This window comes from Heterocephalus glaber, unplaced genomic scaffold, assembly GCF_053883595.1.
Source record: "Heterocephalus glaber isolate CG9 unplaced genomic scaffold, H.glaber_assembly_v1.0 deba00001523, whole genome shotgun sequence".
Classification (NCBI taxonomy): Eukaryota; Metazoa; Chordata; class Mammalia; order Rodentia; family Bathyergidae; genus Heterocephalus; species Heterocephalus glaber.
Genome location: NW_028258327.1, coordinates 27,481,417 through 27,736,631, shown reverse-complemented (window position 1 = coordinate 27,736,631; position 255,215 = coordinate 27,481,417). Strand labels below are relative to the sequence as shown.

General features: G+C 36.6%; 4 protein-coding genes, 1 long non-coding RNA gene and 2 pseudogenes across 11 annotated transcripts; 5 read left to right on the top strand and 2 right to left on the bottom strand.

Moving 5' to 3' along the window:
* Positions 1-26,590: 26,590 nt before the first annotated feature.
* On the top strand, positions 26,591-103,610 carry LOC101720340 (cysteine-rich secretory protein 3-like). 5 transcript variants are annotated; one of them, XR_015441574.1, is made up of 5 exons: positions 26,596-26,969; positions 47,926-47,999; positions 50,703-50,819; positions 68,145-68,233; positions 102,511-103,610. XR_015441574.1 is itself a non-coding variant. In XM_087188137.1 (4 exons), the coding sequence occupies exons 1-4, from the start codon at positions 26,906-26,908 to the stop codon at positions 74,723-74,725; spliced, it is 297 nt and encodes a 98-aa protein (XP_087044263.1). In that variant the 5' UTR covers positions 26,591-26,905; the 3' UTR covers positions 74,726-78,621. The 5 variants fall into 5 exon arrangements, 3 of the variants coding, with proteins under 3 accessions (XP_087044263.1, XP_021108244.2, XP_087044262.1); XM_087188137.1 differs by lacking the exons at positions 68,145-68,233; positions 102,511-103,610 and adding an exon at positions 74,684-78,621 and having other exon boundaries at positions 26,591-26,969; XM_021252585.2 differs by lacking the exons at positions 68,145-68,233; positions 102,511-103,610 and adding an exon at positions 59,601-59,745 and having other exon boundaries at positions 26,594-26,969.
* Positions 68,214-162,130, top strand: LOC101719771 (cysteine-rich secretory protein 3-like). Of its 3 annotated transcripts, none has more exons than XM_087188135.1 (8): positions 68,214-68,238; positions 145,619-145,692; positions 148,335-148,451; positions 149,385-149,472; positions 150,981-151,126; positions 151,511-151,608; positions 152,310-152,398; positions 155,431-155,693. In XM_087188135.1, exons 2-8 carry the CDS (start codon positions 145,621-145,623, stop codon positions 155,556-155,558), a joined length of 738 nt encoding a protein of 245 aa, XP_087044261.1. In that variant the 5' UTR covers positions 68,214-68,238; positions 145,619-145,620; the 3' UTR covers positions 155,559-155,693. The 3 variants fall into 3 exon arrangements, with proteins under 3 accessions (XP_087044261.1, XP_021108243.2, XP_004875510.2); XM_021252584.2 differs by lacking the exons at positions 68,214-68,238; positions 155,431-155,693 and adding exons at positions 136,515-136,554; positions 161,905-162,130; XM_004875453.3 differs by lacking the exon at positions 68,214-68,238 and adding an exon at positions 136,515-136,554.
* LOC147825015 (phosphoglycerate kinase 2-like) lies at positions 87,451-89,638 on the top strand (annotated as a pseudogene).
* On the bottom strand, positions 92,099-92,967 carry LOC147825014 (large ribosomal subunit protein eL21 pseudogene; annotated as a pseudogene).
* Positions 131,418-139,867, bottom strand: LOC147825013 (uncharacterized). The gene is made up of 3 exons (XR_015441575.1): positions 139,647-139,867; positions 137,400-137,593; positions 131,418-136,533 (listed from the first exon to the last, which is right to left on the bottom strand). It is a non-coding gene; the product is annotated as an uncharacterized LOC147825013 (long non-coding RNA).
* A 21,037-nt stretch (positions 162,131-183,167) lies between the features above and the next one.
* LOC101698168 (phosphoglycerate kinase 2) lies at positions 183,168-184,794 on the top strand. The gene has a single exon (XM_004921151.3). The coding sequence runs from the start codon at positions 183,799-183,801 to the stop codon at positions 184,525-184,527; it is 729 nt and encodes a 242-aa protein (XP_004921208.3). The 5' UTR covers positions 183,168-183,798; the 3' UTR covers positions 184,528-184,794.
* Positions 184,795-240,456: 55,662 nt separating this feature from the next.
* Positions 240,457-254,038, top strand: LOC147825012 (cysteine-rich secretory protein 2-like). The gene is given in 9 exon segments (XM_087188134.1): positions 240,457-240,559; positions 241,764-241,856; positions 244,685-244,762; positions 246,972-247,088; positions 247,806-247,897; positions 250,115-250,259; positions 250,669-250,763; positions 252,441-252,532; positions 253,417-254,038. Coding segments are annotated over 7 exon segments (738 nt in total). The 5' UTR covers positions 240,457-240,559; positions 241,764-241,856; positions 244,685-244,693; the 3' UTR covers positions 253,545-254,038.
* The last annotated feature ends 1,177 nt before the right edge of the window (positions 254,039-255,215 follow it).

The window sequence follows — 255,215 nt, the reverse complement described above, 5'->3', positions numbered from 1 at the left end:
TAATTTTGGCATATTTGCACATTTTTGTGTATTTTACATGATAGATTATAAAAAATGAAGATAGTCAATTTATTCAAAATTTATGCAGCAGAACTATGTTAGAGTGCTATGTGAACAAACAGTGAAAAACAGAATGAAATACTAAATGAAAGGTATACTTTAAAATGTACTCATGAGCTAAACTGTATATATTGTTTTAGTATGAATCATTTCTCTTCCTCAAAAAAATTCTGTCCTGTGTAAAATGTTACATAGGACTGCATTACCCCAAATTTGTCTTTTAGTATCATCTTAAATGCTCAGGGATATTTTTTCTTCAAATCCAAAAAGAGTAGATGGTTCCTTGTATCAATCAGGAGATTTGTCAATTTAAAAGCAATTAAAAACTCTCTATAGAGAAAAATGGTTTATTTTTCATTCATGTTAATGACTACAATCTGTAGCTTCTTCCTCTGGGTAAAGTGCATACAGTATCAGAGGCAGGGACCTACTGTCTCAGCTGGTCTCACAGGAGTAGGGATACTAGCAATTCTGACAAGTTCAGTATCAAGCAGAATATGCAGGGTACACACTCTGGCCTTTCTCCTACAGTGCAAATAGTGGGCTCTGTCAGGCAATGGGGGTTTCTTTAGATTCAATTGATATTGGGTCTAGTACTTGAAAGGGTTTCTATTACTAGGTGCTCCAGTCATGGAGAGTGATAAAGTGTGGGAAGCACTTGTCCTCTCATTAGGTACTCAGGCTGATCCAGAGCTTCACAGGAAAAGACAGGAACCAGGATCATGGCACCCCACCAGTTGGCCTCCATATCCAGTCCTGTCAACAATGTACAATCTGACAACATGGAGGTGCAATGATACAGAGGAACCATGTAGGTGCTAGCAAAAGTTTATTATTCATCTCTGTTGCTAACATGGACAGGTCTGCCCAGTACTGGGACATCAGAAACCTGAAACCTATGCCTACCTCTGTATGGGTTGATGGTCAGGATTGTTTCTGTCTTTTATTCCTTAAGCTAGAGTATCCAACAAGATTCAACTGTGGCTGAATTGTGGCTGGAACTTGGGTCAAATTCCTCTTGGCTGGGCTGGGCTATAGCCTTGATTAGAATCACCAGCAACACAGGAAAACAAACTGATTGCGACAACAGGGCAGAATAAAAGAAAAACCCAAAAAGCAAAATTCAACAAAACTAGAAAAACAAAACAAAACAAGGATAACAGGATAATAGCAACAGAAAAGATAAAACATCCAGTCAGCTTCTGTTCTTGAAAAAGTGAACAAGACTCTATGAAGAGGAAAGTTTCTTTCCAGATCTTCTTAGACTGAGCACCTCAGTGACAGAGAGTTGGCCAGAAGTCCTCAGACTTCAAGTCTTTCAACTGAGCAGCAGTGAGTCACAGCTGAATCTGATTGAAATTCCTATCAGCTAAGGCGCTTGAAGGGAACCAGCAAGAGCAGAATGTGGGCAGCAGTAGGCATGCTTTCTCTATGGAGCTCTCCATTGATTTTTATATATCTCCTAAACTTAATGAGTTGCAATGAAATCTTCCCACTATAGAGTTCAGTCACTCACCACTATGGAGAATGAGAAATCAGACTACTACGCAAGAAAGAAGATAGAGAAGCAATTAGAGCCGATCAGAAAAGTAAAATCTAGAAAATCTGAGCAAAAACTGCAGCAGTATCTGGAGATGTACAAGGTGTAGACACTGATAAAAGGTGGATTTAGTTGAGAAGACTTTTCAGGCTGACTTATATGTGAAGTGACACACACCACTAAGATTTTTAATTTTAGAAGACAAGACACTCAGAGCTTAATCCTGATACATGGAAAGAGCATTATATTTCCATTTGTGACCTTTCATATGTCTATTTATAACTCATGACCAAAAATATATTGACTACTCTATCACTATAATGATTGGCCTTCCTTGGTTATTTTGTGGATGGATACCACTCTTTTTTTATGTGTTTTGTTTTGTTTTTTTGGTACTGGAGATCGAACTCAGGTCCTTCTGCTTGCGAGGCAGGTGGCAGAACCACTGAGCTAAATCCCCAGCCCAGATACCACTCTTTGTGGCAGGAATTATCTCTGTTATACAGGTAACTCATTGTTTTCATGTAATAACATTTCCATGTAATTTTGCAAGTAAAAATTATTTTTACTGGCCAGTGCAGCCTGCATAGTTAGAGACAATTTTCAAACGTTAAGTCCTATACTTGTGAAGTGGTTCTGACAAAACAAAAGTCAATCTTAGAAAGCATTAACTAGAGATTGGAGAAAAGGTGCATTATACAAGATTGAAGGGGTGAAAATGGCATGGAGGCCTCCTTCTGTGGGTATCCTGCACACACTGTATATGTAAGCTTTTCTGCCATTAAAAAAACTATTTAAATAACATTTTTGGTAAGAGTGTAAACTTCTTGCTGTCACTGTTAATGTGTATCACAAAGCATGGAAATTTTGAGTGTTTCAAGGTGTAACCTACTGAAGCATAGTCACCTTGGATTGAATACCAAGACTGGCTGTATTTCCTCTAACAAACATCCCATGATATTCAAGATGTACTATTTTGTAACCCACCATAAAGAAAACAAAATCTATTAAATCCTGTCATTGTCATAGCCATATTGATATAAATGATGAAAAAAAAGTCTAAGTATAACTAATAGTAAACACTATTCATGTTCTGGTACACAATGTCTTCTGTTCATAGGTACTACCTATTCATATTTAGCAACTTTTGACTTTCCTTATAAACAAACTAAACTAACAATGGACTTATTCTTTATCCTGGACTGCTTCCTTCACTTTTGATCACTGCAGAAATGTAGCTGATGGTATAATATTTAGCAAACCTGACAATAAAATGAAAATTTCATTTTCTTCACAGTCTGACCAATCACGATGTTAATAATACTTTTCCTCATGTTTATGTAATTTTATCACATTGTGGTTTTAATTTTCATTCTCTTTACATCACCAAGCTTGTGCACTTCTTCACATACTATCTTAAATCTTTGTGAAATGTCTAGTCAAATGTTTTTCCTTTTAAACATTGGATTAGATCATTTGATGTTTATTAACTCAAGGTTCTTCTTAATTTGTATCTCCAATCCTGGAAGTCATACATAGCCATGATGCTGTAGAAATACATATATACTATGTCATTCTTCCTTTTTTATTCCCAATTTTAGATATGGAAATAAGATACATTTCAGCAGTAGAATCCAAGAGGAAATAACTAATGGAAGCACTCTGTTCTTTCCTAAATCAACCACATTGTATAATACTTGCACAATGATTTTGCAGAACCACAATATTATCCAAATCTGAAAACATGATTATACTAAATAAGGAAATTTCATTTACATATCCTTTCTGTTTTTGTTATAATTTGTGGTGCATACATAAGGCAAGAAGGAACTGTATATCATAATGTTAACTCCATAGTATGAAATAATATTTCTTTTTTGCAAAAATGTAGCTTAATTTCAATTACAGATATTTGTGTCCTTATTTCCATCTCAGTCAAAACCAAATAATATACAAAAATATTACAGACAGATTGGAGGCATCAAATATGACCAATGCAAAACAACTCTAAACAACCCCCAGATTCACTAACACATGAGAACAGGCCAAAGAGGTATAAATTAAATACTGTTCAAATACAAAAAATTCTTTTGTGTAGTAAAAAATTCATTATTGAGATCCAAAGGAATGTGAAGCTTTCAGGCTGAAGGGCATCCCCAATACGTAGGACAGGAATGAACCTAGAGCCCTCTTCATCCTAAAGACAAAAACAAATTAAACACACAAATCAGTCTTTTAGACTAACATGTACAATTCAATTTGCATGCTCTTCTCCCCTCAGAATTTTCTGTAAATTTGGTACTATAATTTTTCAATAACTAGAATAATATCTTGTCGATAATCATATCCTCATTACATAGCATCTTGATTTCCCATTTTTACTGACTTTAATTGGTACTTAAGATATTTTTATTTGCTTAAAAACAAAGTATGCAAGCAGAATCATGTTTTTCTAGTTATAAAAATAATGTTTGTTCTTTTTCAGTAATGCAAAATGCATTATACTTGCAGAGCATGATACTAATCAAACAGTTCCCAGTTAAGCTCAGGGTTTGAGAGCAAAATAAGAAATGTGGCAGACTAACTCTGAATTGGAACTTCACTCTACTGAATCACTGATTCTACCATCCACACAAAGACAGACTGTGTAAGAAATTGGGAGATGTTTGCAATGTTGCACCAGCTACATTTTTGCAATACTACCTCCACTTTTAAATCTTCAGTACCCTACAACCTCCCTACCAAACACTACAGGGAGATTTTCTAGAAATTTAATTTTCCTGTACTCCTCAATAGTGCATTATGCTATTCCTCTGTAGCCAGTTGAAATGTGCTTTATTTTTAAAATCTCTAGTATATTACCTGTCACTTCTTGTAAATTATGACCTCCAAGTTTATCATAAGTACTAGAGACTAAAAGTGTGCTTGACATGTGCTGGATTTGAAGATAATAAATTTAATTGCTGTCATCCTTCACCATATAGAGTGAAGGTTTCACTCTATATGTTGAAGATTGTGTGCAACTTAAAGGGACAAATGGATTCCAGGACTCATGAACAGCAAGCACCTCCCTGGGCCCGGGAAAGCTTGAATGGCACTGTGCACCCCAGTGAATCTCAACCACAAGGAAGGAAACAAATTTTCAGAGGAATAACTCAAAAGCACAGTGGCTCCCTGACACCCATATGATAGCATAAGAAATTGTGTTTATAGAGAACATCAAGCCTATTTGTGAGAAGTTCTAATTCCTTTTTTGTTCAATTTGTCAGTATTTTATTCATCCTGTCACATTAGCCCTAATTAGTTTGAAGCTTTTTCCATCTTTCTTTCATCATATACAAACATGTCTGGTTTTTAACTAACTGTCCTAAGCCTATTTTTCTAAAGTATATTTATGCCTCTGTGGTTGGTTTTCTTATAATTGTACAGAATGCCTTATGGTATTCTCATTCTCATAAACACAAATCTATCCATGGAACAAAGTCAAAAATCAACTGACAATTTTTTTAAGTCTTCTGCTGTAATTGTATGAAATAGACATATGTATTATAAATTAATTTCATTTTATTTCTGTTACATTACATTTGGGCATTATGAATATTAATTTTAAAAAATATTTTTCATATCATCCTAAAACATAGTCAAGCAGGATGCTTCTCTTGTTCCTGATATGGATGGAGGTCTTGTTCCTTGGAGTAACCTCCTTGAAAATATCTAAAGTCTCCCTCTGTGGTTGTTATAGTCTAGGGCTACTAACACTGTTCCAGAAGTGTGTTCTAAACTGAGATCAGGACTTATGTATGTCCTGGCCTCTTTCTCCCCATTAGACTTCACTTCAACTCCCTAATCTTCACATTGGCCTGTAAACCCCGAAAGAATCATGATTGAGCCTAAAAAGTGCTTCAGGCTCTGTTGGAAGGTGTGAGTTACAAGACAATATATTATTTCCATTGGTCAGTATGTAATTTCTTTTTATACAAACAAATGACATTTGGTCACTTGAAGGTACTTAGCTGCTGCTGTTAGGTGAGTAAAGCAGTTTTAAAAGAAGGAAAAATAGAAACTACTTTCTCAGGAATTTGTGCCTTCCAGAGGAACCAAAGACCAGATTGTCCTTGTTTTTCTTTCCAGAGTACTAAAAAAGGAAAGTCTAAAATATCCCTGAAAAGGAGAAAGCATTGAATCTGCTAGTGTGGTAGTGCTGATATCCATTATATTAGACTAAGAATAGGGAAGGCACTACTTTTTAGTTGAGGAATATGACCAAAGATTTCAGGTAAGGTCAGAGACTGGGAAAAATTTCCAAGTGTAAAGTCTTTAAGGAGATTGTAATCACTGTTCTTTTCTTCCTATCAGGAGCTCTATCAATTCCTTTCAAAATGAAGTCAATTTTTGGAAATTGCAATGTCGTCGTATGCCATTAAACTTCCATCTCCTGTTTAGGGACTGCTATATCAAAATATAATTACCATATAAGGATATCCACTTTGAAGCAATGTAGAGAGGGGAAAACAAACAAATTCCTGTCAAAACAAGTTATAAAGCATATCGAATCTTTCCAAGTGCAAGAAATTTCTAAATTCTGAAGCTATAAAAAAATGAGTTTGTGTGTATTCATGAAAGGTTTAAATTAGAAACTAGACTATTTAATATCCTATTAATCACTGAAATATTATTTTTCTCAAGTTCTGATGCCTTTTACACAAAAACTATTTTGTAATATACAGCTATAGGTCAACTCATGTTTCAATCAAAATACAGCCAGTCTTAGCCTTCTCGTTTAAGGCTAATAGGAAGCCTAGAAAAGTGTCAAGGATCAAGCCAAAGTCATTCAAAGTTATGCAAATAAAAGAAAGAACCTTTGTTCCATGCAATTAACTATGGAATTCCCCAAAATTTACAGTTAATTTATCTATGTTATACTTTTAGTATTCCCTTGAGAGAGGTTTTTAATATGCATGTGAAATGGCACTAATAAAAATAATCAATAGAGTTTGCATGTATTGAGCAACACTTTTTAATGGGCAATGATCTAAATATTTACATATATAATCTAATTTTATTCTGAAAGCTACTTTATGAAATATATTCTAAAATTTTTCTCATTTATAGAAGACTAAATCAGAGAGAAGTTGCTGATACAACTAGGCAGAGCCTAATTTGGAGAGAGCATGTAGGGTTGCACCATAAGATGCTGAAGTATTTTTCCTGGAGCAGGGAAGTTATTGGAATATCCATAGAGGTTTTTAACTTGTTATTTTTATAACTCACCTCTTGAGACTGACATTTTAGCTAGAACATCCATTGTCACTAATCTCATATTAAGTCAGAGAACTTCAGTTTAAGGATACAAACCAATCTCTCCCATTTTTAATGATATGACCTTCAAGTATTAAGTTCTCTAAGCCTGTAGAATGGTTATTGTACCATTTTTCTTAAACAAACATAAAAAGTCAAATATATATCATATGTGAAGTTACCTTGCAAATGTAACATGCTAATGTATCTATTTCTGACCTTTTCATCATACACACACACACACACACACATACACATATATATATATACACATATATATTCCAGTACGTATATATATTTCCAGTACTATATATATAATATACATACATTATATACACTTAATATATATAATATACATACATTATATACGTTTATCATCTTTTCATTTGCTCAAAAATTAATGTTTAATATCAGATTCATCTAGTTATATAGTCCACAAATTTGTGTGAAGAGCCTATTGTTCAATATAATCTAGGTAAGTTAGGGAATTTTTTCTTCAAAAAGCAAAGATATTTGCTAAAGATCTGATCTAAGATCTAAAAGACTTCAGAGGATTTTAAGGAGGTATGATGAAGCCAGCCACAAACCTATGAGGTTAGAAATGGCTGAACAAAGCAATCCAGGCGGAGAGTCCTGAACAGAATGTATAACATCACTTGAGGTGAGATGAAATTTCACTTAAAATGATGAGAAGTAATGTGTTGGGACATCATCCTCAGGTAGGAGGATTGTGATGAGCTTAGAGAACACCAGGTAGTATTACTAGAAAAGAACATTTTTAGAGGGGAGATCAAAGTCTGAAAAATATGTTAAGCAACCAAATGTAGAGGAGAAATGAGTGAGTTAAAACTGGCTCATAATTAATCTTGAGAATCATCCACATAGCAGTAGTGTTCTGCTTTCAAGAGATTCCTTGCACTGTAAAATAGCCTTCAAGTGGTAGAAGCAATAGTTGGGTTTGTGTTTGTGAAGTCTCTCTTTGTTGTTGGCCTCTGCAGCTTGGGGGTTTCTTTTCAGTGGCTGAGATTTCCTACGTCCCTGGAGGGATGGAGTTTTAGCTATCTTGTCTGTCCAGAAAGACATATGATGGGTACATGGCCTAGTCCAGTGTCTTGGGCCTGGGTTCTTCTGCAGCCAGTTTGAGAATCTTTGATCCTGGAACACAGTGAAGGGGTCAGGTTTTTGGGTTGTCTCAGAGAGGGCAATTTCCGAGGAAATGCACAATGGATCCAGGACACATTTTCCTGGGGGTGGTCCTCCAGGCTGCTTCCATGATCTTTCTCTTGGAACCAAAGAACATGGGCTCAGTCCTGTGATGTAATGGATTTCCTTTTCTGGTGGCTGGGAGCATGCCCTCAACTATGTGGATTTGGATAGCAAATTGAGCAGTGGCTGCTCCTGTTCATGGGACCCAGTGGACTCTGTGGACTCACACCAAGTAGGAGCCCCCCTCTGAGGCTTGTTTTCCTTCACTATCTCCCCTGCAGGAGCCTCAGTCTCCTTCTTATCACTTATCTCCCACTCAGGCTTTCATCTGTAAGATTGCTGAAATCCTTTGCCTTTTTTTCTAATGTTGGTTAGAAGAGAGAGGTAGGGAATTGGTGTGTGTTGGGGGGTGGATAGACCTTACAGCCTTTGTGTTTTAAAATGTACAGGTTCTAGGCAAGATGGCTACTTCAGCCCTCCCTGCCAATCAGACGTAACCTTCTTGGATTGTAGGGCTACTTGTTAAGCTATCTGCAGATATCTCTTCCTGGGGTTACTTCTCTAGTATTAATTCTCTTCCTCTTTTCATCCTACTTAGTTCTGGTATCATGATAATTTGGGCCTCAACTTTATTTCCCTATCTAAACTGATGTGCAGCCTATGGATGCCAATTGACTTTCCATTGTGAAGCTTCTGCTTGCTAGAAACCTCATATCCTTTTGTGGTACAAAGTAGTGAAAATGCAGGGGAGATGTGAACAGAGGAATAAGCTAGGGAATAGTAAGGGTGCTATACAAGGGCTCATGTTTTAAAACTAGGTCCTGCCTGAGTTGTTAGTGGTAGAGAGTCCAAAATTCCACCTCTCTTAGGGTAATAGCATCTTAGATGGCCTTTCAGTCTGAATCTTTTTCCCTAGTGACATGTTTACCCCCAGTTCTTAGATTGCCATGTATTTGATTCCTAACCCATCAGACTTCCCTCAGCTCTTTGCTAGTTAGCAAGCTCTTACCTGCTTTATTTGCAATAGTTGAGGAAAACCTTACTGGGACTCAGAGGCTCTCACCTCCCAGATAGTGGACCGCCCTGAAGATCAATTGTCAAATTTCACACCTCTGTCAGCCAGGGCCCCAAAATGCACTTATGTAGGCAAATTTGTCAGGGTTTTATTGAGGTCAGTGGGGGAGGCCTCTTTAAACAGGCGTATTGTGGTGTTAAGTGATTTTATGTTTGGCTAGAGGTGTCCAGCCAGTAGGGCATCCTAGCTCCAGACTTTTGGTGCAAGAGATGAGTTGTGTCCAAAGAAGAATATCCAAAGGTCCAAAGGAAGAGGATATGGTGCACACAGAAGACATCTGGAAGACAGATGTCTAGAGACATCTGGTATTTAAATTCCAAACAATTCAGCTTTATGACAGGACCCTGTTATGGGGAGAAATAGATCATGAGACTGGTCCAGAGGATACCCTGGAGGTTGCCATGTGAGGACCTAATCCCAAACAGTTTGACTTTACCAGGATATCATAGTGGGCTGAAATGCCCAGGAACTGATCCACAGGATGTTCTGTAAAGTTCCTATAATCTTGTTTTTACTCCTCCTGCTTGCAGATCTATTATGGGAAATGCCTCATCTATTCCCTCCTTTGATGCTTCCTCAGACACTAGGAAAAATTTGACCCTATCAGAAAACACATTTATATTCCTGTGTAAGAAGGCATGGTCTATTCTAAGAGCCAGGGGAAATGTTTGGAGGCATCTTATGTTCAAACCTTCATGGTTTTCTACCAAAATCCCAATCTTAGACCTAGAACTAATCCTTCCTCACTAAATGATGCTGCTGAGGATGCCCTTTTGTCAGTTACTTCTCCCACTGGCTACCTCCGTACCAATCAGCACAGTCAGTATCTCCAGGAAATGAAGACAACCCTCTGAACCACCCCATATTAGGTCTGAGTCTGTCTACTATAAGGTCTCAAACTGAGGGAACTCATCATCTAAGCCTGCCAGATTCTACCTCTTTTAGAAAAAGAAGGTATAGATGGTGTCATCTGGGTTCAAGTCCTTTTTTCAATCAGGGATATTCAACAATACAAAGAGAAACTGGATAAATTTTCTGAGGATCTTGAAAAGTTTGCTGACAAATCCTATACCCTAAAAATGGCTTTGATTTGACCTGGCAAAATGTCCACTTTGTCATGGTTTTCTGCTGCACAGCAATACAAAGAGAAAGGATTATAAGGGCTGTCAGACAGGCTAATGATAAAGTATGCATGGCAACACCCACTGATAATTAGCCACATGATACATTATTTGGGCTGCAAGAATGGCCTACATAGAGTTATAAGATAAGAGATAAAGAAGTCAAATGGAGGTTAGACCTCTGGGCCATTTTACTGAGGCATGCCCAAGCCTGTAAATTTTGATAAGCTCAGAACTATTAGTCAGGGCTCTGGTAAAAATCCAGTTGCTTTCCAACACCAATTTGAAGAAGTAATCTGTAAATATATGAATTCAAACCTAGAGTCTAATGAGAGCCAAATTATCCTGAGATAGTATTTTTATTAACTAGTTAGTTCTAGATATTAGAAGAAACTCCAGAAACTCCAACATGGCCCACAATCTGGGACAAGTCAGTTGATCAATGTGGCTTACATAGTCTTAAAAGCTGTGACATAGTAGAGGGAAAACAGGAGTTAAGTGAAGAAAACAGGCAGGCTAAATCCATGCTAGCTTTAATGAGTAAGGATCATGATACATCCTGAGGCACTGAGAGGATTTGAGGTAATGTAAGGATTGATGGATGCAAGTTAAAGTGATTTATGTGCAAGGAACCATGGAAGCGGGCAAGGGAGAGACTTTTACAGCCACCTAATTCTTTCTGGCCCTGTATGACATAGAGGAGGATCCTTGGCATTGAAAGAGGAACCATCATCAATATAGCAACATTACTTATTAGCAGAAAACACATTCCTAGTCCTTGCACAGATCTCAGGAGATGAGATGCTAATTGGTTCTCTGTCCTTTATCTCAAAGATGCCTTCTTTTCCATCCCTATGGACCCTAACTCCCAATACTTGTTTGCCTTTGAATGAGGAGATCTCCAAACTGTCTTCACCACCAATATACTTAGATTGTCTTGCCTTAGGGTTTTAGGGATGGCCCCCACCTGTTTGGTCGGCACATAGCTCAACACCATAGTGACTTAAAATTTAAAAGGGGAGATCTTTTACAGCACATAGATGATCTCTTTATTGGTAGTCTCACCAAGGAATTATCTGATCAAAACACTATTAAGTCTCAACAGTTTAGCAGGAAGGAGTTACAAGATATCTCAAGACAAGGCCCAAATTTCTAAAATAAGTGACTTTTCTGAGTTATATTTTAAAACTAGTACTGAATCAACTGTCCTCAGGGAGAACACATACATTTTCTGACTTGGTCCTCCAGGTTCTAAACAGGAGCTGAGCATTTTCTTGTGAATGGCTAGTTTCAGCTGCATATGGGTTGGCCCATTTTGGAGTAATAGCCAAACCTTTATATGAGGCAATTCAAGGACCAGAACTTGAAATGAATATCAGCTACTTCAGAGTACCTCTAAGTTTTGTAGTGGTCCCCTGATGCAAGACTTGCCATTAGGAATCTGAGACCTCACTAAGCCTGTTTGTCTCTTTGTGGCTGAAAAACAGGGAGGAGCCAATAAAATACTAACCCACTGCCTGGGCCAGGAAAACCAACCAGTTACTTACTTTCCCTAACAACTACATAGGGAGACATAGGGTTCACTTAAATGCCTATGATCAAGAGCTGCAATGGCACTGTTAGTCCAGGAAGCTTCTAAGATAATATGGGAACAGAAATTCTCATTTCTAATCCCATATCAGGGTAAGGCCTTGTTAGAACTGAAAGAACAATTGTGGATGACTAGAGAAAGTCTCACTACATATTAGGCCATCCTTATTGAAAACACAGATGTCTCTCTTCAGTCTGGCACAGCTGTAAACCCAGATTCTCTCCTCCAAACTAATCAACAGGTAGAAAACAAATGTGATCAAACCATTGCCCAGAATTGTGCAAGCCACCCAGCTCTGAAGGAACAGCCATTTTGAGTGATGGCTAGCACTTGGTTCACTGATGGCATCATTTTCTTAAAGGATGGTATTAGTAGGGCAGGTTATGCCATAATCAGCCCAACTGAGGTCACTAAAGCAGGAGGATTCCCTCCTGCAACCTCACCCCAAGAGGCAGAACTTACTGCCTTTATTAATGCTCTCCACCTTGCCCAGGGCAAGAGGACCAATATGTATACTGACTCCAAGTGTTTCTTTTTGGTCATACATGTGCATGCAGCCATCTGAAAAGGGAGGAGAGTTTTGATTAGCTCCCAGTAACCAATACCACCTGGACCAGAAATTCTCAACTTCTTCAAGACAGTAAAATTTCCAAGCAAGATAGCAGTTGTCCATTACAGGGAACATCAAGCTTCCTTGACCCTGTCTCCCAGCATAATTCTAAGGCAGATTTGACCACCAAAAGGGAGGCTCTCCAAACAAAATATGGCTGATCAGTAGCTCTTCGAATGGTCTCACATTTCAAAACCCAGGGTATTCTGCAGAAAAGCTTCAAATGATCTGTGATGAGGGAGGAGTCCAAAAGAGCAAATAGTGTGTCTTACTTTCTTGTTCCTGGAACAAAATACCTGACACCACAAGTTAAAGTAGGATAGGTTTGTTTTAGCTCACAATTTGTAGAGGTTTCAGTCCATGATCAGCTGTCTCCAAGGCATAGCAGAGGGGCATGACATAGGAGGAACAGTCCATGGTATGGCAGGCACAAAGCAGGAAACAGTGAGTTTCCCTTTCCCTTTTTATTCCATCCAGGCTACAAATCTATTGGTTGATGCCCCCCATATCCAGGGTGGGCCTTCCCATTATCCATACCCAGAATTATGCTAACTCATTCAGTGGACTAATCCAGTTATGGAACACCCATAATTCAGTATCAAACATGCATGATCCAGTTACTCCCAAAAGCCCCACCTATCAGTGCATCTGGCTCTGAGAAGACATCTATATAAGCTATAACAGGAGGTCTATGGGACTCTAGCTATTCTTTCCTCAACAAGCAAAGTAGAAAACAAGTCTCTACAGGATTGTCTTCTACATAGGGCAGAAAACTACTGATACTGTCTGTTGTATCTGACAGATAGATTCCAGGTTCTTGTGTATAGCAAGCAAAGAATTGCAAGTGCACACCCGAAGGTAAAGAAGAAAGTAGCTACATTTATCAAAAGGTATGTTCAAGGTAGGCCTATGCCAACACAAACAAAAAACTGGCATGAATAAAAAAGTGCTGTCCAGTCGGGAAGAAGTAGAAGATAGATCAGGCTTTTGAATTTTAAAAACTGTGCACCCCACCACTGGTGCCTCTCATTGGATCTCAGGATAAGATTCACAGAAATAAGTGACAGAGTATTTAGTCATCTAAGGGTATCTTAGCATATATGTCTCTTTCAGAGTTCACTGTGATTTAATCACATACAGTCTCTATGTGTAAATATTTGACAAGGATTGAATGGGGAAAAGGTTAATAAACATCAGGCCATGAGACCTAACACACACGTGCTCTAGCCTGGAGTTTTAAAAAATTTCCTTGATATTTTTAATTTTTATTTCTCTTTTGTTAGGAAAATGGAAAAAATCTTGGCCCTGGGATATTGCCCAAATTCAGGTAGACAAAGGGATAGTCGAATTTCAGCACCAATTGTGCTATCTGTGCTATTACCACTGCTATGACACACGGGCTTTTTATAGGGCCTAGAGTTTATAATATTTTAACCTAGGTCTGTAGGATGTACCTTATCTGTGCCCTCCACAATCAAGAGACCCATCCAACCACACTGTCTGAACCAATGCGGTGGTGAAGATCCTTCCCTGGGAAGGTTGTCAAATAGGCTTCACCCACATGTCTCAGTAAAAGGGTTCCACACATCTCTTGGTGTGCATGGATACTTTTACAGGGTGGATGAGGGCCTTCCCTACCAGGTCAAAATGGGCCTTAGAGGAGGAAAAAGCCCTCCTTAAAGAAGTGATCCCTAGATTTGATCTGCCTAGGTATATCCAGAGTGATAATGGGCTGTCCTACACATCCCAAATCATACATAGAGTCCCCAAAGCCCTGGAACTTAATACCACCTCCATGCATTCTGGTGGCCCCACTCCTCAGGTCAAATAAGCAAATCAAACCCTCAAGTGGACCTTAGCCAAGCAGTGTCAAGAAACTCACCATAAGTGGCTAGATATTATTCCAGTTGCCTTAATGTGAACAATGGGGCTGCTCTCAAATCCAACCTTAATCTCTGTTCATTTGAGATGCTTTATAGGAGGCCTATTTTGATATCTCACCTAGTTAGTGACACTGAAACTCTCAGTTCCTCTAACATTTTACCCATCTGGGAATTTTCTAACAGCCTCCTAGGTATATGGAAATACGATTCTTCCATTCCCAGGGGCTGATATTAATTTCCAGCTCAGTCTCCTCTGCTTACCAGGACCCAATTAGGACCTGAAAGCAATGTGAGCCTTAGGACCAACTCACCCCCAAATAGAAAGGCTCTTACATAACCTTCCTAACATACCTCCTTCTACCACTAGGGTACAGGGAGTAGATAGATGGAGTTACCTCTACAGAATGAAACTGAAGCTATGTGAGACACCACAAAGTGAAGAAGAGAGACCACAAACTTCATTAACCTGTGAACCAGTGCCCTCACATTTCTTGTCAGAAAAGAAAACATAAACCTACCTGCTGAGAAAGATATGTAAACCATTTTTTCCTTCTAAATAAAAGGAAAAATTAGCTACATCTAAGAACAGGGTGCCTTCTTATGTGTATTGCATACCTAGTTTTACTACTCTATTGAATGTGATTACTCACTCTTGAAGTACTTGACCCAAGTCATAAAATGACGTCTTTGGCCTTGTTCTTGTTTCTCTTAGAATCTTCTTGCAAAGTTCAAAAATTACCTCTAGAAAAGATAATAGTGATTACTTACACAAAACTTTAAATCTAAACACATTCTTTTCCTATTATCAACAGTTACCTAAGAATCTGAAAGTTTAGATCAGTGGTAGCAAACCTATGGCACATGTGTCCCAGCTGGCTGTTTGTTATCCTTGAAATCTCTAAAAGGTTCACCATCACTGGTCTAGATGGAATTGCCCAGGGTATTGCCATCCTCCAAAATCAAAAGAGATTCACTAACAATGGTGGTCACAACAACCATAAGGGAAGGAAAGATTGCATTTGTTTTTAAAAGAAGAATGAAGTTCCTGATAGATTTCCCTCCAATTTAGGGTGGCTGCTGTATATAATAGCTACCTTTTTTCCAACATGCCCCTACTCCCACCAAAAAAATAACTTGATGCTTTCTCTCCTCCTGACAACTAGTGACACCACAGGCTCCTCCAGTCCCTAGTCACTACCTCACTCAACCCCACCTCAGCTCCTACAAGCCCCTATAAAAGATACTTGCTGTCTTGGCCATATTACTTTTGTCTCTCCTTTGTTCAGAGATAGCCCAGCAGATCTGTTCCCCTAATAAAGGCTTGTTGTGGCCTGGTCTGGTCTTGGTTTTCGGCCCTTCTACCTGACATTTCTGGTTCCATGACTCGGATGGTAGATGGCCCATTAACTGATGATCTCCCATGGGATGGGGTTGATTGGCCTTTTGGCCATCTCCATTGGACCATATCTGCCAATCCAGGACCCTCTGGGGCTTTCAACCTTTGCCATTGCTGATGCTACACATCCACACCTGTCACCAATGTCTGGGTGAGTAGGGAGTTCAGCCTCCCTCTCATAGGATTCTCTGTCTCATCCTCTCTCCCTCTGGGGACCTCTCCAAAATCCAAGCACTTGGTCAGAGAAACCCCCTTGGCCACTGGGCCCAGGACTGTGCCCATGGGAGATGCCCCATCAGCCTGGCTCCTCTCATTCTCTCCCTCTGGGAGACTCACTTGGAGATTGTCAAAGGAGACAAAGACTCTTCTCCCCTTTGTCCCTCTCCCAGGGAGCTGTGTACTCCTCACCCACTCTAACAATACAAACTCTGCCCCTCAATGCCTCTGGGCTGCCTCCTGACATAATTCAAACCCCTGGGATTGTTGGGACCAGACTTTAACCCAAAAAGACTTGTTTTCTATTGTAATCAGGTTTGGCCTCAGTATAAATTAGATAATGGGTTTCCATGGCCCAAAATGACACTTTCGATTTTAACATACTGTGTGATTTACACAACTTCTGTCAACGCAATGGCAAACAGTCAGAAATACCCTACATGCAAGCCTTTTTCTACCTACACTATTGACCCTCCCTCTGTCAAACCTGTTCTCCTTCTCAAGTACTCCTAGCCTGAGCCCGATCACTCACCCCTCATACCTCCCCCACTTTATAACCCTGTTGATAAAAAATACCATAAAATAAAAATATTTTGAAAAATCACCTGCTTGTCACCCACAGTCAAGATAAGTTCTATACCAAACAGCTACAAGATTTATTCCTTTTAAAATAATGTACATCCTTGTTCTCTGTTTATGATGCCTCTTCCCTCATTGTGCTCATATTCCCTAGATACCTACTCATGTCTAAAAAGATCAAGCCTTTTATGTTATACTTGATCTCCTTAAGTTGGCCAGTGTCCTTGTTGAGGTTATCAATTCTCTTTACTTTTAAATGTATCTAGGAGGCCTCCAAGAACAGAGAGATACAAAAATAAAACTGTCCTTTACACAACTATTCCATGACTCTGCTAAAACTATCAACCTAAAATGTGTGTTTTCATGGCCTTAAATTTAAAAGACAAGTCAGGTTCATAATAACACTACACTCATCAGTATGCTGGCCTCCAAAAGACATTTGCTCAGTTACATACATCTTTTATATTCCAAAAAAAAAGATTATAAAGATTATATAAATTGTGTTTATCACTTTTCCTCTCATTCTCTAAAAACAAGAACATGACACATGGGCCCTTAGATCATGAGCTATGATTTCCTACTTCTATAACAGTCTCTTACTTCTATAACAAATGAGCCCCTAAACATCCAGCTGTCTTGGTAAAACCTATATAAATAATTTGAAAAAACACTTCAAATAAAAAAGACTTAAGACTTAATAGGCCAGATAAATATGCCCCCCAAGTTACTAATCAATGATGGGGTACGTTTGGTTCCTGGAACTCATGGCTCCCCTGGCTATTACTACTCTTGGGACCCTCAATATTATCTGTCTGATCCTCTGCTTTGGACCATGCTTGTTTTGGTGTTTTCAAAATTTCTTACAGAAACACATTTACCAACCAGACAGTAACGAAGCTCTTCATGGCAGGGTACCAGCCACTACAACAGAAAAAAAGCCCCCACCTACTGCTATCCCAATAAGATCCAGGTTTAGCCCTAACCTTCACCCCTTTTCCAGCTTAAAACAGCTCCAAAAAAAGAGACCTTCACCCAACAACCATAAAACAAGAGCCTGGAATGATAGATTTCCCTCCAATTTAGGGTGGCTGCTGTATATAATAGTTACCTTCTTTCCAACACGCCCCCCTACTCCCACCAAAAGAGTAACCTGATGCTTGCTCTCCTCCTAACAACTAGTGACATCACAGGCTCCTCCAGTCCCTAGCCACTACCTCACTCAACTCCACCTCAGATCCTTACAAGCCCCTATAAAAGATACTTGTTGTCTTGGCCATATTACTTCTGTCTCTCCTTTGTTCAGAGACAGCCCAGCAGATCTGTTCCCCTAATAAAGGCTTGTTGTGGCCTGGTCTGGACTTGATTTTTGGTCCTTTTACCTGACAGTTCCTATTTCAATTAGTCTGAAAGAGCGAAAGACACAGTGCACACATTAGCTGACTGCATATCTAAAATCTAACAGGAACTACATCATGGGCATCCTGACCAAAAATCTGGAACTGGGTATCTCGCTTACTTCCCTGGACTGAATCTGTATTAATACTTCTTGTAATCCTACAATTTAGACGTTGGGTATTCCAAAGCCACCACAGAACAAGCTCTGTCCCCCTTCTGCCTGTCCTCCTCCTTAAAGGTGAACAGGAACTTTCTACATAACTAAGGCTTGACTGCTCCTAGTTAATGTCCTCCTACCTAGTTAGGGACTTTTCTGTCCCACTGATTTCATGACCAAATGTTCCCTTAAGATAGTGACCTCCTGGTCCGTCCTGCAGTGCCTGGCCCAGAGGAAGGGGCTTCCAGGCCACTGACTGTCCCGCCACTCCTGACCCAGAGGTAAGGGCTTCTGAGGGACTGTCCCACTGCTCCTGGCCCAGAGGAAGGGGCTTCCTGACCACCATCCATCCCACCACTTCCAGCACAGAGGAAAGGGCTTTGGGGCCACTGTCCCACCTCTCCCAGCTCAGAGGAGTTGAGCCGCCCACGGGCACCAACAGCACCACCCCCACACCCTCCAGGTCGAAATTAGAAGACATGCAAATAAGCCTCAAAACCAGACTTCCAGATCACCTACAGCAATCTCAAAGGGAAATTAGATGGAACACTCTGATACTCAAACACCTGGACCCACTGAACTGGCAACAAAAGAGTATCTGGAAAAAAGGAAATCAGAAATAATTTCTCAGATAACAGCAGAGATTGTGCTCCTAGTGCAAGACATGATTCATAAATCTAGAGAGGAGCTGAGGAAAATGATGGAATCTCAACATAGTGTAAGACCAAGGGCCTTACCAAACGCTCCGAGGAGCTGACTATAGTGAAGCACACCCAGGGATCCCAGCGGTGCCTCCAGAATGTAAGGCCAAGGGCCTTACCAAATGCTCCAAGGAGCTGAAGTGGAGCACACCCGGGGATCCCAGCGGTGCCTCCAGAATGTAAGACCAAGGCCTTACCAAATGCTCCAAGGAGCTGACTACAGCAAGGACCACCCGGGAAGGAACACACCGGCCATGTTGGGAAAACAGACCTTTATTAGTCTGGCCAGACGGCACTCCCGAAGCAAAATAGCTCAGAGACACAACTGACTCAGAGTCCGAGGCTGTTTTATAGGGGGTTGGGGGGGGGGTTAACATGTAGATTTACAGAAAGAAAAGAACAAATGTTAGTGGCTCACTGTCACATGCTGATGGTCAGCAGACATCCTGACTAATAGCCAGGACCACCCTGTGTGGATAGTCAGCACATTTATAGATTGTCCTATAGATACTGGGCCCCAGGACATTTGGTTTTAGGGCAAACAGATGGCTGAGTAATCTCGCCCTATTACTGATTGTCCATTGTCCCGAGGCAAACACACTCCAACCATCAAATTTACAACAGAACCTAGGGAGTAATTAACTTTTGAATCACACAGTCCCACAATAGGAAACAAATGGAATCCATAAAAAAGATGCAAATAGATTTCCAGGACATGAAAATGTCCACTGAAAGTCTACACAGAAGAATGAGCCAATTTGAGGACAGAATTTCAGATATAGAAGATATGATTGCAATTAGTGACCAGGAAAAGAAAAATTGCTTCAAAATTGTAAGGAAACATGAGAAATCAATCCAGCAGCTGCTAGACAATGCGAAGAAGAATAGCATAAGACTGATTGGAGTCAAAGAGGAAACAGGAGAGAGTGCAGATGAGATAGGAACCTCCTAGAGCTTGCCACTCTGTCCCACACCCCACCAAATGTCCCCCACAAGACAGAGACTTCCTGTAGCTTGTCACTTCATCCCACCAGATACTCCCATGAGATAGGTACTTCCTGAAGCCTGTTTTCTCCATCCCCCAACCAGAATTTGTTGCTATATGCCCTAACCACAATCACCCACCCCCCATCAAAGGACATCAAAGGACTACATGCTTTCCCACATGCAAAAACCCCATATAAGCCTCTAGCTCAGCTCATGCGATGGCTGGTCTCCATTCTGTGAGTCAGTCCTGGCAGGCTGCAGACTGCTGCCCCAATAAAGCTGGCTTGAACATATGTGTGGTCCTTCTTTTTGGCAACCCTTTCATTAGACACTTTGCACTTCATTTCTTAGTCCAATTTCTTTCTCCTTGTTTGACAGCTGTTAATCTCCCACTGAATTCCTGAGTCAAGGATCAAAACCCACCTCCATATCAATGACTCCTCAAGAAACCCTCAGAGGAGTAGTAAGTCTCCCATAGCCCCCTAGATTAGGCAGGGTGAGAGTTCCTTTGTCTCCACAAGGTAAGGCCCGTGCTCCTGTTCAGCAGAGTACCCAAGGAAAAAGGATATTCTTCCTTCTGCACTCCTTAAAGATTTTCAATGACCAGGTCATAGGAAGTAGTATAGATAGTACAACTGGGTTCCTCCATTCACCTCAATTAGGGAAACACCCCAGAGCTAATCCTCCTTCCATTATCCTAAGAGAAGCAGAAATAAACATAACAAAGACCCAGGAAATTCCTAAAGGACCAGGCCAGAGAGATGCATGTTACATACTGTCCTAGTTACTTTTCTACTTGCTGAGAAAAAATATCCATTACCCAAAGTTAAATAAGGAAAGGTTTGTTTTGCATTAAAGTTTGTAGAGATTTTAATTCATAGTTGGCTGGCTCTAAGGCAGGTTGCCATGAGAGACGGGCAACATAGAGGAGAAACGATTCATGGTGGGCAGGGAGGTAGCAATTTGGCAAAGAAGCAGCAAGTGACAAGACACCACAGCATCCCTCTTTCTGTCTCTTACATTGTATCCAGGCTACCTTCCCACTCACACCCAGGAAGGACCTTCCCATTATCTACTCCCAGAACTATGCCAAACCAATCAGTGGACTAATTTAATAATCACACACCCTTGACCCCAGCATCATACAGTCTTGAACGAGCCATCTCAGAAGAGCCCACATATGATTGCAGGTGGCTTTGGGGGGACATCTAAACACAAGTCATAACAGATACAGTGGAAAGACCTAAAGTGACCTTTCTTTACTAGAAATTCATTGACCTTCATATATATCAATTATATGACATGGATATAATTATTACAGAGCATAGTATAGGAAAAGTCATAGGCAATAGATACCATAGAGATGACTCAGCACCTAGTCAATCATTTTCTTAATCATATCCAGTGAGATCCACTGAGAGGTACCCAAGTCAGCATCCACATTTTTTCAAGTCCAAAACCCAAATTTATCTTCACAACCCTTCCAGGCATCACTTCTCTCCCCACTCCTGCCTTGTTTTGTTTCCACTGAAACAAAAATGCCCTTTGGAGCACACCTTCCCCCATTAGTTTAAAATAATGTAATTGCTTTGTCTTTTACCACCATGTGTATATCTTGCAGTTCTTTCCTCGTCCTGCACAAGAATCTAAAATATATCACTCAGGAACCCATCAAACACTGTCTTACCTTTCTCACAGAAATCAATGGATCAGGGCATTTGCAATGAGCTATATGTCCAGCCCTTATTTATCAATACATCAGGTCAGTTGCAATAAGCCTCATGTTAAACCCTTATTTATTTTTTTTATTTTAAGGCAAGATCTCCCTATTTTGTTCAGGGGAGGGTCAAAATTATGAGCTTTCTGCCTCAACATCTCAGAACGCTGGAACTGTAGACATGCTTCACCATGCCCAGCTCTCTTAGCTTTATTATTATATAAGTAGTGCTAAAAGCCTGGAGGTTGTGATTAGAGTAATTTGAACCAAGAATTTTCAAAGTATGTATTGGCAAAAATATGGATCAATGAAAACAATATTAGAGCTCAAAATAACAAATATATAGTAGGAAAAATTTTACAGCAATTTATTTTTAATAGCTATGTGGATAATCAATCACTAAATGATGGCAAAATTCCACTTATATGACAAGCAATGAAATTTGAGATCATTAGTATGACATATCCTTTTCAGATGTTGTTAGCCAAGATTAACTTGCACAACCAGACTTTGCTAAACAGAAAATAGGCCTCATATATATAAGGCTCTGACCTTCTCTCCTGTCTACCTTTGTTCTTCCAGGAGATGAAACAAATACTTCATCCTTCTCTGAGAACAAACAATGATAAGTGACAATTCCTTTACTTCAGGATGAACATTTCATTATGTTAATACATTTACAACTGTACAGGGACAACACAATACATTTAATAAATATTTAATTACTTAATAATTATTTAATATTTAATAATTGTTAATTTAATATTTAATAAATATATCTATGATTTTCAAAATCTATTTATTACATCTCCTGAGAATAATTATCTTAGTAAACTTTCAGCTAAGAGGGTAACATATAATTAACTATATTTTTCCAAAACACTTTTATCCAATTTGATATTTAAGTGAAATTTTTTCATTCTAAAAAAAGCAATATAACTAATTTTCATGTCTAGGAGATTGTACTAAAATTCTATATTAAATTATATTAGAAGAATTATATTTTGACAATTACATTGGATTTAATGTTAGTAGAAAAAGCAATCACTGGTTCTATTGAGCACTAATTTTTACTAATCATAACACATTTGACTATGCCTCAATAAATATTAGTTTGAGCATGAGAAATTATCCTTACTACTAGATTCAAATTGGTTTCAAAAATTATGAGTGATTTTGAGATAAAAATATTTTATTAATGATCATCAACATAAAACATAATTGATCCCATGAAATACAAACCAGAAAAAAAGAGTTTTAGAAGTTTTCCAATCAAAATCTAACCTGCTCTGGCTTCTATATTTTATGTAGGTAATTTAACTGTAATATTTATTGTGCATTTTTATATAAGAAAACATTTCCATAAGCATCTCTATGTTTATGGCAACTAAGAAGTGATTCTACAGAGTAAGTGTATACCACGTAACTGCCTTAAGGCAACAGGAAAGGAGTTATATATCACTTCAGGGAAGAATGTACTTCCAAAATGTATTTATTCTTGCTTTTCAGCCCTATGGCTACATGCCATCCAGGAGATCTAGGACTACTCACCTCTTGTCAGTGAAGAGCAGTGTTGCTAGATCTTCTGCTAGTTAAAACACAAACCTAAAATGCCTGTCTGTATGACTAAACTTCTGAAGGCGGATCAAAAGATTTCAAATTGATGCCTGAAAGGATGAGAATGAGCTGAAAACACAAACACCCGAGTCTGAGTCTAGGCCTTTATTAGGGGACAGGGTGCTGGGCTGTCTCAAACAATGGCAAGAGCAGCAGCCAGGGGCTGGCTAGGTGACCTCTTATATGGGCAAGGGGCATAAGGGTCGGGGGGACATAGTGGAGGTAGATCTTTGGCTGCAGCCAAAGGTGAGGTTTAAATCCATTGGCAAGTTTGAATTTCTTGGTGGGAAGGACTATAAGTGGGAGAGCTTCATGGTGGGAAAGTTAGGTTATTGTTCCCCTGAGTGATTTATTATCTGCTGGGAAGAGTGATAGGTCTCCCACCACCTCAGCAGCTATTATGTATAGTAGCTGCCCTCTTCCTATTGTGCCTTACCCCCTCCCCTGTGTGACGTCATGCCAAGATGGTTGCTCCCACCAAAGAACAAACCCTTCTTCCCAGCATGCCCCTGTTCCCACCTAGACAGTAACCTAATACTCGCTCACCTCCTACCACCTAGTGACATCACCGGCTCCTCCATTCCCTAGTCACTACCTCACTCAACCCTGCCTCAGCCCCTACAAGCCCCACCCCAGTCTCTATAAAAGACTCTCCCTGCCCCAGCCATATTGCTTTTGTCTCTCCTTTGTTCAGAGACAGCCCGGCAGATCTATTCCCCTAATAAAGGCTTGTTGTGGCCTGGTCTGGTCTTGGTCTTTGGCCCTTTTACCTGACAAAGAGCCATTTAGGATGTGGGGCTGCCAGAGCCATTTTATCTAGCAGAGAACTCTATCAATGACAAGTTTCAAACCCATGAGCTACTGTGTAATAATGCTTTGTGAGGTGAATTGGAACTTTTGGATTGAGCTCACATTTGTTGAGACAGAGATAGATCGGAAAAAGTGCCAGAATTTTCAAGCAGTATAAATTGTATACAGCTATGCAGTCTAGTACTGCAAAACTATTTAGATAGTTGAAGAAAAGGGGAAGGATTTCATTCTTGGAAAGGAAAAAGATGTTTTTGAGGAACTGGCAAGGCAGCCATTTTTATTTAGATAACTTTCCAGATTTCTTGCATATGAAGTCTAGCAGGTTTGCAAAATGTATATTTGCATGACTGCTTTCTGTTTTATAGATTCCTGGTGAGATGAAAGAAAGTGATTAGAATGAAGATTAAATACTACATTTAAAGTTAGAAAATATTGGATCCAATACCTTTTTGTGCCAAGACTTGCTTTAAATGTGTCCATAGGCATAATGCACACATTCCACACACATGTGCTGGTGTTTTTAATGACATATTTTCTGACCTGCATAAGCCTTTTAAAAATATCTGGGCTATTCACTTTAGGACTGAGGGCTTTGAATCCAAAAATGACTGGGCTTATCAGTCAGTTCTACTAATTGAAGGTTTATGGTTTCTCAACTCTCTCACCCTACTGTAACTGGCACTGAAAAATGGAATGTAAAACATTTCATTTCTTTTTTCCTTTAAAGTCAAGTGGCCTCCAAACTTCCTCAGGCCTAGCCCCTAAGGGGCTTCCTCACTTCTCTTCATCCTAGGCCTGGGAGTCAAGCCCAAATTTATTCCCTTAGGCAAGGGAGGGATACTCTGGGTTCAGAAAGGAGTGGAACTATCGTGAAAATGTCTATTGTTTCAAAAGCCCCTGTCTCAGTTACATTTCTCTTTGCTGAGTTAAAATATCTGACACCCAAAGTTAAAAGAAGAAAGGTTTAGTTAGCTCACAGTTTTGTAAGACCGGGGGCCTTACCAAACACTCCGAGGAGCTGACTGCAGCAAAGAACACCCAGGAAGGAACACACCGGACAAGTTGGAAAGTAAAACAGACCTTTATTAGTCTGGCCAGATGGCACTCCCCAAACAAAATAGCTTAGAGAGGCAGCTGGCTCAGAGTCCGAGGCTGTTTTATAGGGGGAAGTTAACATATAGAATTAAAGAAAAGGGGACAAAGGTTAGTGGTCAACTGTCACGTATTGACAGTCAGCAGACATTTGCAGCTTGTTCTAAAAATTGTGGTGTCTGGAACATCAGTTCTGGGCAAACAGGGAGTTGAGTAGTTTACTTTGGGACTTTAGGTCTGTTACAGATTTTTATCTAGTGTCCCAAAACTAACAAGCATCTTTATCCATTAACTCACATTTAATCACAATGGGGCTGGAGAAAAGGAATAAAGGTTATGCAGTCCCACAGTTTGTAGAAGTTTCAGTTGATAATCAGCTGGCTCTAAGGCAGGGAAGCCCGGCAGACAAGCTTCAAAGCAGAGAAACATTTCATGGTGGGCAGAATGTAGCAAAACAAGCAAGGGATAACCACAACTCTTTCTATCCCTTATATCTCATTCAGGCTACCTAGGGCAGGTAGCACTCAGACCCTTAATCCTAGTGACATTGATTCTACCATTGTACCATGAATCAATTCCAGTGACATACACTAAATCCATCCACTTCATTTTTTTTCCCTTAAATTCTTTTATTGGTACATTTTAGGTATACAATACATTTACATTTCTCATTGGGAACTTGAACCTTTACATGAATTATCTTTGTTCTTATTTTTTCCCCATTCCCAGCCCACCCCTCATCCCCTCACCCTTCCCTATTTACAAAGACTTTGTTTCCAGTTATTTCCTTTTCTCATATTTTTTCCTTTCCCTTCTTTCCTTTCCCCTACCCCTCCCACTTCCCTTACTACTTTGGACCTTTTCTTCCTATTTTGAATTATCAATTATTCATTTTAATCATTGATACATTTTGGGTACACAATATAATGACATTCATCATTGGAAATTTGCACCTTTACATAATCTCTCTTGGTTCTTATTTTTCTGCCTTCCCCTGCCCTCCCTTCAACCCCTCCATCCATCCCTATTTACAAAGATTTTGTTTCCATTTCTCCATTTTCTCATATTAATTCCATTCCCTTCTTTCCTTTCCCCTGCCCCTCACACTTCCCCTTTCACTTCACCTCTTTTCTTCCTATTTCACATCCACTTCTGAAAAAGCCCCACCTATGACCACATGAGGCTTTGAGGGGACATCTATACGCAAACCATAACTAAATATGAAATGTGTTTCTCTGCAGTTAAAGCCAAACTTATTAGTGGAAAAGATTTCCCCATTCCCTCAATGCCTCTGGGCTCCAGACACTTCCTCTCAAGCATCTCAGGAATTTTCTTTGTTATTTTCTTTGTTTTTATTATTTCTATTCCCCTGCCAAATGTAAATGGGATGTGGCTCTGTGCACTGAGCTTGCTGTCTGTCCAGTTAAATTGCTGGGCCCAGATGATTTGTGCCCCATGTAACCAATCCAAAATGCTCAACTCCTGCAAGCCTGCCCCTCTCCTGAGAATATAACCTGCCCTGCTCAACCCCAAAGAGGGGTAAGTCTCTTTGTGGAGAAGTCTCAGACTGACATGCTGGTGTTAAAAATAAAACTGTACACTTTGCCTCCAAAACTTCTGGATGAGTCTTCCACTCTCCTGGACTACCTACCTGTCTGTGTGTTCTGGCTGCCACTTTGCCTCTACATTTTGGGGTTGGTCCAGGATGAATAGAGTGAGCTGATCACTTGATCCTGGGTTGAAGTCCTGTGGGCAGAGTGAAGGTCATTCTAGATCCTTAAAGAGACAGCACACTCAGAGCCAGCATTCTCTGAGCCTCTCTGGAGGACCTAGGGTGACAGCTGCTCCCTGCTTATGACTCCCCCAAACTCAAGGGAGCAAGGACACATTGTCTGTTTTGGCCTGGCTGCCAGAGGAGGTAAGACCCTGGGGCACTATCATTAGTTCGTTTGGACCTGCCTGGGAGGGTGGAAGGAGGGCTTGGCTGCCCCTCAGGGGAATTGATGACCCCTTTAGCTTTGCTTTGATTTGTTTTGGTTTGGTTTTATCAGCTCAGTGAGAACTGACGTCCCTGTCCCCGGCTAGCTTAGGGGGTCATACTGAAATTCCATGGACACATCTAGAAAAGGCTAAATGGGTGCTCTTTTGATGAGAAATTCACCCTAGAGGCTGGACAATCCTTAAAATGGCTGAGAAACCCTCCGCCAATTGACCAACTGTGAGGCTCCTCCAGTAGGAGGGAAGGCTATTTCCCTTGTTTGTCTTGACTCTGCTCAAGGGGCAGTTTGTGAGAACCTCTGGATGTCTGTGTATGAATAAGAGTGTGACTGTAGCAGATGACATAAAAAGGTCGTTCTGCCTGTGAGGCCCCTCTTGGTAAAATGATATTTTATTTTTCCTTTGTATATGTTACATTTAGGCTTAATTGCTTAAAATTATTGTAAAATGAGTGTGTGAGTTCCCTCTAGCTTTGGTATTCAAGTTTCCTTATTTGTACAAAGGATTAATTTACCTTTCAATAGGTTGTTGTCTTCCTTCCATTTCTGCAAGCCAACTGGGAGATAATTTGTTTCTAAAACAGTACAAGTTTTCTTTTTGGTTTCACTTACAAAGTAAATGAGTCTCTATCTCAATGTTGCACATTTTTTTACATTTAGTTTAAGGCAGAGATTAAAAAAAACTCCAGGGCTACAGGGCATAATAGGCTATTCTTGCATCTCAGATGTCACTGGACGCAATGAGTAATCTCTGTTCTTGACCTACACCCACCTCAAGGCAGGAACTTTGTTATCATTCCCTCCTCTGGTTAATTGACAAATGTACCTTTCATCTCCAATTTAAAGTAATGTTTAATTAGTAGGCTTAAAACATTTCTTGCACATTGCAAATTCTTGCATTCTAATTACAGGGTTAACTTGGTCTTTCTATACTTTGTTGATAAAAACTTCAAGGTTAAAGAAAAAAAAAGGTAACTAAAATTTTAACAACTGAAGCCAAGCTTGCTATGAAAGGTTTATAGTAAGTGAATATATATATAAAATATATATATTTTAAAAGGTGACAAATAAAGAGGATATACTTTTGATATAAAAGTATTTGTATGTTTGTCTTGTTAGAAGAATAAAGAGAGATATATAAGACCAGAAGCCCTAGGTATGTCAAGAAGATATGCGGAAGTGTTTTATCAAAGAAATATGTATGTTTGCTTGTTGGTTTCAAGTTTGTTATAAAAGATTTACATTTACATGTATAAAGAGCTTTCATTCCTTCTGGTTCTAATTCTACAAGAGATCTCTGCTAATTGACTTACAAAAAGTTTTGATTACTCTTATTTATAATTTAAACCTAAAAATTATAAAGAGACATTATAATTCAATTGGGCTAAATATATTTGAGTGCACTCTAGTTTAATAAATTGTCCTGAGTCCCACTCCCAGTACAGAGGAGGTGAGACTCCCAGGTGCCAGCAGAACACTCCACCCCCATTGAAATGAGAAGAAACATGAACAAGCCTCAAACCCAGACTCCCAGATCACCTATAGCAACCCCAAAGGGAAACCAGATGGAACAATCTGATACTCAACAACCTGGACTCCCTGAACTGGCAACAAAAGAGGATCTGGAAAAAATGAAATCAGAAATTATTTCTCACATAACAGCAGAGATTGTGCCCATAGTACAAGACATGATTAATAAATCTAGACAGGACACACATTAAAAAAAAAAAAAAAAAAGAGGAGCTGAGGAACATGATGGAATCCCAACATAGGAAACAAATGGAATCCATAAAACAGATACAAACAGATTTCCAAGAGATTAAAAACTCCATCGAAAGCTTATGCAGAAGAAAGAGCCAATGTGAGGACAGAATTTCAGATATAGAAGATAAGATTGCAATTAGTGACCAGGAAAAGAAATTTGGTTCAAAATTGTAAGGGAACATGAGAAATCAATCCAGCAGCTGCTAGATGATGGAAAGAAGAATAACATGAGACTGATCAGAGTCAATGAAGAAACAGGAGAGTGCAGATGACAAAAAAAAACTCTTCACAGAAGTGACTGCAGAAAACTTCCCAAGTAGGGGGAAAGAACTTGACATACAGATAAGTGAGGCATGTAGGACTCCAACTAGCCTTGATCAAAAAAAAAGAAGCTACACATAGGCATTTAATAGGATTCCAGAAACCCAACAGAAGAATAAAATTCTACAAACAGTTAGAGAAAAGAAACAAATCACATACAAAGGAAAGCCCACTGGAATCACAGACTTCTCAGTGGAAACCCTCAAGACAAGAAGAGCTTGTAGTGATGTATTTCAAGCCCAAAAACAGCCTCCAACCCAGATTGATGTACCCTGAAAAACTATCTTTCAAAATTGATGGAGAAATAAGATACTTTCATGACAAAGAGCACCTTAGAAACTTCATGAATGCCAAACCAGCACTTTAAAAATTTTTAGACAATATCCTATGAAAGCACAATGAGGATCACAACCCCAGGAACCACAGCAGAATGCGTCCATTGGGCACAACAAGAAATTAAATGCAAAGGGGGAGAATCCAAAAAAAGGAAAAGTCATGACAATAATAAGTCAATACATATCAGTTATAACCATCAATGTTAATGGTCTCAACTCACAAATCAAAAGAAATAGGCTGGCAGAATGGGTCAAGAGGTAAGATCCAACAATATGCTGCATACAAGAAACACAGTTTATTCAAAAAGAAACTCAAACACTGAAAGTTAAAGGGTGGAAAACAATACTCCATGTGACAGGGACCCCCAAAAAAGCAGGAGTAGCTCTCCTCTTTGCAGAACAAGTGGATTTCAACCCAAAATCTGAAACACTACTGGTCCTGAGAATTTCAGATAAGGGATACTCAACTTGTATCTACAAATCTATTGTGAACATGTGTTTTCATTCCTAAGTAAAAACTTAAGAACAGAACTGTTGGTTCTTAACAGTAATACAAGTAATTTCTATATTGTTTTCCAAAATCGTTTTATCATTTTACATTCACATCAGCAGTTTTTGAAAGTTCTAACTGGTTCATACCTAAGCTGACATCTGTTCTTTTAAAACTTTTAACTTCATCTCCTTAATGAGTGTATAATACAATCTTGTTATTATACTGATTAGCATTTTTCTGATTCTGGCATTGCACACTTTTCCTGCTGTAATGGCTATTTATCATCTTCTTGTGTCTACTTTTTAATTGGGTTGTCTATTAATGAGCTATAAGAGTTCTTTATATATTCTGGCCATAGGTTATATTTATTATAAATATGGTCTATTTAAGGACTACTTTGCATTTTCTTAACGATGTCATTTAAAGTTCTAAATTTTGATGGAATCTCATTTATCAAGTTTTTTCTTTTATATATCATGTTTTTTGTATCCTAGGAAATTCTTGCCTATCCTACATTCATAAACATTTTCCCTTATGATTTCTTCTTAAAGTTTTATACTTTTAGGCTTTCATATTTAGGTTCATAGATCCTTTGAAGTTATCTTTATGTATGGAAATAAAGGGTTGAGGTTAATTTTTTACATATGGATACCAGGTGTTCTAGTTCCATTTGCTGAAAACACTATCTTTTCCTCTGCTCTTGAGTTGAATTTATGTTCTATAAAATGTTAATGTTAAATAATCTTTCAAAATTCAGTGAACCATATATGTGTGGTTCTATTTCTAGATTCTCTGTTTTATTCCATTGATCTATATGTTTTTCCTTATGCCAACACTGCCTTGATTACTGTAGCTTCAGAGGAAGTCTTAAAATTAGGTAATAAATGTCTTCCAACACTGTTTTTTTTTCTTTTTACTTTTCTAGGTCCTTTGTATTCCTACATAACTTTTAAATTTCAATATCCAATTCTTCATTTATAACAAGTATACATAGATCTGAATTTTTATATATACTTTGTGTTTTCTAATCCTGATAAATTCAGATACAAGTTCCAGGGGCTCCTAGAGATTTATTAGTATTTTCTCTGTAGATGATCATTTCAGGCACACACAGACATTTTACTTCTACCTTGCCAATCCTATGCTAATTGTTTCTTTTTATTCCCAGACTAGTTTGGTTTGGGTCTATGTTTCAAAGTTTAATGGACAGATGAAGAATAGGCATATCTGACTTTGTTCCCCACCTTAGGGAGAAAGCATTATATCTTTTCCATTCATATAAGGCTTTTTTGCTGGAAGTATGGAGTACATGTCTTACCTCTTGAGAAGGTTCTCTTCTCTTTCTAGTCTCCTGATAGATTTTACCATGAACAGCTGTAGAATTTAGTCCAATACTTTTTCTCCAACTACTGACAGGATCATATGGCTTTTTCCTTTCCTCTGTTAAAATGAAGACTTAAGGGGTTGGATCTTCCAATCCTAAACCAACACTGCCATCCCTGTAATAAAACCACTTTCTACATACTGCCAGATCTGACTTCTGATAGTTTGTTTTTTAAAACAAATTTTTATCTATGTGCACATTTTTTTTCTTCTATTATCTTTATTCAGTTTTAGTATTAGCACAATGTTGATTTCCTAAAATGAAGGGAGACATGTTCCTTCTTTTTTTTACTTTAAATGTTTGATATAATTCATCAGTTAAAATATATATGAGCCTGTTGTTGTCATATGGGTAGGTTTTCAAGCTAGAAGTATACTTTCTTTAATAGGTGCTATTCACATTTTATATTTCCTCCAGAGTCAGTTTCATTAATTTGTCTTCCAAGGTACTTTTTAGAAGTTGTCAAATTTATTTCAAAAAGGATTTTTGTAATATGCTTTCTATATCCTTTTAAATTCTGTAAAATCTGTGGTAATGTCCTCTAAATTTTGATATTGTAACTTTAAAAATGTATAATTGATATTGTATAATAGGAAGAAAAGGTCTAAACGAGTAGGGGTAGTGGGAGGGGCGGGGGAGAGGAAAGAAGTGAAAAGAAAAAATATGAGAAAAAGAAAAAAAATTGAAACAAATTCTTTGCAAATAGAGATGGGTAGAGGGAGTGAAGGGAGGGCAGGGGAAAGGGAAAAAAATAAGAACCAAGATACATCATGTAAAGGTACAAGATCCCAATGATGAATGTAACTGCATTTTATATCTAAAATGTATCAATAAACTTAATAGCAAAAATAAACAAAGAAAACCCAAAAAGCCTGGAAAAAAATTGTCTTATATGTTTCTTTGTTTGTTTGTCCACTTGTACTGCTGTTTTGTTTATAGATAAAAGTTATTAAGTTCAAGGTAAGCCCCCCCCCAGGTTGCTAACAGATTAAAAGATGTAAAACATATTGGTGTCTGAACATAATCCCAAACTTTAATTGGTTACAAATAATGTAACAATTCGGTTTTTATAGGTTATTAAATAAACTTTGTCAAAGTAATTTAGTAGATTTAAAGAGGCTGCTAATGGGACTCCCCTCGGTGAACAAAGGAACAGTCGCATGGAAATATTTTCCAGTCTTTGCTCTCTAGGGGGACCTTAACAGTTTTCAGTCTTATCACAGACTGACCTGATAGTTTTCATAGGCATCAATAAATATTACATAAATATGTTATTGTGCTATGTTTACATCTGTTGTCATCAAAGGGATAAATTCTAAATATATTATTACAGTATGTATACACTGGTCATTTTCAAAAGATTAAATTTCCTGTAAACAACAATAATAAGGTTTTAGTAAAACGATGTTTTTGTACCAAACTGAATTAGAGGGCATAAGATCTCATACATATAATTATGTTAATTATTATTGTTAATTTTCTGGTGCACTAAATGTATTTATACTTCCTGACTGTACAAGTTTTCTAATATGTTGTTTACAATAATAACCTCTTTTTGATTCAGGTATTTGCCTTTTTCATACACTCCAGCTATTTAAGACAACAGGTGAATTTATGGGCTGAGATATTTTCTTTAGATGATATCCTATCAAAAGATAACAATTTAGATGAAAATTTTTGGTGTTTTTTTTTTTTTTAATGACCGTGTTTAACAATGGCTATTTTATACCAAGATAGACATTTAAATGTGTTACAAAGATAAGGTCATCATGATTGTCATGTTAAAATGCTATTTGTGGCTCTTGATTTAAGTTTTTTTCTGTTGATATTCTATAGGAATTCAACTACTAGAACAATCATGATTGATAACAATAACAGTTCTCTAACTATATTTTAAATTCCAAAATGCTTGCTATTCAGGTAAAATTGTAATAGTTAAGTTCATTACTCCTGTTGCAATGCTAATGTTATTGACCTTCTCTTCTGGGTGTTCAACAATTAAAGTTTGGAGACCAAAGCTAAAAAAGGTAACTGGGCTATGAGGACAGCCAATATTGTGGCCCTGGCCCCTCAAGGTCAACAAAGATCCAGGACATGAGGGAACCTTCTTTACAGGATCCTACATCTTTGGTAAATCACTCAAACCTTCTGAGCAAGGAGATTGCTGGGCATTGGAGGACAATGTACCATGTGTCAAAGGAGGGTCACCATGAGAAAAAATTTCCCATGCTTTCACTGAAAGCAGCTTGGTCAAGCAAAGCCATGATCAATCCTGATGGCTGACACTGACAGAGGAGCAGAGAGGCTCTATGCAAATTTCCAAAGTAATGGCCTAAGGAGACTTAACTGACCTTGATAGATAGCAAGAGATTTATATTGATTGACACAGGTCTCACTTTAACTTGGTCTTAAACACCCAGTAGAAAAAATAGCCAAAAAAGGTATAAAATAATAATAAAGCTAGACTTCAGAGAAATTAAGACATAGCCCATCCATAAAAATCTTTTGGTTCACTCATGACACAGCCATTTGTTTTTTAAATTTTGGGGACTGAAAAGAAGGGGAAAATCATTAATTAACTGCAAGTGCATCCTGATTCTTTTAAAATAAATTAAAATAAGCTCTTTGCAGGTGTCCAATCCTAGAAACCATTGCTCTCCAGATCTCTCCTTTTACATAAGTGTTTTTCTGATTCTGTGATATCTAATTAACTATCATGTAGGTGATCAAAAAACATAAAGTAAGAGTATGATTAAGTATCCTTCATATTAAACTCTCTGCAAGAAGTGACTGGGGAGAAGTACCTACTGCTAGCCCTTCTGTTTCCAAGTGAAAGCTCCATCACCTGCTTGTCAGCCACAGTCAGGATAAGTTCTGCACAGAGCACAGAGATTTATTCCTTTAAAAATAATGTACATCCTTGTTTTCTGTTTATGATGTCTCTTCTCTCATTGTGCTCATATTTCCTGGATACCTACCAATGTCTGAAAGGATCGAACCTTTTATGTTAGCCTTGGTCTCCTTAAGTTGCCCAGTGTACTTGTTGAGGTTATCAGTTCTCTTTATTTTTAAATAATAAAGGGGGAGAAAACCACATTTAATTTTAGAACTTCTCTTTTATATCAGTTTCTTGTCTCAAGAAAAAAAAATATATCTAGGAGGCTCCAAAAACTGAGATACAGGAATAAAAATGTCCTTTAGACAACTATTCCATGGCTTTGCTGGAACTATCAACCTGGAATGTGTTTTCATGGTCTTGAGTTTAAGGAGAAGTCAGGTTCACAGTAGCACTACACTCATGGGTATGTTGACCTCCAAAAGCCATTTACTCAGTTACATGCACTTTTTATATTCTAAGACTGGATGGCTAAGGATTATATAAATTGTGTTTATCATTTTTTCACTATTCTCTCAGAGGAAGGAAATGACACATGGGCTCTTAGATCATGAGCTATGGCACACAGTGTGTTACTTTTGTAACAGATGAGCCCCTAAATATCCAGCTGTCTCTGTAAGACCTGTGTAAATAATGAAAGAATTATTTTTCCAGAGAAATGTTGCTGGAAATCCTTTAGCTTTGTCTACATTAAATACCAGCTTTAGAGCATTTGGAGAAATGACAACCACCACACCCAGGCCAGCTCTCCTTACTAAACTCATTACACTGTGAATGTCTATCCTGACTCTGGCAGGAGAAACCTAGATAGTATAAATGCTTTAAATTTGTTTTAAAGAGATGAGCAATGCAGCTTTGGTTTACTGTTTAATTTTTAAGAGATACTCTACCTCTTAACAGTTAATAATTTTTAAAGGAAGAACTACAATGTATCTTCAAGGATCATGCTGTTAATTATATACCTGCCTTCAGTCAGCCGGGTTCATCAAAAAAATTTTAATGGGGCTTAGTGGTAGAGCACTTGCTTAGCATTTGTAGAGGCCTGGGGTCTGTCCCCAGCACTGCAAAAAAGAAAAAGAAAAAAATTGTTTTTAATGATTTAAGATAGATGCCCTACCAAGGTCCTGAGTTGCACAGAAGGTGCCAAATCACCCCACTGAAGACAGACAGGTCTGCTCACACCCTACCAAGGTCTCCAGTCAGGTGGAACAACCTGAATCACCCCCCTGCAGACAGGCAGCCACCTGGATCCACGCTACAAAGGCACAGAGGACACCAGACCACCAGACCATGGTACTGAGTCCTGCTGCTCCCGGCTCAGAGGTAGGAGATTTGAGCCACCGTCCCATTGTTCCTGGTCCAGAGGAAGGGGCTTCCTGGTCACCATCCCTCCCACTGCTCCCAGCCCACAGGAAAGGGCTTTTGGGCCACCCTCTGTCCCACTGCTCCTGGCCCAGAGGAAGGGGCTCCCAGGCCAACATCACTCTCACCACTCCCAGCCCAGAGGGAGAGGCTTCTGAGCCACCATCTCACTGCTCCTGGTCCAGAGGAAGGGGCTCCCCAGACACCATCACTCCTGCTGCTCCCAGCCCACAAGAAAGGGCTTTTGCACCACGATCCCTACTGCTGCTCCCAGCCCCTGTCCCACCTCTCCCAACTCAGATGAGATAATCTGTGCAGGTGCTAACAGCCCCCTGCACCAGTTGAAATGAGAAAACACATAAATAAGTCCCAAAACCAGACTTCCAGATCACCTACAGCAACCCCAAAGGGAAATGAGATGGAACACTCTGATACTCAACGACCTGGACCCACTGAACTGGCAACAAAGGGGATCTTGAAACAATGAAATCAAAAATAATTTCTCAGATAACAGGAGAAATTGTGCCCCTAGTGCAAGACATGATTAATAAATCTAGAGAGGAGCTGAGGAACATGATGGAATCCCAACATAAGAAACAAATGGAATCCATAAAACAGATGCAAATAGGTTTTCAGGACATGAAAAACTCCATTGAAAACCTACACAGCAGAATGAGCCAATGTGAGAACAGAATTTCAGATATAGAAGATAAGATTGCAATTAGTGACCAGGAAAAGAAAAATTGCTTCAAAATTATAAGGGAACATGAGAAATCAATCCAGCAGCTGCTAGATGATGCAGAGAAGAATAACATAAGACTGATTGGGCTCAATAAAGAAAAAGGAGAGAGTGCAAGATGACATAAAAAATCTCTTCTCAGAAATAATGGCAGAAAACTTCCCAAGCAGGGGAAAAGAACTTGACATACAGATAAGTGAGGCATAGAGGACTCCAAATAGCCTTGATCAAAAAAAAATCTACACATAGGCATATAACTGTTAAGATTCCAGAAACTTGACAGAATTACAAAGTTCTACAAGCAGTTAGAGAAAAGAAACAAATCATATACAAAGGAAAGCCCATCAGAATGACAGCAGACTTCTCAACACAAACCATCAAGGCAAGAAGAGCTTGGATGGCATGTTCCATGCACTAAAAAGAAAACAGCCTCCAACCCAGATTGATGTAACCTGCAAAACTATCTTTCAAAATGGATGGAGAAATAAGATAATTTCATGATGAAGAGCACCTTAAGAACTTCGTGAATAGCAAACCAGCACTCCAAAGAATTTTACACAATATCCTAGGAGCAGACACTGAGGATCACAACCCCAGGAAGCAAAGCAGAATGAACCCATCTGGCATGACAAGAAATTCAATGTAAAGGGGGAGACCACAACAAAAACAAAAAAGTCATGGAAATGATAAGTCAATATGTTTCAGTTATAACCATCAATGTTAATGGTCTCAATTCAGCAGTCAAAAGAAATAGACTGGCAGAATGGGTCAAGAAGCAAAATCCAACCATATGCTGCATACAAGAAACACACTTAATTCAAAAGGAAACTCATAGACTGAAAATTAAAGGATAGAAAACAATACTGCATGAAACAGGAATGCAAAAAAAAGCAGGAGTACCTATCCTCTTGGCAGATCAAGTAGATTTCAAACCAACACTGATTAAGAGAGATGAAGAAGGACACTACATCCTTGTAAAGGGAACAATCCAAGAGGAAAAGACGACAATCATAAATATCTATGCACCAAACACTAGTGCATCTAACTATATAAAAGAAATACTGACATGAAAAGTCATATGTGCACTAATACAATTGTAGTGGGGGAACTCGACATCCCACTGTCACAAATAGATAGATCAACCACACTAAAAATATGTAATGAAATACTAGAATTCAATCGAACTCTTGAACAAATGAACATAACAGATGTTTACAGAGTCTTCCACCCCACAAAATCAGAATACACATTCTTCTTAGCTGTACATGGGTCATTCTCCAAAATACACCACATACTCACACAAAGAACATTTTCAAGTAAGTGCAAAGGAATTGAAGTTATCCCCTGTATATTATCAGACCATACTGTGATGAAATTGGAGAGCCATAGCAAAAAGAACTCAAAAAATTTCATAAACACGTGGAAATTGAACAACACACTACTGAATAACCAATGGGTCACAGAGGAAATTAAAGAAGAAATGAGACAGTTCCTTCAATTAAATGACAATGACAATACAACATATCAGAATCTATGGGACACAATGAAAGCAGTCTTATGAGGGAAATTCATAGCAGTGAATACACATTTTAGGAAAACAGAATGAGCCCAATTAAACAACCTGATGCTGAACCTCAGGCTTCTAGAAAAAGAAGAGCAACACAACCCCAAAGCTCATACAAGGGAGGAAATTATAAAGATCAGAGGAGAAATCAATGCAATGGAAACTAAGAGAATGATACAAAAGATCAATGAAGCCAAGAGTTGGTTCTTTGAAAGAATCAACAAAATTGACAAACCTTTAGCCAACCTTGTCAGAAAAACGAAAGAAAGGCTGAAATCCATGCAATTAGGAATGAAAAGGGTGAAATTACAACAGACCCAGCAGAAATCCAGAGGATCATCAATACCTACTTCCAGAACCTATACGCCAATAAGATGGACAACACAGAAGAAATGGACAGATTCCTAGATACATATGAATTACCAAAGTTGAATGAAGAAGACCTAAAAATTCTGAACAACCCAATATCAACCAATGAAATTGAAAATGTAATTAAAAATTTATCAACTAAGAAAAGCTCGGGCCCTGATGGCTTCACTGCTGAATTCTACAAGACATGTAGAGAGGAACTGCTGCCATTACTTTTTAAACTCTTCATTGAAATTGAAAGGGAAGCAATACTCCCAAATTCATTCCTGGAAGCAAGCATCACCTTGATCCCCAAAACAGAGGAAGCCCAACTGAAAAAGAGAATTATATGGCAATCTCACTAATGAACATAGATGCCAAAATCCTTGATAAGATACTGGCAAACAGAATTCAGAAGATCATCAAGAAGATCATACACCCTGATCAAGTGGAATTCATCCCAGGGATGCAGGGATAGTTCAATATACGAAAATCAATCAATGTAATACACTGTATCAATAGAACCAAGGACAAAAACCATATGATTATCTCCATAGATGCAGAAAAAGCATTTGACAAAATCCAACATGCATTCATGATAAAAACCCTAGAAAAAATTGGAATAGATGGTCTCTACCTCAAACTGATAAAAGCCATCTATGAAAAACCAACAGCCAATATCATACTAAATGGTCAAAAACTGAAATCCTTCACACTAAAATCAGGAACAAGACAAGGATGTCCACAATCACCACTTTTGTTCAATATACTTCTGGAAACATTAGCCAGGGCAATTAGACAAGAGAAAGAAATAAAAGGAATAAAGATAGGTAATGAAGAAGTCAAATTGTCATTATTTGCAGATGACATGATACTCTATATAGAAGACCCCAAGAACTCCACCAAAAGTCTTCTAGACTTAATAACCAAATTCAGTCAAGTAGCTGGTTACAAGGTCAACACACAAAAATCAATAGCTTTCCTCTACACGAATGACAGACTCACTGAGAGAGAAATAGGGCAAATAATTCCTTTCACAATAGCGTCCACAAAACTGAAATACCTAGGAATCAACCTAATGAAAAAAATCAAAGACCTCTTCTCTGAAAACTATGGCACTCTGAAAAGTGAGATTGACGATGATATCAGAAAATGGACAGACATGGGGATGGATGACATGTAGGATGTCCTACACGTGCTCCTGGGTAGGAAGGATTAATATAGTGAAAATGGTCATACTTCCAAAACTGCTATATAGATTTAATGCAATTCCAATTGAGATCCCAGCAGCATACTTCATGGACCTTGAGAAAACAATCCAAAAATTCATTTGGAATAAGAAGCGACCCAGAATAGCTAAAGCAATTCTAGGTAACAGAGACATGGCAGGTGGTATCACAATCCCCAACCTGAACTATACTACAAAGCTACTGTGATAAAAACTGTATGGTACTGGCAAAGAAACAGACCTGAGGACCAGTGGAACAAATTAGAAGATGCAGAAACAATGTCAGACACACTCAGCCATCTCATTTTCGATAAAGGAGCCAAACACCCTCACTGGAGGAAAGAGAGCTTCTTTAATAAATGGGACTGGAAAAATTCGGCTTCAACTTGCCAAAGTATAAAACTAGCCCTATATCTCTCACCATGCACTAAGCTAAAATCAAAATGGATTAAAGATCTAAATATTAAAATAGAAACTCTGAACCAGTTGGAACAGAGGTTAGGTAGAACTCTTGAAGACATTGGTGTAGGAAAAGATTTTATGAACAAAACCTCAGTTGCCCATGAACTAGCACAAACAATCAACAAGTGGGATCTCTTCTTATTAGAAGGCTTCTGCACAGCAAGAGAAACCACCAGCAGTGTGAAGAGACAACCCACAATGTGGGAAAAAATCTTCACCTCCTCTTCCTCAGACAAAGGTCTACTATCTCGAATCTATAAAGAACTTAAAATGATCAGACCTCCCAAATTTAAAGACCCAATCGAAAAATGGGCAGCTGAAATGAACAGACATTTCTCAGACAAAGAAGTAGAAATGGCAAATAAATACATGAAAAAATGTTCAACATCACTGGTCATTCAAGAGATGCAAATGAAAACAATGCTGAGATTCCACTTCACTCCAGAAAGAATGGCTGCTATCATGAAATCAACCAATAACAAATGCTGGCAGGGCTGTGGGGAAAGAGGAACCCTGCTCCACTGCTGGTGGGAGTGTAGACTGGTGCAAGCACTGTGGAAAATAGTATGGAGATACCTCAAAGAACTAGGACTGGAAGTCCCATTTGACCCCACTATTCCACTGCTGGGGATCTTCCCCCCAAAATTAAAAGAATCATACCACAGTGATATATATGCACCCATGTTCATAGCAGCACAGTTTGTAATAGCTAAAACTTGGAAACAACCCAAATGCCCATCAAGTGGAGACTGGATAAAGAAAATGTGTTTTTTTAATATATAAAATGTAGTACTATTCAGCCATAAAAAATGAGAAATTAGAGACTTTTATAGCTAAGTGGATTCACATTGAGGCAATACTCTGAAGTGAAATAAATAGGACACACATCTATAAATACCGAATGGTTTCTCTGGTGTGAGAAACTGAAAGTGTAAATAAGGACTAAATATATAATTGGTAATGTAAAATAGGAAAAAAAGTGGCAAAGGGGAAGGAAGTGGGTGGGCTAGGGGAAAGGATAGAAGGGAATGGGATTAATATGAGAAAATGGAAAAATAGGAACAAAGTCTTTGTAAATAGGGAGGAATGGAGGAGTTGAAGGGAGGGCTGGGGAAGGGTGAAAAATAAGAACCAAGAGAGTCTATATAAAGGTGCAAATTTCCAATGATGAATGTCATTATATTGTATACCTAAAAGGTACCAATTATTAGAATGAGTAATTGATAATGTAAAATAGGAAGAAAAGGTCCAAAGGGTAGGGGTAGTGAGAGGGGCAGGGGAAAGAAAAGAAGGGAAAGGAAAAATGCTGAGAAATGGAAAAAATGGAAATAAAGTCTTTGTAACTAGGGAAGGGTGGAGGGGGTGAAGGGAGGGCTAGGAATGGGGAAAAAATAAGAACCGAGATGCATTATGTAAAGGTACAATTCCCAATGAGAAATGTAACTGTGTTGTATACCTACAATGTACCAATAAAAGAATTTAATTAAAAAATAAAGAAATAAATAAAAATGATTTAAGGTAATGTTAGGACATCCTCTGATACTATGATTAAAAATATTTCAAGAAAAAACTTATATAGGAGATAAACAGTACACTGTATAGTTTTAAAAAAGAGAAATGAGAATGGAATTTAGCCCAGGACTTCAAAAGCAATCTCTCCAATTTCCTTTTGACCACAGAGTTTCTTGTCTTGACTTCCAATAATAGAAATTCGGGCAATCTGATTTTCTGATTTGCAAGAAATGTTAATGAAATTTGGGACATTTTTCCTGTTTTTTGTTCAAATGAAAGTCTAAAAAATATTACAAAGGCAAATGTGCTAGACTTCTTTTACCAGGATCCACCAAATTGACTCTAAAAAAAGTTCATTACTGCTAAACTACAATACAAATTCTGTGTTGGATTCTAAAGTCCCCTGGACAAAACCCACTCCTTATCCTCTTTATAAAATGGCTATTAGTAGTCCTTCCTGGTTAAAAAACAACAACAACAAAAAACTTGTTGGCTACATTCCTAACAACCCTGGTGACCTCATTATTTAGCTCATATATATATATATTTTTGTACTAGGGATCGAACTTGGGTCCTCAGCTTGCGAGGCAGGTGCCAGAACCACTGAGCTAAATCCCTGGCCCAAGCTCATGTGTTCTTAACTGTTTTTGGTCTTCTCTTCTCCAGACTTAAAGCTACCTGAGAGACAATGCCTGATGCCTATTGAAGGCCTTTAGATAGACCCTCTGTAGCATTTCCCTGACTGCCAATCACAACTATGACCCTCCTCAGCTGGAAGTAGTCAGAACAGTCTTCAGCCCTTGCCCCTAATGGCAGTTAGGCAGTTAGAGGTACTTCTTCAGAAAAAGTTATAGATAGATAGGTTAATTAGATGACTTTTAGACAGTTAGACAGGGCCCCTCTCAAGTCGCCAGCTCTCCAGGTACCAATATAATGAGGAGCCAACATAAAAATAAGTAAAACACATTCACTGGTTCCACTGAGATTACTGGATGGAGCTATTAAAATTCCAGAGATCCAGCCATGGATTCATCACTCTTGAATCAAAGCCCCATCTGGACAAATTCTAAGGGCCCACACTGATGAGACAACTCCCGTAAAAATCACCCCTAGGACACAACACACTCAAAGCCCTGCTCCTGTCACTTTGGACACTGACAGGCCAACACACAGCTAAAGCCTGAGGACCTCAACCCATAACCCACTGGCATGCTTTCCAGACTTGGTCTTTCCTTGGCATCCTTATTCTTGCCTACCACATACTGACTGCCTTTATTCTTAACATGGGCTTTTAATAATTGTTACTCCATGTGGGACTGCATAACCTTTGCCCCTTTTTCTCCAGCCCCATTGTGATTAAAATGTGAGTTAACAGATGGAGATGCTTGTTAGTCTAGGGATGCTAGATAGGGATCTGTAACAGACCTAGAGTCCCAGAGTAAACTACTCAACTCTTTGTTTATCCGGAACTGATATTCCAGGCACCACAATTGTTAGAACAAGCTACAGATGTCTGCTAACCATCAATATGTGACAGTCGACCACTAACCTTTGTCCCCTTTTCTTTAATATGTTAACTTCCCCCTCAACCCCCTATAAAAACAGCCTCGGATTCTGAGCCAGCTGCCTCTCTAAGCTATTTTGCTTCAGGAGTGCCATCTGGCCAGACTAATAAAGGTCTGTTTCCCAACTTGTCTAGTGTGTTCCTTCCCAGGTGTTCTTTGCTGTAGTCAGCTCCTTGGAGCATTTGGTAAGGCTCTTGGTCTTACATTCTGAAGGCACCATTGGGATTCCTGGGTGTGCTTCACTAGTCAGCTCCTCAGAGCATTTGGTAAGGCTCTCAGTCTTACATTCTGAAGGCACCACTGGGCCCTCAGTCTTACACTCCAGAGGACTGAACTACTTTCCAAAGGTGTTTCCTCTTAGCTATATGTTGGGGTTCTATGCTGTTTGCTGTCCTATCTTGTTTGATTGACTCAGAAAATCCTAACAATTGGTAAACATCCTAGGTGACTGGAAAATGAAGATAGGTAGGTGCCTTAGTAAGACTTCTTTTTGGTATCCTCATTGTGTTCACCATTGGCCCATGTTTCATAAACTGGTTCATACATTTTGTCTCCCAACATGTTAATTCCATGAAAATTCAAAAATCCTAACAGCTCATGATGATCTCAAAATCAGATGCTTACACATACACCAGGCAGCATTATGCATATCAGAGGTAAATACCTCTGATAGTTAAGGAATTAACTAGCATCAAAAAGAGGAGGGAATGAATGGGGAACATGTTTCTTTGCAGTTAAAGCCAAACTTACTAGTGGAAAAGTTTTCCCCATTCCCTTGTCTCTGGGCTCCAGACACTTCCTCTCAAGCATCTCAGGAATTTTCTTTGTTATCAGTTTTATTACTTCTATCTCCCTTCCATGTGTAAATGGGATGTGGCTCTGTGCACTGAGCTTGCTGTCTACAATATCTGATAACCAGTGAAGTTGCTGGGCCCAGATGACTTGTGCTGTATGTAACCAATCCAAAATGCTCAACTCCTTCAAGCCTGCCTCTCTCCTGAGAATATAACCTGCCCTACTCAACACCAAAGGGGGGGTAAGTCTCTTTGTGGAGAAGTCTCTGACCTGCTGGCCCTAAAAATAAAACTGTACATTTTGCCTCCAAAATTTCTGGATGAGTCTTCCATTCTCCTGGACTACCTGTTTGTTTGTTCTGGCTGGCATGTTGCCAGTACGTACCAACCCCTAACACACCAGTACATGGTGAGATGGCCATTGAAGGGAAATACACCCCTCCACCTCTACCTCCTTAGAGCTAGCTTTGACTAAATTCTTTTGGCTTATAATCCAAATACATATATGGTTTCCTGTCATTCGATCAGCAGGAAACAGATGAAACTTTTTTGAACTGAAGTGTCCTGTAACACTAGAATTGCCACTGGTAAACAGTGGTACTGAGTAACAGCATCTACCATATGGCTTTCTGTGAGGTTTAAATAAGCCCATAAAGAGTGACACAGTGCCTGGCACAAAACAAAATCACTATATATATCATTATGATGTGTAGGTAAACTAGGGCAGAGGGATACTGCCCTACAAATTTGCATATAATGTTTTTATTTACAAATTTAATACATATATGATTACTTTTAAAGAAAAGGCATAAAAAGATAAGATTTTTTTTTTCTGTATAGTGAACCTGTTTTCCGAACACCATAGGCTAGATAATCTTTTCTTCATTCAGTGCTTTTTAATGTTACCTTGTTTGGTCTGTCACTTACATTTTCTAATCATCTCCATTAGTCCATTTTTTTATGTTACAACATCAGCAAAAGGCAACAATGATACTTAATTGTCTCTGACTTGAAAACAAAAGGAAGATTTGTTTTTCTCTTTTGCTCTCAAATTGTGTAGGAGGCCCACTGTAAGTCAATGCCAGGAGATTGTCCTGTCCAAGGGAACAAGGATAAGACAAGAGTGGGTCTTCTAGAGAGATACAAAACAATCTCTGCAGGTTGACCATTAGACAAGTACAGAATGAACAATCCTTAGGCATGAGGCATTTAGGAGTTGTGAAGATGGAAGTATATATAGCCTTTCCCAAGTTCAGAGGAAAATTATGAAAAAAGCCAAATGTACATGAATGAATTGAGAGAAATAGGTACCGTATGTCAGTATAAAAAAATTTAATAGCATGAAAAGTTGACTGTGTAAGTATTAAATGTTTCTCTCTGGGGAGAAGATCACTATTTTTGGAGTTAGCCCATAAGTTTTCTTTTAGAGAGGAAATTAGAAATGTTGAAGGATGTAACTATTATCCAGTCTAAGGAATGACATAACCAAAAACATAATTAAATAGTTACCAAGTTGTAAGCAGTGAGGCTAAAGAAAAATTGGAGTCTATTCCCAATAGTCCACTATCTAGTAATGAAGTTAACAGAACGATGAATAATACCTTTGTCTTAAAAGAGAAGGTTAAAAATACTATCTTTGACATAGACACCACAAAGCCTAAACTATGTTTTTCATTAGATTGCAAAAATAGAAAATAGTGAAATAATTGGTTTAGTAAAGTCAGGAGCAATTCCAAGTGTTAACCTATTTTATAACATTTTCTTCCTTATGATTCACTGTGACTCCAATGTTGACATTGAAATTACTGAAAAGAATGTCTTTCTACATGAAGATAAACTATTTCTCTTGGATTTCTTCTTAGTCTCTTTCATGCTTTGCCTGGCTTTTTGTTTGATCATTAGTTTCATGAGAGGATGGGATGAGGTCCTCTTTCTAGGACTCTTCTCTAGGAGAATCAAAATGTCTCCATTCCCAGCCAACTTACACTCCAGAGAAATCACTGTCACTTTGCAGTGAAACACTGTCTGAGGCTCTCTTAAACACAGCAAGGTTCCTCTCTCTCTCTTTCTCTCCCTCTCTCTCTCTCTCTCTCTGGTGTTGTCACATAGCAAAGGGGAAAAGCACAGCTGCCCTGAGCCTGGGCACTGGACAATCCAAACAGCACCAGCTCTCATGGTGCCTGACTCTGACCCACCTGCCTGAACGCAGACCTGCTGCTCCAGGATTCAACCTGACAAGGCTCCCAGACCTTGGAATGCACTCAGAAATAACCTGGGCTTCAAGTACTAAAGAGAAGAATGTGTATTAGTTTTGCCAGTCAACATAACAACATATGATTGACTGCATGGCTCCAACAAGAAAAATTTATTTTCTCACAGTTTCAAAAGCTAGATGGTCAAGATCAAGATGCCCTGGATATTTACTGGTGAAGGCTTTCTTCCTGGCTTGCAGATTTCCACCTCCACACTGTGTTCTCACATGGTCTCTGCCTTGTGTTTGTGTGTGTGGTGTGTGTGTGTGTGTGTGTTTAGGGGGGAGCACATAATGGTGTCTTTATAAGGACACAAATTTTACTAAATCAGCATCCTTTCCTTATGATTCGACTGAACCTCAAGTTCTTTCTCACAGGCTTCATCTCCAAATACATACAAAATGGTTACCTGTATTTTTTTTGTTTGTTTTGTTTGGGTATTGGAGGTATGGTATTACAGTAAGGACTAGACAGAGAATGGGTCAGAATGCACACTACACTGGGCAAAGTTTAGCAGACTGGTTCAAAAGTATGAAAGAGAAGATTCTTTTTTAGAAAAAGATTTTAGGGTGCTGTATTGAAGCACAGCCCTTACATAAAATAAACGTCATTTTAAAAACTTATTTTTATTGATACATCTTTGTACTATACTAACTTAAATATCACATGGTTTCTCTTATATAAGAAACTATGTACATGTATTTATGTTTAAATATGTATATATATTATATAAATATATATATATACACACACACACACACAGGGTACAAAATAAGAGATAAATAGGAAGTAGAAATCTTTTTCAAATGGATGGGGGAATAAGAGATGAAAGGAGGGAAGGAATGGAAAGGGGATTAAGAAAAGAATTGAAAGAAAAAATGATGATGAAAATAAAGCTCTTGAAAATGGAAACAGGACTAAATGTTAGAAGGAGCTGGAAAGGTAGGGAGGGATAAGGCTGAAAATAAATAATAGCAAATTTCATTTTCTAACTTCTGATTTGAATAAATGGTGATTTAAAATGATGTACACAAGGTTTAAGTAGCAGTAAGGGCTAATCACACCAGTGCTTGGAAGGCAGTGTTTGAGAGCTTGTCTTAGTCACCTTCTCTTTGCTGAGACAAACAGCCTGACACCCACACTTAAGGGAGAAGAGGTTTATTAGGGCAAATATTGCAGTTCACAGTGCCCTGGCTTCAAAACATGGTGGTATGGCACAGGGGCATGACAGGAAGCAGAGAACAAAGAGAAGACCCAAGGAGGGACATAAACCTTCTGGGCCACACCCTCAGAGATCTCTCTCTCTCACCAGACCCCTCTTCTAAATGGGAGTCAGCTATGATACTTCCATAATCTAATCATCATTCAAAGCTCTGCATACAAGTGCGTGAGGCTGTGCGAGGCATCTAGATGTAAACCGTAACAGAGTTCTTATTGCTGAATGGGCAAGGAGAAAAGCCAGTCCCACCAGGGATTTAGCTCAGTGGTTCTGCCACCTGCCTCGCAAGTGTAAGGATCGGAGTTCAATCCCTGGTACCAAAAAAAGAAAATAAAAGAATTAAAAGAGAAAAGCCAGTCCTAGTACCCAAAGTGCACAATCAGAGTGTGGCACTGGGAGGAAAAGGCATCAGGTCCTGTCAGCAGTAGGTGTGCTTCAAAGCTTCTCCTAAGTACCTCCATTTGTTTTTATTGCCCCTAAGGAGGGTCCTTCTGAAGCCCAGCCCACCATCATTATGCTGTTCCCTTGGCCATTCTTCTCATTACTAATAAACTTGGATAATGGCTCTCCTTATGCCTCCACCTCTATGTACTAAATATTTTAATGCAAGTCTTTGTTCCCTCTGTTTTATTTTCCCAGCAATGGCATTATTCTCAGTGATCCTGTTCCCGGTTGCTATGCTGCTTTCATCTTTCCCTGTAAAAGGGGATGAGGTGAGGTTAAGGTTGAAAATCTTTTCAAACAACTCAGGAAACCATGAGAGAGAGAGCAAGATACTAGATCAGTCTTCAAAAGTGAAAAGGGTTGGAGTGTCTGGTGCATTACAAAGTACTCACTGGTAGCTCTGACACAAGTCCACAGCTGTGTCGACCAGCAGGGTAGGCCTTCATCATGTGAGAATATTGACCACTGGATGTATGGTTGTCTGAATAAAGGTGGGCATATATTTAAAATACACAAAAACTTTCAAAGATAGTCTAAAAAAAGGAAGTAAAATATCTCACAATAATTTGAATATTGATGATAATGAAATAGTATTTTGGATGTATTTGTTAACTAATATATATTATTAATCTCATCTTTTTTTCAATTTTAAAGTGGCAAAATAAAATTTAATTCAATAGCTAGAATAAGTGTATGGATTTAAAGCTAATAACACTCCTCCTGCCCCAAGAGCTGTTTTGATTAGTTTTATTTAATCTTTAAACATGATCCCCACAGAAAATTACCAATATCAATGTCAAATTAGTATGACTTCTTTACATACATCTAAATCTTATTTTTACAGATATTGTGTGAGAACAGTTACATGTTTTTATGCTTAAAATTTACTAAAATTACTAAGTAGATATCCCTTTGTACTCCATTTATTTCTAATATGTAGTTTTCCTCCAACAGGGAAACAGAAATAGAGTAAATCATCCTCTTTAATGGTAGGGTGCAGTGCCCAAGGAAGGTGATCATCATCTGTCCAGAGGGCTACTGAATGTCAGAAACTTAGGGCATTACTCCTGGTTATCATGCCCTGCTTCAGCTTCGCACATACACTAGCTAGGCTACCTTACACTGGAGAACTCCAACACTTGGTTGAAATTTCCCTTGCCATGGGTTGGGGATTTAGCTCAGTGGTTCTGCCACCTGCCTCACAAGCACAAGGTCCCAAGTTCAATCCCCTGTACAAAAAAAAAGAGAATTTCATCTGTCACAGAAAAATAGTGACTGTGTTACCACAATCATATTATCAACCTGGAGACAATTTATTCTTCACTTAGGATTTCATTTGGATAATTTGCTTTCTTCTCAATTGCTTTTTTATGGATTGCATATTATGGTACTCTATTTTCATCTCTTACTTTTCTGGTCGGTCTCCTTGTTTTATTGATAAATTTATTCAAAGCTGAATACCAGGGAGATCCATAATCATATTTGGCCTTTGTTGACTTTGAACATTTTAAATTGATCCCTCATTTTATATTATGTAGTATCCCTTCAGTTTTGGGATGTAGTATCGTGATTATTTGTCACGTTATCTATCCAGTATAAATTCTTTAAAATACTATATTTTTTAAATTTTATTCTCAATATTTTTAATATTTCATAACCTGTAATAAAACCTTTATTGATATTCATTTTAAAATGAACCAAATATACTTCTTCAGGAAGTTTTATCTACAAACCAAGATGTAAGATGCAGAGAATAATTACTTCTCTCTCAAAAGCCAATTTGTCTGTGCTTTGAAAAAAAAATCTATTTTAAGTGGGTTTGTGAGGTAAACAGGGAATATCTATATATTTTTTTATGGCTTGGGTAAAATGCAGAGGTTAGTCACTACTGACACTGAATATATAATATCCTTTCTAACTTAGCAGTCAGTTGCTTTGCTGGGTCTCTTGGTACCAGATATTCACCAATGGTCCTTGTCCCTAGGAACATAAAAGCAGGAAGAAGAGATGGACATATACTAGATAAGCAACACAATGTGGTCAGATGTATGAGTACAGTGTTTGAAATCTTGGGGAGATTCAGTATGGTGGAAGGTGTGGATAAATTATCCAAGATCTAAAATGAATTCTGTAAGGGTCTTGCCAGTGTATACTTTAAAACTGTCCTCTTCCCTATAAAACAGGACATTTTTAATGTAAATTTAGTTCATCAAATTGTTCTTATCTCTTGTGCCAACAACTCACATAACTCCACTCCAATCTCCAGACCTACACATGTACAAAACTACAAGCTCAAGTATTACCATCTTAATTAAAACCTCATTAGTCAGTTTTGTCTTAATATAAAGATAAAACCAGCAATAGTCCATTAATTGAATGAATTTTCTCCTTCAAATTGCATTTAGAATTTTTTTCTAAATGGCATAACCATTCTTTGAATAATTCCATAACATTATGTACATAATATATAACACTTTTTTTACCATAGACATTCACTTGGGCTGAGCATTCTTTCTGTAGATATGAGACAACTTGTCAAAAGAATGATATCACTCAAGTCTGCAGTAAATTATGTACCCACACCCTAATACTCCCTTGTTGCAGCCTGAGTGTGACTGTCTTAATGATTCTTCTCATATACCTTTGTCATCATAAGATGTTATTTCTCATATATCTAGAAAAATCACAGGAAGACTTCTCTTAAAACCAAAATCAGCATGTGTGCTCTCAGAGGAGTTTCAATGTGTCCTGTCATGGATTACATTCCCATTCTTGAAGCATTAGTCTACTACTTTTCCATTTAAAAGTTGTGTCTTTGCCTTAGAATCATTGGCAGTGCTGAACAGCTAATATTGGCTTGAACTGAACACTTAAAAATATGATCTTTGTTTTCCTGTATGGTCAAGACATATTAAGCCTTCTATGTAATTTGCAAATAGGCTAAAAATAAATCTGATTTTATTTCTCTTTAGAATGAAGCCTTTGCTGCTTTGTCAACTAGTCTACCAGAAGTCCAAGAGGAGATTGTAAACAAACACAATGAACTAAGGAGAGCAGTGTCTCCAACTGCCAGTGATATGCTAAAGATGGTAAGAGGTCAGAATGTAGGAAAGACAGCTTAAGTTATCTTGAGGTGTGTAAGAGCAGGCAGCTGGCCACTGACATCTCTCAACTTTTGCCTAAGAAGCTCTGCATTGATTTTGGCATTTCATTTGTTTTATGGTCAGGGCCAAATTTCTTGATTACACTAAAATAACTTGTCAAGTTTATGAGACTGTTTAAATTATGCTGATAGAACTAGGATGTCCTAAGGCATCCAGTAAAAGGCCATTGTGTTTTTATGCTCACCATGCTGGATCTCCTAATCTAAGACCAGAAAGGCTGTCCCTGTAGGTCAGTGCTGTTTTGTGTAAACAGCAGTGCATTTTTCTAGTTCCAGCTCCAATCCCCACAGGCCTCCCAAATTTACTGGATGAGGGTGTGAGCTGATAATAGTAATGTTTAGAGTAGGACAATTACTACAAATTCTTAGATGTACCTTCTGTGCTAGTATAATGATTGGGCCATATTGATCTTCAGTTTTTCAGTTACTTAGGGTAGACATAGTATCTGTACTTATTTGGCATACAAAGGGGCATATTAAGAATATATGTCTATGCTTTTGATTTTAAAAATTAGAAAGTACTTTTACAGAAAGTTTATTAGATTTGCTTATTAATACATGTTTGTGATACATAATGAACACAATCACAGTGGAGATTTGGTATTGAATCTTAGTCCTTTTTACTTATTCCCATCCCCTCCCTCCAGTCTTACCCTTCTCATCTCCACAGTTTCCTATCTTCTAAGTTTCCTATTACCTATCTTTTATGGCTGTTTAAATTATATAATTTGGGGCTCTTGTATAAGAGAAACCATGGAATATGTAAATTTCCTTTGCAAAAATATTATAGTGATGTAAAGAAATCTATTAATCTGGCTACATATTTATGTATCTGATCTTTGAACCATTGAGTGCACATATTTCCCACACACACACTCTCTTAGGAATGGAGCAGTGCAGCTTCAGAGAAGGCCCAAGCCTGGGCAGACCAGTGCCAGTATCATCACAGTAGGAAAGAAGACCGAAAACTCAGTATGTAAATTAACAAAAATTCCCTAGAATATTGGCCAGGCGAAATAATAACGGCTCTATGTATGATGTTTTGTTCAGAAAACTTTGAAATAAATCCTGCTTCTAATGTTGCCTTTCCAAGTTAAGTATCTCTGAATATAGAGATAATTCTGAGAATCACCACCTTGTGCTCATTGTTTTCTGCAAAACTTTCACACAATTTCACCTTTGTACCTTTCTCTTTTTTTTTGTATTAAATTATTTTATTGGTACATTGTAGGTATACAACACAATTACATTTATCATTGGGAATTGTACCTTTACATAATGGATCTTGGTTCCTATTTTTTCCCCATTCCTAGCTCTCCCTTCACACCCTCCACCCTTCCCTATTTACAAAGATTTTATTTCCATTTTTTCCATTTATCAGCATTTGTCCTTTCCCTTCTTTCCTTTCCCCTGCCCCTCCCACTACCCCACTACCCCTACCCCTTTGGACTTTTTCTTCCTATTTTACATTATTGATTATTCATTCTAATCATTGGTACATTTTAGGTATGCAATATAATGACATTCATCATTGGAAATTTGCACCTTTACATAGTCTCTCTTGGTTCTTGTTTTTCACCCTTGCCCAGCCCTCCCTTCAACCCCTCCATTCCTCCCTATTTACAAAGATTTTGTTCCTATTTTTCCATTATCTCATATTAATCCCATTCCCTTCTATCCTATCCCCTAGCCCACCCACTTCCTTCCCCTTTTCCCCTTTTCTTCCTATTTCACATTACCTATCATACATTTAGTCCTTATTTACACTTTTAGTTTATCTCACCAGAGAAACTATTCAGTATTTAAACACGTATGTCCTATTTATTTCACTAAAGAGGATCGCCTCAATGTGCATTCACTTAGCTATAAATGTCTCTAATTTCTCATTTTTTATGGCTTAGTAGTACTCCATTTTATAAAAAAGTCACATTTTCTTTACCCAGTCCCAGTTGATGGCAATTTGGGCTGTTTCCAAGTTTTAGCTATTACAAACTGCACTGCTATGAACATGGGCACACATATATCACTGTGGTATGATTCTTTTAATTCTTTGGGGAAGATCCCCAGCAGTGGAATAGCGGGGTCAAATGGGACTTCCAGTCCTAGTTCTTTGAGGTATCTCCATACTGATTTCCACAGTGCTTGCACCAGTCTACATTCCCACCAGCAGTGGAGCAGGGTTGCTCTTTCCCGACAATCCAGCCAGCATTTGTTATAGGTTGATTTCATGATAGCAGCCATTCTTTCTGGAGTGAAGTGGAATCTCAGCTTTGTTTTCATTTGCATCTCTCAAATGACCAGTGATGTTGAACATTTTTTCATGTATTTATTTGCCATTTCTACTTCTTTGTCTGAGAAATGTCTGTTCATTTCAGCTGCCCATTTTTCGATTGGGTCTTTAAATTTGTGAGGTCTGATCATTTTAAGTTCTTTATAGATTTGAGATAGTAGACCTTTGTCTGAGAAAGAGTAGGGGAAGATTTTTTCCCACATTGTGGGTTGTCTCTTCACACTGCTGGTGGTTTCTCTTGCTGTGCAGAAGCCTTCTAATAAGAAGAGATCCCATTTTTGAATGTTTGCTCTAGTTCACAGGCAACTGAGGTTTTGTTCATAAAATCTTTTCCTACACAGATGTCTTCAAGAGTTCTACCTAAACTCTGTTCCAACTGATTCAGAGTTTCTATTTTAATATTTAGATCTTTAATCCATTTTGATTTTAGCTTAGTGCATGGTGAGAGATATAGGTCTAGTTTTAATCTTTCATAAGTTGAAGCCCAATTTTTCCAGCACCATTTATTAAAGAGGCTATCTTTCCTCCAGTGAGGGTGTTTGACTCCTTTATCGAAAATGAGATGGCTGAGTGTGCTGGCATTGTTTCTGCATCTTCTAATCTGTTCCACTGGTCCTCAGGTCTGTTTCTTTGCCAGTACCATGCTGTTTTTATCACAGTAGCTCTGTAGTATAGTTGCAGGTTTGGGATTGTGATACCCCCTGCCATGTCTCTGTTACCTGGAATTGCTTTTGCTATTCTGGGTCTCTTCTTGTTCCAAATGAATTTTTGGATTATTTTCTCGAGGTCTATGAAGTAAGCTGCTGGGATCTCAATTGGAATTGAATGAAATCTATATAGCAGTTTTGGAAGTATGGACATTTTCACTAGATTAATCCTTCCTACCCAGGAGCAGGGGATGTCTGTCCATTTTCTGATATCATCTTCAATCTCTCTTTTCAGAGTGCCATAGTTTTCAGAGAAGAGGTCTTCGATTTCTTTCATTACGATGATTCCTAGGTATTTCAGACTTTTGGATGCTATTGTGAAAGGAATTATTTGCCCTATTTCTCTCTCAGTGAGTGTGTCATTGATGTAGAGGAAAGCTATTGATTTTTGTGTGTTGACCTTGTAACCAGCTACTTGACTGAATTTGGTTATTAAGTCTAGAAGACTTTTGGTGGAGTTCTTGGGGTCTTCTATACAGAGTATCGTGTCATCTGAAAATAATGACAATTTGACTTCTTCGTTACCTATCTTTATTCCTTTTATTTCTTTCTCTTGTCTAATTGCCATGGCTAATGTTTCCAGAACTATATTGAACAAGAGTGGTGATAGTGGACATCCTTGTCTTGTTCCTGATTTTAGTGTGAAGGATTTCAGTTTTCGACCATTTAGTATGATATTGGCTGTTGGTTTTTCATAGATGACTTCTATCAGTTTGAGGTAGAGACCATGTATTCCAATTTTTGTAGGGTTTTTATCATAAATGCATGATGGATTTTGTCAAATGCTTTTTCTGCGTCTATGGAGATAACCACATGGTTTTTGTCCTTGGCTCTATTGATATAGTGTATTACATTGATTGATTTGCATATATTGAACCATCCCTGCATCCCTGGGATGAATCCCACTTGATCAGGGTGTATGATCTTCTTGATGATCTTCTGCATTCTGTTTGCCAGTATCTTATCAAGGATTTTTGCATCTATGTTCATTAGCGAGATTGGCCTATAGTTCTCTTTTTCGGTTGGGTCTTTATCTGCTTTGGGGATCAAGGTGCTGCTTGCTTCCAGGAATGAATTTGGGAGTATTGCTTCCCTTTCAATTTCATTGAAGAGTTTAAACAGCAGTTGCAGCAGTTCCTCTCTAAATGTCTTGTAGAATTCAGCAGTGAAGCCATCAGGGCCTGGGCTTTTCTTAGTTGATAAGTTTTTAATTACATTTTCAATTTCATTGGTTGATATTGGGTTGTTCAGAATTTTAAGTCTTCTTCGTTCAACTTTGATAATTCATATGTATCTAGGAATCTGTCCATTTCTTCTGTGTTGTCCATCTTATTGGCATATAGGTTCTGGATTAGGTATTGATGATCCTCTGGATTTCTGTTGGGTCTGTTGTAAATTCACCCGTTTCATTCCTAATTGCATGGATTTGGGCCTTGTCTTTCTTTTTTCTGAAAAAGTTTGCTAAAGGTTTTTCAATTTTGTTGATTCTGTCGAAGAACCAACTCTTGGCTTCATTGATTTTTTGTATCATTCTCTTAGTCTCCATTGCATTGATTTCTCCTCTGATCTTTATAATTTCCTCCCTTGTATGAGCTCTGGGGTTGTCTTGCTCTTCTTTTTCTAGAAGCCTGAGGTTCAGCATCAGGTTGTTTAATTGGGCTCATTCTGTTTTCCTAAAATGTGTATTCACTGCTATGAATTTCCCTCGTAAGACTGCTTTCATTGTGTCCCATAGATTCTGATATGTTGTATTGTCATTGTCATTTAATTGAAGGAACTGTCTCATTTCTTCTTTAATTTCCTCTGTGACCCATTGGTTATTCAGTAGTGTGTTGTTCAATTTCCACGTGTTTATGAAATTTTTTGAGTTTCTTTTGCTATGGATCTCCAATTTCATCACACTATGGTCTGATAATATACAGGGGATAACTTCAATTCCTTTGCACTTACTTAAACATGTGCTATGTGTGAGTATGTGGTCTATTTTGGAGAATGACCCATGTGCAGCTGAGAAGAATGTGTATTCTGATTTTGTGGGGTGGAAGACTCTGTAAACATCTGTTATGTTCATTTGTTCAAGAGTTCGATTGAGTTCTAGTATTTCATTACTTTTTTTTAGTCTAGTTGATCTATCTATTTGTGACAGTGGGGTGTTGAGGTCCCCCACTACAATTGTATTGGTGCATATATGACTTTTCATGTCCATTAGTATTTGTTTTATATAGTTGAGCACACTAGTGTTTGGTGCATAGGTATTTAGGATTGTCATCTCTTCCTCTTGGATTGTTCCCTTTACAAGGATGTAGTGTCCTTCTTCATCTCTCTTAATCAGTGTTGGTTTGAAATCTACTTGATCTGCAAAGGGAATAGCTACTCCTGCTTTTTTTTGCATTCCTTTTGCATGGAGTATTGTTTTCTACCCTTTAATATTCAGTCTATGAGTTTCCTTTTGAATTAAGTGTGTTTCTTGTATGCAGCATATGGTTGGATTTTGCTTCTTGACCCATTCATTCTGCCAGTCTATTTCTTTTGATTGGTGAATTGAGACCATTAACATTGATGGTTATAACTGAAACGTATTGACTTGTCATTGCCATGAATCTTTCTTTTTGTTGGGTTCTCTCCCTCTACGTTTAATTTCTTGTCATGCCAGATGGGTTCATTCTGCTTTGTTTCCTGGGGTTGTGATCCTCAATGTCTGTTCCTAGGATATAGTGTAAAATTCTTTGGAGTGCTGGTTTGGTATTCACGAAGTTCCTAAGGTGCTCTTTGTCATGAAAGTATCTTATTTCTCCATCCATTTTGAAAGACAGTTTTGCAGGGTACATCAATCTGGGTTGGAGGCTGTTTTCTTTTAGGGCTTGGAATATATCACTCCAAGCTCTTCTTGCCTTGATGGTTTGTGTTGAGAGGTCTGCTGTGATTCTGATGGGCTTTCTTTTCTATGTGATTTGTTTCTGTTCTCTGACTGCTTGGAGAACTTTGTTCTTCTGTTGTGTTTCTGGAATCTTAACAATTATATGCCTATGTGTAGATTTGTTTTGATCAAGGCTATTTGGAGTCCTATATGCCTCAGGCATCTGTATGTCAAACTCTTTTCCCCTGCTTGGGACGTTTTCTGCCATTATTTCTGAGAAGAGATTTTTTATGTCATCTCTCTCTCCTGTTTCTTCATTGACTCCAATCAGTCTTATGTTATTCTTCTTTGCATCATCTAGCAGCTGCTGGATTGATTTCTCATGTTCCCTTATAATTTTGAAGTAATTTTTCTTTTCCTGGTCTCTTATTGCAATCTTATCTTCTATATCTGAAATTCTGTTCTCACATTGGCTCATTCTGCTGTGTAGGCTTTCAATGGAGTTTTTCATGTCCTGGAAATCTATTTGGATCTGTTTTATGGATTCCATTTGTTTCTTATGTTGGGATTTCTTCATGTTCCTCAGCTTCTCTCTAGATTTATTAATCATGTCTTGCAGTAGGGGCACAATTTCTCCTGTTATCTGAGAAATTATTTCTGATTTCATTTTTTCCAGATCCCCTTTTGTTGCCAGTTCAATGGGTCCAGGTTGTTGAGTATCAGAGTGTTCCATCTCATTTCCCTTTGGGGTTGCTGTAGGTGATCTGGAAGTCTGGTTTTGGGACTTATTTATGTGTTTTCTCATTTTGACTGGGGCAGGGGGCTGTTAACGCCTGCACGGATTACCTCCTCTGAGCTGGGTGAGGTGGGACAGGGGCTGGGAGCAGCGGTAGGGATGGTGGTCCAAAAGCCCTTTCCTGTGGGCTGGGAGCAGTGGGAGGGATGGTGGTCAGGAAGCCCCTTCCTCTGTACCAGGAACAGTGGGATGGTGGCTCAGAAGCCTCTCCCTCTGGGCAGCAAGTGGTGGGAGGGATGGTGGCCTGGAAGCCCCTTCCTCTGGGCCAGGAGCAGCAGGATAGAAGGTGGCCCAAAAGCCCTTTCCTCTGGGCTGGGAGCAGTGAGAGGGATGGTGACTGGGAAGCCCCTTCCTCTGGACCAGGAGCAGTGGGACAGTGGCTCAGAAGCCCCTACTTCTGGGCCAGGAACAGCAGAACTCAGTACCTTGGTCTGGTGGTCTGGTGTCCTCTGCATCTTTGTAGTGTGGAACCAGGTGGCTGCCTGTCTGCAGCGGGGTGATTCAGTGTCTTCCGCATGACTCAGGACCGCTGTAGGGCGTGCACAGATCTGCCTGTCTGCAGTGGGCTGATTCTGCATGTTCTGTGCAACTCAGGACCTTGGTAGGGCATGGGCAGATGTGCCTTTCTGCAGCGGGCTGATTCGGCATGCTCTGTGAAACTTAGGACCTCCGTAGTGAGTGAACAGACCTGCCTGTCTGCTGTGAGGTGATTTGGTGCTTTCTGCATGACCCCTTTGTACCTTTCAACCAGCTCATGAGTAAAGCAAATTAATCATCTCTATCTCTACAAAAGCATCTACCTAGAGAAAAATGATTGGTAGTTATAGTCACATATTGGAAATTTGAAAAAAGTAGAATTTCTGACTTTTATTATCCAGTATTTTATAATATGCAGCCTGTTTATGTTTTGAGAACTTATTTTAAATTTATAAAACATACTCTTTCTGAATTTTTCTCAAATATAATAATTATTAATATTTACCACTATTTCCTTTTTAACTTTTGATGATAGAGAGTTAAGTTCCGAGTACCTATAATGTACATATTATTAAACTAAATATAATCTGAAAAAATAAACTTTACATCAAAGAACATAAAATCAATGACAACATAACATAAATAATATATGTATTGAATTATCAAAATGCCAGGAATTCAAACCCAACTTGAAAGTAATTAATAACTGACCTGTTTTGAAGACATCTTCATTGTTATTTATAATTTTTTATAAAATAGTTATAATAAAATTATGCAATAGATGTCCATAGTCAGTAGAAATTTGAAAGAACTGGTCTTTTAAACCTCACTCTATTGTAAAAATCACAGCTTATTACTTTCCTATTATAAGAAACTATCCAAGAGTAGTTTATTCTCTCTTTAAGCAACATGGAGACATTCCCTTTGATATGAAAGTGTAAATAATACTTGCAGAGCTTGAAAATATTGGAAGATCTTTGTGCTGCAATATATTTTTTCTCCTTCTTCAAGAAGGGTTTTTGGCCTGTGAGGTACTGGATTGGTTGATGAAGGTGACACTGATAAACTCTAAAAGTACTTTCCTGGTGGTGCTTGTTTCATGCCTTCAGTTTTTAAAGACTGACTGTAAAATATTTTTCAAAGATTATACAAAATAATCATCTTTAATATTAATTCAACTTTTTATATATGAAAATCTCTAGTGAGTATGGGCTAGAACAGGAGAGAAATTAGAGGGAGTTAGTAAATTTCCAACAGAAAGCTGAGCACATACAAGGCATATACAATATATGCAAGAATTTAATGTGTAAATCAATGAGTCCTAGGAAATAAGACATTAGAGAAAGACTTCTTTACTCACAGCTCTGCATGCTGAGGCCAAACCACATGCACTGATCAAATCTGGCTGGTTTTCTGTTTATAGCTGATAAGGATTTGAGGCACCCTCCCTATGGCTTACCCAACAGCACCAGCTCTGGGTACTGTGTTTAAAGACCAGGAACTCTGCCTTGTTTGTGCACGTGTGTATGTTCCATTGTGTTCCTTATTGCTTTCCTCATGAATGATCTGTTCCCTCTTAGATGTAAGCTGTGGTGAGAACCTCTTTATGTCAAGTGCTCCTTCTTCATGGTCATCTGCAATCCAAGGATGGTATGATGACAGAAGAAATTTTATCTTCAATGTAGGGCCAAAGACACCTAGTGCAATAACTGGATGCTATACCCAAGTAAGAAAAACCAATGAATTATCCTCTGTCCCAAATAACCTAACAGAAAATCCTGTCTAAATTTTGATTGATTCCAAAATGACATTTGAGGGAAAATTTTCTGTGGATGTAGAGCAGTTTCAGCATTTTTGGGGTATTTGAACTATCATTTCTTAATAGCCTGTAGGCTCTTGGTAAAGAAATACATTTTGGATTTCTTTAATAATCTAAAAGAATAAAGGAGTGAATATAGAGTGAAATGTAATATTTTTAATTTTTTCATTAGATTCAATAATTTAACTATATATAAGGCACATAGAAGCAGAGTACCTTGTGACATTCTTTTTGTTACATTTATATTCCTCTATATGCTCTCATATCTTCCCTTGTGAGTGTGCAGGTTGCTTGATACTCCTTTTTCCATATTGGATGTGGAATTGCCCACTGTCCTAACAACCAAACTTTAGGATACTTTATGGTTTGCCATTACTGTCCTGTGTAAGTATATATTTTAGAGTTTACCATCAATAATACCAAAAGCAATTTAATATTCTTCATATAAGAAAAAAAACACAAAGCATATTTTAGAAAAGGGTGAGAAATAAATGTTTAGAAAGGTTTTATAATATGGAGGCTATTTATCCAAATTCTTAGAAAGATGAGTTTCTCAGTTACAAGGATAATATTCAGAAGCTCTTTCCTTTTGACTAAAATAATTTGTTTTCCCTCAATTGCTGGTATGTAGACTCAGGATTAACCTGTGAGATCCATGCAGTGTGTAGTTTTCTAGATTTTCATTGTCTAAATCACACAGTAGAAAATGAAATGTTGTGTTAGACCAACGCAAATGAGTAATGACTCATTTTAGTGATTCTACTAGCTCCTATTCCAATGTTCATACTCTTGTTTAATTAAATTGTTACTTTTTTCATTAAGAAATAATGAAATCTTTTAAATAGTTTTATAAAATTTTATATTTCAAAACTCAAAAAATATAACTCCTTAAACTTTTGCATCTCAGAATTTATTACAAAATTCTCTGAAGAATACATTAATTCAGCTCTTGATTTATAGCCAGAAATCCATCCTTTCTCAAAACATGTTTAAACTTTCCTCAAAAATATTCTACTGATGTAATGAATATATATTAACAATCTATTTGTTAGTTTTAATTTATTTTCCATACATGAAATTTTTTACCATTAGTGGCACAGGGTCTCACAGAACCAAGCAAGCCTCTTTTTCTCTCTCCCTCCCTCTCTCTCTCTCTCTCTCTCTCTCTCTCTCTCTCTCTTTCTCTCTCTCTCTGTCTTGAGACAGGGTCTCACTTTGTAGTTCATGTTGGCCTTGAACTAATGATATATACCAGGTTGGCCTTGAACTCGTGGGGATCCTCTTTCCTCAACTTCCCAAAAGGGTAGGATTACAGGGGTGCACCACTACACCCAGCTACTAAGCTTCTTACATGATTCACTTTGAGACTGTAGATAAGCCAGATGTGGAGTTTCAGTTTTAGAATTTTTGACTTCATTTTTCAGCAAGTTTTATTGTTGCTAAATAAAAGGAATTGAAAAACCCTATCAGAATAATTTAAGTGCCTACTTGGCCAAAAGATGAGTACATCTGGAGTCTGGAATCTGAAGTGAGAGTTGAATGGAAAATAAAGGAAAAGAGAGAGAACTTCTACAATACCTTCACATTTATTTCACAATTTTATTTTTTTTCTTAAATTCTTTTATTGGTACATTGTAGGTATACAACACATTTACATTTCTCATTGGAACTTGTACCTTTACATGATGCATCCTGGTTCTTATTTTTTCCCCATTCCTAGCCCTCCCTTCACCCCCTCCACCCTTCCCTATTTACAAAGACTTTATTTCCATTTTTTCCATTTCTCAGCATTTGTCCTTTCCCTTCTTTCCTTTCCCCTGCCCCTCCAACTACCCCTACCCTTTTGGACCTTTTCTTCCTATTTTGCATTCTCAATTATTCATTCTAATCATTGGTACATTTTAGGTATACAGTATAATGACATTCATCATTGGAAATTTGCGCCTTTACATAATCTCTCTTGGTTCTTATTTTTCACCCTTGCCCAGCCCTCCCTTCAACCCCTCCATTCCTCCCTATTTACAAAGATTTTGTTCCTATTTTTCCGTTTTCTCACATTAATACCATTCCCTTCTTTTCTTTCCCCTAACCCTCCCACTTCGTTCCCCTTTGCACCTTTTCTTCCTATTTCACAATACCTATTATATGTTTTAGTCCTTATTTATACTTTCAGTTTCTCACAGCACAGAAACTATTCAGTATTTATACGTGTGTCCTATTTATTTCACTAAAGAGTATTGCCTCAATGTGCATCCATTTAGGCATAATCTTCTCTAATTTATTTTTTATGTCTGAGTAGTACTCCATTTCATAAAAAAAAAAAACACAACTTTTTTATTCAGTCCCAGCTGATAGGCATTTGGGCTGTTTCACAAACTGTGCTGCTATGAACATGGGTGCACATGTATCACTGTGGTATGATTCTTTGAATTCTTTGGGGAATATCCCCAGCAGGGGAATAGCAGGGTCAAATGGGACTTCCAGTCCTAGTTCTTTGAGGAATCTCCATACTGATTTCCACAGTGGTTGCACCAGTCTACACTCCCACCAGCAGTGGAACAGGATTCCTCTTTCTCCACAGCCCCACCAGCATTTGTTATTGGTTGATCTCTTGATAGAAACCATTCTTTCTGAAGTGAGGTGGAATCTCAGCACTGTTTTCATTTGCATCTCTCAAATGGCCAGTGATGTTAAACATTTTTTCATGTATTTATTTGCCATTTCTACTTCTGTGTCTGATTAAGGTATGTTCATTTCAGATGCCCATTTTTGGATTGGGTCTTTAAATTTGGGAGGTCTGATCTTTTTCAGTTCTTTATAGATTCAAGATAGTAGGCCTTTGTCTGAGGAAAAGCAGGTAAAGATTTTTTCCCACATTGTGGGTTGCCTCTTCTCACTGCTGGTGGTTTCTCTTGCTGTGTAGAAGCTTTTTAATAAGAAGAGATCCCACTTGTTGATTGTGCCAGTTCACGGGCAACTGAAGTTTTGTTCATGAAACCTTTTCCTACACCGATGTCTTCAAGAGTTCTACCTAACCTCTGTTCCAGCCGGTTCAGTGTTTCTATTTTAAAATTTAGATCTTTAATCTATTTCAATTTTGGATCAGTGCATGGTGAGAGATATAGGTCTAGTTTTAATCTTTGGCAAGTTGAAACCCAATTTTTCCAGCCCCATTTATTAAAGAAGCTCTCTTTCCTTCAGTGAGGGTGTTTGGCTCCTTTATCAAAGGTGAGATGGCTGAGTGTGTCTGGAGTTGTTTCTGCATCTCCTAATCTGTTCCACTGGTCCTCAGGTCTGTTTCTTTGCCAGTACCATGCTGTATTATCACAGTAGCTTTGTAGTATAGTTGCACCTCCTGCCATATCTCTGTTGGGTAGAATTGCTTTTGCTATTCTGGATCTCTTCTTGTTCCAAATGAATTTTTGGATTGTTTTCTCAAGGTACATGAGGTATGTTGCTGGGATCTCAATTGGAATTGCATTAAATCTATATAGTAGTTTTGGAAGTATGGTCATTTTCACTATATTAATCCTTCCTGCCTAGGAGCAGGGGATGTCTGTCCATTTTCTGATATCATCTTCAATCCCTCTTTTCAGAGTGCTATAGTTTTCAGAGAACTGATCTTTGATTTCTTCCATTAGGTTGATTCCTAGGTATTTCAATTTTTTGGATGCTATTGTGAAAGGAATTATATGCCCTATTTCTTTCTCAGTGAGCCTGTCATTTGTGTAGAGGAAAGCTATTGATTTTTGTGTGTTGACTTTGTAACCATCTACTTGATTGAATTTGGTTATTAAGTCTAGAAGACTTTTGGTGGAGTTCTTGGGGTCTTCTATATAGAGTATCATGTCATCTGCAAGTAATGACAATTTGACTTCTTCATTTCCTATCTTTACTCCTTTTATTTCTTTCTCTTGTCTAATTGCTATGGCTAATGTTTCCAAATCTATATTGAACAAGAGTGGTGGTAGTGGACACGCTTGTCTTGTTCCTGATTTTAGTGTGGCGAATTTCAGTTTTTGACCATTTAGTATGATATTGGCTGTTGGTTTTTCATAGATGACTTCTATCAGTTTGAGGTAGAGACCATCTATTCCAATTTTTGTAGGGTTTTAATCATAAATGCATGTTGGATTTTTTCAAATGCTTTTTCTGCATCTATGGAGATAATCACATGGTTTTTGTCCTTGGCTCTATTGATATAGTGTATTACATTGATTGATTTGCATATATTGAACCATCCCTGCATCCCTGGGATGAATCCCACTTGATCGAGGTGTATGATCTTCTTGATGATTTTCTGCATTCTATTTGCCAGTATCTTATTAAGGATTTTTGCATCTATGTTCATTAGTGAGTTGGCCTATAGTTCTCCTTTTCATTTGGGTCTTTCTCTGCTTTGGGAATCAAGGTGATGCTTAGTTGCAGGGATGAATTTCGGAGTATTGCTTCCCTTTTAATTTCATTGAACAGTTTAAACAATAGTAGCAGTAGTTCCTCTCTAAATGTTTTGTAGAATTCAGCAGTGAAGCCATCAGGGCCTGGGCTTTTCTTAGTTGACAAGTCTTTTATTACGTTTTCAATTTAATTGGTTGATATTGCGTTGTTCAGAATTTTTAGGTCTTCTTCATTCAACTTTGGTAATTCATATGTATCTAGGAATCTGTCCATTTCTTCTGTGTTGTCCATCTTATTGGCGTATAGGTTCTGGAAGGAGGCATTGATGATCCTCTGGGTTTCTGCTGGGTCTGTTGTCATTTCATCCTTTTCCTTCCTAATTGCATGGATTTGGGCCTTTTCTTTCCTTTTTCTGATAAGGTTGGCTAAGGGTTTGTCAAGTTTGTTGATTCTTTCAAAGAACCAATTCTTGGCTTCATTGATCTTTTGTATCATTCTCTTAGTCTCCATTGCATTGATTTCTCCTCTGATCTTTATAATTTCCACCCTTGTATGAGCTTTGGGTTTGTCCTGCTCTTCTCTTCAGTAGCTTGAGGCTGAGCATCAGGTTGTTTAATTGGGCTCATTCTGTTTTCCTAATATGCATATTCACTGCTATGAATTTCCCTCATAAGACTGCTTTCATTGTGTCCCATAGATTCTGATATGTTGTATTGTCATTGCCATTTAATTGAAGGAACTCTCTGATTTCTTCTTTAATTTCCTCTGTGACCCATTGGTTATTCAGAAGTGTGTTGTTCAATTTTGACATGTTTATGAAATTTTTTCAGTTTCTTTTGCTATTCATCTCAAATTTCAGTGCCCTATGGTCTGATAATATACAGGGGATAACTTCAATTCCTTTGCACTTACTTAAACATATTCTATGTGTGAGTATGTGGTCTATTTTGGAGAATGACCCATATGTAGCTGAGAAATATGTGTATTCTGATTTTGTGGGGTGGAAGACTCTGTAAACATCTGTTATGTTCATTTGTTCAAGAGTTTGATTGAGTTCTAGTATTGCATTACTTATTTTTAGTCTAGTTGATCTATCTATTTGTGACAGTGGGGTGTTGAGGTCCCCCACTACAATTGTATTAGTGCATAGATGGCTTTTCATGTCCGTTAGTATTTGTTTTATATAGTTGGGCACACTAGTGTTTGGTGCATAGTTATTTATGAGTGTCATCTCTTCCTCTTGGCTTCTTCCCTTTACAAGGATGTATTGTCCTTCTTCATCTCTCTTAATCAGTGTTGGTTTGAAATCTATTTGAACTGCAAAGAGGGTAGCTACTCCCGCTTTTTTTCCGGTTCCCATTGCATGGAATATTGTTTTCCACCCTTTAACTTTCAGTCTATGAGTTTCCTTTTGAATTAAGTGTGTTTCTTGTATGCAGCATATTGTTGGATTTTGCTTTTGACCCATTCTGCCAGTCTATTTCTTTTGACTGGTGAATTGAGACCATTAACATTGATGATTATAACTGAAACATATTGACTTGTCATTGCCATGACATTTTCTTTTTGTTGGGTTCTTCCCCTTTACATTGAATTTCTTGTCATGCCAGATGGGTTCCTTCTGCTTTGCTTGCTGGTGTTGTGATCCTCAATATCTGTTCCTAGGATATTGTGTAAAATTCTTTGGAATGCTGGTTTGGTATTCATGGAGTTCCTAAAATGCTCTTTGTCATGAAAGTATCTTATTTCTCCATCAATTTTGAAAGATGGTTTTGAAGGGTACATCAATCTGGGATGGAGGGTGTTTTCCTTTAGGGCTTGGAATATGTCACTCCAAGCTCTTCTTGCCTTGATGGTTTGTGTTGAGAAGTCTGCTGTGATTCTGATGGGCTTCATTTGTATGTGATTTGTTTCTTTTCTCTACCTGTTTGTAGAACTTTGTTCTGTGGTGTTTCTGGAATCTTAACAATTATATGACTCTGTGTAGATTTTTTTGATCAAGGCTATTTGGAGTCCTATATGCCTCACTTATCTGTATGTCAAGTTCTTTTCCCCTGCTTGGGAAGTTTTCTGCCATTACATCTGTGAGGATACTTTTTATGTCATCTGCACTCTCTCCTGTTTCTTCTTTGACTCTAATCAGTATTATGTTATTCTTCTTTGCATCATCTAGCAGCTGCTGGATTGATTTCTCATGTTCCCTTATAATTTTGAAGCAATTTTTCTTTTCCTGGTCATTAATTGCAATCTTATCTTCTATGTCTGAAATTCTGTCCTCACCTTAGCTCATTCTGGTGTGTAGATTTTGAATGGAATTTTTCATCTCTTGGAAATCTATGTGCATCTGTTTTATGGATTCCATTTGTTTCCTATGTTTGGATTCCATCATGTTCCTGAGCTCCTCTCTAGATTTATTAATCATGTCTTGCACTAGGTGTACAATCTCTGCTGAAATAATCTGAGAAATTATTTCTGATTTCATTTTTCCCAGATCCCCTTTTGTTGCCATTTCAGGGTGTCCAGGTGGTTGAGTATTGGGGTGTTCCATCTCATTTCCCTTTGGGGTTGCTATATGTGATCAGAAAGTCAGGTTTTGAGACTTATTTACATGTCTTCTAATTTCAACGGGGAGGGGGGTGTGCTGTTGGTGCCTGTGCAGCTCATGTCCTCTGAGCTGGGAGAGGTGGGACAGGATCCAGGAGCAGGAGGGTTGGTGGCCCGGAAGCCCCTTCCTCTGGGCCAGGATTGGTAGGACAGAGGCTCAGAAGCCCCTTCCTCTGGCCCAGGAGCAGCAGAAAGGATGGCAGCCCAAAGCCCTTTCCTCTGGGCCTGGAGTGTCAGGAGGGATGATGGCTGGGAAGCCCCTTTCTCTGGGCTGGGAGTTGCAGGCTAGATGACAGCCCAGAAGCCTCTTCCTCTGGACCAGGAGCAGTCTATTTCACAATTTTATAGCTGCTCACACATTCTGTGAGGATTTCTATGTTTCTATATTTATATATACCAGCCCTACCTTTGGCTCTTGCCCCATTTGGTGCAACCAAGAATTTGACTCCCCTGTATGTTCAGATGATAATGATCAATAGCATTCCAAACATAAGGAGGTACAATCTGGGCATTGTAAGATCAGTACACTGTATAGACTGTTGTTAATAAAATCTTTTCATTTCTAAATAATATTTCTATTTTTATAAACATAAAAATCTCATACACTCACACACCTCCTTTAGACATTTCCAAATCTGCCTAAATACATACTCTTTCAAAAACATACACCAAAAATTCCTGAAAATTGTCACTCCCACTTAAAAGTCAAAATTTTACTGCCGCTTTACTTACACTGCTTCATCTTTTAGAATTTTTTTTCATTTTTAAAAACAAAATTAAATTTCAAAGGAAGTACTAATTACTTTTTCTACCGTATCTCTCTGTCTTCTAGAATTATCTCCTTTCTCTTCAAGGAATATGTTTTATCCTTAGTAATCTCCTTATAGTGTGCTGTCTTAGCAATTTGACTAAGTCTGTTGTGAAATTAAGAAGCCCTAGCCACATTGATACATACACGGAAAACTTAGGCTAATTATCCTAATTCAGTTATATATGTTCTGAGATTATGATTAAGCAAAGAAATGAATCTGTAAATTATTATTTTACTCTGTACTGTCATTTGAATACACTGGGAATGTGAGATTTTTGTTTCATTTTGTTTTGTTTTGGTACTGGGGATGGATCTCGGGACCTTGTACTTGCGAGGCAGGCTGTGGAACCACTGAGCTAAATCCCCAGCCCCTAGATTTTTAATTATTTGAAATATTAAAAAAAAACCCCTATACATAGTGATTGTGATAAGTGTAACCTAAGCAGGAAAGTTCAGAATAATAAATTTGACATGTTGTCTTTCAACTTTCAGTGATAATAATGCAACAAGATGATATGCCCCTTACAAGCAAGGAGCCCCTTGTGCCAGTTGCCCTGGCCACTGTGAGGATGGGCTGTGCAGTAAGGTTTTTTTTCCTAATTTTATTTTATTGGTACATTTAAGGTATACAGTATAATGGCATTCATCATTGGGAATTTGCACCTTTACATAATCTCTCTTGGTTCTTATTTTTCCCCCTTCCCCTGCCCTCCCTTCAACCCCTCCATCGCTCCCTATTTACAAAGACTTTGTTTCCATTTTCTCATATTAATTCCTATCCTTCTTTCCTTTCACCTACCCTTCCCACTTCCCTTCACCCTTTGCCCCTTTTCTTCGTATTTCACATTATCTATTATACCTTTTATTTCTTATTTTACATTCAGTTTCTCATAATAGAGAAGCTATTTGGCATTTATGCATGTGTGTCCTATTTATTTCACTTAAGAGTATTGCCTCAATGTGCATCCATTTAGCTATAAACTTCTCTAATTGCTCATTTTTTGTGGCTGAGTAGTACTCCATTTTATTAAAAAAACACATTTTCTTTATCCAGTCTCCAGTTGATGGGCATTTGGGCTGTTTCCAAGTTTTAGCTATTACAAACTGTGCTGCTATGAACATGGGTGCATATATATCACTGTGATATGATTCTTTTAATTCTTTGGGGAAGATATCCAGCAGGGAAATAGCTGAATCAAGTGGTACTTCCAGTCCTAGTTCTTTGAGGTATCTCCATACTGATTTCCACAGTGGTTGCACCAGTCAACACTCCTACCAGCAGTGGAGCAGTGTTCCTCTTTCCGCACAGCCCCACCAGCATTTGTTATTGGTTGTTTTCATGATAGCAGCCATTCATTCTGGGGTGAGGTGGAATTTCAGCTTTGTTTTCATTTGCATCTCTCTAATGACCAGTGATGTTGAACCTTTTTTTTATGTTTATTTGCTATTTCTACTTCTTTGTCTGAGATGTATCTATTCCTTTTCAATGCCCATTTTTGGATTGAGTCTTTAAATTTGGGAGGTCTGACTTTTTAAATTTCTTTATTGATTCTAGATAGTAGACCATTGTCTGAAGGACAGCTGGTGAAAATTTTTTCCCACATTGTGGGTTATCTCTTCACACTGTTGATGGTTTCTCTGGCTGCGCAGAAGCTTTTTAGTAAGAGGAGATCTCACTTGTTGATTGTGCTAGTTCACAGGCAACTGAGATTTTGTTCATAAAATCTTTTCCTACACCAATGTCTTCAAGAGTTCTTCCTGAACTCTCTTCCAGTTGGTTTAGTGTTTTTTTTTAATATTTAGATCTTTAATCCATTTAGATTTTAGTTTAGTGCATGGTGAATGATATAGATCTAGTTGTAGTCTTTGGCAAGTAGAAACCTAATTTTTCCAGCACCTTTTATTAAAGAGGTTATCTTTCCTCCACTGAGGGTGTTTGGCTCCTTTGTTGAAGATGAGGTGGCTGAGTGTGTCTGGAGTTGTTTCTGCATCTTTTAATCTGTTTTACTGGTCCTCAGGTCTGTTTCTCTGCCAGTACCATGCTGTTTTATCACAGCAGCTTTGTAGTATAGTTGCAGGTTGGGGATTGTAATACCCCCTGCCATGTCTCTGTTATCTAGAATTGCTTTTGCTATTCTGGGTCTCTTCTTGTTCCAAGTGAATTTTTGGATTGTTTTCTCAAGGTCCATGATATATGCTGCTGGAATTTCAATTGGGATTGCATTGAATCTATATAGCAATTTTGGAAGTATGGCCACTTTCACTATGTTGATCCTTCCTACCCAGGAGCAAGGGATGTCTTTCCATTTTCTGATATTGTCTCCAATCTCTCTTTTCAGAGTACTATATTTTTCAGAAAAAATGTCTTTGATTTCTTTTGTTAGGTTGATTCCTATGTATTTCAGTCTTTTGGATGCTATTGTGAAAGGAATTGTTTGCCCTATTTCTCTCTCAGTGAGTCTGTTGTTCATGTAGAGGAAAGTTATTGATTTTTGTGTGTTGACGTTGTATCCAGCTACTTTACTGAATTTGGTTATTAAGTCTAGAAGACTTTTTGTGGAGTTCTCCTGGTCTCTTATGTAGAGTATCATGTCATTTGCAAACAATGATAACTTGACTTCTTCATTTCCTATCTTTATTCCTTTTATTTCTTTTGCTTGTCTAATTGTCGTGGCTAATGTTTCCAAAACTATATTGAACAGGAATGGTGATAGTGGACATCCTTGTATTGTTCCTGATTTTAGTGTGAAGGATTTCATTTTTTGACCATTTAGTATGATGGTGGCTGTTGGTTTCTCATAGATAACCTTAATCAGGTTGAGATAAGAACTTTCTATTCCAGTTTTCAGTAGGGTTTTATCATGAATGGGTGTTGGATTTTGTTCAATGCCTTTTCTGCATCTATGGAGATGATCATATGTTTTTTGTCCTTGGCTCTATTGATATAGTGTATTACATTGATTGATTTGCATATGTTGAACCATCCCTGCATCCCTGGGATGAATCCCACTTGGTCAGGGTGTATGATCTTCAAGATGATCTTCTGCATTTTATTTGCCAGTATCTTACTAAGGATTTTTCCATCTGTGTTCATTAGTGAGATTGGCCTATAGTTCCCTTTTTTGGTTGGGTCTTTCTCTGCTTTGGGTATCAAGGTGATGCAGTAAGTTTGATGGATTAACCTACTAGTTCATAAAATAACATGATATAGTTTTTAAGAATTAGGAAGTATTTTGAACATAAGCAGCTTAAAGTACATCTGCATGTAAAAGATATATACAAATTTTACACTTTTCCTTGTATATGTAATATTTGTAGTGAAAATCCTGTTACTATCAGTAATTGAAAGAAACATCCAAAATCCATAAATATTTTTGACGACACCAAGCACTTTTAGATATGGCATCCAGGAAAATATTTCTAGGGAAATAATCCATTATAACTAAATGCAGATATTCTTATCATTAAGGTCAAGGTATTAAAATCAAAGTTGGCATTGTTAAAACACAAAACTGAAATGGTTTGAGATGTTAGAATATGGCTTGGTGCAGAGAGACACATCAAATTTTGCAATTCTGCATGTACAAATAAATTTATTACAATAAATTACTCAGCTCCTCCACAATATACATAGAATCATCAAATTTAATAACAACTAGCACTTCTGGTTACTTGTAATTTTATGTAAATTTTAAAGTCAAACATAAATTCATATATAGCATTTGTTCACAGAAACCTCAAAAAGATTTTAGCAAAGAGAAAGTAAAATGAATATCATACAGTATCTCATTCCCAGTATTATGAATAGAACTGCAAAGAATATTTGTCTTTGATTGGGATACACATACTATTAAAATTGGAATGAAGAGAAGATTTGATTTATTCATTGTGATTTTGATCCTTCTAATGCATTCCTCTGACTGAACTGCAACATTTTTTCTCTTTTGTATAATTGAACAGTTATAATTTAGAATATTAATGATATTATCAAGAATATAAGAAATATATGAATGCATGTGACAATATGAGGAAACAAGAAAAATCCTACAATGTTGGTAGGAATGCAAACTAGTACAACCACTATAGAATTCAGTATGGAGATTCCACAAAAACTAAAAATATAAATCCTATTCTATCCAATCAAACCAATCCTGGGTATGTTTCCAAAAGAAAATAGAATAAAAGAATAAAAAGAATACTATTGTGTTGCATAATACCTGTATTTATTGCACAGTAATTCATAATAGTTGAGCTGTGGAAATAAATGAGATGCCCATCAATAGGTGGATGAATAAAGAAAATTAGACATATATACACACTGGAATATTATTTAGACATTAAGATAAATGAAATTATGTCATCTGTAGAAATATAAAGGGAACTGAAGACCATCAGGTTAAATAAAATAAGTCAAACCAAGTAAATTAAATATCACATGTTTTCTCTTATAAGAAAATCAATTAAATTAATTAATTATATGTGAGTTGCCAGAAAACTAGAAGGTACACTTTTAAAGATCTGAAATGGGATTGGGGAGAGGGGGAAAAGAAAGGGAGAGGGGATAATAGGATTGAAAGGGATAAATAAATGTTATATGCATATAACAATCTTCCATAACCAACTTCATTATTCTGTGGTACTAACATACACTAGTATAAAAATAAAAACTATATGAAAGCTATAGATTACTAAAGAAGAAAAAGCCAAGAATACCCAGTTCTGATGAATTATTTTGGTAAGGGATTTGAAATCAATCCTATTCATAATGAATAGCCAATTAAAAGATTTTAAATAGAAGTAGCCAGGTCAGAATTGTGTTTTATAAGAAGCTGCTAGGAAGTAGGAAGAAACAATTGATGAAAGCCAGCTAGGAGCTTAGACTTTAAAAATTGATAGCTTCAGTACATTGGTGCAAAAGAAATGAGAAGAAAGACAGGTATAAAAAAAGAAGAAAGTCAGACATCCCAGGCATTCAATGATTCGGTGGTTTGTGGGTTTGGGGATCCTAAGCAGTAGCTACAGTTCCCAGAAAGTGCAGGCTCCTAGGGCAGAGAAGCTCAGCTGGTCCCAGCACCTGGAAGGAAGCTCCCCTGCTGCCCTCCCAGGCTCCTAGGGCAGAGAAGGTGAGCCGCGTGGGTGCCAGAAGCACCCCTCCCCCCATGGAAATGAGAAGAAACATAAACAAGTCTCAAAAACAGACTTCCAGATCACTAAAGCAACCCCAAAGGGAAATGAGATGGAACAATCTGATACTCAACCATCCGGACTCTCTGAACTGGCAACAAAAGAGGATCTGGGAAAAATGAAATCAGAAATAATTACTCAGATAACAGCAAAGATTGTTCTCATGGTGCAAGACATGATTAATAAATCGAGAGAGGACACAGATAAAAAAATAGAGGATCTGAGGAACATGATGGAATCCCAAAATAGGAAACAAATGGAATCCATAAAAGAGATACGAACAGATTTCCAAGAGATTAAAAACTCCTTCGAAAGTCTGCACAGCAGAATGAACCAATGTGAGGATAGAATTTCACATACAGAAGATAAGATTGCAATTAGTGAGGAGGAAAAGAAAAATTGCTTTAAAATTGTAAGGGAACATGAGAAATCAATCCAGCAGCTGCTAGACAATGCAAAGAAAAATAACATAAGACTGACTGGAGTCAATGAAGAAAGAGGAGAGAGTGCAGATGACATAAAAAAAGCTGTTCACAGAAGCGATGGTAGAAAAACTTCCCAAGCAGGGGAAAAGAACTTGACATACAGATAAGTGGGGCATATAGGACTCCAGCTAGCCTTAATCAAAATAAATCTACACATAAACATATAATAGTTAGGATTCCAGAAATCCAATAGAAGAAGAAAATTCTACAAGCAGTGAGAGAAAAGAAACAAATCAAATAGAAAGGAAAGCCCATCAGAATCACAGCAGACTTCTCAATGCAAACCCTCAAGGCAAGAAGAGCTTGGAGTGATGTATTTCAAGACCTAAAAGAAAACAGCCTCCAACCCAGATTGATGTACCCTGCAAAACTATTTTTCAAAATTGATGAAGAAATAAGATACTTTCATGATAAAGAGCACACCAGGAACTTCATGAATACCAAACCAACACTCCAAAAAATTTTAGACAATACCCTAGGAAAAGACCATGAGGATCACAACCCCAGGAAATCCAGCAGAATGAATCCATTGGGTGTGACAAATTAAATGCAAAGGGGGAGAATCCAACAAAAACAAAAGTCATGACAAGGCTTTTAAAACTTTTAATTTCATCTCCCTAATGAGTGTATAATTCAATCTCATTATTGTACTGATGAGTATTTTTCTGATTCTAGAGTTGCACACCATTCCTTGTGCTATACTGGCTATTTATCATCTTCTTATGTCTACATTTTAATTGGGTTGTCTATTAATGAGCTCTAAGAATTCTTTATATATTCTGGTCATAGGATATGCATTGTAAATATGGTCTGTTTAAGGACTACTTTTCATTTTAATGATGTCATTTAAAGTTCTAAATTTTGATGGAATCTCATTTATCAATTTTTTTCTTTTATGCATCATGTTTTTTGTTTCCTAGGTAGTTCTTGCCTACCCTGAATTCATAAATATTTTCCCTTATAATTTCTTCTTAAAGTTTTATATACTTTTAGGCTTTCTTATTTAGTTTCATAGATCCCTTCAAGTTATTTTCATGTATGGAAAAAAAGGGTTGAGGTTAATTTTTTATATACAGTTACTAGGTGTTCTAGTGCCATTTGCTGCAAACACTATCTCTTCCTCGACTCTTGAACTGAGTTTATATTCTATAAAATGCTAATGTTAAATAATCTTTCAAAACTCAATGGACCATATATGTGTGGTTCTATTTCTAGATTCTCTGTTTTATTCAAATGATCTATATGTCTTCCCTTACACCAACACTGCCTTGATTACTGTAGCTTTAGAAGAAGTCTTAAAATTAGGTACTAAACATCTTCCAACACTGTTTTTGTTTTTGTTTTTGTTTTTAACTTTTCTAGGTCCTTTGTACTGAAAAAAAAAAAAAGAAGAAAGTCAAATAATCATGTTTGATTACTTTTATTTGCGAGTCCTGAAAAAAAGGACAGAGAGCTGGGCAAAGTGGCATACACTTATGGTCCCAGCTACTGAGAGGATGAAGTAGGAGGATCATTTTAGTACAAAAGTGGGTAATACACTGAGACACATCTCATAAAACACAAATAAAGTAGAAAACATGTTCCTGCTGATTCTTTGCACTTTGTTTGAATTTTTAGTTATTATGAGTCATTTCTCTGAGATTGGATGCATTCAAAAGAGGGTGGTGGGTTTGGTCAAGCCTTTAGGTAGGATGATGAATTTAGGCTGAGATTTATTTAATCTGTGGCCATTGAGGGACATTCATCAATCATATTGATAGTGTCTCCGCCTTTTACATTTCCATATCTCTGTCTTCCCATAGATCACTTATAAGAAACTCTGGTGGCATTATAGTCTAGATTTAGAGTGACACTATCCAATATAACTCTCTGTAATGATGAAAATATTTACTGTTTTCACTGTCCTATAGAGTAGTAGCTCCTAGATACATTGGCACTTGAGATGTACCTGGTGTTGCTGAGGATATAAAAGTTTAACTTTCAGTAAATTTTAACTTAAAAAAGCACACAACTATTTGCTATTATTTTAGATAGTGCAGTTCTAAAGATTCACTTAATTTTTATTCAACTTGTTTAAGAGAGGAAAATAAGATGATTCATCTTAGCAACATTTCAAAAAACTCAAATTTAAAAAAAATTACTACATCACTCAGTGAATTTAACTAAGGGACTTTGTATGTTCCTTAAGACACAAAATTGTTACCGTAGTGTAATAATGTTGACCTGTGTGCTCAATCTCCTCCCCATTCCTACTGAATTTATTGTTCCTGGGTCTGCTATGGAGAACAGTGATAATGAAGTGACTGTTCTATTCTTATTTCAGCCAATGTTTGTGATTATGAAAATAGATATTTCAACTGTGATGATTTGAAAAATGCAGTAACTTGTAGTCATCCAATGGTCAAGAACAATTGCCAGGCCTCTTGCTATTCTGAAGGCAAAATTTATTAACTGCCAGTACACATGAGTGGGGCTGTGTGAAGAAGGGCCACATCACCTACTTAGATTTGACTTATACTACTAGGGAAATTATAAGAATAGTGGTTACATATTTGACTCCAAATAATAAAGAATCTGTTTTCTGGATCTGCTTCTTGTTTTACAGAAATCACTTTTATGCAAAGAATTAAAAAGTAAAAAAATATTTGTCATAACAACTTTGAATTATGATATTTTTGTGATTTAAATTAAATGAATTTAATAAAGATGATGATTCTAAAAGCTTCATTTTCCAATGATTAAAGCCTCTAAAATATCGGGCTAAAATTGAGAATGATGTAACCACAACACAATGTTACTAAAATAAAAAGTTTATTGTCACATTGTCACATGGATCTCGGGCTGTAGTGTTTTTGTTGTAGCTCCACCTAGATAAGCATCTTCAATGAAGTGCCCATATGTGCTGTCTTTAACTCCTCTTTGCCACACACTTTCTTCCCACTCATCTGGATTTCAACCTTGCAATTAACTTGCAACTGTTATTCCCAAATTAATCCTGACTTTCATCATGTAAAAATCAATGAAGACTTTTAGTTATTCACCTGCATAAATTCCATAGTAGAGTATGATCACACCTTCCCTTTAAAACCTCTCTTCCTTTAATTCTTCCTTATGAAAGAATTCAAAATAATATATGTACATACTCTCCTCTCAAGAAGTCAGAGCTCTGACCCTCTCTCCCACCATAACGATTTCTGAGTCTGCACTGAATTTAGTGACTGACTTTTAAAACTAGACAGTTGAAAGGAAAAAGTTAATCACTTTGAAGAAATATGGCATCTATAATCTTAGCCAAGTAATCTCAATTCCAGTCTCTTTTGCTAAGAATTTAACTGTTTCCCTTGGAAATATCCTTTGAGTTACACTCCTGGCTTAAAATAATACATTTTAATGTTTGTAATATCTTATAACCATGTTGTAATAATATTAAATTTCTTAGATCTCATATCATGAGTTTGTTCTATTTACTATGTATCTCAAATCCCAGTATACAATCTGTGGAAAATAATGCAAAAATCATAAAGAAATTACCTGCTTGTGATTTGGATTTCTTAGCAACTTAATTTTGGCATACTAGCATGGTATTATTGTGCATTATAAATAATAGATTATTTAAAAATTGAAAACATTAAATTTATTTAAAATTTATGTAACAGAACTACGTTTGAGTGATAGGTGAAGAAATAGAGGAAAAACAGAATAAAATATAAAATAAATGGTATACTTTAAAATGTGTGCATTTGCTAAGCTGTACATACTTTAGTTTGAATTATAACTTGCTTATACAATTTCTTTCCTGTGTAAAAATTTATAGGATTTCATTACTCCCAACTTGTAAACTCAGGGATCATTTTGCTCAAATGAAAGAAGAGTAGCTTGGTGCTTGTTTCAGTATGGACATTTGTGAACCCACAAACAATTAAAAACACTCTCTATAGGAGAAGAGAGTTTATTTTCCATTCATGTAAGTGACTCCCATGACTCACATAACTATATTGGTCATTTCAGAACCCACAACTCCTTATAGTACATAATATATTTTGCATCCATTGACAATAGAAAGTGTAAATAATGCTACATTAAATTTTGCACAACCTTCTCATTAGAAATAATAGATTGTCATCATAATGTGTTGATTGTTGAGTGATTTTTAAATTCTAATTACTAGTACATATGAATTGTACAAATTAGTGTGATGCACTGTGGTATATCTTGCAATGATCGTGTTCATCTTTCCTTCTACTCTTGAGCCCAAAGCACCCTTCCCAGTCCTTAATAATCCTTCTACTTTCAGTCCATATTTGTTAGTTTGTTTCTACATATGAGAGAAAATGTGATACTTGTTTTTCTGTATGTGGTTTATTTCATTTGTTTAACATGATATTTTCTAGTTCCATTAATTTTATTAGAAATGACAGTATTTCATTTTTCTGTATGATTACATAATATTCATTTGTGTACAGAGACCATATTTTCTCTACCCATTCATTTTCTCATGAGTACATAAGTTGGGTATTGTGAAAAGTGCCACAGTAAATTGAGTATATTTTTCTTTGTACCCTGACTGACTTTTATTTTTAAGCTACATATTCAGGAGTGACATAGCTGGATCCTATAGTAGTTCTGGTTTTTGCTTTTGAGTAAATTTTGATGACTTTTTTTCTTTTTATTAAATTCAAAATGCAAATTTCAACTGTTGACAACCACTGGAAAGAGTTCTTTGAAACTGCTTTGCTGTCAACTGTTTGGGGAAGGAAAAAAAATCATGTCTGTAATCAATTGTTGCAACTGTCTTTATTTTTCTGCAGTTTAAAGCATATCTAATGTACTTGAGTGTAAAGAATGTCATTGTAGTTTTGAGTGTAAATATGTGTGGGTACTGATGATTTTTGCATTTTCTTTGGGTGTGGAAAAGGAAAACAATTCAAGCTGAGAAAATTATTCCCAAAGTAGCATTTTTAGAAAGAGTTTTATTTTTAGAAAAGTAGTCTATATTAATTTACATTCCCATCAATAGTATATAAATTTAATTTCCTTTTTCTCTACATCCTTCATATCCACTTGGTAGCATGTTTGCATTTATGTTCATTGGGAATATTCATCTCTAATTCTCCTTTTCTTGCTCCCTCTCTCTATCCTCCTCTCTCTCTCTCTCTCTCTCTGTGGTTTTGTGTTTGTATCCTTATTAGTTTTGCTCGTAGGGTGATGCTGACCTCATAGAATGAGTTGGGATGGGCTCTCTCTCTCTCTCTCTCTCTCTCTCTCTCTCAATTCTATGGAATAGCTTTAGAAGAACTAAAGTTTTTCTTTAAAAGTTTGGGAAAATTTGGTAATGAACCCATTTGTTTCTGGACTTTTCTTTGTTGGGAGGATTTTTTACACTTTTCCAATGTGTATTACTTGTTACTAGTGTATTCAAGGGTTTTTTTTTTTTTTACATAATCTTGACTCAATGTTGTAAGTAATATGTGCCCAAAAATATATCAATTTCTTGTAAATTTGACAATTTCTTACATATAGTTTTTAAAAATAATCTCTAATTATCCTTTACATTTTTATGGTATCAGTTATCATGGTATCTTTTTCACTTCTAATTTTATTTGGATTCTCTCTCTCTCTCTCTGTCCCCCTGTCTCTGTCTCTCTATCCCTCCATCCCTCCCTCCCTCAATTGACCAATCTTGTTTATCTTTTTAAAGAACCAACTATTCCTTAGTTTTCTCTATTGTTATTTGACTCTCGATCTCATTCATTTTTGCTCTGATTTATTTTATTTCTTCATTTCTACTGTTTTGGTTTTTATTTTTTAACATGTCAAGATCCATCATTAGGTTATTTGAGCCTTTACTTTTCATTTCTTTAGTTTTGACTTTTTCATTTCTGAGATATCTTACGCTCATTTTAAAGATTTCTACTCTTTGCCAAAATTCATATTCACACCTTTCACTGTCTTCATTATTTCATTTAATCATTCATATGTATAAACTCACATTTCATTCAGCTGTTAAAAAATTATTCTTTTAAATTTTTAATCAGGTACTTCATCTATTTTAGTATCTTAGCAATTTGTTACTAGAGAGCTATCAAAGTTCAGACATGTCATATTATTACTTGTTTTGTCACATTCCTTATGTTACTATGCAGAGATTTAACACCTATCAGGATGGATATCTCTACTACTTTTATACAGTGGCCTTTTGTGGGTGGTTTCTCACATTATGTGTCTTGGGGTATTAATCCATTGCAAACTGTTGTACAATTTGTGCCCTGGTGATATAGTGACAGGATAATCTGTTTGTAGCTTCTTCAGCTGTGTAAAGTGCATATGTAATCAATGTCAGAGACCCAATGTCTCTGCTGGTTTCACAAGAGTGAGGATAATAGCAATTTAAACAAGTGTGCTATTGTGTAGAATAAATAGGTGTTGGGGACTAGGCTGTGTAATTCAGATCTCACAGACTCCAGGTCAGTGTTATCTTGCCACCAGAACAGAGAAGTATGCAGAAGGTTGCATGCCTCCTGGTTACAGGCAGAGGTCAGCACTCCTGAAGCAAGACAGCATCTGCTAAGGACAGTTGTTAATATACAGGGATATGGATATAAAGAAAATCAGGTTCCTTATTAACTTAATCTTGTCCACCAATTCTCTATAGTTACTGTTCCATGAAATGAGTTCAATCTCTCTCCCTGTGCTTCTCACTGCCTAACAAAAGTGTGCCAACTGTGGAGTTTATTGAGTCTTTCCACTTGAGGAAGGTCTCCTTCTAGTTCCCCTTTATACTTGAAAATTTTCTCTGTCTCTCTCTTTTTATTCCTTGTTGCCCGCTCAAAGATAACTGAAGTTCTGATCAGCCCTTAGCAAGCAGGGAATACACTCTGGCATTCCTCCTAGAATGGATGTAGTGGCCTCTATCAGGAAATATGTTTTCTGTAGATACCATTCAGTTTTTGAAAGGATTTCTATTATTTCCAGTCATAGGGATCAGTAAAAGTGTGGGAAACACTTGCCCTCTGATTAGATACTCAGGTCAATTGAGAGCTTCATGAGAAAAGACAGGAACCAGGATCACAGGCCCCCACCAATGGCGTCTACATCCAGTCTTGTCAGCCTCACATGATCTCATAAGGTTGGGCTGCAATGATACAGAGGAACTGCATAGATGTTAGCAAAACTTGCAGTATTCATCTCTGTTGCTCATATAGATGTGTCTTCCCAGTACTGAGACATCAGAAAGCCAAAAACTATGCCCACCTGGGTATAAGTTGATGACCAGGAATGTGTCTCTTTTTTATCTTTTGTGTTTTCTTCTGTCCCCAATGATTCAACTATGAGTGAGTTGTGGCTTTAGCTGGGCTGGGGGTGTATATTGTTCAGTTGAAGAGCACTGAGGCAAAGTGCATGAGAACTTGAGCATCATGATCTGCACCACAGAAAAGTAAACTGATTACAACAACAGGGGAAAATAAATTTAAAAATACAAAAAATGCAACAATAGCAGAAAAAAGCCCAAGGATACTAAGTCAATTATTTCAGAAAAGTGAGGAAACATCCCATCAGATTATGTGCTTGAAGAAGTGAACAACACTTTATACTGATAAGTTTCTTCCCACATCTTCTTAGGTTGAGCACCCTCATGAGAAATTTGGCCAGAAGTTCCCTAGGCTTCAATTCTTTCAACTGAGCCAGAATAAGGCACAGCTGAAACTGATTGAAATTTATATCAGATAAGATGCTCCAGGGACCATCAAGAGCAGAATACAGGCAGCAGTAGGCATAGTTTCTCTGTTGAATTCTCAAATGTTTTTTAAATACCTCTTAAATTTAATGACTTGTGATGAAATCTTCCCACAATAGAGTTCAATCACTCACTGCTATGGAGAAGGATGAGAAACCAGGCTATCAGCCATGAAAGAAGAAGCTAGAGAAACAGCTAGAGCCCATTCACAAAAGTAAAATCTAGAAAACATGAACAGGAACTACAGCAGTATGTAGTTGTTCAGGCTACAAACACTGATAAAATGTGGATTTACTTAAAAGACTCTTCAGGTTGACTTATGTGAAATGACACAAAATTGAGATTTTAATTTTAGAAGATGACTCTCTGAGAGCTTAATCCTGATACATAGAGAGAGAGAGAGAAGGTTTGAAGTAAAAGCAAGCCATTTCATTTAACTTAAGAGTGCACTGCAAGTCTTTATTATAGAAAGATGATAAAGCAGAACAGCATATTTCCATTTTTGACCTTCCATATATCTATTTATAACTCATGGCCAATAATACACTGACTACTCAGACTCTACAATATTGATTGCTTTTCATTAGTTATTTTATTGATCAATACCACCATTTGTGGCAGGAATGATCTCTGTTATACAAGTAACACATCATTTACATATAACACATTTCCATTAATTTTCCAATTAAAATTATATATACTGACCTGTGTAGGCTGTATAATTAGAAAAAGTTCTCAGAAATAACACCCTACCTGTGAAGTGGTTCTGAAAAAAAAAATCCAGTTTCTTCCTATGCAGAAGTTTAGAAAATATTAACTAGAGATTGGAGAAGAGGTTAGTTGTGTAAGGATGAAGGGATGAAAGTGGGAGGGAGGCCTCCTTGTGTGGGTATCCTACATACACTGGCCACTAGACTTTTCTGCCATGAAAAACTATTTGAAAAATATTTGTTTGTAAAAATGTAAACTTCTTTCTGTGAGTGTCAACATGTATCATAAAGTGTGGAAATTTTGAGTGTTTCCAGGTACATGTTACTGAAGCATGTTCACTTGGAATAAACAGCAGGGGTGACTATACAACATTTAACAGAACATCCCATGGGTGTCAAGATGAGCCACAGAAAAGAAAAAATCTATGAAACTATGGCAATATTAGAGCAATACTGATGTGAATGTAGAAAAATGTATCTAAGTATTAAATAGAGTAAGGCCTACTCATTTTCTGGTATACGATGTTTTCTGTTCATATATAATACCTATTCATATTGAGGAACCTTTAACATTTCTTATAAACAAACTAGCTCAAGCTAACAATGAGCTCATTCTTTAATTTGTGCTGCTTCCTTCACTTTTGATCACTTCAGAAATGTAGCTCAGAGCTATAATATTTAGCACTTCTGAAAATAAAATGAAAGTTTCATTTTCTTCAAAATCTGACCAATCATGATGCTAACAACACTTTTCCATTTTATCCATCCTCGTGTGTATGTAATTTTAACTCACTGTGGTTTTCCTTTTGATTCCCTTTACATTATTGAGTTTGTGCTCTTTTTCAGGTGCTATTTTAAATCTCTGTGAAATATCTAGTCAAATGTATGCTTCTTAAAAATATTGAATTAAATAATTTGATGTGTATTACTCAAAGCTCTCTAGAGGAACAGAACCAATAGAATGGATTTGTAAAATAAATAAAAAATAGTAAAATTTTTAAAATAAATTTTAAAAAATTAAAATAATAAATAATAAAAAAATTTAAATAAATAAAAATTTGTAAAATTTGTAAAATAGATTTATTAGAGTGGCTTACACAGTGAGATTGTAGACAGTCCAAACATTGCATTAGGCATTCTGTTCAAGCTAGAAACCTCAGAAAAGCAGGCAGCAAGGATACAGCCCCAGGCAGCTAGGCTGAAAGCCTGGGAGCTCTCTGACAAGTCACTGGTGTGAGTCCATGTTCAAAGGATGAAGAAGCTGGAGTCTGATGTCCCAGGTAATAGCAGCAGCAAAAATTATTCCCACTCAAGAAGAGCTAAGCTTGCACACCCAGGTGAGCTCCCTCCTGCTGAAACTTTTTGTTCCATCTGGGGGCCCAGTATATTCAACTGTGCTGCCCACATTCACAGGAGATATTCACCTCCTCCATTTACTGACCCATATCCCAATCATTTCTGGAAGCAGAAACACACCTAGAAATGTTCTTTACTAATTTTCTAGGTATCTCTCAATCCTATGAAGAAATAAGATTAACCATGATATGATGTTTGTCTTTTATTTTCAAACGGTAAATGTCTTATTAAATGTACAAGATAATATTCTGAAATCATATTTTTGTTTTATGGATGCCTTCTCCCTTTATATGACTTTCCTATTTGTTTTCTTGATGTTAACTTTTAAATATTTTTTAAATTTTTAATGATGTACATATTTCTATTTTTATTTTCTTAGGATTGTTTTATGTGGCCTGTCTAAAAAACATTTTCTCTACTATCAAATCACATAGCTATTTGATATATTCTTTCTGCATTTCTCTTTGCAAGGTAGACCTATGATGAATCCAATATTCCATAAGTCAAATTTTCTTTATGCGGCAATGACCAGTTTTTTTTTCTCTTGTGGTTATGCAGCTATTTTAACATAATTTGTTGAAAATAATTTTGTTTCACTATTACAGAAAAATCATATCAGATAATTGGGTCTCTATGCCAGCTTCTTTATTCTATTCCATTGATCTATATATTGATTCTTATTTAGTATCCTACAATGAATAACTGCCTTAAAGCTAGTAAGTAACCACAAGTCCTTCACATTTGCTCTTCTTTTAAAGGATGTGATGACTATGCCATGCCTTAGTATTTTCATATAATTTTTAGAATTAGGTTATTCTTAAAAAGGAAGATTTGTGATTTTATGTATGGTCTTGTCTTGAATCACTGGGTCATATTTAATCAATAGATCAATTTGGGAAGAGGTGACATCATAACACCACCTTGAATATTCCAATAAATAAACATGGTAAATATTTTTGATATTGGTTAAATTTAGACATCATTAGATTTTTCATAAATATTTTATAGTTTCAAAGGTAGAATTGTACATATTCTGTCATATTTATTAATAATTTTTAATGATTTGTGGAAGAAAATATTTTAAAAGGAATTGATTTTATATTAATTTTTATTCTTGAATCATTTTACATTTTTTTAGATATTACAGCATTTCCATAAATCTTTCAGAATATTCATTTGATATTAGTATCTTACAAAACCATGGTACATATGTCAAAACTAATAAGTTTTTATTGATGCATTATAATTAATTATTCTACAAGTGTTATTTTGGATTTCATCAGTTTTTGTATTAAAGTTCATTTATTCAATTACATAATTCAAGTTCAATACAATACTGTACTTACTTATAATATCTTCTTAGTCTCCTCTCATCTGTGATAGCTTTTCAATATTTTCTTGACTTTATTCAGGACAATTTTGAATACTACTGGTCAGTCATTTCATAGATTATTTCCCACTTTTGTCTGTCTATTGTTTTCTCATGATTGGACTGGGTTTAGTCAAACTGATTGTAAGGCTAAGAAGAATTCAGGTCCAGATTGCTGCCTTTTAGACAAGGTACCTCAGGCAGGAACCTGATGAGAAGGACTTATGACCTTGTTAACAGATAAAAAAGAAACAAAGACTAAGATCCTGTAATTGGAGGAAATTAAATTGTGTCCAAGACAAAATGAGCTTACAAGGAAATTCTTTCTAGGTTCTAATGAAAACCAGGCACCAAAATCTTGAATTCAGCCCTGTAAAACCCAGAACAGAGAAATCAGCCAAGCCAATCTGAATTTCTGACACTCAGGACTCAAGACAAAATTGTATTGTTTTAATTAGCTAAATTTTTGAAAATTTGCTACCATAGCTACAGAGATCTAACCCATCTATACACACCTGTCTAGTTTTTTCCATATCTGCAATGTGTGCAAATATATTGATATTAGTATGAGTTCACACTATTTCTGACTCTGACTTTTGTGCCATAGACTATTCCTTCATTCTAATCTTCTTCGTTTATTTGTAACTTCTTCTTTTCTAACAGTAATATATATATATATATATATATTTATTTGAAGTACACTCCTGTTATAAATAAACTTACCAATATTAGTTTGTTTTTCCACAGTTCTTTTTATCATTAGTTTTGGCTTTTGTAAGCTGAAAATTTATTTTCCAAAGTTACCAATCATCTTCTTTTTTCCACATCAATGACAATGAGATTTATTCTGTGGAATAATGGGATTAAATTTTTTTTCAGAGTCTTCATTCCATATGAGATTTACTAAAATGTTGGTTCATGTTTGTAATTTTCATACAGTATAAACCACTCTCTATAATGCATAATTCTCTGGATTTTGAAAATCATCTACACTATCTGCTATTCTAGTATCATATAGAAAAGTTCTACAAAACTAAAAAAAAAACCCTGTGCCTTCTCTAATACAATACTGATAAATTTTCTGTCCTTATACTTTTATCTTTTCACAGTGAATGAAAGTATACCGTATCTGCACAGTTTTGTGTGTGGATTCTATTATTTACCAAAATAATATATTTTAGTATCACCAGCATATTTGTTTAACCAGCTTGTTCCTTTTTATGTTAAAATGTTCATTCATATATATATATATATATATATATATGGAGAGAGAGAGAGATTACAATTTATCCATCCACTAGTTGAATAATGTTTTTTATGATTATGAATAAAGCTACTATAAATAAACATTTGTATACAGAATTTAGAAACCACATTTTTTTATATATCTCAATGGATAAGTAGGAAAAGTATCGATAACTCAGTAGTAAGCACACTTTTATGTTGAGAGAAAATGTCAAGCAGTTTACCAAAGTGATTGTTGCATATTTCATTCCCAGCTACCAAAAAAGGAGAGTTTTCATTATTCTGTGCCTTTGAAAGTAATTATTTTGGTCTGATATTTGGATTTTAGTCATTTAATATTAATAGTATAGTGAACTCATTATAGTATATACCTAAGAATACAGTTATTGAATCATATGATCACTACTAGTTTAATATTTTGAGGAAATGCCAAACTCTTTTTGAAAGTGGCTAGACTATTTCACAGTATTATCAGAAGCACAGAAGGATTCCAATTAACCCATAACCATGTCAATACTTTTATATGACTTTTTTTATAGCCATCCTGGAAGAATACTTCACATATTTCTGTCAAAGTATTCATGATACATATGTAACTCTTTCAACTTAAAGAAAAAAATGGAATTAAAAGTTGTAAATACATACTTGAATAATAAACCAACAAGCCACATATACTTGCTTTCTCCAAAACTAAAATCTCTCATATTTTTTCATTTCTTTAACAAATTCCATCTTCAAGAAACTGTTTTTCTCAGCTCAATTTCTAAGTTGTATATTGAGTCAAGGAAAAAGATAGGAGAGGAAAAGTAAAAAGCCTCATCAATACTTAATGGACTAAAAGAAATGTCAGGACAACTCTTAATGTTTTTTACTGATACTGCTTTGCTGGGATGCTAAGGAATTTTCCTGCACAAATCACCAAGCATTCATTCATGGTAATCTGAGGATGAATAAAACAAAGAATTGAAAATAGGATATTGTCCCTATGTCACACTGCAAAGCTTTGTAACACATCAATGTAATTAATATTTGACATAGAGAGGGACATGTAGTCTTTGCAGGTCTTGGGGATGTTTGAGTTTGTTTGCTTTTGTTTAGCTTTTTGTGAAAAAAAGCAATTATCATATGTGATGTGGAATAAATGAATCAGTAAAAGGCTCAGATCTTCTGATCATTATTACTTTGGCATTTCTTCAATTTCTCACCTCTCTCCAACTCAGGTACCAAACTATCTACCCCATCCCAAAGCCAGATGAAATTTGTACCTGACATTACTGTAAAACTGGATTGACAGAATCCAATCACAGAATGAGAGCCTCAGTGCAGAAGGAAGGGTTAGAAAAAAGGAGGAAATCCCAGTCAGCTCAGCGACCCAACAGCAGTCAAGGGGGTCTCAGACATTGGGTCCAGGTGTCAGGCTAAGCCTTGATATGTTAAGGTATCTCTTTCCAAGATGTTAACTATGAACAAAATGGATTTTAGGGGAAATAGATCATTTTGAGGGTAGACTTCAACATCCCCATGACAAATTACCAGATTACAAACAGCTAGAGAATCAAGGCTGCCACTCTAAGCAATCAAGCACTGCCTGGATCATGGAACCAGGTGTATCATTCCTAAGAGTCACCTAGGCCAGCCTGATCATGCCATCAATCTGACAGATACTCCTTAAAGTTTGTTGCTGCTGAGGTAAAAACACTATGGGGTAAGGATGCTATCTTCCTAAAGGTACTGAACATGAAGGTCAGAGCTTCCGGGTTTGATGATGAGAGAGTCAACATGGTCAATAGTATCATAGTCAAAGAAGGTAAGAATGGTGGCAGGATTACCTTTTCTGTTGACTTTGTCACTGCTGTCAAGTGTGATGAGAATGCTAATGTTGGAAAAGCCACTGCAGAATCTGGCAAACTTCCTGATTGTATTGGTTTAGACTGTGATTCTTAAACCAATGAAGTTTGCTCAAGCTGTGGCCCAAACAAAGTTAAATGTTTGGAATGGCCCTGTGGGAGTGTGTGAATGGGACACCTTTTCTAAGGGAACCAAAGCTTTCATGGATGAGATTGTGAAGGCCACTTCCAAAGACTATATCACCACCATAGGAGGGCAGAGACCCTGCTACTTGCTGTACCAAGTGGAACACTGAAGATAAAGTCAGCCATGTGAACACTGGCTGGGTTTTCAGTCTAGAGCTCCTGGAAGGTAAAATTCTTCCTAGAGTAAAGGCCTTCAACAACTTGCACTGAGCAGAATGCTTTCTCATGCTATTCCTCTCCACAACCTTAGATCAGCTTAGGGCTTTTATATCTCAACTTGACTTTGTTTAAAATACCCTTTATTAAGAATCATATAAAGAATGAAAGGACTGAAAGAAAATCAAGAAATCTTGATAGCATCACAAGATTTCAGTTTATTTCAGCTCTGTCAAGCATTTGACTACTTTTCTCAAGGTCTCATTTGAACTTCACCATTGTGCTTTACAGGGAGGACATCTTATGTTGCCTTTAAGCAAAGTGACCAAAATAACCTGCATGTCTTTTCTCATTGTAGACCAACTTGGTTATTGTTTGTCAGTTGGAAAGAGAAGTAAAACAAAATCTAAATTTTTGTGGAGGAATGTAAAGAATGACAGACAAATGATATAAGTGCTCAAAAAATCAAACATAATCACATGTAAGAAATCCCAAATGTCATTAAAGATCTACTAAGAAAAAAATTTCTGTCAGTATATGAGAAAAAGAGAAATTAAAAGATATTTAGTAAACTCAGGCATTTGGAGAAAACAGAAGAGATCCTAAATTGGAGGAAGGAATTCTGTTCATGTGCCTGTGGATGCACCAGAGGGAATACAGCTATCTCTGTTAGAGAAAGAGCTTCAGATTAAACTCAGGAAGTAACTGTTTCTTTTTTTTAATCACATACCATTTAATAATGGATTATAAACAATAAATCTTAAAATTGCCTTTTAGAGATAAATATACATTTGTATATAAGTATTTTAATGTTAGAACTGTAGAACTATAACAACTTTGCTATAGTAAAAAGAGAAAAATATTGTGAAACGAGTTGTTTCCCTAGTTCCTCTCTCAGTGAGTCTGTTGTTGTGTAGAGGAAAGCTACTGATTTTTGTGTGTTGAATTTGTATCCACCTACTCGACTGAATTTGGTTATTAAGTCTAGAAGACTTTTGGTGTTCTTAGGGTCTTCTATATAGAATATCATGTCATCTGCAAATAATGACAATTTAACTTCTTCATTTCCTATCTTTATTTCTTTTATTTCTTTCTCTTACCTAGTTGCTGTGGCTAATGTTCCCAGAACTATATTGAACAAGAGTAGTAAGGGCTAGGGATTTAGCTCAGTGGTTCTGCCGCCTGCCTTGAAAGCGCAAGGTCCTGAGTTCAATCCCTGGTACCAAAAAAAAAAATTTTCTGGTGGGCCAGGGATTTAACTCAGTGGTTCCAACACCTGCCTCACAAGCGCAAGGTCCTGAGTTCAATCCCCAGTACCAAAAAAATAATCAAAATTAAAGAAATTGGGCTGAGCTTTCAGTGTTTTCACCACCTGCTGCGCAAGCGCAAGGAACTGAGTTCAATCCCCAGTATCAAACAAACAAACAAACAAAAGAGTGGTAATAATGGACATCCTTTACTTGTTCCTGATTTTAGGATGAAAGATTTTAACATTTTACCATTTAGTATGATGTTGGCTGTTGGTTTTTCATAGATGGCTTTTATCAGGTTGAGATAAAAACCATCCATTCCAATTTTCTCCAGGGTTTTTATCATGAATGGGTGTTGGATTTTCCTAAATGCTTTTGTTTTGCATCTATTGAGATGATTGTATGGGTTTTGTCCTTGACTCTCTTAATGTAGTGTATTACATACATTGATTTATGTATGTTGCACCAACTTTAAATCCCTGGGATGAATCCCAGTTGATCAGGGTGTATGATCTTCTTGATGATATTCTGCATTCTTTTTGCCAGTATCTTATTGAGGATTTTTGCATCCTCAATAATATAGATTGACCTACAGTTCTTTTTTTCAGTTGGGTCTTTCTCTGCTTTTGGAATCAAGGTAATGCTTGCTTCTAAGAATGAATTTGGGAGTATTGCTGCCGTTTCAATTTCATTAAAGAGTTTGAGAAGTAGTGGCATTAGCTCTTCTTTAAATTTCTTGTACAATTCATCAGTAAAGCCATCAGGACCTGGGATTTTCTTTGGTAAGTTTTTAATTATGTTTTCAATTTCATTAATTGATATAGGGTTGTTCAGAATTTTTATATCTTCTTTGTTCAACTTTGGTAATTCATAGGTATCTAGAAATCTGTCCATTTCTTCTGCCTTTTCCAACTTATTGGAGTACAGGTTCTCAAAGTAGGTATTGATGATCAGTAAAAGATGTCTACTTTGAAAACTATGGCACTCTAAGAAAAGACATTGAAGGGGATATCAGAAAAATGTAAAGATATCCCTTATTCTTGGGTAGGAAGAACCAATATAGTGAAAATGCCCATAAGTCCAAAACTGCTATATTGAGAATTTGAACAGCACACTTCACAGAAATAGAAAAAAAAATCCAAAAATTCTTCTGGAACCAGAAGAGACCTAGAATAGCATAAGCAATTCTAGGCAACAAAGACAAGCCAAGGGGTATCACAATCCCCAACTTGAAACTATATTACAAAGCTACTGTGTTAAACAAACAAACAAACAAACATGGTACTGTCAAAGAAACAGACTTGAGGATCAATGAAACAGATTAGAAGATGCAGAAAACCTCCAGACACATTTATCCACCTCACCTTTGATAAAGGTCCAAATACTCTCACTGGAGGAAATGTAGCCTCTTTAATAAATGGTGCTGGAAACACTTTGTTTCAACTTGACAAAAATTAAAACTAGACCCATATCTTTCATCATGCACTAAACTAAAATTGAAATGGATCAAAGATCTAAATATTAAAATAGAAACATTAAACCTGCTGGAAAATAGGTTAGGTAGAACTCTTGAAGACATTGGTGTAGGAAAAGACTTTATGAACAAAACCTCAGTTGCATGTGAACTAATACAAAAAAAATCAACAACTGAGATCTCATCTTATTAAAAAGCTTCTGCACAGCAAGAGAAACTGCCAATCAAGTGAAGAGACAACCCACAATATGGGAAAAAATTTTTACCAGCTGTACCTCAGACAAAAGACTACTATTTAGATTATATAAAGGACTTAACATATTCCTACACCCCTAAATTTAAAGACCCAATCCAAAAATGGACATCTGAGATGAATAGATATTTCTCTTTTTTTGAGATGCATATATATTTCACAGACAAAGAAGAGAAGCAATAAGTAAACATATGAAAAATGTTCAACATCATTGTTCTTTTGAGAGATCCAAATGAAAACAACATTTTCATTTTACTCCAGAAAGAATGGCTGCTATCAAGAAATCAACCAATAACAACTGTGGGTGGGGCTGCTAGGGAAAAAGGAAGCCTTCTCCACTGTTGGTGAGAGTGTAGACTGCTGCAACCATTGTGAAAATCAGTGTGGAGATTCCTAAAAAAAAAGTAGGTTTAGAGGTCCCATGTGACCCAGTTATTCCCCTGCTGGGTATCTTCCCAAAAGAATTAAATGCATCATACCACACCAAAATATGCTCACCCATGTGTATACCAGAACAGTTTGTAATAGCTAAATATTGGAAACAGCCAAAATGCCCATCAACTGGTGACTGGATAAAGAAGATGTGGGATTTTTTTTTTTATAAGAAATGGAGTATACTAAGCCATAAAGAATGGTAAACTAGAGACATTTATTGCTAAAATGCATGCACCTTGAGACCATACTCTTTTAGGGCTTGAAATACTCCACTCCAGGCTCTTCTTGACTTGAGGGTTTGTGTTGAGAAGTCTGCTGTGATTCTGATGGGCTTTCCTTTGTTTCTTTTCTCTAACTGCTTGTAGGATTTTGTTCTTCTGTTGGTTTTCTGGAATCTTAACTATTATATACCTAGGTGTAGATTTTTTTAGTCATGGCTAGTTGGAGTCCTATATGCCTCACTTATCTATATGTCAAGTTCTTTCCACCTGCCTGGGAATTTTTCCACCATTCTGTGGACAGTTTTTTGTTTTTTTAAATGTCATTTTTACTCTCGCCTATTTCTTCATTCTTCTGATCCATCTTATGTTACTCTTCTTTGCACCGTCTAGCAGCTGCTGGATTAATTTCTTATGGTCCCTTACTATTTTTAAGAAATTTTTATTTTCCTGGTCACTGATGCCTTCTATACCTGATATTCTGCCCTCACATTGGCTCATTCTGCCGCATAAACTATCAGTGGAGGGGTTTTTGGGGGGTGCTTTAAACAATTTATTTAACTGAAATGCCATATACTGACTTCCATTTATTTTGATACATCTTGTCCCCAAAGTGATTTAGAGGATCTTCAAGCCAATATAAATGTTTCATAAATATTTGGCCATTTGAGTATACATCTGCACAATACCTCACATCTTTCAGCAAGAAAAACACTGAAGAGTAAAGACCTGACACAATTAACTGAGTATAATGAGAATCTGCTCCAAATATTTGTTTCTCTGAGGTAAAGGCACCACACACCTGTTCAATTAAGAAAACCATCCTTATAACACAGGATGATTTTTTATTTTGAAGTAGGGATTAGGGCATTCAGCCACTAATTAAGTGCTGTGTGGCAGAGCTACATCCCAGCTTATGCCATGAATTCATAGGGAATCGGTTCCAACAACTCAGGCTCCTTCCTGCTGGTTCTCACAAAGTGTGCTTCTCTGGGTGGGGCAGGCTGGTGCTTCAGTGGAACCCAGGTACCTTTCTCTTTGGCTTCCTTCATTTTCTGATCATTTTCCTTGACCTGTTTCAGGAAACTATCTTGACACTGAGTGTTTAATATGCTCAATACACACCGTAATCCTCTTGGCAAGTATCTTGCCCTTAACTTGCTTGCTTACAACAATGCCAACATCGTGCTGGATAACAGTGTAGACTCTTCCAGTTTTGCCATGGTAACATTTATGTGGCATTCCTTTTTGAACAGTACCAATTCCTTTGATGTCTACAATATCACCCTTTTTGTAGATTCACATGTATGTGGCCAAAGGAACAACCTCATGTTTTCTAAAAGGCCTAGAGAACATATACTGGGTTCCCCTCCTCTTTCCCTTTGTGTTCGTCATTTTGGCAAATTACTGGAAGATGGTAGTTTCAGCCAAAAGGCTCAATGGAGTTTTTAATCTTCTGAATATCTGTTTGGATCTGTTTTATGGATTCCATTTGTTTACTGTGCTGGGATACCTTCATGTTCCTCAGCTCCTCTATTTTTTTATCTGTGTGTGCTCTAGAGTTATTAATTATGTCTTTCACTATGGACAAAATCTTTGTTGTTTTCTGAGAAATTTTTTCTGATTTCATTTTTCCCAGATCCTCTTTCTTTGCCAGTTCAGGGAGTCCAGGTAGTTGAATATCAGATTGTTTCATCTCATTACCCCTTGGAGTTGCCTTAGGTGATCTGGAAGTCTGGCTTTGAGACTTGTTTACATGTTTTCTCATTTCAACAGATGAAGTCTTCTGCACCTTTGTTGAGGTTATTCTTTGCTCACCCAGTGGGATTCAATTCTCAGCAAGCCTCAGAGAGGCTTTGTCTCTGCTGGTCACCACTGCATGAATTCCTGGGTTCAGAATGGTGGCCTCCTGGATCCCTCTGGATCCCTCCCATTGTCCAGGAGGGGTTCTGGCTATGGCCTGTGCACACTTGGGATGGTATCTGGGCTTGTTTTTGGCTGGGGCTTGCCCCCCTGAATAGCTGTTGTCTGGGAGGGCCTGTGTCTGAGGACCATGCATTCAAGTCACTGGTGTCTGAGCAGGCTTCTGGCCTGTGTCTGCATACACTTACCAATGGTATCTAGGTGGGCCTCTGGCTGTTGCCTGCATGCCTACACAGCTCTTTGCCAGGCAGACAGAGCCAGGAACCCCAAGCTGCTGGTGTCTGGGCAGGGCCTTGTCTGGGAGCTGCATCCACCCATGTCACTCTAGTCCAAGCAGGCTTCTCACTAGGATCTTGAGACCATACTTTTAAGTGAAATAAATAGAACATATGTGTAAATACCAAATTGTTTCTCTGGTGTCAGAAAAAGAAAGTGTAAATGAGGAGCAAAATGTATAATAGATATTTTGAAAAAGAGAGAAAAGGTTCACAGGGGAAGGGGAATTGGAGGGGTGCTGGGGAAAGGAAAGAAGGGTAAGATAAAAATGAGAAGGAAAAAAGAGAAAGAAAGCTTTTGTAAATAGGGAGTAGTGGAGGGGTGAAAGGGAGTGAAGGGGAATGGGAAAAAACCAGAACCAAGATATATCACGTACAGGTACAAATTCCCAATGATGAATGTGATCATAATGTATACCTTCATAGTAGGGAGAAAAAGAACCCAGAGCAAGCCTTCTAGTTTAAAGCCAGAGCATTAGAAATCACATACAAACTTTGCTTACATGCTGCCATCTTGAACCTAGTGATATATCACAACCAGTTGATAGGGAACCTGAACAATGTGTTCTCTAGTTAGGTGTTCAAAGGCCAAGTGAAAGCTCTTCCTAAAAGGAAGAGTTAAAATTCCTTCAAAAAAGAGGATCATATAAGAATTTTAGCAAATCCCAGAAAAGCTATACGGAGCATATTTTTGTAGATGATTTGCCCTAAAAGAACACCTAGAGAACAAATATGCATCCCATGAAAGAAAAAGAAATTATAAAAGAAGTTAAAACAAATTAAGAAGACAAGAAAATTAAGTAGAAGATAAAGTGCCAAAAAGTATTTTAAAAAATGACCAGGTGTTACTAGGACAAAGTTTTAAATGGTTTTATAGGAGTAAATAAAGGAATTGAAAGTACTAAGAGTCAGTGCTTTGGATTAGAATATTGAGGAGCCCCATTTGGGCCTCCCAGCCAGGAGCAGACCAGTAAGGAGCAGAGCCACCTGGAGCTGTCCATGCTGCCCCACCCCCATCTGGGCCTCTTGGCCAGGAGCAGAGTCATCTGGGTGCCTGCAGCAAAACCCCAGCACCAAGCCCCCTGCCTCTGGCCTCGTGGCTGCATCTGTACCTGGCTGCACACCACAGAGCCACAGGGGGTCATAAAGGCCATTGTCCTGAGCTCCAGAAGATAGAGTGGAAGTGAGCAACAAGAAGAGGGCCTCTCTCAGGCTTCTTGATGAAAACTGAAACCCACTGGAAAAGTGAAGAGAATCTTTGCAATATAGGCACACCAGACCACTGTAGTTGGTAAGTTGGAGGGATCACCACCTCCCATCAGAACCTGAACTATCTTCATGGAAAGGGGAGCTAGGCACCTGCAATAGAGGCTTGTAGAGCTCAAACCTGCTTGAGGTCAGGGAGCTCAACTTGAGCCTTGCAGCCAGAAATCAGCCTGAATCTCAGTGGACTGGAGCTGGTTTGCTGAGACCTAACTGACTTAGTTAGATCTGCACACTGCAGCCCACATTGTCCACTGTGACAGCAGAGACATAACTTGAATGAAACCCTTCATTTTTATCTTTTATTTTCAAAATTATTTTTTTCCTCTTCTTTTTAATTTTAATTTTTTATTTTTTCTACTGTTTTCAGTTTTTTCTTTCTTCTTTTTTTCTTTTCTTTCTCTCTTTCACTCTCCCACATTGTTCTTCATCTCCTTTTTTGCTCCTGTTCTTGCCCTAATTTGGATTTCCTCCTTCTTTTTCTTTTCTTCTGTCTTTTTCCTTCTCTCAATTGTCATTAGTTTCAAAGGAAAGTGAACAGTTTCTAGCTTCCTTATTGCTGTTAGGTTGTTCTGTTCTCATCTTTGTTTTGTCATCTGTCTTTTCCTCTTGCCTTCAACACTTTCCTAGAGTTTGCATGATCTTCGTGTGTCCTCTGGCCTCATTTCTAACCTTTCCCTATCCTACCTATCTATCCCTCCCTCCCCAACTCCTTCTAAGTTCCCATCCCAAAGGGTAAAGTTCCTGTATTGAGCAGTTTATTCACTATGAGTATATTTTGGACTGATTCTTGATTTTGATTTAATTCACACAGTTAAAGGTGATAGATTAATAACTACCACAAATAGTCATTTTCTAAGCTGTGCTTGATACTATTGTTGTTGCTGATTGTATCACTTGGGCTAAGGAGTTGTGATTGATCTAATCAGTTATCCTTACTGGTATAATGAAAATGAGATTACCCGAGTCATTAGAGACTCAAAACCTAAAGACCAGCTGTATCTGGAAGACACCTCTAAGAAGCAATCATTTCATAAATGTTCTAAATACAAGCAACAAAGATATTTACAATAAGCAATATCAAAGTATCAACCCAGGAACTAAACCAAGGACAATACCAACAACAAAGATTGAAAGGAGAAGACATTTAAATAAGGCACAATCCCAGACTACCAGCTCACTAAAGGCAAATTCCAGGTAAAATGAGATGGAAAAATCTGAAAATGAACCAACTGGACACCCTGAACTGATAGCACAGGAAGTAACAAAACATGAATGAGGGTCTAGAAAAATTCAAAACAAATAACTTCCATGATAACTACATAGACGGTGAGCAGAATGAAAGACATGATTAGAGCCTCTAGAACAGAAACAGATAAAAAAAATAGAAGAGTTCAGGACTATGATGGAAGCCATGAATGCCCAGCATAGGAAAGAAATGGAATCCATGAAACAGATTGAAACAGATATTCAGGAGATTAAAAACTCTATTGAATGTATACACAGCAGAATGAGCCAATCTGAAGACAGAATATCAGATATAGAAGACAGGATGGTGGTCAGTGACTATGAAAAGAGAGATCTCTTAAAAGTAGTAGGGGACCATGAGAAATCAACCTAACAGCTCCTAGATGGAACAAAGAAGAATAATATAAGACTGATAGGAATCCACAAAAAAGCAGGAGAAAGTACAAATGACATAAAATACTGTTCACAGAGTTAATGACAGAAAACTTTCCAAACAGACCAAAAGAAGTTGACATACAGATAAGTGAGGCATATAGGACTCCAACTACCCATGATGAAAAAAAAATCTACACCTAGACATATAATAATCAAGATTCCACAAACCCAACAGAAGTACAAAATACTACAAGCAGTTAAAGAAAAGAAACAAATCACATCCAAAGGAAAGCCCACCAGAATCACACCAGGCTTTTCAACACAAACCCTCAAGTCAAAGAGAGCCTGGAGTGAGGTATTTCAAACCCTAAAAGAAAGAAAATCTCCAACCTAGACTGATGTATCCTGTAAAACTATCTTTCAAAATTGATGGCAAATAAGATACTTCTATGACAAAGAACAACTGAGAAACTTTATGAATACCAAACCAGCACTGCAAACAACTCTAAAGAATATCCTAGAAAATGACAATGAAGATCACAACTGCATGAGGCCCAACAGAGCAAATTCATCAGGCAAGGAAAGAAATTAAAGGGAGAAGGGGAAAAATTAAAAAATGGCCAACAACAGGAAAATAACATGACAATGATAAGTCAATACATATCAGTTATAACCATCAATGTTAATGGTCTCAACTCACCAATCAAAAGAAACAGACTGGTAGAATGGATCAAGAAGCAAAATCCAATAGTATGTTGTACACAAGAAATGTGCCTAGTTCAAAAAGAAACTCATAGACTGAAAGTAAAAGGATGGAAAACAGCTCTCCATGTGACAGGAACCCAGAAAAAAAGCAGGGGTAGCTATCTTATTTGCAGACCAAGTAAATTTAAAACCAAAACTAATTAACAGAGACAAAGAAGATCAGTACATCATTGTAAAGGGAACATTCCAAGAGGAAGAGATAACAATCATAAATATATATGCACCAAATACTAATGCCACCAGCTATACAAAACAAATATTAAAGGTCATGAACAACCAAATAAGCACTAATACAGTTGTAGTGGGGAACCTCAATGCCCCACTGTCAGAAATAGACAGATCTTCTAGACAAAAAAATCAACAATGAAATACTAGAACTGAACCAAGTTATTGAACAAATGGACTTAATAGATGTTTACAGAATATTCCACTCCATAAAATCAGAATATACATTCTTTTCAGCTGCACATGGATTATTCTCCAAAATAGACCACATAGTATCTCATAGAACATGTTTAAATAAATGCAAAGGATGTTATCCCATGTATATCATCAGACCATAATGTAATTAAACTGGAGATCAATTGCATAAGAAACCACAAGAACTTCACAAACACATGGAAAATGAATAACACTCTCCTGAACAACCAATGGGTCACAGAGGAAATTAAAGAAGAAATTAGACATTTTTTACAATTAAATGATAATGCCAGTACAACATACAAGAATCTATGGGACACACTGAAAGTAGTTCTATGAGGGAAATTCATAGCAGTGAATGTCCACACTAGGAAAACAGAGCATGCTCAAATAAACAACCTAATGATGAATCTAAGCTCAGAGAAAAAGAAGAGCAAGACAAACCCAAAGGTCGTACAAGAGAGGAAATTAAAAAGATAAGAGCAGAAATCAATGCAATGGACACTAAGAGAATGATACAAAAAAAGTCAATGAATCAGAGTTGGTTTTTTTGAAAGAATAAATAAAACTGATAAAACCTTAGCCAACCTTATCAAAAAAGGAAAGAAAAGGCTCAAATCCATGCAATTGGGAATGGAAATGGTGAAGTCAACAGATCCAGCAGAAATCCAGAGGATCATTAATACCTACTTTGAGAACCTGCACTCGAATAAAATGGAAAACACAGAAGAAATGGGCAAATTTCTAGATACATATGAATTACCAAAGTTGAAAGAAGATATAAAAATTCTAAACACCCCAATTACAATCAGTAAAATTGAAAACATAATTAAAATTTTACCAACAACGAAAAGCCCAGGTCCTGATGGCTTCACTGCTGAATTCTATAAGACATTTAGAGAAGAACTATTGCCACTACTCTTTAAACTCTTCAATGAAATTGAAAGGGAAGAAATACTTCAAATTCATTCCTGGAAACAAGTGTTACTTTGATTCCAAAACCAGGGACAGACCCAACCAAAACAGAGAACGACAGGCCAAACTCCCTAATGAACATAAATGCAAAAATCCTAAATAAGATACTGGAAAACAGAATTCAGACGGTCATCAAGAAGATCATACACCTTGACCAAATTGGATTTATCCCAGGGATGCAAGGATAGTTCAACATACATAAATCAATAAATGTAATACACTATATTAACAGAGTCAATGACAAAAACCATATGATCAGGGCTGGGGATTTAACTCAGTGGTTTTGCTGCCTGCTGTGCAAGCGCAAGGACCGGAGTTCGATCCCCAGTACCAAAAAAACCAAAAAAACCCCAAAACATATGATCATTTCAATAAATGCAGAAAAAGTATTCAATAAAATTCAACACCCACGCATGATAAAAACCCTGCAGTAAAATGGAATAGATGGTCTTTAGCTCAACTTGATAATAGCTATCTATGAAAAACAAACAGCCAATATCATACTAAATGGTCAAAAACTGAAAACCTTCACACTAAAATCAGGAACAAGACAAGGACATCCACTATCACCACTTCTGGAAACATTAGCCACATCAATTAGACAAGAGAAAGAAATAAAAGGAATAAAGATAGGAAAGGAAGAAGTTAAATTGTCATTATTTACAGATGATATGATACTCTATATAGAAGACCCAAAAAACTCTGCCAAAAGGCTTCTAGACTTAATTGACAAATTCAATAGAGTATCTGGATATAAGGTAAATGCTCAAAAACCAATATCCTTCTTGTACACAAATAACAGACTCACTAAGAGAAAAATGATGGAAACAATCCCTTTCACAATAGCATCCAAAAAAAATGAAATATCTAGGAATCAATCTAACAAAGGAAGCAAAAGACCTCTACATTGAAAACTAAAACACTCTCCAAAAAGAGATCAAAGAGGATATAAGAAAATGGAAAGACATCCCTTGTTCCTGGGTAGGAAGAACAATTATAGAGAAAATGCCCGTACTTCCAAAACTGCTATACAGATTCAATGCAATCCTGATTGAAATCCCAACAGTATTGTTGATGGGAGTGTAGACTGGTGTAACCACTGTGGAAACCAATATGGAGATACCTCAAACAACTAGGATTAGAAGTTCCATTTTACTCAGCTATTTCTCTGCTGAGTATCCTCCTCTCAAAATTAAAAGTACGATACCACAGTGATATATGCTCACCCATGTTTATAGCAGCACAGTTTGTAATAGCTAAAATTTAGAAACAGCCCAAATGTCCATCAACTGGAGGCTGGATAAAGAAGATGTGTTTTTTTATGTAAAATGGAGTACTACTTGTTGTGCCCAGATCGCAAGGTCCCCAAAGACCACCAAGGAGCTGATTCCGATGCAAACACACGAGGGTCGTTTATTCAAGCTGGAGCAGGGACTCTCATCCAACACCAACGCAGCGGGTCAGGATTGAGAGCCTCGACTCTAAAACACCAGGGGTTTTTATAGAGGTTACAGCAAGGCGCGGGGTTTTCAAAAAGGCGTGGGGTTTCAAATCACACACAAATCACATGATTGGCTAGCATTTAGCAAGTTTTGAAAGTTTAAACCTGATTGGCTGTGCCTTGCACGCTGAACTGCAAACGGCTGCTCAAGTCATTGAAAAGAACATCTGGGATACTGGGGTATTGGGGTAACTACTGATTAGCTGTTGCAGGTCATCGAGAAGAGCATCTGGGACATTGAGGCAGCTACTGATTAGCTGTTGCTAGGCTAGTTGCTAGGGGACTGCTGAACATTATCACAGGCAGGTGGCCAAAGTACATCTTGTGGTTTTTCTTGGAACTAGAATTTATGTCCAGGCCACCTTACTCTAAGATGGGGCCAAATTTTAAAATGGAGTCACTCAGGCCTCACACTACTCAGCCATAAAGAATGAGAAACTAGAGACATTTATAGCTAAGTGGATGCACATTGAGGTCATATTCTTAAGTGAAATAAATAGGACACATGTGTAAATACCAAATAGTTTCTCTGGTGTAAAAAAATAAAAGCATAAATAAGATTCAAAATGGATAACTGATATTGCAAAATAGGAAGAAAAGGTCTAAAGGAGTAGGGGAAGTGGGAGGGGTAAGGGAAAGGAAAGAAGGGAAAAGAAAAATATGAGAAAAGAAAAAAAGCGGAAACAAAATCTTTGTAAATAAGGAAGGGTGGAGGGTGTGAAGGGAGGGCAGGGGAATGGGGAAAAAGTAAGAACCAAGATACATCATGTAAAGGTACAAGATCCCCATGATGAATGTAACTGCATTGTATACCTAAAATGTACCAATAAACTTAATGTGAAAAAAAGAATATTGGCTAAAGAGTCTCACATACGTAAATGAGACATATGAATCAATTTTATACAATATTCTGTGTAGTAGTAATAGTTTCATAGTGAAAAATTATAATTATCTACATTAAATATATTTAATTTTTCATTAGTTAATACCAAATTTTTGCAATACTTAGTTACAGTACCACAAGATGGGACTGTTTCTTTGAGTTTTGAGTCACCCTAGAGTGTTCTGTTTTGTCCAAAGTTGAAATTTTAATTATTTAACTCACAACGTTCACTGTGACCATTTATTTACTGTGGATTTTAAACAAAATAATCTTAATTATAACAGCTTATTTAAAGCAACACCAGCTTGAAAAACTGTGATGAAATATATTAAAATATAAAATTGGTGACATTTTTATGGCCTTTAAATTCATTGATTATAGCTTTAGTTAATTTCCTATTTTTTTAGGAAGTTAATGATCTCTTAGATATTGAATGAAACTTTGAGATCTCTAAATTTATGTGTCCTCATATTAAAACTGGAAAAGTGGAGATATCTGCTAAAAATTTTAGTCTTAATTGTTAGTAGAAGTCTAGATTTTCCAGCAAAGTCTGAGGTTCCTAACTCAATGTACATTTATATTAAATCTAGGAAGATGGAGCTATTTGATAAAATGTTAAAGTGAAATATTTAGAAAAATGACAATTGAGAGGGCATGTGAACTTATATATGAAAGGAGAATGTTTTATTTGGCACCTTCTAATTTCAGAGGGTCCTGTCCTGATTCTGGCTGAAAACATTCCCCAGGCAGGAAATGAGGCAAATAGTCATTCATCTTTGTTTCTCTTCTCTCAGTTAATGTTTCCCAGATCTTATTTCAGATGTTCTCAGCTATTTCAGACCACAGAACTTATTCAGTTCTTATTCTTCACCTTTGTCACCTGTGAAGATCAAAATCTCTTATTTTCAACATTTAACCATAATCTTATTTTTAATATCCAGTTGAAATATATATATATATGGTTTATTTTCCATTGCTAACACAAAATATGTTACACTCAATATTAAAAAAGAAAAGGCTTATATTAGTTCACAGCTTGCAGAGGAGAAAGAGTTCATGTCAGGCAGTAGGCCTTTTCTTATTAGGTTGTATAGTATATGACTTTATCATTGATATTTAAGAGTAATTTGTAAATTTCAAACAAAGGTCCTTTGTGAAATGTTTTTTTTGTTTTTTTGCTTGTTTTCATGGTGGTAATTGAATCAGGGCCTCACAAATTCTAGTCAAGTACACTATCCCTGAGCCACCCTGGACCTTATGAAATGTATTTTTAAAAAATATTTCCTCCTAAAATGTGACTTGTCTTATTATTTTACTTGTTTCACAGAATCAAAGCTTTGAGTTTACTAAAATCCAGCTTATCAATCATTCTTTCTGAGATGGAGTCTTTGCTATTGTATGGAGGAAGTCACTACTACAATCAAGGTCATCTATCTTGCTTTCCATGTTATAGTCTAGGAGTTTTAAAGTTTTACATTTTACAATGAAGTTCGTGATTCATTTTGAACTACATTTTGTGAAAGATGTAAGATCTTTGTCTAGAATTATGTGTCATGCATGTGGATGTCCACTTGTCCAAGTCATTTGGTGAAAATTGTGTTTCGGCTGCATCATTGTGTTTTGCTCTTTGTTAAACTTCAGTTATATTTATGAGACCCAATTTTTAGGCTCCCCTTTCAGTTCTTTTAGTCTATTTGTACCTATTCCATACTATCCTTATTCTTGAAGCTTTGTAGAAAGATTTGAAATTGATTTTCTAGAAAAGAGAATAAAATACTATAATGGACAATAGAGGCTAGAAAGAGTGAGAGTAGGAGAAATAGCTGAATGTTAAATTATGCATATTAAAATAAAAAACATACCCCTTGAAAGGGATAGGTGAAGGGAAAGAAGGGAAAGGAAAAATATGAGAAAAGGAAAAATGTAAACAAAGTCTCTGTAAATAGGGTGGGGTGGAGGCATTAAGGGGAGGGCAGGCAAATGGAAAAAATATGAGAACCAAAATACATCATATAAAGGTACAAGTTCCCAATGATGAATGTAACTATATTGTATACCTAAAATGTACCAAAAAACTTAATGAAAAAAAAACACATATGCAAGATATGGTCAGCATTCAAATCAGTTGAAATAATCCAACACATCAACAGGCTGTAGTAGAAAAACCACTTTATCCTATCAACAAATGCGGTATAATCATTTGACAAATTTAATGTCTATTGACATCGTTCCTCACAAACTTGGAAAAGAAATGCCCTCAACTCAATACAGATCATATTCAAAAGACTACAATTAACATTACAGTTAAAGGTAAAAACAAAACTTGCCATCATAAGTCAGATATGAGTCAAGAATATCTTCAGTTAACATTCCCTTTGTCCTGATTGTCTTAGATTTTCTTCAGTTTGAATAAAACTGTTTATGTACCATTTTTGTGATGTTTCTTCATTTTGGTGTTCTCTCGGCTTTGTGTTCCTAGAGCTATTTTTTGTATCTGATATTAAGTAAATTTACTGCAGTCATGGCTTTAAGTGTTTCTCTGTTCTCTTCCTGGAATTTTCATTACATATGACACATTTTTTGTAATTATCTTATAATTCTTGGACATTATATTTTAGCTTCTTCTTCACTCTTTTTTCTCTTTGTTTCTCAGTTTTGAAGGTTTTTATTAACATATTCTCAGTCTCAGCCTCTTTTTTAGGTGTGTCCAGTTTACTAATGAGTTTGTCAAAGGCATTCTTCATTTCTTTTACCATGTTTTATGATCTCTAGACTTTTTTAAATTGTTTCTTCAAATCCCCATCTCTCTTCTTGCATTGTTCCTGCATCTTATCTGCTTCCTCCGTTAGACATTTAGCATAACAGTCATAGTACTTTTCAATTCATATTCTGGTAATCCCAACTTTATCTTTTCTTGGTCTGCTTCTAATGCCTTCACTGACTTGAAACAGATTTTTGTGTGTTTCTTTTGTGTGGTTTTGGTTTAGTATAGCCTTGTAACTTTTTGTTGAAAGGGGGACATGTAGTATACAAAAGAGCTATAGTAAATGGGCCTTTAGTAATCTAAAGATAGGCTGTGGGGGAGGGGAAGTGTGCTAAATTCTATGAGTTAGTCACAGAGGTTTTAAAAATTTTTTCACTGACACAAATTGAATTGTACTTATCTATCATGTGGCAATTCAATACATGTACACAATGTGTAATTATTAAGTAGGGGTAATAGCCATTTTCATCTCCATAATTACTCATCCTTCCTAGTGTTCAAAGCATATGAACTCCTCTCTTCTAATTCATTCTAAAATATTTAAGTTATAAACTCTACTTCCCCTAATATGTTATAGAATATAGTAACTTAGTCTTGCTATCTAACTATACTGTATTTTGGCATCCGTGATCCAATCTCTGTATCTCCTCTTTCCAGCTTTCCTATCCTCAACTGGCCATTATTCTTCTCCGTACTTTGTAAAATCAATATTCTTAGGTTCCACAAACTCAGGAGAACATGTGGTAGTGGTATTTCTGAGCCTAGCTTAATCCGATTTATATGGTTTTCTCCTATCAAGTTTGCCTCAAATGATAGGATAGCTTTCTGTTTTGTGATATAATGACACTCAATTCTCACTAGATAAATGACAAATGATAGATAGATAGACAGATGATAGATAGATAGATAGATAACATTTTCTTTATCCATTCATCTATACATGGGCACCTTGATTGATTCCATACCTCCTTAACTTTTGTGAACAGTGCTATAATAAATGTGTCAGTGCATTTATCTCTGTCACCAGTCTTTGAAGCACCAATGCAATTGCACTACGATCATCCAAAATAATCCTTATTATTATTTGTTTAACCACTCCTGTAGTGAAGAATATCTAGAGGGAGCTGCAGGCAGGTATTTCCCCTTCCCCGTGTGGAAAATTTAAAGGCACTGAGGTTGGGTATTTCCCTTCATCCAGGTGAGTTAAGTTCTTCTAAAATCCCAATAGGTTCAGATCTGGTAAGATACTTCCTCAGGAAGACAGGCCTTATTAAGCTGATACTGATCAAAGCGTTCTGCTATATTTCACAATGTCTTCTTTCTGCCCATGTTCATCTGCGAGCATGAGATTTCTCTGTTATTTTCACTGTGAGAACCTGGCAGATGTCCTACAGGTCAGATGTGGAAGTATGGGAAAGCTGTTAAAGAATCCCCATCACTTAGACATTCTCATTTACAGGTCCACAGTTCCCACTCTGCTGTTGATTCTCATGGTGCTGTATGATGATGGTTTCTTGCTCTAGGAAAGTGTTATTCTCTGTATATTCTTGGATTTTTAATCAATTTAAGGGTAACAGTTTTCCTTCTCCTTACTTTTCTGATAGATCTAAGCATAGGTGTTTGTTCCTTTATTCATGTTTTTACTTCTAACTAGGGCAGAGTGGCAACTTTTAAGCTTTTTAAATGCTGAAAAGGAAAGTGGAAATCTTTTTTAACCTAAATTCAGATGTGCTCTTAATATACCAAAACAGTCCTCCATATATTAATTTATGGCCTCCAGTATTATTAGGAAAATGAAATAATATCCTTAAAATCTGTTAAAGAAACTATTCTTCCAAGTAAATGTGCCCACTATAAATTTCACATGTAGAATTATTTCACTCAAAGGATATTTATTTGACCTTGGTCTCTACTTTTGTAATGCCAGACATATCTTGCACATTAAATTTCGGTTTGGATCAAAGATATTCCCTTATATTTTCTCTGAAACATGGGCTAAATAAGCTTTCAAATGCAGAAATAAAGCACTATACTTCCAGATATTTCTTCTTTGTTTAAAATCACAGGTCTTTTATTAAAAATAGAAATCTATTCAGATCACCGAATTACTGTTTAGTTTTTAACCTCATTTTGCTTTTAGTATTGATAAACGAATTTTATCTTAGAATAACAAACTACATTTAAAGCTGAAAGAAAAGAAAAGAAAAAAATTAAAACATGTCAATTCCAAGGATTTTGGTATATTAGCAAGAATAATGATTTTTGCACATTTTTCTAAAATAGTTTAAATTTATGAGAATAATAATGTAAAGTGTTTTTGAGGGGGGTGCATTTCTATGAAAGCATATTAAAGTTTAGAAGAACAAATTGGTAAGCTGTGCATTTGGCTCATTACCTACTAAGTTAATTACAAAAAAGGCCAAGTGGCAGGGGTTTTTTACAGAATAACAATCTAAACACTTTCCATCACTTCTTACATTATACTGTCATTAAGATTCCTAGAGTATGTGTGACTTTAGATCTCTGCATGGTTATACTCTACAGTGAATTTTTAACATTAAATTTTGCTGTTTCCTTCAAGGGCTATACATGAAGATCCAAAGAGTCAGGCTAGGCCTAGACCCACAGGCAACTACAGCAGGCCTTAAAACATAATGACAAGTCCTTATTTACACTTTCAGTTTCTTACACCAGAGAAACTATTCGGTATTTACACATGTGTGTCTTATTTATTTCACTTAAGAATATTGCCTCAATGTGCATCCACTTAGCTATAAATGTCTCTAATTTCTCATTTTTTATGGCTGAGCAGTACTGCATTTTATTAAAAAAACACATTTTTTTTATCCAGTCTCCAGTTGATGGGCATTTGGGCTGTTTCCAAGTTTTAGCTATTACAAACTGCGCTGCTATGAACATGGGTGCACATATATCACTGTGGTATGATTCTTTTAATTCTTTGGGGAAGATTCCCAGCAGTGGAATAGCGGGGTCAAATGGGACTTCCAGTCCTAGTTGTTTGAGGAACTCCATACTGATTTCCACAGTGCTTGCACCAGTCTACATTCCCACCAGCAGTGGAGCAGGGTTGCTCTTTCCCCACAGTCCAGCCAGCATTTGTTATTGGTTGATTTCATGATAGCAGCCATTCTTTCTGGAATGAAGTGGAATCTCAGCATTGTTTTCATTTGCATCTCTCGAATGGCCAGTGATGCTGAATATTTTTTCATGTATTTATTTGCTATTTCTACTTCTTTGTCTGAGAAATGTCTGTTCATTTCAGATGTCCATTTTTGGATTGGGTCTTTAAATTTGTGAGGTCTGATCATTTTAAGTTCTTTATAGATTCGAGATAGTAGACCTTTGTCTGAGGAAGAGCAGGTGAAGATATTTTCCCACATTGTGGGTTGTCTCTTCACACTGCTGGTGGTTTCTTAAGTGAAATAAATAGGACACACATGTGTAAATACAGAATAGTTTCTCTGGTGTGAGAAACTGAAAGTGTAAATAAGGACTAAATGTATAATAGGTAATGTGAAATACGGAGAAAAGGAGCAAAGGGGAAGGAAATGGGAGGGCTAGGAGAAAGGATAGAAGGGAATGGGATTAATATGAGAAAATGGAAAAATAGGAACAAAATCTTTGTAAATAGGGAGGAATGGAGGGGTTGAAGGGAGGGCTGGGCGAAAAATAAGAACCAAGAGAGACTATGTAAAGGTGCAAATTTCCAATGATGAATGTCATTATATTGTATACCTAAAATGTACCAATGATTAGAATGAAAAATCGATAATGTAAAATAGGAAGAAAAGGTCCAAAGGGGTAGGGGTAGTGGGAGGGGCAGGGGAAAGGAAAGAAGGGAAAGGAAAAAATGATGAGAAATGGAAAAAATGGAAATAAAGCCTTTGTAAATAGGGAAGGGTGGAGGGCGTGAAGGGAGGGCTAGGAATGGGGAAAAAATAAGAACCAAGATGCATTATGTAAAGGTACAATTCCCAATGAGAAATGTAATTGTGTTATATACCTACAATGTACCAATAAAAGAATTTAATACAAATATAAAAATAAAAAAAGATAAAAAAAACCAAACATAATGACAAGGAAGAAAATGGTCACTACATGGACAGTATATAAAATGTTTTCTCAAATATTTTAATCCACAGTTGGTTGAATTCATGACTGAAGAACTAGTGGATATGGCTGGCTGATTAGCTGCACAACAGAAAGGAAGTTTATTACCTTAATTTGCTAACTAATGTGATGGGTGATATGTGACACTTTATGGGAAATGAAGGTCATATGGCTTCCCAAGGCATTATTAGCTTCTACTTTAGCAGAATTGCACTTTGCTATTTATTTTCCCAAAAATTATGACATCTTTATAATGGAGAACAATTTTATCACCAAGGTGCTTTTAACTTGCATCTTATATAATATTAAACATATAAAGTTTTATACTAAAAGGTACAAATGTACTCTTTGTACACATGCAGATCCTTTAATCCTGCATAGTTTCTGCTTTGAACTCCTATATATATTTCTGATGCAGATGAACTGAGCTTCACAATCTGCAAAGAAACCTGAGCATGGCCCATTCCAGGGCAGGGGACCCTACCTGGGCTCAAATTTCAGGAGCCCTGCATTTGCTTTAATATTCTACTGTTGCTGCCTTGAAATTGTCAATAATTTTGAACTTGAGGCTCAGCGTTTTTACTCTGAACTCCACATTTCACCCTCAGAATTATGTAACCAGTCCTTTCCAAGGGTTCTCTGCAGAATCCACAGTGAGGGAAATGAGATCAGTCTCCAGTTTCTTTTTGGGGGGAGCTCCCAGGTTTCTCCAACTCTGGCATCATACCGAAACTCTAAAGAATCTCTGAAGAAGTAAGTCTCATAAAATTCCTCAAGGGATCAGTCTCTCATTGTTCAAAAATAAGTGTTTTCCCAAATATGGCCTCTGTGTGTGTATATTTAACTTCTCAAAGGGGAAAAAAATCAATTTTGGCTTTCATAAAAGCTCCACTTTGTCCAAAGAAGTTTTTGTAGATATTTTATGTGCTATTGTTACTAAATTATAAGGGAGGGAGAGATTAAGGGGAACATGATGTCCCTCAATATTTCCAAGGATGTCTCACAATAATTTTTTATTTTCTACAAGGACAATCATGTCTATCCATGGTTGAGAAGCAAGGGTAGTGGATTGGGACTTATTTTTATCTTTTAAGACCAGGTCTCTCTACATGACTAAGTTGCCCAGGCTATGCTGATACTTGTGACTCTCCTGCCTCAGGCTCTGAGGATGCCACTGTTAGAGATGTGTACCAGCACCAATACAACCGCAGCTTGACTGGGAATAATTTTGTCAAAACTACTAGTTAAACTCTATATAAATACTAGTTTTTTCTCTGAAAACACATTCAATCCCTTTAAATTGAAACAAAACACATGCTAATTAAGTATCTATTTATAGGTGATTGACTTGAAAATTACAGTTTTAGATAAGCAAAAATTACATGGGAATGTCAAAGTAAACTTTTCAAAAAGAACAATAAAGAAGTTACATTTACTTAAAACATTTAATTATTTGTAATACATTCATAAAATCTTGAAATTTCAGAAATTTCAATTTTGTTTAAAGAGGGATAATTTGCATTATTGTGTGTCTGTGAAACAGTAGGAGGATCATGGCAGGTTAATGGAAGACTTCATGTGAGTCCACCTGAACTCATTTAGTGAAAGACCAGGAGAAAGGTAGGTGTGAGTAAAGGTACAGGTCAAAAGAAGTTTAGTAATTGTGATAAAATAATTCATCGACCTTGTTCGCTAATTAGACAGAATGTGTAACTTATGAGTGATGGAATAAACATTAAATCTGTGAAGAAAGTACAGGAGACATGATAGGAATATACTATGTTATTTAGTATTTTAAGAAGAATACATTTACTGGCTTTAAATTAAATATACAAGTAATTGTCCAGAGCAAATCTTTATTTCATTAGCAAATAAAGCTTTTAAGAAAACTAGAGAGAGGTGATTGGCCTTGTTGGGGGGAAAAGGCAAGATGAATTTAGAGTAAAAAATATCTTGCTAAGACATTATCAGAAACTGGGTTTTAAGGATTCTCATCAGAGGTCTCAAGAAGTTAGCATAGAACATGATTCTCAGTGTTTACCAGCATCCAGATACTCATTAGAAAAGGAGATCACTGGGCTGTTCACAGGATCCGCTGAATCTCTAGCTCCAGAGGGGACCCAGCAACTTGTAATTCAACAAGCTCCCTGCTGTTTCTGCTACACACACACACACACACACACACACACACACACACACACACACACTAGGAGAACACCAGGTGTAGGTTAAAGACCACATTAAAGAGGAATGGGAATTAGTTCTAGTGACAGTGATGCCACTCTTTTCTTGTGTAAACTTCTCTTGGTGGTTTTTTCAGCAAATGATCTATGAATCTCCATGTTATCTAAGGTTACCTCTACATCTCTAATTAGAGCTCAAAACCCAGGTTGTATATTTGAGACTATTGGCTGCACTTTTGATCTACTGGCACTGTTGACACATAGTTCTGTGAAAGAAATGGCCCAGGAAAAGAGGGGCACTTTCACATAGAAGTAAAGGTAAAATAAATCATAAAGGGAGAAAGACAAAATCTCAGATCCTTTGTTCTCCAAATTTAAATTCCTTTTGCAGCCTGACTTTTAGCTTCTATTTATCAAAGCAAACTTTCCCTCAGAACACAGTGCTGCTGATCTTAAAGACACAGCAATAGAATATAATGCAGTGAAATGACTTCAACTTCTTTTGGCCTTAGTAGAAGAATTTACATTTAAATAAATGAAAATCTTTCCAAGTAGAAAAGAGGAAGTACTCACAGGGAGTTTAGAGTTGAGATTCAGAGGCCGAATCTGTAGAAGGTAATCTATAGTTAATGAAATACACATTTAAGTGTTTGGTTAGTTTTTGTTTGATGGTTTGTTTGCTTTGGGTTATTTGTGAAAACCATAATTGGATTATTTGTGTAAATATCAGAAACTGTAAAGTGGGAAAGCTTATTGGGTTTTATTGTATATTCTTTTATATAGTGCAAACTGATCCACTAATCATATATCTCAATTAGGTCAAAATGCTTACAGCTGAGAAAAAACAATTCTAGCTACCTAAGCCAAGATAATACTCTTTCAAAAAACTTTACCTCAGCTTCCTACATCTCAATTCACACATCCTAGCAGAAAGAATATGCCTGCCTCTGGTTTTACTATTTAACATTTTTGAGTTATTTTGGTTTTTATATCTGTTTCACACAACACCAAGTCAGAGATTATATTTTATTCAAATCTTGACTTTAGCACATAGCCCAATATTTGGCACACAGTAGGTTCACAGCTACTGATTTGTTAATGATTCTACTGTTATTTTCTACATTGAAAGTATAACACACAGGACACTGGGAGACATGGTAAATGTGAGCTGTACAACAAGAGCAGAAAGGGATCAATAGCCAGGTTGCTACCTACCAATGACCCCTTTTCACCACCAAGAAGTTAGTTTTTCCTTTCAAAAGAAGATGAATGGTTCCATTCAACAGAACAGGGTACAGAAAAGAACTTGAGCTACCTGGATACAGGATGATCAACATTAGAGAAAAAGAGAAAGTTACATTCCCACACAACCAGTGAGCTATCTTTTCTGAATGTCAGATGATGTAGGTAACAGGCATTATGAATACTGTACGGGAGGGAGGATTGATGGATGGAGGGAACCAGTGACCATGATGAGGTTTTGAGAGTGAAGATTTGAGTTATACTATCAACTAAAAGTGAAAATAGTTTTAAAAGTAATAACAAAACTTTAAAAAACAAGAAACATAGTAACCAACAAAAAGTTAATACTGGATAAATTATATACAGGGATAAATCTAGACTACATCAGAGCAAACCAATACTTTCTGTCTCTCTGACTGTGGAGTGATTTTCTTAGTAGAAGATAAATGAAATTTATCAATGCTCTGCTCACTTCCTATTATTTCTCCCTTATTTATCTAATTTTGTCTAAGTAAATTATACAACAGTGGCTGAGACTCATCTTCATTCATTGATGTTGATGAAATTTACAATATTCTGACATAGTTTTTCTAAAATATTGTTATAGAATGATTTTAGGACTAATCAACCCTTTTTAATAACTGTATCCAGTTCTATTATAGAGTTAGCTGGCAATTTGTATGATTTATAGAATAGTGTGTCACATTTATAACATAATAAATTTATATATTACAAAATCAACTACCACAATACTCAACTTGTTATATAATCACTTTATATGTTTATTTCTTCTTTCTCCAAACCTTCTCTTAACTATCTACCTTCCACACTATAAAATATGATTTTATTTTTCCAGATTAAATAGCTCCCTATCTTTCAATCATGAAGAATTTCTTTTTACCAGAGCCTTGAATATCTTATCAGTATCAGATAAGTACTTACACAAAACTAAAGGGTAGCTAAGTGTTCCAATTTGCTCAGCATGAAGAACATAAGACTTTCAGTGTTAAAATAAATGTTTGCACAGTAGGGGAGCTGATAACCATAAGGAGAATGATTTTTTTAAGGCAGATACTGAAGACACAATTTATGTGTGGTCCAAGATAAGGACTTAGATGAAATGTCCATGGGCCAGTAAGTGGAATAAAATATATTACATAAATATATACTATATATAATAATATAATGTTATATTAGTATATATTATAAGCAGTCTATGTATAATTATGCCTATACATAGTTAAATTTAAAAGTATATTTTACTATGTGCCACAGTACAGAAAGGGAGCTGTTATCAAAGGCAAGTGAAAGCTGTAGTTGAAGAGAAAGGCTGCTGGGTGGGAGGTACTAAGCCACTCCCAAATTTTAGTATAGTGCACTGGCTCAGATTAAATGCAGAATCTTCTTTGTCGATATGGAGATCATCTGATATTGCTTCTCACAAGAAGACTTGAACATGAACCCAAAATACCAGAGCATTTTTGAGGAATCAGATTTCGAGGATAGGGATCTGGGTGGAGAAAATATGAGACAGAATCTGAAGCACTGAACAACAAGCAGCTTCTCAGATTTCTCTGGCTGAGTTGCAGGGTTTGATTGACCGCTTAACAATGTTGTACCCAAACACTCAGATGTAATTAGTAGGTCTCAAAATATAGAAAGAACTCTAATTTTCTTATATAATAGAGAAATTAATTGACTGTTTCCAAAGATGCATATTATGCCCCACTATACAGACATGATTCAAGGAAGAATACATGCCCTTGGGCTGGGGATTTAGCCCAAGTTCGATCCCCAGTACCAAAAAAAAAAAAGGAGAGAGAATACATGCCCATTTTCTTTCCATCTCACTCTTGTTTGTTAGTTTAACTACTCTCCCAGTTATGCCGATTTCAATTTTAACAATACTCAAGTACATAATCTTACTGAATTTCTCATAGCCTTTCAAATAACAATAACCTGTGGATTATTTTGGCTACTGAAAAAAGTAGATATACTGAACAATGCAGAAGTTGAGTTATCTATTAATTATTGAAAATGATACTCCTCCAAATAGAAGGATTGTAAACTAACAGTGGAAAGACTGAGAATATTATCTTGCAATTATTAGCCAAGAGTAAATAACATTCTATTTAAATTTTAATTTCAGAGCTGTCATGTCCTTTTTTCAAAAACATAAGTGTTTATCAAACAAGCTAGCTGAGAGCACATATATTCATTTCCTATCTATACAATATAAGTAACATCAAGTTATATTAAGTATGTATGTGTTGTCACATATGCAGCTGGGCATGTGGCTTTTTTTGAAGACTGCTAAATTAAATAGGCAGGAGGCCCTGGAAAGTAGGGTTCTCCACATATGAACATATGAACTGCAAATTAGCACACACATAAACAATTTCAAAATTACCTATGTGTATAACAAGTAGCTAGTTTCTAGTGTTCACATGTAGCCACCTTATGGGACCATGCCCAAACAAGGTTGGTGCCTAGCTGTGCCCAGTCAAGTTTTCCATTTTGCCCCTCTTTTCAGCCTATAAAAGCTCACACTTCCCATTACTGAGAAAACTTCTATTTCTGAGTACTGCCCAATGCATGGATCTTTCTTTCTTCAAATAAACTACTAAATTTAATCTGTACAAGCCCAAAGGATACAATCCTTCTAATGTGGTTACAGTACAGTTTGGTAGCAAGTTTAAATATTTTTAAGAACTTTCATTATTAATAGAAATATGCTTTATCTGTGCTTCTGCTCACAAGGTTAAGAACATTTGCACAAGATCAGAACTCCCTCATAATGGAGAATTGTCTGTAGGAAACCCTTTACCTGAACCGTCAGATCTGTCCTATAAAATGCCTGTCAAGCCCTTTTTTCATCTAGTCTTTCTGCATCCGTAGGAAAATTTTGGTTGGATATGTTCTGAAATCTATTGACCACACAGTGGTGAGCCCTAGTCATTCTACAGTTAGTTAAAACCTGCTTTGACTATTGCATTTTTAATGAAATACTTCCTCGGTGATGAAACCAGCCAACATAACACCACTAAAGTTTTGACATGTGTAGTTTTCCCCTTCTCTTTAAAAACCTACTTTGAAGGAATAGTACAACTTTAATTATTTAATAGCTGAACAATGAGCAAGGACTGCTCTTGTTCACGAAATAACTTGCATAAGTGATATCTAGTAGTGCACTTACTGTATTCTTATCTGACCACGCACACATTCTATATCACAGTTTTTGAAAAGGAGGGCTATGTCTTATTCATTGTGGAATTCAGAAATGTAAAATTAAGGCACATCATAGTAGCTCAACAAGGTTTTATTAAATGAACCAATTAATTAAATTATACATTATTCCCTTCTATCCTTTTCACATGAGTTAATAATAGATCCCATTTATGAATAACTTACTTTAACCTTTTGAATCAGCATTTTACCAAGGGGATGTCACTTAGTCCTCACAACTGCACTCCCATGGAGAATTATCCCATTCCACTGGTTAAACCTGTAAAGCAGAGAGAGGCTGAGGAGGACTTGTGCAAGGTTAGGTAAAGGTAACGGGCTCTCTTTACACCCTGGGCTGTAATGATCAGGTGCATTGCCCTGTAGGAAACTTTATGAACTTATACATCCTGAGACATTGTTTTAGAAAGCAAGGTAGAGACATCATGAGAGAGAAAATTAATATATCCTGTTTTCCAATAAACACTTTGATTTTCAAATGCTTCACTATTCATTTTGATGATATTTGATTTTTTATTTAGAAGCACCAATGAAAGTCAAGGTTTATATTTTTATTGTAAAAACAAAAAGGCCACCACATAGAGAATGTTAGGACACTAATACTTTTGAAGAATTAGCTTCCTGTTTTCTATGAAAAATGACTTCATTGCTTAAAAATTCTCCTAGGCTCTTTTGGAATAATAATTTTTATATGACCATATTAGTGTGAGCAAGAAACTTTTGCTTAAGTTTAAAAACACATAGAATTATAGCATTTAGTACTTAAGTATAAATATTCAAAAAGAGCAAACTCTACTTCAGTATGTTTTCTTTAATCAAAAATATAAAAATATATGCTTGAAGAGTCAGTGCTCCTGCCTTAGCACCCAGAGTATCACCACTTCCCCATTGAAACCAAGCAAAGTATGCAGTTGAGACACCAACTAAAGGGAAAATACACAAGCTCATTTCTCTTCAAAAATGGTAAAGATGGAAAGGAGTAAATTCATTGCACCTGGTAATTTATTACAGGCATTTAACAAATAAATATTACATATTTAATTCTAAGTTTGGTATGCAGTTCAGTAGGAAACATTAGGAGACCTATATTTATCACTTAAATTTTTATAATTCGTTCCAAAACTTTGAAAGCTATCCTTCAAGAATGATACATTCTTTGACAAAACTAGAGGATAGGTGTAAAACTTTGAAAATTGTAATAGTTCCACTATCTGCTCTCCAAAATATATCAAAATATATAAAAATTCCGAACATTAGAACCAATCATAAATATCTATCTCTGAACCTTGACCTTTTCTTTGTAGAATATAAGTATGACGAAAAGAGACTTAAATACTTACAATGGGGTTTTAGTACATCAGTTTTCAAAAGCTTCTTCTTATACTAGAATTTCAGATTATCCCTTGATTGAAGATTCTATAACTTTAGGCAATTTGTGTTTCCATTAGTGTGAGATGTGACTTATGATGAGTACCTCATCATAAATGGAAATCTAGGAAAATCAACAGAATTTCAATCAATACAAAATCTGAAAAAAAAAGGAAGACAATTTTTTAAAATGTGACACACATTCTCTAGATAATCGATTTTAGGAAATGGTACAAACAGAATTGGATAATTTCTATTCATCTATTTGGGCCCACAAGTCCCTCAAAATTGTCCCTGTAGCCCTCAGAGACTGTCCCGTTTGGGAAACATTAGAATATATACAACAAACTGACCTATTTCCTTTTTCTACATGTGATTGTACTCACATCTGTTTTAGTGAAAGTTCACAAACAACTTATTTACCTTAAAAATTTAGATTAAAGGAATGACAGTGCCATGGTATACTAAATACTATTGAGCCAAAGGTCCTAGAGCTAGCCTAGGCACTGAAAAATCTATACAGCATATACTCAGGGAACTAATTAAAGAAAAACTGTGTGGACATTGCATTCCTCTTAATTGTTTGTTGGTTTTTCATTTATTTATTTTGTTTCTGGGGAATCAGACTCAGGGCTATATGCATGATACCTAAGCACTTTGCCACTGGTCTGGGCCCTATTCCCAAATTATGATTTTATAAAGCAATATATTGAGAGAAATATTGTTCATAGAACTAGCCTAAAAATAATAATCAGAAAAAAACATGATCTTCCTCAGTGGAAAATGTAAAGGTTACCTAAGATGTTAGGATTATTCCCTCAAAATTGATATAAACTACAGCTATTTAATTTTTTATTTAAAATGTTCTGAAATTCCTGTAATGGAATGAACTAGTATGAACTAGGCTGCATTAAGGATTACCTAGAAACAGAAAACCATTGCATTGGGTGTATCCCAATGAGGGTGTTGCCAGAGGACTTGGGCATCTTAGTGTGAGTGGACAGAGAGGGAAAGACCATCCCTCAGTGTGGGCAGGCAGCATCCACTTGCCTGGGGCCAATTATAGATGCAGAGCTGGCATGTGCTCTCATAGGGCCAAGGCAATGGAACACTTGTCTCCTGCCTTGGACATCAGCACTCCAGGCCTGGCAATCCACAGACTCCAGGACTCATACTAGCATCGCCATTCCCAGTTACCAGTGCTATTACTGACTTCAAACTGAGTGTTACCTTTCAGCTTACCCATTTCTAAGTCCTTTTGTCTTATGAACCTATCCAGCATCCAGGGTCTCCATCCTTCAAATCACCTGTCATCAGACTTCTTAATCACCATAAACATGTAATTTAATTCCCTAATAAATCTTCTTTCATATATCTAGAGGTATGCATTCATTCCATTGCTTCTGTCCCCCTTGAATATCCTGATTAATACAGTAACTAATGTAGTCTATGAACTTTAAGATGACTTAGATTTCCTAGGGAGGAAATGATAGTATTGTTAATACAGACTTGATTGGATGTTTTAGAGAACTGAGATTTTCAGACCTGAAGGTAAGGACTTAGTTTTACGTATTTAGCAGAAAATATGCTAACAAGACAGTACTATCTTGACAGAGGAAATAGCTAGAATTATTGTTTTGCTTAAAATATTCCAAACAAAAATGTATAACTACCCCTTGGGGAAGAAGGTGGAAATGAGAAGGTGAGCCAAACTGTTAGATATCCAGGAATACTGCACAAAGATCAAAGGTGTCAGAAGGAACAGACTACAACACATATAGGAAATTGGATATGATTAATACAGAAGTCAGAGAAGTTATTCCTAACTTTTTAATGTTTGAATTATTGATGTCTAGAGAGCAAGAGTGGTGTGTAGGAGGCTGTTGTTACAGTAGCTGAGAATGTTACAATTGTTTATTTCTTTATATCCCCAACTCTTGAAGACAAACATATCCATGATACTGGAATGATAGTAATACATATGAACAGTAGCATTATTGCTTTTGACTTTTTATCCCCTATGTCAGGTATGGAAATAAGATACATTTCAGCAGTCAAATCCAAGAGGAACTAACAAATGGAAACACTCTGTTCCTTCCTGAATCAACCACATTGTGTAAATACTTGCACAACGATTTTGCAGAACCTCAGGATTACCCAAGATCTCAAAGCATGATTATACTAAATAAGGAAACTTAATTTAAAATTTCTTTCTTGCTTTCAGTATATGTTACATACGCAGGGTGGAAAGAACTGAATGTCATAATGTTAATTTCATAGCTGAAATAATATTTTTGTTTGCTGAAATGTAATTTAACTTCAATGACAGATATTTGTGCCCTCGTTTCTATCTCAGTGGAAACAAAATTATATACAGGCATACTATACCTCATTAGAATGGGTGTATAAAAACTTGATCAGTCCAAAGCAACTCTAAGTTATGAGAATATATTCACTAACTTATGAGAACAACCAGAAGGAGATATAAAATTGAATTATGTTCGAGTACATGACAAACTTTTTTTCATGGTCAAATATTCATGATTGTGGTCCAAAGACATATGAAGCTTTCAGGCTGAAGAAAATCTCCCAAAACTGGGGCAAGAATGAATATAGAGGTCTGTTCATCCTAAAGACAAAAAAAATGGGGCAAATTGTACAAATAAATCACTCTTTTAGACTAATATATATAAACTGACTTTCATCTACTTCCCTCACATAATTTTCAATAAGCTAGGTATTATAATTATTCAATAACTAGAATAATTTCTTATAGATATTCACATTCTGGTTAAATAGAATCTTGGTGTCCCATTTGTTCTGCATGTCATTGATTCTTAAGATATTTTCATTTGGATAGAAACAAATTAGGAAAACAAAATAATGTTTTTCTGATTTTGAATATAATGCAAGTTCCTTTTCAACATTACAAAAAGAATTATACCCTCAGAACACACTACTAATCAAACAATTCCCAGCTAACCTCAGAGTTTGAAAGCCAAATAAATGCTATGGTAGACTAATTTAAACAGATTTCACTCTAATGAATCTGAAGAATTAAAACAAGGACAGACTGAATAAACCAATTGGGAAAACTTTGTAACATTGTAGCATACTACCACCACTTTCAAACTGTCAGCCCCCTCAAACTTCCCTACCAAAAACCACAGGGAGATTATCTAAAGATAAAGGTGATTTTCAATTTTATTTTTATACTCTTCTCAATAGTGCATTATGCTATTTCTTGGTAGCCAATCAAAGTGTATTTTAGTTTTTAAAACTCTACTATAATCCCCATCACTCCTTAGAAAATATTGCCTCCAAATTTATTCTAAGTACTGGAGACTGAAAGTGTGACATCAAAATTAATTACCATGTGGTTTCACCCTTTATGTAGAGGTTTGGGGTGCAACTTAAAGGGACAAATGAAAACCAGGACTCACAAGTCATGCAAGCACCTATATAGGCATGGACAAGTTTGAATGGTACTGTGTACCCTAGTGAGTCCCAAAAGGTAACATGGAAATTTTCAAAAATTTATTCCAAAGTATAGTGGCTCCCTGACATCCATATTGCACCATAAGAAACTGTGTTTACAGCACGTTTATTGAGAACATTGAGCTTATTTATGAGAAGTTCTTATATTCTTATTTTTTATAACCTTAACTTGTAAATCTTTTATTAACCCTATCACATTATCCATAATTAGTTTAAAGATATTCCCTCTTTCTGTCATCATATGCAAATATGTCTGGTTTTTAACTAACTGTTCTAAACTTGCTTTTTCCAGTGTTATCCATGCCTTTGTGCTTAGTTTTCTTATGCTTGTACAAGATTCCTTACAGTATTCTCATTCTCTTAAACACAACTCTGTTCATGAGATGGAGCTGAATATCATCTGACAATTTCATTAAGTCTTCTGGTATAATTGTGTGACATAGACATAATTTATTATAGAATAATTTAATTTTATGCCTGTTATATTAGACTTCAGCATTATGAATATCATTTTTTCCAAGTATTTTTCATATTGTCTTGAGACTTTGTCAAGCAGGATGCTGCCCCTGTTCCTGGGTGGTATAGGGCTCCTGTTAATTGGAGTAACTTCCATAAATATAACTTAAATCTGCTTCTGTGGCCAGGATAGTCTGGGACTACTAGTGCTGTCCCAGAAGTAAGTCCTGAGCTGAGAATAGGACTTGTGTCCTAGTCTCTTTATTCCCATTAGGTGTCTCTCCAACCCCTTAATATTCACCCAGATCTGTATACACCCAGAGCATCATGGTTGAACCCAGAAGATGCTTCAGGCTCTGTGGCAGGGTCTCAGCTCCAGATAAATGAATTTCTTCCACTGGTAAGTGTATAATTTCTTTTTATAAAATCAGATGATATTTGGCCATTAGAAGGTACTAAACTGATGATTTTAGGTGAACCAAACAGTTTAAACAGAAAAGAAAACATAAATATTTTCTCAGGCATTTGCACCAAGAGAAAAAAAAATCATATCCTTATTTTTATTTCCAGAATAGTAAAGGAGGAGTATGTTAAATAAATTTGTGATAAGATGGAAGCATTGACTCTGATAGTATAGTACTGTTGAGAGCAACTATCTCAGACTAAATACAGTGGACCCTTGACTTACAAATTCTATTGGCTCCTGAGGGCTGGTTGTAACTCGAGTTGGTTATGTTAGTACAGCTGAGATCTGGATGTTTATCTGGGTACACACTATAGATAACAAGAGGCAGATGAATCTTTCATTAACCTAATTAACCCAAGTTGTTCGTATGTCAGACCAGTCGTAACTTGAGGGTCCACTGTATAGGAATTTGTGGAATCTGTTTATAGATTGCAGGTGAGTTCAGAGACTGGGAGGCATTTCTAAATGTAAAGTCTTTAAGGAGACTGTAGTCACTGTTCTTTCCTTGCTATCAGGAGTCCTATCGATTCCTTTGCAAATGGAGTCAAATTTTAGAAATTGTTCAAACACTCTTTATTAAATATAATATTGGCCTCTGCAACTAAACTTCAATCTCCCATTTAGGCATCCCTATATCAAAAATATAATAAGCATATAATTGATAACCATGAGCAATATCTACTTTGGAGCAATACGAGGAGAGAAAAGCAAACAAATCCCTGCTAAAACAAATCATAAAGTACATCAAATTATTCCAAGTGCAAGAAATTTCTAAGTTCTCAACAAATATTATAAAGGATCATGAAGGACTGTGAGTGTACTCATATTAAAGGTTTCAGTTAGAAACCAGATTATTATATTTAATACCATTTTAATCTCTGAAATATTATGGTTCTTCTTAAATTCTGATGTGTTTTATTCTAAGATTTTTTTAAACTTAGAGTTATAGGTCAACTCCAATTTTAATCCAAATGTATCCATGGTTTTTTTTTGTTATTGTTATTGGTTTGGTTTGGTTTGGTTTTATGAGTCAGGGTTTGGCTATGTAGTTACGGCTGGCCTCCAATTTGTCGAGATTATCCTCCCTCTTGGCTTGCATCCATTCCTAAATTTCTTGTTCAAAGCTAATAAAAATCCTAGAAAAATGTCAAAAATCAAGCCAAATTCATTCAAAGTTACACACATAAAAGAAAGAACCTTTCTGTGCAACTAACTATGGAGGGCCCAAACAATTATAGATAATTGTCATATATGTTATTATTTTAGTATTCTCTTGAGAGAGGTCTTTAGTAAGCATTTTAAATAATTCTAATGACAATAACAAGATCACACTAGAGTTTTCATGTATTCTAAATATTTACACATATAATCTAGTTTAATTTTCAAAGTCATTTTATGAAATATATTTCTAAATTATTCTCATTTACAGAAAACTAAAGCAGACAGAAGTTGCTGATACACCTAGGAAAGGCTAATGTGGAGATAGCACATAGGGCTGCACATAATTTATTATTTTTCCCGGAGCAGGGAAGGTATTGGAGTATCCATAAAAGTATCTAAATTGTGATTATCATCACTCCCCTCTTGAGACTGACATTTCACCTAGCACTTCTATTGTCACTAATTTCAAAGTAATTCAGAGTGAAACCACTAGGTTGGGAAAGTTAGACAGATAGGGCACAGGTCCTGAATAGTTAACCCAAAGTAAACTAAAAGTCAGAGCTTAAGTGAGTTAACATCCCAAAGGGCCCAAATAATTAATTTAAGCAAACTGACCATCAATGCCTAATTGAATGCAAGAGACATAGAACAGGTTCTTAATCAAATGAAAGAGACCTTGGAAGAAATGAAATGCAAATGAAGTAGCTTGCTTTCTGGACATAAAAGGCCTGTATGCAACCAGGAGCATCCATGCTTTTTGTCACATACACCAGTCCCCAAAACTGTATAAAAGGCCAATGGTCTTAAACATCTATGGTTTTTACCCCTCCCTGACAAGCAGGAAGCTCTTTTCTTTTATTCTGTCTAATAAACATGCATTTGGGCATTCCTCATCACTTGCTGCCTGCTGTTTTGTTGGCTTCACTCTTCATTGTCCTAAAAAAAGAACCTCAGAAGTAGAGAGAGCTGGTTAAAGAGAGCTCCAGTGTATCAGAAGATAAATATTATATTTGGAGAAAAGGATATAATTCCAATCTGTCCTATGTATTAGCAATTATTAACTTTCCTAAGCCTATCAAATGGATACAGTAGCACTTTTCTCAAAGATTAAAAAATTGAATATATTACATACATGAAGTTACCTTGTAAACTGTAATATGCTAATGTATGTATTTCTGGACTTTTCATCTCATTCATTCATACATTTCCAGTGCTTTCAGGATCTTTTCATTTTTGCAGAAATGAAATATTTAATGTCTGATTCATTTAGTCATGTATTCCACAAATACGTGCAAAGAGCCTATGTGTGCAATGTAATCTAGGTGAGTTAGGAAATTCTTTAAAAAACAAAGATATTTACCAAATGCCTGAGCTAAAATCTGAAGGTTTTTAGAGGCTAAATAGAGGAAGCTAAATAACTATGAGGAAACTAGTCTTAAAGCTATGAGGTTAGAAGTGGCTGAACAGAGCAAACCAGGCAGAGAGTCCAGAACAGAATGTATCACAGTCTTTGAGGTGAGATAAAATTACATTTGAAATGATAAGAAGTAATGTGTTAGGACATTATCCTCAGGGAGGAGGATTGTGATGAACCTGAGGATTGTGATGTGCTTGAGGAACACCAGGTAATATTACTAGAAAAGCATTTCTCAAGACCAGAGTAGGTAAAGGCAGTCTAAAAAAATATATTAATCAAGCAAATGAAGAGGAACAATGTATCAGTTAAACCTGGCTCAGAATTGATCATGAGAACCATCCATATAAAAGTAATGTTCTTCTGTGAAGCTCAGCCTGTCCCAGCACCTGGAAGGAAGCTCCCCTGCTGCCATCCCAAGCTCCTAGGGCACAGAAGGTGAGCCACGTGGGCACCAGAAGCACACTCCCCCCCCCCCCGTGGAAATGAGAAGACACATAAACAAGCCTCAAAAACAGATTTCCAGATCACCTACAGCAACCCCAAAGGGAAAGAAGATGGAACACTCTGATACTCAACCACCTGGACTCTCTGAACTGGCAACAAAAGAGGATCTGGGAAAAATGAAATCAGAAATAATTACTCAGATAACAGCAAAGATTTTGCCCATGATGCAAGACATGATTAATAAATCTAGAGAGCACACAGATAAAAAATATAGAGGATCTGAGGAACATGATGGAATCCCAACATAGGAAACAAATAGAATCCATAAAACAGATGCAAACAGATTTCCAAGAGATTAAAAACTCCATCGAAAGTCTGCGCAGCAGAATGAACCAATGTGAGGATAGAATTTCAGATATAGAGGATACAATTGCAATTAGTGAGGAGGAAAAGAAAAATTGCTTTAAAATTGTAAGGGAACATGAGAAATCAATCCAGGAGCTGCTAGACAATGCAAAGAAGAATAACATAAGACTGATTGGAGTCAATGAAGAAACAGGAGAGAGTGCAGATGACGTAAAAAAACTGTTCACAGAAGTGATGGCAGAAAACTTCCCAAGCAGGGGAAAAGAACTTGACATACAGATAAGTGAGGCATATAGGACTCCAGCTAACCTTAATCAAAAAAAATCTACACATAGGCATATAATAGTTAGGATTCCAGAAATCCAACAGAAGAACAAAATTCTACAAGCAGTGAGAGAAAAGAAATAAATCACATACAAAGGAAAGCCCATCAGAATCACAGCAGACTTCTCAATGCAGAACCTCAAGGCAAGAAGAGCCCCGAGTGATATATTTCAAGCCCTAAAGGCAAACAGCCTCCAACCCAGATTGATGTACCCTGCAAAACTATCTTTCAAAATTAATGGAGAAATAAGATGTTTTCATGATAAAGAGCACCTCAGGAACTTCATGAATACCAAACCAGCACTCCAAAAAATTTTAGACAATACCCAGGAAAAGACAATGAGGATCACAACCCCAGGAAATCCAGCAGAATGAATCCATTGGGAGTGACAAATTAAACGCAAAGGGGGAGAATCCAACAAAAAGAAAAAGTCATTACAAGGCTTTTAAAACTTTTGACTTCATCTCCCTAATAGTGTATAATTCAATCTTATTATTGTACTGATTAGTATTTTTTTGATTCTAGAATTGCACACCAGTCCTTGTGCTATACTGGCTATTTATCATCTTCTTACATCTACATTTTTTAATTGGGTTGTCTACTAATGAGCTCTAAGAATTCTTTATATATTCTGGTCATAGGTTATATGCATTGTAAATATGGTCTGTTTAAGGACTACTTTTCATTTTAATGATGTCATTTAAAGTTCTAAATTTTGATGGAATCTCATCAATTTTTTTTCTTTTATACATCATGGTTTTTGTATTCTAGGTAGTTCTTGCCTACCCTGAATTCATAAATATTTTCCCTTATAATTTCTTCTTAAAATTTTATATACTTTTAGGCTTTCTTATTTAGGTTCATAGGTCCCTTCAAGTTATTTTCATGTATGGAAAAAAAGGATTGAGGTTAATTTTTTATATATGGATACCAGGTGTTCTATTGCTGTTTGCTGAAGACACTATCTCTTCCTCGGCTCTTGAATTGAGTTATATTCTATAAAATGTTAATGTTAAATATTCTTTCAAAACTCAGTGGACTATATATGTATGGTTCTATTTCTAGATTCTCTGTTTTATTTAAATGATCTGTATGTCTTTCCTTACACCAACACTGCCTTGATTACTGTAGCTTTAGAAGAAGTCTTAAAATTGGATGCTAAATGTCTTCCAACACTGGTTTTGTTTTGGTTTTCGGCTTTTCTGGGTCCTTTGTACTCCTACATAACTTCAAAATTTCAATATCCATTTCTTCATTTATAGCAAGTATACACAGACCTGAATTTTTATATATACCTTGTGTTTTCTAATCCTGCTAAATTCAAGTACAAGTTCTAGGGGGTCCTAGAGATTTCTTAGTATTTTCTCTGTATATGATCATTTCATCTACATATAAAGATTTTGCTTCTGCCATGCCAATGCTATCCTAGTTGTGTCATTTTATTGCCAGATTATTTTAGTTTAGACCTATGTTTCAAAGTCTAATGGACAAATCAAGAGTAACCATATCTGCCCTTGTTCCCCACTTTAGGGAGAAAGCATTGTATCATCTTCATTCATAGAAAGAGTTTTTGTTGGAAGTATGGAATACATGTCTTTGATCTGTTGAGAAATTTCTGTTCTACTCCTAGTCTCCTGATAGCTTTTACCATGAACAGCTGTAGAATTTAGTCCAATACTCTTTCTCCAAGTAGTGACAGGATCATATGGCTTTCTCCTTTTCTCTGTTAAAATGATGACTTTTGGGGATGGATCTTCCAATGCTGAACCAACACTGCCATCCCTATAACAAAACCACTTTCTACATACTCCCAGATATGACTTCTAAGAGTTTGTTTTGTTAAACAAATTTCTATCCATGTTCATACTTTTTTCTTCTATTATCTTTATCCAGTTTTAGGATTAGCACAATGTTGATTTCCTAAAATGAGGGGAGAAGTGTTCCTTCTTTTTTCTGCTTTAATTGTTTGACATAATTTGTCAGTTAAAATGTTTATGAGCTTGCTGTTGTCATATAGGTAGGTTTTCAAGCTAGGAATATACTTTCTTTAATAGGTGCTATTGAAATTTTATGTTTCCTTCAGAGTTAGTTTCATTAATTTGTCTTCTAAGTTACTTCTTAGAAGTTGTCAAATTTATTTCAAAAAAGATTTTTGTAATATACTTTCTATATCCTTTTAAATTTTGTAAAATCTGTGGTAATGTCTCCTAGATCTTAATATTGTAATTTAAAAAATGTATAACTGATATTGTGTAACAGGAAGAAAAGGTCTAAAAGAGCAGGGGAATTGGGAGGGGTAGGGGAAGGGAAAAAAGGGAAAGGAAAAAATACGAGAAGAGGAAAAAGATGGAAACAAGGTCTTTGCAAATAAGGAAGGGTGGAGGGGGTGAAGTGAGGGCAAAGGAAGGGGAAAAAATAAGAACCAAGATACTCATGTAAAGGTACAAGATCCCAGTGATGAATGTAACTGTATTGTGTACCTAAAATGTACCAATAAAGTTAATGGGGGAAAAAAAACAAAAGTAATGTTCTTCTTTCAATAGATTCCTTGAACTATGAAATATCATTCAAGAGGCAGAAACAATGGTCTGTTTTACTCTTTTATGTAGATAGCACAACTGAGCTGTAGACCCACACTGCCCCATTCACCTGAACTCAGGCAAGCTCAGCCAATTCTCTTTCCACTGACCTAAGAAAAGCAGAAATAAGAATAATAAAGTCTCAGGGAACTCCTGAAGGCCTAGGCCAGAGCATCTATGTGTTGGATAGAGTGGCATGAACTTGAGTGACTTTTTCTGACTGAAAATTCATTGATAGTTCATACATGTATGCTAATATCATGCATGTAATTGTAACAGAGTAAATTGTGGTAAAAGTTGTGTGCAATGAATACCATTGAGATGACTCAGCACCCTGTCAATCATTTGGTCAGTCATATCCAGAAAGATCCAAGAGAGGCACACTAGGCAAGGCACAAATTGCTTCAAATCCAAAAACCTAATTTACCGCATTCACTTTCTCCCAACTGCCCTGGCACTGCGTCTGTCTCCACTCATGGGAATTTTTTGCTTCTGCTGACACAAACCTGCTTGCACTGAGCATACCTTCCCTCTTTAACTCAATAAATGTAGCTGCTTTTTCTTTTACCATCATGTGTATAACTTGCCAAGCTTTGCAGGTCATGTACAATAAACTAAAATCTGTCTCTCAGGAACTCATCACTCACTGTGTCATCCTTGGCAAGCCTGGCCAAGAGCCAGCCAGAAACATTAGTTGAGCCAGGAAGAAAATTAAGTTCCATTGGGGGGAGATTTTTGGGGGAATATTTCAAACATCCTCTCTTCTCTTTCCTCTTTTTTGTAGTGGCCATCCAGACTGCTTCCTTGATCTTATTTCTTAGGACCAAGGAGTGGGGGTCCATCTTCCTGCTCCTATGGCTTCCCTGCTTTGGGGTGGCTGAGAGCATGCCCTGGGCCAAGTAGATTTGGGTGACAACTCAGGCAGTGGATGATGCTGTTTATGAGCCCTGGAGGATCCCATAGATTCAAACCAATTAGGAGCCTTCTCTGAGGCTTGTTTTCCTTCTTGGGAGCAGTGTCCCCTTCTTATCCATTCTTTTTCACTCAGACTTTTTGGTTTTTTTGGTACTGAGGATAAAACTCAGGACCTTACCCTTGCAAGTGCCACTGAGCTAAATCCAGGCCCCTCTTTCACTCAGACTTTTATCTGTCAGGAAACTCAAATCTTTTGGCATTGTTTTCTGGTATGGCTAAGTAGGGGTAGCCAGGTAATTGGAGGTAGGGGTCTAGACTACTATCCCCTGCCCATGTAGAAAGAGAAGGGAAAGCTTGTGTTTTAAGGTGTACAGATTCTCAGGTGAACTAACAGACAGGAGATTTCCTTTTCAAAATTGCCATACTCAGAGTCAGTCATTTAAACCTTTGCTAACCCATGTCCTATTTGTTAGGGAAGAAGCGTGACCACATTGGGCCTGATTTCTCTACTGAAAGTTGATATCCACACACAGCCACTCTAGTAATTATTCAGCTGAAGGACCCTAACATATACCATCACAGAAGTCAGTATTAGTTTAAAAAAGAAGCTTGGCAGGAACTAAGACCTGTTAATCATAAAATTTTGGGCCAAGGAGCAGGGGTGCCAGCAGCACAGAGGAAGTGAACCTTTCAGGCTGCCATACCACAGCCTGCAGTGCCAAGGAGGTGAGCCACTTGGGTGCCAGCAGCACACTGTCCCCCCACCATGCACTGAAATGAGAAGACATGTAAACACATCTCAAAACCAGACATCCACCTAAAGCTACCCCAAAGGGAAACAGGATGGAACAATCTGCTCATCAACAACCTAGACTCCCTGAACTGGAAACAAAAGAGGACTGGGAAAAAATGAAATCAGAAATAATTTCTCAGATAACAGCAGATATTGTGTCCATAGTGCAAGACATGATTAATAAATCTAGAGAGGACACAGATAATAAAAAATAGAGCAGTGGAGGAACATGATGGAATCTCAACACTGGAAACAAATGGAATCCATAAAACAGATACAAACAGATTTCCAGGAGATTAAAAACTCCATTGAAAGTTTATGCAGCAGAATGAGCCAGTGTGATGACAGAGTTTCAGATACAGAAGATAAGATGGCAATTAGTGACCAGGAAAAGAAAATTTTCTCAAAAATAGTAAGGGACCATGAGAAATCAATCCAGCAGTTGCTAGACGATGCAAAGAAGAATAACATAAGACTGATGGGAGTCAATGAAGGAACAGGAGACAGTGCAGATGACATAAAAAAACTGCTCACAGAAGGGATCACAGAAAACTTCCCAAGCAAGGGAAAAGAGCTTGACATACAGATAAGTGAGGTATATAGGACTCCAAATAGCCTTGATAAAAAAAAATGTACACATAGGCATATAATAGTTAAGATTCCAGAATAAAAGCCATCTATGAAAAACCAACAGCCAATATCATACTAAATGATCAAAAATTGAAATCCTTCACACTAAAATGAGGAACAAGACAAGGATGTCCACTATCACCACTCTTGTTCAATATAGTCTTGATAACATTACCCACAGCAATTAGACAAGAGAAAGAAAGAAAAGGAATAAAGATAGGAAATGAAGAAGTCAAATTGTCATTATTTGCAGGTGACATGATACTCTATATAGAAGACCCCAAGAACTCCACCAAACATCTTCAATACTTAACCAAATTCAGTAAAGTAGCTGGATACAAGGTCAACACAGAAAAATCAATAGCTTTCCTCTACATAAAGAACAGACTCACTGAGAGAGACATAGGGCAAACAATTCCTTTCACAATAGTATCGAAAAAACTGAAATACCTATAAATCCACCTAACAAAAGAAATAAAAGACCTCTTCTCTGAAAACTATAGCACTCTAAAAAGATTGATTGAAGAGGATATCAGAAAATGGAAAGATATCACTTGCTCCTGGGTAGAAAGAATCAACATAGTGAAAATGGCCATACTTCCAAAACTCCCGTATAGATGCATTGCAGTCCCAATTGAAATCTCAGCAGCATACTTCATAGACCTTGAGAAAACAATCCAAAAATTCATTTGGAACAAGAAGAGACATAGAATAGCAAAAGCAATTCTAGGTAACAGAGACATGGCAGGGGGCATCACAACTCCCAACTTGAAACTATACTACAAATCTACTGTGATAAAAACAGCATGGTACTGGCAAAGAAACAGACCTGAGGACCAGTGGGACAGATTAGGAGATGCAGAAACAACTCCAGACACACTCAGCCACCTCATCTTCGATAAAGGAGCCAAACACCCTCACTGGAGGAAAGATAGCCTCTTTAATAAATGGTGCTGGAAAAATTGGGTTTCAGCTTGCCAAAGATTAAAACTAGACCTATATCTCTCACCATATACTAAACTAAAGTTGAAAAGGAGTAAAGATCTAAATATTGAAATAGAAATGCTGAACCGGATGGAACAGAGGTTAGGTAGAACTCTTAAAGACATTGGTGTAGGAAAAGAATTTATGAACAAAACCTCAGTTGCCCATGAACTAGCACAAACAATCAACAAGTGAGATCTCTTCTTACTAAAAAGCTTCTGCACAGCAAGAGAAACAATCCAACAGTGTGAAGAGACAACCACAATGTGGGAATTTCACCTGCTGTTCCTCAGACAAAGGACTACTACCTAGAATCTATAAAGAAATTTAAAAAGTCAGACCTCCCAAATTTAAAGACCCAAACCAAAAATGGGCATCGGAAAGGAACAGAAATTTCTCAGACAAAGAAGTAGAAATAGAAAAATAAATGTATAAAAAAAGGTTCAACATCACTGGTCATTAGAGAGATGCAAATGAAAACAAAGCTGAGATTCCACCCCACCCCAGAAAGAATGGCTGCTATCATGAAATCAACCAATAAAAAATGCTGGCAGGGCTGTGGGGAAAGAGGAACACTGCTCCACTGCTGGTGGGAGTGTAGACTGGTGAAACCACTATGGAAATCAGTATGGAGATACCTCAAAGAGCTAGGACTGGAAGTCCCATTTGACCCAGCTACTCCATTGCTGGGTATCTTCCCCAAAGAATTAAAAAGATCATACCACAGTGATATATGTGCACCCATGTTCATAGCAGCACAGTTTGTGATAGCTAAAACTTGGAAACAGCCCAATTACCCATCAACTGGTGACTGGATAAGAAAATGTGGTTTTTAAAATGAAATGGAGTACTACTCAGCCATAAAAAATGAGAAATTAGAGACATTTATAGCTAAATGGATGCACACTGAGGTGATACTCTTAAGTGAAATAAATAGGGCACACATGTAAATACCGAATAGTTTCTCTAGTGTGAGAAACTGAAAGTGTAAATAAGGACTAAAAGGTATAATAGATAATGTGAAGTAGGAAGAAAAGGGGCAAAGGGGAAGGGGAAGTGGAAGGGGTCAGGGAAAGGAAAGAAGGGAATGGAATTAATATGAGAAAATGAATAAATGGAAACAAAGTCTTTGTAAATAGGGAGGGATGGAGGGGTTGAAGGGAGGGCAGGGGATGGGGGAAAAAATAAGAATCAAGAGGGATTATGTAAAGGTGCAAATTTCCAATGATGAATGTCATTATATTGTATACCTAAAATATACCAGTAAAATTAATTTAAAAAGTCAAATAAAATTTTGGCTACAGCATGGCTGGTGCCATGCCAGTCTGATGCATACACCCATCTTACCAGTAGTCAAGCCATAATATCATGTAGTACAAGACCTGAGTCATCAATTTGGCAGTGGTGCCTATTCACCATTAGTAGCAGACCCATTCACGCTCCTTGCTCAGATCTCAGGAGACATTAATTTGTCCTCTGTCTTTATCTCAAAAAAATCTCTTCTTTTCCGTCCCTGTGGACCCTACCTCTGAATATCTGTAGTACTTGTTTGCCTTTGAATGGGTGGCTCCTTAAATAGGTCTTTCCCAAAAGTATACATGGACTAACTTGCCTCAGGGTTTTAGAGATAGTTATGACCTGGTTGCAAGAGCTTTAGCTCAAGACTGTAGAGGCTTAAGTTTTTAAAACAGAGGGCCTATTAAAGTATTTAGATGACCTCCTCCTCCTCATTTGTAGTTCCACCAAGGTGTTATCTGATTAAAACTCCACCGAGACTCTTAATTTTTTTAAGCAAAATTAGGTTTCAAGGTTAGAAGTTATCCCAATCAGGTTACAAGGCCCAGATTTCTCAACAACAACAACAACAAAATGACCTATCTGGAGTATGTTTTCATACCAGAGTAGATACACTTGCCCTCATGGAGAACACAGGCAATTTGCTGACTGGTTCCTCCAAGGTCTAAACAGCAGCTCAGGGGTTTCTTGGGAATGGCTGGCTTCTGCCACATATGGATACCCCGTTCTAGAGTAATAGCCAAACTCTTATATGAGGCAAATTGGGGACCAGAGGTGGAATCCTTAAAATGAACTTCAGCCACTCAAGAGTAAGTCCAGGCCCTAAAATGGGCCCTGATGCAGGCCCTGCCACTAGGGATCTGACACCATAAGCTTTTTTTGTCTCTTTGTACTGAAAAATAGAGAGTAATCAATTGAAGTACTAACCCTGCATCTGGGCAAGGAAAACTAGCCAGTTGCTTACTGTAGCCAATGACTAGATGGGTTACACAGGGCAGACACAGCTGCTTATGATCAGTAGCCATTATACCACTCTTAGTTCAGGAAGCTTCTAAAATAAAAGTAGTACAGAAGCTCTCATTTCTAATCCCATACCAGAGTAAGGCTTCATTAGAATTCAAGGGACATTTGTGGATGACTGGAGAAAGTCTCACTTCATATCAGGCCATCCTTATCTCAAACCAAGATGTCTCTCTTAAACTCAGATCCTCTCCTTCCAACCAACCTTGCCCGGAATTATCCAAACCATCCAGATCTGTGGAAATAGTCACTGACGGTGTTAGCTAACACATGGTTTAGTGATGGCAGCATTTTCTTAATGGACTGTGTTTGGAGGACAGGTTATGCCACAGACACTCCTATGCAGGTCACTGAAGCAAGAGGACTCTCTCCTGGGACTTCAGCCCAAGAGGCAGAACTTATTGTTCTCAGTCTCTCCAACTTGCCCAGAACCTAGAGTGCCGATATGTATACTGGCTCCAACTGTGTCTTTCTGATCTTATATATGTATGCAGCCATGTGGAAGGAAAGACTTTTGATTAGCAGCCAGTTACCAATAAAACATGGACTAGAGATCCTCAAACTCCTCAAGGCAGTAAATATCCCAAATGAGGCAGCAGTTGTCCTTTTTCAGGCCTCCTTGCACCTTTTCTCCCAAGCTAACTCTAAGGCAGATTCAGCTGCCAAACAGGCTGCCCTCCAAAATAATCCCTGCCCATCAATGCTCTTTCTGTGGTCCCATTTCAAGATTTTAACTTAGAGCTTGTGTATTCTGTAGAAGACATTCAAATCATTTGTGATGAGGGAGGAGTCCAAAAAGGCCAGGGGCAGTATGTGGATCCCAGGCTGTTCTTGCCATAATGAGCACAGTGGACAATCATTAATCTCTACATGACACCTTCTATATAAGGTGAGATCTACTGATACTGTTTGTTACATTCAAAAGGTAGATTCTAGATTCTTGTGTATGGTAAGCAAAGAATTGCAAGTGTACACTCAATGTTAAAAGGGAAAACAGCTACATATATTGAAGATAACAGGAAGATATACTCAGGGCAGGTCCACACCTACAGTGGCTCCAATAGAAAAGTGTTGTCAGAACAGCAGGGAAATAGAAAAAAGACATTCTCCCCTGGGAAGATTGCTAAATAGACTTGACCCATATGCCTCAGTGTAAGGGTTACACACATTTCTGTGGATACCTTTACTGAGTGGATAGAAGGCTTCCCTACCAGATTAGAATGGTCTTTGGAGGAAGTAAAAGTTCTTCTTAAAGAAGTGACCCCTAGTTTTGAGCTGCCTAGGTCTATCCAGAGTGATAATGGGCTATCACAAAGATAGTCACCAAAGCAATGGGAACGAATACCATCTTCATGCTGTCTGATGGCCTCAGTCCTCAGGGAAGGTCAAATGATCTGATCAAACCCTTAAGTGGACCTTAGCCAAGCAGTGTAAAGAAGCTCACCATAAGTGACAAGATCTCCTAATTGCCTTACTGAAGTTTGTGGCAGCCCCCAAATATGAATTTAATCTCTTCCCATTTGAGATGTTTTATAGGAGGCCCCTTAAACATCTGAACTACTTATTCACACCAGAACTTCCCAGCTCCTCCAACATGTCACCCATCTGGGAACTTTACAACAAGCCTTCCGGAAATATGGAAATATGATTTTTCCATTCCCAGGGACTAACAATAATTGTCAGCTCAAAATCTGCCTTGCTTATCAGATCCTAATCAAGATATGGAAGAAGGGTGGGCCTGAGGAACAACCCATCCTCAAATGGAAAGGCCCTTATGCAGCCCTGCTAACCACACTCTCTACCATTAAGATACAGGGACCAGATAGTTGGAGTCACCTCTCCAAGGTGAAACCCAAGCCACTTGAGACACCACAAAGCACTTAAGAAAGACACCAAACCTCACAGAAAGACAGCTTTGAACCAATAAATGGCCTCAGGATTCTCGTCAGAAAAGAAAAACCAACCAACCTGTTGAGCCAGATATGAAAACCATTTTGTTCCCTCTAAGTAAAAAGGAAAAGCTACATCCAGGAATAGGGATTCTCCCTACATGTATTGTGTAGCTAGTTTTTATACTCTCTTCATTGCTATGATTCACTTTTAAGGTCCTTGACTGAATTTATAAAATGATCTCTTCTTCCTTGTTCTTTGTTTCACTTAAAATACTCTTGGGTAGCTGAAAAACTACCTCTTGAAGAGAAAATAGGTGGTGATTACTTACACAAAACCTTATATTTAATCACATATCTCTCCTAATATCAACAGTTACCTAAGAACCCGAGAAATGGGCTAGATGAAATCTCCCAGAATATTGACATCCCCCCAAATCAAAGAGATTCACTAGCAGCACTGACCATTCAAAACCATCAGTGTATAGATCTCTTAACCATTACATTTGTTTTAAAAGAAGAATGTAGCTCCTGTGTCAATCAGTCTGAAATAGTGAGAGATACAGCACAAATGCTAGCTGACCACACTTCTAAGATCTGCCAGGAAATATCTGAGTCATAGACCAAAAGTCTGGAATTGGGCATCTTGTTTACTTCCCTGGACAGGATCTGTATTAATACTTCTCTTAAACTTACGTTTAGACCTCATATTCTTACTCTCTTAGTCAAATTTGTTTCTTCTTGTTTAATAGCTGTTAATATAACATTGACGACCTGAGTACTAAAATCCACTTCCATATCTATAGTTCATAAGGAAATCCTCAGAGAAGTAGTAAGTCTCTCATAGCCCCCTAAATGAGGCAGAGAGAGTTCCTTGGTCTTCACATAGGTAGGTTCAGTACCCCTGTTCACCAAGAAGCAGTCATGGAAAATGGACATTCCTCCCTCTGGATCCCTTAAAGATTTTCATTGATCAGGTCTTTTGGGGGTGGGGAGGGGGGATAATGTATTTAAAATAATTGTGGCTATGAGACCACTTTCCCTCCATTCACTTAAATTTGGACAACATGCCAGGATCAATCCTTCTTCCATTGAACTAAGAGAAGCAGGAAAAAAAAAATAACAGAACCAGGAAATTCCTAAAGGGCCAGGCCAGAGCACATGTGTGTTAGACAGAGTGGCATGACCCAGAGTGAGCTTTCCTTACTTGAGATTCATTGACAGTTTCTACACTTGGCTGCATGCTATATATCTAATTATAGAAGTGAATTATGGGAAAAGTTATGTGCAATAGATACCATTGAGATGACTCTGCACCCTGTCAACCCTTTTGCCAGCCATGTGCAGAGAGATTCAATGAAAGCCACACTAGGTGGAATGCAAACTTTTTCAAATCCAAAAGCCTAATTTATCTTCATTCCTTTCTCCTTGCTGCACAGGCACCACTTCCTGCTGGCATGAACTTGCTTGCTCAGAGCATACCTTCCACCATTAACTTCACAGAATGTAACTGTTTTTCCTCTTAACAATCATGTATATAACTTGCAACTTATAGCAGCTCATCGTGCACAAGAATTTGGAATGTATCTCGCAGAAACCCCATCAAGCACTGTATCACATTTGTCACATAGACCATGTGACAAAAACCAAGGCCTTTGTATTAAGCTAAATATCTAGGCCTAATTTGTCTTTTCTTTTGAGACAGGGTCTCCCTAAATTGCCTAAAATTGACTCAGTCTTATGAGCTTCCTGCTTCAGCATCACAGAATGCTGGGATTGAAGGTGTGCTCCAACATGTCCAGCTCTCCTAGCTTTATTATTATACAAGTAGTCCTGAAAGCTCAGAGGTTATGATGAGAGTAATTTAAACTAAAAATTTTCAAAATATTTATTGGAAAAAATATGGATCAATTATGATTAAATTAGAGCTCCAAAATAACAAATATGTAGTAGGAAGAACTTTAAGCAATTTATTTTTATTAGCTATGTAGATAATCACTAAGTGATAGAAAAATTTCACTTAGATAACAAGCAATGAAATTTGAGACCATTGGTAAGACATCTACTGTTTCAGATGTTGTTAACCAAGATTTACTTGCACAACCAGAGTTTGCTAAACAGCAAATAGGTGTAACTCTCTCCACATTCCTTCTTCTAACAGATGAAAAAAATTCTTCATCCTGCTCTGAGAACAAACAGTGGTAAGTGGCAACTTCTTTACTTCAGGATGAACATTTTTTTATGCTTTGGAACTGAATAATGGCAAGATGATAATTTAATAAACATATCTCTAAGTATAATTTTTAAAAACCTATTGATTACATGTGCTGAGAATTTCAGCTTAAAAGGTAACATAAAAAAGCTATACTTTTCCAAAAACAATTTTATCAATTTGATATTTAAGTAAAATTTTTTTCATTCTAAAAATAGCAATATAATTAATTTTCATGTCTAGGTGATTATATTAGAATTCTACATTAGACTATATTAGAATAATTACATCATGACAATTATATTAGTTTTATTGTTAGAAAAATAAAACATTGGTTCAATTGAGCAGTAATGTTCATTAATGATAACATATTTGTCAACGAATTAATAAAGATATTACTAGATTAAGCATGAGAAATCATCCTTGCTAACAGTTTCAATTTGGTCAAAACAAAATTTTGAGATAGAAATATTTTATTAATGATCACCAACATAAAATATAATTTCTCCCATGAAATTCACACAAATTTTAAAAACGACTTTTAGAAGTTTTCCAATAAGAATCCAATCTATTTAAGTTTCCATATTTTATGTAGGTAATTTAAATGTAACATTTATTGTGTATTTCATATAACAAACAATTCCACAGAAAACTTATATTTTGTGGCAAATAAGAAAGAATTCTAGAGAATATCTGAATACCACAGAACTACCTAATGTCAATAGGAAAGGAGTTATACACCCCTTCAGAGAAGATTTTATGTCCAAAAAAATATTTACATGTGCTTTTCACCCCAGTGGCCACATGTCATCCAAGGGATCTAGGACCACTCACCTGTTTCCAGAGAAGATCGGTATTTCTTCTGCTAGTTAAAACGCAAATGTAGAGTGTCTGTCTGTATAACTAAACTTCTGAAGGCAGATCAAAGGATGTTAAATTGATAATGAGTTTCAAGCACATCAGCTACTCTTTAATATTTCTTTGTGAGGTGAGTGGAGGCCCCTGGATTGAGCTCAGATTTGTTGAAGCTGAGATGGATTGGAAAAAACAGAGTTTTTAAGCAGTGTAAATCACACACAGCTAAGAAGACCAGTGATAGTATATATACAATTCAAGAAAAAGGAAAGGATTTTGTTCTTGGAAAGGAAAAGATGCTTTCCAGGAACTTGTAAGGCAGCTATTTTTATTTAAATATTTTTTTTTTATTTCTTACATATGAAGTCTAGCAGTGTTGCAAACTGTCTATTTACATGACTGCTTTCTGTCTCATAGATTCCTGATGAAATGACAGTGATTAGAATGAAGATTAACTATTACACTTTAAATTAGAAATATTGGGTCAGATACATTTCTGTGCCATGACTTATCTTAATATGTGTCCATAGATATAATGCACATATTCTATACACATGCACTAGCACTTTTAATGATATATTTTCTGATCTGCATAAGCCTTTAAAAAGTTTTCTTTGCTGTACTTTTAAGGAGTGAGGGCTTTGAAACCAAACTGACTGGACTTGTCAGTTCTGTACTTGAATCTTTATGGTTTCTCATTATTAACTCTCTCATCCTGGTGTAAAATGGAACTTTAAATGTCAAATTTCTTTTTCCTTTAGAGTCAAATGGCTTCCAAAATTCCTCAGGACTAGGGCAAAAATGGCTCCCCCACCTCTCCTCCACTGAGAGGAATGGAGGCAGTCTGCAACTCCAGACACCAGGAGGTCAAATGCAGTTTCATTCCCTTAGGCAAGAGAGGTAGAGGTCTGGGTCCAGGAAGGGGTGGAATTAGCCAGAAAATGTCTATTGTTGTTTATATTCTGCCCAGCACCTTTCCTGCTATAAAATCTCCTAACAAATCTGTATATAGTAAAATGGTAATTTCAGGAAAATAATTTTCTCTATCTCCTCAGAGCTTGCTTTACATAAATTATTTTTCCCTTTAACCCAAATGTATGGCCTCCTTTCATTTGATTGGTAGCAAGCAGACAAACTTAAGTTTATGAACCTAAGTGGCCGATAATGCCTGGGTTGCCACTTGTAAAATGTAGTATGGAGTAACATTTCTTTGTGGCTTTTTGTGAATTTTAAATAAGCTCATAGAGCAGTGATGGAGAACCTTTTAGAGATGAATGTCCAACCTGCAACCCAAAACCCACGTATTTATTACAAGGTGCCAACACTGCAATTAAGCTGAATATGTAGGTTTTAGTTTAGAAAAAAAAAACTAACTCACACATTAACATCTTTTGTCTTAAAAGAAAAACACAATAACACAAGTGTCAGAGGTTTGCCACCATTGCCATAAAAGTGACACAGTACCAGGCAAAAAACAAAACCTTTATGTATGTCTTTGTACTACGTAGTTAAACTAGGGCAGAAGAATATGGCCTTGAAAAGTTCCATGTAAATTATCTTACTTATTTTTAAATTTAATCCATATACATTTACCTGTAAAGGCAATGCTTAAAAGAACATGATTAATTTTTTCTCCATATAGTGAGCCTACTTTTCCAACACCATATGCTAGATAATCTGTTCTTCCTTCACTACACCTTGTTCAATCTGTCACTTACATTTGCTAATCACCCCCATCAGTCCATTTTTATCTGTTCTTACAATAATATTAAATTTCCTCAACAAAGATTTGGTGTCTATCTTTGTAACCAATATGGGAAGGTGCTGCAAATGCTCTTGAAAGTTTACTTAGCTGCCCTTCTTCTTCCTCCTGCTTTTCTTCCTCCTCCTCCTCCTCCTCCTTTTCATGCAGAATTAAACCAAAAGAGGGGTTGGGGATTTAGCCTGCTATGCAAGCGCAAGGAACCAAGTTCGATCCCCAGTACCAAAAAAAACCAAACAAGACAGCAAGGTGTACTTCAGAAGTAGAAAACTCAGTGATCAATTTTTCACGTTAACATGTACATCACATGATAAAATGATAAAATCATGTTATTAAATATAATCTCTACATATAACTTTGAATAAAGAGCAGAGAAAAATAAAGAAGATCACTTGTTTTGAAGCAATATATATACTGTAGTAAAGATAAATAGCAGATATAATGGCTCTTTTAATTGCACAAACCTCAAGTTTCAGAGAGAAAAAAAAGGTAAACTGTTCTTCCCCTGGAGAGTCTCCTTACACATGTTTATTTCCTTCAGTTCTTGATCTTGCCTTTCTTTAGTTCTTCATGCACAATGGTTTGTATTTTCCCCGTTGTCATCATGTTGAACTATAGCAAAAAAATAAGTGTTTGTTCTGTTGCTGCAGAACTTTTCTATAAATATAGGCAAGGATTGTCTTGAGGTAAGAGTAGAAAGGTAAAAGTCATTATGTATGTCATTATGTCCTCAGGTCAGCCCCTGCCCTGTGACGCAACACTTCCCTTGACTGCACTTTCACCATACATGTTGTTTTTGTCTATATCTAGAAGTCCCCAAGAGCCTCATGTGCTCGTAGGCGGGGGTTTTCGAAAAGAATTGGACCATGGGGTCTCTGTAGCTGACTTCCCGCCTTGTTGGTGTGGCAGTCCTGGGGCTGTGACCTTGAAGGACATATTTCCTCTCTGGCTCCTCACTACTCTCTTAGCTTCGTGGTTGCCAGGAGGTGAGCAGCTTGCCTTCGCCCAAGCACTTCTGCCAGGCCCTTTCTGAGTTTAAGCCCACCAAACATGGACTGAAACTTGTGAATTGCAGATGCAATTCATAAGCACCTGAAATTGCAAACGTATGATATCTCTGGATTTGGCTTTTCTCTGAACACACAAGAAAATTACTAATGTCTTTTAAAAAGGATGTCACATCTCATGAGGCTATCTGGGAATCATAAACTTATATAAATAAAGAATGAGAGAAATAACTTTTAAAAAAGAAATAAATCACTTCATTGGAAAGAGGAGAGAAATGAGGAGACAAGACTGCTATCTTGTTGGAGTAAGGTAGGAGCCTGGAGCCAGGTCTCCAGGGTCTTTGTTCTTAGCCCCTTTTATTACCTAGCAAGAAAGGGACACTCCTCCCTTGACAGTTGTTGTAACTTGATTGGCTATCTTAGGCTCTGAGATCCCTGATTTGGCCACTGACCCTTTCCATAGCCAAGTGCAAATTCTTGGGCAAGATTCTTTTGCCCTTCTTTGTCCTGCTGAAGTGTTATCTCTGAAATTGATAATAGAGCCTTACATACAAGGCCAAGTTAGTAATTAGTAAAGGCATACATGTACATTTTAGTGCAGTAACATGGTGAGAGAATATATATATCAAGTGGGAGTATATTTTTTTCTTTTTTTAAGTAATTATATTGATATATTTAAGGTATACAATATAATGATTGGAAATTTGTGATTGGAAATTTGCACCTTTGGGGAATGGAAGGGGTAGGAGAAAGAAGGGAGTATATTTTTTATACACTAGGTGAGTTTTCTATAATATAGCCCCCTCCCCACTTTGTCTCCTTTGTACTTAACAGGAGGTGGAGAGGAGCTAAGCGGGACCCTGGCTCTAAGTGGGGCCAGGCTGTTTATCAGTTCTCCCTGTATCTCTTAATTGCTCTCTCTCAAGTAATCATTTTAACTTTCTTTTTCCTGAGTTGCCTGAAACCTCACTAAGGCCCTTACCTTTCCCTGCCTGTCTCATAATTTTCCCTACAAGGAGAAACAGAGAAGGAAAAATGGAAAACTAAATTATTTGCATGTGGCAAAATAAAACTTTTAAGATGATGTAGTAAAAAGAAGGTGAAAATACAAGGTTTGTTGTAGGAAACAGTAGAGAAAATGTGTAGCTGCACCTATTTAGAAATTGCTTCCATGCAAGTGAATGACAGGATAAAAACAGTTGTTTTTCCTAATTTTTCTAAAGCCTTTGGAAATTCTCTACCAGATGGAATTGCAAGCATATCACATTGCACTTACACTTGCTTTTTACAGCAGCCCTTAGGGAAGATGGGGTGTTATGGAGCTAAATGTTTTGATGATATGATGATGATGATGATGATGATGATGATGATGATGATGATGACGACAAATCCTTGTTATAAATACCACATTTGAAATGTTTATCTCTCAGCCCAGGTTGTCTGGATCCATGCCCTTCTCTCTCCAGAAAGCACTGGAATGGGTCAGGGTAAAAGAAAATACAACTTTATCCTCCATGTTTGCACATGCTGGAAAGTTCAATAGCTCGGGTGTGGGTATTTGGATTGTAGGTTCTCTTAATGATTGCCAGGGTTCTGGAGACAGAAATTGTGTCTTTTTCACTCAATCATGCTCAGCAATAGCTCACTAAAAGGCTGTCCTGAATGGAGTATGCAAAAGATGATCTAGGACAGTGAAAGGCAAGAATTGTCTTAATTGTCTCTGGCCTAAAAACAAAATGAAGATCTTTTTCTGTTTTGCTCTCAAATTTTGGTCTCAAATTTTGTTTTTCTCTTTTGCCCTGAAGTTCTCCAGGAGGGCCACTGGTAGCCATTGCCAGGGGATTGTCCTCCCCAAGGGAATTAGGCTGAAAGTGGGTCCTTTGGAGATATATAAGAGGAATCTCTGCAAGTTTACCATTAGGCAAGAGAAGAATCAACAATCCTTAGCCACTAGTCATTTAAGGAGATGTGAAGATGGAAGTCTAACTTCCCCAAGCTCAGAGTATATTTATGAAAAAGCCAAATGTAGATGAACAAACTGAGGTGAAATAAGATACTGCACATCAATATAAAAATTAAATAGAATAAAAAGTTTACTACATAGACTTTCAATGCTTCTATTCAGGGACATGATCAGAGTTTTTGGAGTTAACACATGAATCTTCCTTTGGAGAAGGAATTAGTAATGTTATTTAAGGATGTAATTATTATTAAGTCTAAGGATTAACATGATCAAAAACATTAATTATGTAGTTAGCAAGAAGTTCATAGTGAGACTGGATCCATTTTCAACAATTCACTAACTAGTAATGTAGCCATCAGGGAAATACACAACACCTTTGTCCCTCCACTCCACAAACACAGACATCACAATGCCTAAACCATGAGTTTCACTAGTTTGCAAAAAAGTAACAGAAATAATTGGTTTAGCAAAGTCAGAAACAATTTCAAGAGTTAATCTCATTATATAAAATTTTCTTCTTTGTGAATCAGTGTAATTACAATGTTGAACTATTATTGAAATTACAAAATATAATTCTTTTCTACATGAAGATAAACAATTTCCCTAGGATTTCTTCTTGGTCTCTTTCATTCTTTACTTGGCCTTTTGTCTGATCATTAGTTTCATGAGAGGAGGGGATGAGGCCTTGTTTCCAGGATTCTTCTCCAGGAGAATCAAAATGTCTCCATTCCCAGCCACCCTACACTCCAGAGTAATCACTGTCACTTTGCAGTGAAACACCCTCTGAGGTTCTCTTAAACATAGCACGGTCTCTCTCTCTCTCTCTCTCTCTCTCTCTCTCTCTCTCTCTCTCTCTCTCTCTCTCTCTCTCTCTCTCTCTCTCTCTCAGCTGTTGTCACATAGCAAAGGGGAAAAGCACAGCTGCCCTGAGCCTGGGCACTGGACAGTCCCAGCAGCACCAGCTCTCACGGTGCCTGGCTCTGACCCACCTGCCTGAACACAGACCTGCTGCTCCAGGATTCAACCTGCCAAGGCTCCCAGACCTTGGAACTCACTCAGAAACAACCTGGGCTTCAAGTACTAAAGAGAAGAATGTGCATTAGTTTTGCCAGTCAACATAACAACATATGATTGACTGAATGGCTTGAACAAGAAAATCCTATTTTCTCAGTTGTGAAAGCTACATGTTCAAGATCAAAATGCCCTCATTATCTCCCAATGAGGGCTTTCTTCCATGGTCTCTGCCTGCGTGTGTGTGTGTGTGTGTGTGTGTGTGTGGTTGTGTGTGTAAGGGAGCACATTCTGGTGTCTTTATTAGGATACGAATTCTGTTGAATTAGGGTCCCTCCCTTATGGTTTCATTGAAAATCAGTACTTTCTCGGAGGACTCATCTCCAAATACTTACAAAATCAGGGCTTGGGTGTCACCATATGAATTTGAGGATGGTAGAGACATTCGCATCCAATGTATAACAGTAGGCTAAAGAACTATCTTGTACAATTCGATGTTCTGCTTTTTTTTTAAAACTTAACTATTCCTCTCTGCTAAAAAAAAGTATCATAAGTGTATTAAAAGAGTTTGTCTGAAATACTTAAATAAGAGGAATCATTCTGTTTTACTTGGGCATTTTATCCCACCATTGTTGAACATGTTATAAGTTTCTAATGTATTTGTCCTTACGTTCAATGATATAATGAAAAATTTATCAGCATTCTGGAAGGTTCACACAGGAAGACAGTGATTTTGAATCCACCAGAGGTAACTTAGTGACTTAGTAAGATCTTGTTTCAAAATACAAGAGGAGATGGAGATGTAGATCAGCCTGAAGGCTCTAAATTTAAGCCACAGGGTAGTACCACCCCCACCCCATATATATAGTGGTAATATTCTCAAACTTTTTTAGTATAACTTACTATTTTCTTAGGAGTACAAGAATTGAATTACTTAACAAAATTATGCCAGTATATTAAAGATATTAATAAAGATGGTGATAGTAACACTTTAAATGGGAGGCATCAAATTATTACAATCTCTTCTAAGATCCAGAGGGAAAATGTATTTTTTTCTTTTTTGTTTTTGTTTTTGTTTTGTTTGTTTGTTTGTTTGTTTGATTTTGGGAGTTTGAGGCATGGTGTTAAAGTCTTGACAGAGAATGAGTCACACCCTGGAAACATGGGCAAAGTTGAACATAGTGGTTTAAAAGTATGAAAGAACAGCAGATCCTTGTTAGAAGAATGTTCTAGGGTTCTGTGTTGATCAAAGAATAAAGCACAGCACTGACAAAATAAATGTCATCTAAAAATTATTTATTTATTGGTGCATGTTTGTAGTACACAAGCTTAAATATCACATGGTTTCTATTATGTGAGAAGCTCTCTATATATACTCTATGTATGTATATATACATACTGTATACTATACACTATACAGTATGTATATCTACTGTATCTATTACATTGTATAGTATATATACTAGATATATTAGAGAGACAGAGAAAAATAAAAGGTAAATAAATAGGAAGAGCACAGATCTTTTTCAAATGGATGGAGGACTAAGAGATGGAATTAGGGGAAGAGGGGAGGGAAAGGGAATGGAAAAAAAGAATTGTAGAGAAAAACCTGATGGTGTTCTGCAAATGCCAGGGGACCAAATGTTGGAAGGAATGGGGAGAAAGGGAGGTATAGGGGATGAAAATAAATAATCATATGAAAATATTATTTTCTAACTTCTAATTTAAAGAAGTCCTAACTTCACGTGCTGTTCACAGGGCTAAAGTAACAGCACAGGCTAATCACACTAGTTCCTGTAATGCAATGTTTGGGAGCTTGTATTAGTCACTTTCTCTTTGCTGAGACAAAATGCCTGACACCCACAGCTTAAGAGAAGAAACGTTTGTTTTAGCTAATGAATCAGCCCATAGCCTCCAGGCTCCAAGGCAGGATGACATGGCACACACAGGGCAGACAGGAAGCAGGGAGCTAAGGGAGAGGCTGAGGAGGGAGAAGAACCTTCCAGGCCACATCCCAGAGACCTTCCTCTTCTCACCAGACCCTACTCCTTAAGGACAGGTCAGTGGTGGTCCTCCCATAAACCAGTCACCTTTCAGAAGCCCTGCCCATGCATGCATAAGGCTCTTGGGGAACATCTAGATACACACCTTAACAGCTCTCTTACTATTGACCAAAAGAGAGCAGCTGCACAATTGGAGTGTGGCACTGGGAGGAAAAGGTCCTTAGCTTCAATAAATGTGTTTCAAGACTTCTCTCAAGTACCTCCATTTGTTCTTTATTGCCCCTGATGAAAGTGTCCTTCTTCAGCCCAGCCCACCATCATTATGCTGTTCCTTTGGCCACTCTTCTCTTGTCACACTACTAATGAATTTGGATAATGGAGCTCCTTATCCCTCCATCTCTATGTACCAAACATTTTAATGCAGGTCTTCATTCCCTGTTTTGTTTTCCCAGCAATGGCATTATTCTCAGTGATCCTGTTCCTGGTTGCTATGCTGCTTCCATCTTTCCCTGTAAAAGGGAATGAGGTAAGGTTAAGGTTGAATATCTTTTCAAACAACTGAGGAAACCATGAGAGAGAGAGCAGGTTACTAGATCAGTCTTCAAAAATGAAAAGGGGTGGAGTGTCTGGTGTATCACAAAGTACTCATTGGTAGCTCTGGCAAGTTGACACAAGTGCACAGCTGTGTTGACCAACACGGTTTCCCCTAGCCATGTGGGAGTATTGACCACTGGGTACATGGTTATCTAAATCAAGGTGGGCATAACATAAAGTACACAAAAGTTTCAAAGGTAGTCTCCCCCAAAAAGGAGGTAAAGTATCTCATAATAAGTTTAATGTTGATGACAATAAAACACTGTTTTAGATGTATTTGTTAAATAAGACATATTATTGCATTTACCTGGTTATCCCTTTTTAAATGGCCACTATAAATTTGAAAACACATGTGGTACTTGAACTGTGTTTTGATGGGACAACATAAGCCTATGGGTTTAAAGCTAACAACACTCCTTTTGTCCCAGGAGCATATTTGATTGGCTTTATTTAATACATTTAAACATGATCCCCACAAAAAACTAATATGTTTATCTATAATCTCAAATTAGTATATCTTCTTTACATACATCTTTATCTAATTTTTACAGATATTATGTGAGAATAATTATATTTGTTTATAAGGTAAAATTATTAAATGGGTTTTTCCCATACTCCAAGTATTTCTAAAATGCAGTTTTCTCAAATAATTCCAGGAATAGGGTAAATCATCCTCTTTAATGACAGTGGATGCAGTGCCCAAGGAAGGTGATCATCTGTCCTGAGGGCTCCCAAAATTTAGAAACTTAGGGCATTACTCCTGGTTATCTCACCCTGCTTTAGATCTGGACATATACTAGCTAGGTTCCAGCACTTGGTTAAAACATCATTTGTCACAGAGAAAAACGGTCATTGTGTTATATCACATTATCAACCTGTAGACTATTTATTCCTCAACTAGGGTTTCATTTGCATAATTTACTTCCTTTCCAATTACTTTCTCAAAGATTGTATTTTATGGCCCTTGCTTTTTATCAATTACCACTCTGGACTTCTCATGGTTTTATTTATAAATTAATTAAAAATTGAATACCAGAGAAATTCATAATCATGTTTTGTGAAGTCTTTCTTCACCTTGAACACCTCAAATTAATCCCTCCTTCTCTATTACATAGCATCCCATCAAGCAGTCTTGCTATGTAGGATTGTGATTATTTATTCATGTTACCTATCCAATATAAACTCTAAGATAGAATTTTTATCTAAAAAACAAATACAAGAAGTAGAGAATAATTACTTTTCTCTCAGAAATCAATTTATCTGTGTTTTGAAAAAAACTATTTTAAGTGGGTTTGTGAGCTCAGTAGGAAATATCTATATACGCTATTTTATGACTATAGTAAAATTCAGAGGTTAGTCACTATTGACACTGTATATATTCATCCTTTCTACATAAGCAGTCAGTTGCTTTGCTGGGTCTCCTGGTACCAGATATTCATTAATGGTCCTTGTCCTTAGGAATATAAAACAGGAAGAAGAAATGGACATACATTAGATAATGGCAACATAATGTGGTCAGATGTATGAGTACCGTGTTTGAAGTCTTGGGGGGATTCAGTATAGTGGGAAGTGTGGATAAATTATCACAATGTCTAAGACAAATTCTATAAGGGTCTTGCCAGTTTACACTTATACTTTAAAATTGTTCTCTTCCCTATAAAACAGGACATTTTAATGTAAATTTAGGTCAGCAAATTGCTCTGATCTCTGATGCCAACAATTCACATAACCCCATTCCACTCTCCAGATCCACACATGCAAAAAATATAAGCTCAAATATTACCATCTGAATTAAAACCTCCTCAGTTAGCTTTGTCTTATTAAGAAGTTAAAGTCAGCAATAGCCCATTAATTAATTGACTTCTTCCCTTGAAATTAATTTCAAGATTTTTAAAAAATGGAAATCTATTCTTTGAATTATTCCATAAAATGTGCTATTACATAAAACTCTTTTACTAGACTATGGACAATCCACATGCACTTGGAGTAAGCATTCTTTTTCTAGACATCAGAGGCCTAGTGAGAAGCATGATCCCCCTAAAATCTACAGTAAAGTATGTGTTTGCACCATGGCAATCCCTCATTGCAGCCTAATTGAATGTGAAGTCTTTAGTTGTTCCCATCATGTACCTTTGTCATCATAAGATGTTATCATTCATATAGTACATCTAGAAAAATTACTATGGTAAGACTTCTCTAAAAACCAAAATTGGCATTTGTGGTCTAAGAGAAGATATAAATTTATCCTGCCATAGATTACATGCCCATTGTCAAGGCTTCATTCTACTTTTTTATTTAAAAGTCATTGCTTTGCCTTAGTAGCTTTAGCAATGCTCAACACCCAATATTGGCTTGAAATAAATACTATTATAAAAATTAGATTGGTCCAGGGATTGGCTCAGTGGTGCCACTGCCTGCCTTACAAGTGCAAAGTCCCAAGTTTGATCCCCGGTACCAAAACAAAAAAACCCCCAAAATTAGATCCTTGTTTTCTTGAGAGATCAAAGACTTATTCAAGCATGTATGTAATTTTCAAATATACTAAAAGTAAATCCTGATTTTATTTCTCTTTAGAAACGAGTGTTTGCTGCATTGTCGACCACCCTACCAGAAGTCCAAAAGGAGATTGTAAATAAACACAATGAACTCAGGAGAGCAGTCTCTCCAAGTGCCAGTGACATGCTAAAGATGGTAAGAGGTTGAAATGTAGGGAAGGTGACTTGAGCCACTGTGAGCTGTGCTAAGAGCAGGCAGCTGGCAAGTGACATCTCTAAATTTTTACCTAAGAAGTCCTGCCTTGATTTTGGCATTTCATTTGTTTTATGGTCAGGGCCAAATTTCTTGACAACACTTAAATAACCTGTCAAGTTTATGGGACTGTTTTAAGTTATGACAATAGAACTAGGATATCCTAAGGCATCCAGTGAAAGGTCATTGGGTTTTTCTGCTCATTCTCTTGTCTCTCCTGATCTAGGGCCAGGAGGACTCTTCCTGTAGGTCAGTGCTGTTAAGTGTACTTAACAGTACCAATTACCACATGTATTCCAAATTTACTGGATGGAGGAATGAACTGGTAATAATAATAATATTTAGAGTAAGACAATTACTACAAGTCATTAGTTGTGCCTGCTGTGCCATTATGATAATCAGACCGTAGCTATCTTAGATTTTTCAGTTACTTAGGTAGCAGAAAAGGGCACACTAAAATATATATCTGTACTTTGGATTTTAAAAATTTAAAAATGCCTTTACAGAAACTTTATTTTATTTATTGTTTATTATCATGTGTGTGATACATAATAAATATATTGTTGGTGGGGAATTGGTACTGAATCTTAGTCCTTTGCACCCCTTCCCCTCTTCTCTATCCAGTTTTCCCCTCTCCCTAGATCCCTTCCCATTGCAACAAAGCTTACTTCCCTGCTTCTTATCATCTATCTTTATTTTGCTATTAAAACTAGTTATATTTTGTATTTCTCATATAAGAGAAACGATGGAATTTTTAACTTTCCATTGCAGAAATTTTATAGAGATATCAACAAGCCTACCAATCTGACTATATATTATGTGTCTTTGACTTTTCAACCATTGAGTGAACATCTCTTTTTTCTTTCCCTCTCCTAGGAATGGAGTAGGGCAGCTGCAAAGAAGGCCCAAGCCTGGGCAGACCAGTGCCAGTACCGTCACAGTAGGAAAGAAGACCGAAAACTCAGTGCGTAAATCAACAAATATTAAAATTTTATAAATAAATACTGCTTCTAAGCCTGCCTTTTTCAAATTAGGTATCTCTGAATGTAGATACAGTAACTGAGAATCATTACCTTGTGTTTATTGTTTTCTGTTTTGAAAATCTGTCTCACAGAGTATCGCCTTTGTATGTGTCAACCAGCTCATGAGTAAAGCAGATTAATCATCTCTTTCTCTACTTTAAAGACTAGAAAACCATCTATCTGCAGAAAAATGATTGGTAATTTAGGTCACATATAAAAAATTTAAAATAACACTAGAGTTTCTGACTTCTAATCCAATAACCATTTCATATTATTATGCAGCCTGTTTAAATTTTGAAAATTAATTTTGAAATTATAAACAATATTATTCCTGATTTTTCTCAAATATAGTTAGTATTAACATTAACATACTTTTATTTCTTTTTAAATTTTTGATGACAGAAAATTGTGTGTGTTCTGGTTATCTACAATGCACATTATACTAAACAACAGTAACCTCAAAGAATATGAAAACAGTAATAAAATATCCTATAAATGAACTATGAAATAAAATATGTACTGAATTTTCAAAATCCCATAATTCAAACCTAGTTTGAAATTAACTGACCTGTTTTGAAGACAGGTCTTCATTGTTATTGATATTTATGATAAAATAATTGTTACAATTTATGAAGATGAGTGTCTATATTCAGAAGAAGACATAAAAATTGGTCTTTAAAATCCCAGTCTACTATGAAAATCTTAGCTTCTTTCTTTCCTTTTAAAAGAAACTGTCCAAGAATAGTTTATTCTCTCTTTAAGCAACATATAGACATTACAATTGACATCCAAATATAAATATCATTAGCAGAGCTTGAAAAATATTAGTACATTGTAGGGATGCAAGATACTTTTTCCTAATTTTTGGAGCAGGATTTTTGGCCTGTGCTGTTCTGATTGGTTGATTAAGGAGACAACCATAAGCTTTAAAAATACTCTCCTGGTATTGCTTGTTTCATGCTTATTTTAAAGAATGATTGTAAGATATTTTTTTACAGATTATACAAAACAATCTTTAATATTCAAATTTTTATATATGAAAATTTCTAGTGAGTATGGGTTAGAACAGGAGAGAAATTAGAGGGAGTTAGTAAGTTTCCTACAAAAAGCTGAGCACATATGATGCATTTAAGATATATATGGAGAATTTAATGTGTGCATGAATGAGTCCTAGGAGATCCTTAGAGAAATCCTAGGAGTTCTTAGAGAAAGATTTCTTTATCTACTCACAGCTCTGCATGTTGAGGCCATACTACATACACTGATCAAGACTGGCTGGTGTTGATTTTACAGCTGATAAGGATCTAAGGCAACTTCCTTATGGATTACCCAACAGCAGCAGCTCTGGGTACTGTGTTTAAAGACCAGGGACTCTGCCTTGTTTGTGCATGTGTGCATGTTCCATTGTGTTCCTTATTACTTTCCTCATGAATGATCTGTTCCCTCTTAGATGTAGGCTGTGGTGAGAACCTCTTTATGTCAAGTGCTCCCTTTTCATGGTCATCTGCAATCCAAGGGTGGTATGATGAGAGAAGAAATTTTATCTTCAATGTAGGGCCAATGACACCCGATGCAGTAATTGGACACTATACTCAGGTAAGAAAAAATGAATAAAATACCCTTGGTCTGAAATAAACTAAAAGGAAAGTGTATCCAAATGTTGTCTGATTCCAAAGTGGAATGTGAGGGAGGAGCTTGTGAGGATGTATAGTAGTCTTGGTATTTGTTGAGTATTTGAGCTATTATTTTTCGATAGGCTGCAGGTCTTTTGTAAGGAAAAAATAGTCTGTATTTTTCTGATAATTTAAAAGTATAAAGGAGTGAATGCACAGAGAAATGTAATATTTTTAATTTTGTTCATTCCATTCAATAATTTAACTACATATAAAAAGCCATGGAAACAAAGTACCTTGCAACATTGTTTTTGTATTTTTCCTTTTCCTCCATTACACTCTCATATATTCCCTTGTTGGCTTGTAGGTGGTTTGGTACTCCTCTTCCCGTGTGGGATGTGGAATTGCTCACTGTCCTAGGAACCCGGTTTTCAAATACTACATGGTTTGCCATTACTGTCCTGCGTGAGTATACACTTCAGAGATTACTGTCAACGATACCAAATGTAATGAAGCTATTTTAACAATCTACCTGTTGATTTTAATTTCCTTCTCATACATGAAAATTTTTTTACCACTGAATGCAGAGGGTCTCAACAAACGAAGCTTCTTACATGATTCACTTTAAGTCTAGATAAACTAGATGATGTGGAGATCCAATTTTAAAAGTGAGAACTTTGAAATGAATTTTCAGCTAGGTCTTATTAGTGTTCTGAAGAAGGAATTGAAAAGACTCTAAGAGGATGATTTAAGTTCCTGGTGAAAAGATGAGTACTTCTGGGGCCTGGCTTCTGAGGTGAGAGTCAGAGTGGGGGGAAAAAAAAAGAAGAAAGCAAAGATAAAAACTTCTAGAATGCTTTTACACCTATTTCACAGTTTTATTTTTTCTCAGTCTGTGTGAGAGACTATAGCCGCATTGCCTTGGCCTCTTGTCCCATTGTTGCAATCAAGAATTTGATTCCTTTCTATATTCAGATGATAATGACCAACATATACTAATGATAAGGATGTACTATACAAGTTTAAACAGCATTATTTGGAATATGTTAGGCTTATAATTATTTGAAATGTTTAAATATATATACATATACACACATTTGCTGATGAGTATATATGGAGCAGAAAATTTTAAAATAATTTTTGGTATTTTGCCTTTCAAATTTCAGTGGTAATTATGTGGCAAGACGATATGCCCCTTACAAGCAAGGACCCCATTGTGCCAGTTGCCCTGGTCACTGTGAGGACAGACTATGCAGTAAGTTTGATGGATTAACCTGCTAGTTCATAAAATAACATGATACACTTTTTAAGAGTTAGGAAGTCTTCTGAATGTAAGCAAATTTGAGGACATCTTCATGGAAAAAACTAATACTACTTTTCATAGCCTTTTTAAGTACAATTTTTACACTCTTCCTTACATATGCACTATTTGTAATGAAAAATTGTTACTAAATGTAATACAAACACCCACAATCCATTTATACTGTTTTGACACTGAGCCCTTTACAAATAAAATCTATAAAAATGATTCTCGGGAAATAATTCATAGTAATTAAATGCTAAGTTTCCTATAATCAAGAACATTGTTATTATACCAAAGCTGGCATTTCTAAAACAGAAAACAAAACTGTAAGAGTTAGAAATTATAAAATATGGCTCAGTCCAGAGAGACACATCACATGTTTCAATTCTTCATAGACCAATGAGTTTCTCACAATAAATTACTCCCCTCCACCATCGTGTACCTACAATCATCAGCTTTAATAACCACAAGCATTTCTGATTGCTAGTAAGTTTATGTAAAATTTTAAAAGCCAAAAATCAAATTCATACCTAAGTTCACAAAAGCCTCAGAAATATTTTATCAAAGAGAGTGAGCAAAATAAATAACATATATTATCTCATTTCCAGTGTTGTGAATAGAACTGCAAGAGTATTTGTGCGTAATTGGAATATGTTATTAAAATCATTATGAACAAATTACTTGACTTATTCATGGCAATTTTGACTCTTCAAAAGCATTCCCCTGACTGAACTGCAGCATGCTTTTTTGACTGAATTGAACAAATATAATTCAGAATATTAATGATATCATCAAGAATATAAAAAACTATGAAATATGGTGAGGATATGAGGAAACAGAAACCATCCTATACTGTTGTTGGAGATGCAAACTAGTACAACCACTATAAAAATCAGTATAGACACTCATCAAAACACTAAAAATATAATACCATTTGATTCAATTATACCTCTTTTGGGTATGTTTCCAAAAGAATAAAAGACAGCATACTGTTGTGATACATACATACTCATGTTTATGTCAGAGCAGTTCACAATAGCTCCATTGTGGCAATAGATGAGATGCCCATAAATGGCTGGATGAATAAAGAAAATTAGATATAATACATGATAGATTATTATTCAGGCATGAAGAATGAAATCATGTCATTTGCAAGAAAGTACAAGGAACTGGAGACCATCAAGTTAAATAAAATAAATCAGACCTAGTAAGTTAAACAGTTAAAAAGACCAGCCTGGGCAATGTTTTCTCTTATATAAGATCCCTAATTAATTAGTTAATTAATTAGGGATGTGTGAGATGACAGGAAACTAGATTATACTTTTGAAGATATGGAAAGGGGTTAGAGGTAGGGGAGAGGAAAGGGTGAGGGGATAATGGGATTTTAAATGATCAAAATATGTTACATGCATATACCAATTCCCACACCCAACCTCATTATTTTGTAGTACTAACATGAATGAATAAATACAGTATAAAAATAATATCAAAGCTATACATTAAAGAAGAAAAGGACAAGAATTCACAACTTTGAGGAATGCCTTTCCTAAGGAGTTTAGAATCTCTCTTATTAGTATTGAATAGCCAATTGAATGATTTTAAATAGAAGTAGCCAGGTCAGAATTGTGTTTTGTAACAATAGTAGGAAGAAACAATTATATGAAATCCAGCTAGGAGACATGGACTTAAAAAAATTGGATATCTTTACTACATTAGTCCAAAAAGAATGAAAAGAAAGATAAACATAAGACAAAAGAAAAAAGTTTTGTTACTATAATTGGTACCTTAATTCATAAACTCAATTCTCTCCATGATTCTGGTTGCAAATCGAACTGGAAGAGAACCGAATCAGATTTCCCCATAAGGTCATTATTGAACCTATCCAGTGAATTTGATTCATTTCTCCTCAAACTCGATTTGTGATCAGAATCAAGGAAAGAAAGAGTTCATGAACAGAGGTACCACTGCATTTCTGCATGCTGAAAAAAGGACAGAGAGCTGGGCATGGTGGTGCACACTTATGGCCCCAGCTACTGAGAGGACGAAGGAACAGAATCATCTGAGTATAGAGTGCAAGACCAGCCTGGGCAACATCCGGAGCCCCATCTCAGAAAACAAATGTTCGAGAATATAAGCTTCTGTTGATTCCTTATTCCTGACTTGAATTATCCAGTAATTAGGAGTGCCATTTCTCTGATACTGTGTGACTTCAAAAGAGGGTTGTAGGAGGCCAAGATGTAGCTCAGCGATACAGTGCCAGCCTGGCAAGTGCAAGTCCCTGAGTTCAATTCCCAGGACCAAACCAGGGTTGTAAGGTTGGATTTCAAAGAAACATCAAGCTTTGTAGATAGTATGATAAATTTAGTTTGAGATTTGTTCACTTTGTGGCCACTGAGACACACTGAAGTAGAAATATCAAATAATCATATTGATAGTTGTCTCCACCTTTTACATTTCTACATCTTTGTCTTCCCATAAATCATTTATGAGAATCCCTAGAAAGATTAGAGTCTAGATTCTAGAACAGTATCCAATAAAGCTCTCTGCAATAATGAAAATGAGTAGTGTTTTCACTGTCCTGTAGAGTAACCCCTTGACACATTGTCACTTAGAATGTAACTGGTGCTGCTGAAGACATAACATTTTAATATAAATTTTCAACTGAGAGGAGCACACAGCTTATCCCTACTAATTTTACTGAGTGCAGGTCTAGAGAGATTCCCTTAATTTTATTCAAATTTTTTAGAGATGAAAGTAAGACAATGTATGTTAGAAATATTTCAAAAACCTCAAGTTTAAAAAGAATCACTAGATCACACAGTGAGTTTAAGGGAACTTGCATGTTCCTCAAGACTTGAAATTGTCATCGCAGTGTAATATCAACCTGTGTGCTCAGTCTCCTCCCCATTCTTACTGAATTTATTGTTCCTCGGTCTGCTATGGAGAACAGTGATAATGAAGTGACTGTTCTATTTTTATTTCAGCCAATGGTTGTGATTATGAAAATAGATATTCCAACTGTGAAGATTTGAAAAATAAAGTAACCTGTAGTCATCCAATGGTCAAGAACAATTGCCAGGCCTCCTGCTATTGTGAAGGCAAAATTTATTAACTGCCAGTACACATGAGCGGGGCTGTGTGAAGAAGGGCCACATCACCTACTTAGATTTGACCTGTACTACTAGGGAAATTATAAGAATAGTGGTTACATATTTGACTCCAAATAATAAAGAATCTTTTTTCTGGATCCGCTTCTTGTTTTACAGAAATCACTTTTATGAAAAGAATTAAAAAGTAAAAAAAAAATCTGTCATAACAACTTTGAGTTATGATACTTTTATGATTTAAATTAAATGAATTTAATAAAGATGATAATTCTAAAAGCTTCATTTTCCAATGATTAAAGCCTCTAAAACATTGGGCTAAAATTGAGAATGATGTTACCACAACACAATGTTACTAAAATAAAAACAGTTTATTGTCACATTGTCACATGGATCTCGGGCTGTACTTTTTTTTGTAGCTCCACCTAGATAAGCATCTCCAATGAAGTGCCCGTATGTGCTGTCTTTAATTCCTCTTTGCCACACACTTTCCTCCCACTCATCTGGATTTCAACCTTGCAATTAACTTGCAACTGTTATTCCCAAATTAACCCTGACTTTCATCATGTAAAAGTCAGTGAAGACTTTTGGTTATTCACCTGCATAAATTCCACAGTAGAGTATGATCACACCTTCCCTTAAAGCTTCCTTAAGAAAGAATTCAAAATAATATATATACATACTTTTCCCTCAAGAATTGAGAGCTCAGCACTCCTCCCACCTCAGCTTTTGAATCTGCACTGAATTTAGTGACTCACTTTCAAAACTAGAGGATGGGAAGAAAAAATAATAGTCACTTTGGAGAAATATGGCACATACCATCTTAACCAGTAATCTATATATAGTCCAGTCTCTTTCATTAAGATTTTTGTTGTTCCCTTTGTAAATACCCTTTTAAAAATACAATTTTTAGAGCATTTTTCTTGTTCCATGTGACTGTTTCCATAATTTGGAGTCTAGGGAAAATAAAAACCTAATCTGAGCAAAACATCAATCCTTTTCTAGCACTAATTTAAAATGATAGTGTTTTTTTTAAAATAATATATTTTATGTTTTTACTGTCTTAGTAATCCTGTTGCATTAACATTAAATTTCTTTTTTCAACCTTAAATTTCTTAATTCTCATGCCATGATTTGGTTCTCTTTAATGTGTATCTCAACTAATTGCCAATAAACAATCTGTGGAAAACGATGCAAAGGTCCTAAATAAATTACTCATATGTGATTTTGATAACATAGGAATTTAATTTTGGCAGATTTGCATGTATTCTTTGTGTAGTTTAAATAATGTTTTTTAAAAATTAAAATAGTAAATTTATTCAAAATTTATGTAACAGAAATTTTATAAAAATATTTATGTAAAATATGTTAGAGTGATAGGTGAAAATGGGGAAAAATAGAATAAAATACAAAATAAAAGGTATACTTTAAATTGCATTGGCTAACCTGTGTATAGTGTTATTGTTTGAAATATTTCACTTCCTCAATTTCTGTGCTCTTTCTTCCTCAATTTCTTCATTCCTACTGTTTTGCCATGTGTTTTTCTAAGATATCAAGGTGCATCTTTAGATTATAGACCTTTACTTTTTATTTCTTTTCTGTCTTTTGGAGTTTTTTTATTTCCAAGACCCAAAGACTTCTAGAATTAATCATCAAACTCAGCAAGGTAGCAGGATGCAAAATCAACACACAAAAATCAAGTGTTTCTGCACACTAAAAACTCCATGAGAAATAAATTAGGAAAACAATACCATTCACAATAGCACCAAGAAAAATTAAATATCTAGGATTAACCTAACAAAAGAAGTGAAAGACCTCTATAATGAAAATCATATCACTGAAAAAGGAGATGGATAAGGACATCAGAAAATGAAAAGCCTTGTTCCTGCGTAGGCAGAACTAATACAGTCAAAATGGCTATACTCCCAAAACTGATATCTCGATTTTAAGCAATCCCAGTCAAAATACCAACAGCATTCCTCATAGATCTAGAGGAAACAAAAAATCATATGGAACCAGAAAAGACCTAGAGTAGCAAAAGCAGTTTTGAGTAACAATAGCAAATCATGAGGTATCACAATCCCAGATATTAAAGTGCCATAATAATCTTGAGGAATAAGTAAGAGTTAAGATATAATTATAAAAACAAATTTAAAAAACGACTAGCAAAACTCCTGTAGTTGAAACAACCTTTTTGTTTTTACTCTCTTACATAAAAGTTGGGGGCAAAAATGTAGGCTTTTCTCCATGAGATCCTGTAGAAAAACAAAGCAGTAACACAAATCTACTACTGTTAAATAAGGTGATCATCCTTTGTCCAAATGAGATTTTGCTGCTGGATTGCCAGCCTGAGGTAGAGAGCTAATGAAAAGCAATTAGTTTTATATTAAATGCATGACCTCAAGAGTTTAAAAATTACATTCACTTACTGTATTGGTGATTAGTTGTGAGATGCTGTCTACTCCAGAAGAAAGGTTTGAGAATAGTAACTCTAGCTGGATATCTTGTTCCAACTAAAAATCAATACAATCTATTTCTAAAAGCAAGTAGGAGGGAAATAATGTCCTGGGAAGATTTTACTGTTGTAACATATAGGGAGAATTTTACTGATGTTATAACATCACCGATGATCTTGGTCCTGCTGTTTGTGACACTGGCATGGCTAGATTTTCATCTCTGGGAGAGCCGATATTCTGTTCTTCTTCCTAAGTCCATGGCAAGTTCTGAAGCAGATGTTGAAAACCCAGATCATGTACAGCCACTGCACAAACTGTCACTCTGGCCATCCAAGTATCCAGGCACTCTTCTTACAAGAAAATATCCCTTCTCCAAAAGGTGCAAACAGATAACTTGTCCAGTTATTGCATCTTATTCATATTTAGATACATCCTGGTGATATATCTAACATTACTATGTAAAACTATAGGAGAGCTAAACAGTCCAGCAAAGTAAAAATACACTCATGTTTCTCAGCCTCCCTATTCCCCTACTCCATATACACCCAATATACACCAATGGAAAAGTGAGTGAAACCATGATAAAAAACAGTGAAGTAACAAACCCCATCGTTTCATTAGAATTGTGAAAGAAATCACATTTAATCAGAACTTCATGAACTCCCTGTCCCGGCAGTGGGAGAAATTGCTGGGGTAGACTGGTTCTATTCTCTAGAGGAACTTTCTCATTCATTTTTCATTTGAGACCCTTTGATTCACCAATTGAGAAATATTATTTGGTTCCTAAAGTCCTGGGTCTCTTCTGAAGCAGATTTTAGAAACCCAGGCCACTTAGAGCCACTACACAGTTTTCCTAGCCTCTTTGCAAGTGCACTTTTATGAAAACAATGAATGAAGTTAAAGCTTCTTCAAAAATAAGATCCTATTGCAAGGACCCAAGTTCAATCCCCGGTACCAAAAAAAAGAAAAAAAAAATCCTATAAAAATTTTACAATATACTGGAAGAGCTATATAGAGCATACTTGTGTAGGTGATTTGCTGGAAAAAAATTAGAACAATTAGATAACAAGTATACATCACGTGAGGAAAAATAACATTGTAAAAGAAGTTAAAAGAAATTAAGAAGACAAGAAAATGAAATGGAAAATAAAGTCATAAAGCATATTTAAAAAATTGGGCCTGGGGATTTAGCTCAGTGGTGCCATGCCTGCCTGGCAAGTACAAGGTCCTGAATTCGATTCCTGGTACCAAAAAAATACAATTTAAAAATGATCAAGTGTTATTAGAACAAAATTTTAAATGGTGTTAGAGGATTAAATAAAAAAATTGAAAGCACTGAATAAAGAATCAATGTCTTTTATTACAAGGTCAGGTAAAAATGCTCACATGCATATATGATATAGGTGAATGAATTTATATATATATATATATATATTATTCTGTGCAATTGAAACAGTTTTATAGGACAAATTTTCATTTTCTGCATTAAAAATAGTTTTCAAATTGTTAATACCGAAATTTTAAAATACTTAAAGTTAAGGTGCTATACCACTAGATGGCAGGAACGTCTGGTGTACTGATTCACCCTATTGGGTTTGTTTTGCCCAACATTGAAATTTTAATTATTTAACTCACAAGCTTCAACATGACTAGCCATGTATTTTCTATGTATTTTCAACAAAATAATCTTAATTATAATAACTTATTTCAGGCAATACCAGCTAATAATGTTGTGGATGAAATAAATTAAAATATAAAATTAAAATATATTCTTGGCCTTTAATTTCTGCTAATTTTTTAAACTAATTTCCCATCTTATCAAATCAGAGCTCTGCTGAACATTGTATCAGACTTTGAGATCCCTAAATCTATGTATTTTCACAGTGAAACTAAAAAAAGTGGATATGTCTGATAAAAATTACTTTTAAATAGTTTCCAATCTTAGTATTTGTAAAAATCTAAATTTTGCAGCAGTTGCTGATCCCTAACTCAATGTGTATTCATATTAAATCTATAAAAGTCAAGCCCTCTGATAAAAAAGAAATATTTAGCAAATGACAGAGTGGAGGGCAGATGAAGTTCTGTATGAAAGAAGAATGTTTTAGTTGGCATCTCCTCACTTCAGAGGCCTTGAAGTCCACCTGGGGTCCTGTGCTGCCTCTCTGGCTGGAAACTTTCCCCAGGCAGGAAATGAGCCAAATGTTGGTTCACCTTTGCTGCTCTTGTCTCCAATGCTGTTTCCCAGATCGTGTTCTAGATGTTCTAAGCTCTTTCAGATGACAGAGGTTATCAAGTTCCTGCTCTTTCACCTTAGATACCCATGAAGATGCAAATCACTTATTTTATTTATTTTATTTATTTATTTGTTTGTTTCTTTTTGGTAATGGGAATTGAACTTGGGATCTTGCGCTTGCGAGGCAGACAGTGGAACCACTGAGCTAAATCCCCAGCCCCAAATCACTTATTTTAAATGCTTTACTTTACTCTTTTCTTTAAGACATAAGTGAATATATATAAATTTACATACCTACATATATATCTAAACAGACACACACATATATCTATATATGCTAATGAAATGCGTCTTTCTCAAATATTTTTTCTAATAGATGTCTTGTCTAATTATATACATGTATTTGTTGTTTTGGTACATTTTTTAAATATTGGTACAGAAAGTATTTTTTCAATACACCAGAGTTCTTACATCTTGGTTTTTTTTACATCTTAAAATAAAGATTATCTAATAGAATTTTTTGAAGCAACAATATGCACACAGCAAGTAGAGCAGAAAGTACAGAGAGTCCTGAAATAAGCCCCCCCCACCTCTTAATTACAATGCCCTGTCCCACAGTGCTGTATTGTAACTAATGACCCTACCTTGACACACCATCACTCCGTACCCACAATTTATTTAGGGTTCACTCTCAGTGTTGTATATTCTATGGATTTTGACACATGTTTAATGGCATGAACCTGCCAATGTAAGTTAATAGAGAATAGTTTCACTGTCTTAATAATTGTCTGTGTTCTGTGTATTTGTCTTTCCCTCTCTCCTAGCACCTTGCAGCCACTAGTCTTTTTATCTCCATAGTTTTGTCCTTTGCAGAATGTCATACAATTGGAATCCTACAGTAGGTCACTTTTTAGATGGGCTCCTTTCACTCAATAATATCTATTTAACATTCCTCCATTTCTTTTCATAGTTTGATAGCTCAGTTTCTGGAAGCACTGTGCATTGCCTTATTGTATATATCTAGCACTTATGAAATCATTCACCTGTTGAAAAACATATTCATTGCTTACAAGTTTTGGAAATTATGAACAAAGGTTTTTTTATTCATTATCAGGTTTTTCTGTGGGCATAAGTTTTAAATTGGAGGGGTGAGAATCCTATGTGATTACTACAGGCTGAATCATATAGTAAGAATATACATAGTTTTGTAAAAAAAAAAAACTACCAAAATGCATTCCAAATGGCTTCACAATATTAGTCTTTGCAGAAACAAATTAGTGTTCCTGTTTTTCCACATCATTATTAGCATTTACTGTTGTCAGTAATTTAGTTTAATAGGCATGATAAATCATTTTATTTCTTTATAAGATGCAAATTATATCATTTGATGTTTAACATACTTTTACTTGTCATCTGCATATCTACCTTTCAAGTTGTTTCCCTAATTTTATTAGGTTGTATATTACTTTATTGTTGAGTTTAAGAGTTATTTGTATATTTAAAATACATGAAATACTTGTGTTTGCTTGTTTTCATGCTAGGGATGGAACTTAGGGTCTCACACATTCTAGGCAAGCACAATACCCCTGAGCCACACCCCTAGCCCTTATGATATGTATCTTTTACAAATATTTTCTCTGATTGGCTTCCCTTATTATTTTACAGGTCTTCCACAGAATCAAAATTTTAAGTTTCATAAATGCAGCTAATCAATCATTTCTTTCTGTGATGGAATTTTTTGTATTTTATGGATGAACTCACCATCATACCCAAGATCATCTATCTCTTTTTTCCCATGTTATATTTTAGGAGTTTTAAAGCTTCCTCTTTTACATTGAGGTTTGAGATACATTTTGAACTAAATTTTGTGAATAAAGTAGTATCTGTGTCTAAAATTATTTTTCTTGCTTGTGATTGTCCAATTGTTGCAGAGTCACTCAGGTGAAAATCTGTCTTGGTTCTATCAGAATGTTCCGCTTCTTATCAGCATCAGTTGAATGTAGTTCTATGTAGTCTGCGCTCGCCTCCCATTGGTCTAGTATGCTATTTTTTCCAATTCCATGCTATCTTTATTCCTGTAGCTTTGTAGAAAACCTTGAAATTAATTTTATTATAAATAGTAGAATAGTGAACAGTAGAGGCTACAAAGTATGGGAAGAGGGTAAATAGTGGAAGATTAACTTCTGAGTGCCAAAATACAACACATAACCAAGATATGCTCAGCATTCAAAATTAGGTAATATAATCTATCCCACAACATACTCTAGTAGAAAAACCACTTGATCATTTCAATAAATGCAGTAAAATCATTTGACAAATTCAGTGTCCATTGATAGCATTCCTCACAAACTTAGAATAGAGAGGAATGTCCTCAGTTAATAAAAAATCATATTCTAAAACTACAATTCACATTATGGTTAATGGTGAGAAATGCAAAGCTTTCCCTCAAAGATCAGATATAAGATAAGGATGTCTCCCCTTAATATTCCATTTTTTTTCTGATTTTCTTTGACTTTTTTTCAGTTTGAATATGAAGGATCTATGTGTTTACAGTTCTATGAGTTAGTCCCAGTCATTTAAAAAAATTTTGTCATTGACATGAAATAATTGCACATATTTATGATGTGATAATTTAATGCATGTATATAATAGATAATGATCAAGTAGGGGTAATGGTTATTTTCATCTCCTTAATTACTTATCATTTTCTAGTGTTCAGAAGCTATGGACTCTTCTCTTGTAATTCTAAAATATATATTAAGTTGTAACATCTAGTTCTCCTACTATGCTGTGGAGCACTCTAACTTCTTGCTATCTAACTATATTTTGATAACCAGCTCTAATCACTGTATCTCATCCTCCTCCCAGCTTTTCTCTCCTCCACTCATCATTATTCTACTCTCTACTTCCTTAAAAGCAACCTTCTTAGCTTCCTCATACACATGAGAACATGAGCCTCGTTTACTTCATTCATACACTGAGCCTACCTTACTTCATTTAAGCCATAATGACTTAGATGTTCCCCTGATGCCATCTTGTTGATCTATAGCACTAGAACAAGTTTCTGTTCTGCTGCTGCATAATTTTTTTATAAATAAAGGGAAAGGATTGTTTTAAGGTAAGAATATGAATTAAAAGCCATTATTTTCATTATACCATCGGGCTAGCTGCTTCCTTGTGGTGCAACACTCCCCCTCCCTTCACCTTCACCACACGTGTTGTTATGGTTTATATGTAGAAGTCACCGAGAGACTCGTGTGCTCATAAGCGGGGCTTTGGAAGACGATGGGACCATGGGGTCTCTGTAGTTGACTTGCTGTTAGGAGCTGGTGCCTCATCAGAGAGGTAGGTTTGCTGGGGTGTGGCCTGGAAGACTGCATATCCTTTACTGGCTCCGCACTTCTCTGTTTGCTTCATGGTCGCCATAAGGGGAGCAGGTTTCCTCCATGCACGCACTTCTACCAGGCCTTTCCATGTTTAAGCTTGCTGAACATGGACTGACACTTCTGCACTGTGAGACAAACTGAACCTCTCTTCCTTGTGGGTGTCCGGTATTTTGTCCCAGCAATAAGAAAGTAACTAAGACACATGTATAGACACTTATACACATAGAGAAGCACACATTCAAACACACATACTAGAGACCATGTCAATTTTTTCTTATTTTTTGCTAGAATTTTGGTATTCATTTGGTTGACATGGTTCTCCCTTGCTCCTCTAATTCCTTCAAAGTTAATTCTGAGTTGGCAGCAAAATATACTGTTAGAGTAGGCTTACTTTTTAAATGAACAATTCAATGAGTTCTGCCACTAAACAAAGTTTTTCTACTTTGTAGTTTAGAAATCCTTATTTCTACAAAGTGGACTGTTAACACATGGCAAGCTTGTAAAAGTTCTATAAATCTGTTTGTTACTTAATGTGCAATGATAACATGTAAGAACATTTTTTTCTTTTTCAGGTGCTTCAAACAATAGTGGTTCTAATAACAATGAGAAGTATATATTGCTGTTTAATTAAATCATATACATTTATTTATAGTTCAGAAAGATTTTCTCTGCTGTAGATCCGTAATTAGCAGCAAACTATAAGGACCTGAAATTGCAAATCTTTGATATCTCTGGATTTGGCTTCCCTCTGATGACACACTGGGAATTATTAATGTCTTTTTAAAAGGACAGATACAGAACGAAGAATGGTTAACTAAATTATTTGAACATAACAAAATAATTCTTTTAAGATAAATGAATTAAAAGAAGTGAAGATTTGTTCATAGGAAACAGCAAAGGAAATCTATAGCAGCAAACATTTGGAAATTGCCTACATACAAGTGAATGCCAAGATAGAAGCAATTATTTTCCTTAATTTTTCCAAAACCTTCTGAATTTCTCTACCAGATGAACTGCAAGCATTTCACACTCCACTTAAACTTGCTGTTTACAGCAGCCCATATGGAAGAGTGGTGGGAGGGAACTAAATGTTTTGATGATGTTGAATCTTTGTCATGTTTACCACATTTGAAATGTTTACCTGCTCAGCACCACATTGTCAAGATTCTTCTCCATCTCTCTCCAGAAAGGACTGGAATGGTTCAGGCTAAAAGAAAATGCAACTTTACACTCCACGTTTGCACATGTGGGAAAAGGTCAACAGCTCAGGGGTGGATATTTGATGGTTGGGCTCATCTAACGATTCCTAGAGTTTTGGAGAGAGAAATTAATTGTATCCTGTTCATTTGATCATGCTCAGCAATCATAAATTGTTCTGATTGGAGTGTGCAAAACATGGTCAATGACAGTGAAAGAAATGAACATATTTAATTGGCTCTGACTTGACAAACAAAAGAAGGCCTCTTTAATCCTTGTGTTCTTCGGGAGGCCCACTGGAGACCATCACCAGGGGATTTTCCTGGCCAAGAAAACTAGGTAAGAGCAGGTCTTTGGAAGCTATAGAAAAAGTCTCTGTAGGTTGATCAGTGGGAAAGTACTGAATAAATAATCCTTAGCTATAAGGCATTTAAGGAGATGTGAAGATAAAAGTGTAACCTCCCCAAACTCACAATATAGTTTTGGTAAAAGCAAAATGCAAATGCACAAATTGAGGGAAATCAGTGTTTTTGGATTTAGCCCATGAGTTTTATCAGCTAGAGAGACTTAGAAATATCATTGAAGAATGTAGCTATTATCCACTGTAAGGATTTAACATGATTAAAAGCATTAGCATGACATAGATAATAGGAAGTAAATATGGAGGCTAAAATAAACAAAGGTCCATTTTCAACAACATCTAACAAGCAACCAAGTTATCAGGAGGTCATATAATATCTCTGTCCCTCCACTCTTTCTGACAAAGACATCACAATGTCTAAATTATGAGTTTCACTATGTTGCTAAAAAGTAACTGAAATAATTGATTTAGCAAAATCAGAAGAACTTCCAAGAGTTAATTTCTTTTTATAAAATTTTCTCCCTTTTGAATCACTGTGGTTACAATGTCGACCTACTTTTGAAATCATGTAAGATAATTCCTTTCTTCATGAAGATAAACTATTTCCCTTGGCTTTCTATTTAGTCTCTTTAATTCTTTGCCTGGCTTTTTGTCTGGTTATTAGTTTCATGAGAGAAGGGGATGAAGTCCTGTTTTAAGGACTCTTCTCCAGGAGAATCAAAATGTGTCCATTTCCAGCCCTAGCTACAGTACAGAGTAATCACTGTCTCTTTTCAAGGAAACACCCTCTGAGGCTATCTGAAACATTGGACGGCCTCTCTCTCTCTCATAAAGCTGTTGTCACATAGCAAAGGGGAAAAGCACAGCTGCCTTGAGCCTGAGCACTGGACAGTCCCAGCAGCACCAGCTCTCATGGTGCCTGGCTGTGACCCATATGCCCGAACGCAGACCTGGGCTCCAGGGTTCAACCTGCCACTGCTCCCAGACCTTGGAACTCACTCAGAAATAACCTGGGCTTCAAGTACTAAAGAGGAGAATCCATATTAATTTTGTCAGACAATATAACAACATATGATTGACTGAATGGCTTGAACAAGAAAAATTTATTTTCTCAGTTGTGAAAGCTACGTGTTCAAGATCAAGCTGTCCTCGTTGTCTCCCAATGAGGGCTTTCTTCCTGGCTGCAGATCACCACCTCCACACTGTGTCTTCACATGGTCTCTGCCGTGTGTGTGTGTGTGTGTGTGTGTGTGTGTGTGCGTGCGTGTGTGTGCATGCACATGCATGTAGGGGTGGAGCACATTCTGGTACCTTTTCTAAGCACATGAATATGTTGGATCAGGATCCCAACCTTGTGATTTCCCTGAACTTCGATTACTTTCTCAGTAGTCTGTTCTCCAAAGAAATACAAAATTTGGGTTTGTGTGCCACCATATGAGGGTGAGAGTGGTCAGGACATAGTCATTCAATATATAACAGAAGGCTAACAATCTATCATGTACAATTCAATATTCTGTTCTTTAAAAAACAATCTATCATGTACAATTCAATATTCTGTTCTTTTAAAACTTAACTTCATATTACAAAACTAACATAAATGTATAATTACTTTTATATCTAATATACTTCAGTAAGTGAATGTATTCTGACTTATATAGGCATTTTGTCTCCCCTTTGTTGAATATGTCATTAGCCTATAATGTATTTACCCTTACATGTACTGATATAATGAAAAATTAATCACCACTCTAGAAAGTTAAGGCAGGAGCATAGTGATTTTGAGTCTAGCCTGGGTAACTTAGTGACTTAACAAGATCTTGCCTCAAAATTAAAAGCACTGGAGCTGTGTCTCAGTGTGAGAGTCCTGAATTCAAGCACCAGTGTTGTACCAAAAAAATGCCTCAGACTTTTGTAGTATAACTTATTTTCTTAGAAGTAAAACAATTTTAATTAGTAAGGCAAATTAGATGAATATATCAAAGATATTAATAAAGATTGCATTAGTAACCCTTGTAAAGGAAAGAATCATATGATTACCTTTCCTTTTAAGATCTAGAAAGAGAATATTTTGGGGTTTTTTGTTTTTATTGTTTTATTTATTGTTTGGTTTTTAGGGTTTGTTTGTTTGTTGGAGACTGAGGTATAGTATTAAAGATAAAGCTTGAAGAGAATAAGTCACAACACTGGCTCCATGGACAAAATTGAGTAGACTGGGTTAAAAGTATAGTTACAGGGAATTAACTCCCAATACGTAAGATGTGCTGAGTTTGTGTCTCACAACTCCAATGAATAGACTCGAGAATGAGGAAGGTTAAGAGTGGGAACACCTCATTAAGAGAATGCTCCTGAGAGTCAGGAGAGCTCGTAGAACTGGGGTGCCTCTGAGCCTCTTTATCTAGCAGTTTTTTCTACAGCAATATCACATCACAGGTTATCACGAGTCAAGTTATAAAACCAGCCTATAGGATTACAAATATAGTCACTTAGCTAATATTGATCTACTAGAAAAACAAGGTAAGAAGGAAGGTTACAAAGAGTGGAGAAGAACAAAGCATTTCCAGAAGGGGTAGGAGTGAGGGTTAGAGTGTTCTGGTCATTTTGCTAAGTGTTTATTAGATGGTTTGTTCAGGTTTGTCATATTGGTCAGGCTTACTGGATCAGATAGCTAGAACACAGCTTTGGACTGTTGTTTATCTCTGTGGAGGCTCCCTGGCCCAGCCACTGTGTCTCCATTTGGGGGCCTACCTTCTCTCAGATCAACCCTCCACTACAGCCTGGTTCGCCTCATCTCTGTTCTGACTCCATTTTGGACATGGTCCCTTTCTAACTGCTTATCAGTCTCTACCTGACTTAGCTATGTGCAATAGTATTGAAGAAGAGCAGATAACTTTTAGAAGAATGACATAGGGTACTCAGAAGGTCAAAGACTAAACTACAGCTCTTACAACTTCTAGTTTGAAGAAACACTAATTTAAAGTGGTGTACATAGAGCCTCAGTAACCAGCGAGGGCTAATCACAGTAGTACTGTAATGCAATGGTAGGGAGTTGGTCTTAGTTATTTCTCTTTGCTGAGACAAAATACCTGACACCCAGAACTTAAAAGGAGAACAGTTAATTTTGCTCACATTTCAGTCCATAGCCCCCGGGCTCCAACATGAGATGACATGGCACAGAGACAGGGCTAACAGGAAGCAAAGAGCGAAGGGAGGATCTAGGGAGGGAGATGAACCTTCCAGGCCACACCCCAGAGACCTGTCTCTTCTGACTGGACTCCACTTCAAGGGTAGGTCAGTGATAATCCTCCCATAAACCAAAAGGAAATCTAGACATAAACCAGAACAGAGCTGTTACTGCTGAATGGGCAGTTCCCAAAGAGAACACCCCCCCTAAAGTATGGCAAATTCGAGGAGGGGCTTTAGGTCCTTAGCATCAATAGGTGTACTTCAGAACTTCTTTCAGCTGCAGTACTTCCTTTTTTTTTTTTTTAACCAATGTAAACATTTTATAATAACATATTAGGCACTTAAACATCAATGATAACCAATATAATCAATTTTTTTGTATTAAATTCTTTTATAGGTACATTGTAGGTATACAACACAATTACATTTCTCATTGGGAATTGTACCTTTACATAATGCATCCTGGTTCTTATTTTTTCCCCATTCCTAGCCCGCCCTTCACCCCCTCCACCCTTCACTATTTACAAAGATTTTATTTCCATTTTTTCCATTTCTCAGCATTTTTCCTTTCCCTTCTTTCCTTTCCCCTGCCCCTCCCGCTACCCCTACCCCTTTGGACCTTTTCTTCCTATTTTACATTATCAATTATTCATTCTAATCATTGGTACATTTTAGGTATACAATATAATGACATTCATCATTGGAAATTTGCACCTTTACATAGTCTCTCTTGGTTCTTATTTTTCACCCTTGCCCAGCCCTCCCTTCAACCCCTCCATTCCTCCCTATTTACAAAGATTTTGTTCCTATTTTTCCATTTTCTCATACTAATCCCATTCCCTTCTATCCTTTCCCCCAGCCCTGCCACTTCCTTTCCCTTTGCCCCTTTTGTTCCTATTTCACATTACCTATTATACATTTAGGCCTTATTTACACTTTCAGTTTCTCACACCAGAGAAACTATTCTGTATTTACACATGTGTGTCCTATTTATTTCACTTAAGAGTATTGCCTCAATGTGCATCCACTTAGCTATAAAAAAAAAAAATCAATGAAGCCAAGAGTTGGTTCTTTGAAAGAATCAAAAAAATTGACGCACGTTTAGCCAACCTTTTCAGAAAAAGGAAAGAAAAGGCCCATATCCATGCAATTAGGAATGAAAAGGATGAAATGACAACAGACCCAGAAGAAATCCAGAGGTTCACCAATACCTACTTCCAGAACCTATATGCCAATAAGATGGACAACACAGAAGAAATGCACAGATTCCTAGATAAATATGAATTACCAAAGTTGAACAAAGAAGACCTAAAAATTCTGAAAACCCAATATCAACCAATGAAATTGAAAATGTAATTAAAAACTTATCAACTAAGAAAAGCCCGGGACCTGATGGCTTCACTGCTGAATTCTACAAGACATTTAGAGAGGAACTCCTGCCACTACTGTTTAAACTCTTCAGTGAAAATGAAAGGGAAGCAATACTCCCAAATTCATTCCCGGAAGCAAGCATCACCTTGATCCCCAAAGCACAGAAAGACCCAACTGAAAAAGAGAATTATAGGCCAATCTCACTAATGAACATAGATGCAAAAATCCTTAATAAGAAAATGGCAAACAGAATGCAGAAGATCACCAAGAAGATCATACACCCTGATCAGGTGGGATTCATCCCAGGGATGCAGGGATGGTTCAATATATGCAAATCAATCAATGTAATACACTATATCAATAGAGCCAAGGACAAAAACCATGTGGTTATCTCCATAGATGCAGAAAAAGCCTTTGACAAAATCCAACATGCATTTATGATAAAAACCCTACAAAAATTGGAATACATGGTCTCTACCTCAAACTGATAGAAGTCATCTATGAAAAACCAACAGCCAATATCATACTAAATGGTCGAAAACTGAAATCCTTCACACTAAAACCAGGAACAAGACAAGGATGTCCACTATCACCACTCTTGTTCAATATAGTTCTGGAAACATTAGCCATGGCAATTAGACAAGAGAAAGAAATAAAAGGAATAAAGATAGGAAATGAAGAAGTCAAATTGTCATTATTTACAGATGACATGATACTCTATATAGAAGACCCCAAGAACTCCACCAAAAGTCTTCTAGACTTAATAACCAAATTCAGTCAAGTAGCTGGTTACAAGGTCAACATACAAAAATCAATAGCTTTCCTCTACACAAATGACAGACTCACTGAGAAAGAAATAGGGCAAATAATTCCTTTCACAATAGCATCCAAAAATCTGAAATACCTAGGAATCATCCTAACGAAAGAAATCAAAGACCTCTTCTCTGAAAACTATAGCATTCTGAAAAGAGAGATTGAAGATGATATCAGAAAATGGACAGACATCCCCTGCTCCTGGGTCGGAAGGATTAATGTAGTGAAAATGGCCATACTTCTAAAACTGCTATATAGATTTAATGCAATTCCAATTGAGATCCCAGCAGCATACTTCATAGACCTCGAGAAAACAATCCAAAGATTCATTTGGAACAAGAAGAGACCCAGAATAGCAAAAGCAATTCTAGGTAACAGAGGCATGGCAGGGGGTATCACAATCCCCAACCTGCAACTATAATACAAAGCTACTGTGATAAAAACAGCATGGTGCTGGCAAAGAAACAGACCTGAGGGCTAGTGGAACAGATTAGAAGATGCAGAAACAACACCAGACACACTCAGCCATCTCATCTTCGACAAAGGAGCCAAATGCCCTCACTGGAGGAAAGATAGTCTCTTTAATAAATGGTGCTGGAAAAATTGGGCTTCAACTTGCCAAAGATTAAAAGTAGACCTGTATCTCTCACCATGCACTAAACTAAAATCAAAATGGATTAAAGATCTAAATATTAAAATAGAAACTCTGAACCAGTTGGAACAGAGGTTAGGTAGAACCCTTGAAGACAATGGTGTAGGAAAAGTTTTTATGAACAAAACCTCAGTTGCTCATGAACTAGTACAAACAATCAACAAGTGGGATCTCTTCTTATTAAAAGGCTTCTTCACAGCAAGAGAAACCACCAGCAGTGTGAAGAGACAACCCACAATGTGGGAAAAAATCTTCACCTGCTCTTCCTCAGACAAAGGTCTACTATCTCGAATCTATAAAGAATTTAAAAAGATCAGACCTCCCAAATTTAAAGACCCAATCGAAAAATGGGCATCTGAAATGTCCATTTGTTTTTATTGCACCAAAAGAAGCGTCCTTCTGCAGTCCAGCCCACCATCATTCTGCTGTTCCTTTGGAGATTCTTCTCTTGTCACATTACTAGTGAATTTGGATAAAGTAACTTGTTACTCCCCCACCATGTACTAAACATTTTAATACAGGTCTTTGTTCCTGTGTTTTGTTTCCCACCAATGGCATTATTCCCAACAAACATGTTCCGGGTTGCTATTCTGCTTCCATCTTTCCCTGTAACAGGGGATGAGATAAGGTTAAGGTTGAAAATCTTTTCAGAATAACTCAAGAAACCATGAGAGAGAGCAAAAGTGAAAAGGGCTGGAGTGTCTGGTGCATCACAAAGTACTCATTGGTAGTTCTGGGCCATTGACAAAAGTTCACAGCTATAGTGACCAGCATGGTATCCCCTAGACATGTGGGAGTATTCACTACTGTGTACATGGTTATCTAAATCAAGGTGGGCATACATTTAAAATATAGAGAAAGTTCCAGCACCATGGCCACACATCTCCCCAATTTATTGGATGGGGTAAGAGCTGCTAATAATAATATTTAGAGGAAGACAACTACCACAAATCATTAGGTGTACCTGCTGTGCCACTATAATACAGTAATTGGACCATAACCATTCCAGATAGCTTTCAGTTACTTAGGGTAGATATACTATTGTTATTTAGCACATAAAACAGCATATTAAATGTATATAGTTTTTTAAATAATATGTATTTTTATTTAAAAATTGGAAAATACCATTACAGAAGTTTTATTTTATTTGCTTACTTTGTATTAACACACATTTGTGATACATAATGAATACACTGATGATAGGGAATTGATATTGAATCTTAATCTTGTTTACTCCTTCCCCTCCCCTCCTTCCAGTCTTCCCCCACCCTTACACTCTTCCCATCTCTACGAAGTTTACATCAGTTTCCTATTTTTATTTTCCTGTTTTAATTATTTATACATCGAGTTTCTCATATAAGAGAAACCATAGAATATTTAACCTTTCTCTACAGAAATTTTCTAGTGATCACTGAAGTTGTGAGTCATGTGGAACACACCGAATCAGCCCGCGCCCCAGCAGCAATCCACTGGACAACACCCGCCCTGCTCCTCTGTACAGACACCTGGTTCCACACTACAAAGATGCAGAGGACACCAGGCCACCAGACCATGGTACTGGGTCCCACCACTCCCAGCCCAGCGGTAGGGGCTTCTGAGCCACCATACCACTGTTCCTGGCCCAGAAGAGGGGGCTTCCTGTCCACCATCCCTCCCTTTGCTCCCAGCCTAGAGGAAGGGGCTTCCAGGCCACCATCCTTCCCACTGCTCCCGGCCCAGACATAGGGGCTTCTGAGCCTCCGTCCTACTGCTCCTGGTCCAGAGGAAGGGGCTTCCCAGCCACCAACCCTCCCACTGCTCCCGGCCCAGAGGTAGGGGCTTCTGAGCCATCATCCCACTGCTCTTGGTCCAGAGGAAGGGGCTTTCCTGCCACGATCCCTCCCGCTGCTCCCAGCCCAGAGGAAGGGGCTTCTGGGCCACCATCCCTACCACTGCTCCTGGCCCCTGTCCCACCTCTCCCAGCTCAGAGAAGGTGATCTTCACAGGCACCAACAGCACCCCCCCACCCCCCCAATCAAAATGAGAAAACACGTAAATAAGTCTCAAAACCAGACTTCCAGATCACCTACAGCAACCCCAAAGGGAAATGAGATGGAATACTCTGATACTCAAACACCTGGACACACTGAACTGGCAACAAAAGGGGATCTGTAAAAAATGAAATCAGAAATAATTTCTCAGATAACAGGAGAGATTGTGCTCCTAGTGCAAGACATGATTAATAAATCTAGAGAGGAGCTGAGGAACATGATGGAATCCCAACATAGGAACCAAATGGAATCCATAAAACAGATGCAAATAGATTTTCAGGACATGAAAAACTCCAATGAAAGTCTACACAGCAGAATGAGCCAATGTGAGGACAAAATTTCTAATATAGAAGATAAGATGCAATTAATGACCAGGAAAAGAAAAATTGCTTCAAAATTGTAAGGGAGCATGAGAAATCAATCCAGCAGCTGCTAGACGATGCAAAGAAGAATAACATAAGACTGATTGGAGTCAATGAAGAAACAGGAGAGAGTGCAGATGACATAAAAAAACTGTTCACAGAAGTGATGGCAGAAAACTTCCCAAGGAGGGGAAAAGAATTTGACATACAGATAAATGAGGCATATAGGACTCCAACTAGCCTTGATCAAAAAAATCTACACATGGGCATATAATTGTTAAGATTCCAGAAACTCAACAGAAGAACCAAGTTCTACAAGTAGTTAGAGAAAAGAAGCAAATCACATAGAAAGGAAAGCCCAGCAGAATCACAGCAGACTTCTCAACACAAACCATCAAGGCAAGAAGAGCTTGGAGTGATGTACTCCAAGCCCTAAAAGAAAACAGCCTCCAACCCAGATTGATGTACCCTGCAAAACTATCTTTCAAAATGGATGGAGAAATAAGATACTTTCATGACAAAGAGCACCTTAGGAACTTCATGAATACGAAACTAGCACTCCAAAATTTTTACACAATATCCTAGAAACAGACATTGAGGATCACAACCCCAGGAAGCAAAGCAGAATGAACCCATCTGGCATGACAAGAAATTAAACGTAGAGGGGGAGAACCCAACAAAAAGAAAGCGTCATGGCAATGACAAGTCAATACATTACAGTTATAACCATCAATGTTAATGGTCTTAATTCACCAATCAAAAGAAACAGACTGGCAGAATGGGTCAAGAAGCAAAATCCAACAAGATGCTGCATACAAGAAACACACTTAATTCAAAAGGAAACTCATAGACTGAAAGTAAAAGGGTGGAAAACAATACTCCATGTGACGGGAACCCCCCAAAAAAGCAGGAATAGCTGTCCTCTTTGCAGATCAAGAAGATTTCAAACCAACACTGATTAAGAGAGACAAAGAAGGACACTACATCCTTGTAAAGGACAGAATCCAAGAGGAAGAGATGACAATCATAAATATCTATGCACCAAACAGTAGTCACCCAACTATATAAAACAAATACTAACGGACATGAAAAGTCATATATGCAGTAATACAATTGTAGTGGGGGACCTCAACACCCATCACAAATAGATAGATCAACTAGACTAAAAATAAGGAATCAAATACTAGAACTCAATCGAACTCTTGAACAAATGAACTTAACAGATGTTTACAGAGTCTTCCACCCCACAAAATCAGAATACACATTCTTCTCAGCTGCACATGGGTCATTCTCAAAAATAGACCACATACTCACACATAGAACATGCTTAAGTAAGGGAAAAGAAATTGAAGTTATCCCCTGTTTATTATCAGACCATAGTGCAATGAAATTGGAGATCCACAGCAAAAGAAATTGGAAAAATTTCATAAACATGTGGAAATGGAACAACACACTTCTGAATAACCAATGGGTCAGAAAGGAAATTAAAGAAGAAATCAGACAGTTCCTTCAATTAAATGACAATGACAATACAACATATCGGAATCTATGGGACATAATGAAAACAGTCTTATGAGGAAAATTCATAGCAGTGAAAACGCATATTAGGAAAACAGAACGAGCCCAATTAAACAAACTGATGCTGAACCTCAAGCTTCTAGAAAAAGAAGAGCAGGACAACCCCAGAGCTCATACAAGGGCGGAAATTGTAAAGATCAGAGGAGAAATCAATGCAATGGAGACTAAGAGAACAATACGAAAAATCAATGAAGCCAAGAGTTGGTTCTTTGAAAGAATCAACAAAACTGACAAACCCTTATCCAATCTTATCAGAAAAAAGAAAGAAAAGGCCCAAATCCATGCAATTAAGAATGAAAAGGGTGAAATTAAAACAGACCAGGAAGAAATCCAGAGGTTCATCAATACCTACTTCCAGAACCTATATGCCAATAAGATGGACAACACAGAAGAAATGGACAGATTCCTAGATACATATGAATTACCAAAGTTGAACAAAGAAGACTTAAAATTCTAAACAACCCAATATCAACCAATGAAATTGAAAACATAATAAAAAAACTTATCAACTAAGAAAAGCCCGGGACCTGATGGCTTCACTGCTGAATTCTACAAGACATTTAGAGAGGAACTCCTGCCACTACTGTTTAAACTCTTCAATGAAATGGAAAGGGAAGCAACACTCCCAAATTCATTCCTGGAAGCAAACATCACCTTGATACCCAAAGCACAGAAAGACCCAACTGAAAAAGAGAATTATAGGCCAATCTCACTATGAACATAGATACAAAAATCCTTAATAAGATACTGGCAAATAGAATCCAGAAGATCATCAAGAATATCATACACCCTGATCAGGTGGGATTCATCCCAGGGATGCAGGGATGGTTCAATATATGCAAATCAATCAATGTAATACACTATATCAATAGAGCCAAGGACAAAAACCATGTGGTTATCTCCATAGACGCAGAAAAAGCCTTTGACAAAATCCAACATGCATTTATGATAAAAACCCTACAAAAATTGGAATACATGGTCTCTACCTCAAACTGATAGAAGTCATCTATGAAAAACCAACAGCCAATATCATACTAAATGGTCGAAAACTGAAATCCTTCACACTAAAACCAGGAACAAGACAAGGATGTCCACTATCACCACTCTTGTTCAATATAGTTCTGGAAACATTAGCCATGGCAATTAGACAAGAGAAAGAAATAAAAGGAATAAAGATAGGAAATGAAGAAGTCAAATTGTCATTATTTACAGATGACATGATACTCTATATAGAAGACCCCAAGAACTCCACCAAAAGTCTTCTAGACTTAATAACCAAATTCAGTCAAGTAGCTGGTTACAAGGTCAACATACAAAAATCAATAGCTTTCCTCTACACAAATGACAGACTCACTGAGAAAGAAATAGGGCAAATAATTCCTTTCACAATAGCATCCAAAAATCTGAAATACCTAGGAATCATCCTAACAAAAGAAATCAAAGACCTCTTCTCTGAAAACTATGGCACTCTGAAAAGAGAGATTGAAGATGATATCAGAAAATGGACAGACATCCCCTGCTCCTGGGTCGGAAGGATTAATGTAGTGAAAATGGCCATACTTCCAAAACCGCTATATAGATTTAATGCAACTCCAGTTGAGATCCCACAAGCATACTTCATGAACCTTGAGAAAACAATCCAAAAATGCATTTGGAACAAGAAGAGTCCCAGAACAGCAAAAGCAATTCTAGGGAACAGAGACATGTCAGGGGGTATCACAATCCCCAACCTGCAACTATAATACAAAGCTACTGTGATAAAAACAGCATAGTACTGGCAAATAAACAGATCTGAGGACCAGTGGAACAGATTAGAAGATGCAGAAACAATGCCAGACACACTCAGCCATCTCATCTTCAATAAAGGACCCAAACACCCTCACTGGAGGAAAGATACCTTCTTTAATAAATGGTGCTGGAAAAATTGGGCTTCAACTTGCCAAAGATCAAAACTAGACCTATATCTCTCATCATGCACTAAACTAAAATCTAAATGGATTAAAGATCTAAATATTAAAATAGAAACTCTGAACCAGTTGAAACAGAGGTTAGGTAGAGCCCTTGAAGTCATCGGTGTAGGAAAAGATTTCATGAACAAAACCTCAGTTGCCTGTGAACTAGCACAAACAATCAACAAGTGGAATCTCTTCTTATTAAAAAGCTTCTGCACAGCAAGAGAAACCACCAACAGTGTGAAGAGACAACCCACAATGTGGGAAACTATCTTCACCTTCTTTTCCTCAGACAAAGGTCTACTATCTCAAATCTATAAAGAACTTAAAAAGATCAGACCTCTCAAATTTCAAGACCCAATCCGAAAATGGGCATCTGAAATGAACAGACATTTCTCAGACAAAGAAGTAGAAATAGCAAATAAATACATGAAAAAATGTTCAACATCACTGGTCATTTGAGAGATGCAAATGAAAACAATCCTGAGATTCCACTTCACTCCAGAAAGAATGGCTGCTGTCATGAAATCAACCAATAACAAATGCTGGTGGGGCTATGGGGAAAGAGGAACCCTGCTCCAGTGCTGGTGGGAGTGTAGACTGGTGCAACCACTATGAAAATCAGTATGGAGATACCTCAAAGAACTAGGACTGGAAGTCCCATTTGACCCCGCTATTCCACTGCTGGAGATCTTCCCCAAAGAATTAAAAGAATCATACCACAGTGATATATGTGCACCCATCTTCATCGCAGCACAATTTGTGATAGCTAAAACTTGGAAACAGCCCAAATTCCCATCAACTGGAGATTGGATCAAGAAAATGTGGTTTTTTAATAAAATGGAGTACTACTCAGCCATAAAAAATGAGAAATTAGAAAAGTTTATAGCTAAGTGGATGCACATTGAGGCGATACTCTTAAGTGAAATAAACAGGACACACATGTATAAATACAGAATAGTTTCTCTGGTGTGAGAAACTGAAAGTGTAAATAAGGACTAAAATGTATAATAGGTAATGTGAAATAGGAAGAAAAGGGGCAAAGGGGAAGGAAGTGGGAGGGCTAGGGGAAAGGATAGAAGGGAATGGGATTAATAGGAGAAAATGGAAAAAAAAAGAACAAAATCTTTGTAAATAGGGAGGAATGGAGGGGTTGAAGGGAGGGCTGGGCAAGGGTGAAAAATAAGAACCAAGAGAGACTATGTAAAGGTGCAAATTTCCAATGATGAATGTCATTATATTGTATACCTAAAATGTACCAAGGATTAGAATGAATAATCAATAATGCAAATTAGGAAGAAAAGGTCCAAAGGGGTAGAGGTAGTTGGAGGGGCAGGGGAAAGGAAAGAAGGGAAAGGAAAAATGCTGAGAAATGGAAAAAATTTAAATAAAATCTTTGTAAATAGGGAAGGGTGGAGGGGGTGAAGGGCGGGCTAGAAATGGGGAAAAAATAAGAACCAGGATGCATTATGTAAAGGTACAATTCCCAATGAGAAATGTAATTGTGTTGTATACCTAAAGTGTACCAATAAAATAATTTAACAAAAAAAAAAAGAAATTTTCTAGTGATTTAAAGAAAGTTATCAATCTGGGTATATATTTCTGCATCTTTTATTTTTGAACCATTGAGTGCACATGTTTTTTTCTTTCTCTTTCTGGGATGGAGTAGTTCAGCAGCACAGAAGGCCCAAGGCTAGGGAGACCAGGGCATTTACGCAGAGTGAAACTCAGTATGTAAATTAATAAATATGCCTTAGATAATTGAGAGAGTAAAATAATAAGGATCCTTTCAATACTTAGGTGATCACAAATCTTTGTAAATAAATCCTGCCTTTTAGGCTGCCTTTTTCTTTTCTTCTTTTTTTTGGGGGGGTGCTGGGGATCGAACTCGGGACCTTGCACTTGTGAGGCAGGCGCCGGAACCACTGAGCTAAATCCCTGGCCCCTTTTTCAAGTTAAACATCTCTGAGTGTAGAGACAACTCAGAATCACCAGCTGGTGCTCATTGTTTTCTAGTTTGTAAAAGCTGTCTCACCTTTGTACCTCTTGACCAGCTCACGAGTAAAGCAGGTCAAATCATCTCTATCTCTACTTTAAAGATTAGAAAACCATCTATCTGGAGGAATATAATTGGCAATTAGGGTCATATACGGGAAATTTGCAAAAGAAATTACAATTCCTGACTTCTAATCCAGGAACTATTTCATGATATTATGTAGCCTGTTAGTGTTTAGAAAACTAATTTTTGACTTATAAAATATATTGTTCCTAAAATTTTTATCAAAATAGTTAATATTAACATTTACTTTTACTTCTTTTTCAATTTTTGATGACAGAAAGATTTATATGCTCTGAGTGTCTTCAATGCAAATCATATTGAACTGAAAAATAACCTGTAAAACATATTACATCAAAGAAAATAAAAACAATGACAAAATTTCATAAATATGAAATAAAATATATATTGAGTAATCACAATGCCATAAAGCCAATCCCAATTTGAGAGTAATAAATAGTGCACCTGTTTTTTGTTGCTGTTGTTTTTGAGACAGAATCTTGCTATGTAGTTCAGGCTGGCCTCAAATTCACTATGTAGCCAGGGCAGGCCTTGAACTTACGGCAATCCTCCTACCTCAGCCTCTCAGCCTCCTGAGTGCTGGGATTACAGGCATGCTCCACTAGTTCTGGCTAATCATGCACCTGTTTTGAAAACAGTTCTTCATTGTTATTTATATTTTTCATTAAATAATTATAATAAAATTATGCAAACAGTTGTCCATAGTCAGTAGAATATTGTAAGAAATGGTCTTTAAATTCTTGGTCTACTGTAAAAATCTTAGCTTCTTTCTTTTTAGCTAAAGAAACTATCTAAGCATAGTTTATTCTCTCTTTAAGCAACATGTAGATCTTACATTTTACATCCAAATATAAATATTATTTTTTTATAAAATATTGGAATATTTTTGTGCTGCAAGGCACTTTTTCTCATTCTTGCAAGAGGGCTTTTAGCCTGTGATGTTCTGACTGGTTGGTTAAAGCAATATCCATTAACTTTAAAAATGCTTTCTCTTCTACTGTTGTTTGTTTCATGCTTGATGCTTTTAAAGACTGACTGTAAGACATTTTTCAAAGTTCATACAAAATAATAATCTTTAATATGCATTCAAATTTTTTTCATTCAAATTTTTATATATGAAAATCTGTAGTGAGTAAGGGTTAGAACAGGAGAGAAATTAAAAGAGTTAGTAAGTTTCCAACAAAAATTTTGTATTCAGCCATGTAAAATCCAGACCAGAGAAACCATCCAAGCCAATCTGAATTTCTGATATTCAAATCTGAAGACAAAATTGTGTTAGTATCTAAATGTGTGATAATTTTCTACAGTAGCTACAGAAATCGAACACATTTATATACATATATCTAAAGTTATTTCTGTATCTTCACATGTGCAGTTACACTGAACCTAATATGAATTCATACGGCTATCTCTGACTCTGACTCCAGTGCTACAGAGTTCATTGCAGATTCCTCCTTGCTTATGCAACTCCTTTTTCTAAAAGTAATAACCTAATTTCCATTACTTACTATTATTATTGATTTTGTTAATCTCCATTATACATGTAGTTTAAGAATTATTAAACTATTCTTCTGATAAGCTTACCAATTTTCAATATTATATATTTACAGTCCTTTTTGTCATTAGCCTCTCAAACTGAAGTTACTAAAGTCATCTTCTTTGTCTCACATCACTGATGGTGGGTGAGATTTCTTCTATACAATAATGGAATTAAGCTCTTTTTTCAGAGACTGCTTTCCATACCAAGACTTACCAAAATCTTGGTTCATGTTTGTAATTTGAATCCAGTATAAACCCTGGTTTATAATGTGCAATTTTGTGCATTTTGACAAATAAGTGCAATCATGTATTCACCACTCTTTTATAATATAGAAAAGTTCTGCCACACTAAAAACAACCCCTGAACTCCCTTTTTCTTTAACACACAGCAATCACTGATAAATTTATTATCCCTATATTTTTATATGTTTTCATATTTTGTATCAATGGAATCATACAGTATCTATACAATTTTGTGTATGGATTCTATTATTTACCAAAACATATTTAAGTCTTTTTCAGGATTTTTGTTTCCCTAGACTGTTCTTTTTATTTAAAACATCTATTTTTAGGTAATGTGAAATAGGAAGAAAAGGGGCAAAGGGGAAGGAAGTGGGAGGGCTAGGGGAAAGGATAGAAGGGAATGGGATTAGTATGAGAAAATGGAAAAATAGGAACAAAATCTTTGTAAATAGGGAGGAATGGAGGGGTTGAAGGGAGGGGTGGGCAACGGTGAAAAATAAGAACCAAGGAGAATATGTAAAGGTGCAAATTTCCAATGATGAATGTCATTATATTGTATACCTAAAATGTACCAAGGATTAGAATGAATAATTGATAATGTAAAATAGGAAGAAAAGGTCCAAAAGGGTAGGGGTAGTGGGAGGGGCAGGGGAAAGGAAAGAAGGGAAAGGAAAAATGCTGAGAAATGCAAAAAATGGAAATAAAATCTTTGTAAATAGTGAAGGGTGGAGGGGGTGAAGGGTGGGCTAGGAATGGGGAAAAAATAAGAACCAGGATGCATTATGTAAAGGTACAATTCCCAATGAGAAATGTAATTGTGTTGTATACCTACCATGTACCGATAAAAGAATTTAATACAAAAAAATCTATTTTATGTATTTATTATAATTTATCCATTCACTAGTTGAAGGATATTCAATTTTTACAATTATTAATAAAGCTACTATAAACATTTGTATACCAAATTTTCAAGTAACATGTCTTTTATGTACTTGGGTGGATTTCTAAGAATAGTATTAATAACTCAGTAAATGCATGTTTATGTAGAGAAAAAATATCAACTATTTACTAAAGTAGTTGTTGCATATCTTATTCCTAAACAAATTAGAGTTTTCATTATTATGTGCCTTTGAAAAATAATTGTTTTTTGTCAGGTTTTAGGATTGCAGTCATTTAATATTAATAATGTAGTGATATCATTATAGTATGTAACTAGAAATACAATTACTGAATCATCTGATATCTCCAAGTTTAAAATTTTGAAGAAATGCCAAACTCTTTTTTAATGGCTAGAATAGTTTTTACAGGATTTCCAGCAACAAAGAAGGATTTCAAATAACCTATAATAATATTAATGCTTTTATCTGACTTTATTATAGCCATCCTGAAGGAATACTTTGAATTCATTTCTGTCAAAATCTTCATGCTACATATGTAAAACATTCAACTTATGGAAAAACTTGAATGAAAAAATTGTAAAGAACTACTGTAATAATAAACCAATAAGCAACACATATTTGCTTTTTCCAAAATTAAAATCTCGTTCATTTTCATTTCTAGCAGAAATTTCCATCTTCAAGAAAACTATGCTCCTTTTCAGCTCAGTTTCTAAGTTGTATATGGAATCAAGGTAAAAGAAAGGAGGGAAAAAGTGAAGAGTCTCATCAATACTTAGTGGACTAAAAGAAATCTCAGGACCACTCTCAATGTTTTACTGATACTGTCTTTGCTGCGATGCTAAGGCATTTTACTGCAGAAAGCACCAAGTATTTGTTCGTGGTAGTCTGAGGATGGATAAAACAAGGTATTGAAAATATGGTATGATTCCCATTCCTCACTGCAAAGGTTTATAACACATCAGTATAATTAAGATTTAGCATGAGAAAGGAGTATGTAGTCATCCAGGGTCTCGAGAATGTTTGGGTCTTTTAGCTTTTGTTTCTAATTTAAGAATAGGAGTAGTTGTCAAAGTAGACGTGGGATAAAGGAACCAGCAGAAGGCTCGGCCCTTCTGATCATTCTTATTTTGGTGATTCTTCATTTCTCCAACTCTCCCCAATGCAGGTACCACAAATATTTTCCCTTCCTAACAGTTAGAATGGGCACCTGGTAACATTGTAAATCCAGATTGACAGGATCCAGGTCCAATAGTGGAGAGCCTCAACGCCAGAAGGAAGAGGTGGGGCAAAAATGAGGCGTTAGAAATTTCCAGCTGCTCGGCAACTAGAAGCAGTTAAGAGGTCTCCAGCAGTGGGTCTAGGGGTCAGCCCAAGCCGTAATATATGTCAAGATGTCTCTTTGCAAAAAGTTGACTTTGAACAAACTAGATGTTAAGGAGAAATGAGTCATCATGAGGGTCGACTTCAACGCTCCCATGAAGAATCAACAAATTACAAATAACCAGAGAATCAAAGCTGCTGTCCCAAGCATAAAGCACTGCCTGGATCACAGAGCCAGGTGTGTCCTTCTTATGAATCACCTAGGCCGGCCTGACGGTGTTGCCATGCCTGACAAATACTCCTTGGAGCCGGTTGCTGCCGAGCTCAAAACCTTACTGGGCAAAAATGTTGTGTTGCTGAAGGACTGTGTGGGTCCAGAAGTGGAGAAAGCCTGAGCCAGCCCTGCCACCGGGTCAGTTATCCTGCTGGAGAACCTGTGCGTCCATGTGGAGGAAGGAGAGAAAGCCCAAAATCCCTCTGGAAAGAAGTTGAAAGCTGAGCCAGATAAAATAGAAGCCTTCCGAGCATCCCTTTCCAAGCTGGGGGATGTCTATGTTAATGATGCTTTTGGCACTGCACCCCAAGCTCACAGTTCCATGCTGGGTGTGAATCTGCCCCAGAAGGCATCTGGATTCCTGATGAAGAAGGGGCTGGAATACTTTGCCAAAGCTTTGGAAAACCCAGAGAGACCCTTTCTGGCTATACTTGGTGGGGCCAAAGTGGCAGACAAGATCCAACTCAACAAAAATATGCTGGACAAGGTCAATTACATGATTATTGGTAGTGGGATGGCTTATACCTTCCTTAGGGTGCTCAACAACATGGAGATCGGTGCCTCCTTGTTCGATGAGGAGGGGGCCAAGATTGTCAAAGATATCATGGAAAAAGCAGATATGAATGGTGTCGAGATTACTTTTCCTGTTAACTTCATCACTGCTGACAAGTTTGATGAGAATGCTAAAGTTGGGAAAGCTACTATAGAATCTGGCATACCTCCTGGCTGGATGGGTTTGGACTGTGGTTCTGAAAGTAATGAAAAGTTTGCTCAAGTTGTGGCCCAAGCAAAGCTAATTGTTTTGAATGGTCCTGTGGGAGTGTTTGAATGGGATGCCTTTGCCAAGGGAACCAAAGCCCTCATGGATGCGATTGTGAAGGCCACTTCCAAAGGCTGTGTCACCATAATAGGAGGTGGAGACACTGCTACTTGCTGTGCTAAGTGGAACACTGAATATAAAGTCAGCCATGTAAGCACTGGAGGGGGTGCCAGTCTAGAGCTTCTGGAAGGTAAAATCCTTCCTGGGATGGAGGCCCTCAGCAGCTTGTAGTCAATAGAATGCTCCTTCCTTCTGTTCTTATCCATAGTCTTTAAGTCAGCTTAGTACTTTTATATCTCAACTTGATTTTGGTTAAAATCCACCCCTATTAAGATCCACATAAAGAAAAAATCACTGGAACCTCAGGAACTCTTAACATTAGTATAACAACTCAGTTTATTTCAGCAATGTCATGCATTTGCCTGATGTCCTCAAGATAATGTTTGGACTTCACCATTCTGCTTCATAAGGAGAATATATTAAATTGCCTATTAAAGTGAGCTGAATAATTTGCATGTGTGTGTTCATTTTAGTGTTTCAAACAGGGAAATAGGACCAACCCAAGTTATTGTGGAGTGATGGAGTAAAGAATGACAAAATATTAAATAATGAAAGTGCCAAAATAGAAAAAATTTTACCTCCAATACATCTTAAATGTCATTAGAGATCTACTAGAAGAAAATTGATTCCTAAATAAGAAAAAAGGAAAGATAATCAGTAAATTTAAGAATTTAAGAAAAAAATATTCAGACACAAGAAATAAATTATGTCTTTGTGTCTGTGGATGCACAAAAGGGAGTACACATATATATGTGTTAGAAAAAGAGTGTCAAATAAAACCCAGGATGTAAATAGAGAAGCAATGGTTTTATTTTTTAAAGAAGATATATTTAACAATGGATCATAAACCAATAAATTCTAAAAGTGAGTTTTAGAGATGAATATAAATTTGTGTACAAGTAATTTAGTATTGAAAAAATAGAGCTATAACTACTCTGGTATATTAAAAATAATAAAGATAAAATTATTGATTGAAGAATATTTTTCCTGTATGGGAAAAGAGCTGGATCAAGGCAACACTGTCAAAATTTAAGATTAAAAATACATCATAAGTTTTCCCAGCTCTACGACTTATTTCCTATAAATCCTAGATCAATTGTATATGTTAAATATTTAGAATAATTAAGCTTCAAATGTAAATTTTAATATTTCATCATATTTTAAGGAGAATATTAAAAATGTCATAGGAATCTCAAGGAATAAGCAGGAGCCAAAGTATAATTTTTTAAAAAGATAAAAAATGAACTAAAATTTCCATAATCAAAACAAGTCTAAAATATTATCTTCTCATATTAAAGTGCATGATAAAAATGTAGGGTTTTCTCCATGAGATCATATAGGGAACCAAACCAGAGAAACTGATCTACTGTTCAGTAAGGGTGTTCAGTCCTTGTTTGAAGTGTTTGTCTGAGAGTTTGCTACTGGATTGCCATGCAGAAGTGGAAAGTTAGTGGAAAGCAATATGCTTTATATTAAATGCATGACTTCAAGAGTTCAAGAATTATTTGCACTTATTGTATTGGTAATTAATTGTGTGATAATGTCTGTTCTTCAAGGAAGTTCTGAGAATGTCTTCTTTCTAGCTAGATACCTTGTTCTAACTAAAAATCAAAACAATCCATTTCCAAAAAGAAGTAGGAGGGAAATAATGCATGGGGAGAAATTTGATGTTCTGTTACACTGTCACTCTGGCCACCCAAGTATCCATGTCCCCTTTTTACATATAGAAACATCCCTTCTCCAAGAGATGCAATCAAATATCTTATCTAGTTATTGCATCTTATTCAAGTTTGGATACCTTTGGGTGATGAATCAGCCTTTCTGTGTGATTTAGAGGAGAGTACAACCTTCTGGCAAAGTAGAAAGCAAACTTACTGTTCTTGGGCTCCCATCTGCCCCCACTCCATACTCACCCAATATACAATGATGGAGAAGCAAGAGGACCACAATGAAAATGATGAAGTAAATAAAATCTATTGTTCCATTACAATTGTGAAAGAAATGATGTTCAGTCAGAGCTTCAAGAACTCCCTGTTCTGGCAGTGAAGAAATTCCTTAGCTACAGGCATTCTGTTCTCAAGGAAATTTCTTATTCATTTTTCACTTCTGGCATTTGGCGACTAATTGGGAATTTTTTCTTTGGAGATGTAGGGCAAATTGAGCCACTGTACCAATTTCGTACTCTCCTTCTTGCTGGTATGCTTTTATAAAAACAAAAAAATGTTTCTCTGTTGGTCAACTAAAAGCCTTTGAAGTCCATTGTAGTGCTTTTAAACTTTCTCATGAATCAAGTGTTTTGATTCATTTAATTAAAAAAAAAACAACTTGCACTGTAATCATCATCAGTACTTTTACTCAAACTTGTTAACTGTCTGACTTACTGGGCAGCTTTGCTGGGCCCACTTGGTCTTTAATAACCAGAAGGCAAGGCTGTCTGAACAAGTAGGTAGTGGCAAGAAGGCACCATGTATAATCTGATCTTTGCCTTTGTTTCCTGGTATTTTTGTATAACAAGTCCAAGTGGGAGATCTTTTAGAAAAATTGTGACAATATTTCTACTATTAAAAGGTAAAAGTGAAATATTTAGGAAAGGAAAAAGAGGAGAGCATGTGAATTTATATGTGAAAGGAGAATATTTTAGTTGACATCTCCTCACTACAGAAGCCTGTAAGTCCACCAGAGGTCCCCTCCTTTCTCTGTGGCTGGAAACTTTTCCAAGCAAACAGTGCAATTGCCAGATCATCTTTTTTGTTTCTCCCCTCTCAGATATTACTTCCCAGATTTTTTTTTTTTTTTTTGGTACTGGGGATTGAACTTGGGACCTTGTGCTTGAGAGGCAGGCAGCAGAAACACTGAATCCCCAGCCCTACAGATCTTTTTGTTTGTTTGGTTTTTTATGTAAATTTTTAAAATTAATTTTATTGATACATTTTACGTATACAATATAATGACATTCATCATTGGAAATTTCCACCTTTACATAATCTCTCTTGGTTCTTATTTTTTCCCCCTTCCACTGCCCTCCCTTCAACCCCTCCATCCCTCCCTATTTACAAAGACTTTGTTTCCATTTTTTCATTTTCTCATATTAATTCCATTACTTTCTTTCCTTTCCCCTACCCTTCCCACTTCCCCTTCCCCTTTGCCCCTTTTCTTCCTATTCCACATTATTAATTATACCTTTTATTCCTTAATTACACTTTCAGTTTCTCACACTAGAGAAACTATTTGGCATTTATACATGTGTGTCCTATATATTTCACTTAAGAGTATCACCTTAATGTGCGTCCATTTAGCTATAAATGTCTCTAATTTTTAATTTTTATGGCTGACTACAACTCCAATCTATTAAAAAAAACCATTTTCTTTATACAGTCTCCAGTTGATGGGCAGGCAAGTGGGCTGCTTCCAAGTTTTAGCTATTACAAATTGTGCTGCTATGAACATGGGTGCACATATATCACTGTGGTATGATTCTTTTAATTCTTTGGGGAAGATACACAGCAGGGGAATACCTGGGTCATATGAGATTTCCAGTCCTAGATTTTTGAGATATCTCCATTCTGATTTTCACAGTGGTTTCAACAGTCTACACAACCACCAGCAGTGGAGCAGGGTTCCTCTTTCCCAACAGCCCCACCAGCATTTATTATTGGTTGATTTCATGCTAGCAGCCATTCTTTCAGGGGTGAAGTCTAATCTCAGCATTGTTTTCACTGACATCTCTCGAATGACCAGTGATGTTGAACATTTTTTCATATGTTTATTTGCTATTTCTACTTCTTTGTGTGAGAAATGCCTGTTCATTTCAGATAAGCATTTTTGGATTGGGTCTTTAAATTTGAGAGGTTTGATTTTTTAAATTCTTTATAAATTCTAGAAAGCAGACCTTTGTCTGAGGAACATTTTTCCCACATTGTGCTTTGTCTCTTCAAACTGTTGATGGTTTCTCTGGCTGTGCAGAAGCTTTTTAGTAAGAAGAGATCTCACTTGTTGATTGTGCTAGTTCGCAGGCAACTGAGATTTTATTCATAAGATCTTTTCCTACAGCAATGTCTTCAAGAGTTCTACCTAACCTCTGTTCCAGCCATTTCAGGTTTCTTTTTTAACATTTAGATCTTTAATCAATTTTGACTTTTACTTCAGTGCATGGTGAGAGATGTAGGTCTAGTTTTAATATTTGGCAAGTTGAAACCCAATTTTTCCAGCATCATTTATTAAAGAGGCTATCTTTCCCCCATTGAGGGTATTTGGCTCCTTTGTCAAAGGTGAGGTAACTGGGTATGTCTGCACTTGTTCCTACATCTTCTAATCTGTTCACTGGTCCTCAGGTCTGTTTCTTTGCCAGTACCATGCTCTTTTTATCACAGTAGCTTTGTAGTATAGTTTCAAGTTGGGGGTTGTGATACCACCTGCCATGCCTCTGTTGCCTAGAATTGCCTTTCCTATTCTGGATCTCTTCTTGTTCTAAATGTATTTTTGGATTGTTTTCTCAAGGTCCATGATGTATGCTGCTGGGATTTCAATTGGGATTGCATTGAATCTATATAGCAGCTTTGGAAGTATAGTCATTTTCACTATGATGAGTCTTCCTACCCAGGAGCAAGGGATGTCTTTCCATTTTCTGATAGCATCTTCAATCTCTCTTTTCAGAGTTCTACAGTTTTCAGAGAAGAGGCCTTTGATTTCTTTTGTTAGGTTCATCCTAAATATTTCAGGGGGTTTTTGGATGCTATTGTGAAAGGAATTGTTTTCCCTATCTCTCTCTCATTGACTCTGTTGTTCATGTGCAGAAGAGCTACTAATTTTTGTGTGTTGCTCTTGTATCCGGCTACTTTACTGAATTTGGTTATGAATTCTAGAAGACTTTTGGTGGAGTTCTTGGGGTCTTCTATATAGAGTATCATGTCATCTGCAAATAATGACAACTTGACTTCTTCCTTTCCCATCTTTATTCCTTTTCTTTCTTTCTCTTGTCTAATTCCTGTGGCTAATGTTTCCAAAACTATATTGAACAGGAGTGATGATAGTGGATATCCTTGTCTTGTTCCTGATTTTAGTGTGAAGGATTCCAGTTTTATACCATTTAGTATGAGGTTGGCTGTTGGTTTTTCATAGATAGCCTTAATCAGGTTGAGACAAAAACCTGCTATTCCAAATTTCTGTAGGGTTTTTTTTAATCATAAATGCGTGTTGAATTTTTTCAAATGCTTTTTCTGTGTCCATTGAGATGATCATATGGTTTTGGTCCTTGGCTCAATTCATACAGTGTATTACATTGATTGATTTGCATATGTTGAACCATCCCTGCATCCCTGGGATAAATCCAACTTAGTCAGAGTGTATGATCTTCTTGATGATCTTCTGCATTCTATTTGGCAGTATATTATTAAGAATCTTTGCATCTATGTTTATTAATGAGATTGGCCTATAGTTGTCTTTTTCGGTTGGGTCTTTCTGTGCTTTGGGGATCAAGGTGATGCTTGCTTCCAGGAATGAATTTGGGAGTATTGCTTCCCTTTCAGTTTCTTTGAAGAGTTTAAACAGTAGTGGCAGGAGTTCCTCTCTAAATGTCTTGTAGAACTTATCAATGAATCCATCAGGATGCAGGCTCTTCTCAGTTGGTAAGTTTTTAATTACATTTTCAATTTCATTGATTGATATTTGTTTGGTTAGAATTTTTAGGTCTTCTTCATTCAACTTTGGTAATTGGTAGTATCTAGGAATCTGTCCATTTCTTCTGTGTTTTCCATCTTATTGGCATATAGGTTCTTGAAATAGGTATAGATGATCCTCTGGATTTCTTCTGGGTCCATTGTAATTTCATCCTTTTCATTCCTAATTGCATGGATTTGGGCCTTTTCTTTCCTTTTTCTGATAAGATTGGCTAAGGGTTTGTCAATTTTGTTTATTCTTTCAAAGAACCAACTCTTGGCTTCATTGATTTTTTATATCATTCTCTTAGTCTCCATTGCATTGATTTCTGCTGTGATCTTTATAATTTCCCTCCCTTGTGTGAGCTTTGGGTTTGTCCTACTCTTCTTTTTCTAGAAGCTTGAAGTGCAGCATAAAGTTGTTTAATTGGGCTCACTCTATTTTCCTAATATGAGTATTCACTACTGTGAATTTCCCTCATAAGACTGCTTTCACTGTGTCACATAGATTCTGAGATGTTGTATTGTTATTGTCATTTAATTGAAGGAACTGTCTGATTTCTTCTTTAATTTCACCTGTGACCCATTGGTTATTTAGAAGTGTGTTGTTCAATTTCTATGTGTTTATGAAATTCTTGCAGTTTCTTTTATTATTGATCTCCAATTTCATTGCACTATGGTCTAATAATATACAGGGGATAACTTCAATTCCTTTGCCTTTACTTAAACATGTTTGATGAGTGAGTATGTGGTCTATTTTGGAGAATGACCCATGCGCTGCTGAAAAGAATGTGTATTCTGACTTTGTGGGGTGAAACACTCTGTAAACATCTCTTAAGTTCACTTCTTCAAGAGTTTGATTGAGTTCGAGTATTTTGTTGCTTAATTTTTGTCTAGTTGATCTATCTATTTGTGACAGTAGGGTATTGAGATTTCCCCACTATTTTATTAGGGTTTATTTGATTTTTTCATGTCTGTTAATATTTGTTTTTTATAGTTGGGTACATTAGTGTTTGGTGCATATATGTTTATTATTGTCATCTCTTCATCTTGGATTGTTCCATTTACAAGGATGTAGTGTCCTTACTTTGTCTCTCTTAATCAGTGTTGGTTTGAAATCCACTTGATCTGCAAAGAGGATAGCTACTCCTACTTTTTGGGGGGTTCCTTTCACATTAAGTAATGTTTTCTACCCTTTCACTTTCAGTCTATGATTTTCTTTTTTAACTAATTGTGTTTCTTGTATGCAGCATGTTGTTGGATCTTGCTTCTTGACCCATTCTGCCAGTCTATTTCTTTTGATTGGTGAGTTGAGACTACTAACATTGATGGTTATAACTGATACATATTGACTTATCATTGTCATAACTTTCTCTATTTGTTGGATTCTCCCACTTTGTGTTTAATTTCTTGTCATGCCTGATGGATTAATTCTGCTGAGCTTCTTGGGGTTGTGATCCTCATTGTCTTTTCCTTGGATATTATCTAAAATTTTTTGGAGTGCTGGTTTGGTATTCATGAAGTTCCTAAGGTGCTCTTTGTCATGAAAGTATCTTATTTCACTGTCAATTTTGAAAGATAGTTTTGCAGGGTACATCAGTCTTGGTCGGAGGCTATTTTCCTTTAGGCTTGGAATACATCACTCCAAGCTCTTCTTGACTTGAGGGTTTGCATTGAGAAGTCTGCTGTGATTCTGATGGGCTTTCCTTTCTATGTGATTTGTTTCTTTTCTCTAACTGCTTTTATAATTTTGTTCTTCTGTTGGGTTTCTGGAACCTTAACTATTGTATGCCTATGTGTAGATGTTTTTTGATCACAGCTAGTTGGAGTCCTATATGCCTCACTTTTCTGTATGTCAAGTTCTTTTGCCCTGCTTGGGAAGTTTTCTGCCATCACTTCTGTGAACAGTTTTTTTCTTATGTCATCTGCACTCTCTGTTGTTTCTTCATTGACTCTGATCCATCTTATGTTATTCTTCTTTGCATGATCTAGCAGCTCCTGGATTGATTTCTCATAGTCCGTTACAATTTTAAAGAAATTTGTCCTTTCACTAATTTCAATCTTATCTTCTATATCTGAAATTCTGTCCTCACATTGGCTCATTCTGCTATGTAGACTTTCAATGGAGTTTTTGATCTCCTGGAAATCTGTTTGCATCTGTTTTATAGATTCCATTTGTTTCCTATGTTGGGATTCCATCATGTTCCTCAGCTCCCCTATTTTTTTTATCTGTTTCCTCTCTAGATTTATTAATCATGTCTTGCACTATGAGCACAATCTCTCCTGTTATCTGAGAAATTATTTATGATTTCATTTTTTCCAGATCCACTGTTGTTGCCAGTTCAGGGAGTCTAGGTGATTGAGAATCAGATTTTTCCATCTTGTTTCCCTTTGGGGTTGCTGTAAGTGATCTGTAAGTCTTGTTTTGAGGCATTTTTAATGTGTCTTCTCATTTCAGTGGTGGAGGGGAGGGATGTGTGCTGCTAGCACCCACGTGGCTCACCTCCTCTGTGCCGGGGGTGGTGGTAAGGCAGCCCAGAAGGTTCACCTCCTCTGAGCTGTGAGCAGCTCTGCTCTGTGGCACTGAGAGCAGTGGTATGCTTCACAATTCTTTCCCATTTTCTCACCTACTCAGATGGGAGAGGCCATCTAGTCCCTGCTGTTCCACCTTTGTCACCTGTGAAGACTCTAAATGACTTATTTTCAATAATTTAACTTAATTTTCCTTTTAAGTGTGGCTTTCTCTGCAAAAAAGACATATTTATCTACATGATGTCTGAAGTTTCCTCTAGGTTGCAAATTATGACACTAAAACCCTCACTCTATACTTAAGAAAACTGGTTGCAGTATTGATCTTCTAGGACTCTTGACATGTATTCCAGGGAAAAAAATGACCTGTGAGACAAGGGACACTTCTCATAGAGGTTTAAATAAATGCTAAAGTACGAAAGATGAAATCTCAAAGTCTTAGCTTTCCAAATATAAATTCCTTTTGCAACTTAAATTTCAGTTCCTGTATATGAAAGCAAGCTTACCCTTAAAATACAATCCTGAAATATCTTAAAGAAATAGAAATAAAATCAAATGCAATATAATGGATTCAACTACCCTTGGCCTTGCTAGAACTATTTAAATAGAAAATCAGGTAAAAATCTTCTTAAGTCAAAAAGAGGATGTACTCAGAGGGAGTTCAGAGTTGGAGTGAGTTCAGAGTTGGTGTCTGTAGATGGGAATAGTTAGTGAAATACATATTTAAATGTTTATGGCTTTTTTTAGTTTTATTTGGGTTATTCGTTGGAAGGAATGACTTGCTTGCTTATGAAAATACTAGAACCTGTAAAGTAGGAGTCTTGGTTTGTATTGTATATTCTTTTATACATTATAAACTGATGCATTAATCTTATTTCCAATTAGGTCAAGCTGCTCACAATTGAGAAAAATACTTAACTGCATAAGTAAGATATTATTCTTTCAAGAAGTCTTACCTCAGTCTACACATATGGAGGAATAAATATGCATACCTTTTGTTTTATTCTTTAACAGTATTGGAAACACATCCCACAAACCCAAGAGTCAAAGACTACATTTTATTTAGTTCTTGACTTCAGGGCATAGCTCAGTATTTGACATGCAGTAAGTTCAAGTTACTGAGTTATTATGGATGCTGCCATTGTTATATGTATGGAAAATATAGCACACATGACACTGGGAGATATGTTGTAAAATGTGAATTTTACCATGAGACTAGAAATGGATAAATATTTCTACAACTGAGCAATCTCATTTCACCACCAGAAATTTTGTCAAAAGGAACTGAATGTTCCATTTAACACATCAAGATATAGGAAAGAGTGTGCGTTACCTCAATACAGGTTGATCAACATTAGAGAAAGTTGAATTCCTGTGCAACCAATGAGACATTTTTACTGAAAAATCACATTCATATTTTGTCCAATTGAACAGATATGAAGTAAAGCAAGAATATGTGCCCATTATCCTCATTTCACTCTTAAATTTATTCATCTAATTTCTCTGTCAATTATGGCAATTTAAAGTTTAATAATAGTCAGATAAATAATCCTATTAAATTTCTTATAATTTATCAACTAACTGGAACAAGTATGATTATTTTAGCTATTAAAAAAGTAGAAGTACTACACAATGTTAAAATTAATTTTCTGTTAATGATATTAATCTTATAAATAGGACTATAAACTAGCAGTGGAAAAACTACGCATATTGTTTTGTATCTATCAGCCCAGAGAAATTATCATTTAATTAAGGTTTAAATGTCAGATCTGCCATGTCCTTATTTCAAAAACATAGTGTTGATAAAACATGCTACTTTTTGAAAGTTATAACATATACATTTTTTTCCTTCCTATCTAAAAAATGTAAGTAACATTAAAGTATATTAAGTATGTGGGTGTGTACATGTACGTGTTTGTGTGTGCAGGGTTTTTCTGAAGACTGTTAATTCAATGGGCAGGAGACTACGAAGGTGAGGCTGTCTCTATACTTTGAGGTCCTGCGTAATAAACTGCAATCTAAACCCATATACTGAAATTCAAATGTAGCTGAGTATAATAAGTAAGTAGGTTTCTGGCAATCACAGGTAGCCAATTTAGTGCACAGTATCCAAATAATGCATGTGCCTCACTGCAGTCTTTCACATTCTCTTTGCACTACTGAGCAAAGATCTCATTCTGAGCACTGCCCAATTTATGGATCTTTCGTTCTTCAAATAAACTGTTTTAAATTTAATTTGTGTAAAGTATTTTTAATTTAACAAAACCAATGGATATAATCTTTCTAAAGTGCTTACCGGATTGTTGTCAAAAGTTCAAAATTTGTAAGCACTGATATGATTGATAGTAAGAGAGCAGTTTATTTGAGCTTCCATTCAGAGTATTAAGGACATTTTTACAAGATCAGAATTCTCTCTTAATGGAAAATATTTACCAGAAACCATTTACATGAGCTGTCAGAGCTTTGAGCCCTTCATTCACCTGTTGAGCCCACAGGAAAGTGATTTTAGGAAAGTTTGATTTGGATGTGTTCTGAAATCCACTGTTGCACCCTCTCCTCCAGTCATTTTGCAGGGATTAAAGGGTTTCTTTAAAGTTTTAATGCTTCTGTTCCTTAGCGATGCAACCAAGAACATATCACTACATTTTTACGGGATGCCTATTGCTGATGGAGACTTGTGGTCCAAGACTGCTGCAATAAGCTATAGATTTATGTTATCTGGAATAAAACTTTGTTATCGATATTATATGTCTTCCCTTGACACTAGAGCTATTCCAGAGGCTCCATTATTTGGCAGGCCTGGGGATGAGGCTGTTATGATCTGCTTGGTTACACCAGCCCACACTATAGTCAAGGGCAAAGTCTTGTGCTTACCACCCTATCCTAGCCCAGTGAATAAGGACTTGCCCCAAGCTACACTGCCTGTGGCTTTGGTAGTGTTGGAGACAACTTCCTAAACTGATGTTAAACTGGGATGTGTCTGAGTCTCACAGCTACAGGGGTCTGTACCATTTCAGTACTACACTGAGATCCACACCACAGCCAGTAGAGATGTAGAATGAAACATGAGTTGGTCCCTCTAGGGCACAGGTATCCACCATGTGCCAGGGCCATTCTAGAGCTCTGTCTGTGAGAACTGCCCTAGTGATAGCTATGCTACCAAAAGTGGAGGCAATCTCTTGGTCACTGAGGTTGACACTAAGCTGGGTTGCACCTGTGACTGACTGTTGTAAGGGTCCTTCATAGGCTGATGGGCCTGAAATGAGACTCTGTTCCAGGGACAAACAGGTCTCCACGCGATGCCGGAAGTACTCTAAAGCCTCTCTGTGAAATCTGACCGGCATTCGGGATCTTTAGGTTCCAGTAAGTGCTGGGTCTCCCTGCAGCAGGTCTGACTCTGGGTTCTGAGATGACAAATCACTATGCTAGCTCTCATACCTTGCTCTCCAAAGGGAAGGGTCTGCTGCTTAACATGTCACTTGAGGCTGGGGGAAGAGTGGTGTCAGCCATCTCCTTGCTGCCTGGCTTAACAGTTCCTATGCCTCAGCCTGCATGCATTGGCCTGGTAGTAAGGACCATAGGACTTTGCTCCACACTGGGTTTCACCCTGGTATACAGGGATATTGCAGGAAGACCAAAGATGTCAAAAGAATCAACATACAAATATATGGGAAATGTGAATAATCTGACTAAAAATGAAGTTAAAGTAATTATTTCTAAATTCTTAGTGTTTGAGTTATGATTAGGTAGGAAGCATCAGTGGGGTTTTTGAGCTTGTTTTTACAATAACTGTTATGGTTTGGATCTGAAATATTCCTTAAAGGCCATGTGCTAAAACTTGCCTGTGGCATTCTCCAGAGATAAAGCAACCTTTTGGAGATCTTGCCTCATTAGAGAAAGTAGGTCATTGGGGACATGCCCTTGGCAGGTGTTTTGGGATCCCCACCACTTTGTCTCTTTTTTGTTGCTTGCTTGCCATGTGCTGAGCAGCTTTGCTCTACTACATGCTACCTGATCACAAGCCTACCTCCAGGAAAGCTGTGTGACCTTGATTAAAACCAAAGTAGTGAGCCCAAATAAATCTTTCCTACTTTATGTAAATTTCTCAGGTATTTTGTCACAGTGATGCTGAACTAACTAACACACCCAGGGGAAAAAAATCTGTCAACTGCTACAAACCCACGGTTATTGTGAGGAAAGAAAGTGAGGATTCACTGATTCTAGTTATGTAGCTCTAAATTCCTCAAATCGTTATAAATGAATGAAAGCAACTAAAAATAATTTCCCTTCTAACCAACTATTATTATTCTAACTAACCCAATGCTCTCATTCTTCCATCGTGGATGTCTTCATGTCTCTTCCTGTGTTTTGCTTTGTTTTGGGTTTTTTTATGCCCTGAATGGGAATGGGAATCAATCTCATCTTCATTTTACCAGGCCCATTATTTTCTTCAGTTTCATCCCAAAATGCTTCATATTCATGAACTCTTCTGATTAATCTCAACCCACTTTAACAATATAACATTTTTCATAGCAAAACATTTATTGGTACATTTTAGGCATATGTAATGATGACACTCATCGTAGGGAATTTAAATAAATATTCTTTATTTATCTACTGAAAATACATTCAAGAAAAGTATTGAGGACTACAAATAAATGTACATGGAAACACATGGGCCCCTGAGACAAGGACACTACTACGTAGAAAGGAGATAAACCTGTAATAAAAGTCACATTTAAAAAATTACTATGTTAGAGATACACACAAAATAAATGTAAGCATACAAAACTTACTTCAATCTTCTTCCAGGAGTTGGGGGAAGACCATCATAAAAGCAAATATTAATGAAGCTGAGTTACAAGCAATACTATGACTTTCTATGACTTTAAGGGGAAGAGAGAGTTCCAAGAAGCAGGCACAAAGGCAAGATGGCAGGGGAAAGAGACTGCGAACCCTTGGACCACAGAGCGGATGCTATCTGAAGGAGCCAAAGAATGAAGCAATTCCTTGCTTGAGATTTATTCTCAAGGCAGCTATTGAAAATGTTTCATAACCAGTACAATACAGGCACTGATGATCAGAATTTTTGAAGAGACAGCACTGGAGCCAGGTCCAAATAGAGACTTACCTATTGCCACATTGAGGGGAAGACCATGTGTTTCCTGAAGGCAGGGGCCAGGGTAGCTCTGGAGTAGGAGAAGGGGAACATGAAGAGGGAAGAGTAGTGGCAATGTGCCTCCTAACATCATTAATTGCTGATGTAGAATATTAACATGACTAATAAAATATATTTAAAAGAGATAGAATCAGAGACAGAGAAAACAGGGTTGCTGTCTGAAACCATGGAGTGGGCAGTGTCCAAATTTTAAACAACATTAGGGAAACACTAAAGCCCAATACTTTCTATTCTAACCTCAGATTCTAATCACAATGACCTGGAGTTAGTAGGATCTAATAAGGATAAAGAGGGCATAAATAGCAGAGCTTTCCAGTCAGAAGCGTCAGAAAGAGCAAAAGTGCTTGTGTTAAGATTCCACATTATTTTTTTATACACAAAGAGTCATCCCTAGATAAAATATTACTCTCTCCAAACTTTGCCTTTGATGCCTCCTTCCTCCTGTAAAAAACAAATGCAGTTATCTGTAAATTATACTATGATTTGAAAGTTTTCTTGTTGTGTAACTTTTTCCAGAGATGTCTACATTATCTGATTTGAAATTATATTTTTATGAAACACCTGCTTTCATTTTTTTTCTGACAACTACCTGTGAAATTAGTAATGATTTGAAATTATATTTTTATAGAACACCTGCTTTCAATTTTTTCTGACAACAACCTATGAAATTAGTAATGTTATTCATAGGTAAGTGACTTAACTAGTCAAAAACAGAAGACAAGCAGGGATCTATACTAATAATGTGAGCCATCCACTGCTCAATGTATCTTTGCCATGTGGCTGCATTGGTCTACTGCCAATGGGATTTTGAACATACTTTCTGTTTCATAGGAGAATTTCTTTCTTTGTTTTAGTTTTTACAGAAAAATGTTTTAATTGGAAAGTTAGAGAGAAGACAGGAGAGGACAATTTCTAATACAGGGATTTATAATGGGCTCAATAATTTGAAACATAAGAAATTTGTAGTGTCAATAAGTTTATATGTGAGCTATTCTCTAGTCCCTTTCAGATATTCAGAGTTCTCCTGAAATTTCACCAAAGATGGTTTTTCTTACAGTAGGAATACACAACCATGAAAATATAGTGTCTTATCACTTTGACCGGTGAATTTCTGTTAGAGGAAGACTGCATTCAGCAAAAGATAAATAACCTAAATATACTTATGAAGAGAATGAGCAGGGGAAGACTATTTCTTTTCCTCTACCCACTTTATTTTCCTGTTCACAAGTAAAACCTGCCTTGCTATTTAGCTGAAGTATCTATATCTTCCTCAGCATCTTCTAGGACAAAGAAATCACATATCATATATGAGTGATTCATCTCGCAAGCTTGAGGTCCTGAGTTTCGATCCCCAGAACCAAAAATAAAATAAAGTAAAAAATAAAAATAAAAATTACTATTTCCAGGACATAACCAAGACTAATTAAATTATCGTCTCTGGGGGACCCAAATATCAGTGTTTTTCTGGTCTGAAAATGTAGGTTAAATATTTGAGAAATCACAAGAATAAATTCCAATGTCTATAGAATCTTCAGGGAAATAGTGGTTTTCCCCTAAATATTTATTTTAAACTATACTATTTTTAATGCTCCAAGGCCACAGAAAAGAAGCTTCAAGTATGCAAAGGCTTATATGTCAGTAATTTTTATTCTTAAAAAATCTTCTTTAGTACTACACTGAAGTCACAGGAAGGAAGAATAAGAGTAAGAAATCATGGTAGTTTCATTTGTGTGGGTCCTCTTCTTCACTGTGGGTAACAAATTAATGATTTCAAGTTTGCCATTTGGATTTCAGACTTCTGTGATAGTTACTCCTCTTTGGCTTTTGTTTCTTGTCAATATGTGTTCTTGAATCAACTCTATGGAACCACAATTGATAGAGTAACCGCTAGATCTCTCCCAAATCACCTGATGATTTTCTGTTTTGGACACTGCAGAAAGCTTACTAAGTAAACCCCTCCCCCTGATACACACACACACACACACACACACACACACACACACTTTTGTTATTCTCCTGAGCCTCAAAAGCAAGTAGCAAAAGCACATAGTGATCATTATGACTGCTCCCTAAGCTAGAGTCATCAGTTTCTGCATCTTTATCATTTGTTTTTGTCATAGACCATTTTAGGTTGATAAAACAACATACCTGGGACTGGGTAAATTTTAAAGAAAAGAGTTTTATTTTGGTTCATAGTGGCAGAGGCTAGGATGTCAGTATCTTCGTGGTTCCTGGTGAGCATCTTGTGGTAGGAGGAGAGGGGACGACACAGGGGGAGGATGCATGTGCCTATGGGGAATAGAGGCCACATGGCCAGGGGCACTTCTGGGAGGAACCCTGCTCATTATGTAGAAACCTGCTTTTGTGGTAACTGATCCAGGCTCAAGAGGGTCAGAACTTAAGTTCCAAAAGAAAAGGAGTGATCCCTCCTAAGAATTCCAGCAGCTCTCTCACTGTTACAATTGGACAAAGCCTTAGCATTTTTTTATTCATCAAATTTATTGGTACATTTTAGTTATACAATATGATGACATTCATCATTGGAAATTTGTACCTTTACATGATATATCTTGGTTCTTATTTCATCCCCTTTCCCCTGCCCTCCCTTCAACCCTTCCACCCCTCCCTATTTACAAAGACTTTGTTTCCATTTTTTCCTTCTCTCATTTTTTTTCCTTTCTCTTCTTTCCTTTCCCCTGCCCCTTTAGACCTTTTCTTCCTATTTCATGTTATCTATTATACCTTTTAGTCCTTATCTACACTTTCCGTTTCTCACACTAGAGAAACTATTTGATATTTACACATATGTGTCCTGTTTATTTCACTTAAAAGTATGGTCTCAGTGTGCATCCACTTAGCTATAAATGTCTCTAGTTTCTCATTCTTTATTGCTGAGTAGTACTCAATTTTATAAAACAACAACAACAACAACACATCTTCTTTATCCAGCCTCCAATTGATGGGCAATTGGGCTGTTTTCAAGTTTTAGCTATTACAAAGTGGTGCTATAAACAATGCTGTGGTATAATTCTTTTAATTCTTTTGGGAAGATACCCAGCAGGGGAATAGCTGAGTCAAATGCAACCTCTAATCCTAGTTTTTTGAGGTATCTCCATATTGATTTCCACAGTGATTGCAGAATTTGTCCCTATTCAGAAGCATGCTAAAGGGTAAGGGGAACTGAGAGAGGTAGGGGAAAGGAAAGAAGGAAAAGGAAACATGAGAAAAGGAAAAAATGGAAACATCTTTGTAAATAGGGAGGGGTGGAGGGGTTGACTGGAGGGCAGGGGAATGGGGACAAAATAAGAACCAAGATATATCATGTAAAGGTACAAATTCCCAATGATGAATGTCATCGCATTATATAACTAAAATGTACCAATAAACTTAATAAAAAAAAAGAAGCATGCGAATACAGCATGCTTCTTAATAGGGAAAAATCCTGTTCAAACTGTAGCAATTGGGAACCATTTGAGTAGATGTTGCCTTTTAAAAGGAGGAAACATTTTTTAAAAAATCATTCAGTAGCAAATGACTGTTAAAAAGCTGATCTTTTAATCATCTTCCAAATAGATGATGTGACATTTAGTTAAATTTGGAGAAAAAGTTTGAATTCCATTTATAATAAAAATTACAAGAGCAAATATACAAAAGAGACTATCCCAAAATATTTACTATTTTTTAATCTGAGTAGTAAGATGATGAGTATTTTTTAAAAAGTCTTTTCAAATACCTTTTCTGGCATGTTCTACATAATCAGAATTATGAAAACCTCAACAATAAAGTTAACTTCCAACTTTATAACTGAGAAGCTTAAGCAACAGTAAGGCGTACTCCCCATGATGTTATCTATTGTGTTGACCTTACGTTTTACTTAGACATTTTTAACAAATATTTATTAAATTCCCATTATGTCTGCAATGATGAACTGACATATATATTTCAGCTTCTGCTATGAAAGAATAAAAACTCTAGCTTTGACCTTGTTAAAAAAAATATATGTGTTGACATTAAATATGAGAAGGTCAAAGAAAATAATTTTTTAGCAATTTAACAATTCTTCACCCCAGAATTCTTCTTTCCTAACTTCCATTATGTAGTGTCAGTTCAGCCAAATACCAGAAAAATCCATAATCTTTAACACATTTTATTAGTTTTACAAGCTTTACACTGAGAAACATCACCTCAATATACAGAAAGTGAATTTTACAAAATCAAATTCTGACGTTGAATAGTTCAACACTATTTTTTTTAGCTCACCATTTTGCTGATATTCATAATTGATAGTATTTGTCATGTTTTATATCTACATGTCCTCCAAAATCTCATGCACTCATAGCTGGGACTTTGAGAGAAGATTGGATCATGGGGGCATGATACTCATATGGATCAGTGGATCGGTCCACTGATAAATTTATAGCTAATAGTGATGTTGAGAAGACTGGGGATGGAGGTATAGTGTGGGAGGTGAAGCCTGGATGGAGGAGAGGGGTAACCAGGGGCGTGGCCTGGCGGGATCTATCTCCCTCCTTTCTCCTTGATCTTTCTCTGTTTATTGGCACCATGCCATTAGACAGTCTCCTCTGCCATGGTCCTCTTCCAGCCACTCAACCTTGGAGCCTCCTGACTATGGACTGAGATCTCAACAAGCAGTGAGCCAAAATAAACTTTCCCCCTTAAAATTATGGGTCTCAGGTTTGTGTCCCATAGACAAAAAAGTATTTGTGAATACTTTATGAACACTATGTACAAGATACTGTTAAAAACTGTTTTCCATACATTAAATCATACATCCTCACAACAGTAAGTTTTATTTTATCCCAATTTTACAGGTGATGAAATTGAAAACTGGATTAAAACTAAGTGTAGCAACAGTGACTGAATAAATAAAAGTATCCATCTACCCCCTAATTTTTCAGACGAGTTAGATGAGTCACGTAGAAGATAAATTCCATAATTATTCTCCACCTCATTTTTGTACTATGCACTATTACAGTAATGCAAATGCCTCATAGTCTGGTAAGTGAGGTTTAGGCATCACACAGAAGTCCCATTCCCAAGGTGGTCCTTCTATTGCCCAGATGCTGTGGGATCTGACTACTAAGTAACCACATCTGTCCACCATCAAAAGAAATGCCCTTGGCCAACAGCAACTATCTGCCCAGGGGAATCTCATCTCCCCACTGCCACTAATGACTACCTGATTATAGGTTTTGAAATACCATGTGATCTCTTTCATATGTTGATGCTAAAAAAAATCATTTTGCATATAGCATAGTAGTTACTAGAGGCTGAGAAGTGGAGAAGGACAACATAGGGTGGATGGATAATACATAACCCTAAAACACAGATAGAAGTAATAAATTCTAGTGTTCTACAGCACAGTGGAGTGATTACAGTTCACAATAACCTGTTGTATATTTTATGAATAACTAGAAGACAGGAGCTTCAAGACTCCAAAACAAAATAATGTTAAAGAGATGGAAACACTAATTATCTTAATTTGATCATATACGTGTAAACATGTATTGAAATATTACAACTGTATCCCATAAATATATATAATCATTATGTGTTAATCAAATATTTTTACAGTGTTTATGATAGAAATACTAACTACAATGATTTGATCATTATACACTATGTATGCATTGAGTTATCACGCTGTACCCCATAAATTTGAACAATTATAATAATAATTTTAATGTCTATTAGGAGTGCTACTCCTTTCAATCAGCAAAGGCCAAACTTCACTCAAGACAACATTCTTTCTTAGTTCTTTGTCCTTTTTTGTCCTACTTCACTGCCAGCCTTAGTGCTTTGCCTGAAGTTCACTTCACAACAAACCATGGGCAATCCAACAGTGTTTCAGTCTCTGTATCTAAGGAACCTGGCCTGTGATATGTTTGTGCATATGTGAAGGTATATATAACAATGTCAGTGGCTCATACACTGAAGTACAGAGCACAATAATAATTTATAATTCAGATATTTTGTTCATATAATTAGGTATATGAGTGATTAGAAAAAATTTAAAAGTTAACCAGAGGGAATTAGGAAACCAAAGACCAATATGACTAAATCAAAACAAATTATCCTTTTCCTGGAAAATGTCATTAAATTAAACTAGTAGTTTAAAGGATAACTCAATAAAGCAATAGCACATTTCTAATTCATTCATGAATGCATACTTAATGCTAATTCTAAAATGCACCTGAGTCTGTATCTCTCAATTTCTTTCTTTTTGGTTTGTTTTTTTTTTTCTTTAATTTTTTTTTTGTGAGGACAAGTTAAGCTTATTTATTCAGAACTTGCTGTGACAGGGAATCAACCCCCACCATCACTCATGTTTTGTAGAGTGGAAAAGCTTTATATTGGGCAGAAGCCAAGGATCCTTGTTGGCACAGGAGGGAGGCTAATTACAATGGTATACCCTTCAATTTCTTAGCAAGAATACAGAAGACCAGAGATTATCAGTCATTTTAATAAAGTCACCCTGATTATCTAAAGAAATATGGGGTTTGAATGCTTAAATTTCTAATTAATTATGCCCATTCTTTTTTAGGACACCTAAGAGAAGAAAGAATTCTTGTAAATACTTCCAAATTAGCTATTCAACACAGCAAAATACATTTTTGAAAACATGTTATGTGCTGTGCGAATATCAGGCTTCAGATAGTAATAAAAATGGTAATAATTCCATTTTTCATATGCCAAAGATTATACTGAGTTTATGTATTCAGTACATATTCAGATATTATGTCTTTCAGCTACTGAAGCAAAACTGTTACAGTTGAATGGGCCAATAATAGTCCAGGTTCTTGTGTATGACAAGGAAAGAATTGCCAAGTATACGTAGTAACTGTGTTTATTAAAGATCACGAGAAGTTTGCTCGGGGCCAGTCCATGTTAACGAAGTGTAACACAGACCAAGGAAGGTGCTGGGAAGGATAGGCAAGCACTGCCCACCAATCAAAAGTAGCAGCAGCAACAGAAAAAGGTAAAAGAGGAGGGTGAAAGGCCAGACACCTCTGCTTTCGATGCTTCCCACAGAATCTCTCTTGATGCCATTGCTTTGGCACCTGCGCTCTTGCCTAAGGTCTGGTGATCTCCTAGACTTTTGTTACTTTATTTTTTTACCTTTCTTAGGATAATAAAAATGGAAATAACCGTAGAGTGCTGTATAAAATTAAATGGAGAGAAGGGACTGACTCGTTTAGCTCCTTTGTTTCTAACTATACTAAAACTACAATATGGAAAAGTGTATTAGCAGAGAGAATTGAAGCACATTGAAGATTTTTCACACTTGACAATTTTCAAAGACTGCACTCTTAGTAAGTGATAGGGAGTTGGTAATGACAGGTTTAAAATGTGCTATTTGACAAATATGAGTGATGAATTTTGCTCCTACTTTGGGATGGAACATTCACCTCCGATACCCTGATGGCAGCCCTACACCCTCCTCAATGGAAAGAAAGTTCATCCAAGTTCAGCTTCCGCAGGAGGCTGTGAGAGTTGACATGGGGCTTCTTGATAATGTGTAGAGGATTGAATTTGGAGAATCTCTGGATTTTTTGAGCTTGGGCCTCCAGCTGGAAATGAGATAATTCACTGTGCTCAGGGGCTCTGGAGAGTCATTTGGGTTCTCCTGATATTCCAGGTGTAGGGTGTCATGGTCAGCTACATCCACACTCAGATCTTTCTGACCTCCCTAAAAGGTTTGTTTCTGAAGCTTAGGTTTGCCAATTGATAGTGGAGCTCCAACACTACCTAGGAAGTTGCCAGGTCTGAGCTATATTCTTCCTCAGGTTCAGGGGTGAAACAAACTTTAATGCTTTTGAACTTTGACTTACTAAAGGTAAAACAAGAATTTGAAGTTATTGCTGGTGTGCAGCATGATCTAGGTTGGAAGTCTTAAAATCCTCTATTTGAATTGAGGAGCCAGAGCTAGAGTTTGATTCTCATCTTCATCTAGGATTAAAAGCTTCTCCAGGACTCTCCCTTGCCTGGGAATCTTGTTATGCAGACCCTGATGTTTAGCAGTAAACTTATCTGTATCTGGCAATAGTTCTCTAGTCAGCTCTTGCAGTGGAAGCAACATCTTGGCAGGCACAGAAGATCTCAAGTAATCAAAGGACAAGGAATGATTGCAGTAGGAGATAACACCTATAGGAAGATGATGACTTATTTGGCCCTAGGGACTTGGAGTTCACCTGGGCTGGGTATCAGGCCCACTGTATAGGTGGGGCCATCAGGACCAGTAGCCACAATTGTTGGCACATGAGGAACCCTGGAGGCCAGAAGTGCAGCATGAACATAATGGGATAAGTTTGGGTGACGCAAGCCCAAGCCAGCGGGTTGCCGGTGCTACACTGCTGGGATCCGTCCTGTGGCCACTTGTGGCAAGCACCATGGTAACCTTGCACATTCTGCCCCACTCCACCCATTTGGCACCTCTGTATAAGAAACTTTTATTAGGATTTTGCCACAATGAGCATAGTGTGGCCCTAATAAGCCTTTTCCCACAGTGACTAGGCCCAACTCCCTTCCCTCAACATAGATGACAATGGCCTTCTACAGGCAATCATACCAAGGCAAGATTTGGGCCTCAGACCTGGGAGGTCCCAGGCCTCCAGCAGCCTCTTGGGTGGGGCGTGACAGAGCTTCCCATGGAAGTCACAGGGCTGGGCCTCAGGATAACTCAGATTCTAACTCTCTGGTGTGGCAGCCTGAGCTCTTCTTGCTCCAAACTAATTTCCTAGAGCTATTCTTCCTCTCCTTGGCTGTGCAGCTTCCAAGAAAAGCAAATGACATACAAAATAAGGACTTGTTAGGATGGCAGGCAGGAGAATACACAATATCTGATTAATCTCATAGAGTTCTCATTTGCTCTAGATTCTCAGTATCCAGTTCCATGTTTGATAATTCATTCGGCCCATTAGGCTGGCACTACCCACACACTGCATTGACACCATAGTTTCTGCAGGAGGAGCTCTGGTGACAGGCAATGGAATCAGAGAGAGGGTTTGAATCCAAGAGGATGGTTCTTTACATTGACATGTGAGAATTCGCAACACAGTCATTTATCTAGAGTGGCAATGTCACTTTTCACAACACACGTAGGGAAGACACTTAGGATGCTAAATTTTTCAGGTTAAATGATTTTCTTGAAACATTACTGCAAATTGACTCCTTTCCCAGTCCTTCTTCGTCTATTTTATTTCTTGTTTCTTGTCTGCCATAGCCTTAGCTTGTGAAATTCAAGAAGAGCCTTCATTCTCTTATCTCTATTACCCTGCACATGGCCTGGCACGTAGCAATGGCTTGAAATGGAACTTATTCTAAAAGTTAGCTCATTCAGGGGTGCTTTGTTGTTACGATCAGATTTTTGAAATAAGTAAAGACTTTCTCTTCTCACATTTCACCAGAAGTTAAACTTCTTATATTTAGAAGTTTTCTTGGTGAGTTTTAATTAAATGAAACCAAAATCAGTCTTTTACAGGGAAAAAACATGAAATGCTTTTCCAGAAGGCAACCACTTTATCTTCTTTTTCAAAACAAAACACTTCATAGTTTTAAATAAAAATACCCAAATTTTTTCTACTGGCATAAAATGCATCCCCCCCCCCTTCTAAACATCGCAAATGTAGTAAAAAAAATGACAATTTTCTTTTCAAAATTATTTGCAAATTAATCCTTAATTAAAGGTTCCATGCAATTGATTCAAAGAAAATTTATCTGGAAAACATATTCTTTTCAAGTTCCAGAGATGCTGAGACCTAGGTAATATGCCATATTTAAAGCCCAGAAGTGTTCAAAGCTGTAGCACAATTGCACTTAAGGTTATAGATACTTTGATCCTGAAATCCTGTTTGAGGGGAGTCCTAAAATGACCTTTGTTTAAGCAATTCCCTAGCCCCTTCAGAGGAAGTCTAGCTTGTCCCTCAGGTCCACAATTGTAGGAGTATCTGAAAGTCCTCAGTTCTACTTGCCAGCTTCAAACAAAGAGTCAGGGCCAAGAGCAGGGCTGATGCAGGAGGTAAAGTGTGGCAAAGCTGGCTGGGAAAATAAGCAGGACCTTGTAATTACAAGATCCTAGGACAGCACCACATAATCCCCAGGACACCATATATGGAACTTCTTGATGTTCCCAGGCGATATGGATGACATATAAGGGACACAGACGCCACAAGGAGCTTGCTGTCACAACTCTTTATGGTCTCCCAATCTATGTCTTCTGTGCACAGGGTGCAATTTTATTTTTGCTCTCTTTTTCTCTTGTTCAGCCCAAGTTGACTCTGCAGAGCCAGTTTTTTCCTCACTCCTTCATACTTCACTTTTCAAATAAATTTTGGCACTGTTTTTGGCTTGTCTCATCCAATTCTTTGCTTGAGTCACAAAGGACCTGAAAGTTTTAATTGGCAAGCCATTTCTAAAAGCACTACCCAACAGCAGGACTTTAGAAAAAGTCCCAGAATTTCCCATACTCAAAAGCAATCTGAGTTTCATATTTTCCTGACATAAATCTGCAGGCTTCCAAATCCCACTGACTTTTTTGTTTTGTTTTGTGTTGTTGTTTTGTTCTTTGTGTTATTGAGGACTGAACCCAGAGCATCTCACATGCTAACAAGTACTCAATGACTTGGCTGGATCTCCAGCCTTTTTCATTTGCTATTGCTTGTCGTTCAGAATCATGGCTACACTGGCAACTGACTCAAGCTTTCATCCCCACATCCTTGAATTAAATCCTGAAGTTCTTCTTCGCATCTAGCATTTTTGTCTCCTCACTGGGTCTGCACTCCACAGCTATTTTACCACTTTCAGTATTAAAGTGAATAAGCTTCAAACAAAACAAAACAAAACAAAACAAAAAAAGACAATCCTAGTTACCTTTCTAATAACTAATTGGTTTTGGGTGGTCAGCAAAAAATGACAGAAAAAAGCACTGTGCAGCTGCTACTCTGTATTAGAAATCTTCTTTATTCCTGTTTTAGCCACTCTGGTTCAAGTCCTGGCCAAAGCCCATGAATATAAGAATACTTTTAAGGAGCAACACAAGGAGAAATCTTTAAACAAGATAAAATGACTAATAGCAATGGATACTAAGATATTCAGCTAATTTGTTTAAATTTTATTAGAAGACTGGTTGGATTAATTAGAGTACATGCAGAAAAAATAACTACAGTATTTGCCCTTTTAAAAAAAGTTTAGATCTATAACTAAGAATGAGCTGGAAAATTCTCAGTTCTAAAGTTGATAAAAATGGGTTATAAAGGTCCAAGGATGACTACAGTATACATCAAGGCAGAAAAGGCAGCCTAGTAACAGGAAACAGTCATTTTGGAATATGAAGGTCACTTTGTCAGTTGACTGTGTATGGCATTTTGTGGTGCAGAGGGACCACATGTAGCTTACTAATAAAGGAACTAACATGTTACAAGCAAAATACTTTATATCATGCACACTTAATGATCATAAAGTATAAAATTAGAGAAAATGTTTTAAGCTGGAACAATAAGTTAAAATGTACTTCTCTTTCCATACCATTTTCTTTTTTTTTCTTCTTTTTTCTTTTTTGGAGTGCCTAGAATTTGGTAAAAGTTTACTCAGTAGCTGTCATAATCAAACTATTGTTTCATTAAATGCTGGTCTTTTTCAGAAGAATTTTTCAAAAAGTATAATATTCTAAATTAAAATTAGCATAGCTTATTATTGACACAGTGTGATCAAGACTTCTGATCTTGAGGTGTTGGATTATCTTAGTGAATTTCTCATGACTTTTGATTTGCTTTAGGTGTGTTAATGTTCACCAGATGTACACCAAATTAAACTGATAATGCAATTTCTGGCATCACTTTTTATCCAGAGCAAAACAACTTGGTTCTGTACTTAGTTCAAATCCTATTCATTTACAGAGGCAAAGGTGGCTTTGCAAAATTTAGTATATATTCAAGCAGCTACCAAAATTAATTTCTTGGACTATTAGGTTGGTTCTTTTCTATTTCTGGTGCAGTCATTGTGGGAGCAACTATGTTCTGAGTCTTACAGGTCTCTCTGTTGCTTAGCTTGCTCTCCCCACCGGTTCTCTTCCCTTTCTCCCACTGTCTCACAGCATTTTCTTTTTTCTGTTTTGCTCAGTTCCTTGTAGTCTTTAGCTGTGGCAGGGGGATTTAAATTTCAACCCAGAACTCCTTCCATACCATTTGCAACCCAATTCTCATGGGAATTTCTTATAGAGCTAGCTATGATTTAAATCAAACCATCTCTAGTAAAGTTCAAGAGCAATCACAATTGACAAGTGTCAGAGGCAGCTTTGTCTGGACAGTGAGGAAAAGAAGCACATAAAGTAGGGGGGAACAAACACTTTACAAATTCTTTCAACGCATCAAGCAGCTTACACATATTCCATCCGTTTATCACAAGTATATTATTCCCATTTACATATATCCAAATTAGTAGTCAGAAAAATAATTTCCCAATACACGATACCAAAATTTAGTTCCTGTTAATTGGAACAAATCTGAGTCTTTTAACAATATTCTACACCATTAAGAAGAGAAGAGGTTGGGCACTAGCTGCTCCTGAGTCTTGGCTTGCCTGTGAAACACATTCTCCCATTGGAAGACGCTGCATAGATGGCAGTATCCAGGTAATTTATTGGCTTACTGAGAGCTCCTACTTAACCTGTACATGGAGTAAATACATGCTAGGGATTGGCTAGAGACATGGCTTCAAAATGGGTAGCTTTACTATTTTTTATGGTAAAATCTGTCCTGGGTTTTTAACTGTCTTATAAAGAACACAGTAGTATCTAACTGATGAATTTGTGATGAATTACAATCAAGTGGTGTGTCTGTTAAATAGGCAGTGGACACATTTTTATCACATAAATCAATAAAGGTAAATATAAAAATGAAATGAACAGAAACATTTGCATTGTGTACCACATGGTACAGTCTACATACTAATGCTAGCATCCATAAATGTCTGCCGGTGCATGTATGAACTACTTGTGATTTTTAAATTTCTATTTCTTAATTTCTGAAACATAGTATTTAAGATCATTGCATTTCAGAGGTAGAAGGAATCTGTTATCATTAGTCCACCTCCTCTTTTGTAATATGGAAACAAGTCTGAAAATATTAAAGCCTTTTGTAGTTAACAGACTCAAATAATTATAATTTAGAAAATAGATCAATGTTATGTTGACCTTTATACAACTAGAAAATAAAACTTAATACAAAAGAACTTAGAAATATTAATCATCTCAGGTGTCTCTTGCTGTTATTCTTTGAGAGATACTATGGCCCTGCAGTATTTACAAAGATAAAAGATGAAATTATTTTCCAAAACTGTCAGCTCCAATAATAATCATTAGTCAGGTTCACTAATAATCACTAGTCAATGTTCCAGATCTTGTAAGAAGACATTGTACTCTCTAGATTACTTGAAATTTACATATTTAACTTTATTCTTACAAAAGTAATTTTGGAAACTCTGAGACTGCAATGAAACTATGTGATTGGACCATGAAATTTCAAAGTATTTTCTGGCAAGATTACTAGATGCACTATCGACCTAAAATGTACCATTGCATATACCAATAATACTCAACCAGAAAATAAGATTTAAAAACACTCATAATCGTAATAGCAACTGTAGTGTTCAGGAAAACAACCAAGATTATGTAGATTCCTTTTGGATTTTCTGTACTTTAAAACTCCAGTAAGACAACACAATAGATCTGGATAAATTGAAGGTTTTTATTCTCTTGATTGACATGTACTAACAAAATAAATTTATCAACTCTAAAATAGTTTTATAATTATTTTAATTCAAACAGACTGGCTCATGAATAAACTTTTAAAATGAGAATTAACAGGTATCTTTCTATACTAGTTACTAAGATTGATGTCAAACCTTTGTTGACAAAAGTTAGTAGACATATGAAATGGAATAGACATATAAAATGGACTGGTGCAGATGATTAGAAAATGTGAGAGAGGGCCAGGAATTTAGCTCAGTGGTTCCACCACCACCTGCTTTGCAAGGGCAAGGACCTGAGTTTGATCCCCCGTACCACAAAAAAAAAAAAAAAAAAGAAAATGTGACAAAGCTGGGTATGGTGGCATATGCTTGTAATCCTAGCAGTGGGGAGGCTGAAGTAGGGGAATCACAACTAGTTTGTGCCAGCCTGGGCTACATAGTGAGTTCAAGACCAGCCTGAACTATAGAGTAGGACTGTGTCTCAAAAAAAACAAAGCAAAGAAAGTAATCTTGCTTTTTATGGTGTAATTCCAGATAGATTGTATTATTTGAAAACAATAACAATTTTACCTCTTCACTTACAAGACTTATGTACATACATATATATGTGTGCGTGTATATATATATATATATATATATATATATATATAGTTTTTAGGTCTTTGATCAGATTCTCATCATTATTATGTTAGATAATAGCAATTGTATTATTTTTCTGTTCCCATTATTAATGGAATGCACTGGTTTTCCTAATAACTATTATACTTGCTCTAGATATTTAGTATATTATTGCTACAAATTAATGATCTATTATATTATGTTCTTATTTTAATACTCATACATATGGATTGAGTTTTTAATCTTTTAACATAATGACAAAATGAATTTCACTAATTATTCTTCTTATATTGTAAATTGTAAATTCCTTCCTGAAATACCTCACTTATACTATGGCTACTTATATTGTAGCCCTTTTTTTTTTTTTTTTTTTTTTTTCAGTACTAAGGATTAAACCCAGTGCCTTTGCACTGAGCTACTTTCCCAGCCCTTTTTAATTTTTTTTAAATTTTGAGATGATCTCTTGTTACTTAAGTTGCTAAATTGTTCAGGCTGGGCTCAAACTTGTCATTCTCTCCCTCCTCAGCCTTCCAGAGTGCTGGGATTATAGGCATGTGCCACAATTCCTCTCTTGATGATGATTTTTAATGGATATTTAAAATGGGTGGGTTACGGTTTTCTTGGGCTTTTGGCATTTAGTTTATGAAATAGGCCTGTGTATCATTTACAGTGATCTTCTGTTAGTGTACTATTCATTACTGAAATGAAATACCAAAGTCAGGTTAACGGCACAAAGAAGAGAGGTTATCTAAGTTTGGAAGACTCAGGACACAGCACTGGTATCACCTTAGCTCTGGATCCTGCAGCTCTGTCATAGCATGGTGGGATGGCAATGGTGAGACCACGTGTAGGATGGAGCAATCACATTCCCAAATGGGACACCAGAGAGCTGGGTGGGGTCAGGCTTAGGTTCGTATACCTTCTTCTGAAAAGCACCAAACAATTCCAAGAGAGCTACCTAGTTCCTCTGAGGACAGTGATCTCAACCTATGTTTCTGGTGCTGGTTCCACAATTCCTCCCAATATCACCACGGAGGTGACTAAGGTGCCAATACTCGAACCTTTGTAAGGACAAATAACTTCAAATGACATCCTCATCTTTGGTAGAAATCAGTCTCAGCATCATTTCCATTTTCTGCCACTAGTAGCTTAGCATCATTACTTCCTCCATATCCTATTTCTTCCTAGAAATATCACTTGAGGAATGGCAGCAATAGAAATGATTTTGAATTGACTTCTGAAACAGTTGAGGACAAGAGTAAATAATAATGGAGACACTTCATAAATGAAGTGCAAAAATGCTTTTAAAATATTGTACTCAGCAATTTCAAATATATGTTTAAAAATATCATAATCAAGTAGAGCTATATCAGGACTGCAGGGACTATTAGGAATTGGAAAACTTAGTGGTAAAATTTTTCACATTAATAAATAAATATGGCAATGAATACATCATTAAATTCAATCCCTACATATGACTTTTTTAAAAAGAAGAGAAAAATTGAATAAATCGTCAGTTTTGCAGCGATAACATCCTAAAAACAGTAGCAAAAACAATGCTTATTTATAATCATATAACTCTTGAGGTTGGGAGGAAGCAAAGGTGTAATTGCAATAGCCCTGGAGAATCTTATCAGTTCTTTATCTTTTTTGTGTTAGTGGGGTTTAAATGCAGGACCTCTGCATTGAATTATATCCCTATCCTTTTTTATATTTTATTTTGAAAAGACTGGGCTTGAACTTGCAATCCTCCCATCTGAGCCTTCCAGCCTTCAGCAATGATAGATGTGAGCAGATCAAAAACACAGAAGGTTTTGATTTCCTTGCTCTTGATTTTCATTAGTTTTTCATAGATAATATTTACCAACTTTCTGAAATACAGCACAAGGACAAGTGTTTCATCCATTGTTGCAAAACATTTTTAAAAATTGTATTTTATTGGTACATTTTAGGTATACAGTATAATAATATTCATCATTGGGAATTTCCACCTTTGTAATCTCTCTTGGTCCTTATTTTTCCCCCTTCCCCTGCCCTCCCTTCAACCCCTCCATCCTCCCTATTTACAAAGACTTTGTTTCCATTCTTTTAAATTTTCTCATATTAATTTCATTCTCTTCTTTCGTTTCCCCTCCCCCTCCCATTTCCCCCTCCCCTTTGCCCCCTTTCTTCCTATTTCACATTATCTATTCTACCTTTATTCCTTACTTACATTTTCAGTTTCTCACACTAGAGAAACTATTTGGTATTTACACATGTGTGTCCTATTTATTTCACTTAAGAGTATTGCCTCAATGGGCATCCATTTAGCTATAAATGTCTCTAATTTCTCATTTTTATGGCTGAGTAATACTCCATTTTATATTTTTAAAAAACCCCACATTTTCGTTATCCAGTCTCCAGTTGATGGGCATTGGGCTGTTTCCAAGTTTTAGCTATTACAAACTGCGCTGCTATGAACATGGGTGTCCATAGATCACTGTGGTATGGTTCTTTTGATTCTTTGGGGAAGATACCCAGCAGGGGAATAGCTGGGTCAAATGGGACTTCCTGTCCTAGTTCTTTGAGGTATCTCCATATGGATTTCCACAGTGGTTGCACCAGTCTACACTCCCATCAGCAGTGGAGCAGTGTTCCTCTTTCCCCACAGCCCCACCAGCATTTGTTATTGATTGATCTCTTGAGAGCAGTCATTCTTTCTAGGGTGAGGTGGAATCTCAGTGTTGTTTTCATTTGCATCTCTCCAATGACCAGTGACGTTGAACATTTTTTCACATGTTTATTTGCTATTTCAACTTCTTTGTCTTAGAAATGTCTGTTCATTTCAGAAGCCCATTTTTGGATTGGGTCTTTAAGTTTGGAAGATCTAATTTTTTTAAGTTCTTTATAGATTCGAGATAGTAGACCTTTGTCTGAGGGACCGCTGGTGAAAATTTTTTCCCACATTGTGGGTTGTCTCTTCACACTGTTGGTGGTTTCTCTTGCTGTGCAGACGTTTTTTAATAAGAAGAGATCCCACTTGTTCATTGTCTGTGCTAGTTCATGGGAAACTGAGATTTGGTTCATAAAATCTTTTCCTATGCCCATGTCTTCAAGAACTCTACTTAACATCTCTTCCAGGCAGATTAGTGTTTCTCTTTTAATATTTAATCTTTAATCCACTAAGATTTTAGTTTAGTGCATGGTGAGAGATATAAGTCTAGTTGTAGTCTTTGGTAAGTTGAAACCCAATTTTTCCAGCACTATTTATTAAAGAGGCTGTCTTTCCTCCAGTGAGGGTGTTTGGGTCCTTTGTCAGAGATGAGGTGGCTGAGTGGGTCTGGAATTGTTTCTGCATCTTCTAATTATTTCCCTTGTCCTCAGGACTATTTATTTGCCAGTACCATTCTGTTTTTATCACAGTAGCTTTGTAATATAATTTCAAGTTGGGGGTTTTGATACCCCCTGCCATGTCTCTGTTTCTTAGAATTGCTTTTGCTATTCTGAGTCTCTTCTTGTACCAAATGAATTTTTGGATTGTTTTCTCAAGGTCTGTGATGTATGCTTCTGGGATTTCAATAGGGATTTCATTGAATCTATATAGCAGTTTTGGAAGTATGGCCATTTTCACTATGTTGATCCTTCCCACCCAGGAGCAAGGGATATCTTTCCATTTTCTGATATCCTGTTCAATCTCTTTTCAGAGTGCTACAGTTTTCAGAGAAGAGGTCTTTGATTTCTTTTGTTAGGTTGATTTCTAGGTATTTCAGTTTTTTTGGATGCTATTGTGAAAGGAATTGTTTGCCCTATTTCTCTCTCAGTGAGTCTGTTGTTCTTGTAGAGGAAAGCTATTAATTACTGTGTGTGGACCTTGTATCCAGCTACATTACTGAATTTGGATATTAAGTCTAGAAGACTGGTGGAGTTCTTGGGTCTTTGAAATAGAGTATCATGTCACCTACAAATAATGGCTATTTGACTTCTTCATTTCTTATTTTTATTCCTTTTATTTCTTTCTCTTGTCTAATTGCCATGGCTAATGTATCCAAAGCTATATTGAACAGGAGTGATGATAGTGGACATCCTTGTCTTGTTCCTGATTTTAGTGTGAAGGATTTCAGTTTTTGACCATTTAGTATGATATTGGCTGTTGATTTTTCATAGATGGCTTTTATCAGATTGAAGTAGAGATGGTCTATTCCAATTTTTTGTAGGGTTTTTATCATAAATGCATGTTGGATTTTGTCAAATGCTTTTTCTGCATCTATGGAGATAATCATATGGTTTTTGTCCTTGGATCTATTGATATAGTGTATTAAATTCATTGATTTGCACATGCTAAACCATCCCTGCATCCCTGGGATGAATCCCACTTTGTCAGGGTGTATGATCTTCTTGACGATCTTGTGCATTCTATTTGCCAGTATCTTATTAAGGATTTCTGCATCTATGTTCATTAGTGAGATTGGCCTATAGTTCTCTTTTTTGGTTGGGTCTTTCTGTGCTTTGAGGATCAAGGTGATGCTTGCTTCCAGGATAGAATTCAGGAGTATTGCTTCCCTTTCAATTTCATTGAAGATTTTAAACAGTAGTGGCAGGAGTTTCTCTCTAAATGTCTTGCAGAATTTGGCAGTGAAGTCATCAGGACCTGACCATTTATTTGGTAAGTTTTTAATTATGCTTTTAATTTAGTGGATTGATATTGAGTTGGTTAGAATTTTTAGGTCTTCTTTGTTCAACTTTGGTAATTCATACTTATCTAGGAATCTGTCCATTTCTTCTGTGTTTTCCATCTTATTGGCATATAGATTCTTGAAGTAGGTATTGATGATCCTCTGGATTTCTTCTGGGTCCATTGCAATTGAATCCTTTTCATTCCTAATTGCATAGATTTGGGCTATTTCTTTCCTTTTTCTGATAAGGTTGGCTAAGGATTTGTCAATTTTGTTTATTCTTTAGAAGAACCAACTCTTGGCTTCATTGATTTTTCGTATCATTCTCTTAGTCTCCATTGCATTGACTTCTGCTGCAATCTTTATAATTTCCTCCCTTGTGTGAGCTTTGGGTTTATCCTGCTCTTCTTTTTCTAGAAGCTTAAGGTTCAGCATCAGGTTGTTTAATTGGGTTCGCTCTGTTTTCCTAATATGAGTATTCACTGCTATGAATTTCCTTCATAAGATTGCTTTTATTGTGTTCCATAGATTCTCATATGTTGTATTGTCATTGTCATTTAATTGAAGGAACTGTCTGATTTCTTCTTTAATTTCCTCTGTGACCCATTGGTTAATCAGAAGTGTGTTGCTCAATTTACATGTTTTTATGAAATTTTTGCAGTTTCTTTTGCTATTCATCTCAAATTTCATCACAATATGGTCTGATAATATACAGGGGATATCTTCAATTCCTTTGCCCTTACCTAAATATCTTCTATGTGTGAGTATGTGATTTATTTTGGAGAACAACTTTTGTGTATCTGAAAAGAATGTGATTCTGATTTTGTGGGGTGGAACACTCTGTAAACATCAATTAAGTTCATTTATTCAAGAGTTTGATTGAGTTCTAGTATTTCATTGCTTGTTTTTTGTCTAGTTGATCTGTTTGTGACAATGGGGTACTGAGGTCCCCCTCTACCATTGTATTAGTGCTTATATGATTTTTCATGTCCATTAGTATTTTTTTATATAGTTGGGCACACTAATGTTTGGTGCATATATATTGATGATTGTCATCTCTTCCTGTTGAATTGGTCCCTTTACAAGGATGTAGTGTCCTTCTTGTCTCTTTTAATCAGTGTTGGATGAAATCCACTTGATCTGCAAAGAGGATAGCTACTCCTGCTTTGGGGGGGGGGGGTCCTGTCGCATGGAGTATTATTTTCCACCCTTCAACTTTCAGTCTATGAATGTCTTTTTGAATTAATTGTGTTTCTTATATGCAGCATATTGTTAGATCTTGCTTCTTGACCCATTCTGTCAGTCTATTTCTTTTGATTGGTGAGTTGAGACCATCAAAATTGATGGTTATAACTGAAATGTATTGACTTATCATTGTCATCAGTTTTTCTTTTTGTTGGATTCTCCCCCTTTGCTTTTAATTTCTTGTCATGCCCGGTGGATTCATTCTGCTGGGTTTCCTGGGGGTTGTGATCTTCATTGTCTTTTCCTAGGATTTTGTCTAAAATTTTTTGGAGTGCTAGTTGGTATTCATGAAGTTCCTCAGGTGCTCTTTGTCATGAAAGTATCTTATTTCTCCATCAATTTTGAAAGATAGTTTTGCAGGGTTCATCAGTCTAGGTTGGAGACTGTTTTCCTTTAGGGCTTGGAATACATCATTCAGCTCTTCTTGACTTGAGGGTTTGCATTGAGAAGTCTGCTGTGATTCTGATGGGCTTTCCTTTGTATGTGATTTCTTTCTTTTCTCTAACTGCCTGTAGAACTTTGTTCTTCTGTTGGGTTTCTGGAATCTTAACTATTATATGCCTACTTTTTTTTTTTATCAAGGCTAGTTGGAATCCTATATGCCTCACTTATTTGTATGTCAAGTTCATTTCCCCTCCTTGGGAAGTTTTCTGCCATCACTTCTGTGAACAGTTTTTTTATGTCATCTACACTCTCTCCTGTTTCCTCATTGACTCTAATCAGTCTTATGTTATTCTTCTTTGCATCATCTAGCAGCTGTTGTATGGATTTCTTGTGTTCCCTTACAATTTTAAAGCAATTTTTCTTTTCCTGGTCACTAATTGCGATCTTATCATCTATATCTGAAATTCTGCCCTCACATTAGTTCATTCTGCTGCATAGACTTTTGATGGAGTTTTTAATCTCCTGGAAATCTGTTTGCATCTGTTTTATGGATTCTATGTGTTTCCTATGTTGGGATCCCATCATGTTCCTCAGCTCCTCTATTTTTTATCTATGTCCTCTCTAGATTTATTAATCATGTTTTGCACTATGGGCACAATATTTGCTGTTATGTGAAAAATTATTTCTAATTTCATTTTTTCCAGATCCTCTTTTGTTGCTAGTTCAGGGAGTCCAGGTTGTTGAATGTGAAAGTGTTCCATCTTTTTTCCCTTTGGGGTTGCTGTAGGTGATGTGGAAGTCTGGTTCTGAGGCTTGTTTATGTGTCTTCTCATTTTTGACAGTGTGAGGTGTGCTGCTGGTGCCCACACGGCTCATCTCCTCTGTGCTTGGAGCAGTTGTAGGTTGGCCCTGCAGCCTCCTACTCTGCACTGGGAGCTATGGCACACTGACCCGGAATCCTCCTCTGTGCTGGGAGTGGTGGTAGGTTGGCCTGGAAGCCTCCTACTCTGTACTGCGAACTGTGGCACATTGACCTGGAAGCCTCCTCTGCACTGGGAGCTGTCTGTTGCAAAAATTTTTAATACAAGGGAAATCAATTATCTTGAGACACAATCAGGTACTAAAAGCATTACTTTCATTATCTCCTCAGTGCAGCACCTACCCTGGGATGTAAGCTCCCTTACACCACTTCCACTTCCTATTCACCCTCTGCATGCACACACATTCCTACACACTAGCTATAGGTCATGAAAAACTACTCTCAGATTTTGACACTATGTTTTTGATACTTTACATGAAATCCTTGCTTCCTTTTTGCTTCTCTAATTTCTTCAAATTTAATTTTGAGGTGACAATAAGAAATTTGCCTATTTTAACATTCTGACAAGTAAATGCAAAAAATCTTGCTTTATAAATACACCATGGGATGTATCCTCTTCTCACCAACTAAGAAACATTTTCTACTTCATAATTTACAAGCCCTTATTTCCACTAAGTACCTCTATAATGTTTGTTAATGTGGTTTTGTCATTTATTATGCACTGATATGCCATTTGAGAATTTTTTTGCCTTCTTAAAGTGAGTGTTTCAAACATAGTAGTCATCCTGACAGCATTGTGAAGAAGGAGCAATACTCTAATTGCACTTACTCTTTACAGAAGCCCCCAGGAAAAAGGGATGAGTTGGAGCTAAATGTTCTGATGATGAATCTTTGTCATGTTTACCTCATTTGAAATGCTTACTCCCACAGTTCCAGGTTGTCTAGATTCTTCTCCATCTTTCTCCAGAAAGGACTGGAATGGATCACAGTAAAAAAAAAAAAAAAATACAATTTTACCTTTCACATTTGAACAGGCAGGAAAGTTCCACAGCTCAGGTATGGGTACTTGAATGATGTGCCAGGACTCTAGAGGTAGGAAGTGTGTCCAGCTCACTTGATTATGCTCAGCAATAGTGAAAATGTTGTCCTGAATTAAGTGTGTAAGAACATAGTCAAAGGCAGCAAAAGGAGAGAACCATACTTAATTGTCTCTGACATGAAAAAAAAGGGATCTATTTTTCCCCTTTACTCTCTATTTCTCCATAAGGGCCACTGGAAGCCATTGCCAGAAGATTTTCCTGAACAAAAGGACCCTAAAAGTTGATCCTTGGGAAATGTAGAGAAAATCTCTGCAGTTTGACCAGTGGGCACATCCAGAATGAACGATCCTTTCCACAAGGAATGTGAAGATGCAATTCTAACCTCCCCAAGCACACAATATAGTTATGGAAGAAAGCCAAATGCATATGAACAAATTGAGAGAAATAAGGTACTGCATATGAATAGGAAAAATTTAATAGAATGAAAAGTTCACTGTGTAGACTGTAAATGCCCCCATCCAGAGAAAGATCAGTGTTTTTGGAGTTAGACTATGAGTTGCTTTGGGGAGAAGGGCTTAGAAATGTTCAAGGATATAGCCATTATCCGGGTCTAAGAATAACATGATCAAAGGCATTAGGGAGAAATGAATAATGGATGCACACTGGTGTTAGTTTTCAAAGAGAAGAAGTAAGATTAGGAAATAGAAATTGAGCTGTGACATAGTGGAGCCCTCATGAGTGGTTCCTCCTGTGTGTGGCCTCATGAGAGTCTAGATGATGTTTCAGAGCTGTCTGCTGTGGGGGCAAAGACTTCAGTATTGTTTCTGCCACCTCCACCAAACACCAGAAGAAGGTGCACTGGGAAGGAAGGTAGTACAGCCTGAGGCTGGGGGCTACTCAGTACTGGGAACCCCTGAGAGGCTATACACCTGAGGGGCTTTTGGGGCAACACTGCTAGCTAAGATGATAACATTTGCCAAAAGACAAGAAAAATAGGAGTGTGAATCTTTTTTGTAGGAAAATGGTTTTTATATTTTAAATATGATAAAATGTTTAAGTTTTTTTTTTTAAGTTCATATTTTAAAGTTGGTGAAATCTCAGATTTATATAACATTTTGTATCTAGTTTTTTGGGCAACAGAAACATCAGTATGGTCAAATGTTAACTCATTTCACTTTTGTATTAATAACAAATTTATTTATACAGTAGCCCTGAATAGGCATAAGAACTTCTTGGTGGGGAATGTTAACTCATTTCACTTTTGTATTAATAACAAATTTATTTATATAGTAGCCCTGAATAGGCATAAGAACTTAGAGGGGAAAAAGAGCTTCCATGTAGTCCCACTTTTTGGTATGTCCTGAGTCACCCTTCTTTTCTGTTTCTAAGATTATGATTTTATTGTAATTGATTTAGTTTTAAGATGGTAACATATTAACAAATTATTATTGATATAGACTTTTCAATTTGTCCAAAATTATGCATTGTAAGTGCAATGAAGCAGCATTTCCAATTGACAAATGAATCTATGGGTAATGAGGTATCTCTTAAATAAAGCTTGTGACAATTAAACCAACAAATGGTGGCAAAGAAAACTATTGACAAAGTACAACCAGGGAATGTTCAACTCAATATATGCAGGAATCCGTACTTTAAGTAAAAGAATGAATGTCTGAAGCAGTACAAATGGTAATCAGGTACCAATAAAACAGACAATGAGCTTGGACAAGAGTATTCTTTTAGAGTTTACAATGTAACTAGGAAAGGGTGAAGATGGAAAATATAAGATAGGCTCACTCATATAGGAAGTTATTCGAATAGCCTGTACCAAGGTAATAACTTCTGACCAAGAGGTTATAAAAGCCATAAATAAAATTATCATTATGGAAAGTGAAATGCAGTAACTCTGAATGCTGACATAGACAGGACATTGGTAAGAATAAATATTCTGTGCCTTCAGGCTTTGGTAGATACCTGGTTTTCCCAAAACATAAGTAAGGACTGAGATCCAAATCAAAATTACTGCAAAGATATAAAATGACTTCTGACATTTAGATGAAAGCTTGATGAGTTTAGGGAAATTCAGGCAAAATTTATACAAGATATTGAGAAGACTGGATAATGCAAAAATCCATAAGTAAAGGAAATAATTTGACCAAAGAGGCAGATATAGTATTTAGTAAATCTAATACCTAAAAGTACAAAATCCCTGAAATAGGATATAATTGAAATGTTTACCAAAAATTTAAAAATCAACAACTGCTAATGAAACACAAAAACATTCCATAAAATTTTGAAAGCTGTTTTTTTCTTCTCATTCCTAGTGTGAGGATATTTAGTAATATTTTCCCAAGTATGATCCAAAACAACAGACAAGTAGCATCTAGAGGCTGATTTGTTTGATGTAACTGGTACTGAAAAGAGCAGTTGTCCAAAGAAAAAGATGTCATATTTTTAGTTAAATTTCAAGAAGACCTGCTGAGAAATACATGATAAAACACTGCTTCACTTCATTTTTTACTCACATACTGTAGTTTAACTTGACCTTATCTGAGAAAGTTCCATCACAGGTTTGTGGTACAAGGACACAGAAGAATAGCTGCCAACCTGACGACTGCCAGGTGGTGTTGCTTGGAGGAGGCCTAGATGGAGTGACCAGATGAGTCTCTCCAGAGAGTCTTCCTAACCAATGATCCTATTTTATGTTGATTTTGCTGGTTTCAATTATGTCACTGTTGGTTCTTTGCTTTTCATTTTCCCATGCCAAAATGCTATGTAAACTATCCTTTACCGGTGTGGGTTATCTCTGGAAGTTGTGTCGCTGGTGCTCCTTGTCAGGCTCAGGGCTACACCTTCCTCCAGAGTTCACCAGCAGGAATCCACAGGCTGAAGCTCACTCCCTGCATCCCACGCAGGGACCCCACCCCGGGAATGTGAATCTTAACACTTGTATTCTATAACAATGTTAGTTTTTAAACTGCTTTCATATTACTTATTTCATTAAACCTTAGATGAATCCTACAAGATAACCCCATCACCATTATTATCAATTGACAAAGATTTTCAATGCCATACTAGTAGTTAGAGATGAGCTGGGTGAAACATAACCATCAAAAATGCTGTAGATTCTTGTGTGTGTGTGCGTGCGTGTGTGTGTGTGTGTGTGTGTGTGTGTGGTGTGTTGGGGATTGAATCCTAGGGCCTCTGTACTGAGCTATATCCCCAGCCGTTTGTTTGTTTGTTTGTTTGTTTGTTTGTTTAGAGATAGAGTCTCACTAAGTCTCTGGTTACCCAGGCTGGGCTCAAATTTCTTATCCTCCTGCCTTAGTCTTCCAGAATGCTGGTATTATAGACATGTACCACCATGCCCAGAATCCCCAGATTCTTAATATTTTCAGAGTTTTTTCTTTTATGACTCAACAAAGTGGCAAAGTTTAGGTTTACTCAATATTCAGGCACGTACCTGAGACCTAACAATGCTTCTTGTGACATCAAACTTATATGTCTGATTTTATATAAAAGATGTTTTCTCCATGTTTTCCTTTAAACATTTTATCTTAATCTCTTAACTGTTCCTCTGCTCCACTTAAAAACTATAATCTAAGTATATATTTCATATTACTATTAGTAAACTCTTAATTGTATAAAAGGTCTTGAATTTCCAAATCATTGTAAAAATGCCTATGATTTCTAGTCTTTACATATCATAGTTGCCATTCCAATTTCTTGCCTTCCCATTCTAATCACTAAATAGACAAAATTACTTCATTGTAATGCTCTCTGGCAAGCAGAGTTCCTTGCTATTTTAGCAAGATACATAGTAAGAGACTTCAAAATTGAATGTTTCTTAAATTTTTATTAGGGTATATTTGTGATACATAATGAATATATTTATCTGTGGAGATATTATATATATATAGTGTTAGAGTTCACTAGAGGAACAGATTTAATATAAAGTAAATATTTTATTATATGAAGGAACTAAGTAGGTTTACAATGGCCACCTTCAGAATTTGGTGAAGAATGCAAAATGTGCACTGGGGAGCTGGAGGATCCAGTTGAAGGCTAAAAACCTGGAGCTCACTGCAAAGTTTGGTTCAAATCTGTATTACAAAGCTAAAGTGTCTGTGTTGGAAGGCTGAAGGTTCCATGCTGGAAGCTTGAAAAAACTGGAGACACAAATCTAATGACAATGGCAAAGACCAGATGTCCTCTGAAGAATCAAAAAGAAGACTTTTTAAAAACTTTCCTTTTTATTACATCCAGCCCACAAGCCTATTGTTTGGTGCTACCCATATCCTGGGTGGGTCTTCCCTTTTCAGTTTGCAGCCTACATGTCAGTTATCCACAGATATACCCAGAGCTTTACCAATCTGGCAGATAGTTTTTACTCAAGTCAAGTTGATATATCACAATTTACAATCATAAGTATGTTTTTCAAGACAAATATCCTAAGAGAATATTATTTTGGTTCTCATTAACTCATAGAATGAAATAATGGATAGAGGAGGAAAGTTGTAAAAAGATTAATTTGTTGAGAAAGCACATAGGGACAAAGGAAAAGCTCCTGCTAACTGGGAGGGTACATAAAAGTGTTGCTGAAGAAGATTCTTTCTCTAGGGGTTCTTATGAGTAAGTAAAATGTGAGATTTTGCTCAGGGTAAGGCAGGTAGTATCACAAGTAGACCCATAGGCTTAAACTGACCAATTAGGCTTTGGGGCTTCCCAGTGCAGAATTCAGAAGTCTGCTTACTTAGCATTCTTGAATTCCTTGTAAACCAGCCCAAATGCAGAGAAAAGTGTTTTGCTTGGAGCATTCCCTTCCACTTGCATAATTCCTTCCTGATGTTACAGCCCTAATTGCCTCCCCATATCCTAACACCTATCATTTCCCCTCTCTGAAGAGGTGGGCCTGATGACTGTTAGGGAAAGGAGGGTGATGATCACTCTGGCTGCTTTTCTGCTGGCAAGTGTCATGGGTTTCCCGGAGAGTCAGTATAATGTGCCCCAGTGAAAAGGGACTGGCATATTCATTGCTGCCTCCATCTGCATGACCATTTGGAGTTTGATAGACTCTAACAGAGAGGACATAAATTTTACCAAGAGATTAAAAATGCTTAGCCCAAACATAAGAACCAGAATAAAAAGACAGATTGGGGTGATTAAGGGAAGAGGCCAAGTCTCGGCACTCCCCTTAGGGGGTTGGAGTAAAGATTGCAACCAGCTGGGTCCTAGACCTACCTGTTCAAGGGGTTTATTTATATATCAGCTATTTCTCTTTATTATCTTTGGATTTTCTTCCACTTTATATGAATTATTTATCAGAAGGCACAAATTTTGTTTATAAATACAAAAGCTGTTTGGGGCTATAAAGAATACAAGAACTCAGCAATTCTGAAGGACTACTTCAGCTAAAGAGTTTAAAGATTCTTGTTGTGCTTCTATAGCTACCACCGTGGCCTTTCAACCTTGTTGAACTATAATAGTGAGTTTTACCACTGATCTTTCTAATATAGAAATCCCCACAAACCAAAAGAACCCCTTGGCAATTGTGTTTCTTAATGGACTCTCTAATATAGGCTAATCATGTGCATGTCCACCTCAGTCCCATTTTTTCAGGCCATTATGTGAGAGGATATCATGTGTGCCTTTTTTACTCTGTGATAGCAAGGGTTATTCCAAGAAAGACCCTAGGCTGAGGATTTGATCCTAGGAGGCTATTTCATTTGGACTCAGAATCTTAGTCTTTGGAATAGCTGCTACCACAGTATAGGCCTTCTTCCAATAATAGGGCAACACCAGGTATAAGTCTGTCCTGAATAAAAAGTAAAATCCACTTTCATCAAGGGAGGGGTGGCCCAAAGTATCCACAGGGGATAGAATATTCCATTTGCTGTTGGTTCTTCAGGGTCTTTGTATTAGAACAATTAAGGAAAGTGTTCTTCCCATAACCAATTGTTCTCCTTGTACATGTTGCCAGGAGACAGACTTATTAAATGTGCCATATTTGCAAGCATAGTGGTTAGTGTTGTAAGAGCAGATTGAGCTCCAGAAGAGTTTTTGGAGGATGTTCCCTGGACAGATAGCATAGAAAAGATTGTTGCAAATACTCAGACTTATGACAATCCCTGTATGTTGACTTATAAGGGGGAAAAATTAAAAGGGATCTTAATTGTATGGCAAGTATCCACACAATTGATTAACCCTGGCAATTGGGAGGGTCCAAGTCCTTGAATTCCTTCCAGTGGATTTTTAAGTACTGAGATCACTGTGCATAAGGGGCCAACACTAAATCCCTTCAGATGGTTCTTCCATTAAATGGTGTTTCTTCATTTATAGCCAGGTACTGTTTTGATTACATAAGGTGATATTGTAGAATCTAGAGGCCAGTCACCCTACCCAAAAGGATCTTTTATGTGATTGAATTCAGAGATATGCATTTCCTCACAACTCAATCACCTGTGCTACTTTAACTTTTCCATGTCTTAAGGGAGCCCTATGTCCATTCATTATCTTCCTGATAAGAATCAGAACACATTGATAGTATCAGCTTGTTCAAGGAACATATTTAAGGCTATTAGTTAGACTGTGTCATCACCTCTTCCTTGTGGAGATATCTAACAATTAGAATAATTTCCTAGCTGTATGTTAAAAGAAATAACTGCTGCCAGGGGACATTGATAGCACTGCATTGAGGGGGTAAGGAGGAGAAGGGATGGGAATATGAAAAGTGGTAGTAATATCTCCCATGCTTGGAGATACTTTAGCAACTGAAATAATTCCACCCTCTTTGGAGCAGGCACACTGGGCTATAAAAATTCCCAAGAGCAAGACTAGGTAGAAGTTAAAGCATCTCTATCATCACCTATCTTCTGAGGGTCTGGTGATGTTCTTTTGAAGATGTTTCAGGTCCTCCAAGTGCATTATAGGGATATTGGTCTATCACCTTATTTTTCAGTGGTGCATCTAAATTCCATGGCTGAAGTCAAGAATGATGTACTGAGGACTCAATTCCAGCTATCTGGACAGCCAGTATAGTGGACAGGATCACTATGTGTGATCCTTTCCATTCAGGCTATAGAGAGGGAGAGAGGGAGAGGAGAGACATCACCAGAACCTGGTCTTCTGGTTGGCACAGGGGAGGTCTGCTCTCACCAGGGTGTGCCCCAAGTAATTATTGGAGAGTCTATTGAAACTTAGCAATGGCTGCAATATTCCTAATTTGGGCAGCATTTTCTCAATCAACCAGGAAGTCACTGGTAAGGAATGATTCCTTTCTATATATCATGTTGAAAGGACTCAATCCTAGCGTTTGGAGATGTGTCTTATTTGTGTTAAGTCTAGAGGAAGTAAAGTGGCCCAGGACAGGTGAGTTTCCTGGTTGAGCTTTCTGAGATGTCTTTTAAGGATACAATGTGCCTTCTCTACTTTTCCTAAATCCAGGAACAGTGTAGATAATATTGGATTCCCAGGACTTGAGATAAACCCTGGATAGAAGTAGCCTTAAAGAGTAGGGTGTTATTATCAATCTAGAGTCATCTAAGAAGTATGAATCTGGGAATAATTTTTGAGGTTAAGATCTTTACACTTTTAAAGGCTTTTCCATTGTGAAAAAGAAAGTTTCCACCAAATTGGTGAAGGCACTCTCTCATACTGAGAGGTATGGGATTCCTTTACTTTTGGGCACATTAGTGAACTCTATTTGTTAGTCCTCCCTGGATAGCCCTTAGAGATAGCTACCAGAGAATGAGATCCTTTTATTGATAGAGTTGCTTGTACAACCTATTAAGTCATATGAAGGAGCCCCTTTCCCATAAAGTTTCTACCAAGAAGGTAAGTTCTTTCCTTTCCCAAGGAGAAAGCCTACAGAAGAGTTTTAATGATTTTCTATTGACTAGCTACAAGAATGAGTAGTTTTTTGCCCTCTGTCAGGACCACTTGGAAGGGAAGAGTTGCTATCTCCAAGATAGAGTCCATTGTGTTTCTGCTCTGATGTAATTAGGCTTGACATCTCCCAGAGGGTTCTGCCAAAATAGGGGTGAACTCTGAGCAAAAAGTCCCTTGAGCTGCTACTTTGGCTTCCAGGTCAGCCAACTGTTTTCCCTGAGAAACTTCATCCATTCACTTTTGGTGGCCCCAGCAATGTATGACTACCACCTCAGGTGGGAGATAGACTGAGAACAAGAGTCTGTCAATCTCCCTGTGATATTTAATTGGAGACCTGTCAGCTGATAAAAAATGTATTTCCTTTCATATGGCTGCATGAGTATGTAGCACCAGAAATTCATATTTAGAACCACTAGAAATGCTGACTCTGTCCTTTGTTAATTTCTAGTGCTCTGGTAAGAGCTATGCATTCTGCAAGTTGGATGCTATTTCCAGGAGCAAGGGAGGAGTACTTGATTATGAGCTGTAAGGTTAGCACTGTGTTTCTGCTCTGCACATTCCTTCCTTACAAAGAAGCTCCCATTAGAAAAAAAAATCAAATCTGAGTTTTCTAGGTGGTTATCCTTAAGGTCCTCTCTTGTGGCATGTGTCTGGAGAATCACTTGTTAACAATCAGGGTTCAAAGTATCATTTCCTTCTGAAAGGAAGGTGACAGGGCTTAAAGAAGAATGGGTCTTTAGTTGAATAGCTGCTCCTTTGAAAAAGAGTGCAGTTACTTAAGAAAGCAATTATTGGAAAGCCATAAGCTTCCCTTTCATGAGAGGAGTCTAGCTACATTATGATGGAAAAAGAGGTCCTTTCCTAAAGTTGGTTTGAAGGGCTCTGAAACTAGGAGGTCTATAGCTGCTACTGCTCATAGGCAAGCTGGCTGTCCTTTGGCTATTATATCTAGCTATTGGCTCAGGTATCCTACAGGTTATTGTGCAGGACCTCAGTCTGGGGTTAGTATTCCCAAATCTATCCTGGTTTTCTTAGAAATGTACAAGTTGCAGTGCTGTCCCACTGGGAGATTCAATGCTAGCACAAGAAGAAGTCCCTGTTTGAGTCTCTTACAGGCTAACTGGATCTCAGATTCCCATTTTAGTATGTGAGTACTGGCTGCTTGAGTCTTCTTGATTAACTGATATAGGGACCATGCTCTTTTACCATATCCGGGAATTAATAAGCAGCAAAAAACAGTGATGCCCAAGAATCCCCTTGTTTGTTTTATGGGGAGTGGAAAGGAGGAAACAGATTTAGTACATTCTTCCCCTAACCTGAGTTCCCCTGGAAAAGATTAAACTAAAATATTTGACAGAGGAACAGCAAAATTGGGCCTTTGACTGAGACATCTTGTATCCTTTCTTTGCCAGAAAATTTAATAGAACTTGAGTGCCCAGACTTGAGGTTTCCTCCTAGGAAAAAAAAAGAAGGAAGTCATTGAATATTGAGTAACTAGTTGTATATATTCAGAGTAAAATAGGTCTCTTGATAGGGCTTGTACAAATAGATGGGGGCTTTCTTTGAAAGTCTGGGGCAGGACCAACCATCCAAGTTAGCTTGGTGGATGGTCAGAGGTGCTCTCAAATGCAAAAAGACATTGCAATTCAGGCAAAGGGATATACAAAAGAAAGCATACTTTAAGACTGAACAATTCAGTTTCTTCTAGAATCTGATACAGCATAACAGGTAGGTACCATGAGGTATAATGGCACCACAGCCTCATCAGTTGGAGATCTTGGAATAATCGTTCTCCACTGGGTTTTTACACTCCAAAAATGTTAGTGTTGAAGGGACTCTTATAGGGTTTCAGAAAGCCTTGTGATTTTTAAGTTATCTACTATGGTCTGTGATCTCTTTCTGGCCTCCAGCTTTAAAGGGTATTGCCTCTGGTGGAAAGAGGATGTTGAGCCCTTAAAGTGGGTTTGCACTAGAGTGTCCTCTATTGCTCAACCTATTTTTCTTTGTGTGCCCTATGATTCCATACTAATTTCTGCTTCTGTTGGTGCCAAGCAAAGTAGTTGTCCTAGTGACATAAGACTGGTGGTATTTAATTGGGTACAAATATCTCTCCTTAGTAAGGTGGTAGGCTTTCAGGTATAATCAAGAAGGGATGTGAGAATAAAGAAAGTTGTCTCAATTGTAGATAAGAGGCTAAGAGAAGAATCTAGAGAATCAGCTCATAGATCATCCAGACACATCTCTAAGGGCCATGCCCTTGCCAGTGAATGAAAGGAATCAGAACGAAAAACTGAGGTAAGACTAGTCCAACATTTCTTCAACTTACATGAGAGGGGAATCAGCCTCTGTCACATCAGTGAAACCTGTCTCCCAACAGTTAAGACTGACAGCTGCATTAGTTGCTCTTAAATGTCTGACAAGGTCCTGATATTGAGTAGGACAGAATGCCATGAAATAAAAGTAAGAAGACATTGGAAAACATAGATATCACTTACCTCCTTTGAAATCCCAGATAAACCCCAAAGATGTTAGCAAAACACAGGGTTGGTATCTCACAAAGGTGAAGAATGAAATCACAGAGGAGGCAAGTTGCAAATAAGGAAGTTTATTGAGAAAGCAAAAACAGACAAAGAGGAAGCATTTACTAACCAGTAGGCAACCCAAAAGGGTTGCTGAGGAAGATTCTCTGTCTGGGGTTCTTCAGAGTAAATAGAGCATGAGATTTTGCTCAGGATCAGGGAAGTACCTATAACACGTGACCCCCTAGTCTTAAACATACCAATTAGGGTTTAGGGCTTTAATGCAGAATTCAAAAGTCCAGTTTTTCAGTTTACCTAAATTCCTCAAAAAACAGCCCAGATGCAGGGAGAGATTGTTTGCTCAGAGCATTCTATTCTGCTTGCATTAATTCCTTCTGGGGCTTATGACTCTAACTACCTGCTTGTATCCTAACTCCTATCATTAGGCATCTTATTTCATATATAAAGTACATCAAAAAGGTTTGACTTAATCATTAATATCGTGCTTAGATTTTTTCTATTTTTACAAATATGTTTTTAGTAATATACTTTTTGCCATCTAATAAAAGATTGATAGTAATTTTAAACTTTTTGTTATGGTAGAAAATTTATTTTAAAATATCTAAGTGTCCAAAAAGTGCATGGTTAGTTGCACATTCATATTGAGATTAAAATAAAACTTGGGTTTATTCCCAATAATATACTAACTAGTAACTAGACGTTATAATGTCACATAATATTTCTTTCCCTCCATTCTTTCTCTTACACAGACTCCACAATTTTAAACTGAATTTCACTAGGTTGCATAAAAATATTTGAAATAAAAGGTTTAGCAAAGTCAGAAGCACTTACTGGACTTTATTGTCTATTTTTACTATTTCTATTATAGTGATACTGAGGGCTGAACCCAGGGCCTTCTGGAATCTAAACAAGCTCCCTACATACCTAGACCTTTTTTATTTTATTTTGAGTCTCACTAAGTTGCCCAGACTTACCTCAAACTTGTGATTGATTCTCTTGCCTCAGTCTCCCAATTAAGCAGGATTACAAACATGCACCATTATGATCAGTAATAATCTCTTTTTAATGAATATTTTATCCCTTGTGAATTAGTGAAATCATAATAATGTAGACTTGTTATAGAAACTGCTGGATAAAAGAGTGCCTTTCTACATGAAAATAAACAATGTCTCTTGAACTTCTGATTAGTCTGTTTTATTTTTTGCCTTGCTTCTTATCAGATCATCAATTGTGCAGAAAGAGCCTATGAGGTTCTGTTTGTATAAGTGTCCTCCCAGAAATTCATAATGTTTGCATTAGCAGACCTTTCTGTACTTCGTTATCAATATAACTTTGTGATAAAACACCCTCTGAAACTGTTACAAATAGCACAGAATATCTCTGTTATAGACTTGTCATATGCCAAATAAGAAATGCAGAGCTGCCCAAGGCATGGGTGAGCAAGGCCTCAGCAGCAAACCTCTAATGCAGTGCTTTGTTCTAACCCCCCTGCCAAAATGTAGACCTGGTACTCCAGGTTTCAAATTCTCACTTTTTATAGAACTTTCATAGATACTGTGTGAGAATAATTATACCATTTCTCAAAAAATTACTAAAGATATTAGGTAGATTTTGTCCATGATCTCATAATAAATTTTTGAAGGAAGCAAATCCTCTAAATCTGACATGCTATTTTCTTCAAATAATCTGAGACACAGCATCACTCATCCTCTTCAATGAGGAGGTGTGTAATGCAAATAGAAGTTATTTTTCTCCTCACCATTGACTCTAGAAATGTTAGGAGCTTAGGGCATCACTGTATTCTGATGCCCTGTTTTGGATTTGGGCACAGAGAACAAGCTATGCTTCCTTAAATAAAGAACTCTAAACACATGGTTCAAACCTCACTTGGCTGTGGATAGTGCAAAGGTCTGTACAGAACTATATACACTGTATTTTCTTGTACGTCCCACAGCATTGCAACTCAGCTCCAGTTCATCTGTAACTCTGTGCTTTATGCCCTGGTGCATCCTTTGCATCACTACTCTTGCACTTTTGGCCCATAATTAAGTAATACAAGTGTACTTGAACACAAATGCTCCAATACTGTGATAGCATGACAACTGAGATGGCTCCTAAGTGACTAACAGGCATGTATCATAAAAGCATGGATATTCTGGACAAAGTGATGAGTCATGTCCCAGGTACCACAGAGCAGGATGAAGTGAGATTTCACCACATTACTCAGAATATGACACAATTTTGAAATTATGAATTTTATTTTTGAAGTTGAAAATGGGACATCAGACTTCAGTGGTCATTTCTGAAATTATTTTCATACTTTCAGACTGTGCTCAACCACATGTAACCTAAACTACAGAAAACAAAGCCACAAATGAAGAGGGATAAATATATATATATATATATATATATATATAGTTTATTAAAAAGGCTGTATATGCCTTTTTTCCATTGTTTATTGGCATAGTTTAGTTATACAATACAGTTACCTTCATCACTAGAATCTTGTACCTTCGCATGATGTATCTTGGTTCTTATTTTTCCCCACTCCCTTGCCCTCCCTTCACCCCCTGCTCCCTTTCCTATTTACAAAGACTTTTGTTTCCATTTTTTTCCTTTTCTCATATTTTTTCTTTTCCCTTCTTTCCTTTCCACTACCCCTCCCACTTCCCCTACTCCTTTAGACCTTTTCTTCCTATTTCACAATATCAATTATACATTTTGATCCTTATTTACACTTTTAGTTTTTCACAGCAGAGAAACTGTTTGGTATTTACACATGCGTGTCCTATTTATTTCACTTAAGAGTATGGACTAAATGTGCACCCACTTAGCTATAAATGTCTCTACTTAAGGCTATCTATGCTTTGAATTGGTGTCTACTAAAGGTACTGTTTCTCCCATAACCAGAATTCATGGGCACAGCAATCTAAGGGTGGAAGTGTGAATGTTACCACTCACCATTAATCTTAGTGACACCCTAGCAAAATTTTTGTTTCCTGTTCCCATGCTTCATTGCCCCAGAAGTTTTTGTTTCAGAAGGAAGGCTTGCACTAGGAAATACAACAATTCCATTGAACTAGAAACTAAAACTTCCCCCTGGTCATTTTGGGATCCTCATGCCTCTGAGTAAACAAAACAAAAAGGGAGTTATGATGTTGACAGAGATGATTAATCCTGACTGTCAATGGGGAAATTGAACTACTGCGTCACATTGGAGAAAATGAGGGATATATTTGGAGTACAGAAAATCCCTGAAGAACCTACTAGTATTACCATACCCTGTTATTAAGGTTAATGGAAAAACAGACATGAAGATCAATAGAACAGAATGAACAATGCAGAAACAACCCCAGGCACATTTAGCTATCTGAGCTTTGACAAACGTACCAAAAAATAAACTAGAGGAAAGATAACCTCATTAACAAATGGGGTGGGGTAAACTGGCCATTCACTTGAAGAAGATTGAATCTTGAACCTTACCTCTCACCATGCTATGCTAAAATCAAAATGGATCAAAGATCTAAATGTAAAAACAGAAACATTCTGCTGGAAGATAAAATAGATAAAACTCGGTACCACAAACCTGTACTTAAAATTTTTAATTTTAATTGAATACACAAAATAAGTGAAATTTTTTTCTTCAATTTGCAAAATTTGCATTTTTGAAGTTGAAACAGGGACATTGGGACCCAATGATTATTAACACAAATCTTTCACTTCAAATCAAAGACACTAAGCTTCACAGGAGTTATATGTTTGCTTCCTTTGAGTTACATAGTCATTAGTGAAGAAAGATTAGAAACAAGGTTCTTCAATACCAATGCATTTTCACCCCTGCTTCTTTCTTATCATTTTTACAAGAGTAGATAGAAGTACCTCCACTTTCCTCTCAATATTGGAGTTGTTCTTCCTGTGTGCTTTCCAGCATACATAAAATCGAAAGGTACAAGTCCTCTTCTTCTGGATTTTCCCTTCATGGTTTGTAATAAAATCACCACACTCATTTTCTCTGCCAAAAATTTCTCAGCTCTGAGAATCATTCTGCACATTACTATCAGGGAGCTTTCATGAGACAATATTTTGATCACATAACCTCCCAACCTTCCAAAACATCAATGGAATTATTTTCCCATGTTCTACAGAGAAGCAAATCTTCTTAGACTTCTATACAAAAGTTCTTCAACATTTTCAGCAGTCATTCTAATTATGCCTCATAACATATTAATTTGTCTGCTTTTGCTCTTCCAATCAAATATACCAAACCCCTCTTCTGCTTCTAATAAACCCACACACATTATTCAAAGACAGTTCAAATAGCAAACTATCATTCAGCTTTTACTGGGATCATACCAACTCACAGAACTCCCCATGACTGAATACAGTGCTACTTCAATTTATTAATTTAATTTGTTTTATGATTTGGGAGAAGTTGGCTGCATTTGTGTTTGTGTGGAAAAGATGGCTGTGGGCACATTTGTCACCTAATATGGAGTAGTTTGCAAATAGAAGCAGAATTTTGTCAAATATTTTTGTTTGTAAAATTAATTACTTGCAAACAGCATTCGTGAACAGAGGCATTACTGTATTTTTTTCTGTTCCACCTACCCACAACTAAATTTCACTACCAGTAATATTACTTATTCATATATATATATATATATATATATATATATATATATTCATATCTATCTATCCCTGTAAGTATGTACCATTTTTCCATAGCCCCAAAAAATCCAGTCCAAGTCAATACTCATTCACACAACATACATTCACATACTACACCTATGTGACTCATGTTGTTAGGCTTTGGAGATATAGTAATCCATACAAACAGAACTGATTTATCAAATACATGGTTCCCAACAATATCTGTCACTCCAGCAGCCAGGTTGCCCTCTTTCTGGCATCATCAATGTGCAGATGAAAACAAGTAATAATTACAGGCCTGGTGTTTGCAAGACTGAAAATATATTTGCACTATATGATAGGCTATTTCAAGGTCAAGAAAGAATTATTTTGCAATAGAAGAAAACAAATGTACTAAGTAATTCTACTTATGTAAAGATAGGCACTGGTTTTCTGGATATAAGTATACAAAAAAATCTAGAAAAGATATGGTAAAGACATGAATGTAGCAATGAAAGAAAGAAGGAAGGGGGCCAGTCCCACCAACTGGAAGGGAGCTCCCTCACTGCCATCCCAGGCTCCTAGGGCAGAGAAGCTGAGCTGGTCCCAGAACCCAGAAGGGAGCTCCCCCGCCACCATCCCAGGCTCCTAGGACAGAGAAGCTGAGCCAGTCCCAGCACCCGGAAGGGAACTCCCCCTCCACCATCCCAAGTTCCTAGGGGAGAGAAGGTGAGCCACATGGGCGCCAGAAGCAACCCCCTCCACCGTGGAAATGAGAAGACACATAAACAAGCCTCAAAAACAGACTTCTGGATCACCTACAGCAACCCCAAAGGGAAACGAGATGGAACAATCTGATATTCAACCACCTGGACTCTCTGAACTGGCAAGAAAAGAGAATCTGGGAAAAATGAAATCAGAAATAATTACTCAGATAACAGCAAAGATTTTGCTCATGGTGCAAGACATGATTAATAAATCTAGAAAGGACACAGATAAAAAAAATAGAGGATCTGAGGAACATGATGGAATCCCAACATAGGAAACAAATGGAATCCATAAAACAGATGCAAACAGATTTCCAGGACATGAAAAACTCCATCGAAAGTCTATGCAGCAGAATGAACTAATGTGAGGATAGAATTTCAGATATAGAAGAAAAGATTGCAATTAGTGACCAGGAAAAGAAAAATTGCTTTAAAATTATGAGAGAACACAAGAAATCCATCCAACCGCTGCTAGACGATGCAAAGAAGAATAACATAAGACTGATTGGAGTCAATGAAGACACAGGAGAGAGTGCAGATGACACAAAAAAACTATTCACAGAAGTGATGGCAGAAAACTTCCCAAGGAGGGGAAAAGAACTTGACATACAGATAAGTGAGGCATATAGGACTCCAGCTAGCCTTAATCAAAAAAAATCTACACATAGGCATATAATAGTTAGGATTCCAGAAACCCAAAAGAAGAATAAAATTCTACAAGCAGTGAGAGAAAAGAAACAAATCACATACAAAGGAAAGCCCATCAGAATCACAGCAGACTTCTCAATGCAAACCCTCAAGGCAAGAAGAACTTGGAGTGATGTATTTCAAGCCCTAAAGGAAAACAGCCTCCAACCCAGATTGATGTACCCTGCAAAACTATCTTTCAAAATTGATGGAGAAATAAGATGCTTTCTTGATAAAGAGCACCTCAGGAACTTCATGAATACCAAACCAGCACTCCAAAAAATTTTCAACAATACCCTAGGAAAAGACAAAGAGGATCACAACCCCAGGAAACCCAGCAGAATGAATCCATTGGGGATGACAAATTAAATGCAAAGGGGGAGAATCCTACAAAAAGAAAAAGTCATGACAAAGCTTTTAAAACTTTTAACTTCATCTCCCTAACGAGTGCACAATTCAATCTTATTATTGTACTGATTGGTATTTTTCTGATTCTAGAGTTGCACACCATTCCTTGTGCTATACTGGCTATTTGTCATCTTCTTATGTCTACATTTTAATTGGGTTGTCTATTAATGAACTCTAATTATTCTTTCTATATTCTGATCGTAGATTATATGTATTGTAAATATGGTCTGTTTAAGGACTACTTCTCATTTTAATGATGTCATTTAAAGTTCTAAATTTTGATGGAATCTCATTTATCAGTTTTTTTCTTTTATACATCATGTTTTTTGTATCCTAGGTAGTTCTTGCCTACCCTGAATTCATAAATATTTTCCCTTATAATTTCTTCTTAAAGTTTTATACTTTTAGGCTTTCTTATTTAGGTTCATAGATCCCTTCAAGTTATTTTCATGTATGGAAAAAAAGGGTTGAGGTTAATTTTTTATATATGGATACTAGGTGTTCTAGTGCTGTTTGCTGAAAACACTATCTCTTCCTCGGCTCTTGAATTGAGTTTATATTCTATAAAATGCTAATGTTAAATAATCTTTCAAAACTCAGTGGACCATATATGTGTGGTTCTATTTCTAGATTCTCTGTTTTATTCAAATGATCTATATGTCTTTCCTTACCCCAACACTGCCTTGATTCCTGTAGCTTTAGAAGTCTTAAAATTAGGTACTAAACATCTTCCAACAGTGTTTTTGTTTTTGTTTTTAACTTTTCTAGGTCCTTTGTACTCCTACATAACTTTTAAATTTCAATATCTAATTCTTCATTTATAGCAAGTATACACAGACCTGAATTTTTATATATACCTTGTGTTTTCTAATCCTGCTAAATTCAAATACAAGTTCTAGGGGTTCCTAGAGATTTCTTAGTATTTTCTCTGTAGATGATCATTTCATCTACATATAAAGATTTTGCTTCTACCTTGCCAATCTTATCCTAATTGTGTCATTTTATTGCCAGACTATTTTGGTGGGGTCTAGGTTTCAAAGTTTAATGGACAGATAAGAGTAAGCACATCTGCCCTTGTTCCCCACCTTAAGGAGAAAGCATTGTACCTTCTCCATTCATATAAGGCATTCTCGCTGGAAGTATGGAGTACATGTCTTTAATCTGTTGAGAAGGTTCTGTTCTACTTCTAGGCTTCTGATAGTTTTTACCATGAACAGCTGTAGAATTTAGTTCAATACTTTTTCTCCAACTAGTGACAGGATCATATGGCTTTTTCCTTTCCTCTGTTTAAATGATGACTTTTGGGGGTGGATCTTCCAATGCTGAACCAACACTGCCATTCCTATAACAAAACCACTTTCTACACCCTGCCAGATCTGACTTCTAAGAGTTTGTTTTGTTAAACAAATTTCTATCTATTTTCATACTTTTTTCTTCTATTATTTTTATCCAGTTTTAGGATTAGCACAATGTTGAGTTCCTAAAATGAGGGGAGAAGGGTTCCTTCTTTTTTCTGCTTTAATTGTTTGATATAATTTATCAGTTAAAATGTTTATGAGCCTGCTGTTGTCATATAGGTAGGTTTTCAATCTAGGAATATACTTTCTTTAATAGGTCCTCTTCAAATTTTATATTTCCTCCAGAGTTAGTTTCATTAATTTGTCTTCCAAGGTACTTCTTAGAAGTTGTCAAATTTATTTCAAAAAAGATTTTTGTAGTATGATTTCTATATCCTTTTAAATTCTATAAAATCTGTGGTAATGTCTCCTAGATCTTAATATTGTAATTTAAAAAATGTATAACTGATATTGTGTAACAGGAAGAAAGGTCTAAAGGAGCAGGGGAATTGGGAGGGGTAGGAGAAAGGAAAAAAGGGAAAAGAAAAAATATGAGAAAAGAAAAAAAATGAAAACAAAGTCTTTGCAGATAGGGAAGGGTGAAGGGGGTGAAGGGAGGGCAAGGGAAGGGGAAAAAAATAAGAACCAAGAAACTCATGTAATGGTACAAGATCCCAATGATGAATGTAACTGTACTTTATACCTAAAATGTACCAATAAAGTTAATGGGGAAAAAAAAAAAAAAAGAAAAAGGAAGGGATGATTTCAGAAATATTTAGGAAGGCGAACTGTTAGGAATACACTTTGCTCATAGCTGTAACAGTTAAGAAATTTAGGATGAGCCAGGCATGGTATTGCACACCCATAATACCAGCACTCTACAAGGCTGAGACTGGAGGATTCCAAGTTTGAACTCAGCTTGGGCAACTTAGAGATTTATGGATAGACTGTCTCCAAGGTGGGGACAGTTGGGCTGGGATTGTAGTTCAGTGCAAAGACCCTGGGTTCAATCCCCTGTAATAGGGGGAAAATTCTAGGATGACTTCTAAATTCTAAGACATTTTTAGTCGAGGGTAAACGAATGGAAATAAGCAGGAATGGACAGCTAAAATAATGTCTGTGCATTGGCAACTTGGAAATTCTTTATTACATTGCCAGAAAATAATGTCAGCACCAGTCTGCTACGATTTCCAGTTGTGCCTCAGCCAGTTTCCAGGGCAAGAATGAGAGAGGCCAAGCCTCCTTTTGCTTGGGTGACAGCAATCAACAACGGATTTTGATCCTTTCCTTGACATGTTGTGGCCCAAGCCTTCCTCTATGTAATAAGCTAATTCATTCTTTTTCATCTTTAAAGTACTAAGCAGAGGGAAAAGCTTCCACAACACCACTCATTAGGCCTCTGGAGAAAGACGACGTCACACCCCTTCAGCCCATGCTGAGGATATCTGCTAAACTCGAAGCTGGCAGCCATGCTTCAGGAGTTCCAGGTATTGTTCTTGTTACTCTTCCTGAATTTTCTGGCCACAAAACTGTTGGCAAGAGAAAAAGGAAGTCAACATAAACATGAAATATTTAGGAGTAAATCTACCAACTCCAACTCTTTGCGTCGCTGGCACCGCACTGGCATTGCTCTGCAAACCTGTCCATTTATGAACTTTTCCAGTTTGCTTTAAATTCTACAGTGCAAGAATTCGGGCATTCTTGTTTAAAACAGAGCTCTTCCTTTTTCATTGACCCACTGGATATTCAGTCTCTTAGTATTATCTCCCTTCTCCCAGGACAGCTCAGAGAAGCTAAAAGATATTTACTTTCCCCACCAAATGGAGGCAGTGAGAAAAGCAGAACTTAGCTTTGCACCAAGAAAACGTGTTGGAATTTTTTCAGTGCTATCCTGGAACTGCGTGGGCAACCCAGGAGGTAAATCCGCCCAGCTGAGCATTAGTGCTTAAATCACAAAGCCTGTGACGTCGCCCCCGCGTGGTGGCAGGAGAGGTTAACAGTCACCAAGGAAGGGCGAACCAGCTGCCCTGCAGCCGAAAGATCTGTGCTGTGGAACTAGGGTAAATATTCCAGCAAGCTGGAGACTGGAAATGACCAGGATCTGGGAGCTAGGAAGAAGTCAAGAGAGAGAAAGACCGGTGGGATGAGGGTCTACAAAAGATTTAGTTCGAGTTGATAGTTTAGTTTTGTTGCTTAGTACCCATCTACCAAAGACTTAAAACGAGCTTCTCTGTGTTGAGCCTATTGAATGCTTTGGTTAGTTTAAGAGATGAGTCATTCTGTTCACAGGAGTGTCACTGACTCATAACAGAAGCCCTAAGTCATTTCTAAAGCTGGTCTTTCCAGGGGTCAAATTCAGAACTTTAGTTTCTTATTTATGTTGTGAATGCACAGCTGTAGAAACAATGTAACATTAAAATTGAGGTCATTTGGACTTCCTGTCATTTACTGGTTTCAGTGATGAAAAAAGCATGAAGAGATTAACATGTGACTCCCAAGTCCCTGTGGGCAATGCTCTGTAGATAGGAGTCTATTTACAGAAATTGCATTTTGAAGAAATGTACAGATCAAAGTCCAAGACAGTCAAGAATCTTGAAAATATGCAGGGATTTTCCAGGGAAGTTAGCCAACCATAGTTACTGACCATTAAGACGTCCACTTTTTGTTAGTGTTTGAAGGAAATACCAGGGCATTGAGACAGTGATTGATAGGTCTCCCACCACCTCAGCAGCTATTATGTATAGTAGCTGCCCACTTCCTATGGTGCCTTGCCCCCTCCCCTGTGTGACATCATGCCAAGACGGTTGCTCCCACCAAAGAATAAACCCTTCTTCCCAGTATGCCCCTGTTCCCACCTAGAAAGTAACCTAACACTCGCTCACCTCCTACCACCTAGTGACATCATGGGCTCCTCCATTCCCTAGTCACTACCTCACTCAACCCCACCTCTGCCCCTGCAAACCCAGCCCCAGTCTCTATAAAAGACTCTCCCTGCCCCGGCCATACTGCTTTTGTCTCTCCTTTGTTCAGAGACAGCCCGGCAGATCTATTCCCCTAATAAAGGTTTGTTGTGGCCTGGCCTGGTCTTGGTCTTTGGCCCTTTTACCTGACAGTGATCTTAGAGTATTATAGTCTAAGTGAGCAGATCAAATAAATATAGTAAAATATTAGAGAATAATTCTAAACATCGAGTAAGAGATTATAGGTATTATTTATAAGGACATTCTTCACATCTTTATTTCAAGTGTTGTATCTCTGTTCTAGGATTATGAAATCATCCACCATGCTCCTCCTGTGAAAACTGTGCCATCCTGGTCTTAAAACACCTGCAAGAAAGGACACTGTGATTTTTCCTGAGTAAGTAACAAGGGAAAAAATGGTAGCCAACTTTTCAAATATGTTTGAATGTGGATTAAGGGAATAAAATGTAAATTTAAGGCATAGAAAAAATATTTTCTTGAATATACTTTCACAAACAGTGCCATTGTTTTCATTGATTCAACAAATATTATAGGTTGGATGCCCAAGGGTATTGGAGAGGAGAGTGGATATTGAGCCCAGTACATGGTCCTGTGCCTAGCAGACTGTGGACTTATGGGTAATTTAATGCAAACATACTGAGTGCTTGGGCCATTCCAAATCTTCAGGTTCATGTGTATGCCCTTCAGTTAGCTGACGAGAACACAGCAAGTTGATGTTAGATCATTTCCTTAAAGTTAGCCAGAAGATCTTTGATAGAACCAAGCCTCAACACTTGAATTTCCGATTACATTATTCTCCTTTTCTTCCAATGTTACTTGGAAAGAATAGCAAAGTCTCTTAACATTTCTGAAATAAGCAGCTCAATCAAGTAGTGTATTTTTATGGAAAATTTTGAGCTCAGCAAAATTCCAGGTATTGCAAAGGATGATAATAAAAATACTAATAACTTCCATTTATTAAATATCATATGTATTGTGTTATATAAATGTTATATTAGTTGCTTTACATTTATTATGCCTTTCAGTTTTCAAGTCAAAACTATTATGTGATAATTCAAATTTTACATAAAACTAAAGCTCAGGGAGAATTTCCCAAACTGGATGGTTTCCAAAGATTGTACTCTTACTCAATAATCTATATAGCATTTGGTAGGTAGAAAGTAAAACTCACAGAAAGCTAAGCCATGAGCATTCAGCTTTAGGAAACATCCTGGTTATCTTCTTAACAATTAACCAATCTTGGGTGGTCAGTATGGAAACATTAAACCAAAAGGCAGTCTCCAGATCTTAATGTAAATGAGAAGAGGAGAGGGTTGGCTAGGGAGGAACGACCTACCTGCTTTACTTACTCATGTTAAGTACTAATGTGAGAACAAAATAATAGTAAAACAATATCAGACAACTGGCCATAAAATTTGAGGCTATTAGTATGAAAAATACTATTTCAGAACAGTGTTTTACATGCACAACTAGAATTTGACAAAACAGAATTAGGTATAGTATTGTATATACTTTGTGCTAATCTTCATCTCTCCACCTTCCCTGTTTCTACAAACAAAGCAGATATTTCATTCTAGTCCAAGGAGCAACAATAAGTGAATCCTGTTCTAAGATGAATATTTTATTATGTCAATTATTTTTATGTTGCCAAGAGTAAAATGGTAATTTAATAACTTTACCCATGATTTTCAAAATTTTGATAATTTAAGAATGATCTCAACTTTTTAAAGTTTGGAAAGTAAATATGGCACTATTACAAAAAATATAGTGTCAGTTTGATATTTAAATGACATGTTTAGACAATTCACTATAAAAATAAATAATATAATTAATTCTCATGCTTGTGATTTTTGAAATAATTACTATAGAACTACTTTTATAGAAAAGTGAAAAATATGGCTACATGTATGCTATATGTGCTCACATTAATCATTTTTGTTACTATTAACATAATTATTTTTATTAATATAAGAATTACTAAAATGATAGAGGGTCTCTATTGTGCCATAACAATGATTTACTTTTTCCCAATTGAAACTATGTGCATTGGTTTTGAAGAATAACTAATGAAGTCTAATTTCTGACATTACCATTGACTTAGGTTAACCATTATAAACCTTAATTTCTTCATCTGCAAAATATAGACACAGTCACTAAGGTATGTGAGTGAAATTATATGGCATATTTTACCTAAATCCCCGGCCCTGTACCAAAATTATTAATAAGTTCTCATTCCTCTTTTGTTGATGGACACACTATTGAAAATAAGGAGAACACATGCAACAAATATCAATAAACTACTACTTACAAATCAGTGAAACCTGAGAAGTATTGAAATTTTCTTTTCCTCTAAGAATCTAATGGTGGCATACTCACACACAGGAGACAAATCCAGGGACCTTCTCTTAAGTTGTAAAGTAAATCCTTCATTTTACTAATGAAAGAAAGATGAGTGCTTCCTAATTAAGCAGTCTTATGGCTTCATCTGTAGGACCTAGGAATTTTGACACACTGAAGAAGAACAAGGACAATATGTTGCTAAGACAATGAAAGTACTGAACTACCTTTGTTCTAGATCATGGATTGAGCAAACAGGCTAGATTTTCAACTCAATTTTATTGGTATTCTTCTATACAAGAAAATTGGACAGTATACACAAATACAAGGAAATAATAAACACAATTTATATTCATTACATTAGAGAATTAACTACTGATATGTTGTGTGTACATTAGTGTCTGATCACAACCTTGAAATTTTAATTCAAGTCCAAAGTAAATAAAAGGATAGTTTTACTTTGTATAGAGAATAGCAAACCAAAAGATAGTGCACACTGAAAATAAACTTTCCCAAAAAAACAGAGATGAATAATGAATGTGATTACTAAAATTAACTGTAAAGGAAACTTTTTTTCTTTTCAATAAAAAAGGGCAACAGAACTGAGTAATAAGAAGCTAGGATATTTCTTTACAGCTATCCCTGTCTTTACAGATATACCTGAATGGCACCAGTCAAATTCTCTAGTTAATTGTTATAGAGGCAAAGATTCTACTGGAACCATATGGCAATTCCTCTCTACTTCACTGTTAATGAATATATGAGTCATAGCTCCTTTGGGATAACTTAGATCATTACATTTGTTTTCCCTCTTTTAGTCTCATATATTATTTATTTTAGTGAAGGCTTTGTTTTCTTATGACTTAGTTTCCAACAATGGCTTTACTCCCGCTGGTGGTGTTTCTCATTATTATGCTGCTTCCATCTTTACCCACTGAAGGAAAGGTAAGGTTAAAATGGAAAATCTTTTTGGAGCTATTGAACAGCTGTGTGGGATGGCAAGCTACTTTGAGAGCAGAAGAAATAATAAGCTTTCATACATCATGTCCTTATGTTTGTAACACAGAGCACTTAACAGTGTTCTCAGTTGTGAAGACGAGAAATTGAGGTAGTGCTGTCCAGCATGGTAACCTTCAGTCCTGTGTTTCTGTAGAACACTTGATAAGACAAAGTGTACTATAAGTGCAAGATACTCACTAGACATCAGAGGTTTAAAACAGAACAAAAAGTCACATTAATCATTTTTATGTTGACTAAATGATGAAATATGGTATTTTGGATATGTCATTAAATAATATATTAGATTCATAAGGCCATTGTAACAAATTATCCTAAACTTAATGGAGAAAAATAGAAATTTATTCTTTCACAGTTAAGGAATCAAAAAGTTTGAAATGAAGGCATCTGCAGAGTTATGCTCCTTCTGGAGGAGTTAGGAACACTTTCTCTGGCTCCTGGCGACTTCTGCCAAATCATGGCATCCCTTAACTTGTGGCTGCATCATTCCAGTCACCGTCTCCATGTTCAAATGATCTTCTTCTCCATGCATCTCTTACAAAGTCATTTGTCATCAGATTGAGTCCTCACTTGGATAACTCAAAATGATTGCATCCCAAGATCCTTAAAAACATTACATCTGCAAAAATGTATCTTTTTCTCAAATAAGATCATATTCATGATTCTGGGGTTTGGAACATGTCCTAATGGGGGGGTGGCTATCATTTACCTCATTATAATAAAATATATTTACTATCATCTGTTTTCTTTTACTTTTTTAATATGACCACCTACATTAAAATTGCATATCATCCTTGAGTTACAATTTGAATGGACAGCATGATCTATGAGTAAAAAGCTAATAATAGTTCTCTCGTCCCAAGATCTTTTCTGATTTCCTTATTCTCTTTCATTTCCATGTGACTTTTATAGAAAATTAACAATATGCATAATCTTAAATTAGTACAGTTTCTTAAATATCATGCATTTAATTTCTTTGTAGTAACTGTGCAAGAATTAGATCTGTTTTTAAATTTAAAAGTAAACCTAACTGTAAAGCATGTTTTTTACAGTCACAGAATTAGTAATTGAAGGCTTCATTAGTAATTAAAGTCTTGAATTCGGATCCCCTATTTCTAATGTGCTTCTCTGATTTAATGGTCCCAGAAACAAGATCTATCATGCTCTTCAGAAATCACTGAGGTCCCTGGTCTTAAAAATATAAAAGAAAGAGGGACTACACATGACTACGGTTTTTGGAGAATCTGAAAAGAGCTCAGTATGAGGGGAAGAGCAGATAACTTATCCCAAAGTAACAGAGAAAATCTGGTGATTTTGTCAGTTGAGACCCATCCTCAAAATCTTGTCCATACCCTGGAATAGCATACTCCTGTGTAAATTTAAAACCATATACCAACAATTCGTATATACTATTTTACCATCAGGCTGATGTCCACATCTACACAACCACAAAGATAACTTGAAAATATTAACACCTGAATACCTGATCAATTACAGAATCAAACCATCAATAGTCCATTCATTAGATGAAATGTATCCTTCCAGATGACCTTGAAGATTTTTTTAATACTGAAAGGCTGTCATTTGAACAATCCTGAAAAATACCAACCTTAATAATTAAAATGGTTTTGCTCAAGACATACACTCTGACTGGCCTTAAACATCCTTTCTCCAAGTGCAGGCACTATGGCCAAAGCTCCCCATAAATAAATCACTGAGCTCTCCTCACCTCATCTTGCTGCAGCCTGATCATGTGAATGAATATGTCTTAAATTTCCGCTTATGAATCTTTTGGTCACAAAATATTGCCACTGATTTGTTTGTAAGAAATCATGTTGAATGTTCCCTTGAAGCTAGAAATTGGCCTTGGGGCCACAGAGGAGTTTTCAAGTTGTCCTTCCATGAATTACCACCCATTTCCAAAGCTTCAGTGCACCACTGTCCTCCTTAAAAGTCACACCTCTGGTTCAAATTCAATAGTAATGCTTAACAAGTAATATTTGCTTCAAATATCTAATATCACATAATAACCTAATGTTATGCACTTTTAAAGTGATCTTTGTTCCCTTGAACTTATTCAATATTATATGCAATTTTCAAAAATCTTGAAAAATGATTCTAATGTTATTTTCCTTAGGATCCACTTTTTACTGCTTTGTTAACCAAACAGTCACCAGTGCAAAGTGAGATTGTAAATAAACACAATGAACTAAGGAAATCTGTCACTCCCCCTGCCAGCAACATGCTAAAAATGGTAAGAGGCAATAATATAAGGACCAAGGAGCTGGCACTAGCATCGTTTTAGAACTGTCATCTCTTTTGTGGAATACAATGTTTGGTCTGAATTTTTTCATTTTATTTGAAAATATACATAGAGAAGATTGTATTTCATTATTATCAAAATTGTTAAATAATTTATTGAAGTTACAAGTTTATTAGGTTTCGAAAGCAAAATTAAAGTCAAATCTATCTTAGAGCATCTAATGTGAAGCCATTACACTTTTCTAGTCTTAAATCAATACATTCTTTATCTTCATAATCACTGTCATTATTAATGTAAATGAAAGCCCCTTCCTTGGCACAACCTTAAAAGCCACTTATCTCCTTTAGGAAAGCAGTAGGCTTTAAATGGCACTGATAATAACTCCAGCCAGCTTACTACTATTAAAATATAATTAGAACTTTTCATGTGTTTAGCAATATTTTAAAAAGTACCAATATTAAAAACCCTAGTTCTGCATGCATAAATAGATACTACTACCTTAGATATTTCACCCCTTAGACACATTACCTCTGGACTTTGCTTTGTGTGCAAAATGGCTTTAGTGAAGCTAAATACACACCAAAAAGTACATTTTAATAAGAATGATAATTCGATAATACTTCTATAGAAGTTTCAAGCACTGATAATCAGATTATATGCTTCATTGTGAATGAATTATTAAGTATATTTTTTTCTTATAACATTTAGGAATGGAGCAGAGAAGCAAGAGCAAATGCACAGAAGTGGGCAAATAAGTGTACTTTAGAGCACAGTAATCCAGAGGACCGAAAAAACAGTATGTAAATTAGCAAATATTTGTTGAACAGATGAGCAAACTATAACAAGTCTTTGTAGGATATTGCATTAAGAAGACTTCCTGAATGTTGCTTATTCTTTATTCTGCTATCTTTTTAAAGTCAAATATTCTGTATGTATATTGAGAGATGATTATAATAGGAACAATTTTGTTTGTTTATTTACATTATGCAAATAACTTCTCACACAGTATCATTCATTTTTTTTTGATACCAGGTCTTGCTATGTGGTTCAGACTGGCTTTGAACTCACTATGTAGCCAAGGGTGGCCTCCAGCCCATGGTGATCCCCCCGCCTCAGCCTCTTTAGTGTTTGGATTACAGATGTGTACCACCATGCCCACCTGTTTAGCTTATTTTGTAATTTTAAAGATTCCAAAACCCAAATTTGAGAGGGAAATGACTTACGCAAAACAGACTGTAACACACTGAAGTAGTATATACTAGGAATTAACCAAGCTTTCTGATTTTTAACCCATTGACCTTTCTGTGATATGGTAACTGGCACAGCAGAAAGAAACTTTAAGAGCTAGACTTTTTACTTTACAGACAAGTGGCTTCTCCAAACTTCCTCGGGCCTAGAACAGAAACTGCCATTACCTCTCCTCCTCCGGATGATGCACAGATTCTGCAGACAGGACACCAGGAGATCAAAGTGCATTTTCACTTCCACAGGGAAGAGGAGGAGACAGCCACTGCAGGTCCAAGAAGCGGGGGGAGGAAGCCTGGGAATGTCTGTTGTCTCAGTGGATTCCCACCTGACAGTTCCTTGCTAGAAAAGGCCCTCACATACCAATACAACACACAGAGAAATGGGGACTGGGCGATGAGACCTCTTCATGTCTGCAGAGCCAGCTTTGAATAAATCCTTTTTCTTTTTTACCAAAATAAAGGATCTGTTTTGATTTGGTCAGTGGCGAGCAAATGAACTTGAGTATGTGGACTTATGTAAGTGGCTGGTAACAATATCATGCAGCTGATTGGTGTAATAAAACCTATTTTTTGTATTCATAAAATATATATTAAATTAATTTTGCTAATTTAATTGTTCCTGACTTTTATTCCTGAATTTTGTTCTAAAACTAACCTTTAAAGTCATATTAATATCATATTCAAAACTCACATAAATTAATATTTTGGATGCTTATCTTTAAGTTCTTTATGTCAAGCAATCAAGTGTTGTATGCACTCAGTGTTTATGATGTATAGAATCCTATAATTGTCTCAAAAAAGACACATCACAGATTATAAAACTATGAGAAAAATTGTATACATGAATTTTTTAATAAAATATTTACTTACATTAACAAGAGTGAGACATACAGGTAAGTCCCATGTAAAACCAGTTAATTGTTCGCCTGCTATTTCCATTGAATTGTTATTATTTGTATTGTTGATGCTTTAATAATAGTGAAATTATTCAGAGAGATTACCACTGAGAGTCTGGAAGATCTAAGTCCCCGTTAGTCTTTATTTGCTGTGAACGGAAATATCCAAGAACATTTTATACTCTTTCTAGGCAGCTTGGAGACATTACATGTTAAGCTTCTAAAATGTAAATTTTAAATAAAGGTTTGCAAAGCTAGAGAAACGTTTCTGGGTTGCAAGGCACTTCAGGTCTAATTCTGAAGAGAATATGAGCCTGTGATATTCTGATTCATGGGTTAGGGAAGACTCATAAATTTTGAAAACTGTATTTCCTCCTGAAGTCAGTTGTCTCTTGATTGGTACTGTTAAAGACTGCCTGCAAAGGTTTTTTTTACAAATTTCTTATAAAATCATAAACATTTTTTAGAGTCCTTGTTTGTGAAAAATGTTTGGTGGGGTGGCAAGGGCAGGAGAGAAAGCATGCTGTCTTTAGCATGCCTGCAATACAAAGCTGACAGCCCTGGAGTACAGAATTTAGCAGTGAAATGATTGCATCTTTGACAATCAAGAGAGGGAAGGGTTTTTAAAGAATGGCATCTTCTTAACCTAGTAAAAAAATTGCATTTTGGACCAGCTGCATATGTGTTAGATAATTATGTCATCTAATGCACTTTACAGCTGATAAGAAAGTGAGGGGCCCTCCCCTCATATTAATCAACAGTTAACATCCACGGGTCCTGGGTTTCAGGGTCAGTATCTTTGATTTTTGTAGCCAATTTATCTTACCCTTCTTAGATTTATTGCTTTCATCATGAATGATCTGCTCCTTCCTAGGACCAAATGTGGTGAGAATCTCTATATGTCAAGTGGCCCTACTTCCTGGTCAAATGCAATCCAAAGCTGGTATGATGAGAGCTGAAATTTTATCTTTGGTGTAGGGCCAAAGAGTTACAGTGCAGTTGTTGGACATTATACACGGGTAAGGAGGATAGATACCTCTGCCACAAATCCTGTACTATAAAAAGTGTCTCTAAATGATGACTAACTTTAGTGTTCAGTTTGGGGGATCAGCCTGCGTATACATAAGATGGCCTCAACATTTGCTTCATGCTTTATCTGGATTTGTCACTTTTGTTCAGTCTAACAAATTCCAGGTAGAGAACCATACAATGATTATTTCTATACTATAAATGGAAAAATGCTGAATATACTTTAAAAACTTAGTATTTCAATCATTTGTGACTTTGATTAATAATTTATAAATTATATGGCTACAAAAACTACATGAGTAACATTTTCAGGGTTATATTTGTTATTTGTTTTCTATCTAAATATTTTTCCTCTTTTGTAATCTATTCTCATATGTTTACTCCCTTGTGGATTTGTAGCTTGTTTGGTATTCGTCTTATCTTGTTGGTTGTGGAATTGCCTACTGTCCCAATCAAGAGAGTCTAAAATATTACTATGTTTGCCAATACTGTCCTGCATAAGTATACACTTTTTTGAGTTTAATAGTTCCATTTGCAATTTAAAATTTCTCATATATTAAACAAATCAGAATAAAAAGCACACTTCAATAAAGGGAGCATACATTTTTGGAATTTTTTTTTTTAAATTGAGACACCTTTAATTTTTCAGAGGACAGACCAAATTCTCAATTTCAAATATAAAATCTGAAGTTTTCTTTCCTAGAAGGATTGCAAGTAGGGTTTGATGTATTGTGATTTCAGCCCTTTCTTCTCAAATATTTCTCATTAGCTTCTTTAAAATGCTCTTATTGTTACCATTATGAACAGTCCACTCTTTCAGGTCTCAAAGACTTTTCAGAAGTTTCTCAGCATTCTCAGTACCCTCTTCTGAGGACTTGTAGAAAAATGCTTGATCCTTTATTAAACAATATGTCTGAAGTTATCCATAAAACAAATCCTGTATTAAAGATATATTCACAGGCCAGACATGTAGCTCAATGGTGCTGCACCTGCCTGGTAAATGCAAGGTCTTGGGTTCAATTCCCAGTACTGGAAAAAAAAAAAAACGCATTCACAACATATTTATTAATTTTAATTTTTCTAATGTTTGAATGAGAGGATCCCCAAACTAAGCATCCTACACATGTGTTCAGAGACTCTAGATAACCTAGGTGGCAGGGGGCTACAGTTTAAGTTGGACCTCTGAAATTATCTTTCTGCAAATACCTACTAAGGTTTAGTAAAGTTGAAAGGTCTTAGAAGAATGCGTCCAAACTCAGGGGTTAGCCCAGGTGGAATGAATAATGAGAGGAAGCAGGGAAAAGACAACTTTCAGGACACTTTTATACCTATCTCATAATTTCTTCCAGGTACTCACATAAATACAGCGCTATTCTGTGGCTGAAGACTGAGAATCAGTTGCATTGCCTTGACTCCTTCCTTGCCCTATCTGGTATTGTTGAGATTTGGACCACTGGGCATTTTCACATTACTTAGGACAGGATGATGGCCTGTAAGATAATGACCTTCAGTGAGTTCATCAGTGTAAAGTCATTATACCCTGGATATTAGTGTTTATCAAGCTTTGCTTTTTTTAACTTACATTCTTATTTTGGTAAACATAAAAATCTCACACATGCCATCTCTAGAAACTCACAAAACATCCTGAAGCACATGCTGCTAAGAAACACATCTAATCAGAAACCACTGTCTCTATCAAGAAGAAAAAATAGATGCAGAAGCTTTATTTTGCATAATAAATAACATATGGTATTTGTCATCTTTAAAATATAAAATGTTAAGGTAATATTAAATATTCTTTTCCTTAGTGAAACTGCCTACCTATTCTCTCTTGGGAATATGTTTTGCCTTTATCTAGGTTCTTGGGGTCCACTGCCTTAGCAAATTAACCAAATATTTTCAGAGGTGAAGAGGATATTACCACACTGAAATATATTCTGAAAATTTGAGACATTATTTATCTCAATTTAATTGCTTAGGCTGTGGAATTATGGTCAGATGGATCATTTTGTGAATTTGCACTATTGTCTCATTTACACTTTCAGAATGATAATTTTTTGGTTTTGATGATACAGCTAAAGGCAGTCAATAATTATTTATGTATATTTGGTGACTGATACCTGAACCAAACAGCAAAGTGAAAAACACTTGATGTTGTGTGTTTCAAATTTCAGTGGTAATAATGTGAGTAAAAAGAACTCCCCTTACACTCAAGGAATACCTTGTGCCAGCTGCCCTGGTCACTGTGAAAATGGACTATGCAGTAAGTCTGAAGTGATTAACTTGCTGTTCAGAGTTGATATTTTCTTTTGTTTTTATGAATGAAGAAATCCCCTAATCAACTGAATAATATGTTCATGAAAAAGCCAAAACAAAATACTCAATAATGTGTCAAAAGAGAAGTTCAGGTTGGTTCCAGCTCCAAGTTGAGTAGCTGGAGCACTATTTCACAGAGGTTGTATACGAGAGGTACAAGAAGGCCATATCTAAGAATTGTCAGCCTTGTGGGTAGTATGATGAGTTTAGTTTGAAATTTCTTAAGTTTGGGGTTCTTAAGGGAACATCTAAGCAGAAACATCAGGAGAAAAATTGAATGCTGTCCTTGTTTTACATCTATGTCCACCCATAAAGATAATGTACACCAGAAAGGAACCACTGGAGTGTAAAGCCATGCTGTCTAATAATATAAGATACTGGAATTGCAACTAGGCACATGTGGCCTCCGAACACTTGAAAATAGGGCCAGTAAGATTAAAAAAGCAAAAATATTTAATTTAATTTAATTTAATATAAAAAGTTATATGTGGCTAGTAGTTTCCATATTGGACTCTGCAGATGTAGAGATGTGTTTGCATTCATTTTATTTTGTCTGCTGAGGGAGACTGTAGGTCGATTAGTGTTAGAAATATATCACTGATTTTAAATTTTTAGAAATGATAGGTTAGTCAATGTGAGCTGATACTAAGTGAGCTGATACTAAGACACCACGTATGTCTCTCAACACATAAAAAGCCTATCATAGTGTAAGTGACATGAACTTGTTTGTTCACTCCCACCTCCTCCCCTGTGTACTTGGAGTATACTTGGAGTGTTTTACTGCTTCTGTGGAAAATGACAATAAGGTAACCAAGTTTGTGTTTGTTTCAGCCAATAGTTGTGAGTATGAAGACTACCTTAGTAACTGTGCATCCTTGAAGATGACAGCTGGCTGTGAACATCAGTTGCTTGTGGAAAAGTGCAAAGCTACTTGCAGACGTGAAAACAAAATTCACTAAATCACCCCAAGTGCATTGTGCAGGACTAATGAAAAGGGGTTGCATCATTTGGTTGAGATATACCAGGGCAAAACTATAGACAAGTTAGTTACAAATTTGATCCCAAACAGCAATACTTCTTATTCTCCTGGATATTTGGAAAAACCTGCTCTGTACAACAATGTACAAAAGAAGCATTATTTATAATGACAACTCTGGGCTTTGATATAAATTTGATTCTTTAAATTTAATGATTTGAATCAAGCTGAGAAGTTTGAAGGCTGTGCAATCATAAGATTTAGGTCCCTAGAACTTTGGATCAAAATGGAGAATTACATGCCTCCTGAATCACCATGATAAAAAAGAAGATTGTAGCACTGCTGACATTCCTACTATGTGATATTTGACCTGTTTGAAGAAGAAATTCAAAGCTTGGCATCTTCATTTGTCTTATGGCTTTTCTTTTAAACAAAAGTAATCAGTTTTTGAATAAATAACTTATCTCAGCAAATACATAGATGTGATTCTTGTGCAGTATTTTTATAATATTCAAAACTAACCTCATAAAACTAACCCCAGGTAAATGATTAGACACAGCAAAATTTCCAAAATAGTTGCATGTAAAATTATATTTTAAAAAAAGAAGAAATCAATTCTGTTCTCACCTGCCTTTTCCTCTTTGATGTCTAAATGTCTTCCTCTTAGATACCATAATCCAGTATAATATCCAAGTATAGACTTCCATGAGATAAGCATGAATAACAAATATTTTAAAGAGAGTAATCATTTTTAAGCCAGTACATACATTTTTGTCTATACATGCTAAAAATAAGGGTAAAGTTGGCCCATTTATAGATGAGAAAATACAAACTAAAAATCTATGAGTGTGAAGGTTACTGAAAGTAACCAAAGTAGGTCTGAGTAGTTAGATGATGAACTAGCATGAGCTCACTGTCCCTCCGGGAGGAAGTAAATCACAGGAATCAGCTTTCACTATCAAAGAAATTAATATATAATTTGGAAGCCTCCAAAGACAAATTCCCCAGGCCAAAATTTCATCACAGAATTTTGTTAAATACTTAATAAAGAATCGATACCATTTTTACACAATCTCTTTCAGAAAATAGAAGAGACATACTTCTCCATTCATTCCTTGATATTACCATTATACTAATACTAAAACTAAGGGCATTTCAGGAGGAAAAGTATATGGATCAAAATATGTTCTATGCACGTACAAATATGCTATGTGTAACCCGCATTCTATATAACAAAGATGTACTAAGTAAACAATTAGTAGACTACAGGCTTTTAATTCTGATAATTTTATGTGCGTGTTATTCTGTCTTTTGTCATATAATATTGCAGGGAAAAACTCAGGCAATTTGATTTTTTTCCTTTATAGTAAATCTGCTTATTTCCAGATCATATTCTTTTTTTTTTATTAAATTCTTTTATTGGTACATTGTAGGTATACAACACAATTACATTTCTCATTGGGAATTGTACCTTTACGTAATACATCTTGGTTCTTATTTTTTCCCCATTGCTAGCCCTCCCTTCACCCCCTCCAACCTTCCCTATTTACAAAGACTTTATTTCCATTTTTTCCATTTCTCAGCATTTTTCCTTTCCCTTCTTTCCATTCCCCTGCCCCTCCCACTACCCCTACCCCTTTGGACTTTTTCTTCC

Bases quoted from the DNA above. Each gene is read 5' to 3' on its own strand.
- LOC101698168 (XM_004921151.3), top strand. From the start codon at position 183,799: ATGCTGGGTGTGAATCTGCCCCAGAAGGCATCTGGATTCCTGATGAAG.
- LOC101719771 (XM_004875453.3), top strand. From the start codon at position 136,515: ATGAAAAAAATTCTTCATCCTGCTCTGAGAACAAACAGTG. The intron at 145,693-148,334 runs GTAAGGTTAAGG...ATTTCTCTTTAG, and splicing joins TCCCTGTAAAAGGGAATGAG to AAACGAGTGTTTGCTGCATT. The intron at 152,399-155,430 runs GTAAGTTTGATG...TTTTTATTTCAG, and splicing joins CTGTGAGGACAGACTATGCA to CCAATGGTTGTGATTATGAA.
- LOC101720340 (XM_087188136.1), top strand. From the start codon at position 26,906: ATGACTCCCCCAAACTCAAGGGAGCAAGGACACATTGTCTGTTTTGGC. The intron at 26,970-47,925 runs GTAAGACCCTGG...TTATTTTCCCAG, and splicing joins TGGCCTGGCTGCCAGAGGAG to CAATGGCATTATTCTCAGTG. The intron at 50,820-102,510 runs GTAAGAGGTCAG...CTTGTTTCACAG, and splicing joins CCAGTGATATGCTAAAGATG to AATCAAAGCTTTGAGTTTAC.